This window comes from Ceratotherium simum, chromosome 33, assembly GCF_057802395.1.
Source record: "Ceratotherium simum simum isolate JZ-2026a chromosome 33, ASM5780239v1, whole genome shotgun sequence".
NCBI classification, from domain to species: domain Eukaryota; kingdom Metazoa; phylum Chordata; class Mammalia; order Perissodactyla; family Rhinocerotidae; genus Ceratotherium; species Ceratotherium simum.
Window position 1 is genome coordinate 24,404,080 of NC_141932.1, and position 288,358 is coordinate 24,692,437.

Consider the following 288,358-nt stretch of genomic DNA (forward strand, 5'->3'; position numbering starts at 1 on the left):
AGCCCAGGACCAGATGGCTTCACTGGTGAATTCTATCAAACATTTAAAGAAGAATTAACACCAATATTCCTCAAACTCTTCCCAAAAATTGAATTTGAGGGAACACTTCCAAACTCATTCTATAAAGTCAACATTACCCTGATACCAAAGCCAAAAAAAGACACTACAAGAAAAAGAAAACAAAACTATAAGCCACTATCCCTTATGAATATAGATGTATATAGATTCAAATATCCTCAACACAATACTAGCAATGATAATATACTAATGAATTCAGCAGCCTATTAAAAGGATTATACACAATGACCAAGTGGAATTTACCCCAGTCCTGTGAGGGTGGTTAAACATATGAACACCAATATAATGTGCTACATTAATAGAATGATCATATCAATTGATGCAGAAATGTCAGACCAAAAACTATAAATCTCTTAGAACAAAATATAGGTGTAAATCTTTGTGACCTCGGATTAATGGTTTCTTAGATATGATACCAAAAGCCTTACAAGCAACAAAAGAAACAAACAGATAAATTGGAATTCCTTTTTTTTTTTTTTTTTGGTGAGGAAGATTGGCCCTGAGCTAACATCTGTTGCCAATCCTCCTCTTTCTGCTTGAGGAAGATTGTCGCTGAGCTAATACCTGTGCCAATCTTCCTCTATTTTTGTATGTAGGATGTTGCCACAGCATGGCTTGATGAGCGGTGTGTAGGTCCATGCCTGGGATCCAAACCCGTGAACCCCAGGCTGCCAAAGCAGAGTGTGAAAACTTAACCACTATGCCACTGGGCTGGCCCCTGGAATTCTTCAAAATTAAAAACATTTTGCTTCAAAGGACACCATCAAGAAAGTGAAAAGACAACCTACAAAATGGGAGAAAATGTTTGCAAATAACATATCTGATAAGGGATTTGTCTTAGTCCTTTCCAGCTGCTGTAAGTAATACCATAGCTGGGTGGCTTATAAACAACAGAAATTTAATTCTCACAGTTCCAGAGGCTAGGAAGCCCAAGATCAAGGTGCCAGCAGATTCTGCATCTAGTGAGGGCCTGCTTTTTGGTCCACAGACGGACGTCTTTTCACTGTGTCCTCACATGGCAGAGGGGGCAAGGGAGCTCTCTGTGGCCTCTTTTATAAGGGCACTTATCCTATCATCTCCCAAAGGCCCACCTCCAAATATCAACACATTGGGCATTAGGATTTGACATATGAATTTGGGGGGGGGATACAAACATTTAGACCATAGCAGAACTTGTATTCAGAATATATGAACAAATCTTATAGCTCAACAATAAAGAGAACCCAATCATTATGGATTATGGACTGAATGTTTGTGCACCCCACAAATTCATATGTTGAAATCCTAACCCCCAATGTGATGGTGTTGGGAGGTGCAGCCTTTGGGAGATAATTAGGTCATTGAGAGTGAAGCCTTCATAAATGGGATTAATGCACATATAAGGAGAATATAGAGATAATTTCTCTCTTGGCCATGTAAGGATACAAGAAGGTAGCCATCTGCAAACCAGGAAGAGTGCCCTTACTAGATACCGGATCTGCCAGTGACCTTGGACTTCTAGCCTCCAGAACTGTGAAGAGTGTTTGTTAAGTCACCCAATCTATGGTATTCTGTTATAGCAGCCTGAACTAAGACACCAATTTAAAAATTGGAAAAGGATTTGAATAGACATTTCTCCAAAGAAATACAAATGGCCAATAAACACATGAAATGATGCTCAACATAATTAGTCATTAAGAAAATGCAAATCAAAACCATAAGTAGTACCACTTCACACCCACAGGGATGGTTATAATCTAAATGATGTACACCAAAAAGTATGGGTGAAGATGTGGGGAAATTGCAACCCCCATACATTGGTGTTGAGAATGATGTAGTCACTTTGAAAAACAGTTTGACAGTTCCTCAAAAAGTTAGACATAGAATTACCAAGTGACCTAGCAATTTCATTCCTATTTACGTATCCAAAAGAAATGGAAACATATGTCCAAGAAAAACTTGTATACACATGTTCATAGCAGCAATATTCATAATAGTCAAAATGTGGAAACAATCCAAATGTCTATCCATTGATGAGTGGATAAATAAAATGTGGCAGAGCCATACAATGAAATATTTTTTGGCAATAAAAGGGAATGACGCTCTTACCATATGATCCAGCAATCATGCTCCTTGGTCTTTACCCAAAGGAGCTGAAAACTTATGTATACACAAAAGCCTGCACACAGCTGTTTATGGCAGTTTTATTCATAATTGCCAAAACTTGGAAGCAACCAAGATGTCCTCCAGCAGGTGAATGAATAAACTGTCGCACATCCAGACAATGAAATATTACTCAATGCTAAAAAGAAATGAGCTATAGAGCCATGAAAAGACATGGAGGAAACTCAAATGCATATTACTAAGTGAAAGAAGTCAGTCTAAAAAGGCTACATACTGTATGATTCCAACTATATAACATTCTGGAAAAGGCAAAACTATGGAGACGGTAAAAAGATCTGTGGTTACCAATGGTAAGTGGGCAGGGAGGGATACATAAATGGAATACAAGGAATTTTTAGGGCAGTGAAACTACTCTGTGTGATATTATAATGGTGGATATGTGTTATCATAAATTTATCCAAACCTATAAGATAAACAATACCAAGAGTGAACCTAACATAAACTATGGACTCTGGGTGATAATGATGTGTTAATGTAGATTCATCAACTGTAACAAATGTACCACTCTAGTGGGGGATGTTGATGAGGGAGGCCATGTATGTGTGGGGGCAGGGGAAATATGGGAAATCTCTGTATATTTCACTCAATTTTGCTGTGAACCTAAAACTCCTCTAAAAAATAAAGTCTATTTTTTCTAAAAAAAGGAGAATGAAGTACTACTACATGCTACAACATGGATTGATTTTGAAAACACCATGCTAATAGAAAGGAGTCAGTCATAAAATGCAACATATTGTATGATTCCATTTATATCCAAAAATAGGCAAATTCATAGAGGCAGAAAGCAGATTAGTGGTTTCAAAGGCCTGGAGTGGTTGGGGGAAATAGGGAGTGATTGTTAATCATACGGGATGATAAAATGTTCTGGAATTAGATGGAGTAATGGTTGCAGAACTTTGTGAATATATTAAAAATGCTGAACTGGACACTTTAAAAGGGTGAATTTTATTGTATGTAAATTAGATCTCAATAAAAATAGATTTGAAGAAAAGAATGTGCCACATTAAAAAGTCTTACAGCAGTTTTACTAATTATCTATCTAAAAAATGTAGCTCAAAGAATTGTATAATCCTTCCCCCTTATTATAAATATCATCTGGTGTCCTTGAAATGATCCCATAACATGCACAAAAAATAATGGTAGCAGTAAAATAATTTTGTTTTTTTATTTTCCATCAGACCTCTGGTATTTCACTTTGAAGACCGGCCTTAGATTTGTATGAATATCTTTGAGCCTCAGATTTTTATCTGTATATTAGGAATGTTAATCCCTTTCTCACAGCATTATTGTAAGCACCAGATGAGAAACTGCATTAGCTCATCTCTTCTCCACAGCAAGAAAGTCTTGAAAATCAGGAAACAGACTGGTGACGGCACATCACTTCCCTGCTGTACAGGCTTATCACACTAGCAATAATACCCCATATATAATTAATGGTCTATGTCTTCGAGTATGGGTAATTTTGAGTGTTTGGGCTCTTCATGAGATCCACTCAGATTAGGAAACAGATATTGATAGTCAGTTTTTTTGGAGTTTTTTACACGTGGTTAACCCTTATTCAATATAAAAAAAATTACCTTGGAGTGAGACATCTATGGGCTATGCAAAGGCATTTTCCTGAATGAGAGAAAGAAAGAGAGAGAGGGGGAGGGAGAAAGTCAACTTCAATTTCAGACCAGCTTCCTCATAAATAAATAATTTTTAAAGTACAACTTTTGAAGTGCTGGGAGGGAAACAAATATGATATGATACAAAGTAAATAAGGGAATAACAACTAGTTAGGAAAATAATGGGAATAATAAGTGGTCAGAAAAAAAAAAAAAACTAGTATGCTTGAGAAAGACCAGTATGTTGGAAATACTGTCATGCTCATAAACAAGAAGACAGAAATATCACCAATCACAAAACTGAGGAATCCTTGAGAGACTGAATAAACACAAAATTAGATTAAAGAGGTAAACGGCAGCTTAGACTATCTGCCACCACAGCATAGTACCACAACAAAAGGCAGGACTTCCAGAGTATTCCATAAGCACATGGAGTGGAAACTGAAGTAGGAGGAGGCTGAGTCCAAAACCAGGGAAGGATTAGTTTGGAGAGCAGGACAGCAGGGCCCCGCTGCTGACCTCCGTGTATGTGGCTGTGCACAAACACTACTCAAAACAGAAGAAAGGAAATAAAAGTAAGTGTAGAAATTAACGAACTAGAAAGCATAGCTACAAAAATGGACTAATACAGACAAAAGCTGGTTCATTAAAAGACATGAAACAAAAGATCTGCTGACAAGATTGATTTTTAAAAGGAGAATAAAAGTACAAATATTATTAGAAATAAAAATAGGGACACAACAAAAGACACAGTAGAGATATACAAAATAAGAGACTATTATGGAAAACTCCATGCTAATAAGTTGGAAAATGTTGTTATGAAAAATGTTTTAGAAAAATAATTTACCAAAGCTCCAGAAAAATAGAAAATTTAAATAAACAATAAAGGATCTGAATAACTACTTTAAAACTTAATTCCAAAAAAAAAATCAGGCCAGACAGTTTTACCAGCAAGGTTCCCCAAACTTTAAAAAAAACAAATAATTCCATTTGTGAACCACTTATTCCAGAGAATAGGAGAAAATGCCCATAAACTCATTATACAATGCCAATAATACAATAGAGGCAACAATAGATAAAAATAGATGAGGAAAGAAAAACTAGATATCAATCTTATATATGATTATAAATTTAAATATAATAATCAAATATTAGAAAATAAATACAGCCTTTATACACGAATACATACACATCAAGACCAAGTTGGTTTATCCCAGGAATGCAAGGCTAAGCTTAACATTAGAAAATCTATTAACACAATTTACCACAATAATTGCTTAAAGAATAAAAATCATAGTATCATCTCAAAAGTCTCAGAAAAAATATTTGTCAAAATTCAAAACTTGTTTTTTTTAACTAAGAAAACCAGAAAAAGAGGGTAAATTCCTTAATCTGATAAAGGGTATCTACCTTAAAAACCCACAATATGGGGCCAGCCCAGTTGTGTAGCAGTTAAGATTGTGCATTCCACTTTGGCAGCCTGGGGTTCGCAATTTCAGATCCCGGGACCTAGGCACCGCTTATCAAGCCATGCTGTGGCAGCGTCCCATATAAAGTAGAGGAAGATGGGCACGGATGTTAGCCCAGGGCCAGTCTTCCTCAGCAAAAAAGAGGAGGATTGGCAACAGATGTTAGCTCACGGCTAATCTTCCTCAAAAACAAACAAACAAAAAAAAACCTACAGTAAACATCGTACTTAAAGATAACCTATTAGAATTATCTTTCCTTAAAAATTAAAAACAAGACAAGGATATTTATAATACTACTTCAATTCACCACTATACTGAGGTTCTAGCAAGGCAAATAAAATGGATGTATAGAAGGAAGAAGGGAAGGAAGGGAGGGGGGAGGGAGAAGGGGAGAGAGGAGGGAAGGGAAGGCCAGAAGATGCAATAAAAAGATTACTAAGAAAGAACTTGTCTTTATTCAGAGAGGATATAGGAAACCCAAGAGAATCTAAATCTATAGAAAACTATTAGAAGTAAGAAGAGAGGTATGGGATACAATACTAAACAAAAATCCATTGTATTTTTATGTATCAGCAAGAAAGAATAGGAAAATGTACTTTTAAAAATATAATTTACAAAAGAAACAACAAAGTAAGAAATAAGGTGCCTAGGAATAAATTCAGCAAAAATGTGCTTGTGAAGAACATTAACTTGATCAAAACCTTCAAATAATAACTAAAGTAATGGAAAATAATATACCCACATAGTATTATTCACATAAAGTTCCACAATAAATTTTCAAAAGGATACTATAGATGAGAGTCTAGAGAACATTCGAAATTTTAGTTTTAAGTTTGATTGAGTTGGAGGGAAACTGTGGCATTTACATATAATGGGAAATCAGAAGAGGTGGGCTTGATTAAAAAAAATATATATATATATGATGCAATTGGCTTGGGACATTTAAGGTTTGAGACTTAGGTGAAAAATCCAAGAAGATAAGTGAGACTGAATATCAGAAGATCCTCAGGACAACAGTTACAATTGTGGCATCAATGACTTAGAAGTGGTGGCTGATGTCTTGGGAGGCAATGAGATCAGTTATGAAGAGAGAACACTGCAAGAGAGGATTTAAGGGTGTCTAAGGAAATATAAGAACTAAGACAATATGGTTTAGTTGTTAAGGAGAAAGAAGATAGGGCCCAGCCATGGTATAGTGGTTAAGTTCGCGTGCTCTGCTTTGGTGGCTCGAGGTTCGCGGGTTTGGATCCTGGGCGCAGACCTACACACCACTTGTCAAGCCATGCTGTGGCAGCGTCCCACATATAAAATAGAGGAAGATTGGCACAGATGTTAGCTCAGCAACAATCTTCCTCACCAAAAAAAGAAAAAGAAGATAATGTCACATGCAAGAGACTTGCAAGAGTACCAGACTTAGAAAGGGAAAGCCTAGACCTCTGGAATTACAAAATAAATGGTCCTGGGTGACAAATATTTCCATAGAATGACAAAAACAGAAGTAAGAGTGCAAGCAGGAATGATTGGAGGTTTCCTCTTTAAAAAATGAAGGATTATGAAGAAACTTTATTTTTAAAAAATACTATTTACATCATCTTGTTCTTGATTTTCTATCCAGTTTTCTTTCTTCTTGTGCCTTTTATATCAATTTGTTTCATTTTCACTGGTAAGGGTGAATTTTCTCCTTATGTTTATTTATAACATACAAGATAGATACACACGTGGACATGGATTGGGGTATTTGCATTTTATATTTTTTAAGACTGCCCAATACTCTTCAAAGAAGTTTTATTTACACTCTCACCTTTGAGAGACAACCTCTTTTACCTGTTCCTCGTTTTAGTTCTTTCAGTGGTTTCCCACACGACAGCAAGGCATCCAGAGAAATGAAACACAGTGAGAGAGAGACACACACACACAAGGATCCTGCACTGTTATTGGTGAGGTTGAGCCCCCTTCCCTTCCTGATGGTATCTGACAGTTTACTTCTTCAAATGAGGTTATTGGTACTCCTGCCATTTGATTTTTAACTTTTCAGATGGATATTCAAAATGTCTCCAATATCCATTCTTTTTTTTTAAAGCTCTACCATGTAATAGTCTTTTTTTTTCCTTTTTTTGAGGAAAATTGGCCCTGTGCTAACACCTATTGCCAATCTTCCTCTTTCTTTTTTCTCCCCAAAGCCCCAGTACACAGTTGTGTATCATAGCTGTAGAGCTGTAGCTCTTCTATGTGGGACACCACCTCAGTATGGCTTGATGAGAGGTGAGTAGGTCCATGCCAAGGATCGGAACCAGTGAACCCCGGGCCACCAAAGCGGAACACGCATTCTTAACCACTATGCCAGCAGGCCGGCCCTGCAATATACATTCTGCTCACCGGTTTCTTTCTTTCTTTCCTTCTTTGAGTCATATCTTTGATTTTTTTTTTTTTAATTTCCAGAACTCTCCCTTGTTACTGCACTGAGAATACAATTAGAGCTCTAGAAAAGTTCTCCCCTTTTTTCTCTGAATTCTGTTTCATTAAGTGTCATTTGTTCTAATTGGTCTCCAACTCACACTCCTAGAGTGTTTTCATAAATTTAGCAATTTTCCTCCATCATCTTGTTCCTTTTGATAAAAGTCTAGTTCCACCTGTCCAATATGGTAACTACTGGCCATGTGTGGTTACTGAGCCCTTGAAAGGTAGTTAGTCTGAATTAAAGAAATGTGAATTGTCTCAGTATTTCTTATGTTGATTACACGTTGAAATATTTTAGATATAGTTTGTTAGATAAAATGTTTTAAAATTAGGTTTACCTATTTCTTTTTACATTTTTAATGTGGCAACTAGAAAATTTGAAATTACATATGTGGCTCATATTATATTTCTGTTGGGCAGTGCTGATGTAGTTAGTTCAGTAAACCGAGAAGGAAGCCCTCAGAGATTGGAAAGACCCCAGACAAAAGAAGAGCTTAGAGTTATTTTAACTCTTTTCTGACAATTAGTGATCCAATATATTTTTTTATTCAGTAGAGAGAGAAGCAGATGAAGAGAGAAATTGCCTTAGGAACTGGGAAGTCTAAATTTGTATCCACTTGTCAGTCTAAAATCTGTGGAGCATATTCTTGTTCAATACCTGGCTGCCTGGTGAGCACAGCCCACCTCAGAGCTGTTTATGAGCATTGGATTTAAGCAGCACAGTGATATTCCAGATCCTAGGCACTTATAACCAAAGTATTTAAATTCAGTATTTATTTCCTTAACTACTGTACATCTATGAATCTCAAGCTAAGGGATGTTAGTGAGGTAATAAGGAAGGAGAGGACAATAAATTTTATTCACTGCTTTTACTAACTTTCACTCCACTGTGTTGGAGTGTGGTAGACAAGTGCTCCCCTTCATTCTGCCCTGCTATTTCCTGTTGATACTCTCAATCACGCAGGTATGTAGGTCTGGGGCCTCTCGTAAGTTGACAGTGGCAAACGATTTCTTTGATATTTTTAATTGCTTATGTTTTTCCATTTGACTTGTAAATAAGATACATATAATAAAAAATATTTAAACCAACATAATAAAAATTCTGCTGGATATTGATTATAACCGTAGCAACTAAATTAATTTAGGCATACATCTTTTAATCCAGAGTTACTGTGTATCTTTGTTCCTGAATGCCACATAGCTATCTGAAGTAAATTTCAGTCTGCACCACGTTTCTACTGTAATAACCTCACACCATTTCCCTTCTCCAGTTTCCTTTCTCCTTCCCTCTGTACATTTTATAAAATAATAATAGCCACCATTAAGTACCGCTAGGCATTTAATGTGTTATCATAAATTCATATAACAGTTTTATGACAAAGGTAAAATTCTCTCTCTTTAACATCTGACAAAACTGAATTCTGAAAGGATAGTAATTGGCCCATGAAAATTCTAGACATTTAGATTGGAAACAACAGGGAATTAATAAATCATGGTGCATACAGAATAGTGCTCTGTAAACATTAAGAATGATGATGGATTTATTTCTGCATGTATGATCAACTAATTTTTGACAAAGGCACCCAAAATACACAATGGGGAAAGGATAGTCTCTTCAATAAATGGTGTGGGAAAACTGGATATCCACATGCAAAAGAATAAAACTGGACCCTTACCTTACACCACACATACAAATCAATACAAAATGCATTAAAAACTTAAACGTTAGACCTGAAACCATAAAACTCCCTATAAGAAAATAGAGGGAAAATCTCGAGACTGATTTTGGCAATGATTTTTTGGATTTGACACCAAAAACACAAGCAACAAAAGCAAAAATAAACAAGTGGGACTACAGCAAACTAAAACGCTTTTGCACAGCAAAGAAATCAATTAACAAAACGAAAAGGCAAATTATGGAATGGGAGAAAATATTATTAACCCCTTATCAGATATGAAAAATATGATTTATATATCTGATAAAGGGTTAACAGCCAAAATATATAAGGAACTAATACAACTCAATAGAAAAAAAATACAATTTAAAAATGGGCAAAAGACCTGAATAGACTTTTCTCAAAACAAGACATACAAATGGCCAGCAGGTACGTGAAAAGATGCTCAACATCACTAATTATAATGGAAATGCAAATCAAAACCACAAAAAGGTCAAAGAGGTATCACCTCACACCTGTTAGGATGACTATTATCAAAAAGTCAAAAGATAACAAGTGTTGGCATGGACATGGAGAAAAGGAAACGCTTGTACACTGTTGGTGGGAATAAGTAAGTTGGTATATCCATTACGGAAAACAGTATGGAGGTTCCTCAAAAAATTAAAAATAGAACTGCCATACAACCCAGCAATACCACTTCTGGGTATATAGCCAAAGGAAATAAAATCAGAATCTCGAAGAAATATTTGTACTCCCATGGTCATTGCAGCATTATTCACAGTAGCCAAGATATGGAAACAACCTTAGTGTCTGCAGAAAGAAGAATAAAGAAAATATGGGTATATATACAATGGAATATTATTCACCATTAAACAAGAAGGAAATCATGCCATTACAAAACCTTGGATGAACCTGGAGGACATTAGGCTAACTGAAATAAGCCAGACACAGAAAGACAAATATCATATGATTTCACTTACATGTGGACTCTTAAAAAAAAGGTTGAACTCATAGTAACAGAGAGAATGGTGGTTACCAGAGGCTGGAGGTGGGGGAAAGGGGAGATATTGACCAAAGGGTATAAATTTCACATATAAGATGAATAAGTTATGAAGACATAATGTACAGCATGGTAACTGTAGTTAATAATAATGTATTGTATACTTGAAATTTGCAGAACAGAGTAGATCTCAAGTGTTCTCACCACACATGCAAAAAATTGGTTACTATGTGAGATGATGGATCTAACTCGCTTGATTGTGGTCATCATTTCACAATGTATAAATATATCAAAACATCATGTTGTACACCTGTTATGAGAGGTTCGAGGATTCGATCGGAGATGTAAAAGACACTTTCCACTCCAAACAGACTGAAGGTATATTTTATTATATAGAGGATAGTAAAGGCGATAGTCTGCAAACAGATCCGAATAGGTCAAGTATTAAGAGGGAAAAAACATCAGCCCGACTGGAAAGGGAAAACATCCACATCAGCTGAAGAGAAATGACACAAATCAACCAGAAAGAGAAACACCAGGTTGACCGAAAAGAGAACACATCAAATCAATTACTTCATATCAAATCAATTACTTCACATCAAATCAATTACTCACAACATTCACACCCCAGTGCCGGGAGAGCCCTGTCAATCGACGCGGCTGGGCAAGGATCACACGTCCTGGGCAAGGTGTCCCTTCCACAGGTGGAACTCTCCCCGGGTCTCAGTTTCCAGCAGTTTTTATACCATCAGTAATTTTCAGAGTAAGCAATTACAGAGTTTGCAGAGCAAGCATTTAGTGTTTCCATGCACAAATGGTTATCAGTGGCGTACGTGCACTGAGGCCCCTGGCTAACGTCCCAGCCCAGTAGTTGTGTACGTGCATTGTTCTCTTTGGTTATCGTCTCAGCCCGGCACAGATGGCCAGTCCATTCTGGGCTATGCGCTCCAAGAGCCTTGAAATGTTACAACTTGCAACTCTCTCCGTGGGGGAAAGGCCAGTTCCCGGGAAAAGGCCAGTTCCCACCACACAGAAAGCAGCTTTGTATTTCTTTTTGTGCTGGTGGCTGTAGGTCAATGGAGCGGCCAAACACGGCTGTACTCATGTAAAGACAACACCTTAAATATATGGAATTTTGTCAATCATACCTCAATAAAGCTGGGTGGAGAAAAGAACAATGGTTAAAAAACTTGTAATAAGTAGGTTATAAAACCCTCAATGTAAAAATACAGTCATTTTCAAAACACTGACACGTGAAAGGATAATCACCAAATTGTTAACAATGATTACATCTGGAAGTCAATTATTTGTGAGCTTCTTTCTGAAGAGAATGGTGAATATGGATGGGAACATCAGTGGCACACCTGAGGTACAATAAGTTAATAACTGACAAAAGCAAACATTGTCTTTTATTTTTTTATTATGAAATAGTTTAAATATACAGAAAGATACAGAGAATAAGAACCTACCTATAAACCCACAACCAGCTTTATCAATCTATAAGAATTGGCCATATCTGCTTAATTTTTAAAGAAATAAATGATTAAAAGATATCTCCCTTTGCATCTTTTCCTTAATCTCATTTTTCTCCCTCCCCAGAGGCCACCACTGTTCTGCATTTGATGATTATTTCCATGAATGTTATTACACTATTTCTATATGGTATTTAGCCATGGAAAATGTACATAGCAGTGATTTGCATGTCTTCAAACTTTATATAAATAAGTGGTACCATATCATACAAAATAGTCTCTAGTTCAATTTCATTAGTATTGTTTTTAAGATTTATGCATGTTGATAGAATTATCTCTAGTTCATTCATTTTAACTTGGGTTTTAACTTACATTCACCCTAATGGTTATTTTGATTGCTTTAAACTTCCTTCTCACCAACAATTCTAAAGAGGACTTTCATGCACATCTCTCTGAACACATGAGGAGAGACTCCGTAGAGGTTTAAGTGTAGAACTGCTGGGTCAAAGAGTATCCACATCTTCAATGTTACTAGATATTGCCAAATTATCCTAAACACAACCACTTCCAACAGTACTGTACGAATACCCCCAAACACATCCTTTCTCTAATAGTATGATCCATCTTTATCATATGCAAAATCTCTACAGACAGATCAGATTCAATAATTTTCTTGCTGTTCTTGATTTCATACTTCATAGATAAATTTTAGAACAAAGTTGTGAGGTTAAAGGGCAAAAAGGCCCATTGAGGAATTTTGGTTGGAAATGCAGTGAATTTGTTAATTAGGAATAACTGATAACTTTATTATCTTGAGGCTCTTCAACCTAGATTTATATACTCCTCAACTTTTTTATTCTTCTTCAGTTTTCTGGGTTTAGAAAATTTGTTGTTTTATATTTAAGTACAGGCATACCTCAGAGATATCGTGGGTTTGGTTCCAGACCACCACAATAAGGCAAAGATTGCAATAAAGCAAGTCACATGAACTTTTTGTTTTCCCAGAGTATATAAAATTATGTTTACACTACACTGTAGTCTATTAAGTGTGCAATAACACTACGTCCAAAAAAACAAGGTACGTACCTTAATTTAAAAATACTTTATTGCTAAAAAATGCTAACCGTCATCTGAGCCTTCAGTAAGTTGTAATCTTTTTGTTGATGGAGGGTCTTGTATAAGATGCAATATCTGCAAAGCACAATAAAGCAAAGCACAGTAAAACAAGGTATGCCTGTATTAACTATCTCAGCCTCTGGAATTTAACTCCATGAGGCCATGGTCTTTGTATTGATCATTGTTGTCTCTTCATGCCTAAAACAGTGTCTGGCAAAGAGTAGCTACTCAATATTCACTGAATGAATGCAGGCCTATATGTATATATTTGTCTGCAGTTTTCTTCCCTCAATCCCCTTTTGCTTTCAATTTTACAACCAGTGAATAAAAAAATTATAAACTTTATATTTTTCCTATGGTATGGAACAGTTTAAATCCTTTTGAAATTTCCTAAGATTTACCCATACAATTACCTACGCCTGGTGCCTTTTTATGGGACAGTATGAATTTCTATGTTTATTGGTTTTTTGGACTTAATTGCAATACTCTCTATTCATTTCTTTATCTAAATGTAAGTCCTGTATTCTTCTCAGTGAATCCTCATTTTCTTTATTTTAATTGGTTTATCCAATTCATTCTCTTTAGAAACTTGCTAAAACTGGTTCTAAGTGTTATTAATTCTACTACTTGTGTCTATACTGATTACTCACCTAGAGTACAAAGGCTCCCACTTATGTTCCAAAATTTTTAGGTTTTCCCAATTTTGACCTGCTGCTTGCCAGGGATGTTCTACTTTGTCCACTATGGAATCTTGTTTTAGTGTGAGGAATAGATGAGTTACTAAATGCTGAGTATGCAGAACAGTGCCTGGTGCATAGTAGGCACTCAACACACATTAGCTATTATTATTTACTCAATATCTGCTATATTTGATGCATTATGTGAAATACCTTACATGCAAATTTCTTACTTAATATGCGTCAGTCTACAACAGACACTATTTCATTTAATACTCACATTTCTACAATACAGTATCCTTTACCCCTATTTTAAAAATTTAAAAAACCCTGAGGTTTAGATAAGACAAGCAAATTACTCAAAGTCACACAATGCCACAGCAGTGGTGGGGCTATGATTGTCCAAATCTAAGCTCTTAGTCCGGGGAAGTGCCTAGTGCCCAGAGAGGGAGACTGGAATAAAAAAATAAGGCTGAAAGGTATATAAGACCAGATAATGAAGCGCCTCACAGATAATTTTAAAGACTGTGAACGTTAGCTTAAGAACAATAGCAAGCCAAAAAAAGTTTTAACTGGAGGCAGTGATGTGTGTATTCTCATACTTCAAAATGATCAGTTTCGTTGCATGATGGGAAATGAATTTAATGGGACCAAAAGTTGATACAGGAAGACCTATTAGAAAGTTACAGCAATGATCCAGGTGAGATGAATTTTAGACCAGGGTGACAACATTAGAGATAGAGAAAAGAGTATAAATTCTGGAAATATTGATGAGATAGGGTCTATAGGACTTGGTGATTGACTGGATTGGGTGGTGACAGTGACTCCCCAAGATGGATTCGCTGATGATGAGCAAGGTGTGCATGCTGCCTGAAGGTTTTCTTGCATTCCTTACATTCATAGGGCCTCTCTCCAGTATGAATTCTCTGATGTTGGGCAAGGGATCCACAGTAACTAAAAGCCTTCCCACAAACATTACATTCATAAGGTTTCTCTCCAGTATGAACTCTCTGATGTTGAGTAAGGGATGAGTCATTGCTAAAAGCCTTCCCACATTTAATACATTCATAGGGTTTCTCTCCAGTATGAACTCTTTGATGTTGAGCAAGATAGGCAATCTGGCTGAATGCTTTCCTACATTCCTGACATTTATAAGGTTTTTCTCCAGTATGAATTCTTTGATGTTGAGCAAGGTGTGAATTCTGGCTGAAGGCCTTCCCACATTCCTTACACTCATATGGTCTCTCTCCAGTATGTATTCTCTGATGTACAGTAAGGTATGCACGAAGGCTAAATGCTTTCCCACAGACATTACATTCATAAGGTTTCTCACCAGTATGAACTCTCTGGTGTTGAGCAATGGATGATCTATTGCTAAATGCTTTCCCGCATTCAATACATTCGTAGGGTTTCTCTCCAGTATGAACTCTCTGATGTTGAGCAAGGTAGGCAAACTGGCTGAAGGCTTTCCTACATACCTTGCATTCATAAGGTTTTTCTCCAGTATGAACTCTCAGATGCTGAACTAGGTGTGCGTTCTGACTGAAGGCTTTCCTACATTCCTTACATTCATACGGTTTCTCTCCAGTATGAATCCTCTGATGCTGAACAAGATTTGATCTCTGGCTGAAAGCTTTCCCACATTCTACACATTTATAGGGTTTCTCCCCAGTATGAATTCTTTGATGAAGAGTAAGGGATGAGCTCTGGCTGAAGACTTTTTCACAGTCATTACATTTCAAAAGTTTCTTCTCTGTATACATACTCTTGGGCTTAACGGCCATTAAATTTTTTTTAAAGCTTTTCTTATGTGTGTCATATTTATGTACTTTCTCCTCTTTGGGAATTATCTCTTGTGTATGAAGTAGTGTGTTCGGATGAAAACTTCCCCAAGATTTGTTATATTCTTGTCCTCTTTCATCAACAAGGGCTTCTTCATGAGTGATTGTCTCTTCCTTGAAACATGCTTTCTGATTCAACAGTTGCCTCTCAAAATGGCCCTCGCATTTCCATTCTTCTCTCAAACTGGAGTACTCAAGGCCACAGCTTGTAAGTTTTTCTATTATCTTCTGAGATGATTGTGCTTCATAAATGTCCTGCTTTGGGGTTAATTCTTCAGTTTCACACATAGATTCCCAGCCTGAAAAATAATAAGAAAAAAATGTTTCCTCTCTTATGTACCTGAAGGTACATTTATGAAAGTACATTTATAAAGTGAAGTATATGAATTTAATACCAAATAAAACCCACAAGAACATTGGCTTTTGTAGTTCTGAAGTGTGCAAGAACAGAAATTTAAAATAGGTCAGACAGAAACTTGAGAAGGAATGATTAGAATTATAAGAAAACCAGTAAGGTAAATCTCAGGTCAAGAAGAAATTATGGAGGTGGTTGGACTTGGTTATAATTTTATGCATGTATGAATAATACAGGCACTAAAATAACCTCCATTCTTATAGTTGCTTATTTCAAGAACAGTCATTGAACCTTGTGCTGTTCTAGACGCTTTCCATATCATAGTAAACAAAACAAACATCCTTACCTTCATGGACTTTATATTCTTGGGGAAGACAGGAAATAAATGCTTAATAAGTAAATTTTATTGTATGTTAGAAGGTACTAAGTGCTACAGAAAAAGAAAAGCAGCATAAGAGAGATCAGGAATGCAGGTGAAGTCAAAGGAAGGAATCATTAATAAGTTAATATTTAAGCAAAGATTTGAAGGAGATAAAGTTAGTCATTTAGATATTTGGAGAAAGAGCATTCTAGGCAGAATAAACAGCCTAAACGTAGAAGCATGTTTGATATGTTTGAGAAATAGCAAGAAGGCCAGTGCAGCTGGAGAGGAGTAAGTAGTAGTAGATGAAGTCAGGAGGCAAGGCTAACTAGATTATTTAAGCTTTATAGGCCTCCTAAGGAATTTGGCTTTTACTCTGAGTGGGATGGAGAGCTACTGAAGTGTTTTGAGGAGAGGAGTGATATCTAGTTACGGTTTAATGAAAATACTGGAAGGCAGGGGTAAGGGGAGAAGTATGGGGACCTATGATTGTAGTAATCCAGGTGAGAGATGATGATTCAAACCAGAAAGATATCAGTGGAGGTATAGCAAGGTAGTCAGATTCTAGGTGAATTTGTAGGAAAAACCAAGAGGATACCCTGAAAGACTGGAAGACTGGAGATGAAATGTAATAGAAAGAGATAAGACAAGCATGCCTTCAAAGTTTAGGGTCTGAGCAATGGACGGATGGAACAGGCATCAACAGTGATGGGAAAGGCCATGCATACAGCAGGTTTAGGTGGTGAGGTAGGGAAGACCTGGAGCTCAGTTTTGAACATAATAAACTTAAGGCGTCTTTTAGACTTTGAGATGGAAATGCTGAGAAAGCAGATGGACACATGAGACTGGGTTGAAGATAGAGGTCTGGAATAGAGATTTTAAATTAGGAGTTGCCAGCATATAGATGGTATTTAAAGAGACTATATTATCAAGAGAATGAGTGTAGATAAAGAGAAGAGAAAGGAGTCAGGAATGAATCCTAGAGAACTACAACATTAAGATATTTGGGAAAAGAGAAGAAAGCAAAAGAGATTAAGAAGGAGCAAATGTAAGCAAAAAAAAAATATCAGGGCTGAGAACATTACTGGCACATGATATTAAATTAAAAGTTATAATAAAAATCAACTTGTTTAATGATTTATACTGAAAAGAATAAAATACACTACCAAAATAACATAAATAGTATTGGAATATATTAGTCAAGAAACGTCACAAAAATAATTAATAACAACAATGGCTAATAATAGTAACCATTAAAAAGAATCATGTATATGTTGTGACTTGCAAAACACCACAAATGAATCATTAGATAAATAAAAGGCACACAATAGAATGTAGATGCTATGGGGGAGATTATTGTACTATTTATATTATTTTTTTCAAATAAGAATGTATTATTTTGCAATTTTAGAAAGCAATAGAAGAAAGCATAAAGAAAATAACCTCAGAAGATACCTTTAACATTGAAGACAATAATGAAGAGGGAAAATACCCTAGAAATAAACCTTACAAGAAATGAGCAAAAGCTTTACAATTCTAATGAAATTTTCTAATTTCAAATTAGAAACCCCCCAAATTTTTGAATAAAGGGAGAAAATGCACACTTTGCTTTCATATATGAAGAATGTAAAACCATTAACTCTCACTAAATTTATCTATTACATCCATTCAATTACAATCAGAGCCTCATGATTTTTTAAAAGAATTGTGTAATAAAGAATTTGGAGGCCTTTGTCCCTTGTTCCCAGGAGGTATCCTCTAAACTCCTGGAAGGAGTGTCTTTGTTATTCATGGTGAGCCCCTTGGACCACACCTAATAGTTTATACTAATAAGGTGACTCATGATGTGGCCCTAGATATTTTCTGCTAATCGGATGACTCAGGATGGAGGCTAGCCATGCCAGAAAGACCAACCATATGATTAGAGAGTTGGAGCTTTGAGCCATCATGATATCAGTCTGACTTTGAGCAAGGGCAGGAGTGCTGGAGATGGAGTCACATTGGGCAATGATTCACTCAATCATGCCTACATAATGAAACAAACAAAAACACTCTGGACACTGAAGCTTGAGAGAGCTTCCCTGGTTGACAATGTTCTTTTGAATACTGAGATGTCTGGAGATCCCCTGAGAACAACAGGAACTTCACGTTTGCAACCCGCCCAGACCTCACCCTTGGTGTCTCTCCTTCTGGCTGGGTCTGATTCGTATCCTTTGTTACAATAAAACTGTAATCATAATATAGCTCTTTCCTGAGTTCTGTGAGTCATTCTAGTGAACTATCAAACCTGAGGCACCCCCAAATTTGTAGCCAGCTTCTTAGAATTGAGAGCGGCCCTGAGAATCCTCAAACTTGTGGCTGGTGTACGAAATGAGCACAGTCTTGTCGAGCAGTGTTCTCTAGAGTTTGCAGTTTGGCAAACTTAATGCAAGAATTTTTTTTTAATTCCTTAAGTTCATCAAAAAAATAAACATGATCCAGGACAGACTATAGTTAGCCTATAAAACAAGCCTTAATGAATTTTAAAAGACTGAAATCATACAAAGGATCTTTTCCAATCATAATGGAATGAAACTAGAAATCAATAGCAAAATAAAAACTGAAAAATCCACAAATGTGTGGAAATTAAACAAGACATACTTTAAAAACCAATGGGTCAAAAAAGAAATCACAAGCGGAGTTAAAAAACATCTTGAGACAAATGAAAATAAAAACACAACATACCAAAATTTATGGAATGCATCAAAAGCTATGCTAAGAGGGAAATCTACAGCTGTAAATGTTTACATTAAAAAAGAAGACAGACCTCAAATCAACAACCTAACTTTACATCTTAGCAAACTAGAAAAAGAGCAAACTAAACCCAAAGCTACAAGAAGGAAATAATAAAGATTCAAGCAGAGAGAAACAAAATAGAGAATAGAAAAACAATAGACAGAATCAACAAAACCAACAGTTGGTTCTTCAAGAAGATCAACAAAACTGATGATAGTTGATGGACTAAGAAAAAAAGAGAAAAGACTCAAATAAAATCAGAAATGAAAGAGGGAACATTACACCAATTTTACAGAAATAAAAAGGATTGTAAGAGAGTACTATGAACAACTGTATGCCAACAAATTGGATAAACTAGATAAAATGGACAAATTCTAAGAATTTGCCCTACCAAGACTGAATCATAAAGAAATAGAAAATCTGAACAGACCATAACTAGCAAAGCAATTAAATCAATAATCAAAAACCTCCCAACGAAGAAAAGGCTAGGACCAGATAATGTCAGTGGTGAATTCTATCACACATTTAACACCAATCCTTCTCAAACTCTTCCAAAAAATTGAAGAGGAGGAAATGTTAAGACCTAAAACTAAAATACTCCAGAAGCAAACATCTTCATGACAAAATAGACAAAAGCTTTAGACAAAATCTTCATGACACTGGATTTGGCAATGATTTCTTCTTATGATACCAAAAGCACAGACAACAAAAGAAAAAGCAGACAAATCGGACTTCACGAAAATTAAAAACTTTTGTGCATTAAAGGACACAATCAACAGAGTGAAAAGGCAACCCACAGAACAGGAGAAATTATTTGTAAATCACTTATCTGAAAAGGGGTTAATATCTGGAATATGTAAAGAACTCCTACAACTCAACAAAAACACAATTAAAAGTAGGCAAAGGACTTGAATAGACATTTCTCCCAAGAAGATATACAAATCGACAACAATCACATGAAAAGATACTCAACATCACTAATCACTAGGGAAATGCAAATCAAAACCATGAGATACTACTTCATAGCCATTAGGATGGCCACTATTTAAAAAAAGGAAAATAAGTGTTGGTGAAAATTTGAAGAAATTGCAACACTTGTGCACTATTGGTGGGAATATAAAATGGTAGAGCTGCTGTGGAAAACAATATGGTAGTTCCTCAAAAAATTAAAAATAGAACTAACATAAGATCCAGTAATTCTAGTTCTGAGTATATACCCAAAAGAACTGACAACAAAGTCTCAAAAAGATATACGTACACCCATGTTCATAGCAGCATTATTCACAATAGCCAAAAGATGGAAGGAACCCAAGTGTCGATCAACTGATGAATGCATAAAGAAGATGTGCTATATATATATATATATATATATATATATATATATATACACACACACACACACACAAAATGGAATATTATTCAGCTTTAAAAAAGGAGGAGATTCTGACATATGCTACAACATGAATGAACCTTGAGGTCATTATACTAAGCAAAATAAGCCAGTCACAAAAAGGCAAACTGTATGAGTCCACTTACATGAGGTACCTAAAGTAATGAAATTCATAGAGAAAAAGTGGAATGGTGGTTGCCAGGGGCTGGGGAAAGGGAGAATGGGGAATTATTTCATGGGTATAGAGTTTCAATTTCACAAGATGAAAAGAGTTCTGTGGAAGGATGCTGGTGATGGCAGCACAACAATATCAATGTACTTAATGCTACTGAACTATATACACTTAAAAATGGTTAGGAGAGTAAATTTTGTTACATGTATTTCACCAAAATTAAAAAAAATGTTTTAATCTGTTTTTAATATAAGCAAAATAATAAAATCCTTAATAAGGAAGAAACTTTACAAATATTCATACATTTAATATATTCATATATTCAACTTTATAAATATATATTCAAAGCAATGTAAATTGGGAAAACACATTGTGGAATTATATTTAATCTATCATGTTATCAAAAGGTGTCGATGCACTCTTTCTCATCAGAGGGAGTGTATATGGGTATACAGTTAGAGGGAGCAACATGGCAGTGAGTAGCCAGATGCTTTCAGTACTGCATAGGATCCCTGTCCAGCAATATAGCAGACTAGGTATAACGACAAACCTGCCCGGTTAAAAAAAAACTTAAAATGTTGTATAAAATGTAGAAAATATCTTTTTAGATGTGTTGCAAAGCCGGAAGAAATTAAGATAAACTCTCAGAGGTCAAAAAGACTCCAGAAGGCACTCTCAAGTAAGTAAGGGAGAACTGAAGCTAGGAGCATCAATTTATCCCTGGAGAGTTTTAGGAAAAGAAAATACAGAGACTAGGGGAGTGGCACTATGTGAAGAAATAACCACAGATAACTTCCCAGAAGCCATTAAAGACTAGAATGGTCAGATACAAGAATCATAATAAATCCCAAGTAGAGCAACTAAAATGAAATTTACATTTAGATACATCATAGTGAAAATATAGAATAACAAGGGCAAGGAGAAGGAATTTTTAAAAGTAGCAAGGAAGAAAATATTAGTGAGAACTGACTTCTCAATAGCAACAACAGAAGCCAGAAAAGTATGGAATGTGGGTCTGGCCTGGTGGCATAGTGGTTAAGTTTGCATGCTCTGCTTTGGGGGTTCACAGGTTCCGATCCCAGGCGCGGACCTACACACCACTCATTGTGCCATGCTGTGGCAGCATCCCACATGCAAAATGGAGGAAGACTGGCACAGATGTTGTTAGCTCAGGGACAGTCTTCCTCAAGGAAAAAGAGGACGATTGGCAACAGATGTTAGCTCAGGGCCAATCTTCCTCACCAAAAAAAAAAAAAAAAAAAGTATGGAATGGTATCTTTTAAGGTGCTGATAAAAATAGTAACTGTCAATTTATGATTGTATATATATATTGTATGTATTGTATATACATGATGCACATATGCATCATAGCAAAATAAATTATAAAACAAATGAGCAAAGTAATAACAATAACAAAACAGCTTATGTAAATAGTATATTTATGGATAAAGGATTTGATTTAGGAAAAAGTTTTGGGATATATGAAAGAATTGTGAAAAAAGAAAAGAAAATGAAACATGGGTAAATCTAAACAGCACTTACTAAACAAAATAATAGTCTAATTTTATAACCTCATGAAACAAAATAGTAGTTTATGGGATTAAAAGAAATAAGAACCTTGGGGCCGGCCCGGTGGCTTAGCGGTTAAGTGCGTGCGCTCCACTGTTGGCAGCCCGGGTTCGGATCCCGGGCGTGCACCGACGCACCGCTTCTCCGGCCATGCTGAGGCCACGTGCCACATACAGCAACGAGAAGGATGTGCAGCTATGACATACAACTATCTACAGGGGCTTTGGGGGAAAACAAATAAAATCTTTAAAAAAAAAAAAAAAGAAAAAAGAAATAAGAACCGAAATGAGGGTAAGTGAAGTTAAAATATTCTAAGGTTCTCATATTTTTAAGAGAGGAAAATAAACATAAGGATTAACTTTATTTTTTTTTATTTTATTTTTTTTTAAAGATTTTATTTATTTATTTTTTCCCCCCAAAGCCCCAGTAGATAGTTGTATGTCATAGCTGCACATCCTTCCAGTTGCTGTATGTGGGACGCGGCCCCAGCATGGCCGGAGAAGCGGTGCGCGCCCGGGATCCGAACCCGGGCTGCCAGCAGCGGAGCGCGTGCAGTTAACCGCAAAGCCACGGGGCCGGCCCAGGATTAACTTTAGATTTTGTTAAGGTGATTATAAATGTTAAATTTTCTAAGGTAACCAATTCAAGCACAGAAATAGACTATATAACTTTCAAATTAGCAGATGGAGAAAAAGTCAAGAAATAAGACAAAATGGAAAAAGCAGAACTTATAAAAGAAAATAAGATGGTGGAAATAAATCCAATTCTATTAGTAATACCAAAAAACGTGTTAACTACCATCATTTAGTTAAAAGATAAAGATTATCAGACTAGACTAAAAAAAAGTTTAGCTATATACTGTTTACAAGAGAAACACACAGAAAGTAAGAGAGTAAAGGAGTGGAAAAAACTATACCAAGTAAATATTAACCAAAAAAGGCTAATATAGGTATATTAATATCAAGCAAAATAGTTAAGCCAGCCCCGTGGCTTAGCGGTTAAGTGCGCACGCTCCACTACTGGCAGCCTGGGTTCGGATCCCGGGCGCGCACCAAAGCACCACTTGTCCGGACATGCTGAGGCGGCATCCCACAAATAGCAACTAGAAAGGATGTGCAACTATAACATACAACTATCTACTGGGGCTTTGGGGAAAAAAAGGAGGAGGATTGGCAATAGATGTTAGCTCAGGGCCAGTCTTCCTGAGCAAAAAGAGGAGGATTGGCATGGATGTTAGCTCAGTGCTGATCTTCCTCACAAAAAAAAAGAATAGTTAAGGGAAGAATCATCACCAGATTTAAAGAGGGTAACAATAATATATGGAAGGATTCACCAGAAAGATAAGACAATTCCAAAAACATATGTCTAATAAAACATCGTCAGAATATAAAGAACCAGTTGTCAGAATTACAAAAAAATTTATGTATTAACCATCAAAGTAGAAGTTTTTAACATGTCTCCCTGTAATTGACTGCTCAAAGAGATTTTTTTTTAAATCAATAAAGACACAGATTTGACCACTAAAACTAATGAGCTCAGCCCAATGAACATATACCAAATGCTGTACTCCACAAGCAGAAAACAGACATTATTTTCCAGGACACACAGCATACTTACCAAAATTAACCCCTAAGATATAAAACAAGTTTCAAAGAATTTCAAAGAATGCATATTAAACAGACCACATCCTCTAACCACAATGTAGTTAAACCAAAGAAAAAACTTAAATTTGGAACTTAAAACTTCCAAATAATTCATAGGTCAAGAAGAAATCAATGGAAATTAGAAAATGCTTAGATATACATGATAACAAAAATACTACATACCAAAACATGCAGAATATGCTCCTAATATAGTCTTAAATGCTTACAATAGAAAAGAGAAAGCCTCAAAAACAATGAATACTCTAATTTTAAAAGTAAAAAAAAGAGAGAATAGCATAAATAAATGTAGGAAGAATGAAATAATAAAGAGGAGAAATACATGAAATTTTCAAAAAGGTAAATTAGAGAGGATCAGTGAAGTGAAAAATGTCTGCAAACAACCAAAAACTGATAAACCCCTGGAAAGATTCGTTTCTCCCTTTTTGGAAGGAAATAGAGGTCAAAATTACATATACTAGCAACATTAGAGAAGAGAAAATAATGGACAGCTTTATCTAATAAATCTGAAAACTTATACGAGAAGTATTAACTTGTAGAAAAAATACCATAACTCCATCAGTACAGGAGAAATAGAAAACATACAATCTTATAACAACAGTAATTGAATTATTAAAGTCTTTTCTCAAGAAAACTCCTAGGCCAAGACAAACAAAAGTTCTACCAAACATTCAAAAAACAAATAATTTTAATTTTACACAAATTCTTCTAAGGAAGAAAAAGAGGAATACTTACCAACAGATTTTATGAGACTAGGACAACCTTGATGTCAAAATCTGACAAGATAAGTACATGAAGGGAAAATTGAAGGCTAATCTCACTGATAAACACAGATGCAAAAAACCTAAGAAAATACTGGCAAATAGCAACCAGCTATGAATGAAAAAGATATATAAAGAGGGGTTTGTCTCAGGAATACAAGGTTGGTTCAACATTAAAAATGTAATATACAATTCACCACATTAATAGATGAAAAAACTAAAAAGCGTCTAATCATCTACAGATATAGAAAACCATTTGTTAAAACTCTAGCAAACAGGAATGAAAGGGTATCTACCAAAACACCTTTAACTGTCAGAGCTATTAACAACAAGATACTAAAGCACTCTCATTGAGACCAGAAGTGGACACGAATGCCCTTATCAGTACTTCCACTCATATTATACTGGAGATCTCAGACAGGGCAAGAGGAAAAAGAAACTCAGAGCACAAAAATTTTAAATGAAAGAACTCCCATTATTCACAGATATGCCTGCCCACAGAAAAAAATCCAAAGAAATCTAAAAATTATTAGCATTAATGAGAGAGCTTGGCAATATTGCTAGATATAAGGTCAATGTATAAAAGTTAACTTCATCTCTATATATGAGCAACAAATAGAACATATAGACAACATTTAACACAGCAACAAAACTAAGATGCCTAGGAATTAATCTAACAGAAGATGTGCATGGCCTTTATGGAGAAAATTATAAAACATACTGAAGGGAATTTTAAAACCTAAATAAATGGAGAGATAAATGAAGTTTACAAAGAGAAAAGTTTCCAAAATTGATATATAGAATAAATAAAATTTGAATCAAAAGCCAATAGCTTTTTTTTGTTCTCTGGTGGAAACTGGCAAGCTGACCCTAAACTTTATTTAGATGGTCAAAGGGCAAACAAGAAATTCTAAAGAACATAAACAAGGTGTAGGGCCTTGCTCTAACAGATACTGTTTTATAATAAAGTATTTTAATTAAGACAGTGTGGTACTGACATAAGGAAATAGAGATCAATGGAATGGGATAGAACTCAAAATCAGACCCATAAATTTACTATAACCTGAGGTAACATGCAGAACAACAAGCAAAGAGAGCTCATTTCTTCAATAAATGTCTGGGACATTTGGTTTTTCATAAAGCAGAGAAACTAAATTCTTATTTCAATCTCAAAAATCAATTTCAACCGGATTGTGGACCTAAATATAAAAGGAAAATCTTTAGAAGACAATTTGAGAATATCTATAGGACTTCAGAATACAGAAAGGTTTCTTAAAACAAAATATCCAAGTCAAAAATATAAACTACAAATGTATATATAAAAGACAACCTTCCCAAAAATGGGCTAAAGACTTGAGCAGGCACTTTACAGAAGAGGAAATCCAAACGGCCATTATAAATAGGAAAAGATGCCCAATTTCTCTAGTTCTCAAGGAAATTCAGATGGCAAGGATAAGGAGATAATATTTTACACCCAACAAGTTGGCAAAAATTTTTTCAATTTGTCAACTCTGAGTGTGGAGCAATGAATACTCTCACACACAGCTTTTAGAAATGTAAATTAGTACAAGCACTTTGTAAAGTAAAATAGCATTATCTAGTAAATTCCTGGCTATATCCTCTACATGAACTCCAGCATATGCGCACCAGCAGCCACATATAATAAGGTTCCTAGCAGTAACATGTTTAATAGCATAAAACTGAAACAACTCAAATGACCTTCAATGGATCAATTGTGGTTTACACAGTGGAATACATTATATTTCAGAAGGAAAAAAAAATTCAATGAACCATAGCTACTAAAATCAATATGGATGAATCTCAGGAATATAATTTTGAGTTAAAAAAAAAGTCAGAATAACATGTATAATATGATTCCATGCATAAAACAGTTGAAAATATGCAAATATAAATATTTTGTTTAAGGATATATGGCACAAATATGAGGAAAAGCCAAGAAATGATACGCAGAAGTGTAGGACAATGGTGACCCAGTGAGGGGTCGGGATGGGCCGTGGGCAGGGAATGATACATTATTAGGCAGGGCCCCTCAAGGGCCTAAAATGACATTGACAATTTTCTATTTAAGCTAAGAAGAAGGTACATGGGTTTTTGTTCTATTATTATTTAAACTACATATATATCGTAATATATATTTATGTGTGTATTATTTATTTAATAACAACAATTAACAAATAAAATTTAACCATATATTCTTTGACACTACAGTACCACACAGAAATTTTTTTTTAGAAAACTGAACAAGGACATAAAAGACTGGGGAAAGGGAAGGGGGGGTGAGTTGGGGAGTGGTGTTGACAGAGGTGTTTACAATAACCCTAATTTTCTTCTGACCTTTAGTCCTCCATTTTACCTTAATGGTTTCTATGCCTATCTGAAAATCCTTCCTACACCACAAACTAAACTCTTCATCTCTTCTCCTTCCAATGTTTTCTAGCTTCTGACCTGTGTTTTTGTTAAAGACCATCATCTTCCCAGTTACCCAGACTCCTCTGCTTCTCACCTCTTTCTCTGAGCTCCCTTTATGTCAGCTTTCTTTTCATGTATGCCATTTACAGCTGTATTGTATCTATACCTCTAGCCTATCAATTGTTCGATTATTTACATAGATGTATGATACCCAGCATCTTGCAAGTACCCTGTTTAAAGTACAAATTCAATAAATGTGGATTACAGGAATGAAAGAATGAATGAACGGACCATTAAAAGAAAAATGAGGCATTTGGAGATACTACTGCCACGTGTCACTTAATGATGGGGATACATCCTGAGAAATGCGTCATTAGGTGATTTCATCATTGTGTGAACATCACAGAGTGTACTTACACAAACCTAGATGGGATAGCCTACTGCACACCTAGGCTACATGGTACTAATCTTATGGGACCATCGTCATATATGTGGTCCGTCATTGACTGAAACATCATTATGCAGCACATGACTATATAATAGCAGCTAACAGCTACTGAGTTCATAACATGAGACAGAAACTAATCAAAGCACTTTAAAAGTATTATCCCATTTTACAGATGACAAAACAAAAGCACAGAGAGCTTAAGTAACTTGCCCAAAATTTTATTGCTCCTAAGTGTCAGGATTTGAACCTGGTACTCCAGTTACGGCTGCCTGTACAGCTCAGAAGTTTATCAGATTAGGAAAAGATTTTTTTAAAGACTGGAAGAGGATTATGAAACTGGGAAGGAAGGGGACTCAGAGAACACATAAATGAGTTATTAGAAAGGGGGGGCAAAGTGTGAAAGGAGAGAGAGTTAAGAATAACAAATTTGGGAGAACATTCTAAAAGGCCCAAAGTTTCTACTAAGACCTAAAACATTTAAGAAGAACATGCCAACAAAGAAGAGTGAAGAGGTGATACCTTTGAGTCAAGCTGAGCTGTCACCTGCAAAGCTTTCTCCTGTCTATTTCCTCTTCACTCACCTGAGCACAAGCCTTTTGCCAGCTCTCTCTTCACCATCCAGGGCTCTTTCCCTTGTTCCAACAATAATATCACACTTGGCTTAGAAAAGCAAAGTCCTGCATAGATGAAAAGAAACAGAATTGGGTCATGTCTTGGATATCCCAGAACTCACATCCAACCCTTTGATCATAAGGGAAGAGGAAGCTCACAGTAAGCCAGAGAAAAATGTGTAAAGGACAGGTATTCAAAGGATAGGGAAGCTTAAGCTTCAGACATAGATTAATAACAGACCTGTCCACGGCTAACTCCACAAATATTAAACCATCACTTTGGCACAGGCAGCAGACTCAGCCTCAGATTCAGCCAAGAACTGCAGATGCTATCCAAAAATTACAATGGTGGTAGCCAAGGGCCCCTTATGTGTAGAAGCTCAATGCTACAAGGAGAAGATATTCTCACCCAGTGACACCAAGATCCTGTAGTTCTCCAACATCACATTACTGTACAGACATCTTTGAGAAGAATTTAGACAATCCCACTCCTCTTGGGAGAAGTCTACAGCCACATCTCTGAAGGTCACCAACTCCTGAAATGAAATAAACAAAGTGAAATAACCTCCTCTCTTACCATACTCACCTAATTTGTCCTGCCCCAGGCACACTGGCCTCCCTCTGATATTACATCCTTATGTATGTCAAGAATGTTCCCCCTCAGGGCTTTGTACTTCTCAGATCATTCTCTGTAAAAATAGCAATGCCCCTCCCCTAATTCCCTATTCTCCTAACCCTGCTTTATTTTTCTCCACAGCACATAATTATTTTGTTATTTATTGTCTGCCCCTCACCTCCACTGAGATGTAAGCTCCATGAGGGCAGACTGTTTTTGTTTTGGTCACTGCCATACTCCCAGTTTCTGGACAGTTTTGGGCACACATGAGGCATTCAAATATTCACAGAATAAACTTAATTAATAAATGAGGGGCTTGAAAAGTTCACGAAGCTATAAGAGGATTAAAAATGAGACCAGAAAGTGCTTGCTATATCTCTGAAAATTGTGCTAGACCAAGCAGAGCAAATCAGTTCCATTAAAACTCAAATACTTTAATCCAGAGTACTTAAATTTTGCGTAAAGAAATGGGTGTTCCACTCGTAATACTGCTTCTGACTACAGGGGCTAGGGAAAGTTCTTAAAAACTTGGATCCAGGTTTCTATAACGTGACCAGTTGCTGATGAAACTAACATCCGTTATGTGTGTGTGTGTGTGTGTGTGTGTGTGTGTGTGTGTGTGTGTGTGTGTGGGTATGTGTGTGGGTATATGTGTATATGTAATTTTTTTAAATAAAATTAAAAGTGGTGAATCTGTCAAGGCAAAAAAAGACTTTTATTGGGCATTTGATACAATTTTGTCATAGTTAAAGAAGCTGTCTCTACAGAATAAAAATTCTTAAAGTGTTTTTCAACACTCGGTAACCTTTTTTCTTATTTAATTATATGAAGTAGTTTGTGAATTTCTCCCTCTCTATGCTAGCAATAATACCCCTCATATGCTTTAAAAATGCTCCTGTTAAGAGTTGGTTCATCTGGTATATATGCTTCCAAAACGTTTTCCTTAGCTTATATAAATATATATAATAAAATGTATAAATATTTTTATATATAATTAATTAATTTATACAGTCAATGAAAATAATTACAATGTTAATATAAGAAGCTTAAATGCTAACCTTAAAATATTTGACCTCTAATAAATGACAAAAATACTTAGTGGGAATCCACTGGAAAGTTTTAAGAAGTAACATGATTGGTTGCCCTGAAAAGTTTCAGCAGAATGAAAGTTCAAGTCTGCTTGTTTGGAAAAGCAGGAAAATATTTCAGAAAAGAGAAAACACCAGCTCACCTGATACATGGCTTTCAGAAGTCCAACAGCCATTCTTTCCTCCTCTTGGCTCTTCTCTTGGGAAATGGCAGTGTCCTTAGATGACTGAGATGGAGAAGAGAACATGAGAAACCAGGCTTTCCTTGCAGCATCCAGAATCACCAGCCTAGAATTTTTCAGCTTTGCTTTCGTCCTGTTAAGAGACGAGCATTTTTTCCATTAGAGAGAAAGCATAATGGAGACCTAAGAATTTGTATACAATTTAACCCGTGCCTAAATCACTTCCTAATTTATTATTACAACCAGAGATTTTCTAGATTTTACAAATAAAAACTCCCAGGAATGTAATTATTTACATAAAGAGACACAATAAGTAACAGCACCAGGATCAAATAAAGGTCTTTCTGACTCCACACTCCTCCTCTCCAATAGATCAGTGGTTCTCGAACTTGGTGGCACATTGTCATCACTCGGCTAGCTTTAAGATACACACAGTTTCACTGGCACACGGTTTCACTCAGTAACCCCCCCTCCCGGCCCCCAATACTCAATAATTCTTAAAAACCACAGCGCCAACCACTGTCTTACACACATCACAGTCAGTGGCCATGGGTATAGGCACAGGCTCACACGGTCACCCTCTCCCATACTCCCAAGCCTCAAATACTAGAGTATCACAACCGACGGTCTCACTCACACACGCCAGTCACAAAGAGGCCTAGGGCTCGGGAACACCCCCACCCACAGCCTCAAACTCTATGGCACCAACCATTGACTCACTCGCACCCATAGTCACACAGACACGTGTACACGCACATCGTGTGACAGTCTCACACTGCACGGCATCAACCACGGCGTCACACGCAGAGTCACACAGAGGGCCCAGGGGCTCTCGCGTTCGGGTGACCCACAGGCCACTCGTCAGCCCACTCCCTACCTGCAGAACTGAACTGCGGGCAGATCCCGTCCCCGCCGCGAAGGCTCCGGCAATCTCCACTCCGGCCCACCTCCCGCCCCAGAGTCGGATGGAGCCCAGCCCCTGCGGGCCCAGAAAGAAGCGACTCGGCCTCCGGAGACACAAAGGGGCCGCCGGCCCAGCGCTCGCGGAGGCCACTGGGAAATGTAGTCCAGATCAGAAAACGCCGCGGCGCGGCAGAGTCCAACGAGCCAGGCGCAGCTCGCTGGGGGCTCGCAACGCCGGCCTGTCGCTTGCCTTGCAGAAGGAGCCCAGAAGCCCGGAATCCTCTCAGCTCCGAGCCTAGGTCCGCACACGAGCCGGTTGGGATTGAAGTGCTCAGGCACAAGCGCTGAGCCCTCCTACCTTAGCAACCCGGGCGGGGAACTTCGAGCCGCGGGGCAGCCGCAGGGGGGTGGGGTCTGTGTGCGGGCGCTAGTGCGCGCGCGTCTGCGCAAAGTGGGTGAGGGGCGAGCTCCTAATTGAGCGAGGGTACCCGAAAAAGTCGAGGGGGGGCAGGGAGTAGAGTGCGCAGGTGCGCGTTGTAGTTTCTCCCAGTCCCGCCTCCCCCCCGGGCGTTCTAGCTCCGGGACTGGTTTACCTTGAAGACAGGGGCAGGGGCGGGGTCTAGGTGTCGCGATTTGCATATGGCTCTTGGATTTGTGATTTGGTGATGGTGGGTGTGAATGTGTCCCCTCTTCCTAAAATGGCTCTTCTGCAGGTATCTTCAAAGTTCCCTTACACCTTACATTCAGATACAGATGTCACATCTCCAAAGAGGCCGTCCCCATCACACCTCTCCGCTGGCGCTCCATGGCTCCTTACTCTGACTCTATGTCCCCTTAGAACAATAGTGTTTATATTTGAAGTTTTTATTGTCTCCTCACAACAAGTTTCTGTCACCTGACTGTGATTTTGTGAGTTGGTGCATGACCCTTTGATTCTGTCATTGTGTGTGTTTCTGTGAGAGTAACTATGTAAAATTCTTTTGTGTGTTGGGGTGGGCATGCTGCGATTCTGTGACTGTGTGTGCTTGTGTTATTATTGTGTGTGTGACATTTGTGATGTCGCCTATGAGAATGTGCTATGATAGAAAGGGAATGACTGGTGGAGAGTGGAGTAGGAGTGTGACATGATAGTGTCTGTGACAGACTCTGAGGATTAGACTAATGGATGCGGGTTTCTATGGGGAATTCTCCCCTGTGGTATCTGATTAGAAAGCACCTAACTGTGTGCCAGATGCTGAGGTGCTGGGATAGACACAGAGAAAGTCAACTTAAACATAGTGAGTGGAATATTAGTGAGTTGAAGGGTGACTTTAAGAGGCCTAATATATGTGTAATTGGATAACAAATAGAAACCTGGATCTACACAAAAGAATGAAGAGCCCTGGAGATGGTAACTACAGCGTAAACATGTAAGACTATTTTCTTATTATTTAAATCTCAACGGAAGATAAAGTACTATTTAAACAAAAATAAAAACAATGTAGTTAAGGTTTTATATCTATCCATCTACCTGTATACATACATAGAAGCTAATCGTATGACAACAATAGCACAAAGGCCAGGAAAAGGGAAGGAAATGGAAATAGACTATTGTAAGGTTCCTATATTCTATGTGATATCACTTGAACGAACACTGTGATAAGTAAAAGAGGTATATTCTAAGCCTTAAAGCAACCACTAAACTAAAAAAACAAAGAGTTATAGCTAATAATCCAACAAGGGAGAGAAAATGGAATCATAAAAAATATTCAGTCCAAAAGAAGTCAGAAAGAAGAAAAGGGAACAAATAACAGACAGGAAACAAATCGCCAAATGGAAGGTTTATATCAATAATCAGATTAAATATAAATGATCTGAACATCCCAATTAAGAGGCAGTGAGTGGCAGATCCGGATAAAAAAGCAGGACTCGACCAAATGCTGCCTATGAGAAATTCACTTTAAATATAACTATACCAATAGGTTAAAAGCACAAGGATGGAAAAAGACACACTGTGCTAACGCTGTGTAAAGAAAGCTGGAATGTCCTTGGCTTTGGCAATGGATTCTTATTTTTTAATTTATTTTGTGTGTGTGTGTGAGGAAGATCAGCCCTGAGCTAACATCCATGCCAATCCTCCTCTTTTTGCTGAGGAATACCGGCTCTAAGCTAACATCTATTGCCAATCCTCCTCCTTTTTTTTTTTCCCCAAAGCCCCAGTAGATAGTTGTATGTCATAGTTGCACATCCTTCTAGTTGCTGTATGTGGGATGCGGCCTCAGCATGGCCAGACAAGCGGTGCGTCGGTGCGCGCCTGGGATCTGAACCCAGGCCGCCACTAGCGTGTCCGGGATCCGAACCCGGGCCGCCAGTAGTGGAGCGCACGCACTAAACCACTAAGCCACGAGGCCAGCCCCGAGGATTCTTAGATGTGACACCAAAAGCATAAGCAACCAAAGAAAAAATAGATAAATTGGACTTCATCAAAATTAAAAACTTTTGTACTTCGAAGGACATTATCAAGAAAGTAAAAAGACAACCTACAGAATGGGTGAAAATATTTGTAAATAATATATCTGATAAGGGTTTAATATCCAGAGTATATAAAGAACTCCTAAAACTCAAGAACAAAAAGACAATCCAATTCAAAAATGAGCAAAGACTTGAATATATGTTTCTCCAAAGATATACAAATGGCCGATAAACACATAAAAAAATGCTCAACATCATGAGTAATTAGGGAAATGCAAATAAAACTATGAGATACCACTTTACACCTACTAGGATGGGTATTATCAAAATAACTGAAAATAACAAATGTTGGTGAGGATGTGTAGAACTTGGAACCCTTGTACAATGATGGTGAGAATATAACATGGTGCAGCTGCTATGGAAAACTGACTGGCAGTTCCTCAAAAAGCATAGCATAGAATTCCTGTATGACCCAGCAATTCTACTCTTAGGTATACACTCAAAGGAATTGAAAGCAGGGACTTGAACAAATACTTGTATTCCAATGTTCATTGCAGCATTATTCAAAATAGCCAAAAAGTGGAAACAACCCAAGTGTCCATTGACAGGTGAATGGATAAGCAAAATATGGTATATATACATAAAATGGAATATTATTCAGCCATAAAAAAGAATAAAGTTCTCTGGGGCCGGCCTGGTGGCGTAGCCTTGAAGTTGCTTGCTCTGCTTCAGCGGCCCAGGGTTTGCAGGTTTGGATCCTGGGTGCGGACTTACCCACCGCTTATCAAGCCATGCTGTGGCGGCATCCTATATAAAGTAGAGGAAGATGGGCGCGGATGTTAGCCCAGGGCCAATCTTCCTCAGCAAAAAAGAGGAGGATTAGCAACAGATGTTAGCTCAGGGCTAATCTTCCAAAAAAAAAAAAAAGAAGAAGAAGAAAGTTCTAATACCCGCTACATCGTAGATGAACCTTGAAAAAATTACGCAAAGTGAAATAAGCCATACATAAAAGGACAAACATTGTATTATTCTGCTTAAATGAAATATCTGGATTAGGCAAATTCATAGAGAAAGAAAATAGATTGGAGGTTACCAGGGGCTGGGGAGATGGAGGAATTGGGAGTTATTGCTTAGTGGTTACAAAGTTTCCATTTGGGGTGATGAAGATTTGGAAATAGATAATGATGGTGATTGCACAACATTGTGAATGTACTTAATGCCACTGAATTGTACACTTAAAAATTGTGGGGCCAGCCTGGTGGCATAGCAGTTACGTGCGCGGACTCCGCTTCAGCGGCCCAGGGTTCATATGTTTGGATCCCAGGCACGGAGTGACGTACCACTTGTCAAGCCGTGCTGTGGTGGTGTCCCATATAAAGGTAGAGGAAGATGGGCAGAGATGTTAGCCCAGGGCCAGTCTTCCTCAGCAAAAAGAGGAGGATTGGTATCGGATGTTAGCTCGGGGCTAACCTTCCTCACACACACACAAAAAAATTAAAATGGCAAATTTTATGTTATATATGTTTTACAATAATATAAAAATTTAATAATGTAATATACCAAAAATAATTGAATTGTACTGTAAATGGGTAAATTGGTGGTGAATTTAATCTCAATAAAGCTGTTAAAAAAAAGAAAGCTGGAGTGGCTGTATTAATATCTACAAAGTAGATTTCCGAGCAAAAAATATTACTGGGATAATGAAGATTATTTCATAATAATAAAGTGGTCAGTTATTCAAGAGGCAATAATTGTAAATGTTTATGTACCTAATAATTGCACCAAAATACAAGAAACAAAAACTGATAAAACTGGAAGCATAAAGAGACAAATCCACAATCATGTCAGAGATTCTAGTACTGCTCTCAGTAATTACTAGAATAAGTAGACAGAAAATCAGTTAAAATATAGAAGATTTAAAAAACACCATCATTTGACCTAATAATTGATATTTATGGAGCATTGCAACCAACAACAGCAAAAAATACTCACTTTTTTCAATTGCACATGGAACATTTACAAAGATAGAATATATTCTGGGCTGCAAAACAAGCATCTTTCCACAATGAAATTAAATTAGAAATCAATAACTGAAAGATATCTGGATAATTCCCTAATATTTAGACACACACACATTTCTAAATAACCCATGGACTAAAGAAGAAATCAAAAAGGAAATTAGAAAGTATTTTTAACTGAAAGAAAATCACAACACATTATATAGAAATTATAGGATGCTACTGAAGCAGTATTCGGGGAAATTTATAGAACTAAATACCTGTATTAGTAAAGAAGAAAGGTCTCAAATCGATGACTTCATCTTCCACTTTAAGAAACCAGAAAAAGAAGAGCAAATTAAACACAGAGTAAGCAAACAAAGAAAATCATAAAGATCAGAGCAGAAACCAATGAAATAGAAAACAGAAAAATAAAGAAAAATCAATGGAACCAAAAGCTAGTTCTTTGAGATTGATAAAGATGATAAAACTCTAGCCAGACTGATCAGGAAAGAAAGGGAGATAACATAAAATACCCACATCAGGAATGAGAGAGGTGACATCACTACCAATTCTACAAATGTTAAAAGGATAACGAAGTATATCATAGCAACTTTAATCTAATACATTAAACAATTTAGGTGAAATAGAAAGATTTCTTGACAGACACAAACTATCAAGCCTAACTAAAGAAGAAGGAGTCAACTTGAATAGCCCTATATCTATAAAATAAATTGAATTTGTAATTAAAAACCTTCCTACAAAAAACCACCAGGCCCAGATGACTTCATTGGTAAATTCTATTAGATATTTCTAGTTAATTTTAATTTCTATTAAACATTTAAAATTCTATTAAGCATTTAAGGGAGAAATTATAACAATTCTATATAGTCTTCCAGAATAGGGAAAAGAGGGAAATTCTTCCCAACTCATTTTATGAGTTATAGAGACAGAAACATTACTCCCCAAAAAACTGCAGACCAATATCCCTCATGATCCTATTTGCAAAAAATTCTTTTAATAAAATTTTAGCAAATTGAACCCAACAATTTATAAAAATGATAATGCACAATGGCCAAGTGGTGTTTATCCCAGGAATATAAGATTGGTTTAAGATTTGAAGCCCAGTGTAATTCAACATATTAACAAACTAAAAGAGAAAAACAATATTACCATCTCAACAGATGCAGAAAAAGCATTTGACAAAATTCAGCATCCATTCCTGATATATACACTAGTGAACCAGAAAAAGAAAAAATTCTTCCTCAATCCAATGAAGGCCATCTACCAAAACCCTTCAGCTACCATGTCACTTAATAATACAAAACTGAATACCTTCCCTCTAAGATCAGGTACACGACAAAGATATCCACTGTCCCCACTTCTAGTCAATTTTGTATTGAAGGTTTTAGCCAGTGAGATCAGGAAAGATAAATAAATAGCATACAGATTTGATAGTGTAATGAAGAGTCTGATTCCATTTTTTGATGTTTTGCTACTCAAAGGTGCTTTTTTTTAAGAAAGAAGTTTATTTAAACAACAAGATGTTTGACTTGAAGGGAAAACTATCTAGGATTCATTTCTTTTAATTTACCCCTACTTAGATACGGATTGCCCTACATATGACAGCTACATACAAAAAACAAGTTATACTATCAGGGAAATGCAAATCAAAACTACGAGGCGATTTCACCTCACGCCCGTCACAATGGCTATAATTAACAAGACAGGAAACAACATGTGTTGGAGAGGATGTGGAGAGAAGGGAACTCTCATACACTGCTGGTCGGAGTGCAAACTGGTGCAGCCACTACGGAAAACAGTATGGAGAGTCCTCAAAAAATCAAGGATAGAACTACCATATGATCCAGCTATTCCACTGCTGGATATTTATCCAAAGAACTTGAAAACACCAATGCGGAAAGATTGCAGCGTTATTCACAATAGCCAAGACTTGGAAGCAACCTAAGTGCCCATCAAGGGACTAATGGATAAAGAAGCTGTGGTATATATACACAATGGAATACTACTCAGCCATAAGAAACGATGAAATCCAGTCATTTGTGACAACATGGATGGACATTGAGGGTATTATGCAAAGCGAAATAAGTCAGAGGGAGAAGGTCAAATACCGTATGATTTCCTTCCTTAAGTAGTAGATAATAACAACAATAAACAAACACATAGAGACAGAGATTGGATTGGTGGTTACCAGAGGGGATGGGGGGAGGAAGGAGGGCGAAAGGGATAATTCGGCACATGTGTGTGGTGATGGGTTGTAATTGGTATTTGGGTGGTGAACATGATGTAATCTACGCAGAAATAGAAGTATAATGATGTACACCTGAAATTTATACAATGTTATAAACCAATGTTACTGCAATCAACAAAACAAAACAAAAAAAACAAAAGAAAAAAACAAGTTATAAAATCGTCCTTGGTTTTACAATGATAAGTGAAAAACATGAAAACTCTCCAGTCGAACAAGGTACGCAAGTATTTTTATGTTCTTTTTTGTTAAACAGTGAGAGTATAATAACTTACTAGAATATAAAGAGAAGAGCCGAAGGAGCAGCTCCCAGCCGCAAACGGAAAGGGAGTATTTTCACAGAACCAGTATTTTTCCCCATCCCATCTCCATCTGATGTCGATCAAAACATACCATTGGCTATTTAGTTTAAAAAAAATATGCTTGTGCACATACACCAGTTACTTCATGTACGATAAAGGAATGGGGAAAGGCAAAATGAAAGACTAGAGAAAACTATACTGTAGTAGTCAGGATGTGGTGGAACCAAACAGCATTTTTCTAATTGAGAATGTCCTCTTGGTCCGGAGGAGCAGTTCTGGAGTAGAGTAGCAGGTTCCTTTTTTTTCTTTTTTTATAGCTTTATTTATTTATTTTCCCCCCAAAGCCCCAATAGATAGTTGTATGTCATAGCTGCACATCCTTCTAGTTGCTGTATGTGGAACACGGCCTCAGCATGGCTGGAGAGGTGGTGCATCGGTGCGCGCCGGGGATCCGAACCCCGGCTGCCAGCAGCAGAGCGCGCGCACTTACCCGCTAAGCCACAGCAGGTTCCTTTTTTAGTAGACACCTCTTGTCTGCTGCTGGAACACATCAATTGTATCTTCAGCCTCCATTTCCAACTGAGCAGGTGTGCTTGTTTCATTGATTGGCTCCCCATCAAATTGGAATCTGATCTGCCTCGTTGACAAACCCTGCCATTCACAACAGGCTTTCATTAGTTTATGAAGTGGTGTATGCCTCTTAATCTTAAACTGCCTCACAGGACCACCCTGCTCCGCCACCTTCAAATTAATAGGATCATTGTTCTCAGTCTTGACTCCTTCCTCAGGCTCTTCCTCAGCCGTGGAGAGCTCCTGCGTCTCCTCAGCTGCTGCTTCACCAGGTCCGCACACAAACAGCACTAGGAGCAGCAGACGAAGCTGCACACGGCTTTTAAGCCTCACTCCTCCTTCTTTCTCTTGTGCCCCATATCTGGGCAAGCTCAGGTGCTCCCTCCTTTGGCACTAGCAGGAGATTTAAACCAAGTAAGCCTCTGCCATAAAAACTCCATGCCAATTTCCTTTCCCTGCTCTTGCAAACTATTTGCAGACTTTCTTGGGAAGCCAGCTCTGCTTTCCCTAGAAAGCTTCATTGCGTGAATAAGAAAACGTTTCATACCCTCTTGGTGTGTGTGGGGGGCGTCATCAGTCTCAACATCCCAACCAAATTTTGGGTGGGGGTCCATCCTGTACCTGCAGATTGGAATAGAAATAGGTACACTATTCACAATAGATAGGAATAGGTACCACCGTCTTTTTTCACAGATGACATGATCACCTATGTAGAAAATCCAATGGAACCTCCAGAACTCTAGTAGAAATACTAAGTGAGTTTAGCAAGGTAACAGACTACAAGATACAAAAATCAATTGTAATTCTATATACTGGCAATGAACAATTGGAAAATGAAATTTAAAAAAGTACCATTTACAATAGCATCAAAACTCTGAAATACTTAGGAGTAAATCTGACAAAAGATTCATTACTTCTACATTAAAAACTACAAAATATTACTGAGAGAAATTAAAGATCTAGGTAAATGGAGATATATACTGTGTTCATGGGTCATAAGATTCACCATTTGAAAGAGATCAATTCTCCCCAAATTGACCTATATACTCAACACAATCTCAATCAAAATCCTAGATAGGTACACTTCTTTTCGGCATAAATTGACAAATTCCTTCTAAAACTCTTCTAGGTGTTTACCCAAAAGAAATGAAAATTTATGTTCACACAAAAAACTGTACATGAATGTAAGCAGCTTTAGTTATATCAGCCAAAAGCTGGAAACAACCCATATGTCCTCCAATGAGTGAATGGCTAAACGAACTGTGGTATTGCCACATGGAATACCACTCAGCCATAAAAGGAATGAATTACTTACACGTGTAACAACATGTATGACTATCCAGGGAATTATGCTGAGTGAAAAAGCCAATACCCAAATGACATACTTTATGATTCCATTTATGTAATATTCTTGAAACATGAAAATATAGAGATGGAGAACAGATTAGGGGTGCCAGGCCTTAAGGAGGGCGTTGGGGGCAGGAGGGAAGTGGGTGTGGCTATAAAAGGACAACAAGAAGGATCCCTGTGATGATGGGAATATTCTAAATTTTGACTGTATCAATGTCAATACCCAGGTTGCGATACTGTATATAGTTTTGCAAGATGTTACTGTCGCGGTCTAGGTGCCTGGAGAAACTCAAAGGTGGATTTGGAAGCAATTAACTTTTTCCGAGTTGTTTCTTTTCCTTTTGTATGTTAAGGAGATGTAACCACCAGCCATCCTGAAACTGACCAAGCCTCACCACAGGAGCTATGCCCATGACCTTTGCCTTATTTTTAATGCAAAGATCTCTCCAGGAGGAGCTAGGGCCTCATTATGTGGAAGCATGTTTTCCAGCTGAGCCTGTGCAAGCGAATACCCGCCTCTCTCTTTTGAATATTCATTCCCCAACTGAAATAGAAGTTCCTGCTTCCTTTTGTTCCAGGACATCATGACTTTGGAAATGATTCCTCATGGCCTCCTATTTGCTGCAAATACACTTTACTTTGTGAGACAACTTCCACTGGTATAGAACTTATTTAAGTCACCAGGTGAGTCCACTTGGTTGGGTAACATTCCCACTGGGGGAAACTGGATACAGTGTACATGGATGTCTCTGAATTATTTCATACAACTGCATGAGAATCTAGAATGACCTCAAAATAAAAAGTTCAAATTTTTAAAAAGCTAGGCCAAAAAGAAAACAAATTCTAAGGTGGTAGACCAAAACCCAGCTACACTAAATGTAAATTCACTAAATCTGTCAAATTAAAGAGTAAGATTGTCATATTTATTTAAAATAATGCAGTTTAATGAGACACACTTGAAAAATAAGACAGAAAGGTTAAAATTAAAAGAGTAGAAAAAGATAAACCATGCACTAGCTAAAAGGATGGTGAAGCTATAGTAATATCAAAATAGAATAAGACAAAAAGCAATGTTATAAATAAAGGGTAAATTCCTTAATTTCCTGTTGGATCAATCCAACAAGAAGCTATCACAACTCTAAATATGTATCACGCAATAAGAGAGCTTCAAAATATATAAAGCAAAGTTTAACAGAAATAAAAGGAGAAACAGACAAATCTACAAGTATAAAAAATGAAATCAGGAAGCTGGACGGACATAGAATGACCAACTCTGTTCTTTTCTCACCTGTGAATAAAATGATTAGCAAAAATAATTCTTACAATAGACAGAAAAAAATTCACTGTTGGTAAAGACACATGAGACAAATAAGCAAAACTTATTTGGAAGACACGTTCTATGTGGTGTTTGACGGGGAGTTTCTTGTCCCTTCCCAGACATGGACTCACACTACTCTGAAACAGTGCCCATTATCATCTAGTGAAAGGAAGGCTATGAAAGGAAGATTACCTTCTACTGCATCCTAGGGATAATTTAGTCCTTGGGGCTTCATAGAAGCTTATGAGCCAGAAGCCTCTCTGATACCTTCAACGACTACAAGTTCCTGATATTTCGCATGCTGTGGTCTGAAGCTTTTTGTTCTCTTTGCCAACATACCACAGCACAAAAGCGTAGGCTAGTGTTTTCATAGATATTTTCTCCTTTTTAGTCACTATTGCAAAATTATTGCAATGAGTCTTCAACTTTCAATGCCAATTGCTTTTTAATTCTTCTGAAGTCAGAGCAGAACCCCTATGAAATGCTGAAAAAAGAATCAGGTCTTTAGGGCAGGAGGGACACATAGTCTGGTTCGCTAGATTCTTAGGGTTTTGCTCCTGGTTACTTCTCTACTTTCCCACTTAACACTTTTCACTCCTGATGTTGAGGCTACTTTGAATTCTTGACATGAACTTTCATTCGATGGCTCAATGTCTTTGCCTTCTTCAACAATGTCTTTCTAAATTCCCTGTATCACCTTTGTCTATATAACACACATCGGATGTGGGGTAACAGAGTCAAAAAGCATGGGTGTGGGTGTTTCAGTAAAACAGACTCACAAATCTCTATAATTTCTCCCATTTAATATTTTAGTGACTGGCTTATTGACTTAACTTTGTAAGTTTCAGTACTGTAACAAGGGGACAGTCAGAAAAGCAGAAACACACACAAAGAATTCACACAAGCACACTGTCTCTGACAAAACTGCAGGGTCAGAATCAAACGGGCAGAAAAACATACGACGCGACAATGGTCACACAAATAGCTGCGATTTCGCACGATCCCAAAAGTCACTGGACCGCAGAATCTCTCGACCCCATAGAACTCCCCACCCCAAATTCCAGAGCCGAAATCTCCCACATGGTCACACAATGCTACTCCTCCCTTTTCGGACTGCCGCCAGGAGCTTGAGGCTCCGGCTGGCCGGCTCGTCCGGCCACAGGCCCCTGATTTTTCCCCATCTTCACCCGGCTGAAGTCCAGTCCCGGCTGCAGCACGGGCCAGACAGAACTAAACCGACTCAGCGGTGCTTCCTTCACGGATCAGGCATCATAACCCAGGGAACCCGAAGATTCCAGTCAACTGTAGGGAGGAAGCGACTTTTTGCAGAAAAATAGACGTCGGCCGCGAAGGCCTCTGGGAAATGTAGTCCAGGGCAGGCAAGGTGCGGACCTTTTCAGAGTCTTCTCAGCACCAACTTGCACTCCCAGACTCCGAGTGCCGGGCTCAAGGGAGGCCGCTCCCAAAGAATGCTAGCTGAGCCTCCTGGGCAGATCTGGGCGCCCCTAAATGCCGCCGTTGGTTATTCCCACTACTCGCAAACAGGAAGGCCAGTCCCGCCCCGGGGAGCCGCGGGGGCCTCTGGGAAGTGTTGTCTTGCGCCTAACGGACCGAGGCTTGTGCTGCCTTCGGCCACAGCCGGCGCCGACCCTGGCGGCTCCTACCTCAGCGGGCACCGCTGTGCCCCTTGGGCGACGTTGAGGTCTGGACTGGGGCCTGTGTCCGCGGGCTCGGTGGTGAGTCCTCGGGAAGCCGCGAGCTCCGAGGCCGCGCCTTTTTGTGCGGCGTGGGAGCGGGGCCTGCGGACCCGGTGCCTGTGTTGTTGGAGGATGCCGGGCGGGCTGTGCCCCTCGGGTGCTTCCCGAGGCGGGGGGAGAGGCGTGTGGACGATGTGAGCGTGTGGCACGAGGTGACTGTATTTGCCAGACATTTGTCTGTGACTTAGTGTGGCCGTGAGATCGTGTGTGTAAGCGGATTCTGTGGATGTGCTTTTCCTTTATGTTTCAGTAAGAACGTGGGTGCGAGCTTGCATGACGGTGGGATCGTGAGTGAATGAGAAACCCCGTGGATAGAGGGTCGAGTACGCTGCTGTGTGTAGATTTGTGAGAATGTACCAGTGCTTCATTTCTTCGGTTATGGTAATTGGAAATATATTTTTATACGAGACATCAATAGCCCCAATATTTTATTTTAATATTTATTTATTTTACATTTTATTTTCGTGTATTAGCCACGTTGTTTTGTGTGCATACTAACTTCGTGCTCCTTGCCCCTCACTCCATGCTCCAAATCGCAAAATGCAGAAAAGTTCAAAGAAAACAAAAATCATTCATAGTTCTACCAGCCACTGTTAAAATTTACTTCCCTTTTTTCACCCCTCTTTCTGTAAATACATACATATGCATTCACGTATTATTATATACGTGCATAATAGCTTAAAAATTGAAGTCACCTTATACATACAGTTCTGTAACCTACCTTTGTCACTTAACAATACACAATTAATATCTTTCCATTTAAACAATTTCAAATCTATGTTATCATTTTAAAGGTTTTCATGGTATACATTTTAATGCATTTACCCCTGTTGATGGGTAATTTGGTTCTTTCCAACTTCTTGCCACTGTAAAAGATGTGTTTATCAGCAACTATTTGGTACATGTTATAGTGCAATTTCCTAATTTTTTTTGGCAGGGGGCAGATTCCTAGAAATGGAACTGATAGGTCAATGTATGCTCTTATTAAAGGCTCCCTAAATCTATCCAATTACTCTCCTGTAAGGTTCTAATAACCTGCAGTATTATTGGCATAGTATAAGATTGCCTATATTCAGACACCCTTGATAACAATGGATATCAATAGTACTAGTAATCTTTGTTAACCTCATAGATGTAAAATAATTTAATTTGCAGTTGCTTGATTACTACTGAAGTCAACCATTTTAAAAATCTTTTTTGTGAATTTTGTTTTCTAAAGTATTTTTCTAAAGCAGTGTTCTATTTTCACATTTCTTTTCCAGAATTATTCCTGTATTAAGGATTCATTCATTCATCCACTTACCATTTATTGAATGCTGTCTGTGTGACAGGAACGATTCTAGATGCTTGGGATATAGCATTGAACGAAAGAGACGAACTCCCTGCTATCATGGTACTTTGTTGTGGGCCAGATAATAAGTGAGGTAAGTTAAATATAATATATATTAAATAGTGAAAAATTCTAAGAGAAAAAGTAAACTAGGAGGATATATAGCGTTAGGGATGGGAGTTGGAGTCTTAGATGGGGTAGCCAGGAAGGCATCCTGAAAATGTAATAATAAAGATATGAAGGAAGTAAAGGAGCTATTTATGCATATAATTGAGAGAAAGTTATTCCAAGCAGAGGGAACAATGTTGTAAAGGCCCTGAGGTGGGAACCTCCGTGTAACAATGAAGAGGCTGGTGGCTGAAATAGCGTAAATGAGAGGGAGAGAGATAAGAGATGAGAGAAGAATGGTAAGTAGAGGGAAGGAGGGCAGATCAGGTTGGGCCTTGTGGGCCTTACTGATGGTCTTAGCTTTTACTCTGAGTGAGATGGGAAGCTGTTGGAGAGTTCTGAGCATGGGAGTGATATTATCTGCTTACAATTTAGAAGGATTGCTTTGGCTGCTCTGATGAGAGGACTATGGGAAGAAGAATGGGGGAAGGGAGTGGGGACAAAGGCAGAAGCAGAGAGACCAATTAGGAGACTACTGTAGTAATCTAGGGAAAAGATGTTGGTGACGTGGACCAGAGCAGTAAAAATGGTGAGTAGTAGTCATTGTACTGGATATAATTTAAAGGTAGCGCTGACATAATTTGCTGACAGAACGGATGTGGAGTGTGTGACAAGATGACACAATATTTTTTATCTGAGCAACTTGAAGAATGGAGTTATCATTAACTGAGAAGGGAAAGAAAGTAGAAAAAACTGACTTGGGGCATAGGGAGATAGTGAGATTTCAGTTTGGAATATATTATGTGAAGTGTGAGATGCTCATTAGATATTCAGGTGGAGATAGTAAGTTGGCAGTGGGATATACAAGTCTGAAGTTTAAAAGAAAGGCCTAAGATCTAGGCTGGAGACATACATTTGGGAATTATCAGCATATAGATGATATTTAAAGCCAGTAGACTGGATGAGATCACTTAGAGAGTAGTGTAGACAGAAACATGTAGAGGTAAAGGACTTATCTCTGGGTCATTCCAACAGAGTCTGGGAAATGAGGAGGAACCAGCAAAAGAAATCGAAAGGCACTAGCTAGAGTAGTTGGAAGAAAATTAGGTGAGTATGACATCCTAGAAACCAAGGGGAGAATGTGTTTTAACAAGAACTGTGTCAGATGCTGCTGATAGGCCAAGTAAAATGAGGACTGAAGAAGGAACATTGAATTTAGCAACATGAAAATCATTGGTGACCCTGAAGAGTTGAATATGGGGCCAGAGAGAGAACTGGAGAAGAAAAATTGGAGATACCAAGTGTGGACAATTCTCTAAGTTTTTCTTGAAATGGGAGGACTCAAATGAAATGGTAGATGGAATTAGGAGGTATATAGTAACTCTGTATATACTGATTGAAATGATTCAATAGAGAGAGACACTTGATGATGCAGGAGACAAAGGGAGAAATACTATAGACATGTCCTTAAGTAGCAAGAACAAATGTTAGGGGTTTGAGGAGAGAGGAAAAGAATAAGATAATCACTTAGGAAAGTGGGGCAGAGACTAGAGTAGAGAAATATAGTATGATTTCCAGGCAGCATCAAAGACCCACTTGATGTTAGTTTTCATGATTAAAGTGAACCTGTTCCATGTGATTGTTTGATTTTTCTCCTGCAATGTTCGTCTGCACAGTTGTAGCCACAGACAGGGTAGGGGGAGAGTTGGATTTAACCAGGGTGTTAATTTCAAGAAGTAAGTAGGAATAGTGTGAGAGAGAGGCAAGGGAGTCTAAGTTGACAGGAATTAATTATATTGAGTGATTGTGGATTTTAGGCCAGGTAAGTAGAAAAGTGAGGATAGGAAGGGGGTGTGGGACAGTAAAAAATTGGTAGAATGAAGGAATGGAAGTTCCTGATGGGGTTGTAAGACTGTTGGGTTGAAACACTAGAGGAAGTAAGGTGGAGACATAGAAGGATATTTTTCCCGTTAGTTGTCAAATGTTTTCAGAATAGAAGAATCCCTCTTTTTATCACCATACTTGTTTTAGAAAACATAGATGATTATTAGCTTTATTTCAGCAGGGGTTACAAAATGCTGATGTTCGAATTTTATCATTCCTTCTTCAGTTACTAGCTGGAATATTTTCCTAAAGAAAAAATTTTCCTCATCAACTTTTTGGTTATTTATTTTTTTATCTTTTTTGTTGAGGAAGATCAGCCCTGAGCTAACATCCATGCCAGTCCTCCTTTTTTTTCTTCTTTTTTTGCTGAGGAAGACTGGCCCTGAGCTAACATCCGTGCCCATCTTCCTCCACCTTATGTGAGATGCCGCCACAGCATGGCCTGACAAGTGGCACATTGGTGCGCGCCCGGGATCCAAACCTGGGCCACCAGCAGCAGAGCGCATGCACTTAACTGCTATGCCAACGGGCCGGCCCCAGCTCTGGTTATTTTGAGGTACGGTTTGTACAGGAAGGGCAGAATAAATTGAATCTTTCCCTTTATAGGTTTTCAGGCTGTTGAATTCGTTCCCTAGCACCTCCCAGTGAGTTGTTGTTATTATTACTATTACATGCTCATAGATTTTAACATTTGATATGTTTCAAACCATTGCAGTTATTTTCTTTTTGAAGCTCAAATATTCCCATTTTTGGCTATCTCTTCAAGATGGCTTATGAGTCTTTTTAACACATCCCCAGAAGTCTTTGATAGTGTATGACAGGTTATTTCAGGATCATTTTGAACATTTCTGGCCCTAGGCATGAAATCAGGCATTGCTCTATGGTGGCCTGATTCTTTTTATTGGGAAATGGTATTTTGAGACCACAATTACAGTGCTTATTGCTGCTGGCATGGTCATTGTTTCTAGGCTTTTGTGTGTGTGTGTGTGGAGAGAGCTAGAAAATATATTGAAAAAAATTTTTAATAGCTTGATTAAGACATAATTCACATACCGTATATTTTACCCATTTAAAGTGTACAATTCAATGTTTTTTAAAAAAACGTATTCACAGGGTTGTGTACCCATCACCATAATGCAATTTTAGAGCCTTTTTGTCCCCCCTAAAAGAAATATCATACCCATTAGCAGTCGATCTCGTATTCTCCTTCTTCCTCCCAGTTTAATCAATCACTATTCTGCTGTCTTTCTAAATTTGTCTATTTCAGACATTTTATTTAAATGAAATCATACAATATGTGGTCTTTTGTGATTGACTTCTTTCACTTGTCATGTTTTCAAGGTTCATTAATATTATAGCAGGAAATATATTTTTAACAGAATAGGCTTCATCAGTTCAAATTGCTATTTCCAATTTTAAAAATTTAGAATTACAGGGCTTTTACTTTGGTTTTATTTTTGCATCTTTTATTGCTCATCTATCCATTCATCTATGGATCTATATATGTATATATAAATAAGATAGTGTCAGAGCAATACTATCAATACTTATAATATTCCTACTGTAAGTAATTTAACATTTCTTTATAGATCTATTTGTCCTTAGCATATAGCCCTCTAGGGAAGTACAGTCCAATTATTGTGCTTTAAAGTAACTAGAACAAATTTCTTTTTTTTTTTTATAATTTTATTTATTTATTTCTTTTTACCCAAAGCCCCAGTAGATAGTTGTATGTCGTAGTTGCACATCCTTCTAGTTGCTGTATGTGGGACGCGGCCTCAGCATGGCCAGAGAAGCAGTGTGTTGGTGCGTGCCCAGGATCTGAACCCGGGCCGCCAGCAGCGGAGTGCGTGCACTTAACCGCTAAGCCACGGGGCTGGCCCTAGAACAAATTTCTCTGTGTGGTTAAGCCACAAACGTGATATATGATTAGGTTCATTTGTTTTATTTTGCTTTTGATTTTTAGATATAGCTTTTGTTTTAACATTTGTTTTATAATTATGTAAAACATTTAGATGGTTGGAAAGTCAAATATACAAAATGAAGTCAAGTATATACAAAACAAAGAGGAGTCTTATTTTTTATTCTATTTGTAACTTTACCACCTTGTTCCTTCTCTACTCCTGTTAGTAACTGTTTTTAAAATTTTTTAGTTTTGGGGGGGTTATATTCCATTTTTTGATATAAGCAAATATGTTTTTTGTGTGTAAATTCATACCACCTTTCTTAGATAAATTGTAGCTTACTATCCATGTTTTTTCTCATCTCACTTTTTTCATCTTATATAAATTAGAAGATTGGCTTGACAAGTTGAATGAAAAAAACTTCTTGGGAATTGTGACTGGAGTTATATTAATTTTATAGATACTATTGGGAAAACCGACATCTTTACCATGCTGACTTTTCCTGTTTTTAAGCATGGTATTTATTTAGGAGAACTTTTATGAACTTTAATAAACTGAATACATTTTCTTGATTAGGCTCTCACACAGCTTTTGTTTGAATTATTCCTAGTACATTAGAGTTTTTGTTTCTTTTGTGATTTGTGAATAGGTTAGTTAAAATGCCACATAGGTCTCCTACTGTGTTCAAGTCGCCTCTCTCCTGGTTAAGTGTTCACTTGGTTATTGTAACATTTGACTATCTCCCAGGGTTCCTGTAAGGTTGATTCTGACAAGTTTTGCCAGATTTTTCCGTTTTTGGAGGGAGATGGACTCCTAGAGTTCCCTACTCTTCCATTTTCGTGAATGTCACTCCCATCTCTTTACTTTTTTTTTTTTTTTTTATTTTTTTTAAAGATTTTATTTATTTTATTTTTTCCCCCCAAAGCCCCAGTGGATAGTTGTGTGTCGTAGCTGCACATCCTTCTAGTTGCTGTATGTGGGACTCGGCCTCAGGATGAACGGAGAAGTGGTGCCTCGATGCGCACCCGGGATCCGAACCCGGGCCGCCAGCATCGCAGCGCGCGCACTTAACCACCAAGCCACAGGGCCGGCCCCCATCTCTTTACTTTTAACCTATCTGAATGCTTATGTTTGAAGTGGGTTTCTTGTAGACACATATAGTTGGATCTTCGTGTTTTTATCCAATCTGTATTTCAACTGGTCTGTTTAGACCATTTACACTTAATGTGATATTTATATAATTGGATTAATATCAACCATCTTCATAACTGTTTTCTATTTGTTCCATTTGCTCTGTTTCTTTTTTCCAATTTCTCTGGTTTTTATTGAGTATTTTATATGATTTCATTTTGTCTCCTGTTTTACTATGTCATTTATACTTTAAAAAAATTTTAGTGTTGCTTTAGAGTTTACAATACTTATTTTTAACTAATTTGAGTTCACTTTCAAAAAATGCTATGCTGCTTCGCTATAGTGCAGGGACTTTATAACAGAGTATTCCCAATTCCTCCCTCCTGTCCCTTGTGACATTGCTGTCATTCATTTCACTTATCCATGTGCTATAATCACCCAATACATTGTTGTAATTATTGCTTTAAATAAACATTTACCATTTAGATCAATTAAGAATAAAAGAACCAGAAGACTTTATTTTACCTTTATTATTCCTTCTCTGATGGTCTTCCTTTCTTTATGTAGATCCAAGTTTCCGACCTATATCATTTTTCTTCACTTTTAACATTTCTTGCAAGGTAGGTCTCTTGGTGATGAATTCTTCAGTTTTTGCTTATTTGAGAAAGTCTTTATTTCTCTTTCAGTTTTGAAGCTTAATTTCCTAGGCTAGAGAATTCTAGGTTGGCGGGTTTTTCTTTTAACACTTTAAATATTTCACTCCACTCTCTTCTTGTTTATGTGGTTTCTGACAAGAATTCTGCTATAATTATTATCCTTGTTGCTTTAGAGGTAAGGTGTTGTTTTTCTCTGATTTCTTTGAAGATTTTTCTCATTTTTTGGTTTTCTTCAGTTTGAGTATGATATGCCTACGTGTGGTTTTTTGGTATTTATCCTGCTGGTGTTCTCTGAGCATCCTAGATCTGTGATCTGATATCTGTCATTAATTTGGAAGATTCATGGCCATTATTACTTAAAATATTTCTTCTATTTCACTTTGTTCTTCTTTTGGTATTCCAATTGTGGGTATGTTGTACCTTTTGATATTGTCCCATAGTTTGGATCCTCTCTTCTATTTTGTTTTTTATTCTTTTTTCTTTTTGCATTTCAGTTTGGGAAGTTTCCGTTGACCTGTCTTCAAGTTTACTGATTTTTTTCCTCAACCGTGTTGAGTCTGCTGATGAGCCCATTGAAGGCATTCTTCATTTCTGTTAATGTAGTTTTGATTGTTAGCAGTCCTTTTGATTCTTTCTTATAGTTTCTGTTTCTCTGCTTATCTTACCCGTCTGTTCTCCTAATTTTTCCATTCGAGCCCTCAATATATGAATCATAGTAATTTTAAATTCACTGTACAAACCTTTACTGCACCCTTTCATATGTAAGTGACTATGCTGGGCCATGAAGAAGCCATATAAGTGGTCCCTGCCATAAGTGGTTCACAGTCCTAGGGAGACAGACAAATGAACAGATACTATTGCAGAGTGATAAATGCTGCAAGTTGCGTAAGCTCATAGGATATAGGAGTAAGATAGACCAGATTGCAGGATATCCCGATCAAGGGATAAAGTAGTTCTTAATTAGACTTCTTTAAGGACAAGAAGGCATTGGTCAAGTGAAAGATGGAGCTGATCAGCAATCAGATGGTTTCAGGTAGGGGAAAATGATATTCAGTGGCTTTTAACGGAGCAAGTGCTCTGAGTTTTTTAAGAAAGGGATGTAGTTATAAATGCCACCCCCCCAAACCCTGGAATTTAAACATGTATTGCCAGATGGGGTGGTAGGACCTGGAATCTGGGGACACATGGGAGTAGTGGAGAGAAGACGAGGGAAGAGTTGGCGTGGTGGTAAAAAGAAAATATTCAGTTATCCACCATGGAGCCATGTTCCCAAGTGTTCAATTTAGCTCAGGCTATCTAGAGAATTTCTTTGGGAAGTGCAGCCAGGGGTAGGGCTCTCAATGATTTTTGGTTTTTTGGCAAAATTTGGATTCAATCAGGCATAGATGATTGATGATGATGATGATGATGATAATGATGATGGTGGTGATAGTGGTGTAGATACCCAAGTTGTTATGTGTATTTTAGCTGTATCAGAGCTCATTTCAGGGGAGAATTATGCATAGTAGTTCAGACACTGAGCAAATTGATATACCTCACAGTAAGTTCTTTGCAAAGGGGAAAGAAAAATAACATTTGTTATGAATAGAACATTTAGTCTGAGAATTTGTTTCTAAAGTATTTCCCCAATTAGTCTGTGTAACTTTAAATTCCTGCAATACACTATATTCTCTTTTCCCTGAGGCCTTGCCAATTGCTACTGCTTTTCCTATAACACTTCTCCACCCACCACTCCAGCATAATTAATTTACTTAAATTTAAGATACTATCTTAATCCTAACTTCATGTGGGAGGTGTTTTTGAGCCCCATGCCAAAATAAGCTGGGGGGCTTTTGCTCTGTGCCTTTCAAACATAGCACTTCTCAAAAGTTTATTGTAATTGAAGGGCTTTGGGTTTCTGCTCAGGGACATAGAGTGCTGGAAAGAGGTTTGCGTTCACCCTTACAAGGAAAAAACTGGATAAATTGCAAATTAAGAACGTTTTTTGACCCCATCAGAGAAGGTTACCCTGAGGTCACAGGGTAACCAAGTAACCTGAAATCTGAGGAAAAACAGATGCCTTCTGGGAGAAACAGGACTTGAGCCTTCACTCACCTGGGGTAGACGCTGCCAGACACCATATAAGCCAGTAAGAAGATACAACCAGCAAGAGTGTAAAACCACTGAGGGAGTTGCAAATATAAGGAGTTTTCAAACTCTTCTGGGCTTTGTTTCCAGGAATCCCATAGGATGCTCATAGGGAAGATGGGGGAGAATCCTGTGAAATCTTTCCTTGTGGTGCTGGCTTGGGGAGGGGGACAGCAGCCTAGACCCATCTTCCCTCTTTTCCCTACAGTACAAAAACTTTAATCTGCATAATGAAGAGCAACAAAAACTGTCACCATAGGACATGGGTTGAAACCTACTGCAGTTTAGGAAAGGGAATTGAAAAAAAGCACTACCTTTGGGAATGGGAAAGGAATATGTGCTAGACGTAGCAGCTGGAGGAGAAGCAAAAGCAATTATGAAGGCCACATCCCCATGACCCATGGACATAGTACCTGCCTAAGACTAAGGCTTAGTGAGAACATAAGAGACTTCTTTTCTCCACTGCTCACTTACCTCCCAACTGGGATAACAAGCATCAAATAAAAATAATAATGGAATACACCTGGGAGACCTGCAAGAGAGATTCTCTCTGGGGAGCAGCACAAACGGAATACCCAAAGCCAAGGGAGAAACATACACTGAGAAAACAAGCTTGGCAAACCAACTGAAACCTTAAACACAGGTATCATTAGACGAATTTGAAGGCTGTGGTGTACCAATGGAACTATAGCAATGACAAACCTCAAACCCCACGCAGCTGCTGACTAGATTAGCACAAACTGCACATTAAAAACCTAGCAAAAAGAAAGGCATGCTCATCTCTAAGCATAAGAAATACTTAATTTTATGTCTGCTCTATTACCCAAGATGTCCAGCTTTCAACAAAAATTACGAGATATGTGAAAAGGCAAGAAAAAAAACAAAGAGACAAAGCAATCGTCAGAACCAGACTTAGATATGATATATATGTTGGGACAACCCAGCAGGAATTTAAAATAACTATGCCTAATATGTAATGGATCAAATGGGTAATTTCAGCAGAGAGATGGAAACTATAGGAAAGAATCAAATGGAAATGCTAGAAATCAAAATTATGCATATATATAGTCTCATCTATGCATAATTGGAATCCCAGAGAAGAGAGAAAATAAGGAAGAAAAAATATTTGAAGACATAATGACTGAGACTTTTCCAAAATTAATGACACCAAACCATAGATCCTGCAAACTCAGAGACCACTAAGCAGGATAAATACAAACAAAAAAAAATACGTTTAGGCATATCATATTTAAACTGCTGAAAAACAGATGAAGAAAATCTTGAAGGCAACAAGAGAAAAAGAAACATTACCTACTGAGGAACAATGATAAGATTCACATGCAGCAGACATCTCATCAGATACCAGGCAAGCAAGAAGACAGTGGAGACACGTTTAAAGTGGTAAAAGTAAAAAAAGCTGTCAATCCAGGACTCCATACCAAGCAAAAATATCCTTCAAAAATGAAGAATAGGGGCCAGCCCGGTGGCGTAGCTGTTAAGTTCACGCACTCTGCTTTGGTGGCCCAGGGTTCATAGGTTTGGATCCCAGGTGCGGACTGATGCACCACTTGCCAAGCTGTGCTGTGGCAGGCATCCCACAAATAAAGTAGAGGAAGATGGGCATGGATGTTAACCCAGGGCCAGTCCTCCTCAGCAAAAAGGAGGATTGGCAACAGATGTTAGGTCAGAGCTAATCTTCCTCACAAAAAAAATGAACAATCAAGGCTTTCTCAGACAAAAAAAAAAAAAACTAAGAGAATTCATCACCAACAGACCTTCTCTATAGAAAATGCTTAAAGGAAGTTCTTTAGGTAGAAGGAATATGATGTTAGTCAAACTTGGATCTGCACAAAGAAATGAAGAGCATTGGAATTGGAATCAATGAAGGTAAAATAAAATTCATTTTTTATTTTTAATTGCTCTAAAAGATAAATGATTATCTAAAGTAAATATTGTAACTACCTATTGTGTGTTTATGGCATAGATAAAAGTAAAATATATGACAGCTGTATAGAATGGGAGGGAGGAATCTGGAATGTATTGTTGTAAGATCTTTATACCATAAGTGAAGCCACGTAGTACTATTTGGAGGTAGACTCAGATTAATAAGAAATGTATACTGTAAAACCTAGAGAAACCACTAAATTATTTTTCAAAAGAGGTATAAATAATTCAATAGAGGAGATGAAATAGAATAATAAAATAATAAAAGTGCTCAATTAAACCAAGCCAAGGCAGGAAACAGAGCAAGACAGAATGAATGGAGCAAATAGAAAACAGCTAAGGAGATGGTAGCTATTAATCCAAATATATCAATAATTTTAAATGTCATTGATCTAAACATACTAGTGAAAAGATAAAGATAGAGTTTATCACATTGGATAAAAGATCCTCTAAATACTATTTACAAGAAACCCATTTTAAATATAAAGATAGATATATTAAACATAAACGAGAGAGGAAAATATACCACAGAAATAGTAACCAAAAGAAAGATGGAGTAGCAGTTTTAATGTTAGACAAAGTAGACTTGAGAATAAGGAATATTATCAGGGATTAAGAGAGACATCACATAAGGATAAATGATAAAAAGGTCAGTTCTCTAAGAAGACATAATTGCTAAATGTATATGCAGTTAACAACAGAGCTTCAAAATATATGAGGCAAAAACTGATAGAACTAAAAGAAATAGACAAGTGCACAATTGTAGTTGGGGATTTCAAAGCTCCCCTCTCAATAATTGATGAAACATGGAAGTAGAAAATCAGTAAGCTTATAGAAGACCCAGAAAATATTTATCAGCTAACATTCAGGTATTCAGTGTCAGTTTTTCAGTGTTTAAATGTTAATGACATTTATAGAACACTCTACCCAACAACAGCAGAACACATGTCTTCCTCAGGTGCCCGTGGACATTCACCAAGATAGATCATATTCTGGGCCATAAAAAAACTTCAACAATTTCAAAGCAATAGAAGTCATTCAAAGTATGTTCTCAGACCATAGCAGAATAAAACAAGAAATCAAGAACAGAAAGATATGTGGAAAAATCTTCAAATACTTGAAATTAACACATTTCTTAATAACCCATGGTTCAAAGAGGAACCCTCAAAAGAAGTTAAAAAACACTTTGAGTGAAAATACAACATATTGCAATGTGTGGTATGCAGCTAAGTCAGTACTTAGAGGGAAATTCATAGCACTAAATGCTATAAATAATTAGAAAAGAAAGAGCTCAAATCAGTACTACACTTCTACCTTAAGAAACGAGAGAAAAAAAGAACATATTAAACCCAAAGCAAATAAAAAGAAGGGGAATGAATGGACAGATTTTTTTGAAAAAGACAAACTACCAAAATTCACTCAATAATAAATAACCTGAAAAGTTATATATTTATTAATGAATTTGAATTTGCGATTAAAAACCTTCTAAAAAGTAAACTCCACAGCCAGATAACTTCACAGGTTTTGAAATAGCAAACGTCTAAGGAAGAAATTGTAACAGTTCTGTACAAACTCTTCCAGAACATAGAAGAGAAAGAACACTTGCCTACTCACTTTATGAGGCCAGCGTTACACTGATACCAAAACCAGACAAAGACATATCAAGAAAACTACAGACCATTATTTCTCACGGACTTAGAAACAAAAATCCTCAATATTGAATTGAAAAATTGAATCTAGCAATATATAAAAAGGATATATCATGACCAAATGGGGTTCATCTTTGGGAATGCACTGTGGATTTCAATTTCATTATTTGAAAATGTTACTGTAATTCACCATAATAAAAGACTGAAGAAGAATCATATGATCATTATCTCACTAGATGTAGAAAAAGCACTTGACAAAATTCAACATTTATTCATGAAAAAAAAAAAATCCTCTCAGCAAACTAGGAATAGACAAGGAATATCCTTTACTAAAGCTTATCTGGAAAAAAAAAAAAAAAAAAAACCCTAAAGCTAACATTGTGGTTAATGGTGAGAAACTGAATGTTTTACCCCTAAGATTGGGAACAAGGCAAGGATGTCCTCTCTGACCACCATTATTCACCATTTTGCTAAGTCCTAGCCAGTGCAGTAAAACAAGAAAGAAAAAGACATAAAAGACATGCAAACTGGAAAAGAAGAAATACAACTGTTTCTATTTGAAGACAACATGATTATCTAAGTAGAAAACCCCAAGGAATCTACAAAAAAGCTCCTAAAATTATTGAGTGATCTTAGCATGCTTGCAGGATACATAATCAGTATACAAAGTCATTCATTTTTATGTTCCAGTAATGAATAATTGGAATTTGAAATAAAATTTTAAAATACCATTTTATTACCCTTCCCAATAATAAAATATTTAGAATTAAATTTCACAAAATACATACACTGTATGCTGAAAATGAAAAAAAGCCATGATGAAAGAAATGAATAAATGGAGAAATACACTATGTTCATGGATTGGAAAACTCATGTTTTCATTTTCCCTCAATTTGATCTACAAATTAAACACAATCCCAGTCAAATTCCTAGCAATCTTTTTTGTAGATATCAAAAAACTGATTCTAAAATTTATAGGGAAAGGCAAATAAATAGAATAGCCAAAACAGTTCTGAAATAGAACAGAGTTAGAAGATTCATACTACCAACTTCAATATTTACTTTAAAGCTGTAGTAATAAAGACAATATGATACTTATTGTTGAAAAGATAGACACAAAGATCAGTGAAATAAAACAGAGAGCCCAGAAATAGATCCACACAAATATAGTCAGCTTCATTTTTATAAAAATGAAAAGCAATTCAATGGAAAAAGAGTGGTCTTTTCCACAAATGGTGCTGGACAATTTGATGTCCATGTGCCAAGAATATGAACCTTGACACACACATCACACCTTTACAAAAATTAACTCAAAATGGAGCATAGACGTAAATATCAAACCTAAAACTTATAAAACTTCTAGGACAAAACATAGAAGAAAATATGCATGGCCTTTGTAAGACAAAGAACATGACGTTGTATGACAAAGAGCATGATCTGTTCCATTTTAGGTTCCACCTCCATCCTCATTGAATTTATAAAAATTTATGTAGGGTAAAATTCACCCTTTGTTCTGTATAGTTTTATGGATTTTGACTGTTTCGTGTATCTATCAGCAAAGTACCATACATAACAGTTCGATCACCCCAAATTTTCCAGGGTGAGTCTCCTTTGTAGTCAGTGCCTCCCCCACACCAAATCCCTGACACCCACTGATCTGTATTCTGTCCCTACAGTTTTTTCTTTTCCAGGATGTCATTTAAATGGAATTGTGCAATATGTAGGCTTTGGGTTGTTCACTTAGCAAAATGTATTTAAGATTTATCCATGTTGTTGTGTGAATCAGTAATTCACACCTTTTTACCACTGATTAGTATTCACTATAGTAATCACTAGATGGATATACCACAGTTTGTTTATATATTGCTTGCTCAGAGATGAGGTGAGGTTGAGGAAAGGAAATGGATGAGGGGAGGGAGATGGACATCACAGTAAAGGTTTGTAAGGGATCAGCGACCACACTTGAGAAAATTCGGTTATTTCCCCTTAAACATGCAAACATGTCACTCTACTTTATTACCTCTCCTCATTGGATCAATTCTGATTTGAGTCCTATACCATTTTACCACCAAACTTGATGTTTTTATTTAGAATTATTATTTTTAATCTAATAGTGGCTTTAACAATAAAGGCGTTTATTATCTCCCTTAACAAGAGAACTGGAGGTTGATTCCAAACTGTTTCCGTGGCTACCTTATGTCATCAAACCTAGGCTCTTTCTGTCTTTTGTTCCATCATCTTTAACGGATCATTTTGTTCTCATGCTTTTCATGTTGGGGTATAAAGTTGATTGCCAGATATCCAGGCATCATATCCATGTTGAAGTCAAGAAGAAGGGTTGAGCTTTATTCTAATGCCTATCCTCTTTTTAAAAAAAACGGAAAATTTTCCATAACCTTTCCCCCCAGTAGACATCTTCTTAACTCCTCTTGGCCAATACTGTGTCACGTGGTAACTCTTAGCTGCAAGGGGTGCTGGGAAAGTGAGTAACTGGCAAAGGGGAATGGGATTATCCTCATTGACCTAGATCAATCATGATTCATTCTTTGGAGAAGGTACATTGCCACTGTGATAAAATTGGGGTTCAGTTTTCAAGGAATAACGTGGAGGCAATGGCTGTTTTTAGGCAGTGACCTTATCTGCCACATTTGGCCTCTAGGACTATGCTGGATCTCCATCCTTAGCAAGGTATCCAATTTCCTTTACAGAATTTCACAGTGCTAGTGCTGAGGAGCAGAATTCTTAGAGACCATCTTATTCTGCTGTCCTCTTAGAGGTTGATTATAATGGTTCTGAGAAACTGGGGTTCCCAGGGTCATAGTACTTATTAGGCAGAGAGAGGACTAGAAAGCAAATCTCTTTGCTCCCAGGTGACTGTTGTTTCCCACTGTAATTCATCTGGCCTAAAGTTTCTTTTAAAAGATCCTTAGCTTCAACAAAATTTTGGCAAACCGAATACAGCAATACATTAAAAAGATCATACACCATGATCAAGTGGGATTTATACCAGGGATGCAGGGATGATTCAACATCCGCAAATCAATCAACGTGATACACCACATCAACAAAACAAAGAATAAAAACCACATGGTCATCTCAATAGACGCAGAGAAGGCATTTGACAAGATACAACATCCATTTATGATAAAAACCCTCAACAAAATGGGAATAGAAGGAAAGTACCTCAACATAATAAAGGCTATTTATGACAAACCCACAGCCAACATCATACTCAACGGGGAAAGACTGAAAGCCATTCCTCTGAGAACAGGAATGAGGCAGGGCTGCCCACTCTCACCACTCCTGTTCAGCATAGTACTGGAGGTTTTGGCCAGAGCAATTAGGCAAGAAAAAGGGATAAAAGGAATTCAAATAGGTAACGAAGAAGTGAAACTCTCACTATTTGCTGATGACATGATTTTATATATAAAAGATCCTTAGGAAAACACTTCAAATGAGTGACAGCTACCAGAAGCCAACAACAACAACAACAAAAAAGCAGGACAGTAAAGTAACAGATAAATTTTTCTCTATCAAATTAAAACTGGGAAATGGACTGTTCATGGGATGGGGAGAGATCTGTGTTGCTGCTTATGTGCTATAGTATTGCTTGAATCTGTTCCAATGGTATGTGTTTTCTTGTTAAATTTGTATTTTGGCAAAAATAATACGTGAATTTTGTTTTAAAAAATCAAATATTGCTACTAGACTTGTCATAATAATGAGAAGAAAAACTATACCCTGTTTCTTTTTTACCCATCACTAATTCCTGTTCCCGGAAAGAACCATTTAAAACAACTCTTAAGTGTGACTTCATTTATTTACTCAATTTTCTAAGTCACGTGTTTATCCTGCCATTATTTGGCACTTTTCAGATTTAGATTTTTTTTCTTTACTATGGGAAATAATTTAACTCTCTTACCACCACCAATATCTCTGACACACGTCACTCACACACAAACTTCTCCTTACTCCTTCCTGGAAATATAATTATGTCACCATTTTGGATAAATTTCCATTTAATTGGTACTTAAATATTTCTCTTTATTTTATTTATTTTATTTTATTTTTTTTAAAGATTTTATTTATTTATTTTTTCCCCCCAAAGCCCCAGTAGATAGTTCTATGTCATAGCTGCACATCCTTCTAGTTGCTGTATGTGGGATTCGGCCCCAGGATGGACGGAGAAGTGGTGCCTCGGTGCGCGCCCGGGATCCGAACCCGGGCCACCAGCATCGGAGCGCGTGCACTTAACCACCAAGCCACGGGGCCGGCCCTAAATATTTCTCTTTAAATGTCTCAATACAGAAGGTACTTTAAGTGTTTTGCAGTGTCATAATTTTCTTAGTTATATGCTGTCATGAAGCTATATATCTTCCTGCTCCACATGAACTGTTTATTCTCTGATACAGAGCTATTGATAAATTCATGGGACATTTACCACATATGCACTCCTATTTCTACCCACCTTATGCCTGAGCTCCACGTGAGCATACCAGTCATCTTATACCTATTATTAACTCTGTGGTATGAATTTCTTGGCCTTCCTGATGGATCCAAGTATCATTTTGCTACAGGGTGACCTTTAATCTACCTTGTAGGTACAGGTTTCTGAAACCATAAAGCACCCTGGTCTAATGGCTTTTATTCTCTTCTCCAGCTCTGCCTTCTGAGCCCTGTCCATTCCCAGAAAGAAGAGGCAATGACTGAGTCCCAGGTAAATTTTAAATAGTATATTTGTTCCCTGCCTTGTTTGACAGTACAGTTTAAGGGGATTGCAGTAATCCATACAGTAAATTGGAAAATCCTATATAGATAAAGCATATTTTCAAAGGAAATAGAGTTGGAAGATTAAGACCAAGAAAGAGTTAAAATGTAGTTATGCAGAAATGCATTCATTCAGAGAGATTAAAGTCGGGCTTCAAATTTGAATTTCATTTCATTATTGTCGGTAAAGCAAACCAGAGCAGAAATTCATTACATAATTGGCATTGTACATAAGGATAAATATGAACATTTCTTAGCAGAAGTAAGCTTTTCATTGGCACCTAGGTCAATGAATACATTATAGCGTGACTTCTTGTAGTTAATAAACCCAGCATTTTGATGGTCTGTTTTGATCAAGGATAAAATGGAGAATATATGTCAAAACAACCCAGCATTGGAAAGAATACAAATGAACATCAACAGAAAAAGGGATAAATTATAGTATTTCATGCAATGGAATACTACACAACAATTAAAAAAAAGCATCCATGTTGCTACTTACAGCAATATGGATAATCCCATAAACATATGGAGTGAGAGAAGCCAGAAACAAAAGAGCTCATTTTGTATGGTTCCATTTATATGAAATTTGAAAATTAGGAAGACTAATCTCTTGTGTTAAAAGTCAGAATAGTGGTTACCCCTGAGGGGTTATTTACTGGGAAAGGACGTGAGGGAATCTTCTGGAGTGCCAAAAAGTTCTGTATTTTGACCTGGGTGGTAGGTACACAAATATATAAATGTATAAAAGTGTGTCAGTTTGTTCTTAAGATTAGTACATTTTACCATATTTTTTACCTGTGGTACCTTTAGATGTCATACCTCGTTTTTTAGAAAAAATAAAACTAGAATATCTGAAGAAATAAATATCTGTCTTTCAAATGACACTATGTTTAATTATCTTTTTCAATGGGCATTTGCTATAGATTGGGTTACAATCTAAAGTAATAATTTCTGGGGCTGGCCCCGTGGCGTAGTGGTTAAGTGTGTGCACTCTGCTGCTGGCAGCCCCAGTTTGGATCCCAGGCGTGCACCAACGCACTGCTTGTCAGGCCATGCTGTGGCGGTGTCCCACATAAAGTGGAAGAAGATCGGCACCAATGTTAGCTCGGGGCCAGTCTTCCTCAGCAAAAAGAGGAGGATTGGCATGGATGTTATCTCAGGGCTGATCTTCCTCACAAAAAACGAAATAAATGGTGCTGGGAAAACTGGACAGCCACGTGCAAAAAAGAATGAAAGTAGACCATTTGAAAAAAAAAATAAAGTAATAATTTCTGGTAAATTCTTATAATTTTACTCCACTAGAATGTGAACGAAGAGTATGTTTTATTTGGTTTACTGCTGTATCTCCAGCCCCTAGAACAATGCCAGGTATACATGGTTTTTGTGAATATTTGTGGTTTTAATGAATTGAATCCAGGGTTCCTTATTTCTTCTTTATTTTACTCTTAGAATAAAGGATATTTCCTTTCAAGGATATTTCCTTTTCCTCAGAACTTCATCCTTTTTCTTCATACTTTCTTTGGAATCTTTCTCTTTCAGATTCATCCTGCGCTCTTAGCTATTGAACATAGCTCACTTTACCGCCTTTCTACCCTCAGCTCAAAGCTTTGCTCTACTGAGATACACCTTTTTTTGACCACGTGCCCCTATCTGGCAGCTTCTCTGTGTCTCTAGTTTTTTCCTCAAACTCAGTTAATTTTCAAAGTGAACACGCCTGTGTAAGCAGCACAAACAATTGATCAAGAAATTGAACATTACCCTAACACCTATTCGACTCCTGCACCTTTCCAAGTCATAACCTCCACCCCAAGGTAACCACTGTTCAACTTCTATCACCATAGATGATTTCTGCCTATCTTTTTTGTGTGTGTGTGTGAGGAGGATCAGCCCTGAGCTAACATCCATGCCAATCTTTTTGCTGAGGAAGACTGGCCCTGAGCTAACATGTATTGCCAATCCTCCTCCTTTTTTTTTTTCCCCCTTTTTCTCCTCAAAGCCCCAGCAGATAGTTGTATGTCATAGTTGCACATCCTTCTAGTTGCTGTATGTGGGACGCCGACGCAGCATGGCCGGACAAGCGGTGCGTCGGTGTGTGCCCGGGATCCGAACCCGGGCCGCCAGTAGTGGAGGGGGCGCACTTAACTGCCAAGCCACGGGGCCGGCCCCCCTGCCTTTTTACTTTATATAATCTGTGTACTCCGTGTCTGGCTTCTTTTGCTTAATATTTTGTTTGTCAGATTCATGTTGAATTGTTGCAGGTAGTTGTGATTCATTTAATATCATTGCTATGTATTATTCAATTATGTGAATAAAGCACAACTTTATTTATCTGTTCTATTATTGATTGGCATTTAGGTAGTTTTTATTTTGGGACAATTACAAATATTGTTGCTATGAACTTTCTTGTAGATGTCTTTTGTTGCACATATGTACACAGTTCTTTGTATATATACCAGAGTAGAACTGCTGAGTCATAGGTTATTCATAAGAGTACCTTTTATTGATGCTACCAAACAGTTTTCCAAAGTAGTTGTCCAAAATTACACTCTTAACAGTGTACGAAAGTCCCAGTTACTCCAAGGTAACCATCTTGAGTGTATTTTCTATACTCACTAGCTTGCCTTTTTTGCATAATGTCAAATTCACAAGCAATAAAAGAGAAACTTAACTAAATTTGCATTCATAAAAATTATATTCTCTTTTTTGATACGATTACCATAAATAAAGTAAATTGGCAAAGCTTGGTGACAATTTTAGTGATACATGTGGCAGACCCAATCTGGTATTTAAATACACATTTATAAACCAAATTAAAATCCAGGAGAAAACTGCGTACAGGACATGAAAAAGAAATTCACAATTAAAAAAATAAAAAAGAACAAATGCCCAGTAAGATTGTAAATAATAATAAAACTAATATCTATTACTAATCAAAGTTTTACATGTATTACCTTATATAATCTTCATAAGGAGTCTGTTTTCCTCTGTTTTTTCCATGAGTGAGGAAACAGGCACAGAAAGGTTAAGAAACTTGCCCAAGGTCAGAGGTAAAGGATGTAGTAGAATCAGCATTCAGTCCCAGGCAGTAGGACTGTGAAGCCTGTAATCTTAACCACTGTCCTCTATGGCCTCAGCCTCACCTGTGATTAATAAAATGATTTTTTTTTAAAAAATCAGCAAATTAGTCCACTTTAAAAAATGCATATCTCGAATCTGATCACTTGTCAACATTTTCATGGATCTTGTTGTAGCCCAGGCCATGTCATCTCTTACCTGGAAGTACTTCAGGAACTGCCTACCAGTCTCCCTGCATCCGTTCTTGTCCATTCTCTGTAGAACTACCAAAGCGATAGTTTAAAACCTGAGGCATTAACTTCTCTGCCTAAAACCATCTAATGGCTTCCCATTACACTTGGAATAAAATTCAGATTCCTTACTGTCCTTTACAAAACCCTTCATGATATGCCTTTTGCCTATGTCTTTACCATTATCTCATGCTACACCCTCCCTCATTTTTCTCCAGTTGGAACAGACCAAGTTTATCCCTGTCTCAGGAACTTTGAACATGCTATTAAAGCTACTAGAAAAGACTAATATCTCAAACGGCCAGGCAGGAGTTCCTTGTTAGTCTGCCTTTTTGTTCTTTTCAGGTCTTCAATTGATTGGATGAGGCCCATTCACATTAGAGAGGACAATTGCTTTACTCAGTCTACTGAATAAGATGTTAATCTCATGTAGAAATACCCTCACAGACACACCCAGAATAATGTTTAGCCAAAGGTCTGGGGTCCCTGTGGCCCAGTCAAGTTAACACATAAAATTAACCATAACACTATTTTATTTTATCTCATGTATTCACTTATTTATATTTTCATTTGTTTCCCCCAAGTAGAATATAAGTTCCAAGAGGACCAGAACTTATGTCTTTCTTACTGCTGTATTCTTAGGATCTAAAGGAGTGCTGGGCACTCTAGTAACTCAGTAACTTATTGAATAAAAACCCATAACTCCAGGGCTCAAATAAGAATTGCAATTTTCTCATGCTCTTCAGTAACCATATTCATAATGAAAACCTCAAGTCCCATAAGACCCTCAAAAAGCCTCTGAGCTATCAGAAAAGGGTTTAATCATTTAATCCTTTTGTTCCACTATTTTAGCATATAGTGAAAATAGAATAGTTGAGATTTGGGAGGTGTTGCTGGACTGAATTAAAAGAACTTGACACACTGTACCTAGGTCTTGAAGAAGAGGGAGGAGTCAAAACTTAGTGCCACAGTTCCATTTTTGGAGAAAGGTGGTTAATGTTGCTGTTAACCAAAATAAGAAAGTTAATAGCAGAAATTGCCAAATATTATATTATTCCTCACAAACCTGCTATGGAATAGGAAATATTAAAATACCAGAGGCAAACTACCAACTGGATTCTAGGTGGTAAATAAACGTATGATAATTAGAAAAGCACAATTTTCTGTTAGAGAGGACTATAATTTTTCAGTCTATCAAAAAATCCAGGATTCTCTAAAGAATCTCATTATTTTCCTAGCTGTTCCCTTTTCTTTTGAAAATGATTAAATATTAAAAGAGAACTTAAGATAATATCTATTCCAACATTTTCATTTAATAGATGGGAAGCTCTTGACCCAGAGAAATTGTAAACATTTTTTAACTAAAGCCATATCATGGAGTTTAAAAAAAAGGAAAAGTCTATATACGTTACTATCAGGTAAGATAAAATTCAAGACAGTAAGCTTTAAACAAACAAAAAACACAGTGCTTTAAAAATGATGATGAGTGCTATAGAGAAGAAAGGTAAATGGTTAGGACTACTTCTGTACCAAATAAACTGCAGCAAATTTACTATAAAGAACACTGTGAAAAATAAGAAACATGTCAATAGAGACCTTTCATTGATCTGTCTTAGCGCATGATAGACAGATCATGTAGACAACAAAATGAATGTAACTACCAATAATAATTTGATACAGCTAATTAATTAATATAGCTTATAGCCTGGAAATAGTTAATATCTCTTATTTAGAAATGGAATCAACTCATAAACTGACCATATATTAGGCCTGAATAAAATTCAGTAAATTTCAAAACTACAAACTATACATGTTCCACAATGCAATTAAATAGGAAGTTAATGGCAAAAGATTCAAAAAGAAAAACTTCCAGAAAATTTTTAAACTAGCATAAGCAAGTCAGGTCAAGAAGGACATAAAAATTTATGTTACAAAACATCTAAAAAATAAAGCAATGCACAGAAGAAAACCTGCAGGCTGAATAATAATGTTAATAAACATAAACAAAATGAACAAAATATACAGCTCTAGAAATTAGAAGCAAAATTAGAAAATAAGAGATTAACAATAAAATTTGAGTTTTGAACACAAAATAATAGAGCTAATAGAAAGCTGCTTTTTCATCTTTCTCTCTGCCTTCTCTTTTTCTTCCTTTCATTCTTTATTGTTTTAAAATCTAGGAAGAGAGAGGGAGAAGTAAAATAAATAGCCATAATCCCCATACCCAGAATTAGCATATTTTAATATTTTGTCATTTTTGCTTCAATTTTTTTCAATAAAATAATTAGAATAGTACAGATACTCTCTCCCCAGAGGCAGTCACTCTCATGAATGTTATGTACCTCCATGGAGTCCATGGTTTTATATTTTGACTACACACATTTGTATATATAAACATTACATAATGTTGCTCTGTGTTTTAGGTTTTTAAATAACTGGAAACATAATGGACTTACAGTTTTGCAACTCACTTTTTTTTTTCACTCCACTGTGTTTTCAAGACATATTCATGTTAATATATGTATTTCTGACTTTATGTCCTTTTCCATTGTTTTATTTGTTTTTCCTTGTGTTAATACCACTCTATCTTAATTATCATATCTTTTTTTTTTTTTTGAGAGGAAGATCGGCCCTGAGCTAACATCTGCCAATCCTCCTCTTTTTGCTGAGGAAGACTGACCGTGGGCTAACATCTTCCTCCACTTTATATGGGACACCACCACAGCATGGCTTAACAAGTGGTGCGTCGGTGTGCGCCCGGGATCCGAACTGGTGAACCCTGGGCTACCGCAGCGGAACGCATGCACTTAACCACTTGCGCCACCGGGCTGGCCCCTATCGTATCTTTATTATAATAAATCTTGATATCTGCTAATGCAAATGAATCCTCCGTCTTTGTTCTTCAACATTGCCTTAGCTATTTTTGGCTATTGTATACATTTCCTTGTAAAATTTAGAATTAGTCCATTTCCACAATTGAAACGGCTATTTATTTTGAGTTGAATTATGTTTACAAATATGTCATCTGCAAGTAGACAGTTTTCTTCATTTTGAATCTTCATGCCCCCTTTTTTTGTTGTCTTATTTCAATTGCTACACATTCCTTATACTGTTGAATAGTTGTGCTGGTGGCAGTCATCTTTGTCTCGTTCTCTGTCTTGGGGGTATGCTTTCAATGATTCACGAGTAAGCATGTATGATATTTGATGTAGGTTTTTTTGTTAATAATCTTCCAGATGAAGGAAATTTCCTTTTATTCCTAGCCTGTTAAGAGTGTTTATCATGAATTGGTATTAAATTTTGTCAAATACTTTTCTTGCATATATGATCTTGATCAAATAATTTTCTTCTTTTTTCTATTAATTTGGTGAATTACAGTGATCAATTTTTGAATGTTAAACTAACCCTGAACCCTGGTAGGGGGAGGGGGTCACCTGGGTACTTTTTTTCCTGGAGAGTTAATACATTAATTTATAATAAAGTATACATGACACCAGAACTTTCTTGAAAGCAGATTTTTGTAGGTTGACTTCTAGCATTAGAAGGTAAGGAGGAGCCAAGATATAAGTGCCTTGCAAGCCTGTTTTATTTAGCAGAGTTCCTACAGTGCCTAGCACAAGTGCTCAGTGAATGCTGTGAAGATGAATTTTGTCCAAGGCAGTGCTGTTCTATTAAAGTAAATTTTGTGATTATAAATTCTTTAGAGAATTTGAACATTGTCTGAAAGTCATTTACCTCCTCATATCATACACACTTCATAATTTTTTGTCAGTCAACTTTATCTTTTTAATGATTTTATATGTATAAGGGTCACAATTACTCATACTACACTGAGATGTGCATTGAAAATATAGTTTTTTTTTTTAAATTTGTTCTGATATCCCTTATGAGTTCTGATTAATAGAATGAAAAAAAAAAGCTAGTTTTATTGCAATCTGTTTCAAAACTTAGTCCAATCAGTAAATTGTTTCTTTGAATAATTATTCAAAGGATAATTAAGAGAAGACTGGGATATAGAGGGGATCTGAATGTGGTGTCTGAGGTATGTAAGAAGATCTTCATAGCGTTGGGAGGAGGGGGGTTCCCTGTGATTCTCCATGGATGTGTGCTGGCTGGTATCCACTGAATCTGATTTAGCTCGCTCCTTTTTCTGGGCAGTAGCTGGTGAATTTGTGGTATGTTTCTCAGCTTAGTCATAGTCCAAGGACCTCTCCCTTTCAACTGGCTTCCTTTTGATCTTGCTGCCTCCAAATTGTTCTCTGAGTCTGTCATATCCTCCAAAGAGTTCTAAGGTTCCATATACCCCACAGCCTGTGGGGTCACCTTGCCTTCTGCAAGGGCCCTGTTACTCTCTACTCAGGATGTATGCCACGTGGGACTCAAAGGCTACTTAAAGTCCTTCTCCCAACTTGACCGTGACACTTTGCCCTCTTTTTCTTTGTTTTTGGTGAGGAAGATTTGCCCTGAGCTAACATCTGTTGGCAGTCTTCCTCTTGTTTTTGCTTGAGGAAGATTAGCCCTGAGCTAACATCCATGCCAATCTTCCTCCATTTTGTATGTGGGATGCCTCCACAGCATGGCTAATGAGTGGAGTAGGTCCGTGCCCGGGATCTGAACCTGCAAACCTGGGCCACTGAAGCAGAGCATGCAGAACTTGAACCACTCAGCCACAGGGCTGGTCCCCAACACTTTGCCCTCTTAACTCACTGCCTCTCTCTCACTCCACTTTAGTGTCCAGGAGTGAGGAGTTCTGAGCAAACATTTAACTGCCTACCTCCCTATTTCTATGGCCTTTCTTCTCTATGCTCTAGGGGGAAGGAGAGGGTTTTCTCCTCCCATCTTACCCTTCTTTCTTTTTTCAATAAAGCTAAAATGGAGAAAGGGTATGAGGAATAAGGAAACCTAATAAGGAAACATACATTAAAAAGCATTTCATAACTAATATACTGGGTTCATGTTTGCAGTCTTATGGGTGCTGATGTGAGGCCCGAGGCTATGGAAAGTCTCCAGATAGTCTTGATTACAAAGTACATCCATCCAGAAGTAAGAAATTTAGCCCCTAGAGGAAGAATATCACATCATTTTGTTCTTTTGTTGCCATATTAAGTTTTCACCTGCAAATAAAAAGTTCACTTCTTTAGAAACATAGAACAGAGTGCCTAGGAAAATAAAACTAAATTGACAAGCCTGCTGTGTGCTCTGCATTCTGCTTAGTGTTTTACTTGAGCTCGTCATTTTTTCATGAGGATTTGAATTCATGTTCGGTGTCACCTCCTTTCAGCCTGAGGAACTTCCTTTATTATTTCTTGTGAGGCCAGTCTGCTAGCAATGAATTCTCTGTTTTTGTTTATCTGGGAACATATTTCACTCATTTTTTTTTTTTGAGGTGAAATTCACAGAACATAAAATTAATCATTTTAAAGTGAATATTTCAGTGGTATTCACAATGCCATTCACAATGTTGTGCAGCCACCATCTCTATCTAGTTCCAAAACATTTTCATCACCCCAAAATAAAACCCCATACCCATTAAGCACTTATTCCCCCATTCCCCTCTCCTCCCAGCCCCTGGCAACCACCAATCTGCATTCTGTCTCTATAGATTTACCTATTGCATATATTTCATATAAATAGAAGCATAAAATATGACACCTTTTGTGTCTGGCTTCTTTCACTTATTCTTTCACTTAGTATAATCATCTTTGTTTTTGAAAGATAAGTTTGCTAGATATTGGATTATTAGTGTTTTTTCTTTCAGCACTTTGAATATGTTGTCTCGTTGCCATTAGGCCTCCATTGTTTCTAATGAGAAGTCAGCTGTTAATTTTGTTATGGCTGCCTTATAGATAATGGATTGTTTTTTCTCTTGCTGCTTTTAAGATTTTCTCTTTATCTTTACTTGCAGCATTTTGATTATGATGTGTTTAGGTGTGTATCTCTGTGTTTATCCTGCTTAGGGTTCATTGAATGTCTTAAATATGTATATTAGTGTTTTTTATCAAATTTAGGAAGTTTTCAGCCATTATTTCTTTGAATATTTTTCTGTCCTTTCTCTCCTTCTGGCTCACATTATGCATATGTTAATACACTTATTGCCGTCTCACATTTCTCTGCATCTGTTTTCATTTTTCTTCATTCTTTTTTCTTTCTTTTCTTCACATTGCATAGTTGCTATTGATCTGTTGATCTTTAAGCTTACTGATTCTTCTGCCAATTCAGACTATGGTGCAGCTGTGAGAAAGTCTCAGGCAGGCTAATGGAGAGTTGCTGACCAAAATTTTCCCATTAGAGGAGTCCCACATCAGGTAGAAATGGGCCAGGCTCTAATAGTCTCACTGTGCTTAGTCTTTGTCTGGGAGTAGCTTGGGAATAGCATGGTCTCATCATAAACTCAGTAGTAGAACCAAAGATGGAGCAGCTGGAGGATGTTCACCAACTATGCTTTTCACAGCTGGTTCTCTTGAAGAGGATCTAAGAGCACACCTCCACGGCTGCCACAAAGGTAGTACTTTGAAATGTTCTCTTTCTGGTGTGAACATTTTTATACGTCTCTGGATTTACCTAGTATTATTGACTGCCTGTGACAGAAATCTCAGATAACAGTTGCTTAAACAGGACAGAATTTTATTTGTCTCTCACGTAGAAGTTCAGGTACCAACAAACAGTGTTAGTCCTGAATCTACAAGGCATAGGGAACCAGGATCCTTCTATTTCATTGCTCTACCTCATTATCCTCTAATAGTTGGCTTCTACCTCATTATCCCAAATGACTATATTTTCCCTAGCCATTTTCTTAGCAGTCCATAAGAAGGAGGAAGCTGGGAAAAAAAGGTATACTTCATCCCTTTAAGCTCACTTACTAGTAGTTGTACATGAATTCCTACTTTCATCTCATTGTCCAGAACCTTATCATATAAAAATCCCTAGCTTCCAAGGAGTTAAAGAATGGTAATTTATTCCAGGAGACCATATGCCTAGCCAAAAATTTGGAAAGGGGGGAGAATAAATACTGGGGTAGAACAGTAATAGATAGTGTGTGTAGTTTGTGCTCCCTTGTCAAATATTAGTTGACCATATATGTGTGGGTTTATTTCTGGGCTCTCTATTCTGTTCCATTGATCTATGTGTCTGTTTTTATGCTAGTACCATACTGTTTTGATAACGGTAGCTTTGTATTATAGTTTGAAATAGGAAAGGTGATGCCTCCAGCTTTGTTCTTCTTTCTCAGGATTGCTTTGGGTATTTAGGGTCTTTTGTGGTTTCATGTAAATTTAAGGATTTTTTTTCTATTGCTGTGGAAAAAATCCATTGGAATTTTGATAGGGCTTGCATTGAATCTGTAGATGGCTTTGGGAAGTATGGACATTTTAACAATATTCTTCCAATCCGTAAACACAGGATATCTTTACATTTGTTTGTGTAGTCTTCCATTTCTCTCATCAATGTCTTATAGTTTTCATTGTACAAATCTTTAACTTCCTTGGTTAAATTTATTCTTAAGTATTTTATTGTTTTTGATGCTATTATGAATGGGATTGTTTTCTTTATTTCTTTTACAGATATTTCATTGTTAGTATATGGATGCAACTGATTTCTGTGTGTTGATTTTGTATCCTGCAGCTTTACTGAATTTGTTGATTGGTTCTAACAGTTTTTTGACGGAGTCTTTAGGGTTTTCTGTATATAAGATCATATCATCTGCAAACAAAAACAATTTTACTTCTTTTCTGATATGGATGCCTTTTATTTTTTTTTTCTTGCCTTATTGCTCTGGCTGGGACTTCCAGTACTATGTTGAATAGGAGTGATGAGAGTGGGCATCCTTGTCTTGTTCCTGATCTTAGAGGAAAAGCTTTCAGTCTTTCACCATGAGTATGATGTTTAGCTGTGGGCTTGTCATAGATGTCATTTATTATGTTGAGGTATGTTACTTCTATATTCAATTTGTTGAGAGTTTTTATCATGAAACGATGTTGGTTTTTTTTCCACATACCTTTTCTGTATCTCTTGAGATGATCATGTGATTTTTATCCTTCATCCTGATAATGTGGTATATCACGTTTATTGATTTGCATATGTTGAAACATCCTTGCATCCCAGGAATAAATCCCAGTTGGTCATGGTGTATGATCCTTATAACGTGCTGTTGAATTTGGTTCACTAATATTTTGCTGAGAATTTGCATCTATATTCATTAGGGATATTGGCCTGTAGTTTTCTTGTAGTGTCCTTATCTGGTTTTGATTTCAGGGTAATGCTGGCCTCATAAAATGAGCTTGGGAGTGTTCCCTCCACTTCAGTTTTTTGGAAGAGTTTCAGAAAGATTGGTGTTCATTCTTCAAACGTTTGGTGGAATTCACCAGGGAAACCATCTGGTCCTGGGCTTTTCTTTGGTGGGACATTTTTGATTACTGATTCAATCTTCTTACTTATTATTGGTCCAGATTTCTATTACTTTATGATTCAGTCTTGGTGGGTCGTATTTTTCTAGGAATTTATCCATTTTTTTCTAGGTTATCCAATATGTTGGCATAAGGTTGTTCATAGTAGTACCTTATGATCCTTTGTATTTCTGAGGTATCAATTGTAACATCTCCTCTTTCATTTCTCACTTTATTTGACTCTTCTCTCTTTTTTTAGTTAGTCTAGCTAAAAGTTTGTCAATACTGTTTATCTTTCAGAAAACCAGTCGTTAGTTTCGTGGATCTTTTCTGTTGTTTTTCTGGTCTGTATTTCATTTATTTCTGCTTGGGTCTTCGTTATTTCCTTCCTTTTGCTAACTTTGGACTTAGTTGTTCTTCTTTTCCTGGTTTCTTAGAGTATAAAGTTATATCGTTTATTTAAGATCTTTTTTCTTAATGTAGGCATTTATTGCTATTAACTTTCCTCTTAGTACTACTTTTGCTACATTCCATAAGTTTTGGTATGTTGTGGTTCCATTTTCACTTGTTTCAAGATATATTTTAATTTCCCTTTTGCTGTCTTCTTTGACCCATTGGTTATTGGAGTGTGTTGTTTAATTTCCACGTATTTGTGAATTTTCTAGCTTTCCTCTTGTTACTGGTTTCTAGTTTCATTCCATTGTGGTCAGAAAAGATACTTGGTATGATTTCAGTCTTCTTCGATTTGCTAAGACTTGTTCTGCAACCTATCAAATGATCTATCCTGGAGAATGTTCTGTGTACACTTGGAAAGAATATGTATTCCGGTGCTGTGGGATGGAATATTCTGTATATGTCTTTTAGGTCCATTTGGTCTAAAGTATAGCTCAAATCCAGTGTTTCCTTATTTGATTTTCTGTCTGGATGATCTATCCATGGTTAAAAGTGGAGTTGAAGTCCCCTACTATTATTGTATTGTCTGTTTCTCCCTTCAGATCTGTTAGGATTTGTTAGGTCCTGCAGTGTTGGTGCATATATATTTATGATTGTTACATCTTCTTGATGAGTTGACCCCTTTATCATTTTATAATGACCTTGTCTCTTGTTACAATTTTTGGCTTAAAATCTATTTTTTGGCTTAAAATCTATTTTTCTGTAGCTAGCCCTGCTCTCTTTTAGTTTCCAATTGCATGGAGTATCTTTTTTTAAAAAATTGTTTTATTGAGGTCATATTGATTTATAACATTGTTTAATTTCAGGTGTACATTATTATATATCAGTTTCTGTATAGACTGCATCATGTTCACCACCAGTAGACTAGTTTTTATCTGTCACCATACATATGTGCCCCAACCCTTTTGCCCACTCCCCACCCCCTTCCCTTCTGGTAACCACTAATTTGTTCTCCTTATCCATGTGTTTATCTTCCACATATGAGTGAAATCATATGGTGTTTGTTTTTGTCTGTGTTATTTTGCTTAACGTAATATCCTCAAGGTCCATCCATGTTGTTGCAGATGGGACAATTTTGTCTTTTTTTTATGGCTGGGTAGTATTCCGTTGGGTATATATACCACATCTTCTTTATCCATTCATCAGTTTATGGGCACTTGGATTGCTTCCACATCTTGGCTATTGTGAATAATGCTGCAGCAAACATAGGGGTGCACAAATCTCTTTATATTGTTGATTTTACATTCTTTGGATAAATACCCAGTAGTGGGATACCTGGATCATATGGTATTTCTATTTTTAACTTTTTGAGAAATCTCCATACTGTTTTCCTGGTGGCTGCACCAGTTTGCATTCCCACCAGCAGTGTATGAGGGTTCTCTTTTCTCCACATCCTCTCCAACATTTATTATTATTTCTTTTGTTAATTATAGCCATTCTGATGGATGTAAGGTGATATCTCATTGTAGTTTTGACTTGCATTTCCCTAATGATTAGTGATGTTGAACATCTTTTCATGTATCTGTTGGCCATCTGTATATCTTCTTTGGAATAATGTCTGCTCATATCCTCTGCCCGGTTTTTTTTTTTTTTTTTTTTGCGACGAAGATTAGCCCTGAGCTAACATCCATGCCAGTCTTCACCTTTTTGCTGAGGAAGACTGGCCCTGAGCTAACATCTATTGCCAATCCTCCCCTTTTTTTCCCTTTTTCTCCCCAAGTCCCCAGTAGATAATTGTATGTCATAGTTGCATACCCTTTTAGTTGCTGTATGTGGGACGCCGCCTCAGCGTGGCCTGACAAGTGGTGCGTCAGTGCGCGCCCAGGATCCGAACCCGGGCCGCCAGCAGCGGAGCGCGTGCACATAACTGCTAAGCCACGGGGCCGGCCCCCGTAGTATATTTTAAAGTCAGGGATTGTGATGCCTCTAGCTTTGTTCTTTTTTCTTAGGATTGCTTTGGCTATTTGGGGTCTTTTGTTGTTCTTTATAAATTTTAGTATTCCTGTTCTATTTCCGTGAAGAATGTCATTGGGTTTTTGATTGGGATTGCATTGAATCTGTAGATTGCTTTGGGTAATATGGACATTTTAACTTCGTTTATTCTTCCAATCTGTGAGCACAGAATGTCTTTCCATTTATTTTTGTCGTCTTCCATTTCTTTCAATAATGTCTTATAGTTTTCAGTGTATAGATCTTTCACCTCCTTGGTTAAATATATTCCTAGATACTTTATTCTTTTTGTCGTGATTGTAAATGAGATTGTATTCTTTTTTTTTTTTTTTAAAGATTTTATTTATTTTATATTTTCCCCCCAAAGCCCCAGTAGATAGTTGTATGACATAGCTGCACATCCTTCTAGTTGCTGTATGTGGGACTCGGCCTCAGGATGGAGGGAGAAGTGGTGCCTCGATGCGCACCCAGGATCCGAACCCGGGCCACCAGCATTGCAGCGCGCGCACTTAACCACCAAGCCACAGGGCCGGCCCTGGGATTGTATTCTTAACTTCTCTTTCTGCTAGTTGCATGGAGTATCTTTTACCATCCCTTTGCTTTGAGCCTATATATATGTCCTTAAAGCTGAAGTGAGTGTCTGGTATACAGCATATTGTTTGGTTTTGTTTAATCCATCCAGCTACTCTATGACTTTTGATTGGAGAATTCAATCTATTTGCATTTGGAGTAATTATTACTAGGTAAAGACTTACTTATCTTATTCATTGTTTTCTGGCTATTTTTTAGTTCCCTTGTTCCTTTCTTCCTCTCTTGCTGCCTTCTTTTGCAAATTGATTCTTTATGTGGTGGTACGCTCTGATTCCCTTCTCTTTTTCTTTTGTGTATCTACTGTAGGTTTTGCTTTGTGGTTACCATGAGGCTTACATAAAGTATTTCATAGGTAGAACATTCTACTTTATGCTGGTACCTTAACAACTTTGATCACATACAAAAACTCTACCATTTTACTCCCTTCTTTTATGTTTTTGATGTCACAGTTTACCTTTTTTAAAATTATATATTTGTTAACAAATTATTGTAACTATAGTTATTTTTAATACTCCTGTCCTTTAACTTTTATACTAGAATTAAGTGGTTAACACAGCACCATATTACATTTTAGAGTTTTCTGAATTTTACTATACACTTTCCTTTACCTGTGTGTTGTATATTTTTATGTTTTCATGTTACTAATTAGTGTCCTTTCATTTCAGCTTCAAGAATTCCTTTCAGCATTTCTTGTAAAGTAGGTCTAATGTGATGAACTCCCTCAGCTTTCATTTGTTGGGAAAGTCTTCTCTCTCCTTCCTTTCTGAGGGACAACTTTGGTGGATAGTATATTCTTAATTTGCAGGGTTTTTTTTCTTTCAGTGCTTTGAATATATCATCCCACTCTCTCGTGGCCTATAAAGTTTCTGCTAAAAAATCTGTTAGCCTAATGGGGATTCTCTGTAAGTTACAAGCTTCTTTTCTCTTGTTGCTTTAAAGATTCTCTCTTTGTCTTTGGTTTTTGACTGTTTTATTTTAATGTGTCTTGGAGAGGATTTCTTTAAATTGAGTTTTTTTGGTGACTTATGAGCTTGATGAACGTGTATATCAAAATCTCTCCCCATATTTGGGAAGTTCTCAGGCATTATTTCTTTAAATAAGCTTTTTGCCCCTTTTCTCTCTCTTCTCATTCTGAGATTCCTATAAGGTGAATATATTTTGTTTGGTGGTGTCCTGTAATTCACATAGGCGTTCTTCACTCTTTTAATTATTTTTTCTCCTCTGACTGGATAATTCACAGTTCCTGTCTTCTAACTCACAGATTCCTGCTTCTATTTGATCCATTCTGATGTTGATGCTCTCTATTGCATTTTTCATTTCATTCATTGTATTTGTCAGCTCCAGAATTTCTGTTTGGTTCTTTGTTTAATTTCTCTTTGTTAAGCTTCTTGTTTGGTACGTGTAGTGTGTTTCTGATATTATTGAATTTTGTTTCTGTTTTTTTCTTATAGCTCTTTGAGTTTCCTTAAAACAGCTATTTTGAATTCTTTACTGGGTAAATCACAGATCTCCATGTCTTTGGGATCAGTTACTGGAAGATTATTGTCATCCTTTTGTAGTATCATGTTTCCTTGATTTTTCATGTTTCTTGAAGTTTTGCATTGCTGTCTTTGCATTTGAAATGGCAGTCACTTCCTCCAGTCTTTATTAGCAACTTTCAGGAGAGAAATAACTTCTATCAGCCCTGCTAGGGATTCTGAGGCCTTCTCAGAGCTTCAATGGATACACCCACTACACTCTTCTTGCTCCCTCTTATAGCAGAATTTTTAAGCTTTTATGCCTTCCCTTTTTCAAGGCAGGGTGCTTGCTGACAGCCTCCCTTTTGTTTCCCCAAAGGTGGTGCTAGAGCTCACGTTTGTGGTCTTTACTTGGCCTGCAAATTCAGGCTGGCACTCTGAGCATGTTCATTAGTCATCTGCCAAAGCTTTCTCTCACCACCACCATCAGGAGTGCTCACAGGGAGCCAGCTATGGGGTAGGCATGTGTGTGTGTGAAGCCTGCAGAGCTCTGGGGGTGCCTGTAGGACAGTTGAGGGGCATCTACAGGCAAAGCATACCCAGCAGCTCATGGGCAGGTTTCTTGATGGAGTCCACAATGCAATTAGTAGGATCTGCATCCCTTTAATGCTCTATGCAAGTCCTATCTGCCACTCTCTCAGAGTCTTCCCGCCCCCCGGTCATGCAGCTCAGAATTCTGTACTCTGGATGGAGTGAGAGAGAAATGAGCCTCTCTGGCACCAGCTAGGAAGCCAGGTGCTCACTCATAGACTGTCATTTTTCTCTGTGGATGAGATCACGAGCCAAGAAGATCTCTAATGGCCCTAAGCTGTGCTGCCTTGGGGGAGAGGTGATGTGAGTAAAGTCAAACTGTTCCTCTTACCCTCTCTGATGAGTCCAAGCTCGTATTTTTAGTTTGAACAGTGTGCTGGAACTTCTCTGCTGGAGACGTGGACTTCCACAAAGGCTGTCATCCATGGGTGGTTGTCTAAGATAGTTTTTTCCAGGGGCTCCTGGACCATGGCCAGGAGGGGTAGAGTCAGTTCATGGGCTGCTGCAGGGTCCACAGCCAGGACTGAGGTCTGTATGCCTATTACCCAATGCCTGGGTGGGTGAGACTCCTCCTGAGTCCCTTGGCGTATGCTGCTGGATCCCACAGCTCCTACGAATGCACTTTTGTCCATGGATGGATGCCAAATTGTGGTTGACAGGGGGACACAAATGAGGGATGTCTTATTCAGCCATAATCACCTTTGTTTTCTTAAACCTGTTTATTTCAAAGACCTTGATCTTCAGCAGAAAAGGATTCCAAAACAGTATTTCCCATCAGTCTCACAGCCTACTCTGAACCCTTAGTGTTAGTGAATGTTAATGTTGATAGGGTCCTTTTAGGACCTGGAAATAAATTCTTAGAAACATTGATTGTGAATTAACTCCTGGTGATTTCTTTTTATCTCACTCCATCTCTTGTAGAAATTCCTCAAAGGCTAGGAAATATAGACAGCTCCCTTTGTTCTAGTATTGTTGATTTTTTTTTCTTATGTTTCTATTCTTTTGGGCATTTCAGTTTTTAACTAGGAAAAGTGCATTATATTTCACTATTCAAATCACATTGCTTTCAAGAAATTTGTCACCAGCATCTCATTTCTGAAACTTATTCTAAAGCTTTGTTGATACTGTTTTCTCATGGCTCTGGTTATAATTCTAGTTCAGACCGTTAGAAAAACTTTAATGAATCTTTTTTCTTTGTCTGTTGGTATTTCTATGATTCTGTGTGTAACCCTTTTCTTTCAAGATATGTGAACTCTGAGCATTTTCGCATTTTCATATCTGCAGACACCTGTTATATAGGCTTATGAACAATAAATCCTCATTTCATTCCAGATTTCTCCTAATCTAATGAACAGTATGTCCAGAACAGCTAAATCAATGTATATCTCCAGTTGGATATCCTGCTATACTTCAAATTTTGCATATCATTTTCTCCCTGCTTCCATCCAAATCCTGTTTTCATTTTTTCCTGCATCAGTGAATCACAGGCATCTAGCGAGTTCTCAAACCAGTTAACTTGAGTAAAGTTTTATATTCGCCCATTTCCACACTCGGTATAAATTGGTGCCCAAGATCTCTTTAACCTATGGTCGTTATTAAAGATATGTGCTTGCTAGTTTAATGAATGAACATAAACTGACAGGATGTTGCTAATATGATGTTTTTTCTTTTAGAAAATAACAAAACCAGGTAAATTTTTTTATAATCTCTTACCTTTGTGTACCATAAGAATACAGTTCAATATGCTTTGTCCATATCATCTAACATGGATGACTTCAGATTGAGTAGGAGTATGTTGTTACAGGAAACAGTGACATTCAAAGATGTGGCTATTGACTTCACCCAGGAAGAATGGCAGCAGTTGGATCCTGCTCAGAGGAACCTGTACCGGAATGTGATGCTAGAAAACTATAACAACTTAATCACAGTGGGTAAGGGTAGTTTCCTGTGTAACTCAAACTTTGGGACGAAAGTACCTTTTTTTCCCCAGTTTTATGAAGCGTGTGGAACCTTTAAGTGTAGAGTGAATTTGGCCTTTAGATGCCTTTGCTCAAATTAATGTGCAAGCTGCAGCTTTCAAAACAAAAGGTCCTCTCTTATGTTTCAGAGGGCAGCATCCCCCAAAACCACACTTTTCTTATCCTTCAGAAAGTGTGGTTTCCCTGGGCCAGCCTCAATCCTTGAATGATTCTTTGTTCTAGTATTTATGCCCAAATCTTATGTCACTTCTCTTTGACAGGCTGTCCATTCACCAAACCTGATGTGATTTTCAAGTTGGAGCAAGAAGAAGAACCATGGGTGGAGGAAGACGTGTTAAGGAGACACTGTCCAGGTTAGTGGGAGGGAACCAGACAGGTGAGGAGGGGCCAGGACCCTTTAATGGTTAATCCATGAGTAATTGATCCCTTTGAAATGTCCTTCAAAGATATTTTCCTAAAGACTGTAGACTTTTGTAGTGACAATTGGTGTGATATTTTTATAAACCTACAATGTGATTTGTAGGTGACATTCTTAACTTCTTTTCTCAGAACTTGTTTCTGCAGAACTTAAATGGCCAGTGGGACTTTTTAGCGATGTGCTAGATATCAACATTTCCTAATTCATTTGCAGCTTTACTTTGATAATCATTCTGTTTTTAGCATCTTCAGTGTCTCTGCCCACCTTTTTACATAGGATTCTTTTTTTTTTGCATTCAGATATTCACGGAATTGTAGTTGTTCAAGTAAACCTGTTGACATTTATAGTCTTTTATTTTATAGTTTCTTTTCTTCCTTCCATTGTAGATGCCTTAGCATCATATTTTGTACCCATAGTCAAACTTCCCACTGTATTTTTAGATTCTGCTCTGATACTTCAGTAATGGCCAAAACCTTTTTACTTCAATAAAAGTTTTAAACGCAGTGCTACTTTTCTCTTAGCTCCCATTTTGTGCTACATTTGTCATGTATATATGCACGCATTTTTGTGTATATGTGTGATGTATGTGTGTATATACACACACACATATACATACATACACACATATACAGTATATATGCATACATATACATACATGTATTTCTGATTTGATAGATATTGCCAAGTCTTTTTTTGCCTTCCAAGGAATTTTTAAGAATTTATATTTGTACCAACAATTTCTGCCAACATAGTCTATTAGCATTTTTTAAATCTTTACCAATTTGATAGGTGAAAAATAACTTCTTGTAGTTTGAATTTGCACTTCCTTTATTGAGTGAAGGCAAGCATCTTTTCATGTTTAAAATCTATATTTCTTTCTTTATAAACAGTTTGTGTCTTTTCCCCTTTTTTTCTGAGTTCTTAATTTGTATGAACTCTTAACATATTCATGTGATTAGCCCTTTATTTGTCATATGCTTTTCCAATATTTTTTCACAATTGGTCATTCCTCTTTGAAGTACTTTTACCCACCTTAAGTTTTTTTTAATATTCATGTAGTTAAAATAATAATCTTTTCTTACAGGAGATTATCATATGATTTTTTTTCCTCTTATGTATATGCATGAATTATGTTTACATATTTCTTAATAATGACTCATCTTCCCATTTTTGCTATGAATTTAAATAATTTTTCCAACTTTTTCAGGCTTTGAAGTCAACATTATGCTGGTTTCACAAATAGAATTTGGAAGCTTTCTTTCATGTTCTGGAACACTTGGAATAGCATTGATGTATAACTCCCTTAAAATTTTGGTTTATCTTCCCTGTTTCACTATTTGAACCTTGTGGATTATTGAGGGAAGATTCTTTGACAGCTTTTCTCCAGTATTCCTTTTATAACTGTTCTATATAGATGTTTTTATCTCTTTTGGCATTAGTTTTTTTTTTTTGAGGAAGATCAGCCCTGAGCTAACATCTGCCAATCCTCCTCTTTTTGCTGGGGAAGACTGGCCCTGGGCTAATATCCATGCCCATCTTCCTCCACTTTATATGGGACGCCACCACAACATGGCCTGACAAGCAGTGCGTCAGTGTGTGCTGGGGATCCAAACCGGCGAACCCAGGCCGCCGCAGCGGAGCACACACACTTAACCGCTTGCACCACCGGGCCGACCCTGGCATTAGTTTTTGATAATAGGTTGTGTTTTTCCAGAAAATTATCCGTTTTAATCCTGGTTTTCAAATTAATTTTCACAGAGTTGAACAATGTAATTTCTACAAATATTTAAATTTCCTCCATATTGTAAAAGTTTACCATATATTGATGTTCCAGGGTCATCTGTTATATTTAACAATTTGTTTCATCTGTATTTTCATATCTGTTGTTATAAAATTATGTATTTACGTCTTTCATTAATTCTGCAGATTTCTCAGCCAGCATTATCACATACTGGCTCTGCTTCATTCTCTCTACCCTCCACTTCTGGGACTCCTATTACATAGATACTAGACCCTCTTATTTTTTCTTCCATATTTTTTTTCATTTCCTTTGCTATTTTCTACTTCCCTATCTCTCTGTGTTGCCTTCTCAGTAATTATTTCAGATATATCTTCCAGTTTACTAACTCTCAACTGTATTTATTCATCTTTTTAACTCATCCACTTTTTTTTTTTTTTTTTTTTTTTTTTTTTTTTTTTTTTTAAAGATTTTATTTATTCAGTTTTTCCCCCCAAAGCCCCAGTAGATAGTTGTATGTCATAGGTTCACATCCTTCTAGTTGCTGTACGTGGGACTCGGCCTCGCGTTGGACGGAGAAGTGGTGCCTCGGGGCGCTCCCGGGATCCGAACCTGGGCCGCCAGCATCAGAGCGCGCGCACTTAACCGCTAAGCCACGGAGCCGGCCCTAACTCATCCACTTTTAAAAAAATTTTCAGTAGTAGTATTTTTAGAAATTTCTCTCTCTTTTTTTTTTTTTTTTTTCCATGTCTTTTTTGTCCTTCATAATAATTTCTGTGGCTTGTTGAGCTTTGTGTTTTTATCCTTTGCTTCTTTAAAAATACTCTACATAGCTCTTTTGTATTTTGTACCTGACAATTACAGTATTTTAAGCCCTCAGGTTTAAATATCTTGTTTCTGTTGACTCACTTATTGTACTTGCTTCTTCACAGGCTTGATGATTGCTGATTGTGAATTCAAATTTTTAAAATCATAATTTGTGATAATTTTATTATCCTAAATTGGAGTTCCTGTCTTCCAAAGATGATCTGCATGTGCTTCTGGTGGGTGCCACAGGCATGACCAAGTGAGGACCAGTTGAACATTTTTTGAAGGTCCTGGCTTTTTGTAGGAACTTCAGTTGAGCTTCTCTTCCTAATTGCTGGCCTGTGGCTTATACTTCAGTTAATAGGGCTTTTGTTTGCATAGGTACCTGGGTCAGACCCATCCTCCAGCTTGCTTTCTAATTCCCTCTCTCAGACCTGGTTTTGTCTAACAGTTGTTTATTTTTGTTTTGTTCATTTTTTTGTGTATGGTGCTCAGGTGTGGTTGGTGTAGAGTACTGAAGTGTTCTTGAAGATTTATGCTACTTCTTATAAGCCCAGTGATGCATCATAATTTCTGTTTTATGCATTATCTTATTGTTTGGCAATGTGAGGTTACCCTGCCATAATCTCAGTAGTAATAGTCCTATCTAGTCTCTCTCTTTCCTTTTCCCCACTTGCATGGTCTCTTGCATTTCAGTTGGTTTTATTTTTCTCTTCCATTTCTTTCCTTGGTTCTGCCAGTTTATTTTTTTATCCTTTTTTGTTTTCTCATTGTTTCTTCCTCATGTATTTTTACTTATATTTTGAGCCCTTTATAGATGCTATTTTCATTAAGTTTTTATTCATGTCAATACATCTAGTCAAGATTTTTATTTACTATGTGCCATAATTGTTTTAGCTTGTATATTTTGCCTGCTTTTTTAATGTCATGTTTCTTTTCTTTTTTTCTTATAAGACTTTTTATAGATCTGATTCCAGAACCTTTCCATTTTTGAGTGAGTATAGTTCTTCCTTGACCTGCTTTAAAGAAGGATAATGTTGGGGAAGGAAAATGAGTGCTCTGATGTAGAGCAGGGATCGGCGAACTGTGGCCTGTAGGCCAGCCACTTGTTTGTAAATAAAGTTTTATTGGAACACAGCCACACCCAATCATTTACATCTTGTCTATGACTGTTTTCACATTACAACGGCAAAGTTGAATAGTTATGTCAAAGACTATATGACCTACAAGGCCTAAAATATTTACTGTGTGACCCTTTAAGAAAAAATTTGCCAACCCTTGATTTATATGAATGCATCTGTGCTTCACATTGAAGCCCTTTATTCTACATGTTTGTGTGTGTATAAGTATGTTTAGGCTTTATTTCTTTTCATCCAAAAAGGAACTGCAGCTGCAAGTCTTCTCATAACGAGATCTTACACTCTCACCCCAACAGACTTCTTCTCGGAAAAATAGTATGTCAGAATGGTTCCTTGTTTAGTCCTAGCTTCCCTGACATACCTTGTGATATCGAGTTTCCTATACCCAGTCTACACTCCCAAATTTCAATGTTGTAATCATGGGGTAATTAATTCTGCCCTTCAAGGTGTGACATCCCTTTTGACACTGTCAGCTGCTTGCTCTGCCCAAGATCAGCATGAACAGCTGTCTTTTAGAATCCTTCTCCCCTTGTTCCAGCCTTCACTGTGTCAACACTAACTCATGTATTACAATTGGGGTTACAGCCACTCCCCAGGATCATTGAAGAATCAATGACTTTTCATTCTCCTTGTTTGTAGAAAAGAAGAGAGATCAGTACTTTTTCATTCCACCATCTTAAAACATGGGGTCCTTTCTGTCACATTTGATATTTTCATCTTCTGCTTGGAATTCTTTTTCACTTTTGCTTGAATAGTGCCTTGACGACCTAATCTTACCTTCTCCCGCAACATCTTTTGCTTTTCCCTGAGTTGAGGTGACCCAAAAGCTTAGTATTCTGCCTTCTTTGCTATATTTATAATCTGCAACCATGTCTCTAACTTTACCTGCTTTACAGCTTCACAGGACTTTTTCTCTTACTTTATTCTCAGTCTGGCAGAGAGGGAGAAAAATCTCCATTTTCCCATTTTGGATCTAAGCAGCAGCAGGGGACTGACTGTCTCACCTTTCAGCATGTAGACTTTTGCTTCCTTTCTCTGTGCTTGAGCCAGTTCCTTTCTCTTTATTCTTCTGCCTGGTGTCTCTGGTTCTAGAGCCTTTCCACTTCCATTTCTTAAGAGAGTAACCTCCCATCTTCTTTAGGGTAGAGGCGTGGTCTTTTTTTTTTTTTTTTTTTTTCCCTCCAAAGCCCCAGCGGATAGTTGTATGTCATAGCTGCACATCCTTCTAGTTGCTGTATGTGGGACGCGGCCTCAGCATGGCTGGAGAAGCGGTGCATCAGTGCGCGCCCGGGATCTGAATCCCCGGCCGCCAGCAGCGGAGCGCGCGCACTTAACCGCTAAGCCACGGGGCCGGCCCTAGAGGCGTGGTCTTTGTCTTCGTTAGTTTATACCTTTTTATTTCTTTATCTCATATTAGTGTGGTTTGGGTAGGATCAGAGATAAATTCCTGTATTTATTATACCATATTTGAGCTCAGTTTCTCACTCTGTGTTTTCCCCTCTGCTCACTATACTTACTCCCTCTCCAGTCATGCTATGTAGGCTCTTCCAGTTTTATGTTCCAACTGTTTCATGCAATTTTTCCTTCCCATTGTTTGTTCTCATTTTATTAATTACTTCAGTTTCAGAAAAATTTTATTTATTTACTTTTTAAAATACTTAATACATGCTTGTAGTACAAATTGTTTTTTTTTTTTGCTGAGGAATATTCACCCTGAGCTAACATCTGTTGCCAATCATCGTCTTTTTGCTTGAGGAAGATTGTCGCTGAACTAACATCTGTGCCAATCTTCTTCTTTTTTGTATGTGGGTCGCTACCACAGCATGGTTGCCAGTGAGTGGTGTAGGTCCATGCCTGGGAACCGAACCGGGGCTGCCAAAGCAGAGCGTGCCAAACTTAACCACTAGGCCCTGGGGCCAGCCCAACATGCTTGTAGTACGAATTTTTTAAGGTACAAAAGGATATGTATGGAAAAGTAATTCTTCTTCTCTTACCCATTTCCTTTTTATGGTGGCAACCCGTAGCATCATTTTCCATTGAGTTATTACTACTCGTATTTTCAGACATTTGTATTGAAACCACTTGAAGTTGATAGGTTTAGTTGTGAATAATTGTCATCTTTGCTGTTGAATGTTCTTTTCCAAGAACGTGATATGCCTTTTGTCTTAATTTCCTAGGGCTGCCGTAACAAAGTACCACAAACTGGGTGGCTTAGAATAACAGAAATTTATTCTCACAGTTCTGGAGGCTAGAAATACTAAATCAAGGTGTTGACAGGCCATGCTCCCTCTGAAACCCGTAGGAGAATGACCCTTCCTTGCCTCTTTCAGCCTCTGGTAGCCCCAGACATTCCTTGGCTTGTGGCAGCATAACTCCAGTGGAATGCCTCCATGTCACATTCTTTTTATGAGAGCACCAGTCATATTAGATTAGAGGCTTACCCTACTCCAATATTACCTCATCTTAACTAATTACATCTTCAATGACCCTATTTCCAAATAACTTCACATTTTCAGGTACTTGGGGTTAGGACTTCAACATATCTTTTTGAGAGGGCACACAATTCAACCCATAACACCTTTCCCTTTGTTCATATCTGTATGTGCATTTTAAAGTTTTCTTATAATTTTTGAGCATTTCTTATTAAATTTATTCCCAGATTTTTCATGTTTTTTGTTGCCATTTTAAGTGTAGTCTTCTGTTATATTTTCTAAATAGTTGTTTGTATATATGAAGGTTTTTAAAACTGAATATTAATTTACTATATATAGTGAATTTAATGAATTTCTTTTTATAATAATTTTTCAGGTGACTTGATTTAAATAGTTTTATTGCTGAGAAATAATGTTAATTTTACCTTTCCTTTCCAAGATCTTATACCTCTGATTTCTTTCTCTTACTTAATGCACTATCCAATACTGTAATAATAGTGGTGATAGTACTCATCTTCTTTTTATTCCTGACTTTAATGTGAGTGCTTTGGGATTTTTCCCATTAAGTATGGTGCTGGTGTTTAAGTTGTACTGTACTTTTCTCAAGTTAAATAAGTGTCTGTCTATTCTCATTTTATAAAGGGTTTTTAATGGAAAATAGATGTTGAGTTTTATCATCTTTTTAATATCTTTGGAAATGATTACTTGAGTTTTCACTTTTGACCTATTATATTAAAGTAATAGGTTTTTCTAATATTGAAACATACTTACATTCCCAGAAAAAAACCTACTTAGATTCCTGGAAAAAAAATACCTACATTCCTGGGTCATTTTGATATTTTATGTGGAATTTTTATATTGATATTCATAAGTAAATTTGGTGTATAGTTTGCTTTTTTAGTTGTCATCTTTGTCAGGTTTTGATAGTAATGTTATGTTTGTTTCACCCCCAAAAATAGGGAATTCTCCTCTTTTTTTCCTTGGTACCATTTTATATAGCATGAGAGCTGTCCCTTATATATTTGTTAAAATTCCCCTGTGAATCTCTCTGGGCCTTTTCTATTTGTTTTGTTTTCAGGGGATTGCTTTTCATATTTTTCTGTTTATTTTGTGGAAATTGGTCTCTATAGGTTTTCTACATCTTATAATCAGTTTTGGTAATTTACATTTTCCAGAAAATTATTTGTGTCAAATAGTTTATAAAGTGTGTTTCAATAGAGTCTTACAAAATAGTTTTATAATGTTTTTAACTTCCTGTTTGTGTTTTTTCTTTTTTCTTACTTTATTTGTACATTCTGCATTCTCCCTTTTACCCAGAAATTTATTTGTTTTCTTTCAGATCCCATTTAAAAGCAATCAAAGCTATTTGTATTCATAAATATCTGCCTCTCTTCGTAGTTACTTTCCTGGAATTTCCTAAAGCTTAGGAAATAGGAGATATGTGCAGCTGGAATTTGCTTACTAATGGGAAGCTAGGCATTAAGCCAAGAATCAATCCCGTGATAGCACATTTTTTGAAATTTTCTTCGTATTTTAATATTGGAAAAATTTACAAGTGATATTTATTTGTAATCTGTTTTAGGAGAAATATGGGGAATTGATGAGCATCAGAAAGTCCAGGACAGACTTGTCACACAACTTGAAGATAAATTCACAAAAACACTGACTGAAGAAAAAGTCAATGAATATCATAAGAAATTTGCAACTGCTTTTCCTCCAAACTCAGACTTTTTTCCTTCCAGTCACAATCTCTATGGCTATGACTTATTTGGAAAGTGTTTAGAAGATAATTTTGACTGTCATAATAATGAGAGAATCCTTATAAGAAAGGAAGATTGTGAATATAATGAATCTATGAAATCATTTGGCAATAGCTCATCCCATCTTGTAGGAACCCCCTTTAAGTGTAATCATTGTGGAAAAGGATTCAGTCAAACCTTGGATCTCATCAGACACCTGAGAATTCATACTGGAGAGAAACCCTATGAATGTAAAAAATGTAGAAAAGCCTTCAGCCACAAGGAAAAACTTGTTAAACATCATAAAATTCACAGTAGGGAGCAGTCTTATGAATGTAATGAATGTGGGAAAGCTTTCATTAAAATGTCGAATCTCATTAGACATCAAAGAATTCATACTGGAGAGAAACCCTATGCATGTAAGGAATGTGGGAAATCCTTCAGCCAGAAATCAAATCTCATTGATCATGAAAAAATTCATACTGGTGAGAAACCTTATGAATGTAATGAGTGTGGAAAAGCATTCAGCCAGAAGCAAAGCCTCATTGCCCATCAGAAAGTTCATACTGGGGAAAAACCTTATGCATGTAATGAATGTGGTAAAGCCTTCCCTCGAATTGCATCCCTTGCTCTTCATATGAGAAGTCATACAGGAGAAAAACCTTATAAATGTGATAAATGTGGAAAAGCCTTCTCTCAGTTTTCCATGCTTATTATACATGTGAGAATTCATACAGGTGAGAAACCCTATGAATGTAATGAATGTGGAAAATCCTTTTCTCAAAGCTCAGCCCTTACTGTACATATGAGAAGTCATACTGGTGAGAAACCCTATGAATGTAAGGAATGTAGAAAAGCCTTCAGCCACAAAAAAAACTTCATCACGCACCAGAAGATTCATACTAGAGAGAAACCTTATGAATGTAATGAATGTGGGAAAGCATTCATTCAGATGTCAAATCTCGTTAGACACCAGAGAATTCACACTGGAGAAAAACCCTATATATGTAAGGAATGTGGCAAAGCCTTTAGCCAGAAGTCAAATCTCATTGCTCATGAAAAAATTCATTCTGGAGAGAAACCCTATGAATGTAATGAATGTGGTAAAGCCTTCAGCCAAAAGCAAAACTTTATTACACATCAGAAAGTTCACACTGGAGAGAAACCTTATGATTGTAATGAATGTGGTAAAGCTTTTTCTCAGATTGCATCCCTTACTCTTCATCTGAGAAGTCACACAGGGGAAAAGCCTTATGAATGTGATAAATGTGGGAAAGCTTTCTCTCAGTGCTCATTGCTTAATTTACATATGCGAAGTCATACAGGTGAGAAGCCCTATGTATGTAATGAATGTGGAAAAGCTTTCTCTCAAAGAACTTCCCTTATTGTGCACATGAGAGGTCATACAGGTGAGAAACCCTATGAATGTAATAAATGTGGAAAAGCCTTCTCCCAAAGTTCCTCCCTTACTATACATATACGAGGTCATACAGGTGAGAAACCGTTTGACTGTAGTAAATGTGGAAAAGCCTTCTCTCAAATCTCATCTCTTACACTTCATATGAGAAAACATACAGGTGAGAAGCCTTATCATTGTAATGAGTGTGGTAAGGCTTTCAGCCAAAAGTCACACCTTGTTAGACACCAGAGAATTCATACTCATTAGAAACAGAAACCTAATGAATATTGTGATATGGAAAAGCCTTCAGAAGGAATTACCTCCTCCTTGCACATTACGTAACCAGTTCTAGAGCAGAAAACTGTGAATGTGGGAAAGCCTTTTAAAGAAGTCACACAATTGTGAAACAGAATTCTTATCAGGGTGACAAATTGTATAATGAAAAAGCTGATCATCAAAAACCTTCAGCAGACATCTTATCTATTGATGATATTTATTCAGCTTTCTCATTAAAATCTGAAATAAGATATCTGCTATTAGCATATCAACATGATACTTGAGCTTCTAGCCAATGTATAAGGAAGAATAAGGAGATTGTGAAAAAATAGAAACTGTAAAAATAACCTTTTATATGAGAAATAATAAGAAAATGTGTTGATATAAAATATCCAAGAATAAACACAACAATGAATTATGAGACATATATAAAATTATAAAACATTTTGAAGGGCACAAAAGAACACCTGAAACATTGAGAAAAATTACATTGTCTGAAAAGACTTGACATGGTAAAAAACAAATTCTCTCACAAATCTTTAAAGTACTTCCACTCAGAGTTTTCACCAGTTATATTTTAAGAATTTCACAAACTGATTCAAAATTTTATATAGGAATGTAAAGAGCCACAAATAGCTGAAACAAATGTGAAAAAAGAGAAGACAGTCTGCTAGATATCATCACATACTTTATTTAAAGCTGGTGTGATTTAAACAGTGTGTTCTTGATGAGTAACTAAATCAAAACAGTGGAAGCAAATTGAGGATTGGAGGAAGGAGATATGGGAATTTTGTGTATGGTAGTTCTATTGAGATCATTGGAGAAAGGATGGCCTATTCAATAAATGGAAGATTCATCTGAACAAAAATGTTAGTGTTCTACTTTACACCATATACAAAAATAAAATCCAAATAGATTGAAGACCAGAATATAAAAAGCAAAATTCAAAAACTGATGAAAATAAAATAGAATATATTTATTACTTTAGAGTAACAAGATACCTTTAAAAACACATAAATGTATGGGGCCAGCCCTGGTGGTGTAGTGGCTAAGTTTGGTGTGCTCCACTTCGGTGGCCCAGGTTCGGTTCCTGGGCACGGACCTACATCACTCATGGCCATGCAGGGGCGGCGACCCACATACAAAATAGAGGAAGATTGGCAACAGATGTGAGCTCAGGACGACTCTTCCTCAGCAAAAAAAAGAAAACAAAATGTAAATATGGAACAATCAATTCTATTTTGGTATATTGGCTTCATAGCCACCCACATATGTGCACAGAGATATATATCTCTCACTATGTTCATTGCATCATGGTTTGTATTACTTTAAATTGGATATAACAAATTTCCATTAGTAGAGAAATAGATCAATATGATGTGATTATTTCTATGATAGGATACAGTATTTAGAGAGAAGATACAAATTTGACATACAGTTACATGGATAGATCACAATATAGAGAGAGAAAAAAGCAAAATGTACAATGAAACATGATATAACATTTCTATAAATTTAATAATGCAAAGAATTATTAATGCAAAGAATTACTGGGTGTTGATCATGGATCCATATATGACATTGGTTGCCTTTTAGGAAGTGGGAAAGGTTTGGAGGGACTTGTTACATTTATCTGTAATATTTCTTTAATAAAAGAAAAAGCAAATATGACAGTGGTAACAAATCTTGTCAAAATTATGTTGATTTTTTTATATTCTTTCTTGCCTTTCTTTATTTTCCTATTTCTCTAAATTAAGAATCAAATGGGTGGAAGAAATCTGGACCTATAGAAACAATCTTAAAATGTATTCTTTTTAATCAGATACTAATACTTGTAGAAAATTCTCTTTGCTAATACACAAACCAAACCTGAATTAAGATAATATTTTACTTACCCTCTTATAATGTTAGGATAATAAAAATCAGCAGTATATATAGCATTTGTTTGAGGCCAATTTTTTAAAATTTAATTTTTATTTCAAACACAAGTTCTCCCCTAGTTGAAAGCAGTGAAGAAACAAAATAAATTCTCAGTTATTGGGATAATTGATTCTCCATTTGGCGGGAAAAAAATCACCTGCATTTGGGTTGGTTTCAAATTGAGGGGTAGGAGATCATTCATGCATACTGTAAAGTGTGATTAATGCTTTAACATGTCAAGCCAAGGATAGTTACCTGCTTCGGAGCAGAAGCAGTTTCGATGTATCTCAACGAAACTTTCTGTGGTTTCTGGATCCTTAAATGGGGATGCAGATGTGGGTGATTTTATATGTGTCAGGTAAGGGCCCAGCGGATGTGAAAGCTCACTTCTTCCTGTACCACAGCTGTTTTATATTCAAGCATTTCAAATATTTGTGGTACTCAAATTTCATTTTCTGTAAATAGCCCATTCGTGTATTTTGTCTATTTTTTTCTACTGGGACTTCCAAAAATGTTTTTATTTAGAAAAAATTATAGATTTATAGGAAGTTGCAGAAATAATGCTCTCTAGTACTATTTAGTTCATGTACCCTACATCCAGTTTCCCCTGATGGTACATCTTACATAACTATAGTACAATGTCAAATTTGACACTGGTACAATCAACAGACCTTATCAGTGATCAGATTTCACTGGTTGTATGTGCACTTGTGTATTTATGTCTGTGTGGTTTTATACAATTTTATATGTAAATTAGTGTAACTACCACCATAATCAAGATATAAAACTTCCAACACCACAAAGATCCTTGGTTCTAACCCTTTGTAGTCACACCCATCCTCCTTTCCTCCCCCTGCTCTGCACTCGTAACCCCTGGCAACCACTAATCTATTCTCTATAATTTTGTCATATCAGGAGTGTTCTATAAATGGAATCATACTCTATATAACCTTTTGAGATTGACTTTTTTCATTCAACATAATTCCCTTGAGATCAATGTGAGTTGTTGCAGGTACAATAATTTGTTTTCTTTTTTTGCAAGTTCTGAGCAGTTTCCCGTGGTACGGCTATAACATGGCTTCTTTAACCATTCAGCCACTGAAAGACATTTGGGTTGTTTCCAATTTTTAGTTATTACAAATAAAACTGCTATGAACATTTGTCTGCCATTTTATTGGTTGTTTTGTTTGTTCCTTCTGGGGTTTTTTCCCTCTGTTTCACTTTTCATGTCTTATTGTGGGTTACTTGAGCATTTTTTAGAATTCTGCTTTGATTTATCTATGGAGTTCTTGAGTATATCTCTTTGTATAGACTTTTAGTTGTTGCATGGCATTACACATACATAACTTATCACAGTCTACTTGTGTCAACATTTAACCAGTTCAAAACCTTATCTCAACTGAGGTCCGTTAATTTCCCAACTTTATTGTATAATTATCTTAAATATTTCCTCCATATACCTTAAGAACTACATGAGACAACGTTGTCATTTTTGCCTCAACCATCTAGCATAATTTAGGAAACTCAACAGGAGAAAGTAAGTCCATTAAATGTACCCATATTTTCACTCTTTCTGTTGTTTTCCCCTCATTCCTGATGCTCCATGTTTCCTTCCTTTATCATTTCTCTTCTGTTTAAAGAACTTCCATTAGCCATTCTTTTAGAGTAGATCTGACAACAAATTGTCTTCGTTTTCCTTCATCTGAGTGTGTCCTCATTTCACCTTCATTCCTAAAGGATATTTTTTGCTGGTACAGAATTCTGGTTGACAGTTCTTTCAGCACTGGAAAAATGTGCCACTTCCTCTCGCCTTCATGTTTTCTGATAAGAAATCTCTGTCATTTGAATCATTGCCCTCTGTAGGTAATGTATTATTTCTCTCTAGCTGCTTTCAAGAATTTTTTCTTGTCTTTAGTTTTCTGAAGTCTGATTATGATATGTCTTGGCATGAATTCTCTGGGTTTATCTGTTTGAAGTTTGCTCAGCTTCCTGAATCTGTGGGCTTATGTTTATTGTCAAAGTTGGGGAATTTTCCACCATTATTTATGTAAATGCTTTTCAGTCTCACACTCTTTCTCCTTTCCTTCTAGAACTCAGATATTTTTCCTCTCTGTTGTTCATATTGGTTAATTTCTCTTGTTCTATCTTCAAGTTCACTGATACTTTCCTCTGTCTTCTCTATTCTGCTCTTGAGCACATCCTTTGAATCTTTTATTTTGGTTAATGTATTTTTCAGTTCAAAATATTCATTTTGTTCTTTATACTCTGCCTTTGCTAAGATTTTCTGTTTTTTCCATTTGTCTCAAGCATGTACATGATTTGTTCATTGAAGCATTTTTATGATTGGTGTTTTAAATTCCTTGTCAGATAATTCCAATTATCTTGTTGTTGATGTCTCGACTCTCTTTTCTTATTCACTTTGAGATTTTCCTATTGATTTGATGAATGATTTTCGTTCTATCCTGGACGTTTTGGATGTTGTGTTGTGAGACTCTAGATCCTATTTAACCTTTCTTTTTGCAGGCAGTCACCCTGTTTCGGTGTTGCTTGAAGGTCCAGGTGGGGGTGGATGTTCAGCTCCCTGCTGGGCCCTACTGACTCCACCCAAGCAAAAGTGAGGCACTGACACCCACCTCATTTTCTATGGGTAGGGGTGGAAGTTCAGCTCCCCCTGGGGCCCTGATAACATGGAGGTGGGTGAGAAGCTGATTGCTGAGAAGCACTGCCAGGAACCACCTAGTTCTACCTTATTGCTTCTGGGCAGGCATGGAAGTTCATTCTGGCTGACACTACCCTGTTGGTGAAGCAGAGGGCCAACCCACCTCACCGCCACTGGGTGTGGCCCTAATGGGTCCTTACCTTTTTTTCTTATTTTTAGTGTTGTAATATATTCTGGACATAAATCTTTTGTCATTTATCTGCATCCTAAAAATACTGTTTTTGTTTTGTTTTCGTTTTTTTCGGATGCACAAACATAAAGTCTACTGTGAAAATTACCTAGTCTATGATACATTTTGAGTTGATTTTTTTATACAGTATAAGATTTAGGTTGAGGTTTTTTTTTTTTTTTTCCTCCCTATAATGTCTAATTGTTTCAACACTATTTGTTGAGAAAATTTTCCTTTCTTTATTGGGTTGCTTTGTACTTTTGTAAAAAATCTAGTGGCCTACTTGTGTGAGCCTATTTCTGAACTCTATTCTGTTCCATTGACTTATGTGTCTCTCCCTCTACCAATACCACACTGTCTTGATGACTGTAGCTAGATAGTGATTCCTCTCACTTTATTCTTCTTCAAAATTGCTTTATCCTAATTCCTTTGCTTTTCCATATAAACTTTGGCTCACCCTGTATATTTTTTTAAAAATCCTGCTTAGATTTTGATAGGAATTGCGTTAAGCATTTATATCATTTGGGAGAAAATTAAAATCTTTACTATTGAGCCTTCTAATCTGAAAACAATTATGTCTCTTCATTTATTTAGATCTTCTTTGATTTCTTTCATCAGTGCTTTCTAGCTTTCAGCTCCTGTACGTGTACTGTTAGATTTAAAGCTAAGTTTCTCATTGGTGGGGTACAGATATTTGTAGATTCCTTTTGATTGTCTATGTAGAAAATAATGTCAGCTGCAAATAGGGATAGTTTTATTTTTGTTCTTTTCTATCTATATGCCTTCTGTTTACTTTTTGGGGCTTATTTCACTGGCTGAGTCTTCCAATGTGTTGTACTGGTGAGAAAAGACATCCTTGCCGTCTTCCTAATCTTAAGAGGTTTTCCTTTTTCCTCTGGGATAATTGGGCAGTTAGCTTCTGGAATGAGATTTTAAAGCTGAATACTGGAAGAAAGTTAAGGGATCATCAAAGGCCAAAATGTAAGAGAAGAAACAACAAAAACAAATGGAGAGATAATACTAAAGAGAGAAATTAGATTGGCCTATTATGAGAGTATTTGTCATCTTTACAGAGAAAATTCCATTGTTCTTTTCCTTTAAGTGGCCTGAGTTACAAAGAATCTAATTGAGATAGGTACTTTAGAAGAAGCTTTGCTCCCCTCAGCTACCAGCAGGAAGGATCAGTGATAAATACTGTGAGATCAAACTAGCGGTTCCTTCCTGGAACCACAGTTGGAAAAATACTGAGCAAGATGAGGCCAACTGAGCAAGATGAGGCCAAGTAATGAACTCCCTATCAGTTCTATTTTCTCATGAGCCATGCTTACCATCCAAGGAGGTCTCTTTCTCATGTGTAAGTTCCACAGCATTATTAGGGATACTAAGGCACACATCCAAACTGACCACTGATGTCAGCCTTGTGATTGCTGGTCTAGCCCATTGCATATGCAGGGAAACAGGAACTGAAGCAGTCAGGGGTGAAGTAGGAGTCAGTTTTAGGTCTACTCTATAGTATGAAAAGAACATAGAGAATTCCAAGGAAATTCTGACAGTATAAGAGTGGTAGAATATATATATATATATATATATATATATATATATATATATATATATATATATATATATATATATATATTTTATTATTTTTTTTAATTAAAATGACCAGAGACACAACCAAGCTGAGTTGTATTAGGATTTGAATATCTTCAACAAAAGACATACAAATGGCCAACAGGTACAAGAAAAGGTGCCCAACATCACTAATCATTAGGAAAATGCAAATTAAAATCAAAATATCACCTCGCACCTGTTAGAATGGCTATATCAAAAAGACAAGAGATAACAAATGCTAGCAAGAATGTGGAGAAAAGGGAATCCTTGTGCACTGTTTTGTGTTTGTAAATTGGTTTGTAAATTGGTACAGTCACTATGGAAAACAGTATGGAAGTTCCTCAAAAAATTAAAAACAGTACTGTATGATCCAGCAATTCCACTTCTGGGAATATATTCAAAGGAAACAAAAACATTATGTCAAAGAGATATCTGCACCCTATGTTCATAGCAGCAGCACTTACAACAGCCAAGAGATGGAAGCAACCTAAATGTCCATCAACAGATGAATGGATAAAGAAGTTGAGGTATATATATACAATGGAATATTATTAAGTCATAAAAAAGAAGGAAATCCTGACATTTGCAACAACATGGATGGACCTTGAGGGCATTATGCTAAGTGAAATAAGACAGAGAAAGACAAATACTGTATGATATCACTTATATGTGGAATTTAAAAAACAAACAGGCAAAAAAACCCAAACCCATAGAAAAAGAGATCAGATTTGTGGTTATCAGAGGCAAGGGGTGGAGAGAGAGGCAATTGGATAAAGATGGTCAAAAGGTACAAACTTCCAGTTAAGACAGTAGATCCTAAGAGTTCTCATCACAAGGAAAAAAACATTTTTTTCTATTTTCTTTTTTTTTATACCTATATGAGATGATGAATGTTAACAAAACTTGTGGTAATCATTTCACAATATATGTAAGGCAAATCATTATGCTGTACACCTTAAACTTATACAGTATAGCATGTTAATTATATCTCAATAAAACATGGGGGAAAAAAAAAGAATTCCAGTTAATAATCCAGGTAAGTCTAGAACTTTTCAGGAGATACTTTTAAGCTTTATTTTAATTGAGCATGATTTCCCTGTTTTTTCTTTACCAAAATCAAACAAAAATCCAACCAGAAGACAAAAAGCAAAAACAAATATATGATTTTCAAATATTTTCTCCCATTCTGTATGTTGTCTTTTCGCTTTCTCGACAAAGTCCTTTCATAGTCAAAAGTTTATAAATTTTATGAACTCTTTATCTTTTCTTTTGTTTCTTGTCCTTTTGGTGTCAAATCTAAAAATTCATTGACAAATCCAAGGTCAGGAAGATTTACCCTATGTTTTCTTCTAAGACTTTTATACTTTTAGCTCTTAAATTTAGGTCATTGCTGAATTTCAAGTTAATTTTTGTATATGGAATGAGTTAGGGGTCCACCTTTATTCTTGTGCATGTAGTTAGCCAGTGGTCCCAGCACCATTTCTTGAAAAGACTGTTTGTTCCCTATTGAATGGTCTTGGCACCCTTGTCAAAAATCAATTGGCTATAGATGTTTGGGTTTATTTCTGGACTCTGAATTCTATCCCATTGGTCCATATGTCTACCCTTATGTTAGTACCACACTGTTTTGATTACTGTAGCTTTGAAGTAAGTTTTGAAATTGGGAAGTGAGAGAGTCTTCTTACTCTGTTTTTCTTTTTCAATGTTCCATTTTTGGAGGTCTTGAACTACTAATTCAATCTCTTGTTATAAGTCTATTAAGATTTTCTATTTCTTCTTGAATCAATTTTGGTAATTTGTGTGTGTCTAGAGATTTGTACATTTAATCTAGATTAATTTGTTGGTGTAGAATTATTTGTAGTATTCTCTTATAATCCTTTTAATTTCTGTAAAGTTGGTAATGTCCCCACTTTCATTTTAGTTATTTACATCTCTTTTTTCCTTAAACATCTATCTAAAGTTTCTCAGTCTTTGCAAAGAACTAACTTCTGGTTTCATTGATTCTCTATTTTTTCCTATATATTGTTTATCTCTACTTCCATTTGTATTTTCTTCTTTATGCTGGTTTTGGGTTTAGTTTGCACCTCTTTTTCTAGTTCCCTAAGATGTAAAGTTAGGTCGAGATTTTCTTTTTTTTTTTTAAGATTTTTATTTATTTATTTGTGCCCCCACCCAAAGCCCCAGTAGATAGTTGTATGTCATAGCTGCACATCCTTCTAGTTGCTGTATGTGGGACGCAGCCTCAGCATGGCCGGAGAAGCGGTGCGTCGGTGCGCGCCCGGGATCCGAACCCGGGCCGCCAGCAGCGGAGCGCGCACACTTAACCGCTAAGCCACGGGGCCGGCCCAAGATTTTCTTCTTTAATGTAGGCATTTACAGCTATAAATTTCCCTCTGAGCACTGCTTTTATCGCCTCTCATAAGTTTTGGTATGTTGTGTTTTCATTTTACTTCATCTCAAATTATTTTCTAATTTCCTTAGTAATTTCTTCTTTGACTATTTGGTTATAATTTTATTTATTTATTTATTTTCCCCCAAAGCCCCAGTAAATAGTTGCATGTCATAGCTGCCCATCCCTCCAGTTGCTGCATGTGGGATGCGGCCCCAGCATGGCCGGAGAAGTGGTGTGTCGGTGCGTGCCCGGGATCCGAACCCGGGCCGCCAGCAGCGGAGCAAGCGCACTTAACCGCCAAGCCACGGGACCGGCCCTGACTATTTGGTTAACTCCCACATATTTGTGAATTTTTCAGTTTTCCTTCTATTATTGATTTATAGCCTCATTCCATTTTGGTCAGAGAAGATACTTTGTATGCTTTCAATTGTTTTAAATGAGAATTGCTTTATGGCCTAACATATGGTCTATCCTGAAGAATGTTCCATGTACACTTGAGAAGAATGTGTATCTGCTGTTGTTGGGTGAAGTGTTCCAAATATGTTTTTTTAGGGCTAGTTGGTTTTTAGTGTTGTTCAAGTCCTCGAATTATTTACTGATCTTCTGTCTATATATTCTATCCCTTATTGAAAGTGAGGTATTCAAGTCTCCAACTATTATTGTAGAACTATTTCTCCCTTCAAGTCTGTCTATGTTTACTTTATATATTTTGAAGCTCTCCTGTTGGGTATATATGTTTATCTTCTTGATGAATTGATGCTTTTATAAATATATAATTTCCTTTTTGTCTCTTGTAACAATTTAGACCTAAAACCCATTTTGTATATTAATATAGCTACTCCAGATTTCTTTTGGTTGCTATTTGCATGGAATATCCTTTCCCATCGTTTAACAACTTTGAACCTATTTCTGTTTCTAGGTATAAAATGACTCTCTTGTGAGTAGCATATAGTTGCATCAAGTTTTTTATTAATTCATTCTGTTTCCTCTGCCTTTTCATTTGTAAGTTTAATTCATTTATATTTAAAGTGATTACCGATAATGCAAGACTTACTTCTGCTGTTTTACTACTTATTTGTTTTCTATGTCTTAAATGATTTTTGTTCCTCAGTTCTTCTAATAATGCCCTTTTCTAGTGTACCATTTTTATTCCATCTTTATTTCTTTTTTAGTATATTTTTTAGTTATTTTCTTGATAGTTATTATGGAGATTACAGTTAACACCCTAATTTTATACCAATATAGTTTGAATTGATACCACATTAGTTCAAGAACACATTAACTCTACTCCTATCCAGCTCTATCCCAAACTTTCATGTTGTAATTTCACAAATTACATCTTTATATCTCATATGCCCATTGATGTATAATTATTGTTTCATGCATTTGTCTTTTTAATCATATAGAAAGCAAAAAGAGAGTTACAAACCAGAAATACAATAATACTAGCTTTTAATACCTATGTAGTTACCTTTATCAGTGATCTTTATTTCTTTGTATGGCTTTGAGTTACTGTCTCATGTCTTTTTATTTCAGCCTTGAGAATTCCCCTTAGCATTTCTTGCAGGGCAGGTCTAGTAGAGAGGAACTCTCTTAGCTTTTGTTTATCTGGAAATATATTAATTTTTCTTTCATTTTTGAAGGATTGTTTTGCCAATTTTGAATTCAAGTTGGTTGTCAGGTTGTTTTTTTCAACACTTTAAATATTTCATCCCACAGCCTTCTGGCCTCCATGGTTTCTGATGAGAAATAAACTCTTAATCTTACTGAGCATCCCTTGTCTGTGACAAGTCTCTGCTCTCTTGCTGCTTTCAAGATTTTCTCTTTGTCTTTTGACAATTTTATTATACAATCATACCTCAGAGATATTGGGGGTTTGGTTCCAGACCACCATAATAAAGTGAATATCACAATAAAGCGAGTCACATGAATTTTTTGGTTTCCCAGTACATATAAAAGTTATGTTTACACTATAGTATAGTTTACTAAGTGTGCAACAGCATTATGTCTAAAAAAAACAATGTGAATACCTTAATAAAAAATACTCTATTGCTAAAAAGGCCCATCTGAACCTTCAGCGAGTTATAATCTTTTTGCTGGTGGAAGGTCTTGTAAAAATCACAATATCTGTGAAGTGCAGTAAAGCAAAGTGCAATATAACAAGGTATGCCTGTACTGTGCCTCAGTTTGGATCTCTGAGTTTATCTTGCATGGAGTTCATTGAGCTTCTTAGATGTGTAGTTTCACGTATTTCATCAAATTTGGGACATCCACTATAGCTCATTCATATGGCTGGCAGTTGATGCTGGCTGTTGACTAGGAACTCAGTGGAGGCAGTTGACAGGAACACCTATAGATGGCCTCATTGTGACTTTAGCTCCTCGTAGTATGATGGTTGGGTTCCAAAATGGATCATCCCAAGAGTGAGTGTTCTAAGACAAATAGGAGAAGCTCCAGGCTTCTTATGACCTAGCCTCAGAAGTTCGAGAAAATTACTTCTGCCATATTCTGTTAGTCAAGAAAACCACTAAGAGCATCCCAAATTCAAGAGGCAAGGAATTAGATATCTCTTCACAATGGGAAAAATGTCAAATGATCTGTGGCCCATTTTTAATCCACCATTAATATCCTGTTGATTACAAGAGAGTCAAGTTTCAAGAGCAAACAAGTGACAGCAAAGAGCTGTCAAGGATAGGTCACTCATCTCTTGCATGGGAAGGGCAGGATTTGAGAGTACAAGTTGGAAGAAAGGCCCTGCATTAAAGGCAGAGATACAGATAACTCAGAGGTGAAAAGGAATAAAGACCCTGCCTCCTCAGGATAAGAGAAAAAAGTGATGCTCCTTGGGATGTGAAAGAGGAAGAATACAATTATCTCAATAGGTGCAGAAAAGTAACTTGATTAAATTCAAGGACTAGTCACTCAAAAAAAAAAACCCTCTAACAAATTAGGACTAAAAGGGATCTTTCTTAATTATATGTAACTTATACACCAAAATCCCGTGGCAAAATGTAGTTCATAATGAAGAAACTTTTGAGTCAGTCCTTTTAAACACAGACACAGGAAAAGAATGACCACCACTACTGCTACTGTTTAACATGTTACTAGAATTCCTGAACAATGCTCTAGGACAAGAAAAATAAGATGTGTGAGAACTGGAAAGTAAGGAATAAAACTGTCAACATTTGAAGAAATTAAGATCATCTACTTAGAAAATCTAACCAAATCAACATGTAAACTATTATTCAATTATGAGAGTTTGACTAGTTTGCTAGATTCAAGATCATTTTATTAGAAACAATAGCATTTCTCTACACTAGCAATGAGTATCTAGGAATTAACACAGAACACACAAGACCTATATGGAAAAACTTAAACTCTTAATGGAGAAGTTTTGAATAAATGTAAAGATATTCTATGTTCTTGGATCAGGTGACTTAACAAAATAAAGATATCAGTTTTCTCCAAATTGATATATAAATTCACTGAGATTCCAAATAAAATTCCAGTGGGATTTTTTGAGCCATTGTATAACTTTATTCTAAAATTTATTTAGAGGAATGAAATCCATGAATAGCTAAGTCAACTTTGAAAAAGAATATCAAGTGACTTGCCTTACCAGATTACAACACACTACAAAGCTAAAGTACTAAAAATAACATTGCGCTGGCATAAGATCAAACAAATAGACTGTCGTAAAGAACTTAACCTTGCTGGGCCGGCCCCGTGGCTTAGCGGTTAAGTGCACGCGCTCTGTTGCTGGCGGGCCAGGTTCGGATCCCCGGCGTGCACCGGCGCACCGCTTCTCCGGCCGTGCTGAGGCCGCGTCCCACATACAGCAACTAGAAGGATGTGCACCTATGACATACAACTATCTACTGGGGCTTTGGGGGGAAAATAAATAAATAAAATCTTTAAAAAAAAAAAAAAAAAAAAGAACTTAACCTTGCTGAAAAAGAGGTCTGGCCTTTTCCCTTGGCTTTTGGGAGGTAATATCTAAGCCCTTGAAATGTCATACCTGATAGGAATGTCTTTTTTTACTTGGGGGCCTTGGATCACACTGGATAGTCTAACAATGTAATTTAGAGTAGGGGCTGGCCAGCCCAGATAGTAACAATGTAATTTAGGGTGGGAGTTTTGGGCATGTGGTATCAAACTCTGGAAGGGCTGGAGACAGGAGACTGAGATCAGCCACATGGACAACCAATCATGCCCACATGCTGTAGCCTCAAACAAACGCCGAACACCAAGGCTCAGGTGGGCTTCCCTGGTTGGCAACACTCTGTGTGTATTGTTACTGTGTGTCAATACCGTCCTAACTCCATAGGGACAACAGAAGTTTCACATTTGGTACTTTTCCTGGACTCTTCCCTATGCACTTATTCCCTTGACTGATTTTAATCCTTCCTTTCCCAGTAATAAACCATAACCATGTAGCTTTCAGTGAGTTCTGGGAGTCCTTCTAGCAAATTACCAAAACTGAAGGTAGTTTTGGGAACCTCTCAAACTTGCAATTGGTGTTAGAAGTGAGGGTGATTTTATGTGGACTCTTCCCTCTCAACAGTTGCTAACTTTTGCATAAACCAATGGAACAGAATAGAGAAATACACATACACTCTTTAGCAGTGAGGAAATGATAAATTATTAGAAAATTAGCTCATTACATAAGAAAAATAAAAGTGAGTTACTACCTCGTGCCATATACAAATAAGGATTCCAGGTGGAATAAAAACCTAATTGTGAAAGATAATACTAATGGGAGAAAATCTTGTATTTTTGTGACCTGAGTTGGGGAGACTTCATAACAAGATCCAGGAAAGCATAAAGTAAAAAAGAATTTTAAAGATGGCTTTTACTACACCAAAATTAATGTTTATTAAGGATCCCAAAGTTACCAGAAAAAAATGATAGGCTGAGAGGAGCTATTGCAACATCCAATACTAACACATAACTATCAAATAGACTATCAACTAGAATATACGACTAAACCACACAAATCAAAAAGAAAAAAGTATATGCCCCCAATAAAAAAAATGAGACAAGGATATGACATGTCATTTTACAGAATGGGAAAACCAAACAGTTAACAAGTCGAAGAAATGATGTTCAAACTTTTTAATAGATAAAATTTAAACAGGATACCAATTTATACATACCTGATTGAGAACAGTTAGACAGCTGGATAAGCCAAGTGTTGGTAGTGGTGTGGAGGAGGAGGAACTCTTACACACTACAGGCAGGAATATACAGCCATTCTGGAGAGTGGCCTGGCAGGTCTTAGTCAAATTAAGTATAAGGGAACCCTAAGATAGAGTAATCCCATTCCTGGGTATATATCCCAGAGAAAATTTCACATTTCCATAGGAGATATGTACAAGAATTTTAATCAAGTCTTGTTTGCTGTGCTGTTGGAGGGGTGGTGTTTGATGGTGGCATTAGAGGCAATCTAATATCCACCACTGAGGGAATGGGCAAATAAAATCAGGTGGAATATTATGGAGCAGTTCGAATGAAAGAACTACACATGGTTTTTGCTCAGTGAAAGTTGTTAAAAAAAGTCTATTGTGCAATATTGTTTATGTAAATTAAAAACAGAAGCAACAAAAAACAAGAACATTTGTGTTTTATTTTTTACAAGGAGACAAACTTAAGGACACAGTGGTTTGAAGGGATTAGAGATGGAGATTAAAAGGAATTGTGAGCACCTGAGTTCTAATAAAAATTACATCTGTGCATTTTTAAATATGTTACAAACAGTATGTATAATCTCAAAGAAATTATTTTAAATGGAAAAAGTCACTCTGATAAATGCTGTTAATACAACAGAAGGCTTTGGGAGAGCAGAAGAAAGTGCCTGACCTAGCCCTGGGGAGGGCATGAAGCCTTCCCTGAATAAATACAGACATTAAATAAACCCCATGTGAACTGAGAATAGAGTAACAGGTATTTTAATTTTAGGTAAAGTGAACCTCATGTGCAGTATCACAGAAGTGGCAGAATGAATGGGGATCATGCAGACTGTAAGAAAATCATGGAGTCCAGAGAGAGAAGCTTACGTAATCAGAGGCCATTTGGCATGTGCGGGGGCAGAGGGCAAATGGGAAATTCCTGTACCTTCCTCTTAATTTGCTGTGAACGTAAAACTACTCTAAAAACATAAAGTCTTTTTTTAAAAATCTACCTATGCTTTTTAAAAACATTTTTATTGTGAAAGTTTTCAAATATACAAAGGAGAGAAATGAATAAGCACATAATTATCACCTATGTTTAATGACTGTTCACACAGTGCCATATTTCATTTATGTATATTTTGATGAACTACTTTAAATTAGATATGACATTTCAGCTCGAAATATTTTAGGTTGCCTCTCTAAAAAAATGGCACCTAACAAAATGGCACTACACCTAACAAAATTAACAATAAGTCCTTTACATCATCTAATATCCTGTCCATATACAATTGTAACTAATTGTTGAACAATTAAATATAATTTATGGCCCCACAAAGTTCTGTGATATGCACAAACCATAAATTACTTAGCTATGCATTCATTGTAGGGCACTGATTTAGGTCAAGATTATTGTAAACACTCTTGCCAGTTCTTATAGTCTTGGGATTCTAGTCCAGGGGTTCCTAACACTTTGGGGGGTTGTACGGACTGAATGTTTGTCTTCCCAAAATTCCTGTGTTGAAATCTAATCCCCAACAGGATGGTATTTAGAGATGGAGTCTTTGGGAGGTACTTAGGTCATGAGGATAGAGCCCTCATGAATGGGATTGGTGCCCTTGTAAGGCAAAGAAGGGACCAGAGCACTCTCTTTGGTCCACGTGAGGATACAAGGAGAAGTTGCCAGTCTGCAACTCAGAAGAGGGTCCTCACCAGAACCCAACCATGCTAGCACCCTGATCTGACTTCCAGCCTCAAGAACTGTGAGAAATAAATGTTTGTTGTTATGGTATTTTGTTATAGCAGCCCGAGCTAAGACAGGGGTTATATATCTCTTTGGGAATCTAAGCCAAATTTTGGACCTGATCCCTAGAAAAATACACCCAGGCCCCAATATGCAACACCATACATACAACTGCTGAGAGTTCAAGGCCCTCTGGAAACCTGTGCAGGGAGACCCCTGCCACACCACACCCTGATGAACAGAGAGCTGGTAAGGTTGACCCAGGGTTGCACATACATGGTCATTACTCAAACTGCTTCAACTTTAACCTGGACCCTTCAGGAACAACAGCAAACCCTGTGCTTCATCTTCCATCAATTTCCTGCCCTAATCCCTACCTGTTAACTCTCATCTCTGTGCCAAAGGCCCCAATCACAAACCTTCTTCTAAATTCCTTCTAAAGCAGGTGGCCCCTGTCAGATCTCTCAGGACTATCTCCGTTCTGGTCTTAAAAACTACTATTTATGATGTAATGTTACTGTATTTCATCAAATTGAAGATACCACTGGTTCAAAAGAAGGCATCTCAATTTCAGAAATATTAAATGCAAACAGAATGTGTCCATCTTGCAGCCTTACAGACTGTTGGTAAACAGCTGCTCCACCAACCACTCTCCAAACTGACCAATTCAAATCCTGGGACCCCCTGCCCCAATCTCCCCCAATCTTGAAACTAAAGGGTTTATATCAGATCTAGCAGGGGTCTTCCAAGGCCTTGCTCCAGCCCTGGCCTATGTCTTGCTGGCTGGCCAGTGCCTGTGCCTCATGGGCTGGTAAATATTGCACATGATACCACAGGCTGCAAAGCTTTCCAATTTTCAGGGCATGTTATTGCTGCACCATCAGGGCTGTGCAGAGCACTGAGTTCCCTGGATGTGTGGAATAATTTCCTGAATAAATAAGTGAAGAGAGGGTGGGGAGGGCAGGGATAGTAAGAGTGGGGACCCGGCAATTTGAGATCATATCTTCAGCCCTCTCACCCCCTGGAATAGCAGGAACTGAGGACCAACTGCCCAGCGAAGCCTGTTAGGATAGCAAACGTTAGACAAAATGTTGAGCATAAGTCATAAAAACAAGATGGCATTTGAAGAAAGAGGTAAGATAGCAACTCATCTGGGCCAAGGCTTTAGGGCTTAAGTGGTGCAAACTTCTTCCTTCAGACTCCTCCTGTAAGAAGCAGAGTCCTGCAGGTCTGGAGGAGGAAAAAGGAGACAGAAGGCTCCAGGCCTGTCGTGCAGCTTCCAAACACACATGATTAGAAACTCATTCTTGCTTCTTTCTCTGACTCCTGATACACATGAAGATTCTTCAGCCCCCAAAACCCCCATAACACTGGGGTGAGCCTCTCAGACAGCAAGGAGCATCTTGCATCTTGGCCACAGCGCTTGCCTTGGGCTCTAGGGGGTGGAGTTCACCACTCTCTCTCCTGAACAGGGAGTGTACACAGCAGAGATGCTCAAGGATTCTATGTTTAAATCACCTTAATAATTCTAACAGCAATAATGACATTAACAATACTAACAACTAGGTAAGAACTTTGTATATCTTATCTCATTTGAGTCTCCAAAAAAAAATAATAAACACATAAAATGAAAGTGCAGCATTAAGTATTCTCCCCCGTTTTGCATACAATGGAAACAAAGAGGTTAAGATAACATCCAAAGTCACACCCTTTGCAGGTGAAGGAACCAAGCGTAGAATTCGGGTTTCTCCGACTCCAAAACTAGCCCTCTTTATGTAAGACAGTGTGGCCTCCAGGAGAATATGCCGTCTTCTCTGTAGGTGATATGGAGAGACATCTGTGAATTCTCATTACAAGACCAAGTATGCAACTCAGGAGGATCTCTTTGTGCTTGGAACCTTCAAACAGAGACTCAAATTCCTGTCTTCTCTCCTAGAGATCATTTTCTCAGCGACTCTCTAAGGCTATTTGGGAAAAGGAGGGATTCACAGCTGTAGACATCAGAGACCGTAGAAAATGACGGCCCTGAAGGGCCAGTATCATATTCCGCAAATAGGCACTGATAACTCTGCTTGAGCCCACCTTTAGGCGAGGCACTGCGGGAAGATGAATGCCGAGATGAAGGTTCAGGCCTCCCCTCCACGGAAGCCAGATTATCAGACACTCACCCTACCCTATTTTGGCAAAGTCAACCACTAACTGAGGCAGAGAAAGAAAATGCTCCTACTCACAAACACCGTGGAATCCTTAGGTCACTAAGGGTTACCCAGCGGTAGCCACACAAAAGCTGTCACACACTCACAACGGCACAGCCACAAAACGTCACACCATCTCACCAACCTGGTGACAGCGTCACAGTCACAAGGCCCCAACAATCTCCCCTTAGTTACACACACACACACACAGTAACGCACTACACTCGGTCATGCGTAGGCCCCACAAACAAGCTATCACGGCCTCACACATTCAACGCTCGAAGCAACACAAGACAAAAAAGACAGACACACGCTCTAAGGAGTAGCCTAGAAGACACACCGAAGGACGGACGCACAACCTGACAAACCGGACACACGGCGGCACTCGCCGGCGCCCGAACACTCATACGCAGCCCCGGACACTGACGGACAGGCAGCCGCTCGTTGGCCCGCACATGCTGGCCCCTCTGGAGCCCTGTGCCGGACCACCTAGCACCCCGAATCGGACACAAGCACACTCCGTCCCTCACCCGAAGAAAAGCTGGCTACCAACGCTACTACGCCACAGACCGAATCGGGCCGCAGTGGCCCCTGGGAAATGTAGTTCGGGGAAGGCGGCTCGGCTGGAAACGCTCTGGCGCGAAGGACTCTGGGGCTCGTAGTTCAGGAGAGGAAGCCTGTGCTTCGAGCGCTTGACCCGCGCAAGGGGCGGGGCCCGATACATCCCACAGCCAAAGCCCCGCCCCGTCCCGGGGTCCACCGGGGCGAACTAGGACTGCCAAACGGTGTTCTTACACAGAGAAGGGGCATTGGGAGGAGGGGAGGGGCAAGGGCACCGAAGTCAGAGGTGGGAAAAAGTAAGCTCCGTAGGGCGGGAGAGGGAGGGTTCTACAGACCTCCTGCCCACCAGCACAGCACGAAGGTGCTGTCGTCAGGAAGCCCCGAGCGGGGAGGATCGTCCTGGGGGAGGAACGCTCTGGTGATGCTCGTCCAAGAGGACCAGCAAGCTAAGGAACCCGCTGTTGACGTTAATTTTGGCAGGTCATTGCGTTATAACCGGGCTCAGAGGCTGGAAGATAAACTTTGGGAGGCTGGGTTTTCCTAGTATCACTGTCTCAGAGGAGGCAGAGCAGGATAAAAGACTTGTGAGGACTTCGGAAACAATGAAAATGTCTTCCTGGAGGAGGCAGAACTCCTGTCTCCCTGCAGGTACAGTCTTTCATGGGTGCTGGGCTCCTGGGGGGATTGGTGGAGGGGGGCATCTTGGAGGCACCAGGGCCCACCAACCTTTACCCCAGGTGCTGGCCAAGGCAAGGCAATGGCTTCCTACCGCCAATGCCCACACTATATGCCTAACTTTTCTGTAAGAATTAGGGGTATTCAGTCTATACGTTGGGACCCAGAATAAGCTAAATACCTGAATGGGTGAGGGAAAGGATTTTCCCCTGGACGACACTGGGGAGGAGGGGCTGGCAAAAGGGACCAAGAAGAAAAGGTCCAAATCATGGTGCTTCCCAACCTTCATCATGGCACAAACAGAAAATGGTAATATTTGTGTGGTACACTGGAGTTGTATAAGTTAGGGTGTAGATTAAGCTGATATAATAAAGACTCCAAAATACAGTGACCTAAGTATCATATATTTATTTCTCCCTCACGTAAGAGTCTAGGGGTGAGCAGTCTAGGACGTGGTATAGCTCTGCCTTCCTGAACAAGTAGTTTCAATCTTTGGGGCAAAGGACGATGTTAAAATTCTATCTCCCAGCCAGCAGGGTAGAGAAAGGGAAGACAAAGCAGGCACAGAAATGATAATCATCCTTTTTGTTCACGTCATTGGTTAAGTAAATTGGACTTAATAAAAATTTAAAACTTTTGTGCATCAAAGGACATTTATCAAGAAAATGAAAAGATAACCTACAGGATGGGAGGAAATATTTGCCAATTATGTATAAGATAAGGGTCTAGAATCCAAAATATATAAAGAATTCTTTATGACTCAACAACAAAAGATAAAAAACCCAATTAAAATTTGGGCAAAGGACTTGAATAGACATTTCTCCAAAGAAGATATACAAATGGCCAACAAGCATAGGAAAAGATGCTTAACATCATTAGTCATTAGGGAAATGCAAATCAAAACCACATGAGTTACCACTTCACATCCACTAGGATGGCTATGATTAAAAAAGGAAAGTAGGAGCCGGCCCGTGGCTCAGCAGTTAAGTGCTCGCGCTCCGCTACTGACAGCCCGGGGTTCGGGTCCCAGGCGCGCACCGATGCACCGCTTCTCCGGCCATGCTGAGGCGGCGTTCCACATACAGCAACTAGAAGGATGTGCAACTATGACATACAACTATCTGCTGGGGTTTTGGGGAAAAAAGGAGGAAGATTGGCAATAGATGTTAGCTCAGAGCCCGTCTTCCTCAGCAAAAAGAGGAAGACTGGCATGGATGTTAGCTCAGGGCTGATCTTCCTCAGAAAGAAAAAAAAAAAAAAAGGAAAGTAAGTGTTAGTGAGGATGTGGAGAAACTGGCAACCTTGTATACTGCTGGTGGGAATGTAAAATGCTTCAGCCACTGTAGAAAACAGTTTGGCAGTTCCTCAAAAAGTTAAGCATAGAATTACCATATGATCGGGCCGGCTCCGTGGCTTAGCGGTTAAGTGCGCGCGCTCTGATGCTGGCGGCCCGGGTTCGGATCCCGGGAGCGCCCCGAGGCACCACTTCTCCGTCCAACGTGAGGCCGAGTCCCACGTACAGCAACTAGAAGGATGTGAACCTATGACATACAACTATCTACTGGGGCTTTGGGGGGAAAAAACTGAATAAATAAAATCTTTAAAAAAAAAAAAAAAGAATTACCATATGACTCAACAATTCCACTCCTAGTCTATACCCCAAAGGACTGAAAATAGTACATGCACATGCTTGTTCATGACAGCACTATTCACAATAGCCAAAAAGTGTAAATATCCTAAATGTCCATCAACAGATAAACAAATTGTGGTATATATCTACAGTGGAATATTATTCAATCATAGAAAGCAATGAAGTATGGATAATGCTTACATGGATGAACCTGCAAAAGATTATGCTAAAGAAGCCAGATACAAAAGGTCACATATTGTATGATTTCATTTATATGAAATATCTAAAATAGATAAATCCATAGAGATAGAATGCAGATTAGTGGTTGCCCAGGGCTGAGGGGAGGGGAGAATGAGAAGAGACTGCTTAGTGGGTACAGGGTTTTACTCCGGAGTGATGGAAACATTTTAGAACTAGACAGGGGTAGTGGTGGCGCAACACTGTGAATGTACTAAATTGTTCACTTAAAAATGGCTAATTTCATATTATGTTAATTTTACCTCTGAATTATTTTAAAAAGGGGAATAATCTAAATATCCCAATTAAATAGCAGTGATTTTCAGACTGAAATTAAAAACAACACCCAATTGTATGCTGCCTATGAGAAACCCATTTTAAATAGACACAAATCGGTTAAAAGTAAAAGGATGGAAAAGATATGCTATGCTAACACTAATTAAAAGAAAGCTAGAGTGGGTATAGTAATATCAGATGAAGTAGATTTGGGAGCAGAGAATATTACCAGGGACAAAGAAGGTAGTTTTGTAATGATAACAGGATTAATTAAGAGTACATAACAATCTCAAATGTTTATGCATTTAATACCAGAGCTTCAAAACACATTAAGCAAAAACTGACAGAACCAAAAAAAGAAACAGACAAATTCACAAATATAGCTAGAGCTGTCAAACTCTTCTCTCAAAACAATTAAACAGAGATAGTAGACTTGAACAAAGAAATTAATGCAACAGAATAGGAAATACAGGAATGTACCCAAAATACATCTGGTAATTTGGTATATGCTAAAGGTGACATTTCAAATTATTTATTTATTTATTTTCCCCCCAAAGCCCCAGAAGATAGTTGTGTGTCATAGCTGCACATCCTTCTAGTTGCTGTATGTGGGACACGGCCTCAGCATGGCCGGAGAAGCAGTGCGTCGGTGCGCGCCTGGGATCCGAACCCAGGCCGCCAGTAGCGGAGCACGCGCACTTAACCGCTAAGCCGCGGGGCCGGCCCTGACATTTCAAATAAGTGGGAAAAGATGGATTATTTGTAAATGGTGCTGAGAAATGGGGTGGCCATAGAGGGGTAACATTAGATTCTTGCACAAAAAAATTTAAATGTAAAAAAATGAAACACAAAATTAACAGGAGAAATCATGGGAAAAACTTTAAATTATCTCAAGGTGCAGAAGGCCTTTTAAACATGCGTCAAAACTCAGAAGCCTTAAAATACTCGTAAATTAGATAACATAAAAATCAATTTTGCATGGCAAAAGAGGACTGTAAGCAAATTCAAAAAACAAATAGTAAACTGGAAAAAGTATTTGCCAATCATATCATAAGGTGCTAATTTCCCTACTATATAAGTAAAAGGTCACTTTCCAACTGAATATTGAGCAAGAGATATAGACAGTTCACAGAAAAGTAGCCCAAACTCATTCATAGTAAGAAAAAGGCAAATTAAAACTACACTGGGGGCTGGCCCCGCGGCTTAGCAGTTAAGTGCGCGCGCTCCGCTGCTGGCGGCCCGGGTTCCGATCCCGGGTGCACACCGATGCACCGCTTCTCCAGCCATGCTGAGGCCGCGTCCCACATACAGCAACTAGAAGGATGTGCAGCTGTGACATACAACTATCTACTGGGGCTTTGGGGGAAAATAAATAAATAAATAAAAGCTTTAAAAAAAAAAAAAGAAAGAACTTTAAAAAACAAAACAAAACAAAACTACACTGGGATCTCATTTTCTACCTGTCAGATTGATAAAGATCTAATAGTTTGATGGCTTGACCTAATAGATCAGAAAGTTACACGCCAAAAGCTCAGAAAACACATACTTTTTTAATATACCTGTAACAGTTATGAAAATTGATCACATATGAGGCTATAAAGGAAGCCTCATTCAATTCCAAAGAATCAATATAAACATCTGACTATAGTGCAATAGCATTAGAAACAAATAACAAAAAGATAGCCGAGACTTTTGAGTTAAAGAAGAACACCTAAACTAAATTACAAAACATGTGGAAATGAATAATAATGAAAACACTAAATGCCAAAATTGTAGGACACAACTTATGTAGTAGAGGGAAACGTACAACTTTAAGTACATTTATCAGGAACAACAAAAACTAAATTCTCAATTCAAAAATGTAGATTAAGAGGGATAGAGTACACTCGAATTAATTTATAAACATAAGGGACAAAAATCTATAGAGAATTAGGAGAAATAAGAGAAAAGGATAACAAAACCAAGACACAGGTTTTTTAAAAGATCAATGATCAATAAGTTATATGGACCTCTGTCAAGGCTGATAACAAGAGCAAAGATGTAATTAAGAAAATGACTAAGAAACCAAAAGAAGTTAGAAGAATAATAAAAGAATCTTACGAATGACTATTTGCAAAAAAATTTGACAATCTAGACAAAATGAATACATTTAAAAAACATAAAATACCAAAATTGGCAAAGGAAACAAAAAAATTTGAATAAAACTGATAAATTGAAATTGTATAGAAACATCCCCTCAAAAGAAGAAAAAGTGTAAAGCACAGATAGATTTACAAGTAAATTTTAAGCAAACTTTGATGAATGGATTTGATGACCTATTTGATCAGAGATAAAGGTAAGAAAAAACACTGATAGAGTCCAGATGCCTGAGAAGTATATGGAGATAGGCTCCAATTTACCAGTAGTCAATAATAATAATGCAAACTAAAACATCCAAGGAAGATACTATCAAGTGTTTACAAGGACATAGAAAGAGGTACTACTGGTGAGAATGGAAACAGTTGCAGCTATTCTAGAAAATAATCTGGTTGTACCTAGTAAAACCATGCAAAAAACCCTTTGCCCGATATTCCAGGGTAAATATCATAACTTAGTTCAGGTCCACAAGGGGTCACATACTAGGATGTTCTTTGTGGCAGCGAGGAGCATACCCAACACTACAGGAATAAATAAGTAAAAAGTAACAAATATATAATATGAATTACTATGCAAATGTTAGAAGCAATGAATAGCATTAAGGCAGTGTGCACAGAGGAACATGATAGATCTAAAAAACGGTGCTGAGTAGAAAAAAATGACACTTTTATAGCATAATAGCATTAATGTAAATTTCAAACACACAACACTGACTTATTTGATAAAGGATATATATATACTTAAGGATACATACCACACATACCTGTGTGCATGGCTTTGGGGGAAAATAGGAATTGGGAATGATGGGGGAGAGAACAAACCAAGAAATGAGTGTCGGACTAAACAATTTTGATAATGTACAATGAGTTGAGGTCCAAAAATATAAACACAAATTTTAAAAACCAAGAGCTATACCCTTCCTGGCCTCTATCTTAATAGAAGGCAGAGTCCTAACAGCTGCAAATATCCAGTCTGAGAGACTCTGGAGCTGCAGTTCCCAGTCCAGGATCAGAGAGGAGGGCTGGGAGCACTGCTGTTGGGGACTCTGTCCACATACTGGGAGGCAGGACATAGGGGTTGAAGTGACAGTTCTGTCTCACATGAGCAGCTGGCTCTCAGGCAGGCAATTCAACTTCCTGATTGATTTAATCACTAATAACTGCCATGTTGACTGTTTACATACATTAGATTCTTTCAAGTGATCCTCACAAAAACTTGAAAGGCTGGAATGATTTCAGTTTTACAGATAACTGAACTGAGCCTGAGGGAAGTATAATCACCTTTTCAGGTTTTCCTAACTAAAAGAGCTGACATCCATACGAAGGTCTAATTCCAACACCTACACTTGTCCCAATAATCAAAAGAGCGGATGCTTCCACTATTCTTTCTAGAAGAATATGTGAGGAATTACCGTGCAAACGCCTTTAAGAAAGCTGACCAGGAGAGGGACTCATTCCCCTGTCACTAAAGTACCCTCTCCTCATGGCTTCAAGGAATCTGGTTTTCTCCACCATACAATCTAGTGTCTCTCTGTCTTGAGCTTTGTGAATAAAGTAGAAAATCTTAGTAGGGTACAGCAAATTAAAATGCTAAGTAGGAACTAGAAACCAATGCAAAATCATGTTCTAGAAAGGAAACATTTTTCCAGCTGTCTCTAAAACGGGTGCAATCATAATGGCAGCAATTTTGCCCACAATTCATGTGCAGTACTAGCATCCAAATACAGTAACTACTAAAAGGGTACAGGACTCTGGAAGATTTACTTATATATCACACAAAGCTTTGCATTGTGTTTGCTCAGGGAGAGATGTCTGAAATACATTTAAAAAAGAAAGCAAGCCTTCTGTAGGAGGAAGAGAACAAGTGGAATTATAATGCATCTGAAGATGTTTAGCCACACTTCCTTGTGACTTATTTACATGAAGTGAGGCAATTTTAAATTATCATTGATTTTCAAATGGTCACTTTTTAAACTTAAGTTATTGAAACAATGTTTTACAAATCCTGGTACAACTTCAAGTTTTATAAAGGGTGACTAATGTATACTTATTAAAGTGAGCTCTAAAGTGAGCCATCTTTTTCTTCTTGAGCAACAAGAATGATAGAAAACAGAAAACAGAGTATATAAGGAAAACGCTATCTCACTTCAGACTCTTTCTTAGGCTCCCAAGACTAGCTAGCAAGACCTTTTAACGAGAAAAATTATTTCCTTTCTTAAAAGGGAAACTTCTATTTCTGATTTCATATCCTCTTTGGAATATATATGCTTGTTTTCTCCCTCCCTAAATTCCTTGGAAGGTAGCTAACTTCATGACTTTGGGCAGGAAACATTGAGGATGCATCTGGAACATTCTATTATTGCCAGAACATAAGGATGCTTGCAAAGATGTCACAGCAGTGCTGAAGGGAGCAAGGAGCTAGCTTAAAGTGGCCCCAGTGGCTAAGTTCTGACAATTGGAGCATCAAAAATATATACACTATAGTTAATTAAAATGTGTTAAAATTGTAAAAGGTCATGAATTTATGAGACTAAAAATAAAAATGTTAAAATGCAATACACAAATACGTAAGAATAATAAAATATGAGAATGAATTTAGTAAGTACAAAGTGTAAATATATGTATTTACATATATGGACTACGTATACACACACATATATGGATTTCCTTCTCACAGGGTATGTAAGGCACATATGTGTGTATATATGTGTGTCAGTATATGCAGTGTGGATAGATAGGTCTCTTATCTCTCCCAGGTCCTTAATCAAAAGTCAACTTCCAAAGAGGCCTTCCCTGGCCATACAATCTAAAATATCAAACTGGTCCCCTATGTCTTCCTTCATCTTTTTCTCCTTAGAATTTACTCTCTCACATTTAAATATTTTACTGATATATACATTTTTATTTTCTGTCTTCCTCATTAGAAATTAGCTCCACGAAGGCAGGGATTTTGTCTGCTTAGTTCACTACTGTATCTCCAATGCCTGGATTAGAACAAAGCCTGGCAGCCAGTAGGTACTCTATACACAATTTTTAAAAATACACACACAAATACAAACCTCCTGCTTAATCAAGAGTAAATAAAAGAAACTTTAAATATGATAAGCAAAAACTGCATAAACTGTAACAAGGCAGACATTCAGCATAATACCAGGTTAAAATGGAATCCAACAGTTCATCACCATTGATCAGATCCAATAACGAAGTGGAAAAGGTTTCACCAGTGTGTTCTAAATAAATTAGTCCGTGTCCTAAAAGGAATTAACTGAACAGACTCAAACTCTCATCTCTTTGGACAGGAAATCTCTAGATAGTCCTAGTAACTAAAAGATACTAATAAGGCATGTTTTTAATAATGCTAAAATATCAAGTCAATATATCACAATAAGCCAATGGGTTGTATAGTTGCAGGTAAACAAAATTTAGTACCTCATTGTGAGGAGAAACACCAGACTGTAAAGTACAAACACACATGCTAAAGGCATGAATGTAAAAGATTTTATCAACATTACAAGCGAAGTTTAACTGTAAAAACAGACAATCAATCAGTGGCTTGGGTTTATGTCACCTTGGAAGAAGAAATCAGGTGTCATACTTAGATCGAGAATCAGTTAGTGAATAACTCAGACTCTTCACTGGTCTGAGTTATTATTCTTTTTCCTTTAGGCCTGGTGAGTTTCCAGTAACCTTGGGGAGGTTTCCAAAATAAGTTATTACTCAACCCTTAGAAAGTATAAAATAAGTATCCCTATACAGCCAGGAGATAGAAGAAAGAATAAAGAAATGATGATATGAATTTAGCTTATGATAATAATATACTGTAGATTAGATATGTTTGGCAGTGTCTTATAATTGTTATATTTGCTTCTGTTCAAGGTTTGAAGTATTCAATCACACTAAATCTGTAGTTTAAGTTGTGTAAAGGGAATTTGTCTTAATATTTAAGAAAATTAATTTTCAGGTTTTCATTAGCTCTAAGTATAAATTGACTATTAAAGAAATTATGAAAGTAGTAGTCATTGTTTTGTTCTATGCACATATATAAATCCTATACCCTTTCCTAATTCGTTTGTTCTCTTTTTATAGATGCTCTCCAGACAATGCCCAAGATTCTAACTGGTTCTAGATGTTCAAGGTGTCTACATTTCCATATCACCAAAGTTTACCTCCCTACATCCACTCAGATAAAATAGGAAAATACTGCCCCATATCCTCATGTTCCTCATTACTCTGAAGAATGGTAATGATTTATTCCCTAAAAATGTTAGGCTCCAACTGCTTTACTTTTACTACTAGTTGAAAATGGCTAGGGGCCGGCCCGGTGGCATAGTGGTTAAATTCTCATGCTCCACTTCAGCGGCCCAGGGTTCACAGGTTCGGATCCCGGGCATTGACCTACGCACTGCTTATCAAGCTATGCTGTGGCAGGCGTCCCACATGTTAAAAAAAGATAGAGGAAGATGGGCACAGATGTTGGCTCAGGGCCAATCTTCCTTACCCCCCAGAAAAAAGAAAATGGCTCATCCTTTCTGTCTGCCAGCCATGTCTTTGTCTGATATATTTAATTCTAAAGAAGTTATCAGTAAACTTCTTAAACCAAGTTTACAATCTACTCCCAAAAGAAGACCTCATTTACAATTCTTGTTATATTCTATTGTACAATATGTTTAAACCCATACTGAAAGCAGAAAATCAAATAATTCCTTTAAGATGAAGAGCCATTCATTAAACCGAGGGATCCATTATTCTCAGCTTGGCATTCTTTCTTTAAAGACCTGTGGTGAGTCACTGCCACAAATGATTTTAACTCCTAACAGGAAAGCATGCTAAGGAGTTTTACTAGGTGAATTTTTAAAAATTCATCCTTATTGTGAAAGACTAATAAATACTAAATTAATTTTTATCAACAAATAAAATAACAATTCTCTCAGCTTTACCAGGGCTGTGTATTCAACTTTCATATACTTGTTATATCATAAGCTTTCTCCTCAGGATAAATAATTATGCCATACAAAAGATTAAGGCTTTCTCACAAGTATAGCAAACATAGGGTGAATGAGTCAGGACTCTAATTCCAAGAGACAAAAATCCAGTTCAATTAACTTAAGCAAAAAAAGGAAATTTATTGGATCATGAAAATGAAAAAGTAAAGGATGGTGTAGACTTCAAGCATGACTGGATATGGGAGATAAAACAATGTCAGCAGATTTCTGTCTCTCATCTCCATTCTCCTCTGTGTTGGATTGATCTTGGGAAGGCTTTCCTCATGTGGTAGCAAAAACGCTACTGGTGAGTTTTTAACCTTACTAAATCCTCGAAACCTGCAATTCCGAAAAAAAAAGATCTTCTCTTACGACCCATAACAATACCTTCATAGGGCTCTACTGGTCCAGATAGAGCCATTTGCCAATCTCTTATTAATCATTAGGAGGAAAATAATTGGCCAGCTTATGACCAATCCACTGCTCTCCCTGATTAATAGTTTCATTAGCAACATATTCATTGAGGGTGGGGTAAGTCTCAAATGGGGTATAGAACAGATCAAAAAGAACAGAGGTCTACTACCCAGGCTATTTCAAATAAGGGATGATCATGAACTGAAGGCTTTTCCGTATGTACTACATTCACAGAATTACTACCAAAGAATTCGCTGATATTTATTTAATAAGGACTGAGTGGTGACTGAATGTTTTCTTTTTTATACTTGTTATAATCAGAGAGTTTCTCTATTATGAATTTTCTGATGTCGTCTAAGGGCTGAGGCACAGCTAAAATTATTCCCACATTCATTACAGTTATAGGGTTTTTCTCCAGCATGAATTCTCTGGTGTAGCCTAAGGGACAAAATCTGATGGAAAGCCTTCCCACATTCATTACATTCATAGGGTTTCTCTCCAGTATGAACTCTCTGATGTTGATTAAGGTATGAGCCACAACTGAAGGCCTTCCCACATTTACTGCATTCATACGGTTTCTCTCCTGCATGACTTCTCTTATGATGAATTAGAACAAGCGCATCACTGAAGGCTTTCCCACATTTACTGCATTCAAAAGGTCTTTCTCCAGTATGAATTCTATGATGTCGATTAAGTTGTGAGTCAGTCCTAAAAAACTTCCCACATTTGATGCACTCATAGGGCTTTTCTCCGGTATGAATTCTCTGATGTTGATTAAGGTGTGAGCGATAACCAAAGGTCTTCCCACATTCATTACATTTAAAGGGTTTCTCTCCTGTATGAATTCTTTGATGCAGAGTAAGGGCTATGCGTCTGCTGAAGGCTTTTCCACACTGATTACATTCGTAGGGTTTCTCTCCAGTGTGGATTCTCTGATGTTGATTAAGGTGTGCACTCTGTCTGAAGGCTTTATTACATTCTTTACATTCATACGGTTTCTCCCCTGTGTGGATTCTCTGATGTTCAACAAGGAAGGCATAACGGCTAAAGGCCTTCCCACATTCATTGCATGCAAAGGGTTTTTCTCCAGTGTGGATTCTCTGATGTTGAGCCAGGTGTGCACTCTGTCTGAAGGCTTTGTTACATTCCTTACATTCATACGGCTTCTCTCCAATATGAGATCTCTGATGTTCACTGAGAAAGAAGTCATGGCTAAAGGCTTTTCCACAGTCGTTGCATGCATATGGTTTCTCTCTCCTGTTAATTCTCTGAGGTTGAGTAAAGAATGAGTAACAGCTAAAGGCATCACCACATTCATTGTATCCATGGGGTAATTTTCCAAAATGAGTTGTTTGATGTTGAGTAAGTAATGAGTGGAAACTTAAGAGATTTGAATAATCATTACTTTCAAAAGATTTCTCCCCAGGAGGAATTCCTATATCTTTAGTAAGGTATGTATTCTGGTTAAATTCCTCACATTTGTTACCTATCAAAGATTCCTTCTCAGCATGTAGTCTTTTCGGTTCAATTAGGACTGAATTTGGGGGGAAAATTTTATCATAAATATCAAATTTATGTACTTGCTCTACTGTGGGAACTCTTTGTTGTGTTAGAAGTACTGACTTCAAGAGAATGCTTCTCTCAGAATTATTATATTCCTTGTCTCTTTTCACAGCAGAGATTTCCTGAAGAGTTGTCACTTGCCTGAAATGCCTCTCCTGATTTCCCTGATGTCGCTCAAATTCACCCTCATATTTCCAAGCTTCCCTGACATTGGAGCATTTGAGGTCATGACTTGTCAGTCTTTCCATTGCCATCTGCTTGGATATTTCCTCTTCATCAATGTACCATTTTGGAGATAATTCCTTGATTTCATACCAAGACTCCCAGTCTGAAAAATACCAAGAAAGCAATGTCTCCTTTTTGCCTTTGCAAGGAGAAAGAAAAAGGTTATAGAAGAAACTGAAAAATTTAGTTGGGGGAAGGAGGGAAAAAAGCACATGGTATGATATCTCTCAAATTGCAATATGAACAAAATACAAAGAAAGCACAAAGAATGAAGAGAGCTGATACAGGAAGGTACATGTGTTGGTGACGGGGAGGTGGTGATGGGGAAACAGGTAAAATGTAGGGCATCAAGATGCAGATAAAGCTAAATGCCAAGAAGATAAGGAATTGAGAACAACCGATTAGATCATGATCACAGTTTCCCTGCCTCTAGTCTTTAAGGTTTCCAGCCCATCCTGCACTGGCATTCATAAGACGAAAAGCTGCATGAGGGCAGGGATTACTGTTTACTTCTTATTCTTTTTACTGCTGCATCCAGTGCCTAGGACAATGGCAGCATTTTACTGAGTGAATGAATGTTGAGAGAATCCTCAACAACTTCTAAGATTTTGTCAGGGACCAGAGAAAAATTATTGGATTTTTTTCTCAGTCTCTAGAAGAAATCTGGAGGTCAGCTTTAGTCATCATTGAGAGAAAAATACTGCTTATAGAATAGATACCTGATCTTTTTAGGAGAGGCTATTGGTTGAGGTAAGGTGGAAAGGAAAATATTTTTTAAAAGATGATCTAAAAAAAAGGAAAATGAAAACATCCTTTTCATGTCACACCACAATAGTCAGCCAGTAGAGTCACTATACAGAACCTACTGCCCAGCACCCTGTGGTAGAGGGAAAAACCATCTGAGATACAGGTCCATCTCACTTTTTTAAACTCTAAGGAGAGAGACAAAACGTGTGCACACAAAAATTCAATATGGCAGATAATGAAGGACTAGTTAATAAAACACAGATTATTAGTAGTATAAGTGGCAGAAAAACAGAAATCAAAACTCACTAGCTTAGTTGAGGAATAATTCCTGGAGAATATGAGCTTGATGTTCAAGACTACGATCAGGCTTCCAAAATACAGTGATTATTTCAGTAACAGAGTCATTTTGATGTTTTTATGTGCTTAGGGATTATTTTAGAACTGCACGTGTTAGCATTTTTCAGTTAATTAGAAACAGTTTTTTCCATAACATTTTCCCATCTGTTGAAAGAAAAGCTGCCCCCAGGGTAGGTGAGCACAAAATTGAAAAGCAAAAAGTATATTGTGCATCTTTCTTCTTTCCAATACACCCTCCACTTGAGGAAAGCCCCTATCCTACCAGTCCCTCCTATGCACCGCCATGGATTTTTTCTTACTTGGGCCCCTATCTCAACCCAGGCCTGAGAGGGCTTTGTTCACTTATCCTGTTAGATCCACACTGTTGTCCATTCTTTCCACAGAAGTACAACTGCTTCACTTCCCTCACCCACTCTTCTAGAAATCTCCTTTCCTGTATCCATCACTCAGGGCCACTATATTCCCTCTTACCAAGAATAAATGTTTTCTCTATACCAGGCAGATGGCAGCTTTATACAATACCTAATGTAATGCTGAGTAAAAGAAGAATGATGGGAGAAGACCATGGACATTTTCCAACATGAGAGATTCTGAGGAGCCTGGAGATCCAAACACTCTCTTTAAAACAAAACAAAAGGATATTCTGGACTTAGGCAGATGAATACTATAGGGGAAGGAACTTTACATGGGGTACTCCAGGGGAAAGTGTAGAGCAGGAAATAAGTATTGTATGTGTGGAAGACATATTCACTATGATTGGAGTAGAGAAATACTCAGAAGTCAATGGTATTATGATGGCATTCAGCAAGAGAGAAGACAATTCACCCATAGTAGTAACTGAATGAGGGGAAAAATAAAGTTATGCATTCAGGCAAAGTGGAAGAGAGCCAATGGGCATCCATGGGGCACAACATCCATGCGAAACAACACAGCGTTTGGAGTCAACAGTGAGTTTGAATCCTACCTCTGTACACAGCTACCCAGTTATGCTACCTTTAACAAACTGATTATGCTACCTCTTGAGCCTCAGTTTCTTAGTAGGCAAAATGAGGTGACCTCACAAGTATGGTATAAGAATAAGGGATAATATAATTATAACATACCTAGTAGTGTCTGGCCCATTATAGATATTCAGTGATACTTATCATAAAATGAAACAAGTTATTCTTTTTTGTGTGTGTGAGGAGATCAGCCCTGTGCTAACATCTGCCAATCCTCCTCTTTTTTTGCTGAGGAAGACTGGCCCTGGGCTAACATCCACGCCCATCTTCCTCCACTTTATATGGGACGCCGCTACAGCATGGCTTGCCAAGCAGTGCATCGGTGCGCACCTGGGATCCGAACTGGCGAAAACCCCAGGCCGCCACAGCGGAGCGCGCGCACTTAACCGCTGGCGCCACTGGGCAAGCCCCGAAACAAGTTATTCTTACACTAAGTTATTCTTACACCTATACCACTAGTAGGCTCAGATATTATTACATTTATGTCCAAACAGGGATTACGAAATAGGCTGATGGTCAAGTGGCAAGACAAAGAATGGCATTTCCAATTGATTATAATATGTTGTAACTTGTAATATGTAATTTATGTAATTTCCAACTGATTATAATCTATAAATGGATGGAACTTAGAAGTCAAAGTATGATCAACTGTGGAATCCGATCAGAATTACATAGTAAGTAGGCTGATGTATAATGTTGGAAGAAGAAAAGACCTAGTCTTCCACATGCTGAACTGGTGAGCAATAGACAAACTTGATATACTGATGAAGTAAATCGTCTCCTGGCATGAAACCCAGGAGATTCTAGCAGGAAATCTGGAAAAAAAGACAGGACCTATGGGTAAATCTTAATCAGAAGGAGGGAGTTTACTGTTAATGCCCAGAATTCATGTTCCAATGAATAACCTGACCAATGACCCACAGACTTACAGATTGGATCTCCTTCTTTAAAAGACTATATAGAGCCATGCTGTTCAATATGGCAGCCATTAACCACATATGGCAATTTAAACTAATTAAAATACGAAATCTTTAAATTCAGTTTCTCAATCACACCTAGCCATATTTCAAGTGCTCAACAGCCAAATGTGGCTAGTGGCTACTGTATTGGAAAACACAAATACACATCATTTCCATCCTCACAGAATGTTCTATTAGACAGCACTGAATAGAGCTCTAAATATGACAAAGATCTTATGGTTGAATGAGGAAAAGACAGAAAAATAGGGAAAGGAGCCAGTTAAAGAAGAGAGAAACAGAACAGAGCTTTAGACAGAGAAAAAAAATAGGGGTCAGAACTATCTTATACATCTCAGTAAGCTGAGGAATATGAAAACGAAGAAAGATATCTGGATTTAGTCAAACTAGAGGGGCAGAAGGCAGACTGCAAGTAGTAAGATAATGGAAGAGAATTTGAAGTAAAGGCAATAAATGGAGATTGCAATTGGCATATAAGTAACTGGAAGAGAGAAGGGAGTATGGTGTACAGGAAGACAAAAAAGGTCCTATATAATGTTATGAAATTATTTTAAAGAAGATTTAAATAAACAAAAATATAATCTATAACTGCACCAAATTAAAAAAATATATGCATTCTTGTTTACCCCAAGTTAATTTATATCACGTCAATTTCAATCAGAATTCCATGAGGATTTTATTTCTGAACTTATAAAATTATTTTAAAGGATACAAGAAAGAAAATGATCAATAATATAAAAGAAAATTCTGAAGAAAAAAAGAAGTTTCTAGGATCAATCATATGACCTAAGCCTTGCATTTTATACCTTCCTTCCATTAAAATCCCTATGAAAGGACTCCACCAGGGTGATTTGTAAAATTCTCTATCATTATGGGGAAATGTCAAGAGAAGCACACTTGAAACATAAAAAACCTATGGGAGGCAGAAGAGAACACAGCAAAGAGAGGCATGAACCTCTCTATCCTAACCATACCCGGCTGAAGGGAATCTCACAGTAAAAACACATGGAAGGATTTCCATATCGATTGGATCTCTGTGGGGGCTACAGCTGAGGACCAGCATTAGGGGTGCTCTGTAACATTTTTCCTTTTTTCTTTTAAATAGAAATAATATTTATTAGAAAATACTCAAGTAATTAAAAAATGTATAAAGTATACTCTCTCAAGATATCATCCCAAAGACCACTACTGTTTGTGGTTGGGTCTATATCCTTTTAGAATTTTTCCTGTACAGATAAACGCAAATAACTTTTATATACATACTATTTACAATTTGCTTAAAAAAATTTTTTTAACTTAACTTTTTCCATGTCAGTACAAATAAAGCTACCTCATTCACAGAATGGAGGAACCATAATTTAGGTAATCAAGCATCTTAATAGATTTTTGCACTCATATCCCAAGAGCTGAATCACTTGCTTGCCAAAATTCAGTTTTGTTCTCAATCTATTTAGTTCAGTTGTACTAGGTATTTATAATTACATCCTTTAATTTAGCATTTAATTAATTAAATGAGTGCTAAAAGGGAGTTGTTGTTTTAATGAAAACTAAGTTTTAGAAAAACAGGCTAAAAGTGAGTTACTTAAAAGCCTGTTTTTGAAGTAAGTGTGGAAGAGAATTGTAAAAGCCTGTTGAAAACTTAAAACTTGACAAGGATTCCATACTCACATGGTTTGCAAATGTTTTGCTTCACTTTAACAGACATCAACAATGGAAACTGTGGATAGTGCATTATGAGTGTGGTTGATGTAAGAAAGACAATGCTTAACTCCAATCTACAGATCATATTCAAATAAAAGGCATTGGTGCAATATCAAAAAAAACTAATGAATGTTCACTTTTATGTTATAAAGTTAAAATAAAATGTCTCACATGTGTGTGTATACAGTAGTCCCTCCTTACCCGAGATTTCACTTTCCAAAATATTAAATGGAAAATTCCAGAAATAAAAAATTCCTGAGATTTAAATTAGACGTCATTCTGAGTAGTGTAATGAAATCTTGCGCTGTCCTGCTCTGTCCCATCAGGGACGTGAATCATCCCTTTGTCCAGCATGTCCAAGCTGTATACGCTACCCACCTGTTAGTCACTTAGTAGCCTTCTCAGTTAGCAGATCAACTGTGACGGTACCACAGTGCTTGTGCTCAAGTCACCCTTATTGTACTTACTAATGGCCCCAAAGCACAAGAGTAGTGATGTTGGCAATTCGGATCCGCCAAAGAGAAGCCGTAAAATGCTCCTTTTAAGTGAAAAGGTTAAAGTTCTCAACTTAATAAGGAAAGAAAAAAATCATATGCTGAGGTTGCTAAGATCTACGGTAACTTTTATTACAGTATATTGTTATAATTGTTCTATTTTATTATTAGTTATTGTTAATCTCTTACTGTGCCTAATTTATAAATTACACTTTATCATAGGTATGTATGTTTAGGAAAAAACATAGCATACATAGGGTTTGGTACTATCCACAGTTTCAGGCATCCACTGGGGGTCCTAGAATGCATCCCCTGCAGATAAGGGGGAATACTGTATTTTTAATGATTCCTCATAACCAGCTTTTAAAAAAATTAATCACAAATCAAATAAGCAGCTTTTACATTGTGTGTTTTTGCATAATTTTATATTTCTATAGGATATATTTCTAAAAGAAGTGTTAAATAAAACTATATACATATTTTAAATATTAATATCCATTGTCAAACTGCCCTCCAAAATAATTTTTATCAATTTACATTCCTATCAGCAACATAAAGTGCATGTCTTCAAACTCACCCACACTGGCTAATGTTCGCAAATCTTTGCCCCTACAAGTAAAGAGTATCTCACTATTATTCTAGTTTGCAATTCTCTGAATATAAAATGGAGCATTTTTATATATTTTGTGATTTCTTCTTTGGTGAATTCTTTATTTACATCTTTTGCACATATTTTAATTGTACTGTGGATCTTCTAAGTGATTCATAGAAGTCATTTAAAACTTAGGGCATTAAGGCTTTATAAGTTTTTTTCCCCCTCAAATTGTCACTTTTTATTGTCATATCATCTTCATTTATAGCATTTTTGGTAAAACTTTAAAAAATTATGAAGTCAAATCTCTCAATTTTTCCATAATAGAGTCTGGCCTTATGTTATTTTAAGAAAGACTTTCCAAAAGCCAAAATTATACAAATATTATCCATAACTTTTAAGAAAATCTCTTTGCACACTGATTTGAAAAGCTACCTTTATCTAACACTAAATTCTCACATATACATGGTTGCACTTCTGTACTTTCTCTATTGTTCCACTGATCTATTTCACTGTTATTATATCAGACCAATCTCCCTTACGGATAATAGGCAAAATTCTTAAATATTAAAAACTAAACCAAGCAGTATATTAAATGAATAATATAGATGAGCAAGTATGCAATCCAGAAATACAAAAACAGTTCAGCAGTAGGAAATCCTTTATTATAAATTGTTATAGAATTTTTTCTATAAGTTGTTATAGAGGAAAAAAAGATAAAAGAGAAAAAAAATTGCCTTGAAAGATGCCAAAAATATATAAAATCCAAAAGCCTTTCCTGATTAACATATTCACACACAGATACATATATAAAGCTAGGAATGGAAGAAAACAGGCACATTCAGTGTGAAACACCTGAAACAGTCCCATGATGTCACAAAGAAAAAAAACTGATAGCAATTGTTCAACAAAGATACGGAAACTGTGGCTGATAAAGTAAAACTGAAAATGAGACAAGGTAAAAGGAGATGTAAATACTAGAAAGGACACTACATCTAGCAAATAGTTCGCCTTTTCCTCCTAGGTACACAGGCAACTGCATCTCCCAGCCTCCCTTGTAGCCATGTGACTGAATTCTGGCCAATCAGAAGTGATAGATCCACAAATGCTACTTCTAGGCTGGTCCATTAAAAATGTCCTGAGAGATCTTCCATCCATCTTTACCTCTCTGTGTTTGTGTGTGTGTGTGTGTGTGTGTGTGTGTGTGAGTGTGTGTCTGTCTGTCTGCCTGTCTCAATCTCCTTTCTCTCTGTCACTGGCTGGCTTCAGAGGATCAAGCAGAGGACTCCAAGGCCCTAAGAGATGATGAAGCCAGTGGATGAAAAGATGCTGTCTACCTGAATGACAGCACGCAGCAGAGGCCCCAGGTAACCTCACACTGGACTGTGACATGTACAAGATATAATCTTTACTGCTTTTATTCACTGTGATTTTGTTAAAGCAATTAGCTTTACCCTGACTAATAAACTCAGAGAATTGTTGAAAAACTACTAGAATAAGAGAGTACATTAAATGGCTAGATAGATGATAAATATATGCAAATTAATATCTTTTCTGTATACCAACAATAACCAAACATCTAAAGGGAAATAAAGCTATACAGTAAGGAGAATAGTGTAGCATTGGTTTATGAATGAATAAATAGATCAATGCAACAAAAAACAGAGGACAGAAACAAGATCATGCAAATAGAAGAACTTGGCATATTATGGAGGTGGCATTATAACCAACAGGGAAGAAATGGATTAATCAATAAATGGTATTGGGAAAACTCCATGTGAAAAAAAACCCTCACACATCATATGTTAAAATTAAAGTCCCCATGGATTACAGGAGTAAGAGTGAAAAACAGAACCTTAAAACTATTAAAAAATAATACAGGAGAATATTTTTATGTCCCCAGTTAGGGGAAGATCTAGTAAACATGACTACAATTTTTTTTTATCATTACAAACTTCTGGGAGAGAAGACACCGCAAAGTTACAAGGCAAGGCACAGTCTGGGAAAAGACAACACAAACACATACTATATAAAAATGATTAATGTCCAGAATATATAGAGATGTTCTCGAAATGAATAAGAAAATCATTTTCCCAAAGAATGAGTTAAAAATATGAGCAGATAATTCACAGAAGAGAAAAACTGAATGGACAATGACTTTCTGGAAAAATGTTCAATCCTACTAAGCAAATTAAAACAACTTTGAGAGCATTTCTCTTCCACCATACTGGCAAAAATTTAAGTTTGACAATATCAAGAACTTAAGTTGGAGAACATCAAGAGAATAAGGAAACAGGAACTTTCAGACATTGTTAGTATGAATATGAAATAATACAATCACTTTCAAGAACAATTTGAATATCTAGTAAAATGTCCCTTCCCATGCCCCGGCAATTTTACTTCTAGGTGCAAATCCCTGACAAAGTCTTATGTGCATGTCCACGGAAACACAGCCTGCTTCTATGTGAGACACCAAAAAACAGAAAGAATCTAAATGGCCATCAGTAGGAAAACTGTTAAACAAAATGTGATAAGTTCAAAACACAGAAAACTATACAGCAGTTAAAAAAGAATGGAACTATATTATAGATTTACCAAGGATAAAGATCAAAAGCAATGGTAACAAAAGCAAGCTGCAGACAAAATGTAAAGAATACTATCTATGAAAATAAAAACATTTTTTTTCTACAGATGCATAAATGTTTACAAAAAATGTTTTAAAAATGGACTGGAAGGACATACACAGAATTCATGACTGTCGTTGGTCTGAGAGCAAGAGATGGAGGAGGAAAGTGAACTGAGAATGGGGAATGAAGAGAACTTGCACTTAAAATAGTGTCTCTCTTTTATCAAAAGTAAAACTATACAAAAATATTAATAATGATCAATTCTGGGTAGTATGCATTTGTTATATTATTGTCTATACTTTTCTGTATTTTTAACTTTATCAATAGAAAGGAAAAAAACATTTCCTGAAATAATAACTTGACTCTCCATCCTGAAAAGAACAAATGTACCAGGAAAAGTAACCCAAAACGGTTAAGACTGAGACATGCCCTAATAAAATGACTTTAAAATTAAAGAACCATTTGGGAGATCAGAACAAAATACAAAGTTACTTAACACATAAAGGAAAAACATCAGCTGGCATCAGACTTCTTCATAACAACATTCAACACCAATTCTATACTAGACATTTAAGGAAAGAATGGCCAATTATGAACAAGGTAGAACTTGGGGGGACATTGTTTCCATGAATCCTTTTTGAGGAAACTGCCAGATGACAAATTTCAGACAATCAAGAGAGGACTAGAGAAATTTCACCAAAAGAACTATGGAAAACACTGAATACATTTAACTACAGAACTAAGACTAAATGGAAGGTTGGGATAAATGTGACAGAACGGCACGTAAATATAATATGCCTTGAAAATGCAAAAAGCTCACAACTAACAAAATTTGGGAAGAAAAGGTGGGGAGTAAAATAAGCCTACATACTGACTTAACTGTAACAAGTAAAAATCAAAGGCTAGTTTTTTTTGTTTTATTTATTTATTTCTTTTTGTGAGGAAGATCAGCCCTGAGCTGACATCTATTGCCTATCCTCCTCTTTCTGCTGAGGAAGGCTGGCCCTGGGCTAACATCCATGCCCATCTTCCTCTACTTTATATGGGACACCTCCACAGCATGGCTTGCCAAGTGGTGCGTTGGTGCACGCCCCGGATCCGAACCGGCGAACCCCGGTCAGCCGCAGCAGAGCGTGCACACTTAACCCCTTGCGCCACTAGGCCGGCCCCAAAGGCTAGTTTTTAAAGCTGACCAATCAAGAAACAGAAGGAATAAATACTGTCTAAATAAACAGAGCACTAAAACAGATAAGTGAAAGTTTTTTCTAAAAACTGTAAAAACTAGAAAATATAACATAAAACAATATACAGAATTAAGCCCAAACATTTCAAAAATATATATTTTTTTTGAGGAAGATTGGTCCTGCACTAACATCTGTTGCCAATCTTCCTCTTTTTTCTCCCCACAGCCCCAGTACATAGTTGTGTATCATAGCTGTAGAGCTGTAGCTCTTCTATATGGGACGCCACCTCAGCATGGCTTGACCAGTGGTGAGTAGGTCTGCGTCCAGGATCTGAGCCGGTGAATCCCAGGCCTCCAAAGCGGAATGCGCGAACTTAACCGCTATGCCACGGGGCCAGCCCCTAATCTGAACTTTCACTTATTAAATTGAAATGATATTCAGATCAGTTCACAAAGCAAAACTCAATTCTATACTGCATATAAACCCCACATTTAAAATAAAGGGATTCTAAAAGTTGAAAATAAAAGGATGGGTAAAGGCCCTAAAGAAAGTACAAAAAGGCAAGAAACAGATTCTCCCCAGGGCCTGTGGAAGGCAGGGAGGCTGCTGACATCTTGATTTTAGCCCTGAAAGACCCATTTTCAACTTCTGACCTCCAGAGCTATAAGATAATAAATTTGTGTTGTTTTAAGCCACTATGTTTGTGGTAATTTGTTACAGCAGTAATAAGAAACTACTACAGAAAGCAGACCGGTACAACCTTTCTGGAGGGGAATTTGGCAATTCCTAACAAAACTACACATGCACTTACTCAGCAATCCCACATCTAGGAATCTACCCTGAAAATACAGGCTCAACAATATGAAAATACATATGTACTAGGTTATTTATTGCAGCATTGTTTGTAATTGTAAAATACTGCAAACATCCTATATGTCCACATATTAGAGAGTAGTTGAATAAATTACCGTAACATCCACATAATGAAGTATTTTACAGCTGTTAAAAAAATGAGGAAGATCTCCATGAACTAATATTTCCTGTATACATAGTTAAGTGAAAAAAAGCAAAATGCAAAGAGTATCTATGGTATGCTACTCTTCATGTAGCATACAATGAGATATAAGAAACTATATATGTATCTGTTCATTTGTGCAAAAGAAAGGTAAAAAGGACAAACTTGGAAAAAAAGAGACTGGTAATCTACAAGGGGTGGGTAAGGAAGGGGTAGGAAGATGCAGGAAATAGAAACAGGATAGTAGGGATGAGGAGGGAGCAAGTATAGCTCTGCTTCTTAGGAGCAAAGTAATGTTTCAGATACCAAAAAAATAAACAATAAAAACCAACCAGGATGTGGCAGGAACCCACAATAAAATACAAACAGTAGCAAATGAACCTAAAAGAACTAACCTAACTTTGGAAAACAGTATTTTGACTGAATATGGTAAGACTAAAGACAAAAAAAAAGAACCATATATAAATAATGTAATCTAGTTAGTAAATTTTTTTCTCACAGAGGAATAGGTGGGAAATTCTGAAGCTACTGTATGGGTAAAAAATACTAAAATTGAGCAAATAAGTAAATACATTATTCCTCATTGTCAGAAAAAGAAATTAAAAACAAGTAAAGGAGGAAGGCTACAATAAACCCTGTGGAACAGGACTAGAATCAAGGCATCAATATAAACTGATGATTTTAATATATAAAAAGATAGAAGCAGAAATACAGAAGTGTGTGTGTGTGTTAGTATACATTCATATATTTTCCAGCTCAATCTGCTGTGAGGGCCTAGAAGAAATGACATCCCAGCAGCAATGAGCACACCTGGCACCTAGACGTTGGTTTCTTTCTTTTTTTTTTTCAAATTTAATATTTATTTATTTAGTGTGTGTGTATGAGGAAGATCAGCCCTGAGCTAACATCCGTGCCCATCTTCCTCCACTTTACGTGGGATGCCACCACAGCATGGCCTGACAAGCGATACGTCGGTGCATGCCCAGGATCTGAACCTAGGCCGCCAGCAGCGGAACGCGCTCACTTAACCACTATGCCACAGGGCAGGCCCCTAGATCTTGGTTTCTAAACATCATTTCCCAATAAAAGGAACCAGGGCTCCTTGGAGAAGTGGTTGATTCAAGTCTGGGGCAAGGAAAACAAGATAAACCTAAAACACCAGAACCGGGAAGGAAGTGCTCAAAAATTGTATGGGGTCACGTTAAAAGGTCAAAGGAACCAACTTGAAGGAGATCTCAGTGGTCAAAGCTGGAACACTTTGAGCGACAAAATAATGATTCATTGGATTTACCTCACAGAAAAAATAAAAATCCATGATTCCATAAATATAAAGAAATAATTGAACATATAAATAAATGGGAGAGAAGGAACAGCTCCTCCCTACAGAACAATCCTAATTAATATAGTAAAGAGAGAAATGGAAAAACCAACATTAGGTCAACACCACAGTAATTGTTGCAGACAAGATCCAATGGGCCAATGGATGCTAAAATTAGCGGGCAAAAGTTTCAGAAGAAACTAAATAGTCTCAAAGCATCTCCCCCAAGATATTTATTAATTACAAATAGAAAAATAGTAACTTTACAATGGAGAAACCCGGCAGACACCACCTTCACCAAGTGACCAAAGTTAACATCATCAATAATAAGACATATCGATATTATCAACCCTTTGTATGATGCAATGAGAGGGACACAACATTATTTCTGTGGCACTCTTCAAAAATGCATTACCTCAATTTAGTCATGAGAAAACATCAGATAAACCCAAATTGAGTACAAGCAGATGTAACGAGCCATTTATCCAGAGTGAAGCATATCAGAAGACTCTGGGAGAGATTTCTCCAAGAAGATAAAATCAACAGATTACCTAATGTGTCTGAGTGTCTTAAGAGATTTACACAATTGATGAGGAGTTGGGAATTGAGTTAGGAATACATACATAGAAAACTAAGGAAAAAAACAAATAAATAAAACCTCCAGATAATTATTAACTCCAAGAAAAATAAAAAGTTGTATAGAAAAAGTAATCTTGGCATATGAACAGCACAGCTATGACCAGCATTTAATAGCCATAATAATGTAAACACTGATCAGTGAGTCAATCAAAATTATGATATTGGTGAGACAGGAGGATGGGAAGTGTGTGTGTGTGTGTGTGTGTGCGTGCATGTGTGCGCGCGCGCGTGCATGGGTGCACATGTGTTGGATTCAGCATAAGAAAGTACTAAATTCTTATTTTCTTAGTGAGAAGGTATTGGATGAGGACTAAACCTGAAAAAAAAATCAAGAAATAGCAACATAAACACATTTGTTAGAGACATGAAGGAAACACCAAAAGAAGCTGTAAAAGTAAAGAAAGCGGATCCCTCTAGGGAGAGGGAAACTGGGGCGCAGGGCAAGAAACTGCCTTTTTTAAGGGAATAAGCCTTGTAAAACTACTTGACTCTTTAAACAATGTGCATGCATAATTTTGATAAAACTAAAAGCTCTAAAAAAATCTAGGAATGTATACAATTTTGACCATAAAGGGAGAAGGACTGAGATTCAGGGTATAGGTAGAAGTATTATAGAGAGTACAGTGTGATAGAAGCAGGGAGGAAAAATGCCCCCTTAAGCCCAGGGCAGCCTCCTCACATGCAGCCCTTCTCATGACCACTTGGGCTGGCACCTTACAACAGCCCTCCCTGCCAAGCTCCCCATCACTCACCTGCATATTGACCATCTGACATCTCTCTCTCCACCATCCAAGGTTCCTTCCCCTGCTCCAATAAGGAGATCATGTTGGGCTTAGAGATGGAGAGTCCTGTTCACAGGAGAAGAAAAATGAGAGGGAGAAGGAGACAGATAGATAAATAGACAACTCAACTTGCTATAGCTGTTCCAGGACTCAGACTCAATCTCTGGGTCATTAGACAAGAAAGGACATCAGAGGAAGGGCCACAGAATGGAATGATGCTTGTATGGAGGATGAGGGAGTTGAAGCTTCTTCCATAGCAGCAGTTCTCAAAGTGCTAGAGCAGAAGCACTATCACCCAGAACTTATTAGAAATGAAAATTCTCAGGCCCCAACCTAGACCTATTGAGTCAGAAACCACAGTGGTTCTCACGCTTTAATGGGCATCAGAATCATTGGAGGGCTCATCAAAACCCACACTACTGGGCCTATTCCCAGAGTTCCTGATTCTGTAGGTCTAGAGTGGGACCCCATAATTTGCAATTTAACAAATCCTCACACCATACTGATACTGCTGTTCCAAACCATCATTCTACAGCAAAGGGAACTATTCATTTCTAACTCTATAAAACTACTTCAAATTATTTCCTGGGAACAGGAAGTAGAAACTCCCTGAGCACTTAAGATGCCCTAGATATTCCCAATGGAGGAAGCAAAAATACCCAGAGGGAAGATTTTGAATTATGGGGGAGAGATATCCTTACCAAGCCATACCAAGTTCCTGTAGTTCTCCAACATGACATCTCTGTATAAATCTTTCTGAGATGAGTCCAGCCATTCCCATTCCTCTTGGGAAAAATCTAGAGCCACATCCCTGAAGGTCACCAAACCCTGAAATAAAAAATTGTTTGCCAAGTGTTCCCACATGGTCATAGCAGAAAAGACGAATTCTGCCCGAGTTCAAAGCTCTAAGTGGTCCAGGGAAAATAATTATTGGGGAACAAGTACGTGCCCAGGTTTGTCAAATATTTTGAGAGAAAGAGAAATGTTAGAAACAGACTCACCCCTGGAAGTTTTCACATTTTTGTGAAAGAGAAAAGATATATACATAAGAAAAAAATTAGCTTATAGCATGAAATATGAGTTTATAAGATGAAAGTATATGAGCTAAGGCTAAGTTTTATGTTACATATGCTAAGTATCAAGACATTCTTATAGGGAGAATTCCTTTACGTTCCCCAAACTAGGATGTCAGATGCGTCAGAGTAGTGAAGGAGGGCCTTGAATGGGACTTTAACAACAGTATGGTCTGAAATCTAGACTCTATATGTAAGGAGAAACTTGCAGGAATGTATCTTGAAGAAATAATGAAGCATATATGAAGAAGTTTAGATAGAATTTTCATTGGAACCTTATACGAAAAAATCTGGAAAAAACTTACATGCCCAAAAAGTAAGAGTTTAGGCTATACCACTGAACTATAAGCTGTATGAGGGGAAAGATATCTGTTTTATAAGCTGATATATATCCAGTGTCTATTACAAAATCTGTTACACTGTAAACACTCAGTAAATATTTGCCACTCAGTGAATAAATGGTGAAATTTCCTATAATACATCCATATGAAGGAAGAGTACTCAATGCTTAAAAATGACAGTTCCATGTTGCAGAGAATGGTCTCATTTTTTATTAAAAATAATGAAATATCAAATACGGTTATTCTACATAGTAAAAATAAGGATGAATGCACCTAGAGAAAAAAAAAATCACACAACTACATAGTGTTGTATAACTTCCGTGTGCCCCTCTACACTTCCCTGTGTCCTGGGAGGCTGACCTGTATTGACTACATCCATAGACTCCCTTTCCCCACTCCATTTTCAGCTGGGTTAAGTCACATGCAAGAGACGGGAGGGAGGCAAGCGAAGCACAGCATTTATTCCCCTGGCTCCCTCCTTACAGCATCACCCTGTGTGGTCTCTGTCCTTCAGGTGAAGGTCACAATGCCTGTGAGAGGCCTCTCCACTCAGATCCTCTGTCTCTGGGTTCAGTCCTGAAGTTAGTCAGGGAGCTCTGCCGTTATGAGCCCCAGGGGATAGCACTATCCTTTGTAGTTTCTCTATTTACTTGTAAATAGTCCTCTTTTGAGTTTCTTGCCAGAACCCTGACTGATAAATGCGTTGACTCAATGTACTTCTAGGGTATGACCAGAGATCCCACAAAACAACCCTACTGCATTTTCCGAATAAATTCACTCTCTCACTCCCCCATGACTGTTTCATACCTTCTCTCTCTCAAACCACCACCAATTCCTCCCCTGTTCTCACTTTGAACTTCCTCCTCCTCTAGCCCACCACATGTACTTACTGACCTGTATCTGAACTCACATATTCTGCCTTCCCTCTGTTACTACAAAGAAAACTCGAGGCTCCTATCTAAGACCAATCCCTTTACTTGTCCACACAAGGACATTGTTACCTCTCTCCCTGGTAATTATCAGGGAGATATCAGGTTATCTCTCTCGTATTACCAGTATTTTCTCACTTTACTGGATTATTCCTATCAGTATACAAACTGATGCAATATCTTCCATCTTATAAATAGATAGATAGATAAATTCCCCTCCATGATCTCACTCTAGCTATTGTCTCGTTTCTCTACTCTTAATAACAAAACTCTTCCCAAGAGTTGTTTGGATCGGTGATGTCCAATAGAAACACAACACAAACCATATATGTAGTTTAAAATTTTTCAGTAGCTACATTAAAAAAGTAAATAAAAATAAGTAAAATTAATTTAATAATATATTTTATTTAACCCAATATATCTAAAATGTTATTTCAACCTCTAATCAATATAAAATTAATGAGATGCTTTACATTCTTTTTTGTACTGAATCTTCAAAATTTGGTAAGTATTTTATGCTTACAGCACATTTCAATTCGGAGTAGTCATATGTGGCTACTGGATACATTACTGGACAGCACAGGTCTAGACTCACTGTCTCTAGTCTCACATTTTCGCCTTCTATTTTCTCTTGAACACAATGTATTGATGCTCTCACCCCAATCACTCTATAAAGTAGCTCTCATCAAGGGTGTCAGTAGCTTCCACGTTACCAAATCCAGTGGTCAGTTCTCAGTCTTCAACTTCTTCAATCTCTCTCGGAAGAATTTCAATCAGTTGACCATTCCCTCCTTGAAACACATTCTACTCTTCACTTCCAGGACCGACCCTCTTCTGGTTTTCCTTCTACACCAGTCCTTCTCAGTCTTTTTTACTGGTTCCTCCTCTTCTTGTCAGCATCCAAATGCTGAATGCCCTAAACTTAGTCCTCAGACCTCTTTTCTATCTACATTCACCACAATCCTATCCTCAAGATAATCTCATCCTGTCCCATGGCTTTAAATACACTAATGACTCTCAAATTCACATCTCCAGTCCTGAACTCGAGACACATAATCAATATGCCACTCGGATATGCAACAGGTCTTTCAAACAATATAACTAGGACTCAATTCTTGATTCCCATCTCACCCTAGCCTGTCTTTTCATATCAGTAAATAGCATGACCATTTATACAGTTGCCCAGGTCAAAAATCTTTGTAGTCATCCATGACTTCTTTCTTCCTCTCACACTCCAAAACCAATCCCTGACCAAAGCCCGTATTTTCCATCTCCAATATGTACTCAGAATCTCACCACCTCCTATGCTGCCACCATGGGCCAGGCAGCTATGACCTCCCACCTGGATTACGGCAGTAGTCTCCTGACTACCTGCTCCCACCCTTACTTCTCTGCTATCTATTTTCCTTTTAAAACATAGATCAAATCACATCACAAACACTCCAATGGCTCTCCTTCACCCTTAGAACAAAACTTGAAGTTCTGGTCATGACTTTCAGGGGCCTACATAATTTGGTGCCCACCTACTCCTTTGACCTCACAGTGCTCATTTCCCTCAAAGATACTGGCTCATTGCTATTCCTGGAACACATCAAACATGCTCCTACTATAGTAACTTCGTACTTGTTATTCTTTCTACTTTTAAAGCTCTTCCCCAAATCTCCACAAATCTTACTCCCTACTTTCAGAGGTTTTTTTTTGCTTAAACGTCACTTCCTCAGAGAGGTCATTCTCAACCTATTTATTAGGGCACTTGATAATCACACTCTATCCTCCACCTCACTTGCACTCATCTCCAACACACTAAATCATGATCCATCTAAAGAGGACAGTTCTGTTCCATCACACATTAGAGCACAACACTGAGTAAAAAAGATACTAAATGTTTTGTAGAAGGATTATATGAACAAATAGTGGAGAAAGTGCTCATCAGGCTATTTGTGACTCTCTCTGAAGTCCCAAAGTCCTGAAAAATGAGGTGGAATTTCTGGAAACAAAATGAAAACATCAACTTACCTGGGACATGGCTTTACAAAGTCCAACAGCCATTGCTCCTTCCTTCTTCAATTTTCTCTTTTGGAGAACAAAGTCCTGAGAAGGGAGAGTTAAGGAAGAAAAAATGGCAGACCAGCCCTGTGTGGCTGATCTGAGACTCACAAAGATAGAATTATTGCTCCTTTATGGTCCCCACAGCCTCCTTACAGGGGCCAGCCCTACCCCGTTCTAAGACCTGAGAAAAAGGCCAAAGCTGAACTTAAACTCTGAAGTCTTGACTGATATTAAGGACACATAGCCTGAACTCACCAAAATCTCAAGTCCATCCTATGGCCGACAAGGTGGTTTATGATCTGGCCCCTAGCTGTCCCTTAGACCTCATTTCCTACCCTTCTCCCCCTCACTCACCCCACTTCAGGCACACAGGTTTCCTTACAATTCCTCAAACACTGTGCACACTCCTTCTTCAAGGCTGTTGCCTTTGCTTTTCCTTCTGCCTGGACATGGCTCACTCCTTCTCTTCACTGCTACCTGTTCTCAGTTGTCACCACATCAGAGGGACTTTCCTGAAACTTCTATCTAAAGAGAATCTCCCGTCCAGTCTCTTTTTCCTTATCCTAATTTTTCTTCTTCTTAGCATTTAACACAATTGGACATGTTACTTTTGTTTGTTTGTTGTTGCCTTCCCAAACAATACCGTAAGATCTAATAGACCTAGGATTTGTGTGGTTCACTGGTGCTAGAATAATGCCAGAACAATTGTATGTGCTCAAAAAATATATGATAAATGAATAAATCAATCTTACTGTGCTCCTGTAATATAAATAGTGATGTTACACATGTTGTATAAGTCATTATCTTATTTAATCTTCACAAAAATGCAAAGGTAGGTATTATTATCCCCACTTCACTGACGAGTGATATTGAGGTTCAAAAAGCTAAAACAACTAACCTAAGTCCTAAGAGTCAAACTGCAGTGTGACCTCAAAACTGGTCCTTTTTCAAGAGACCACAATATCTGAATGGGAAATATTCAACATAATCTGAGGAATCAACGCCACATAATTCTTAGAGAAGCATCTTCAGAGATGGTAGATGTTACCTTTATTACTCCACAGAAATGCAGCCTGAGGCAAACACTGCCAAATTTTAACCATACCAATAACAAACCACACAGCCTGAAACATGTTTCTTGTCCTCTCAGAGCCAACATTTCTTCCTTCTGAAAATGAAGCTAGTTGCGTTTGACCTAGAATTTAGAATACCAGACCCCTAATTCTAGGCTACTCTGCACTAGTCAATTCAAAAGTTATTTCCTTAGTGCAATGCAGCTTTAAAAGCCTTTGCAACCTGAGAGGAGAATCAGTGAAGTATTCTTAGCATCTGGGAACCCTAAATAGCATTTTCATAAAAGAAATGTCTTTTAAGTTTCTGCCTGCAAATAGCTGTGTATCTCTTGGGTAATATTTTCCAAGTTTGAGATGAGCCATCAGTCTGCAAGAAGGTGATGTTAATGACTTAGACCTTATACAGCCCCCAGGCACAGGCTGACTCTGCTCCTTCACTCATTGGCTACATAACCTTGGACAAGCTAATCCGTCTCTCAGAACCTTTCTTTCCTCACTGTCAAGACTGCATGAGCCAATTCCTGACATAGAGAAGTGCCACCCTTGTTCCAGCTTAGATTCTACACACACATTCAGAGAGGAAATGAGAACAGTTTTCTTTATTGACTGAGAAAGCACCAAAAATTTAGCTCTCTTGGTACATCAGAAAAAGAGCCATGGATCACCCTCTCTCAGCACCAAACGTGGTAGAGTTTTGACAAGGACAAAGCTAAAATCTCAAACTCCACGGCCTAAGGAGAGGAAGATGGGCTTTCAGGTTGGGCTTTCCTCCCCGAGAGGCAGCCAATTTGAGGATGGTCTCACTGCAGTGTCTTTAGACTGGGTCCTGTGACTCACAAGCGGATTGAAGAGAGACCCAGATTAAGTTCCCAAGTCTCGAAGGTTCCTAGTCCGAGGCCAGGGACAATCCTCTCCAACACCCTTAGCACCCAGAGCCCTGATTTTTCATTCTCACAATGTGGGAAAGATCAAGAGAGTTTAGTAATTAAAAGCAAGGACTCTGGAGCCAAACTACCTAGGTTCAAGTCCCCGTTCTGTCACTTATTAACTGTGTGAACTTGGGCAAGTAATTTTAATCTTTCTGTGCCTCATGATCACACATTAGGTTTCACATACACATACAAATTTTCACCCAATCCCACTCATATAGAGGGTCACACAATCACACTCATAATGTCTCACACACATATACAGTCACATTAACATAAAGATATTGGTGATGATACATAATTACTCCAACAGACAGTCAGACACAATCTCATATACAGTGACATACCACACAAGGTCACACATCCTGCCATAATTACTCATACAAAATTATACCTGCAAAGACAGATGGTCATGGGCACCCAATCACACCTGCTGTCACATACATTCAAACAGTTATATCCACAGAGACAAGTGGTCAAACATAATCACACACATTCACACAGCGACACACACACAATGCCACACCCGCAGTCTCTCACCAACACAATAACACATAGTTATAGCTGCAGAGAGAGTCACACAAACACACACACACTCACAGTTTTATACCGGAGACAGATGATCACAGTCGCACACAATCACACACACAGTGACAGACAAGATCACATGCTGTCACACCCGCAGTCTCTCACACGGTTACACATGGTGACACAGTCTCCCCAAGAGCGCCCGCCTGGTCCCCATCCTCGTCCACGCCGGTCCACGCCCGGCCCTGACCTCCGGCTCTCGCGCGCAGCCAGGCCCAACTCACCTCCCCGCGCCGCGGACTCTGGAAACCCGCCCAGCGACCCGAGACCCGCGACGTCGCCTCCCAGAATCCCCCACGGGACGGAGCGGGGCGGGGACTGAGGCGCGCGAGACCCCGAGCTCGGCTGGGGAAACATCCAGCTGCAGACCTGGACCAGCGACTCAGCTTTTCCTTCCGACTCTGCGAACTACTAGCCCCAGAACGCTTTGCGCCGGGGGCCTTCTGTGCTGAACTACATTTCCCAGAGGGCGCCAAGGCCCGCCTCTGCTTCGCGCCTGCGCCACAGGGGCCGCGGCCGTAGATGCGCGTACCCGGAGGGCTGTGTGAGACCCTGCGCGATCCCGGGCGCTCAAGTGATCTTGAGCGACTGCGTGTGAGGAAAGGGTGAAGCCGCGCGCATCCGTGACTGTGATTGAATGCTCAGGTGTGGCGGTTTGTGTGTGACTGTCGCTGCACACTTTTGTGCTTGCGCACCACGGAGCGACGGGTTCTGTCAGTGCAGGAGTTTCTGTATTTTAAATCACGTCCCCTGATTGTGGGTCGTTGTGTGACATTGTGGGTCTGTAACGCCGAGAGTGTGAGAGTGATTGTGGGTGTGTGAGAGAGACTATGGCTGACTCTGGGTGTGATCGTTTCTGTAACTGTTCTTGTCCCAGACGCAGGAGTTTACCTGTGACAGGCGGTGGAGCTTTGTTTCTGGGCTCGCCTTGAGGGTTAGTCCGTGGGAGAAGGGTCTTTGTCTCTCTGTGTGTGTGACTGTCTTCAGATCTAACTGTTCTCCCACCCCCACCTCACCCCTCACCCCCGGCCGTGGGCGGGGTGGGCGTTATCCTCGTTTATATATCCCTTCTCTAACTGCGCCTGATGTGATGCTGGGCACAGAAGGGTAATTATAGATTCCATTTGTAGGAAGATGCTCATTTGCACCAAAGCCGTTTTATAATTTTGTAGCCAGTAGCTCTGGGGTTTCTCTTGATGCTGTTGCCACCTTTTCACTTTACAACTTTAATTAGGGCCCAGCTTTAGGAAAACTGCCCACAGTCAGGAGGACAAGAATGTGAGCCTCTGAGTGATGCTAAAGAAAGCTAAAGCTGGAGAGTAGTTGAAGCAGTAAAAAAATATTTTATTCAGGAACTATTGCAATAGAGGAAAAGAGACTTCCGTATAGAACTGGGCTCAATTCAAAACACAGCAAGAATAAGTGGGGATTTATAGGCAAGGAGCAAGTTGGGGCGTGGGGACGGTAGATGGAAAATTACTAAGAAGAGACATCAAGCGTGGGAGGGAATTTTTGCTAGACTGACCAACAGGATTCTTGCTGAGGGCAGGCCAGGGAGATCAGACATCACCTGGGTGGATGAGGAATTTAATTAGATATTGAGAGTGATCAAATATCAAGAATTCTGTCTAAACCAACTTGACAGAATTCTTGCTAAAACTGGATGATGCAGAGACAAACACTGAAGCCCAAATGTTGAGGCCTAGTTGAGAAGAGGGTTCAGAGGAGCCTGAAGAAAGTTTGATTAGGGAGAGAGGCTTTGTCAGTGAAAGTTCCAAACAAAGCAGCATTTTTCCCAATCCCCAGATCCTGGAAGATCTGGAAGGTGTACTCAAGTCAAGAGCTCAGTAAGCAGAGGGGAAGTTCTTGAAATGAGAACTCATCCTTGGAGAATAATTCATCCAATCTCCTCCCCACTAAGAGCTCTCTAATAGCTAAAGTCAGCAAGTTTTGGACAAACGAGTCTGGCTACTAGGGCTGAAGTGATTTGCTGTTTACTCTGTGAAATTGGGCTTTGTTGCTTTCAGAAGAAAGCAAGCAATTTTTTTTTTAAGACTCTACAAACATTTAGTAGTTGGGTGCTTTAATGGGGAAATTTAAGTTAATTCTTTGAGTGATAATTGTGGTTTGGTACTTGACAAATAATCAAACAGCTCTTCCCTGGACTTGATTATCATGTGGGTTAGAGATCATCTTGGACATTTCCTACTAAGGTGCTTGAAATTAAGATTCTCCATTCTTGACAGGCAAGGTAGACCTTCAGAGCAACTTTGTATGTGTTTGACTGTCTGTCTCTTCATATGTCAGTAATTGATCATAGGAATACTTTTTGTCCTTTATTTTTCTTATCTTATACCACCAAGTCCAACACTGGTTTGACCCAGTCAACTCCAGTTGAGTAAGGCACTGGTCCTCGAAGTATGCCAACCAAGTAAGTGGTTGCACTGCTAAAACAAACTGTGGTAGGACTCTGTCCATCAGGGTCTCGTCAAGAAAGCCGAACTACACTGGAAATTTCAAACAGAGATTTCATTTTAGGAAATTGATTACTCAATGTTGAAGGACTGAAAGAGCAAAAAGGGGAGAGATTTGTAACTTCAGGAAGCAGCTAACATCCCAGAGCTTGGAGAACAAAGGGGAAGAGATGGATTTACCAGAACCTGAGAGCTCTCAAGAGGGGTCTCAGCCTGGCTGTTAACTGGGTTTGGTAGTCTGGTGCTGGGAAAGCAGAAGGAATCTGCAGCCCAGCTATAGCCCTCCTCAGCTGCTAGAGATACTGAAAGAACTGGAAAATAGCTAGTGAGTTCCTTCTCCCTTTCTGCCTTCCAATCTCCCTTTAATGCCTCCACTGACAAACTATAACAGGAAGCCAGCCAGCAAGGGAGACTGGGAAATGTCCTTGTCAGAGTCCCAGCCCCAACATCACAGAGTAGAGAAAGGCATTCTGGGAACTGAAACAATGACAGGAAAATAATCAGTACATACTCCTTTTTAAATTTGCTGGAAAATAAATTAATTCAGATAATTTTCCAAGTTTATTTTTCCTCCCAGAAACTTCTCTTAACAAGGTTACTAATTCCTTATAAAGGAATCCTATTAGATGACAAAAAATGGTGTGTATTTAGTAACAGTATCTTAACAAACCAATACAAATTCTGAAATAGCTTATGTCTAGTTTAATATGTAGTTATTTGGATGAACTCATGTTTTTACTTATTTTGTTGTAATTTTTATAATAAATATACATTTCCCAACTTTGTTATTAGGTAATATAAATGTTTCATGGTGAACCACTAATTGCCCCCGTGACTTCACAGTTCTCAATATCCTATAAGTGTGAGAATGTATGTGAAAGTGTGTGATTTTTTTTGTAAACTATTATGTACATTAGTTATTTCTTTTTTAATTGAAGTATGATTGACATATTATATTAATTTCAGGTGTACAACATAATAATTCCATATTTGCATATATTGCAAAATGATTGCCACAATAAGTCTAGTTAATGTCCATCACCATACATGGTTACAAAAATTTTTTTTCTTGTGATGAGAACTTTTAAGATCTACTATTTAGCAACTTTTAAATATGCAATACAGTATTATTAACTATAGTCACCATGCTGTACATTACATCCCTATGACTTATTTATTTTATAACTGGAAGTTTGTACCTTTTGACCCCCTTCATCCATTTCACCCACCCCCAACACCCAGCCTCTGGCAACCACCAATCTGTTCTCTGTATCTATGAGCTCAGTTTTTTAAGTTCTTATTTGAAGGCAGTAGTTTTTGTCTGAATTGAGAATGAAGTAAACCTGAGAATGAAGAAACCAAGAATGATTTCTTATCTTAGTTATTTTAATCGACCACCCATATTCTTTGCACTAGAAAGTTTTTCTGTAACCCTGCCTAATGAAGGATAAAGCACAATTTTACTAGAGGTTACTTGGCATGCTTATTGAGGCATTTGGAAAGAATCTATACTCTAGGTAATCTATACCTTTATTAATGTTAGTGAAGAACCTCCCCACACCACGGTTTGTGAATTTCAAATCCAGATAAATAAAAAACCCACAGCTAATTTCTGGGGAAAAGAATTTACATTTAATGGATAACTTCTAAGATCCAAGAACTGTATAATTTCCTTTGTAAATGTTCATTTGTTCCTCACAATACTACAAATGAGTATTCTTATCCATTTTTATAGTTGGGGGCATTGGGACTTAGAGGTGTGACAACTTGTAAAAGTTCGCATAGTTGGTATGCGACAGGAGTCAACCTTATTTATTTCTCTTCAGCATACATGTCTGTGAGGGTACACCCTGATACATCGTTTAATAAGCTTGATCTTCCTTTATCAGAACAGTAGTCTTTCCAATGTTTTGCTACATTCCCTTGAAACAATTTTGAAAAATAATGTACCCCTTTTTACATTTTTAAGTTGACATCTACAATATTTTCTTCATAAGTTTAAGTAATGCAAAGATATCATTTCTAGCATGCTTTCAATACCATCATTCATTAAACATACACCAGCAAGCTCTTCTTTAACTTTTAGAAATTTTACACTACCTTTTTCTTGAAATCATTTCCATTCCACTTTAATCACCGAATTTTATCTTAATGTAACAATTGCTTATCCTTAAAAATCTTTTATTACCTTGTTTTATTTCTCTGCAACAAAAATGAAATTTTAATTTTTTCCTTGTGACCAAAAGGCTCTAAGTGTCAAAAGTTTTCTTAAAGATTCAGTTATTATTATAATTATTAGTACCCAGTTGCTCAAAATAGCAAATATATTTAACATTTTAATAACTGTGAAACGTGCAAAGGGCCATGACTTCGCCCTCCTTGGGCCAAGACCTTTCCTTCCGGTGAGAAGTCCATATGCAAAGAGACATGCCTGTCTAGAGCTCACAACCCCCTTTAGACCATGCTCTGGGTATCTGAGTCCCTAGAATTCCCCACTCAAATGGCTTCAAGCCTACTTCCAGAGCCTGTATCACTTCTGTGTCCAAAGCTCCTTCCCTTGATCTGTCCTCCAAAAGGTAAATGTGCTGCCTATGTGCACAAGGTGCCCAAGTGGAAGCTATTTGGCGAGACTGGACAGAGCTTAGACATGCAAGCTGGAGTGTCCCAATGTGTAAACATGAGGCCCCTTAAGGTGTGGGACAAGGATGGGAGTGGGAACAGAAGGGCCTGGCTGGGGACCTCCACTTGTAAACCCAAGTCTCTAAATGTCAGTGGCAGGTGTGTTTGTGTATGATCTATTTTGGAGACCGCTGGTCTTAAGATATGATGGTGGTTTGAATTAGGTTAGTAAATGGTAGAGGCAAGGAGAAATGTCAAACTGGGATACAATTTGAGTGCAGAACTAGCAGGAGTGGCCGATGCTTGGATGTGAATATGAAGGAAAGAGAGATGTTAAATATAATGCCTAAATTTTTGTCTTGAACATCTGGATGAATGGTGGTGTCATTTACCAAGATAAAAAATAGTGAGTATGTGGCAGGTATATAGGATGGAGGTGGGGAGAGTCATGTTAAGTCTGAGATGCTTGTTGGATATCAAAGAGGTGATATCAAGTAGGCATTTGGATATATGTATGTGGAGCTCAGTGGAAAGGTTGGTACCAGAGTAAGAATTTGGGAATTTCAGTTAAGATGCTTTTAGCTAGAAGTTATATAATGCCCAACTGGAAGTAGCTTTTACAATAAAGGTATTTATTTGTCCACTTCGTAAGAAGTTCAGTTGGCTTAGCAGCTGAACAGTTATATCAAATGCATTTTATATCATTTATTTTCATAGTGGATACCTTTTATCAAATACAATTGGTCGATTAATTGCAAAAGTTTGGTTTTAGTGGGAAATCATGAAAACTGATACATACTGAAAACATTTAAATGTTATCCTAAAATATTTAAATACATATTCATTTACCTATATTTTGATGTATTACAAGGAATTTATATGAGTTTCTTCTTTCAAGAGCCATCCAGCTTTTGTTTGTTCTAATTTTCATTGCTGCTTCTGCACATGAGCTGAGAGAACCTAATTCTTGCAGTATCTATCTACTGCTGGCTTTGGCACATCAGCCCACAGCTAGACATCATTCTGATGCCTTGAGTTCAAATCCAGAAGAGGAAGGGGTTTGAGAAGGGAAGGGAATAGAAGTGATGGAAGGAGTTATACTTCTCTGAATGTACTATTTTGTGTAGTTTTTACTTTTAGAAGTATGTTAGTGTTTCACATACTAAAAAAATAGATAAAATTAACAAGTGTATCACTTTTCTTTTGCTATGTAGCAAATTACCACAAACCCATTTATTATCTCACTATTACTGTGGGTCAGGAATCTGGGCATGGCTTAGCTGGGTCCTCTGCTCAGGGTCTTACAAGGCTGAAATCAAGGTGTCAGCTGGGCTGCATTCTCATCTGGAGGCTTGACTAGGAAAGGATTAGCTCCCAAGCTACTTCAGGTAGATGGCAGAAATCATTTCTTTGTGGCTATAGAATTCATGGCAGTTTGTTTCTTCAAAGCCAGCAATGAAGAGAGAAAATCTTTGCTGCTCAAAGTCGCTGACTTTAGGGAAGGTCTAGGCCCTCTTTTAAAGGGCTCACCTGATTAGTTCAGACCCACATGGCTAATTTCCCTTTCCATTAACTCAAAGTCAACTGATTAGAAACCTTAATTACATTTGCAAAATCCCTTCACCTTTGCCATACAATTTAACGTAAAAACAAGAGTGATATCCCATAACCTTTGCCATATTCTGTTGGTTAAAAGCAGCTCACAGGTCCCAGCCACAATCAAGGGGAGGGGATTACCCAATAGTGTGGTTACTAGGAGTGAGATTCATGGGAGACACCTTAAGAAGTGTTCGCCACAGCAAGGATGGAGGGGAACCCCAAAATTAAATACACACAGAAAGAAATCTAATTCTATTTCAAATGAATAACATAACCACACTGAAGGGGGGAAAAGGAACTAATCCAGGTAACTCTTGAATACAGTAATTTGTCTGTCTTCAGGCCAGAGACAAAAAGATCTACAAAAGTAATGATCTCTAGTGAGTAGGTTTGCTTATCACAATGGTATGCATTAGCAATTTTGAAACTACTTTTTATGTATTCTAAGAACAAGCAAATAAGTAAATATACTATGGATAATGGGACCAGGTTTCTCATTGTCAGAAAAGGGAGTTACAGATGTAGAAAGAAGGAAGTTTAGAATGAAGCCTGTGATGTTGGATTGGAACTGGAGGTATCCATATGAACTGATATTCTTTTCAGAAAGACAGATAAAACAGACAGACAGATAAGTGTGTGTATACACACACATGTAAATTTTCTAGCTCTGTCAGCAGAGATAGCCCAAGAGCAATGAGTACACCTGTCACCTAGGTCTTGGTTTCTAAATACCATTCTCCACTAAAAGCAACCATGGTTTTATGGAGAAATGGCTAATTCCAAGACTGGTGTTAGGAAAATACAAGATGAGCCTTTAATATCTTGCTTTGTCAGACATTAAGGTGATGCTCAAAGAATGATGGGGACATGTCAAAAAGACACAGGGGCCAACTTGAAGGGGTTCCTACTGGGCAAATCTAGGAAATGTTCAGTTAAAAGTTATAGAAAGGATATATAGTACTCATATCCTAGTCACTCAATTCACCACTCAGAGGCAACCTATCAGCCGGGGTTCCATCAACAAACCAAAATTCTCAATTTCTCCTTCTCTTCCACCTTCCAAATCTTGTGCAAGTGTCTCTGAGGATTCTGAGAAATGCAGTTCACATACTGTGCTCTGGAAAGCACAGTATGGGGTAGAAGTGATGTCAAATTGTCAACAGACAATCCAGCTCACCAAAAATGTCACCTGTTTCTTGAGCTTCCTTCCAAAGGCATATATATATAAACACTTACATATTCATTCAAATGTATACCTATATTCTTTTTTTCTTAGTGGCAGCCTAAATACACTGTTCTACCTTGATTTCTTCACTTACTAATATGTTAATAAATGTTTCATTTCTATAAATAGAGTTGACATCATTCTTTTTACTGGCTGAATATTACACCATTGAATGGTTGTACCATAATTTACCTTACTAATTCCCTATTAATGGAAATTTAAGTTGTTCCCAACTTTTTGCTATTACAAACAATGATGCAGTGAAGACCCTTGTTCATACATCAATTCAACTTGTGCAAATACATCTTTAGGATAAATTTCCAAAAGGGAAATTGCTGGGCTAAATGTAATGTTCATTTGAAATGTTTACAGATATTATTGAATTGATTCCTTTAAGGTTGTAACAGTTATACTCTCACTGGCAAAGTATAAGAGTGTTTGTATACTCATACCTTTACAGAGTGTTTTGAACATGATATACCTTTGCATTTGTTCAAGTCTTCTTTTCTGTCTCTCAGTATCTTTCAAATATTTTTTTCATATGAATCTTGGACATTTCTTATGAGTTTATTCCTGAGGTTTGTTTTTTGTTTTTATTTTTGTCTTTTGCTTTTATTCTAAGTAGCAACAAAAAGAGGAGAGAGTAATAAAAGTGAGTTAAGAAAGATAATGGGCAGGCCAGACCATGTAAGACTTTGCAGGTCATAATAAGGAATTTGGCTTTTACTCTAAATGAGATGAGAAGTCATTGGAGGATTTTGGACAAAGGAATTAGATGATATGACTTATGTTTTAGTAGGATCACTCTGGCTACTGTGCTAAGAATATGCTGACATGGGGCAAAGGAAGAAGCATGGACACCAGTTAGAAGGCTATTGTAATAATCCAAGCAAGAGTTAATGGTATTCTAAACTAGGGTGATCGTAGTTGGTACGGTGAAATGTGGTCAAATTCTGGATATATTTTAATTAGAGGGTAGAGCTGTTAGGATTTTCTGATGAACCAGATATGGGGTGAGAGAGAAAAGGAGGAGTCAAGATTTTGGCCTGAGCAACTGGAAAAAATGAAGTTGTCATTTATTGACTGTTGGAGAAGCTTTGGATCATGTGAGAGGTCTCAACTGGGGTTTTAAATATGGGAGTTTTCAGCATATAGATATTATTTAACATTGGCCGAATGAACCAACAATTGAGTGAGTTTAAAAAGAAAAAAAGAAGATGCCCCTGGATAGTATGCTGACATTTAAAATTCACAGAGATGAGGGAGACTAGCAAATGGGGCTGAGGAAGAGTAACCAGAGATGTAGGAAGAAGACCAGTGAGTACACTGTCCTAAAACCCAAGTGGCAAAAGCAATCCAAGGAGGAGAATGATCAGCTACATCAAATGACGTCGATAGATCAAGTAAGATGAGGACTGAGAATAGTCTGTTGGATTTAGAAACATGGAGGTCATTTGTGACCTTTAGAAGCTTGATGAGGGCAAAGCCTGATTAGAGTGGGTTCAAGACATAAGAGGAAGAGATTGGAGGCAAGTGAATATAGACAATTTTTTCAAGAAATTTTGTTGGAAAGAGCCATAAAGAAATAGAGCAGTGGTTGAAATGAGAAGCAGAGTAAAAAGAGGCTTAAGAAAAACAGGAGAGAATTAGTACCATCCTTGTATTCTAATCCAGTTGAGCAGAAATTTAATGATCAGTATTATTCACTGTGTCCATTTTTTCTAGGTAGTGTGTGCCACTTTAATTCATATAGACAAGTCTACTTTTATACCTAGAATGTTTCCGTGGTTTGCATCTTGAAATACATTTTTTTCATTTCCATTATTTGCTCTCTCTCCTTTGGGACTTCAGTTATGCCTATGTTGGATCTCCTTTGTATAATTTTTATAGCTATAATTTTCTGTCTAATCCATTAAATATTTCCTTATTTCTATTTCATTTTGCTTAATTTTGTTGGACACAACTTCCATGCCCCTTACTGGGCTTCTGGTGTTATGAAGTCTCTTTTTCTCTGTTTCCAGAATGGTCCTCATTTCTATTTTTTTCCCTTCGACTTTGACCCTGAGCTCTGTCCATTGACCTTTCCTGTTTTACTGCTGTCCTGTCATATTACCTAGGAGATCTTGTGGGTATGCTTTTAACTCTTGTTTTGTAGGGAAAATTGCTTTGTTTATTTTTTAAATTCATGGAGATATGTTTAGTCATGATTTTCATCTTCTGAGTGTCAAAATTGTTCTAGTTCATATGATTTCTTTCTAGCCATTTGTTCTTCCTGTTCCTTTCTCCTCTCTTTTCTTATAATATCTTAGTAGCGATACTATATTGTTTCCTTTGTGTGATTACTCATCTTTGAATGAAGTGAGTTTTTCCTAGATCAGCTCTTTAAAGACCTTAAGTGAGACTTTAAAGACACTTAAGTGAGGTCTGTGTGGCATAAGTCCAGGTCTGTGTTTCAGATGAGCAGGAATTCTTACAAGGGTATGTGTGGGAGAGAAGAGGGAGAGGGGAAAGAGACTAGGAGAAAGGGAGGACTATTTTAGCCTTTACTTCTTCCCAGCTAAAGAGAAGTGGATGTCACAGGGCTGTTAACACTACAGACTCCTTCACACTCCTGCCTCACCAGCAGATGATTACCTTCACTTCTTACTTACATTTATGAGTGCTTATTCAGCTCTGCTTATCCTGTTTCTTCTTAATGCCAAATAGATCCAGAAAAGCTCATATTTCCATTCTGTGCACTGTCCATATTGTTTCAAACAGGGATTGCTGATTTTTGCCCTTTAATATATACTACTTATTTTGAGAACTGTACTCCACCGTCTTTTTCTGAGATCTGTAGTGATGAATATTTTCTCTCAGGATTTTTTTTTTAACCCCTATTTGCCCTTTACAGAATTTGGTAGTCCTCTATGTTATTGTATTAAAGATGTGACCAAGTTACTTCAAAGAGGGAGGCTATGTTCCTGTATCTTGTTCTCCTAATTGACTCTGGGTGATTTCTGAGAAGAATAAATATCTTTGGGGAAAATTCTTTGAGGCTATAGAAATGCCCTGTGTCGTATCATAGTTTTGCCCCCTAATTTAATTATCCATTGTTTATTATTGCCTGAAACAATTATTATTGTGGAGTTTGCCATATAGTAATTTTCTGTTTCCATCATTCCTCCCACGTTTTTTAGTTCAAATTTTTCCATAAGGAAGAGCTTTCCCATTTTATCCATTTATTTGCTTATTCAATTATTTATTTATATCAGTATGGACTTTTGTTTTTTTTTTTTAAAGATTTTATTTATTTTATTTTTTCCCCCCAAAGCCCCAGTGGATAGTTGTGTGTCATAGCTGCACATCCTTCTAGTTGCTGTATGTGGGACTCGGCCTCAGGATGAACGGAGAAGTGGTGCCTCGATGTGCACCCGGGATCCGAACCCGGGCCGCCAGCATCGCAGCGCGCGCACTTAACCACCAAGCCACAGGGCCGGCCTGGACTTTTGGATTCTTATTTTATTCAATGGGTTTTAATCCATGACTATCACTGTTTACTTTAATGCTCAAATTGTCCCAATTTTGGCCCATCGGAGCCCCTTCAACTTGGCTACTGTGACCCTTTTGACAAGCCTCCAATATAATTTACTTATCATACAATTCATTCATTTAAAGTGTACAATTCAGTTGTTTTTAGCATATTCACAAATTTGTTTAGCCATTACCACTATCTAATTCCAGAACATTTTCATCACCCTGAAAAGAAACCCCATACACATTAGCGGTCACTGCCCAATCCTGCTTCCCTTCAGCCCCTGGCATCCATTAATCTACTTTCTGCCTCTATGGACTTGCCTGTTCTGGATATTTCACATAAATGGCATCATGTAATATGTGGCCTTTTGTGTCTGGCTTCTCTCACTCAGCTTAGTGTCTTCAAGGTTTATTCATGTTGTATCAGTACTTTATTCCTTTTTATGGGTGAATAATATTCCATTGTATGGATATACCACATTTTATTTATCCATTCATCAGTGGATAAACATTGAATTGTTGATCCCAAGGGACTCCCCAGATAGCTAAGAGATCTTGGAGAGGGTGACCTCCCCCACCTTTGTGGCATCTGGCAAAGGACTGAGCACAGAGGAGGTCACTGCGTCCTGCAGGTGGGATATGCCTGAGAGCCCAGGTTTGTGTCCAAGCTGTAGCAAGGAGGTCTGTTGGGTGTGTCAAACTTCTGGGATTCTGCTTCCATGACCCAGGGCACAATGGGCGCCTGGGTGTGGAGGGTCACAGGCTGAGGGCCTGTGGGAGTCTCCATATCCAGGAGTGCCCAGTTTGTGACCAGCAGTTGTCACTCTATTGGTATATAGCATGAGGCCAAGAGGGCAGTTTCTTGCATGAGGAGGCCTAGGGCAACTTATGGCCTTCATGGGTGGTCCAGAGACTTTAGAAGGCATGAGAAGAGGCTGCTAAAGCTTCTACAGTGAAGGAGTCTCGGGGGGGCACTAACGAAGTGTCTGCTGTATTGCCATTTGGATAGATTTTAGACCCTGTTGGAGGGAGCCACATTCAAGTTAGGATGATTTGCAAGTAACAGCATAAATTGGCTTAAGTAAAATTTGTAAATGAGGAATATGTTGCCTCCAGAACTCAAAAGATCCTCAAAGAGACTATTATTTTAATGTTGTGGTTGCTGAGGGGGTAAACAGCTGTTTCTTAATAGTCAGAGATGGAGTGACCCTCAGTTTACTCAGTAATTTTCAGGAATTGCACTACGTGTGGGGCAATGCCCATCCCTTTTTGTGAGCTCCTTTCTGAGTATTTCTGTGTCTTCAATGAGTGTGTCAAATGAATGTCCTCAGAAGGGGATATAATCAGTATGTCATACTTATACTCCTGGAGAAGGTTGGATACAGTTAGGATCTTGCCTGCAAAGACTGTGTGAGATGACAAGGCTGTTTAGATTCCTCAAGGGTAGCTGGGAAAATGCATCCCTTTGGAGGTGAAAGTAAACTCAGCTGAGAGGCTGTTGAAATAAACACAGAACAAATCATATCAGCCAAATTTATAAAAACAAAATATTTACCAGAAGCATGATTGAATGGAGTCAGTGACTTCATAATATTGAGTTTAAGGGCCTTAATGAGTGGGACCAGAGCCATTTTAAGTTTTAAACCATAGTAAGTTTTTTAAATTTACTTTGTAATCCACTGTGAGGTACCATTTATTCTTTGTAAGCTTAAGAACGGCCGAATTGGGCTCTTAAATGGAGGAAGCATTTAATTGTTAACTGGAGAAACAATGGGGATAATCACCCCTTCTCTAAATAGGTTTTGTATAACATGTTTCAATCGTTGAAGGCCCTATTTTTATTTGCATTGGGCCATATTAACTAGTTTAACTGGAGGGTAATGGCCATTGGATCCCATTCTTTCAAGCCAATTTGTAAGGGCCAAAGACTTTAATTTACTGCTTATTGGGTCACAGCATCCACGCCCACTGTCATATATTTTAACACAATGGGTGCTATGACCATGGGAATTTAGGCAAGGCAATTGTTCCAGTGGTTAAGGTAAGGCATAAGTGTTTGTCCTCTTACGTTCAGTAACTCCCCTAAGTTTATAGGAGAAACTTGGTTTAAATTTAGTGTGGTCCCCAGGTATAACTCTACGTTGAGCCTCAGTATTGAGTAACTCTATGAAGACTGGCCAACTGGTTCATTTCAGCAGATGTTAAAGTCAGTTCAGCACCTATGATGTAGAGGTACAAAAGCCAATTATCACCCTTTGTCTTTTTGAGGTATAAATTCTTTTAGTAAAGCTTGGATTTCCAATTGGTTCAAATTCTAAACTTCTGTTTCAGTTTTTGTTTTCTCTCCTGTATCCAGATTTCTTCCTTCCTTCCTTCCCTTCCCTCCTTCCTTGCTTCTTTATTATTTTTTCTTTTTTTTTTTTTGGTGAATACTGGATATACTTCAGGGAGGTCCTCTCTAGCCTGCTCATATTTATAAGCTTCTTCCTCCAGAGGGTCTCAAATCAGTATCATCAGGGTTAGGAGCCTCCCCCAGGGTAATTGTTGAATTAACCCCTTGACTGTGCCATAGGAATGAGGAGGGTGTTTTTCACTATAACCCTGAAGATAGAAATCTTTTTGGCAACAGAGGCATAGGCAGCACCAAAGATATTTTGTAGAGTCCTTGTGGGCCATCTTCTTTTATGAGCTTGATCTCAGCGTTCCACGTAATAATTGCTCTTTTCCATGAGTGACCATGAAGGGCCCATATAGTGTATGTATAGGGTATCAGTCTTTCCCCTGAGCACTCTATAGAATGGGAACCAATGTCTCGTTGAGACACACAAACAACAATCACAGGGTAAGAATCATTCCCCTGAGCCTAATATCAGTCTCAGCTTATGCCTGAATGCAGACCTATGACTTACAGAGACACAGATAGGTCTGTGCTGAGACATACTACCCAGGGCCACTTTAAAGACGACTTCAATCTCATACTCTTGTTCCTAAATGCCAATGAGCCAAACTTCAAACTTGGGTCAGTTAAGTCTATAGCAGAGGCTCAGTATAACTCAGCAAATGCAGGACAGAGCAGCACAGAGCAAGCAGCATACTAGCCAGCAGGCAGCAGTTCAAAGTCTGTGCTCACCAGCCGGCAGCAGTGACAAGTAGCAAGGCAAAGGGAGAGAAGAAAGACCCTTGGTGATGGTGGTCATTATCTACACATTTTGGTCATCATGAAGAGGTGAGATGGACACCCACCCAATATTTATTTTGATATTGAGGTTGATGGCAATACGCACACACCAAGAGGGTGTAAAAAGGCTTATTATTCACATAATGAGGCTTACTGTGGAGAGCAGCATGGATCACAAGCAGATCCTAAAATGCCTGCAGAGAGCAAGGAAAGGAGACTGGCTTGGGGTTTTTATGGTAGGCAGTGAGGTTGAGCGAGGGTTCCTGCACATGGTTTGTACTTCTCACTGGTGTCAAAGGAGAGAGCATCCAGGCTTTCTTATCAGCATGCCTCAATGATGGCTTGAAGGGGAAGAGGGACTAGTGAAGCTTAAAAGCTGTCAGCAGTTAAACATCAAAAATGGAGCCAGACTCTTTATTACAGATAAACATATACATCAATGAAACAGAACTTAAGCGTCCAGAAATAAATCTTTATATTTATAGTTAATTTATTTTCAACAAAGGTGCCAAGGCAATTATTTGGGGGATAGGGTAGTCTCTTCAACAAATGGTGCTGGGACAACTGGACAGCCATATGCAAAAGGATGGATTGAGACCCTTATCTCACACATACACAAAACTAAACATACATTAAAAATGGATCATAAACTGAAATGAAAGAGTGAAAATAATAAAACCTTTAGAAGAAAATATAGGACAATATCATCGAGATCTTGAGTTAGGCAAATATTTCTTAGATGCTACACCAAGAGCACAGTCCACAAATGAAAAATCAAGCCTTACAAAATTAGAAACTTTTATGTGTCCCAAGACTAGACTAAAAAATGAAAAGACAATCAACTGACAGAAAATATCTGCAAAACATATATCTGATAAAGGTCTTATTTCCAGAATTTATAAAGAAGTCTTTCAACTCAATAAGAACAACATCACAATTTTAAAAATGGGCAATGGATATGAACAGACATTTTCCCAAAGAATATATACCAATAGTTCTTAAATACATGAAAAGATGATGTCATTAGTCATTAGTCATTAGAGAAATCAAATTAAAACCACAGCAAGGTACCATTTCATACCAAAATGGTGGGTAAGAAATGAGACAGAATAATAAATGAGACAGAAAATACCAAATGTTGGCAAGGATGTGGATAAATGAGAACCCTCATACATGGGAATGTAAAATCATGAAGCCATGATTTTGGAAAACAGTTAAACATAAACAGTTAAACATAAAATTATCATATAACTCATCAATTCCACTCCCAAGAAAATGAAAACATGTCCACACAAAGACTTGTACACGAATATTGCCTGGGGCTAGAGGTGGGAATGGGGATTAACTGTAAATGGACATGAAGGATTTTACTGGAGTGATCAAAATGTTCTCAAATTGATTTACAGTGATGGTTGCATCTTGTAAATTTAGTAAAAAATCACTGAATTGTACACTTGAAATGGAAGATTTTTATGCTAGGTAAAAATATACAATAAAATCTCTTGATCTCTACATCCCCATGATTTACAGTGATGGTTGCATCTTGTAAATTTAGTAAAAATCACTGACTTATACACTTGCAATGGATGATTTTTATGCTATGTAAGAATATACAATAAAATCTCTTTGTCTCTACATCCCCACATGTGTGCCTCTCTCTCTTGGCTCCATTGTTCTTCTCTGTCCCCTCGCTGCTCTCGCCTCTTTCCTCTGTTCACTCTGTTCCTCTCTCAGCGTGTCCCTATAACTGTCCTTTTATCTCTCTCTCTATATATTTCTGTCTTTATCTCTGTCTCCGTCCCTCTCTGTCCCACTCTCCCTGTGTCACCTTCTGTGTCTCTCTGTCTTCCTCCTTCTATGTTTCCCCTATTTACACCTCTCTCTGTCCCCTTCTCCCTCTCACTAGATCTCTGTTTCTCTCTTTGTCCCTCTGTGAATCCCTTGGTCGTTCTCTTGCTCACTCTCTAGCCCTGTCTCTGGGTGTTTACTTTTATTTCTTTCATGATGTATGAGTCACTCATATGGTCTCTTTTCTTGCCCTTTTTGTATCTTTTTTTTTTCCTCCATGCTTCTCTGCCTCACTTCCCTGTATTGACTGAGGCCTGTTAAGTCCTCTATGATGTCAACTAAAACTTGTTTCAACAAAATGTCTTCAATTCTGCCTTTAACAAGTTTCAGTCCTAATTTATATTAATGAAGAATTTGATTGGGAGGAGCTATTGTCCCTCAAAAAAATATATATGTAACATTGTCTTAATTATTGAATTCCAAGCCCTATGATGCATAAAGTTGCATTATTTAACAAATATCCAAAGCACTCTACAAACCTGACTTTCTGATACTTACTTATATTGTAAATTTCACCTCATCTAAATCAAGGAAAATAAAATCCTATGCAATAACTCAACGTTACGAGTGATGAGTGAAGTCTATGGTAAAATCAAGACACACAAAATATCAGAGAGCTCACTTGGGATGCTATACAATTTTGTCTGTTCAGCTACCTATCCCAATAAGGTGGGGAGGGCAAGGGGAACTGGGTAGGAAAAATTCACCCATTAATTGCAAAAGGGCGGTATAAAGGATAATATTTTAAACAGTATGCAAAAACAACTGGATAGTCAAATGAGAGGAAAATACTCAACCCCTACATCATACCACTCACAAAAATTAATTTGAGATGCCTAACAATCCAGAAGACAATATAGGAGAATATATTTATGACCTGGGGTTAGGCAAGGACAGGGAAAGCCATAACTATAAAAGAAAAATGTGATAATTAGACTCCATTAGATCAAAAACTTCTGCTCATCCAATGATACCATTAAGGAAATGATTAGGGAAGCTACAGAATGTGAGAAAGTATTCACAATACACATTTATTACAAAGGACTTGTAACCAGAATATATAATACACTCCTATAAATAGCCCTAATAAAAATGTGCAAAAGATTTGAACAGACACTTCACAAAGGAAGATGTATGAATGGTTAATAAGCACTTGAAAAAGTACTCAACATTATTAATAATCAGAGAAAGACAAATTAAAACCATTCCACCAGAATGGGTAAAATTTAAAAGATCAGCAATATCAAAGGTGGAGCAACTGTTAACTTTTATACGTTGTTTATGGTTAATGTAAAATGGTACAATAATTTTGGAAAAAAGCCTGGCTTTTCATTCTTATAAAACTAAACATATTTCCACCCTACCACCCAACAGTTCCACCCATGCGTTATTTACTCAAGAGAAAGACAACTTGCACACTAACATTTCAAGCAGCTTTATTCCTAACAAGCACAAAACAACCAAATGTTCTTCTATGTGTGAATGGCTAAACAAATTGTGGCTTATTAATAGAAACAGAATATCACTCAGCAATAAAAGCAGTAAACTGCAGATATTTGCAAAAACATGGATTACAAAAGCATTATCCTGAGTGAACAAAGCATTACACAAAAAGTATATACTTATCTTTCCAATTCTATTAAATTCTAGAACAGAAAACTAATGTATGATAGCAAAAAACAGGACAATTTTTGTCTCTGGGAGGGAGAAGTCACATGACTGGAGTCACCTGACAGAACTTTCTAGGCAAATGAAAATGTACAGTTTTCATGTATATGTGTATACATTCTAGATAGAACATTATAAGAGTTTTTAGGGTCTCTGGTTTAAATTAAATTTGACAATTTTGCCTTTTAGTTTGCCCCTTCGGATCCAGATAGTTTAAGACTTGTTTTCTCTAAATGTTCTAAGACTGAGTGTAAATATTCAATATTATTGGATCACAAAATACCATATCTATCCAGAGAGAAAAGTGATCATGTTATTTACCTATGCCATCTCTACTTTTATTTCTTCTACACATTTGCTTATATTCCTAACCATTTTCTACTCCAGAATCAACAAGCTCTCAAGGCCTGGCATGTTTTTTCAATCATCCTTTTGGTTTGTAATATTTAGTCTCAAAGTTCTAGAGTCTTTCTTGTTTTGACAATTTCATTTAAGAAGATTGATGCAGTAAACTCATTCACGTTAACTTTGTTCAAGTTTAGAGGTCCACTCTTGAAATAACTGATTTACATTTATACCATGTTTTATGTTTAAATATCCAGTGCACTTAAACTTCCAAAGAGGTGGGTGAAGATGAATTTCATGAGGATGGGTAGAGGGAATAGAATGAAAGAAATGTAGCGTGTACATTGATGACTGGATGTAGGGTGTGAAGGGAGGACATGAGTCAGTGAGATTTCCTGTGTATCTTCCCACACAATCAGATGGATAATGATGGTAGTTACTGAGATAAAGAACCCTGGAGAATGATTAGATCAAGGAGAGAAGATTTGTGCTGTCTTGGATGTGTTGAGTTTGAGATCTGAAGTATGCAATGAGAGATACAGATCTTAAAGTAAGGAGAGAGGCCTGAATTGGAGATATGGGTTATATTAGCAATTTTACTTCTTATTGATAATAGCATATGTGGAGGGATTATATTTTGCTATATGAACACATACTTTTTTTCTCCATATTCCCTTTTACCCTATAACCCGCCCCCATTTAGGCAACACGACTTGATCATAAGACATTCATTGCATCAAGAGGGTTGTTATCACTTAACTAAAGAATTGAGTTTTGAATAATTCCCCACTTAATCAACAAGGTCTTTTTATCACTGACCCAGCATCTGATGGGCTTTATCAATAAATCTATTTTTGTGTGTGTATCTCCCTTGCTTTGTTAAATGTGTTCTTAAATTTTACCAATTTGTTTCTGAATTTAATTTTCTCTAAAGTACAAATTCTCTACTGCTTTGTTAATATTAAAGGCTTAAAACATCCTCTAATATGCAATAAGATTTGACAATTGATTAAAAGACCTGTTGCAGTTGATACACTGTAAGTTTTCCTTGCCATGTGAGTTATCTGTTGTTCAGTGAACTTCTGATATTTTCAGAATGCTATTGCATACTTACTAGGTTTGAAAGTTTTCTTCCAAAAATCCAAGAACCCTTCGTTTATTTATTTGGTTTAACTTTTATTTAACAGCTATTCCACAATCATTGTGTTAGTAAAGTTTCTCTCTAGTACGATTTTCTTTAATTACAATTAGGAATTAAGTACTTGCTAAAGAACCTCCCACATTTATTCCGTTTTAAAATTTCCTCTTCAGTATGAATTCTAGGATATTGAGTAAGGCTTGAACTATCTGAAATAGCTAGTCCACTTACAATATATTTGTAAGCTTTACATCTGGTATAATTTGCTGATGTTTGTTATATCATGAGTATTGCTGAAAGGCCATGACAATTTCATCACGTTTCATGTTTTCTATAGTACAAATGCTTCATTTTAAATCAGGCTTAATGATTGGCTAAAGGCTTTCTTAAATTCATTACATTTGTAAAAGCATTTGTTTTAATATAAATTCTCTTATGTTTATAAAGTATATGTTAGACAATTTTTTAATATTCTTTATATACGACAAGTTTATCTCTAGAATGAATTCTATGATAAGCATTATGATTAGTGTTTGCTAAAGGCTTTCCCGCATTTCTTATACTTGTAGGAGTTTTCTCCAGGGTGAATTCTGTGATCTTCTTTTAGACTTAAGAATTGAATAAAAGCAATTGTTACATTTGAGAGATTTTCCTACAATATGAACTCTTATAGATGAATAAAGTTTTAATGATGACAGTAAATTTTGTCCTATTCATCACATTTTAAAGATTTTTCTCCAAGGTGAATTGTTTTTCAAAGACTGATTACTCATTATCTTTTTAATTTTATTTATTTATTTTTTTTCCCCAAAGCCCCAGTAGATAGTTGTATGTCATAGATGCACATCCTTCTAGTTGCTGTACGTGGGACGCTGCCTCAGCATGGCCGGAGAAGCGGTGCCTCGGTGCGCGCCCGGATCCAGCCCAGGTCGCCAGCAGCGGAGCGCTCGCACTTAACCGCTAAGCCACGGGGCCAGCCCACTCATTATCTTTTTAAAAGATTTATTACTCACTAAAGGATTTTTCACATTCATTACATGTGTAATATTTTACTCCAATATGAAGTTTATAATTTTTCATTAGGCTATGAGAATATATCAAAGTTCTTCCCTCACTCTACATTTTTATTGTTTATTTGTGGTAAGATGTGAGTATTTGTTAAAGAGTTTCCCACGATCATTACTTTTGTTAGGTTTCTTCCTGGTATAATTCTCTGATGTTCTTCACAAGGTGAGAATTGGCTAAAGGACTTCCTACAGTAAATACATTTATAAGGTTTCTTTCCAGTATGAATTCTCTAGTATTGAATATGAGCTGAGCACTGGTTAAAAGACTTTTCACGGTAAGTACATTTGTATGTTTTCTCCCCAGTATGAATTCTCTAGTGTTTACTATAAGTTGAGCATTGTCTAAAGGACTTTTCACAGTAAACACATTTATAAGGTTTCTCTCCATTATGAATTTTCTGGTGTTGAATACACATTGAACAGTGGTTAAAGCCTCCCCATAATTGTTACATTTGTAAGGTTTATCTTCAGTATGAATTTTCTGATTTTTCATAAGACCTGAACACTGGACAAAGGTCCTTCCACAAATGTTAGATATGCAATGTTTCTCTCTGGTAAATATTATCTGATGATATTTTAAGTTTGAGTTTTTTCTAAAGGGCTTTCTAAGTATAAAACATTGATAAAGTTTCTCTTCAATACAAATTCTTTGATGTCTGTTGAGTGTTAAGCATTGACTAAAAGTCATCCCACAATCATCTGGGTTTTCTTTAGTAAGAATGAATTGCTTTGCTAAAAAAAATATTACATGAGGGGCCGGCCCCGTGGCTTAGCGGTTAAGTGCCTGCGCTCTGCTGCTGGCAGCCGGGTTCGGATCCTGGGCACACACGGACGCACTGCTTGTCTGGCCGTGCTGAGGCGGCGTCCCACATACAGCAACTAGAAGGATGTGCAACTATGACATACAACTATCTACCAGGGCTTTGGGGAGAAAAAGGGAAAAAAAGGAGGAGGATTGGCAATAGATGTTAGCTCAGGGCTGGTCTTCCGCAGCAAAGAGGAGGATTGGTATGGATGTTAGCTCAGGGCTGATCTTCCTCACACACACAAAAATATATATTACATGAATAGGGAGTTATAAATAAAGCAATGAGACAATTATATATGTAAAAATAGAAAAAGAAACAAGAAAGAAAAAAATTAAGCTTTACCAGAAAGGCCCTAGAAGCCCAATACCTTACTGAACTACATGAACATTTTCGCATTAAAGGAAATTAAGGCTATGTTCTTGGGATGGGATACAAACTACATAAACATAACAATCTTCCCCCAAATGAATCACTGTCCCCTATTCTTGTTCCTTTTCAAGTTATTGTAATTATAATAAATACCACCTGAAAGAATATATATAAATGAAACACAAAGCAAATTTTGAGAATGAGTAATAGTGGGAACTTGCCTTATTGAATATTAAGTGGTTTTTTAAAAAATACAGTAATTCTTTTCAAATGACAATCATGTAAGAAATTTCTAAAAAGCATTATTAAATAGGAATATAGAGAAATCTCAAAATCTATTCCAGGTATATAGGAAATGGAATATATCATAAACATGGCACTTACAACAGTTAGAATGACTCACTATTTTTTGAGAAATATTTTTCTATCCCAATTGTTACTTTAAAGGTCAGTTCAAAATATATATTGAATATTTGATGTTAAAAAGAATTCTTCGGTAACATCAGAAAAAATGGCAATGTAGGTGTGCGAGATCAAGATTTGGCCACCCTGAAATATATCTCTTTACCTTGATTGTTTTCTCTGAGGGACATTTGACCTCCCCCACTAACTGCCTAAAGAATTTGACATGGTGGCTCCTTCCTGGAACAGATCTTCTATCATGATGGCTGTAATGATAATGTAAAATAGATGTTACAATGAGAGGGGCACCAAGCCCCTTTTATCAAAAAAACTCTATCTCTCCCTGACCACATTATCTATAGATGACCCTGAAAAAAATTGTCTTCTTGCCTTCTGAAGTCCCAGACCACTACCCGCCCCCAACACCTTCCTCGCCTTTAGCTACAATACTTAAGCAAGCAGCTTAGACAGAGGGACGAGTTGCTCATTTATGAGTTTCTCCCATGTAAACATGTTATTAAACTTGGTATTATTTTCTCCTGCTAACCTGTCTTGTTGATTATTTGGCCAGCCATAAGAACCTTAAGGGAAAGGGCAGAGGGGGATTCTCCCTCTCTCCCCACATAGGGAACTCCCATGGCCTGGCCCTCTCCCCAAATACTGAAAAACTTGGCAAAAACAGTCAGAATCAACTTTATGGGAAATGTGGAAGATAGTCAAAGGTTTATAGCAACAATATGAATGCTTGACCAGGAAGAGGGCTACTGAAACATAGTAGAAGAGCTTTGTGGTGCTATAAATTACCCTTGTCCCGGAGACCTGGGAGGAGCTACACTCATCAGTGCCACCAGTAACAGCCACTCCATTGGGACCTGATTGCAAAATAGGCAGCAGGCACATAATGCAGCTCCAACCCGACTCTGCAGCTGTCCAGAGGTAGTCTTGCCCATCCAGGGACATGATGGGAGCCGTGCCCATCCATGCTCCTGGTAAGGGGCCTGCCGACCTCAGACCCAACTGTGCACTTGGAAGCAACTCTGTGACGTGGCTTAACCCCATCTGATTGTTGTCCTGGAGGCAGACTTGTCCATGGGGGATCCAGCAGGAACCATGCTTGTCTGTGCCCCCAGTGACAGCTCCACCAACAGGACCTGACTTTGGACCCAGCAGCAGCCAAATGACCCAGCTCCACCTGCTCAGTCATGACCACACAGGCAGTCCCATCAGTCCAGGGACACAGCAGAAGGTCTTTATGTGCAGAAATGAGTCTTTAAAGACTGGAAGTGTCTGCTCCTTAAAATGCACAGACACAAATGCAAGGCTACATGGATCATGAAGAATCAAGGGGGGCCGGCCCCGTGGCTTAGCGGTTAAGTGCACGTGCTCCGCTACTGGCAGCCCGGGTTCGGATCCCGGGTGCGCACCGACGCACCACTTCTCTGGCCATGCTGAGGCCACGTCCCACATACAGCAACTAGAAGGATGTGCAACTATGACATACAACTATCTACTGGGGCTTTGGGGAAAAAAAAGAAAGGAGGATTGGCAATAGATGTTAGCTCAGAGCCGGCCTTCCTCAGCAGAAAAAAAAAAAAAAAAGAGGAGGATTAGCATGGATGTTAGCTCAGGGCTGATCTTCCTCACACACACACACAAAAAGAAACTTCTTTGGGCCGGCCCCATGGCTTAGCGGTTAAGTGCACGCGCTCCACTGCTGGCGGCCTGGGTTCGGATCCCAGGCGCACACAGATGCACTGCTTCTCCGGCCATGCTGAGGCCGCGTCCCACATACAGCAACTGGAAGGATGTGCAGCTATGACATACAACTATCTACTGGGGCTTTGGGGGAAAAATAAATAAATAAATAAAATTAAAAAAAAGAATCAGGGAAATATGACACCACTAAAAGATAGTCGTAAAGCACCAGTAACTGGCTGTAAAGAAATGGAGATCCATGAACTGTGTGACTAAGAATTTAAAATAACTGTCTTAAAGAATCTCAGTGAACTACAAGAGAACACAGATAGCCAACTATATGAAATCAGGAACATAATACCCAAGCAAAATGGGAGCATCAACAAAGAGAAATCATAAAAAAGAACCAAACAGAAATTCTGGAGCTGGCAATTACAATAAATGAAATGAAATATGCAGTGGAGGGCATCAACAACAGACTTGATCAAGCAGAAGAAATGATTTGCAAATGTGAAGACAGGTCATTTGGAATAACCCAGTTAGAAGACCAAAAAGAATGAAAAAGAATGAATAAGGTCTATGGGATTTATGGGACACTATCAAGCAGACCAATATATGAATTATAGGAATACCAGAAGTAGAAGAGAGAGAGAACGGAGAAAGCTTATTTAAAGAACCAATGGCTGAAAACTTCCCAAATCTGGGGAGAGACATGGACATCCAGGTACATGAAGTTCAAAAGTCCCCAAACAGTTTCAACCCAAAGAGGACTTCACTAAGACGCATTATAATCAAACTGCCAAAAACAAAGAGAAAATTTTGAAAGCAGCTAAAGAGTCATCACATACAAGGGAACCCCCATAAGGCTATCATTGGATTTCTCAGCAAGAGTGTTGCAAACCAGGAGATCATATATTAATATTAGTCACAAAACAAGTCTTAAATTTAAGAAGATTGAAAATATATCGTGTCTTTTCTGACCACAATAGAATGAAAGTAGAAAGCAATAACATGAAGAAAATTGGAAAATTCACAAATTTGTAGAAATTAAACAACATATACCTGAACAACCAATGGGTCAAAGAAGAAATCAAGAGGGAAATAAAAAAATATCTTGAGGGGCCGGCCCGGTGGCGCAAGTGGTTAAGTGCACACCAAAAAAGAAGAGGATTGGCAGATGTTAGCTCAGGGCTGATCTCCTCACACACACACAAAAATATCTTGAGACAAACAAAAATGGAAACATAACATACCAAACTTATAGGATGCATCAAAAGCACTTCTAAGAGGGAAGTTTACACAATAAAAGCCTACATTAAGAAAAAAGAGGGGCTGGCCCGGTGGTGCAAGTGGTTAAGTGCATGTGCTCCGCTCCAGCGGCCCGGGGTTCACCAGTTCAGATCCCGGGCGCGCACTGACGCACCGCATGTCAAGCAGTGCCATGCTGTGGCAGTGTCCCATATAAAGTAGAGGAAGATGGGCATGGATGTTAGCCCAGGGCCAGTCTTCTTCAGCAAAAAAAAAAAAAAAAGAGGAGGATTGGCAGATGTTAGTTCAGGGCTGATGTTCCTCACAAAAAGAAAAAAAAGAAAGAAAGATCTCAAACAAACAACGTAACTCAAGATGTTTCTTGTTAGAAAAAGAGAAGAACAAATTAAGCCTCAAGTTAGCAGAAGAAAGGAACTAGTAAAGATCAGAGCACAAATAGATGAAATAGAGACGAGAAAAACAATAGAAAAGACCAACGAAACTAAAAGTTGTTTTTTTTTTTTTAATTGATGTTTTAATGGTTTCTAACATTGTGAAATTTTGGGTTGTACATTTTTGTTTGTCCATCACCACATATATGACTCCCTTCACCCCTTGTGCCCACCCCCCACCCCCACTGCCCTGGTAACCACAGTCCAGTTTTCTCTGTCCATGTGTTGGTTTATATTCCACATATGAGTGAGATCATACAGTGTTTGTCTTTCTCTTTCTGGCTTATTTCACTTAACATAATACGCTCCAGGCCCATCCATGTTGTTGCAAATGGGACGATTTTGTCTTTTTTTTATGGCTGAGTAGTATTCCATTGTATATATATACCACATTTTCTTAATCCAATCGTCAGTCGAGGGACACTTAGGTTGCTTCCACTTCTTGGCTATGGTGAATAATGCTGCAATGAACATAGGGGTGCATAAGCCTCTTTGGATTGTTGATTTCAGGTGCGTTGGATAGATTCCCAGTAGTGGGATGGCTGGATCATAGGGCATCTCTATTTTTAATTCTTTGAGGAATCTCCATACCGTTTTCCATAGAGGCTGCACCAATTTGCATTCCCACCAGCTGTGTATGAGGGTTCCTGTTTCTCCACATCCTCTCCAACATTTGTTGTTTTTTGTCTTGGTGATTATAGCCATTCTAACGGGCGTGAGGTGGTATCTTAGTGTTGTTTTGATTTGCATTTCCTCGATGATTAGTGATGTTGAGCATCTTTTCATGTGCCTATTGGCCATCTGTATATCTTCCTTGGAGAAGTGTCTGTTCATTTCCTCTGCCCATTTTTTGATCGGGTTGTTTGTTTTTTTGTTGTTCAATTGTGTGAGTTCTTTATATATTATGGAGATCAACCCCTTGTCAGATGTATGTTTTGCAAATATTCTCTCCCAGCTGGTTGGTTGTTTGTTCATCTTGATTCTGGTTTCATTTGTCTTATAAAAGCTCTTTAATCTGATAAAGTCCCACTTGTTTATTTTTCTTTAGTTTCCCTAGTCTGGGTAGGCATGTCATCCGAAAAGATTCCTTTAAAACCAATGTCAAATAGTGTGTTGCCTATATTTTCTTCTATGAGTTTTATAGTTTCAGGTCTCACCTTCAGGTCTTTGATCCATTTTGAGTTAATTTTTGTGAATGGCGATAGCACATGGTCCACTTTCATTCTTTTGCATGTGGCTGTCCAGTTTTCCCAACACCATTTATTGAAGAGACTTTCCTTTCTCCATTGCATGTTCTTAGCAGCTTTGTCGAAAATTAGCTGTCCGTATATGTGTGGTTTTATTTCTGGGCTTTCAATTCTGTTCCATTGATCTGTGTGTCTGTTTTTGTACCAGTACCATGCTGTTTTGATTACTATTGCTTTGTAGTATGTTTTGAAGTCAGGACTTGTGATGCCTCCTGCTTTGTTCTTTTTCTTTAGGATTTCTTTAGCTATTCGGGGTCTTTTGTTGCCCCATATAAATTTTAGTATTCTTTTTTCTATTTCTGTGAAGAATGTCATTGGGATTCTGATTGGGATTGCATTGAATCTGTAGATTGCTTTAGGTAATATAGCATTTTAACTATGTTTATTCTTCCAATCCACGTGCATAGGATATCTTTCCATTTCTTTATGTCATCGTGGATTTCCCTCAATAATGTCTTGTAGTTCTCATTGTATAGGTCCTTCACCTCCTTGGTAAGATTTATTCCTAGGTATTTTATTCTTTTTGATGCAATTGTAAATGGTATTATCTTTTTGAGCTCTCTTTCTGTTAGTTCATTATTAGCATATAGAAATGCAACTGATTTTTGTAGATTGATTTTGTACCCTGCAACTTTGCTGTAGTTGTTGATTGTTTCTAACAGTTTTCCAACAGATTCTTTAGGGTTTTCTATATATACAATCATGTCATCTGCAAATAGTGAGAGTTTCACTTCTTCGTTACCTATTTGGATTCCTTTTATTCCTTTTTCTTGCCTAATTGCTCTGGCCAAAACCTCCAGTACTATGTTGAACAGGAGTGGTGAGAGTGGGCAGCCCTGCCTTGTTCCTGTTCTCAGAGGAATGGCTTCCAGTCTTTCCCCATTGAGTATGATGTTAGCTGTGGGTTTGTCATATATGGCCTTTATTATGTTGAGGTACTTTCCTTCTATTCCCATTTTATTGAGAGTTTTTATCATAAATGGATGTTGTATCTTGTCAAATGCCTTCTCTGCATCTATTGAGACGATCATGTGGTTTTTATTCTTTGTTTTGTTGATGTGATGTATCAGGTTGATTGATTTGCGGATGTTGAACCATCCCTGCGTCTCTCGTATAAATCCCACTTGACCATGGTGTATGATCTTTTTACTATATTGTTGTATTCGGTTTGCCAATATTTTGTTGAGGATTTTTGCATCAATGTTCATCAGCGATATTGGCCTGTAATTTTCTTTCTTTGTATTGTCTTTGTCTGGTTTTGGTATCAGGGTGATGTTGGCCTCATAGAATGATTCAGGAAGTGTTCCATCTTCCTCTATTTTTTGGAATAGTTTGAGGAGGATGGGTATTAAATCTTCTTTGAATGTTTGGTAAAATTCACTGGAGAAGCCATCTAGTCCTGGACTTTTATTTTTTGGGAGGTTTTTGATTATTATTTCAATCTCTTTACTTGTTATTGGTCTATTCAGATTCTCCATTTCTTCTTGGTTCAATTTTGGGAGGTTGTATAAGTCTAAGAATTTATCCATTTCTTCTAGATTGTCCAATTTGTTGGCATATAATTTCTCATAGTATTCTCTTATAATCCTCTGTATTTCCATGGTATCCGTTGTAATTTCTCCTCTTTCATTTCTAATTTTATTTACTTGAGCCTTCTCTCTTTTTTTCTTAGTAAGCCTGGCTAAGGGTTTGTCTATTTTGTTTATCTTCTCGAAGAACCAACTCTTTGTTTCATTAATCCTTTCTACTGTTTTTTTGGTCTCAATATCATTTATTTCTGCTCTGATTTTTATTATTTCTCTCCTTCTGCTGGCTTTGGGCTTTGTTTGTTCTTCTTTTTCTAGTTCTGTTAGGTGTAATTTAAGGTTGCCTATTAGGGCTTTTTCTTGTTTGTTAAGGTGGGCTTGTATCGCTATGAGTTTCCCTCTCAGGACCGCTTTTGCTGCATCCCATATGGTTTGATATGGCATGTTATCATTTTCGTTTGTTTCCAGATAGTTTTTGATTTCTCCTTTAATTTCATCAATGATCCATTGGTTGTTCAGTAGCATGTTGTTAAATCTCCACATTTTTGTCACTTTCCCAGTTTTTTTCCTGGTTCATTTCCAGTTTCATAGCCTTATGGTCTGAAAAGATGCTTGTTATGATTTCAATCTTCTTAAATTTATTGAGGCTTGCTTTGTTTCCCAACATATGGTCTATCCTAGAGAATGTTCCATGCGCTTGAGAAGAATGTGTAGTCAGCTGTTTTTGGGTGGAGTGCTCTGTATATGTCTACTAGGTCCATCTCGTCCAGTTTTTCATTTAAGTCTAATATTTCTTTATTAACTTTTTGTCTGGATGATCTATCCATTGCTGTAAGTGGGGTGTTAAGATCCCCTACTATTATTGTGTTGTTGTTGATTTCTCCTTTTAGGTTTGTTAATAGTTGTTTTATGTACATTGGTGCTCCTATGTTGGGTGCATATATATTTATAAGTGATATGTCTTCTTGATGGAGTGTCCCTTTTATCATTATATATTTCCCTTCTTTGTCTTTCTTAACCTGTTTTATCTTGAAGTCTACTTTGTCTGATATGAGTATGGCAACACCTGCTTTCTTTTGTTTGCCATTAGCTTGGAGTGTTGTCTTCCATCCTTTCACTCTGAGCCTGTGCTTGTCTTTAGTGCTAAGATGTGTTTCCTGAAGGCACCATATTGTTGGGTCTTGCTTTTTAATCCATCCTGCCACTCTGTATCTTTTGATTGGAGAGTTCAATCCATTTACATTTAGGGTAATTATTGAAATATGAGGGCTGAATGTTGCTGTTTTGTCACTTATTTTCTGGTTCTTTTGCATTTCCTTTGTTTCTTGTCCCATTTGTTTTGGACTGCCAATTCAGTTTGGTTGTTCTGTCTTATGATTCTTCTAGTTTTCTCTTTGTTTATCATATGTGGTTTTGCCTTGATTATTTGTTTAGTGGTTACCTTGAGGTTTGGGCAAAAAATCTTGTGTATGAGATAGTCCATTATCTGATAGCCTCCTATTTCCTTATACTAAGTCAATTCAGTCACTTTCCTCTTCCCCTTCTAAGTTGCTCTTGTTATACCTTATTCTATCTTGTGTTGTGGCTGTGTGTTTACAGTGATGAGGTTAAATTTATTTTTGGTGAATTTCTTCCTTTGATCTTTGAGTTTAGTATTTAAGTGGTTGCTAACCTAGTCCGGTAAAGATCTACTATTTCTCTGATTTTGTCTACCTACTTTTCTCCTTACTCCAAGCTTTGTGTTCCCTTTCTCTTCGTTTTTTCAGGCCTGAGGGCCTTCTTGAGTATTTCTTGTAGTGGGGGTCTCGTGGCCATGAACTCCCTTAGCTTTTGTTTATCTGGGAGAGTTACTATTTCTCCATCATATTTGAAGGATATTTTTGCTGGATAGAGTATTCTTGGCTGAAAGTTTTTGTCTTTTAGTATTTTGAATATATCATTCCAGTCTCTTCTAGCCTGAAAAGTTTCTGTTGAGAAATCCGCTGAGAGCCTGATGGGAGTTCCTTTGTACATTATTTTTTGTTTTTGTCTAGCTGCCCTTAATATTGTTTCTTTGTCGTTGACCCTGGCTAGCCTTACCACTAGGTGTCGTGGTGAAGGCCTTTGTCTGTTAATATATATAGGTGTCCTGTTGGCTTCGCTTACTGGTATTTCCTGCTCCTTCCCCAGATTTGGGAAATTTTCAGCTATTATTTCCTTGAATAGGCTCTCTGTTCCTCTTTCCCTCTCCTCTCCCTCAGAAATACCTATAATTCTTATGTTACATTTTCTAATAGAGTCAGATATTTCTCAGAGTCTTTCTTCATTTCTTTTTAGTCTTAGTTCTCTCTCTTCTTCCATCTGGAGTATATCTGTATTCCTACCCTCTAAAGTACTAATTCTTTCCTCCATATTGTCAGCTCTGTTCTTTAAAGATTCCAGATTCTCCTTTATCTCCTCCATTGTGTTCTTCATCTCCATCAGCACTGATTGGTTTTTCTTTATGATTTCAATTTCTTTTGTGAAGAAACTCCTAATCTCATTGAATTGTTTGTCTGTGTTGTCTCGTATTTCGTTGAGTGTTTTTATGATAGCTATTTTGAAATCTCTGTCATTTAGTTTATGGATTTCTGTGTCTTCGGGGTTGATTTCTGGGTGCTTGTCATTTTGTTTCTGGTCTGGTGATTTCATATATTTTTGCATTGTGGTTCCTGTGTTGGTTTTGATTTTCCTCATCCTGGAAGTCTCTGGTTGCAATTTCCACCTGCCGCCACTGTCTGGTGGTAAAGGGCTGTGTAGTCTAAGCCCCCTGCGCTCTGCCCCAGTTTTTCTGCTGCGATCCGCAGTTTTTTTTTTGTTTTTTTTCCCTCTGTGATCCACGGGTCCAGTCCAGTTTGTTCAGGTCTGCCTCAGATCGCTAGGTCTGGTCGAGCTGCAGACTCCGGGTTGTGGGGAGGGGGGAGCTCTCTCTTTTGCCCTCTGGGTCCCTGACATGGGGGGCTTCTTGTTTGCCCCTCTTTATCCGCTCTCTGGGGTGCTCAGATGTTGATGGTAGCCCTGTGGCTCCTCTGAGTCCTCTGTGCGGGAGTTTCCCACTGGCTGAGAGAGCCCGAAGAGCTACAGTTTTCCCGCAGAGGGCCGCCCCTCCCCCCTCTCTGGGAGCCGCGCGGACCAGGATCGCTGATCTGATGGGGAGGGAGCGGAGTTCTCCTTACCTCTCCCCACTTCCTCCGGGGGCCCGGCACGTTCCGCTCTCAGATGTGCGGCAGTGTGGATCCCTCCGCTCTAGGTTTTCACTGTCTGGGATTCCGTTGTTGGTCTGTGGCTGTTGCTTTTGTTGTATCTTGTGGGGGAAGAATTCACGGGAAAGCTCACTCCGCCATGATGCTGACGTCACTCTCCTCTCTCTTACTTTTAATCAGTGAAATTGACCTTTCCCTCAGCGCTGCCTCCTGCCCAGCGCTCCTCCACCTAAAAGTTGTTTTTTTTGAGAAGAAAACAAAATTGATAAACCTTTAGCTAGACTAAGAAAAAAAGAGAGAAGAGGGCCTGCCCGGTGGCGCAAGCGGTTAAGAGCGCACCCTCCGCTGCGGCGGCCCGGGATACGCAGGTTCAGATCCTGGGCGCGCACCGACGCACTGCTTGTCAAGCCATGCTGTGGCGGTGTCCCATATAGAGTGGAGGAAGATGGGCATGAATGTTAGCCCAGGGCCAGCCTTCCTCAGCAAAAAAAAAGAGGAGGATTGGCAGATAGCACAGGGCTGATCTCCTCAAAAAATAAAAACAAAAAGAGAGAAGAGTCAAATAAATAAAATAAGAAATGAAAAAGGAGATGTTACAACTGATACCATAGAAATACAAAAGATCATAAGAGACTACTGTCAACAATCATATGCCAACAAATTGGATAACCTATAAGAAATGAATAAATTCTTAGAAACATACAACCTACCAAAACTGAATCATGAAGAAATAGAAAATCTGAACAGACAAATAATGACTAAGGAGATTGAGGCAGTAACCAAAAACCTCCCATCACAGAAAAGCCCAGGACCAGATGGTTTTAGTGGTGAATTCTACCAAATATTTAAAGAATTAACACCAATCCCTCTCAAACTATTCCAAAACACTGAAGAGGGAGGGAACACTTCCAAACTTATTTTACAAGGCCAGGATTACCCTGATACCAAAGCCAGATAAGGACACTACAAGAAAAGAAAACTATAGACCAATATCCCTGATGAATATAGATGCAAAAATTCTTAGCAAAATATTAGCAAAGCAAATTTAACAACACATTAAAAGATTATACACCATAAGCAAGTGGGATTTATCTCTGGGATGCAAGGATGGTTCAACATATGCAAATCAGTACATGTGATACACCACATTAATAGAATGAAAGATAAAAATCATATCATCATCTCAATAGATGCAGAAAAAGCATTTGGCAAAATACAACAACATCCTTTCATGATAAAAACCCTCAACAGATTGGGTATAGGAAGAATATGCCTCAACATAATAAAGGCCATATATGACAAACTCTCACCTAACATTATACTCAATGGTGAAAGAATGAAAGCTTTTCCTCTAAAATCAGGAACAAGACAAGGGTGCCCACTCTCACCACTCTTATTCAACATAGAACTGGAAGTCCTAGCTAGAGCAATTACGCAAGACAAAGAAATAAAACAGATATAGATCAGAAAGGAAGAAGTAAAATTGTCATTATTTACAGATGATATGATTTTATATATAGAAAATCCTAAAGATTCAACCAAAAATTGTTGGAACTAATCAATGAATTCAATAAAGTTGCAGGATATAAAATCAACATACAGAAATTCATGGCATTTCTATACACTAACAAAGAAACATCTGAAAAAGAAATTAACAAATCTATCCCATTCACAATAGCATCAAGAACAATTAAAATACTTAGCAATAAATTTAACCAAGGAAGTGAAAGATCTGAAAACTATGAGACTTTGATGAAAAAAACTAAAGACACAAACTAAAGGAAAGATATCCCGTGTTCATGGATCAGAAGATTAATATTATTAAAATGTCCATACTACCCAAAGCCATCTGTAGATTCAGTGCAATCCCTATCAAAATTCCAATAGCATTTTTCAGAGAAATATAAAAAACAATCCTAAAATGTGTATGGAACCACAAACCTCTGATTGGCCAAAGCAATCCTGAGAAAAGAATAAAACCAAAAGCACCACACTTCCTGATTTCAAACTATACTACAAAGCTATAGTAATTAAAACAGTATGGTACTGGCATAAAAATAGACACATAGACCAATAGAACAGAATCAAGAGCCCAGAAATAAACCCTGCATATATGGTCAACTAATATTTGACAAGGAAGTCAAGAACACTCAATGGGAAAAGGATAGTCTCTTCAACAAATGGTTGTTAGGAAAATTGGATAAACACATGCAGAAAAATGAAATTGGACCCCTATCTTACACCACTCACAAAAATTAATTCAAAATGGATTAAAGACTTAAACATAAGACCTGAAGCCATAAAACTCCTAGAAGAAAACACAGGGAAGAAGCTCCTTGACATTGCTCTTGGCAAAGAATTTTTGGATATAACACCAAAAGCACAAGCAACAAAAGGAAAAATCAACAAGTGGGACTACATCTAACTAAACAGCTTCTGCACAGAAAAAAAAAAGCAATCAACAAAATGAAAAGGCAACCTATGGAATGGGAGAATATATTTGCAAACCATATATTGGATAAGGGATTAGTATCCAAAATATATAAAGAACTCATACAACTCAATAACAAAAAAACCCCAAACAATCTGATTTTAAAAGGGGCAGAGGAACTAAACAGATATTTTTCCCAAGAAGGTATACAAAGGACCAACAGGTACATGAAAAGAAGCTCAACATCACTAATCCTCAGGGAAATGCAAATCAAAACCACAATGAGATATCACCTCACACCTGTTAGAATAGATATCAACAAGAAGACAAGAGATAACAAGTGTTGGCAAGGATGAGGAGAAAAGGGAACTCTTGTACCCTGTTAAAGGGAATGTAATTTGGTTCAGCCACTATGGAAAATAGAATGGAGGTTCCTAGAAATTAAAAAATAAAACTACCATATGGTCCAGCAATCCCACTTCTGGGTATATAGCCAAAGGAAATTAAAGCAGGAGTTCGAAGAGATATATGCACTCCCATGTTTATTGCAGCATTATTCACAATAGCCAAAATATAGAAACAAAGTGTCCATCAATGAATGAATGGATAAAGAAGATGATATATAAATATATATATATATATACTTATATATGAAAGCATCCATTTGAAACAAGATGGATGAGTCTTGAAGGCATCATTCTAAGTAAAAGTCAGACAAAGACAATTACAGGCATACCTCACTTTATGGTGCTTCATTTTATTGTGCTTTGTTGACATTGCATTTTTCACAAGACCCCCCACAAGCAAAAAGATTACGAGTCACTGAAGGCTCAGGTGATGTTTAGCATTTTTTAGCCATAAAACATTTTTTAATTAAGGTATATACATTATTTTTTTAAAGACATAATGCTATTGCACACTTAACAGAATACAGTATAGTGTAAACACAGCTTTTATATGCAGTGGGAAACCAAAAAATTCACGTGACTCGCTTTATTGTGATATTTGCTTTATTGCAGTGGTCTGGAATCAAACCTTCAATATCTCCGAGGTATGCCTGTACTGTATGATATCACTTACATGTGGAATTTTAAAAAGCTGAACTCATAGAAACAGAGACTAGAATAGTGGTTACCAGGGACTGGGGGGTGGGAGAACTGGGGAGATGTTGCTTAAGGGTACAAACTTGCAACTAGTAGATAAGTAAGTCCTGGAGATCTAATGTACAGCATTAGATTAGATAGAGATTATAGTCAAAAATACTGTATCATATACATGAAAGCTGCTAATAGACTAGATCTTAACTGTTCTCAGCACAAAAAAGAAATGATAATTATGTGATATATTACAGGTATTAACACTATTGTAGTAATCATATTGCAATAAATAAATGTATCAACACATTGTACACCTTAAACTTACAGTGCTATATGTCAATTATATCTCAATAAAAAAACAGAAAATCATGATTACTTTGCACATCTCTATGCAAATAAATGTGAAAATAGGCTAAAATGGATAACTTTTAAAGGAAATTACAGTATATCAAATTGACCCCAGTTAAGTTAAAAAGTTTAAGAAAATCAATTTCTACAGATGAAACAGAGGAAATTATCACAGAACTTTCCCCCCAAAATAAATGAGACCCAGACGTTTTCACAGGAGGATTATGCCAAGCATTTAGAGAACAGATAGTCTCAACGCTACATAAATTCTTTCAAAAAAATTAAAGATAATCTTCCAAATTCTTTTTATGAAGCCTATATAATATTGATACCTAAACTGACAATGATGGCACACACAAAAACAAAATTACTTACAAATAAAAACCTAAATAAAATACTAGCAGACATATATCAACACCACATTAAGAAAATAACGCGGGGGCCGGCCCTGTGGCTTGGCGGTTAAGTGCGTGCGCTCCGCTATTGCCGGCCCGGGTTCGGATCCCAGGCGTGCACTGACGCACTGCTTCTCCGGCCATGCTGAGGCCCTGTCCCACATACAGCAACTAGAAGGATGTGCAACTATGACATACAACTATCTACTGGGGGGCTTTGGGGGAAAAAAAGGAGGAGGATTAGGCAATGGATGTTAGATCAGAGCCGGTTTTCCTCAGCAAAAAGAGGAGGATTAGCACGGATGTTAGCTCAGGGCTGATCTTCCTCACAGAAAAAAAAGGAAAAAAGAAAATAATGCACTATGACCGATTAAGGTTTATACATGAAATGCTAGGATGGCTAAACAATTTTAAATCTATTAATATAATTCACAATAAGTTAAAGGAGAAAAATCAAATCATTATCTCCACAGATGTTGAAAAATCCATCAACACAATTCAGCACCTATCTATAATAAAAACTCTTGAGAAAGCAGAAATAGATAGCTACTTCATTAACATGGTAGAATATATACATGTCAGTTTGTAAGCCACCATCATAGTAATAGCACAACACAAGAGGCAATCCCATTAAGGTTAGGAACAAGGCAAAGACACTACTACCTGCATTACTACTGAGCATTGTTCTGGAGGTCCTAGCCAATGAGACAAGAGGAAAACAATCAGTGGCATAATAATTGGAAATAAAATGATTTCTATTTGTAGATGTACATGTAGATGGCATGGTAATTTTATAGTTTCCTATTGCTGCTATAACAAATACCATAAACTTAATGGTTTAAAACAACACAAATTTATTCTCTTACAATTCTGGAGATCAGAAGTTTGAAATCAGTTTCACTGGGATAAAGTCAAAGTGTTGGCAGAGCTGATTCCTTTTGGAGGCTCTAGAAGAGAATGCATTTCCTTGCCTTTTCTAGCTTCTGGAGGCTGCTTACATTCCTTGGCTCATGATCCCTTCCACACATTACTCCAACCTCCTGCTTCATTCATCACATCTGTTTCTGTAGCCAAATATACCTCTGCTTCCCTCTCATAAATATAAACTTGTGATTTCATTTAGGACCATTCTGGATAATCCAGGATAATCTCCCCATTTCAGGATCCTTAACCTAATACCATCTGCAAAGTCCCTTTTGCCACATAAGGTAGCATTCATAGTTTCCAGAAATTAGGATGTGAATAACTTTGGGGCCCATTATCCAGCGCACTACAGTAATATACTTTAAAAACCCAAGAGATTCAATGATAAAACTAATGCAAACAGTAAAAGAAGTTAGCAAGGTAGCAGGATATATAAGTAATATGCAAAAACCGATAGCATTCATATACACAAACAATAACCATTTAGAAGATATAATGGAAAATAATATGCCCTTATTATTACAATAAAAAAGATAAAATACTTCAGAATAAACCTAAGAAACGTTCCAAATGTACATGTAGAAAACCATGACACATTCCCTATGAAAACAAAAGTAGAATTGAACAAATGGAAAGACAGTCCTTTCTTTTTGATTAAGACATCTCAACACCACAAGATATCAATTTTCCCTAAACTGATAAATTTAATGCGATCCCAATAAAAGTACTGAACTTTATTATGAAGCTAGAAAATTTGATAGTAAACTTCATATGGAAAAACAAACATGTAAGAATAGCCAAGAAAACACTAAAAAAGAATATGATGAGAAAATAGCCCTCCTAGACATAAAAACATCTGTCAAAGCCTGTATAATTAAAACAGTGTGGTAGTGGTGCATGAAGAGACAGATGGACCATTAGAATAGAAAAGAAAGCCCCAAAATAGACACAGCACATGTAGATAAAGGTGAAATCTGAAGTCACTGAGGCAAAGACAGTGTTTTAAAGGAACAGTGTTGGAACAAATGGACAGCTATTTGGGAAAAAAAGATAAAATCAGATTCATTACACCACACATAAAAATAAACTCCAAGTAGATTTAAGGTAAAAAATGAAATTGTCCAAGTACTGGAAGCAAGTAAGAGTGAACTCCTCAATAATCTGGGTGTGGCAAAAGGCTTTTTAACTATGATTTAAAATCCATATGCATGTCATGAGAACATCCAAGCCTGCTTGAAAAGGCTCCCACTGGCCAAATTTGAGAGAATTTCAGCATCAAAATAATTAGAGAAGTTATTTATATACCACTGAAAACATAGGAACAAATAAGTCCATACTGAAAATGAAAGAATTAATGAATGAGAAAAGAAGACTCCTGCTTACGGTAGAATCTCTAGCGCTGACGGCAAATGTGGAAGGATTCCGTGGAGTTGGAAAATCAGCTTTTTGAAACCATCAGAGTAAAGACTGAGTCAGGAAACAACAACCAGTGGATGCTAAACGTAGGGGGAAAATTTACAAGAACCAGAATATTTGCATGGCCTTGAAGTGTCTTCCCATAGATTGTGTGTTAATTGTAAGAGGGGAAAAAAAGTAACTATACTGTAGAGAAGTCAGACAACACTTTGGGTGATCAAAATTAATGTCACCAAGAAGGGGCAGGTGGACATCTTGGGCCTCTGGAAGTGATGCCTAAAATACCCAGTATTACTCATGTAGTATTTCCAACTGGGAATGCAGAACTTGAATCTAATCATAGACAAATCCAAAATAGGAATATTCTTGAAAAGGAGAATAAATTCTTCAAAAATGTTAATTTCCTAAAAGGCCAGGAAAGAGTGACAAAATGTTCCAAATTAAAAGAGACTAAAGAGCCATAATTAAATGCAATACCTGCTCCTACAGTTGACACTGTACTGAAGGAGAAAAAGCTAAATAAAGAACATTTTGGATCAATTGATGAAATGGGATTACAGACAACAGAGTAGAAAAACACTATTATTTAAATTAATTAAATTGGGGGAGGGAGTCAAGATGGCGGTGTAGGCAGACTCTGAACTCACCTCCTCCTGCAGACACAGCCAATTTATAACTACTCGTGGAAAAATTACCCCTGAGACAGAACTGAAAACTGGAAAAGAGGAACTCCTGCAACAACGGACAATCCTAACTGAGGTGGAAGAGGCAGAGACTCCCTTCCGGAGAGGAAAAACGCCGCCTTCACAAGCCGCCAGCTTCACGGCCGCCGGGAGCAGCTCACAGGTACGCACCCTCCCTGGAGGAGCGGGGCCCTGAGCCGGGGAGCGCCCTTGCTGTGGGCATTTTGTGGACCCAGCACAATTGACACCAGCGGCATAATATCTGACTTTGCCTGCTACTAAAACATTGGGGAGCACCCCCAGAAAACCCGGTTCACAAAGAAACTAAAACTGGCTCTTAAAGGGCCCGTGCACAAACTCATCCGTTCCAGAAAGCATCCTAAAATCACTAGAAAGAAAGGTTCACAGTGCTTTGGTGACAAGAGACTCACCTAATAGGCCCTGAGTGCATCTCAGTGAGGGGTGAGACCTCTCCAGGGACTGGGACATTGGCGGCAGCCATTGTTGTGGCCCGGTGTGGGCGTGCTGACACAGACGCCATTGGAGTTCTCCCTGAGGCCTGCTAGCCCAGGGTCTGCTCCACCCGCTAGAGCACCGATTTAATCTAGCTCAGCCAGGGCAGGCAGCCCACCCTAGAGACTGGCCCCACCCAACAACAAGCCCTCAGGCAACGTGTGGGCCTGCATAGATTGGTGACTGGATTCTCTGCAGCCTGGCAACTGAGCCGACTTGAGTGGGGCAGGGTGTGCACAAGGAGCAGGTGGAGAGTGTGGGGCGGTGGCGGAGTGTGTGGGGCTCCCGCCGTGGAGAGACTGGGTCCGCTTCGGGAGGTCGGGGCGCTCACACGGGGCAGGACTGTGTTGACTGTGTGTGTGGACCTGTGGGCGGCAGGGCTTGTCAGCTGCAGGGCTTGTCAGCTGCAGAAGACTTGTGTTTCTCAAAGACCCACATAGGGGGTTTGCCCCAGCTTCCAAAGCCTGAAACAATTGGGTGCTCCTGTGCCTGAGGCCAGCCCCACCCAGCTGCAATCCTCAGAGAGCTGACAAGAGACATAATAGGCTAGAGGCTTACTGCAATTGTAAGGCCCTGAGCCTAACAACCTGCCACACTGGGGGCCTACTCAGTTAAAAGAAATACTACAACACAAATGTGGTATTAGAACTTACAGCCAACTGTGCTGGGGTGCCCCACACCTGATAAAGAGACTGAAGGGCCCACAACAACTACAAGCAGCTGAGCATTACAACAGCTGGCCAGGAGCATAACTCAGCCTCCCTGGGCGCCTATAGGGAGAGCTAACAGGCCACAATAGAAGGACACACGTAGCCCACATAGGGGCCACCCCTGGAACATTGAGAACTGAGGGAAGCACACTGGAAGCCTCCCAAGGCATCACTAACATAAGGTCACCTATCCAAGAGCAGGAGACGTAGCTGACCTACCTAATACGTAGACACAAGCACAGGGAAAGAGGCAAAATGAGGAGGCAAAAGAATACATTCCAAGTAAGGGAACAGGACAAAACCCCAGAAAAGGAACTAAGTGAAACAGAAATGAGCAACCTACCCAACAGAGAGTTCAAACTAAGAGTGTTAAGGATGCTCACTGATCTGGGGAGAAGAATAGATGAACTCAGTGAGAATGTCAACAAAGAAATGGAAGATATAAAAAAGAACCAATCAGAAATGAAGAATACAATACTGGAAATGAAAAATTCATTAGAGGGACTCAAAAGCAGAGTAGAGGATACAGAAGAACGGATCTGTGAGCTGGAAGAAAGACTAGAAGAAATTACCCAAGGTGAACAGGTAAAAGAGAAAAGAATTAAAAAGAGTGAGGACAGTCTAAGGGACCTCTGGGACAACATCAAGCGCACTAACATCTGTGTTATAGGTGTCCCGGAAGGAGAAGAGCGAGACAAGGGGGCAGAGAATCTATTTCAAGAAATAATAGATGAAAACTTCCCTAACCTAAGGAAGGAAATAGACATCCAGGTACAGGAAGCACAGAGAGCCCCAAACAAGATAAACCCAAAGAGGCCCACACCAAGACACATCATAATCAAAATGTCCAGAATTAAAGATAAAGAGAGAATCCTAAAAGCCGCAAGAGAATGTCAAGTTACATACAAAGGAAACCCCATAAGGTGATCAGCTGACTTCTCAGCAGAAACCTCACAGGCTAGAAGAGAATGGCACGATATATTTAAAGTGCTAAAAGGAAAAAACTTACAGCCAAGAATACTCTACCCAGCAAGGTTATCATTCAAAATAGAAGGAGAGATCAAAATTTTCCCAGATAAGCAAAAATTAAAGGAGTTTGTCACCAAGAAACCAGTGCTACAAGAAATGTTAAAGGGACTGATTTAAGGGGAAAAGAGAAGACCACAAATAGGAAAAATTATCTATTTCCATGATTAGAACGTAATGGATACAAATGCACAAAAAGAGGTTAGATATGATATTAAAAACATAAAAGGAGGGAGGAGGGGAGTTAAAGAGTACAGCTTTCAGACAGAGGTCAAAACTAAAGTGACCATCAATTCTGTATAGAAGAAGTAAGGAACAGAGAAGGAATACTAAAACACTGAGAAAAAAAAGTTAAAAATGGCAGTAAGTACATACTTATCAATAGCTACTTTAAACGTCAATGGACTAAATGCTCCCATTAAAAGGCATAGGGTGGCTGACTGGATAAAAAAACAAGATCCATATATATGCTGCATACAAGAGACACACTTCAGACCTAAGGACACTCACAAACTGAAAGTGAAGGGATGGAAAAAGATATTCCATGCAAATGGCAATGAAAAGAAAGCTGGGGTAGCAGTACTCATATCAGACAAAATAGACTTTAAAACAAAAACTGTAAAAAGAGACAAAGAAGGGCATTACATAATGATCAAGGGAACAATCCAACAAGAGGATGTAACACTTGTAAATATCTACGCACCCAATGTAGGCGCACCTAAATATATAAAGCAATTATTAACAGACATAAAAACGGAAATAGACAGTAACACGATAATAGTAGGGGACTTTAACACTCCACTTACACCAACGGATAGATCATCCAAACAGAAGATCAATAAGGAAACATTGGCCTTAAACAACACACTAGAACAGATGGACCTAGTAGATATATACAGAGCATTCCATCCAAAAACTGAAGAATACACGTTCTTTTCAAATGCACATGGAACATTCTCCAGGATTGATCACATATTAGGCCACAAAACAAGTCTTCATAAATTTAAGAAGATTGAAATAATACCAAGCATCTTTTCTGACCACAACGGTATGAAACTAGAAATCAACTATAGGAAGAAAATCAGAAAGGCCACGAATACGTGGAGATTAAACAAAATGCTACTGAACAACAACTGGGTTAACGAAGAAATCAAAGAAGAAATCAAAAAATACCTGGAGACAAATGAAAATGAAAATACGACATGCCAGAATTTATGGGATACAGCAAAAGCAGTTCTAAGAGGGAAGATTATAGCGATACAGGCCTATCTCAACAAACAAGAAAAATCTCAAATAAACAATCTAACAATGCACCTAAAGGAACTGGAAAAAGAAGAACAAACAAAGCCCAAAATCAGTAGAAGAAGGGAAATCATAAAAATCAGAGCAGAAATAAATGAAATACAGACTAAAAAAACAATAGAAAAAATTAATAAAACCAAGAGCTGGTTCTTTGAAAAGATAAACAAAATTGACAAACCTTTAGCTAGACTCACCAAGAAAAAAAGAGAGAAGGCACAAATAAGTAAAATCAGAAATGAAAGAGGAGAGGTTACAACAGACACCTCAGAAATACAAAAGATTATAAGAGAATACTATGAAAAGCTATATGCCAACCAATTTGACAATCTGGAAGAAATGGATAAATTCTTAGAATCATACAACCTTCCAAAACTGGATCAAGAAGAAGTAGAGAATTTGAATAGACCAATCACCAGTGAGGAGATCGAAACAGTAATCAAAAACCTCCCCAAAAATAAAAGTCCAGGACCAGACGGCTTCCCTGGTGAATTCTACCAAACATTCAAAGAAGACTTAATACCTATCCTTCTCAAACTCTTCCAAAAAATTGAGGAGGGGGGGAAGCTCCCTAACTCATTCTACGAAGCCAACATTACCCTGATACCAAAACCAGACAAGGACAACACAAAAAAAGAAAATTACAGGCCAATATCACTGATGAACATCGATGCGAAAATCCTCAACAAAATACTAGCAAATCGCATACAACAATACGTTAAAAAGATTATACACCATGATCAAGTGGGATTTATTCCAGGTATGCAGGGATGGTTTAACATTCGCAAATCAATCAACGTGATACACCACATTAATAAAATGAAGAACAAAAATCACATGATCATCTCAATAGATGCAAAGAAAGCATTTGACAAGATACAGCATCCATTTATGATAAAAACTCTGAATAAAATGGGTATAGAAGGAAAGTACCTCAACATAATAAAGACCATATATGAGAAACCAACAGCTAATATCATCCTCAATGGTGAAAAACTGAAAGCTATCCCTCTAAGAACAGGAACCAGACAAGGATGCCCACTGTCACCACTCCTATTTAACATAGTATTGGAAGTCCTAGCCAGAGCAATCAGGCAAGAGAAAGAAATAAAAGGGATCCAAATTGGAAAGGAAGAAGTGAAACTGTCACTATTTGCAGATGACATGATTTTATATATAGAAAACCCTAAAGAATCCACCAGAAAACTTTTAGAAGTAATAAACGAATATGGTAAAGTTGCAGGATACAAAATCAACATACAAAAATCAGTTGCATTTCTGTACACTAACAACGAAGTAGCAGAAAGAGAAATTAAGAATACCATCCCATTTACAATTGCAACAAAAAGAATAAAATACCTAGGAATAAACTTAACCAAAGAGGTGAAAGATCTGTACACCTAAAACTATAAAACATTTCTGAAAGAAATTGAAGAAGACACAAAGAAATGGAAAGATATTCTGTGCTCTTGGATTGGAAGAATTAACATAGTTAAGATGTCCATACTTCCTAAAGCCATCTATAGATTCAATGCAATCCCTATCAAAGTTCCAACAACATTTTTCACAGAAATAGAACAAAGAATCCTAAAATTTATATGGAACAACAAAAGAGCCTGAATAGCTAAAGGAATCCTGAGAAAAAAGAACAAAGCTGGAGGTATCACACTCCCTGATTTCAAAATATACTACAAAGCTATAGTAACCAAAACAGCATGGTACTGGCACAAAAACAGACACACAGATCAATGGAATAGAATCGAAAGCCCAGAAATAAACCCACACGTCTATGGACAGCTAATCTTTGACAAAAGAGCCAAGAACATACAATGGGGAAAAGAAAGTCTCTTCAACAAATGGTGTTGGGAAAACTGGATAGCCACATGCAAAAAAATGAAAGTAGACCCTTACCTTACACCATACACAAAAATTAACTCCAAATGGATTAAAGACTTGAATGTAAGACCTGAAACTATGAAACTTCTAGAAGAAAACATAGGCAGTACGCTCTTCGACATCGGTCTTAGCAACATCTTTTCAAACACCACATCTGACCGGGCAAGAGAAACAATAGAAAAAATAAACAAATGGGACTACATCAAACTAAAAAGCTTCTGCACAGCAAAGGAAACCATCAACAAAACGAAAAGACAACCTAACAATTGGGAGAAGATATTTGCAAACCAAAATCTGATAAGGGCTTAATCTCCAAAATATATAAAGAACTCATGCATCTCAACAACAAAAAAACTACCAACCCAATTAAAAAATGGGCAAAAGACCTGAACAGACATTTCTTCAAAGAAGATATACAGATGGCCAACAGACACATGAAAAGATGTTCAAAATCACTAACTATCAGGGAAATGCAAATCAAAACTACAATGAGATATCACCTCACGCCCGTCAGAATGGCTATAATTAACAGGACAGGAAACAACATGTGTTGGAGAGGATGTGGAGAGAAGGGAACTCTCATACACTGCTGGTGGGAGTGCAAACTGGTCCGGCCACTATGGAAAACAGTATGGAGATTCCTCAAAAAATCAAGGATAGAACTACCATATGATCCAGCTATTCCACTGCTGGGTATTTATCCAAAGAACTTGAAAACACCAATTTGCAAAGGTACATGCACCCCTGTGTTCATTGCAGCATTATTCACAATAGCCAAGACTTGGAAGCAACCTAAGTGCCCATCAAGGGACGAATGGATAAGAAAGCTGTGGTATATATACACAATGGAATACTACTCAGCCATAAGAAACGATGAAATCCAGCCATTCGTGACAACATGGATGGACATTGAGGGTATAATGCAAAGTGAAATAAGTCAGAGGGAGAAGGTCAAATACCATATGATTTCCTTCATTAAGTAGTAGATAATAACAACAATAAACAAACACATAGGGACAGAGATTGGATTGGTGGTTAGCAGAGGGGAAGGGGGGAGGGAAGAGGGTGAAAGGGATAATTCGGTACGTGTGTGTGGTGATGGGTTGTAATTAGTATTTTGGTGGTGAACATGATGTAATCTGTGCAGAAATAGAAGTACAATGATGTACACCTGAAATTTTTACAATGTTATAAACCAGTGTTACTGCAATAAACAAAAAATTAAAAAAAAATAAAATAAAAATAAAAAAAATAAAAAAAATAAATAAAAAAAAATAAATTAATTAAATTGATAACTGTACTATGGTTATATAAGAGAAAAATCCTTATAATAAATACACATACACACTAAATTATTTAGGGGTAAAGGGCCACGATGTATGCAACTTTTTCTTAACTGGTTCAGAAAATATATGCACATATTTACATAGAAAGAGAAAATTAAAATAAAACAAAAGGGGGAAAAATATTAACAATAGGTATACCTGGATAAAGGATATATTGTTGGCATTTGTGCTATTCTTATTCTGGTAATTTTTTTGAAGTTTTGACATTATTTCCAAATAAAATGTTAAAAAAAATGAAATATTTAGAAAACAAAAAAGGGAAAGGATAATTAAAATATATATTGACACGTTATCAAAAACAAGAATTAAATCATCTTCACTGTACAATAAAAAAATAGGGACTTTTTAACATTATCTATACAGTTACATTTATATTTAAGAAACATGTACTTATTATTATAAACATAAAAGATATAAAACATGACAGAATCTGCTATGTCATGAGAGAAATTAAAATAAGGCAAAATTATATTTAGACCCTCACTTCACTTCTTTAAAAAATGACTCCATATAAGGCAATATTTCAATAAATGTGAACAAATGGACACATATGTATATTTAAGACCTTGGGTAAAGGGGCTATTCAAAATTTTATATATTTATATATACATAATATAAAATTTATTTGCTAAAAATAAATTTGCTAAAAATTTGCTAAAAATTTTAAAATATGAACTGTATAGTGATTTCAATTTAAAAAATCACATAAAACTCCAACAAAGCAATAATGTTGTTGAGCAAAGGTGAAATGAATTTAAGTCATATAGGTATGAAATGGACATAATGTAACTGGTTTATTTTCAACAATACATTAAGATGCATTCCAATGGAATCAATTACAGATCAGTATCATCTTATTTAATCGATACAGCATTGTGTTATAGAAATTTAATTTATTGATTTTATAAAAATACTTTTGACAAAAACACTGTGCATTTATCCTTCTCATACATTTAATTATGATGATGATTTGCCTAAGAGAACTTTGTAGAAATGAGATTGCCAGCTCAGAAGGAATGCCCATTAAAATTAATTGTGTGCGTGTGTGTATAAAAGTCACACATATATGCATTTTCCCCAAAACAATGAAAATTTTAAATTCACCAACAGCCACTAGTTTTCATCACAGTCATATAAAACTGTTTTCATCCTATTCCCTATGTCAGCAACCAGTGACATTGCTGATCACTCCCTTATTCCAGAGAGCAGAAATCTGACTTCATGAACCTAAATATCATGTTCTTTCTCCTATTTTCTTGCTCCATCTCCTAAAGTGAGACAGTCATATCACCTTCACCATTTTTCTTTTGTGATCCCATGCACTCTGTCAACTCTATGGATCACATCTATGTGTATCAGGGTAATACCACAACACATTAACCAGTATGCTTTTATCTTCACCATTTTCTCCTAATGAGCCTTTGCCTTTTGGGCAAAATGCAAGGAGTCTCACAGCACATCAAGCGAGTATTCTTTTTTTTTTTTCCTGAGGAAGATTAGCCCTGAGCTAACATCTGTGCCCATCTTCCTCTACTTTATATATGGGTTGCCATCGCCACGTGGCTGATGAGTGGTGTAGGTCCACCCCTGGGATCCCAACCCACAAACTTGGGCCACCTAAGTGGAATGTGCCAAACTTAACCACTATGCCACAGGGCCAGCCCCAAGGGAGTATTATTACAGAAGGGCCAGTGGAACAAAATGCAAAAAGCTCAACTTTAGACTTACAAATGTAATTTCTAGCTGCTGCATCCCGAGGGATTGAGAGAACTGGCCATCTGGCAGGGCCAGTTGTTCCTCCTCACACTTCGCTGCACGAAGCTGCGCACTTGACGAGTGAACAGAAACCTGAGGGTGAAGCATGTGGGTTAAACCCACACACCTGTAACCATCAAGTTGTGCACTGTAAGTCAATAATAAAACACCCGCATAGTGTTTGGAGTTTAAATAAGAGAGGTTTTATTTTTCCAGTTACGGATCATGAAGTTCCTAGAATCTCCCCAAATCATAAAGTGAACAAATCAGTAGAGAAGACATGGCTGTGGGCACATCTAGACAGGGAAGGCCTGAAATTATAGGTCTGCAGAGATGCTTTAGGCCAGAAGCCAGTCTTTCTCCTGCTCCTGATGATGTCTGAGAAGAGCAGTGGAGATGGGACTGAGAGAAACCCTAGGTCTAGAACAAGGGACGCAGCCGTGATTTTTGAAGATGGATGAGTGAGGATCAGACGGATCCTGTGTAACTCATCAGAGGGCAATGCGAATGGATTATATTAAAGTAAGAGACCACTAAAATCAACCACGTGGCATTATATTTTATGAGCTCAATCTAGGTAAATTCAGACCCTAACTGTGTGGGGAAGGGAGTGGTGAGGAGACTCTGAATTGACTGAAGAAACACTGGTTTCTTAGGTTTATCCAGATGTGAAGGAGATTCAGTTTCTGTCACCTGACAGACTGAGGACTCAAAAAGTGAACGCGTTATTTAAGCAAATTCTCATTTTCTGAAACTGTGACGCTGAGATTCCTAATTGCAACATATGAGTGAAATAGGTAAAGTAAATAATACTGAAGTATAAAAATTCATCTCTTCCACTACATATCTTTCTATGGAGCATTCATTGCTTCTTTAATTTAGCTACTGGAATAGTGGACAATAACGTCTTTATGAGACAACAAAAATAGAGATATTGCTTTACATAACAAAGAAGTTACCTGAAAAGGAACATGAAGACTGTAATTTGGAGATAAGAACAACCTAGAAGAATTACTCCAAAGATGTTAACAGCAAGATTCCTTTAGATGGTCATAAAATATAAGCTGACATTTCATTTCATGTCTATCACATTTGAGGACATGTTAATAGACAAAGGTCAGGTCTCCTCTCTGGTTGGCTGATGTGTTACTCCTGGTTTTCACCTGCCTCACTCCTTTTCACTTACCTGAGCTTGTGGCTTGTGTCACCATTCTCTTTCCATCTATGGCTCTTTCCCATTCTCAAGTAGAGATTATAGATGGCTTAGGCCTTCTGATTCCCACTTGTGAGAAGAAAAAGAACATGTCAGTGCTTTGAACTTCCCAGAATTGGGAAGCGATGCTTTGGTAATCCAGGAGGAGGAGAATTACAGCTGCTCTAGAACTAATTCTATCAGAGTGCAAATTCCAGGGACCCATGTCCAAGGTTCTCAGAGTCAATCACCACGGGACACATCTTCAAAATCAGAATTTGTATCGCTCTTAAGGAGATTTAATATAAATAGAAATTTTAAAACCAATAGCCACAGAAAGATATGCAGATCATCTGAAGAATGGATAAGATCAATGTCCCAGAATTCTGAACATTATGAAACAGGCTACATGAATCTTCCCATTTCTAATTCCACAAAGCACCTAAAAAGCTTCAGAGACTAGGTAACAGACGCACTGGCAAGCCTGTCATCTTTCTCCCAGAGCCATATGTAGCAAACAAAGGAATATGGAAATCTCATTTTGAGTTTGGGAAGAATGATATCCTTACCCAGTGAAACCACGTCATTGTAGTTCTCCAACGTCACATCCTTTGTACAAGGCCCTCCGAGCTGGATCCAGACATTCCCACTCCTCCCTAGAGAAGTCAATGAAAACATCCCCGAAATTCACCAACCTCTGAAATGAGAAACCTTTTATGCGTATGATTGTGCATGCCACTAATATTACAGAGAAAAATTTATTAAGGGAATTAATAAAAAGTCTTAATTTAAGGATTGTCTAGGGGCCGGCCCTGTGGCTTAGCAGTTAAGTGCTCCACTACTGGCGGCCTGGGTTTGGATCCCGGGCGCGCACTGACGCACCGCTTCTCCGGCCATGCTGAGGCCGCGTCCCACATACAGCAACCAGAAGGATGTGCAACTATGACATACAACTATCTACTGGGGCTTTGGGGAGAAAAAGGGAAAAAAAGGAGGAGGATTGGCAATAGATGTTAGCTCAGGGCCAGTCTTCCTCAGCAAAAAGAGGAGGATTGGCATGGATGTTAGCTCAGGGCTGATCTTCCTCACAAAAAAAAAAAAAAAGGATTGTCTATGGTAATGTTTATGGTTTTAACTACTCCAAGAAAGGTAATTTTGAGCATCTACAATAATCCTGGTTTTTTAAACTCTACCTTAACTACTTTGGATTTTACAATATTTTAAAGAATAAACAGTTTTTACACATAAAAATAGTAAATAAACAAAACTAAACATTTAATAAAAATCAACATCTATATTACATACACTGAATGCTTTAAAATCTTTACACATAAGAAATTAAGGTGGGGCCGGCCCGGTGGCGCAAGCGGTTGGGTGCGCGTGCTCCGCTGCGGCGGCCCGGGGTTCGCTGGTTCGGATCCCGGGCGCGCACCGATGCACCGCTTGGCAAGCCATGCTGTGGCGGCGTCCCATATAAAGTGGAGGAAGATGGGCACAGACGTTAGCCCAGGGCCGTCTTCCTCAGCAAAAAAAGAGGAGGATTGGCGGATGTTAGCACAGGGCTGATCTCCTCACAAAAAAAAAAAAAAAAAAAAAAGAAATTAAGGTGGTTCACTATCATTCACTCTAACACAGCTTTGGTCTCAATTCATGAGGATCCCAAGATCCAGGTAGATATATATTTTATTAACTTGGTCTTTCAATTCCTTAACCTCTTGTCCTCCTATATTCTCACCGTGTTAACTACCTCAGCCACTCATTCCACGTCATATGTTGTAATTTGTTATTATTAACAATTTTCCATAATCTCAATTTTAACTATCCAATACTGATATTTTTCTTTCTCAGTCCCTAACCTTAACTGAAACAATTTCTACCATCCCACCGGGTTTTTCAGTTCACTGTTCCAACCACATTTTCACTGCCTAAAACACCCCTAATTTTCACCTCCCTCCTTACTTATCTCAATTTCCATGTTCCATCATTTCAGTTATCTACTCACATCCTCAATTCACTTATTACACTGGCTCCATCAGTGTGGAGATATCAATATGCAAAATATCAATCTTGGTGTAATCTAACTCTCTGAGGACTCATCCTTGCATCTGCTAAACTGCATATGGCTGCATAAAAACATACAAGCAGGCTTTTTTCGTTTGAAAGTGATGGCTCCTAGTTCTTCCCCCAAAGCATACTCCACTTTCGAGTCCACTAAGTTGCCTACTCCATTGACAAATATTTAACATATTCTTATCTTGCCTTAAACCTCCAACTACTCTTGCTGTGGTAGATTAAATATGGCCACAAAAACTTGAACACTCCTTCCATAGATGGAGTCTGTCTCCTCCTGTTCAATCTTGGCTGTGTTGGGAGAGACACTATGTCAGTTCCAGCACTAAACTATATGATTCTCTTCTCAGGTAACAGGCGTGTGAAAATCAACTGAACTAAAACTAAATTCTTGCTCTTATCCTTCCCAAAATGTATACTCCCAAATGTCCCTTCCCTAAGTAAATGACAACTCCACCTCCCATTTGCTCAGGCTGCAATCTTTGGATTCCATCCTAGATTTGCCCTTTTCTCAGATTTCACATTTAATTTTTCAGGAAAATTTTGGCTCTATCTTAAAAATATATCCAGAGTCCTGACACTTCTCCCACTTTTACTAACAATAATCATTCTCTTGATTATTGCAATAACCTAATTTTATACTTATAACTTTGCCTACAGATTTTAATAGACAAACCAAAGTGATACTTTTTCAATATAAATCAGTCATGTCACTCCTCTGTTTCAAAGTGGCTAATGGCTTCCCATATGTCTTGACATGAGTACAGCCATGTTTGGCTGTTCCATTAGCCTACAGCCACCAGCACACAAAGAACTATAAAGCTGCTTTCTGTGTGGTGGGAACTGGCCTTTTCCCCGGGGAACTGGCCTTTCTCCCACGGAGATAGTTGCAATTTGTAACATTTCAAGGTCCTTTGGGTGTCGCAGCCCAGGGCAGACTGGCCATCTGTGCCAGGCTGGGAGGATAACCAGAGAAAACAATGCACGTACACAACTGCTGGGCTGGGACGATAGCCAGGAGGCTCAGTGCACGTATGCCACCGATAACCACTTGTGCATGGGAACATTGAATGCTTGCTCTGTAAACTCTGTAAATGTTTACTCTGGAAACTGCGGATGCTATGTAAACTGCTGGAGATTGAGGCCTGGTGAGAGTCTCACCTGTGGAGGGGATGCCCTGCCCAGGAACTCTGATGATTGGATTCCTGCCCAGCTCTGTCAAGTGAAGGGACTCTCCCCTGCAGTGGAGTGTGGATGTTGTGAGTAACCGATCTGATGTATTCTCTTTTCGGTCAACCTGGTGTTTCTCTTTCCAGTTGATTTGTGTCATTTCCCTTCCATCGATCTGGTATTTCCCTTTCCGATCGATCTGATGTTTTCCCCTCTTATTATATGACCTATTCAAATCTGCCGCTATCTCAGTTGATCTGGTGTTTCCCTTTCTGATCGAGCTGGTGTTTTTCCCTCTTATTATTTGACCTATTTGGATCTGTTTGCAGACTATCGCCTTTACTCTCCTCTATATAATAAAATATACCTTCAGTCCATTTGTCTGGAGTGGAAAGTTTCTTTTACGTCTCCGATCAAATCCCCAAACCTCTCAAAACACCATATCACTCAGAGAAGAAAAATAACCACCATTAGAGTTGCCTACCAGTTTCTACAAAACCTGGCCTGATGTTAGCTCTAGGAGCTCAGCTCCTACTCTCTTCTTTGCACTTTCAACTTGAGCCACAGTAGCCTTCTCCCTCTGAGAGTCCTGTCCCAGTCAGACAGAAGTTCCTTTCAGAGCACTTGAAGTCACTCTTTTCTCTACCTAGAATCCTTCCCTGTGCCTACAACACTTTCTTTCTCCCTCTCCTTCATGTCTTTCACAAAGGTCATATTTACCGACACTCCTATTGAAACTGCATTCCTCCATCACATTTTAGGTCCCTCCCTTGCTTGAATTTTTCTCCATAGATTGTATCAGCATGTGACGTATATATTTTATTTCTCTCTGTGTTACCTGTATTTTCTATTAAAATACAGACTACAATGAATGCAGGCATTTTTTTGTGCCCCATCCTGAAACTTAGACAAGTATCTGGCCCCAGTGATGACCAGTGTTGTCAGTAGAAAAAAATAAATGGATAAACGGGTGACAACGATTTCTCACTCAAATACTTACATTCATTAAGAGCTTACTATGTACAAGTTTCCATTTTAAGGTCTTTGCTTGTACTGGAATTTAGAAGTTAAGAAAACATTAGAGGTAGATAACAGTTTGCCATTTTATAGATGAGAAAATAGAAGCACTGGGAGGGTAGTAATGTGAAATAGTCACACAGCTAGGAAAGGTCAGAATGAGACAGGGACACCAATGTTTATCATGAAGAAAATTTGGGTACCATTAAAAAGATGTTCGGAGCCATGATTCCAATCACAAAATACAGAAAATAATTTCAGTGTCTACTGCAGCTGACAAGTGAAACCAGTGGCTGGACAGGCAGGGTGGCAGTGCTGTCCCATTGGAGGTGAGGCAGCAGAGTGCACGCTCCCTGACGGCAGAGACCTCTAGCAGCGGTTTCACTGCTGTGTATCTACAGCCTCTAAATACTGCTTGCCATAAAACTATAGTTTAAGGAATAAGTGTTTAATTTATAAGTATGATGATTCTAACAAATTCTTGAGTACAAAAATGTGTTACACTATATTTGAGCAGGATTTTTCCATGTTGGAAAAGACACAAACACAAATATATAGTGAAAATATTAATAGCTGCATCTGAAAGCTGGGCACATAGATGATTTTTCTCTTTTTTTAAATATTTGCATATTCAAATTTCTTAAAGAACTTGAATTAATTGTTTGGATATTAGTATGTTTTCTAGAATTAAAAAGAACAAAGGAAATGATCATTTCTCTAACACTAAATGTACACGAATAATCATTCTTATTGAAACCTACATGCACCCATCTTTTGTTCCAGACAAAACCTCCCACACACAAAGGAGTTTGCTCCCATATTCCAGAGCAAAATAAATTAACAAATATCTGGTAAGAAATGATTTCATATTAATTAAAATAGATTAAGCACCTTAATTAGCCTGTTGTCTAATATAAAAGAAGGCTCAAAACGATTTCCTGCCTAAAATAAGTACACATTTAAGTAATTATATTAATAAATAATATTTTAAATAATTTAACAAAATGTCTATAACTATTGTTCATTCTAATCAGCATCTAGTATCTTTTTTGGTCATTGGACACATTATAGCTCAGACAAGAAGCTAAGCGCTTTTAGACATCTCAGAAAAATCTGTCTAAGATAAATATAATTACATATCCTTAGTTTACACATATGGCAACATGCTCAGAACCTTTTAAATACCATGCCATGTGGCAAAGAATTTACTATTTGTTCCAGCCAACGCCTGATGATAGCATCCCTATCTCCCAGTCTCTGTGGGAGAGTAGGAGCCTAACTTTGATAAGATCCAGTTAGCAAACCCAGATGAGTTTCACATGGACCAACCCCCGTCCCATTTTTTGTAAATTTTCACTTCCCTGATTCTACTGAGCCCCGCTCACACCCCCTCCTTCCCTCATTCTCCCTTTAAAACACCCCTCATGGCTGTACAAACTGAAGTTGAGTTCAGCTCACCCTGGACTCTTTTCTCTATCGCAATAGTATACTACTGATTAAAATCTGTTCTCATCACTTTAACTATTGGGATTTGTTTATCTTTGATATCTCGTAATAGTTGGCCTGACATCTAAACTGATTCTTTTTAATCTATCCAGAAAGACATAAATCTCCACAACATCAAGCAGGTTAGTATCAAATGAAGAGCTCTTTCTCATCAAAACATCTGAATATAGTATAATCAAGAGAGATCTGAATTAGTAAACCACTCCACATCAAAATAACAGTGTATCTTTCTAGGATATAATCAACAAAAAAGTGCCTAGTGTGTTATCTACGCAGTTGCTCAATATATTCTAAATGCATTCAGATAAGTTAATTTCACAAAACTAACCAAATCCAGGGGTGAGAAAGTTTGTCCTTTAGCCGTTATTAAATTGATCACTATCTTCTCCCAAATCACTGATTTAAGCATATCAAACCCTTTCTCCAACACCTTCAAAGCACAGCTTGCCCACAAAGTCAAGCCCACACTCCTCAGCTGGCGTTCAGACTCTGGCTGACCTGCACCCCCCGCCGCCCCGCCCCCAGCTTTCAGATGCAGCTATTAATATTTTCACTATATATTTGTGTTTATGTGTCTTCTCTAAGAGGTGGTGAATCCAAAAGAAAACTTCCCAGGGCAGGCAGAGAAGGTGAGGGAGTGAGGCAGGCAGAGTGTGATCCGGTCAGTGGTTTCGGCCTCCGTGTCCAGGGCAGCGAAGTGGAAAGGCAGGAAGTGGGACACGTGGACCTCGCAGGCCACATCTAAACGGAAATTCTGCCGACCAAGAATGTGGGCCAAGCACAGGGAGAATGACTTGTTGACAGAAAACAAGCACAGGGAGAATGACTTGTTGACAGCGAAGCAGATTATCCAGATTTTTGGGTGAAAATTTCCTATTATTAACACCGAAAACTCACTCAAACAAAAACTGTTCTGACCAAGCCAAGCCCCTCCTTGTTGCGCATGTGCACAGCTACTGTATCTTCAGCGGATATGTAAAAAAATCAACCTTAACGAAGCCCATTGGCCATGACACTCTCCCACACTGTGGCAAGGGCGCTGCGCCAGCATCTGAGAATAACCACATTTCCTGCCCTCCTCCCACTGGCATGTCTTCTCCAACCTACCAAATCCTCCGGGGCAGTCGGCCCGCTCCCCTAGAAGCCCTCCCCACCTCTCCAGCCGGCAGGATCTCTGATATCCCCGCCCTCCTCCTCCATCCGCCATCACTGGGCATTCAAGCACTGACCCTCCTGTATTTTTCTTTAAATGCTCAATCTGTGGTGTTCAAAGGAAACCACTTGGTGAGAATCCACATGGATGGAGCAGAGAGCGCTGCCCAGAGCGGCTCCACGGCCAGTGCAGCCAGGACCAGACTGACCACAGGCAGTCTCCAGGGCTGGGAAGGAACTGGACGCACCAAGAGATGGTGAGGACGGAATTTCAGTTAATATGTTACCAATTTCACCTCACTCTGGTGGGACTTCAAGCCACACTCGGAGAAGCTCTGAGGAGGGGCCCACCGGTGGGCCTCGTACCCACAATCCATCCCTTCCTCGGAGGGTCCTTTTCTCTCCAGTGTGACTGATTTGAAATAAAACTGAAGCTGAGCGTTCAACAGCACAAGCTTTTATTCAATGGCCAAAGAATGGAGAAGTGGGACCTATGTTAAATCAATTTCTCCGCTCTTGGGGCGATTAAGCAGCTGTTACAAGAGGTCTAGGTAAGGAATGGGAGGAATATTCTTCGTTATTTGAGGAAATGGGCAGGCTTGTCTTGGGCAGCAAGGGTGCCACCTCTTTTCTTTCCTTATTTGGTTATATCCTGCCGTTGCCATGGCAGCGGTAAACAGTCATGGCGTGGGTGGGTGTGTTCTGTAATAGGGTGACGTATTACAATGAGCGCGTAATAAGCTGGGGGGCCTGTGTCAGGTCAAGTCAGGCAGCCAGGTTGCCTTCAACTGGTTTCGACTCTATGTCTCAGCCGTCTCCTCTTTCCTCTTTGTGGTTTCCTGTAAGCTAAAGAGAACGTGTCAGGCTTGTGCTGAGCAGGGTTGTGGTTAATATGTTGTGGGGCCAGGGACCGGGGTAATAAATACTCACCTTTCCTCTGCTTCTCCTGGGCTCACAGCCGTGTTCACGTTTTCCTGAGCGCCTTCCCTGGAGATGGGCACAGCCTGCAAAATGCAGATCTGAACTTGAGAGAAAGGAGAGGGGCTGGGAGAAAGGCCCTCTGCCCGAGCTGAAGAGGGGCCTGTCCGCAGCCCAGGATGGAGGCGAGGATCGCAGGCGGCGCCGGCGCTGCCCCGCCCGCTGCTCTCGGGACCAGGCGCAGAGACAGGCCGCGAGCAGCTGCACTAACTTCTGGACTCCAGTAAAAAGAGCCCCTGGTGCCACAGGAGTTGAAAACGTGGCTGAGAATCCTTGCTGCGGAAAAGGCCCGGGCGGAAACCCTTCCCAGCCGCTAGCTCCGCGTGGTCGAGTCCCGTGGGCGGCAGTGCCTCAGGCTGGTTGGCCCACCGGTGGAGGGCGGGCCGGCTGCAGCCTCCGGAACCGAAAGTGGCTCCAGAGGCCACGTGGGGAGAGAGGACTTTGAGGCAGACAGGTGTGAATACGTTTTTCGTTCATATGCCCCAGCTTAGGGGCCCTATGTGTAGGGCCCACTTGGAATTGAGGATTGAGTCACAAAGCAACTGTCCTAGTTTGCATCAAGTCCATTTCAAGAAGAAATTTTTTAAATGGAGGAGGAACTGTGCTAAATCAAAAAGATTTGAGATAATTCATGTCCGAAACACCATGTGTGGGCTTCAACTGGGTTCTAGTTTGCACAAATCAGCTGTGAAAGACATTTTGAGAAACATTAGGGATAATTTAATATAAACTGAGAATTAGGTTTTGTTGGGGAATTATTGTTAGTTAGGTAACAGGGAAGGGGCCAAGGAGGAAAAGAATTCTCCCTAATTTTCAGAGACACATGCTGAAGTATTTAGCCATCTAATGATGTTTGGAATTTGTTTTAAAATATTTAAGCTTTTCATAAATCGATGGCATGGGGTAAAATGGAAGGAGAGGTACTGTTATGGAATAAACAAAAAAGACCTAACACCATGTGAACCAAATGCAATAGATGGACCCTGCTTGGATCGGGATTTCTCTCCGGGAGAAAACATCCCAATCAGGGAAATTGAACACTGACTTTTTATTATATAACATTTAAAAAATCATTTTATGTGTAATAAGGTTTCTTAGTTATTTTTTTTAAGTCTTTATATATTAGATAGATATATGGAAGAATTTATTATTAAAAATGTTATCTGGCATTTATTCTACTAGTCTCAAACATTTGTATATGTTTGAAATTTTCATAATAAAAGTTTAAAATGTACAATTTTCTTTTTTAAATCTTTTTTATTGCAGTAACATTGTTATAGAACATTATATAAATTTGGGGTGTACATCATTATATTTCAATTTCTGTGTAGATTACATCATGTTCACCACCCAAAAACGAATTACCATCCATCTCCACACACATGTGCCTAATCACCCCTTTCACCCTCCTCCCTCCCCCCTTCCCCTCTGGTAACCACCAATCCAATCTCTGTCTCTTATGTATTTGTTTGTTGTTGTATAATGTACAATTTTCAATAGTGTAGTTTAGATAAAAAAACAAAAAACACTGTCGAGAGAGCATTGTTTTAATATCTGAAGGAATAAATGTGCAAATTATTACTGTAGCTATCGTGGAAATTGGAGGACAAAAATTAGCCTGGAATATAAATTATTAATTTTGAAAGATTAAAGTACACTATTTCGAGTTACACCAGGGTGCAACAACTGACAACCTGTGGGCCACATCCAGTCCGCTGCTTGATGTGATAAACACGTAAAGTGGTCCTGGAACCGAGCCGTGGCTATTTGTTATGTATTGTCTGTGGTTGTTTTCCTGCAACAACAACAGAGTTGTCCAGTAGAGACTGTATGGCCAACAAAGCCTAAACATGTATAAAATGGCCCTTTACAAAAGAAAATGTCCAACCCAGGATTAAATGAAAGATTTTAGTTAGTAAGGGAAGATATTGTGGAAGAAAGAGAATGAAATTGAAACTGTATATCAGTTATCCTTCGCTGTACAACAAACCCCAGAATTTAGGGGCTTGAAACAGCAGTGAGTGATTAAGCTATAACTGAATGGTTTTTCTGCTGGACTTGCTCTTAAGATTCAGCTGGATGGTCTGGGATGGCCTAGGAATGCATCGCTTAGATGCATTTGGCAGGCTGCGTGGTGAAGGGAGCCTCAGCTGGGAAGGCTCATCTCTACTCCAGGTCCTAATGGAAGGAGCTGCAAAGAATGTGTGCCCATTTCAGTCTACTACAAACATCTTCTATGACAGCAAAAGGCATTTTTGTTTTTAACAGGTGTTTTACTAACATAATTGGCATAAATAACCTGCACATATTTAAAGTGTACAATTTTGATATTACTACCTGGCTTGTAGTGATTATACATATCATATAATATATATAAATAGAAATATATGTTATATATAATATATGTAACCACATTAGCAAGGTGGTGAATATATTTCTGTCACTATAGATTAGTTTTCACTTTCTAGAGCTTTCTAAAAATGGAACCGTACAGCATGTACTCTTTTTTTATCTGGGTTCTTACACTCTGAATAATTATTTTGAGACAAATCTGTTGGTGGATATTCGGGCTGTTTCCAATTTGGGGAATATTACAAATAAAGCTCCTATAAACATTCCTGTAAAAATTTTTATGGATATGTGTTTTAATGTCTGTTAGGTAAACATCTATGAGTGGAATGGCTGGATCATTTGGTAGGTGTATGTTTAACTTTTTAAGAAACTGCCAAACTGTTTCCCAAAGTAGTTTTACCATTTTACCTTCCCATCAGCAGTGTGAGAGTTCCAGTTCCTCCAAATCCTTGCTAATGCTTGGTATGGGCAGGCTGTTTAATTTTAGCTACTCTAATTAATTAGTTAATATTTTATGGCTGGGAAGAATTGAGAGGATGCAAAAGAGTATAAAGTACAAAAATCAGATCCCAGTCAGTAGTCTGTACCAAGTCAACCTCTTTCCCAAAGGTCATCTCTGTTAACTATTTAGTGAGCATCCTTCAATTCTATGCATACACATAGACACAACACACACACATACACACACACACACACACACACACTCGCATAGAGAGTTTATTTCCGTAAGTGGGAAACATGCAATGCTCTAAGATTCACTTGCTTAATTTACTGTCTTGGCAGTATCCCACACACAGAGATCTGAGCTCATTCTTTTAAATAAGTATAGAAATACTTATTTGGGAGTACTGTATCTTTTAAAACAACTCCCTGCTAATTGACTTTGAGGATGTTTCAAGGAATTCTCTATTATAGACAACGCTCAATCAACATTGTCATAGGTATTATACTTGTACACATGAGCAAGAGTTTCCTTTTGAGAGATAAGGAACAAGATTTTCTGAGAACATTTAAAATACTTTTAGATTTTGCCAAATTGCCCTTCAAAAAGACTATACTAACTTAATTGCACCTATAAGGTTTGACAGTGTCCCTTTCCTAGGATTGCTATATAATTTGAATTTCAATATTTGGAATATACTTATACTAACAAATTTTACACTGTTTATCATAAATTCAAATTGAACTGAGCATCTTGTACTTTTATTTGCTAAATCTGGCAACCCTTCTTTTTCCTGACATCGTACTAATACTAGATATATTACATTTGAAAAAATCTGAAGGGAAAAATATTGTTACTATTTTGATTTGCATTCACAACAAACAAGTAGAACACCATAATGAAACTAATGAAAAAATGTATAAAAGAACAGAAATTAACAAAATGTAAAACTGTAGCATTAACAAATCAATCTAAAAGCTGACTTTAGGAAATAAAGTAAAACAGATAAACCACCTACTGATATTATCAAAAAGAATAGAAGCACAAATACAAAAATATAAAAATATAAAAGGGAAATAATCAGAAATATAAAAGGTGTTACCAAGTATTTTATTACTCACATAAAAAATCTGTATAAGTGTATAAAAATAAATATGAAAATCTGTTAGAAATAGATGATATGCTTGGATTATAAAAGTTGACCTTGAAGATATAAACAACCTAAAACACCAATAACCATGGAAGAAATCAAGGAAGTTATCAAAGTGCTGACCTCCCAGAAACTACCAGGTTCAGAGAGTTTCACAGGTGAACTTGATTTCAAAATTTTCAAGGAAAACAATTATTCCAGTATAATTTAAAATTTGTAAAGCTTAAAGAGAATTTTTCATGATTTTTTAAAAGAATAGACTATTTTTAAGAATAGTTTTAGGTTCACAGCAAAATTGGGCGGAGAGTACAAGAGAGTTCCCATATACTCCCTGCCCCCATGCACTCACAACCTCTCCCACCATCACGTTCCACACCCCAGTGGTTTGTTACAATTGGTGAACCTACACTGATACATCATTATCACCCAAAGTCCAGAGTTTACATCAGGGTTCACTCTTAGTTCTGTACATTTTATGGGTTTTGACACATGTATAATGACATGTATCCACCACTGTAGTATCATACAGAATAGTTTCACTGCCCTAAAAATCCTCTGTGCTCTGCCTATTCATCCCTGTCTCCTCCCTAACCCCTGGCAACCACTGATCTTTTTGCTGTCTCCATAGTTTTGCCTTTTCCAGAATGTCATGTGGTTGGAATCACACAGGATACAGCCTTTTCAGATTGGCTTCCTTCACTTAGTAACATTCATTTACGTTTCCTCCATGTATTTTTGTGACTTGATAGCTCATTTTTCTTTAGTACTGAATAATACTCCATTGTCTGGATGTACCAGAGTTTATCTATCCATTCACCTACTGAAGAATATCTTGGTTGCTTCTAAGTTTTGGCAGTTATAAGTAAAGCTGCTATAAACATCCTGGTGCAGGTTTTTGTGTGGACATGTTTTCATTTCATTTGGGTAAATACCAAGGAGCACAATTGGATCATATGGTAAGAGTATTAGTTTTATAAGAAACTGCCAAACTGTCTCCCAAAGTGGCTTATCATTTGGCATATCCCACCAGCAATGAATGAGAGTTTCTGTTGCTCTAATCCTCACCACCATTTGGTCTGTCACTGTTCTGAATTTTAGCCATTCTAATAGGTGTGTAGTGGTATCTGACAGCAGCGTGGGATAGGTTGTGGAGAGGCTGAAGAAAAGACCTGGAGACGACATATGAGATGTAAGAATTTATTGGGAACTTAACGTACAGAGAGTCCAGGAGTGGCCAGCTGGACCAAGTTGTGCACCCGCTACTGCAAATAGAGAAGAGGGTTGCTTAAGTAGGCGTGGAAACAAAGGCTCTGTGCTTGCCAGGAGGGACTGTCCTTGCATGACCAGCATTCCAAGGACCAGGACCAGTAGCTCACCTGGAAGGGCTCTGTGTTCCTTCAAGACGTGCTGTTCTTTGAGATAAACAGATCCAGGCTGGCCAGGCCCTGGAGCGTTACAAATACCAGATGGTCGGCGTCCTGCCCAGAAGGGGGCCTGAAGGACACATGGTTGCCATAGGCTAGTGCCTCTGCAAGTGATATCTCATTATTTTAATTTGCAATTCCCTAATGACACATGATGTGGAACATCTTTTCATGTGCTTATTTGCCATGATATGTTCACTGGGGAGATGTCTGTTCAGGTCTTTTGCCCATTTTTTAATCAGCTTGTTTGTTTTCTTATTGTTGAGTTTGACGTGTTATTTGCATATTGAATGACTGTCCTTTATCAGATGTCTTTTGCAAATATTTTCTCCCAGTCTGTGGTTTGTCTTCTCGTTATCTTAACATTATCTTTCTAAAAGCAGAAGTTTTTAGTTTTAGTAAAGTCCAGCTTATCAATTATTTCTTTCATGGATTGTGCCTTTGGTGTTGTAAGGTTATTTTTATGAAGCCAGCATCTCACTGATTATAAAACTTGACAAACATGATACAGAATTGCCTTGAATGCGACCTTGGCCTTAAGATGGACCTCCACCTGGCCTCTAAGTGATTTAGAACTTGAGGGTAAATTAAATGCTTTTAAACAAATATTTTTGTTTAGAAGGAGAGGGGCTAAGGGGAATTTCTCTAAATCAAAACGGAATTAGGAGAAAAATCACCCCTCAAATGTCACGTGTGGGCCTTAGCTGGGCCATAATTTCCCCAAACCAGCTACAAAAGACGTTTGGAGACTACTGGGGTTTTCAGAAATATAAATAGAGAATTAGATGATGTAATTAATAACTTAAAGTCTAGAAGAATCCAAAAAATACAGAAAAGTATAATTTAAAAGTCATTTGTCCTTCAAGACCCTTCCCATAGTCACTGTGGCAGAAGTAACCTCTACTTACTATTTAGTGAGCATCGGTCAGTTTGTTTGTTTATGCATTTAAATGCACAAAAAAATACATACACATTTGGGAACAGTGTTCATTCTCATAAATAGGACACTTGTATTGATTTAAGATTTGCTATTTCAATTAATGACTTGGAGCTATTTTCATGTCACCACACAGAGATCTGAACTCATTGTTTACAATAATTGTAAAACCATTTAATGGGTGTACCATATTTTTTAAAACTATATGTATAGTAATTGGCATTGAGATTATTTCCAGTGTTTCTTTTATACAAACAATACTCCAATCAGCATTCTTGTACAAATAAGTTTATGCACATGTGAAAATGTTTTCTGAGAGATAAGTTAGTGGAATTGCAGGGCTCAACATCTAAACCATTTTTAGATACCACAAAATGGCACTTTAAAAACCAATGCCATCTAATTGCAACAATAATTGTCTGACAGTGCCCTTTTGCTCTCCATCTCGGCCAATACTAGGTACTTTCGATTCTTAAATTTACCAACCTAAAGGCTAAAAGATATTAATTTACTCTTTTTTTGTGTGTGTGAGGAAGATCAGCCCTGAGCTAACATCTGTGCTAATCCTCCTCTTTTTTTGCTGAGGAAGACCGGCTCTGAGCTAACATCTATTGCCAATCCTCCACCTTTTTTTTCCCCAAAGCCCCAGTAGATAGTTGTATGTCATAGCTGCACATCCTTCTAGTTGCTGTATGTGGGACGCCTCCTCAGCATGGCCGGAGAAGCAGTGTGTCGGTGCACGCCCGGGATCTGAACCCGGGCTGCCAGTAGCAGAGCGTGTGCACTTAACCACTAAGCCACAGGGCCGGCCCCCTAATTTACTCTTTTAATTTGCATCTAAGTTAAGTAGAAGGAGAACCACAAAATGAAACTAGAGAAAACAGAAAATGATTCAAAAAAGAACAAAAATTAATGAATTAGAAAATGTAGCATTACTAACTAAATTCAAATGGTGGTTTCAGTACATAAAATAAAACAGATAATGTTATTGTGAATGAGATTGTTTTCTTTCTTTTTCGTTCAGATATTTCATTGTTAGTTTATAGAAATGCAAGTGATTTTGTATGTTGATTTTGTATCCTGCAACTCTACTGAATTCATTTATTAGTTCTAACAGTTTTTTGGTGGAGTCTTTGGGGTTTTCTATATATGAGATCATGTCATCTACAAACAGACAAATTTACTTCTTACTTTCCTATTTGGATGCCTTTTATTTCTTTTTCTTGCCTAATTGCTCTGGTTAGGACATCCAGTACTATGTTGAACAGAACTGGTGAGAATTGGCAACTTTATCTTATGCCTGATTTTAGAGGAAAAGCTCTCAACTTTTCATGGTTGAATATGATGTTAGCTGTGAGGCTTGTCATATATGACCCGTATTATGTTGAGATATGTTTCTTCGATACTCAATTTGTTGAGTACTTTTATCATGAAGGGGTGTTGAGTTTTGTCAAATGCTTTTTCTGCATTTATTGAAATGATCGTATGGTTATCCTTCATTCTATTAATGTGGTATATCACATTTTTTGATTTGCATATGTTGAACCATCCTTGCATCCCAGAGATGAATCCCATTGAATCATGGGTAATGTGCTGTTGAATTCAGTTAGCTAATATTTTGTTAACAATTTTTGCATCTATATTCATTAAGGATATCAGCCTGTAGTTTTCTTTTCTTGTAGTGTCCTTATCTGGCTTCAGTATCAGGATAATGCTAGTTTCATAAAATAAGTTTGGGAGTGTTCATTTCTCTTCAATTTTTTTGGAAGAGTTTCAAAAGGATTAGCATTAATTCTTCTTTAAATGTTTGGTAGAACTTACCAATGAGGCCCTTAGGTCCTGGGCTTTTATTTGTTTGGAGGTTTTTGATTACTTATTCAGTCTCCTTTGTTGTTATTTGTCTGTTCAGATTTTCTATTTCTTCATGATTCATTCTTGGTAGGTTGTATGTTTCTTGGAATTTATCCATTTCTTCTAAGTTATCCAATTTGTTGGCATTTAATTGTCCATAGTAGCTTCTTATGATCTTTTGTGTTTCTGTGGTGTCGGTTGTAATGGCTCCTTTTTCAATTGTAATTTTGTACATTTGAGACCTCTCTTTTTTTCCTGGTTAGTCTAGCTAAAGATTTGCCAAATTTGTTTATCTTTTCAAAAAACCAACTCTTAGTTTCATCAATTTTTTTTCCTATTTTCTTTCTAGTCTCTATTTCATTTATTTCTGCTCTGATTTTATTATTTCCTTCCTTCTGCTAACTTTGGCCTTAGTTTCTTCTTCTTTTTCTAATTCCTTGAAGTGTAAATTTAGGTCCTTTATTTGAGATCTTTCTTTTTTCTTAATGTAGGCATTTATCACTATACAATTCCCTCTTAGAACTGCTTTTGCTGAATCCTTTAAGTTTTGGTATGTTGTGTTTTCATTTTCATTTGTCTGAAGATACTTCTTATTTCTCTCTGACCCACTGTTTGTCAGGAGTGTGTTGTTCAATTTCCATGTATTTGTAAATTTTTCAGTTTTCCTTCTGTATTGATTTCTAAGTTCATACCATCATGGTCAGAAAAAATACTAGATATGATTTTGATCTTCTTAAATTTGTAAAGGCTTGCTTTGTGGCCCTACATATGTCTATCCTGGAGAATATGTGCTTGAGAAGAATGTGTCTTCTGCTGCTGTTGAATGAAATGTTTGGTATAAGTCTGTTAAGTCCATTTGGTCTATAATGTTATTCAGGTCCACTATTTCCTTATTAATTTTCTGTATGGATAATCTATCCAATGTTGAAAGTGGAGTATTGAAGTACTCTACTGTTATTACAAAATTATTGTAATATTGTTACAATTATTGTAACTGTAATAGTACTGCTCTCTATTTCTCCCTTCAATTCTGTTAATATTTGCTTTCAATATTTAGGTGCTCCAATGTTGGGTGCATATATAATTGTTATATCCTTTTGATTAACTGACCCCATTATCACTATGTACTAACCTTCTTTGTCCTCTGTGACCAATTTTGATTGAAAGTCTGTTTTATTAAAGTATAGCCTCTTTAGGTTACCATTTGTATGGAATAGCTTTCCTCCATCCCTTCACTTTCAACTTATGTGTGTCGTTAAAGCTAAAACGAGTCTCTTGTAAGCAGCATATCATTGGATCTTGTGGGTTTTTTTTTTTTTTAATACATTCAGCTACTTTGTGTCTCCTTTTTTTTTCTGGGGAAGATTGGCCCTAAGCTGACATCTGTTGCCAATCTTCCTCCTTTCCCCTACCAAAGCCCCAGTACATAGTTGTGTATAGTTGTAAATTCCTTTAGTTCTTCTATGTGAGCAGCTGCCACAGCATGGCTACTGACAGATGACTGGTGTGGTTCCACGCCCGGGAACTGAACCTGGACTGCCAAAGCAGAGAGCACTGAACTTTAACTGCTAGGCCGTTGGGGCTGGCTCTATTTTGTGTCTTTTGATTGGAGAATTTAGTCCATTTACATTTAAAGTAATTATTGATAGGTAAGGACTTACTATTGCCATTTTGTTCATAGTTTTCTGACTGTTTTTTTAGTTTCTTTGTTCCTCTCTTACTGTCTTCCTTTATGATTTATTTTTGTAGTAGTATGCTTTAATTCCTTTTTCTTTATCTTTTGTGTATCTACTATAGGTTTTTTCTTTGTGGTTATCATGAGGCTTACATTAAACATCTTATAGATATAGCAGTCTACTTTAAGCTGACAAAGTTTACCTTCAATTGCATACAAAAACTCTACACTTTCACTCTCTCCCCACATTTTATGCTATTGATGTTGCATTTTACATCTTTTTATATTGTGCATCCATTAACAAATTATTGTAGCTATAGTTTTTTTGTGTGTGTGTGAGGAAGATCAGCCCTGAGCTAACATTCATGCTAATCCTCCTCTTTTTGCTGAGGAAGACTGGCTCTGAGCTAACATCTGTTTCCAATCCGCCTCCTTTCCCCCCCCCCAAAGCCCCAGTAGATAGTTGTATGTCATAGTTGCACATCCTTCTAGTTGCTGTATGAGGGACGCGGCCTCAGCATGGCCAGACAAGCAGTGCGTCGGTGCGTGCCCGGGATCCGAACCCAAGCCGCCAGTAGCGGAGTGCACGCACTTAACCGCTATGCCATGGGGCCGGCCCTATAGTTATTTTTAATATATATTTTTTTTTTTTTTTTTTTTTTTTTGGTGAGATCAGCCCTGTGCTAACATCTGCCAATCCTCCTCTTTTTTCACTGAGGAAGACTGGCCCTGGGCTAACATCCATGCCCATCTTCCTCCACTTTTATGGGACGCCGCCACAGCATGGCCCGCCAAGCAGTGCGTCGGTGCACGCCCAAGATCCGAACCAGTGAACCCCGGGCTGCTGCAGCGGAGTGCGCATACTTAACCGCATGCGCCACCAGGCCGGCCCCAATATATTTGTTTTTTAACTTTTATTCTACAGATAAAAGTGATTTACACACCACCATTACAGTATTAGGGTATTCTCAATTTGTCTATATAACGTTTTATAGGTTTTCATGTTGTTACTTAGCATGCTTTCATTTCAACTTGAAGAAGTCGCTTTAACATTTTTTGTAAGGCAGGTCTATTAGTGATGAACTTCCTTAGCTTTTGTTTGTCTGGCAATGTCTTTATCTCTCCTTCATTTCTGAAAGACAGTTTTGCTGGGTATAGTATTCTTGGTTGGCAGGTTTTTTTTCTTTTAGCACTTTGAATACATCATCCCACTCCCTCCTGGCCTGCAAGGTTTCTGCAGAGCAATCTGATGATAGCCTTATGGGGGTTCCCTAACATGTGAAGAGTCATTTTTCTTTTGCTGCTTTCAAAATTCTCTTTATCTTTGACTTTAACATTTTGATTATAATGTGTCTTGGAGTAATCTTCTTTGAGTTGATCTTGCTTGTGGTCCTTTGAGCTTCCTGTAACTGGATGTCCATATCTCTCCCAAGATTTCAGAAGTTTTAAGGTATTAAATAATACCCCATTCTCTCTCTCTTCTCCTTCTGGGACTCCCATGATACAAATGTTTGTTTGCTTGATGGCATTCCATAATTCATGTAGACTTTCTTCACTGTTTTTCATTCTTTTTTTCTTTTTGTTCCTCTAACTGGTTAATTTCAAATGATGTGTGCTCGAGTTCACTTACTCTTTCTTCTGCATGATAAAATCTGTTTATGAAGCTGTCTATTGAATTTTTCAGTTCTGTCAGTGTTTTCTTTAGCTCCAGGATTTCTGTTTGGTTCTTTTTTATCATTACTATTTCTTTATTAAACTTCTCATTTTTCTTCAGTTTTTATAATTTCTTTAAGTTGCCTATCATGTTCTCTTGCATTTCATTGAGGTTCTTGATGATGATGATGATGATGATGATGACGATTTTTGGTGAGGAAGAGTGTCCCTGAGCTAACATTTGTGCCAATCTTCCTCTACTTTGCATGTGGGTTGCCACCACAGCATGGCTTGATGGATGGTGTAGGTCCGTGCCCGGGATCTCAACCCACAAACCCCAGGCCGCTGAAGCTGAGCAAGTGAACTTAACCACTATGCCACTGGGCTGGCCCCTTAAGATGATTATTTTGATTTCTTTGTCAGGCAGATCATAGATCTCCATTTCTTTGGAGTTGGTTACTGGACCTTTATTAGTTTCCTTTAGTAGTGTCCTATTTGCCTGATTCTTCCTGATCCATGTAGCCTTGTGATAGTGTCTGTGCATTTGAAGGAGCAAACACCTCTTCCAGTCTTCCACCTCTTCCAGTCTTTACAGACTGGTTTCAACAGATAAAGACCCTCTCCTGTCTGTTCCCTGGACTAATGAAATTACCTCTGGAATTGTAGTCATGCTAGGTTGGAACTGGTTACAAGGCTGTTGCTAGGTCTGCAGTGGGACCCACAGTTGGCAGGTTTGTTTTCAGGGGCTTGGGCAGGTGTGGATCCTGTCTGGATGGGACTGGCTCTCACATCTAGATCAGTAGGCTGGTGCTGAGACAAGGATCTGCTTCAGGGTCTGCAGTTGGATCCTTAGATATGGGACTATTACCAGGTACATAGATGGGTGTGGCTTCCACCAGATCCCAGGGAGGGCTGCTACCTAGTCACTGGATGGGCCCCTGAATGAACAGGACTGGCCCTGGACCAAGGCTGAGAGGGGCTGGAACCAAGCCCCAGGACTGTTTCAGATTCCATAGCCAAAATTGAGGTCTGCAGGCCTGGCTGTGAAAGCAGATGGGTTTATCTCCTGCCAAGTCCCTGGGTGGGCTGGACTGCTCCCTGACTGTGGCTGGTGGGGCTGGAGCCCAGTTATAGGGCCCTTTCAGAATCTACAGTCTGACCTAGTTGGGTGGGCTTATATCCAGGGATTCTCAAACTGGGGCTGAGAGGGGCTAGAACTCATTCACAGGCCACTTCAGGGTCCACAGCTGGGATTGAGGTCTGTACGCCTATTACCTGTTGCACAGGTGGATGTGAATCCTCCCCAGGTCCCTTGGTATATATGGTGCTGGTGACAGAACCAAAGTCAAATGGGGCTGTAGCTGAGTTCCCAGGGTCCAGAACTGTTTCTGGGTCTGTAGCCAGGATCATGGTTGGTGAGTCAGCTGCCTGTGTGTGAAAACCTACCTTCTCAAAATGGCTCTCCTCAGTCTTGGACTGCACCAGGGTTTCACTATCCCCTACCTGGATCACCAAGAACCCACAAAGTCACTTTTGTCCATGGGTGGATGCCAAATTATTGTTGTTGAGGAGATACAAGTAAGGGACATCTTATTCAGACATCTTGCTGATGTTACTCCCTAGATTCAATTTTTTTTTTAACACTTATAGGACTATTCATATTATATGTGTCATCTTGTGTGAATTTTGGGTTTTTTTTTTTTTTTTAAGAATTGGTCTATTTTGTGTAAGTTGTTGAATTTATGAGAGTTATTCATAGTATCTACTTATTATCCTTTTAATGTCTGCACGGTCCCCTTTTTCACTCTTGATATTGGCAATTTCCGTATTCTTTTTTTCTTAGTCTGTCTAGAGATTTATCATTTTTATGGATCTTTTCAGAGAACCAACTTTTGGTTTCATTTGTTTTCCTCATTGTGTTTCTTTTCAATTTCATTGATTTCTCCTCTTTATTGTTTCCTTCGTTCTCCTTGCTTTGGATTTATTTTGTTCTTCTTTTTCAAATGTCTTTAGTTTGAAGCTTAGATTATTGACCTGAGAACTTTAGAGCATCTAATGCTATAAATATCCTTTTAATCATGGTTTTAGCTGCATCCCACAAGTTCTGATGTGTATTATTTTCATTCAGTTTAGTAGCCTTTTAAATTTTTCTTTGAGACTTCCTCTTTGTCCCATGGATTGTTTAGGAGTGTATTGTTTAATTTCCAGGTGTTTGGAGATTTTTCTGTCATATTTGTTATTAGTTTCTAGTTTGATTCCATTGTGGCTGGAGAATAAACTCTGATTTCATGTATTTTAAAATTCTTGAGGTGTATTATATAGCCAAGGATATGGTTGATTTTGTTGTATATTCTGCGGGCACTTGAAAAGAGTGTGTATTCTGCTGTTGTTGGGTGGAGTGTTCTATAAATGTCAGTTGGATCCTAATTGCTAAGTTCAATTATTCTAAATCTTTGAAAATTTTCTGTCTAGTCATTCTTCCTATTACTCAAAGAGAAGTATTGAAGTCCCCAAGTATAATTTTGGATTTGTCTCCTCATTTCAGTTGGTGGTTTTTGCTTCACATATTTTGAAGCTCTTTATTTGGTGCATACATATTCAGGTTTAGTATTGTCTTCCTGGTAGATGGACTCATCATTTTGTAGCGTACCTCTCTGTCTCTCACAATTTTTTTTTGCTCTGAAGTCTACTTTATTCTGTACATCTTTTTCCATTCATTTACATTTTTTATTGAGGTGAAACATAATTAACATACAGTTAGCCATTTTAGAATGTACAATTGATTGCATTCACAATGTTATGCAACCACCACCTCTCTAGTTTCAAAATTTTTCATCACCCCAGAATACCCCATACCCATTGAGTAATTACTACCCATCCCTCCTCCCCCATACCCCTGCTTTCTGTCTAGGGATTTGCATATTCGGGATATTTCATAGAATAGGAATCATACAATATGTGACTTTTTGTGATCGGCTTCTTTCACTTAGCACAATGTTTTTGAGATTCATTTAAGTTGTAACATGTATCAGGACAGTACTTCATTCTGTTTTATGGCTGAATAATATTCCATTGTATGTACTACAACTTGTTTATCCATTCATGTGTTGATGGACATTTGGGTTTTTCCACCTTTTGGCTGTTGTGTATAGTGCTCCTATAAATATTCATGAACAAGTATTTGTTTTGAGTACCTGTTTCAATTCTTTTGGGTATATACCTCAGAGTGGATTTGCTGGGTAATACGGGAATTATATTTCATGTTTGAGGAGCTGCCAAACTTTTTTCCATAGTACTGCACCATTTTACGTTGCTACCAGCAATGTATGAAGGTTCCTAATTTTCCACATCCTTGCCAACATTTTGCTTTTTTATTTTTTATTACAGCCATCCAAATGGATGTGAAGTTGTATCTTATTGTGGTTTTGATTTGCATTTCCTTAATGACCAATGATGTTGAACATCTTTTTATGTGTTTCTCTGCCATTTGTATATATTCTTTGGAGAAATGTCTACTCAGGACGTTTGCCCATTTTAAAATTGTGTTGTCTTTTTGTTTTGAATTGTAAGAATTCTTCAGATATTCTGGATACTAAACCCTTATCAGATATATGATTTGCCAATATTTTCTGCCATTCTGTAGGTTGTTTTTTCACTCTCTTGGTAATATCCTTTGTTATGCAAAGTTTTTATTTATATATCTACTTCAGTTTTTTTTTTTTTTGAGGAAGATTGGCCCTGAGCTAACATCTGTCACCAACCTTCCTCCTTTTTTCCTTTTTTCTCCCCAAAGCCCCAGAAGATAGCTGTGTGTCATAGTTGTACATCCTTCTAGTTGCTCTATGTGGGACACTGTCTCAGCATGACTGGATGAGTGGTGAGTAGGTCTGCACCCAGGATCCGAATCAGCAAACCCTGGGCCACCAAAATGGAGTGCACGAACTTAACTGCTGCACCACGGGACCGGCCCCAAATTTTTATTTTTTATGAAGTCCAATACATCTATTTTTTTCTTTTAATTGCTCATACTTCTGGTGTCAAATCTAAGAATCCATTGCCAAACAGGTCATGAAGATTTATTCCTATGCTTTCTTCTAATAATTTTATAATTTTAGCTCTTATATTTAGGTCATTGATCCATTTTTAGTTAATTTTCGTATGTTGACTGAGGTACGGGTCCAACTTCATTCTTTTGCATGTGGTTATCCATTTGTACCTAGCATCATTTGCGGAGCAAACTGGTCTTTCCCCATGAAATGGTCTTGGCACATTTGTCAAAACTCAATTGGCCCTGGAAGTTTGGATTTATTACTGGACTCTCAGCTCTATTCTATTGGCCTATATATTTATGCTTATTCCAGTACCACACTCCCGATTATTGTACCTTTGTAGTTAGTTCTGACATTGAGAAGTATGAGCCCTCCAACTTTGTTTTTCTTTTTCAATATTGTTTTGGCCTACTAAAGGCCCTTTGCAATTCCATAATTATGGGGACCAGCTTTTCCATTTCAGCCTAAAAGGCCATTAGAATTTTGATAGGGATTGAAGTGAATCTGTAGATCTCTTTGAGTAGTATTGACATCTTTACAATATTAAGTCTTCCAATCTATGAATGTGGGATGTCTTTACATTTAAGATCTTCTTAAATTTTGTAGTTTTAAGTTTTATAGGTTTATTTTTTTAGTTTTGTAGTTTTCAGCGTAGGAGTCTTTCACCTCCTTGGTTAAATTTATTCTTAGGCATTTTATTGTTTCTGATGCTATTGTAAATGGAATGGTTTTCTTAATTTTCTTCTCAGATGGTTCATTGATGTTGTGTTGATTTTTGTATGTGGATCTTGTACACTGTAACTTTGCTGAATTTGTTTACTAGGTCTAGTAGCGTCTTTGTGGATGCAATTGGATTTTCTATATAAAGAATGATGTTGTGTGCAAATAGAGTCTTACTTCTTCCTTTCCAATTTAGATGCCTTTTATTTCTCTTTCTTACTTAATTGTTCTGACTATGGCTTCCAGTACTATGTTACGTAGTACACTCTATTCACAAAACAAGAATATCAAAATGAAAATGAAGAAGCAAAAAAAGCAAATACTACCAAAAAAGGCAAGTGCAACAATACTGAGAGCAGACTAATTAGAAACACTGAATGTGACCTGAGGTTGCTCCATGGTTTTAAAAGGGAAAATTCATCAAGAAGAAATATTAATTTCTATTGATGTAAATAAAATAGCTTTGAAATGTATTAAGCAAAATTTGATGGAAATATATGGAGAAATGTTTTCTAACATGATCATAAGTTTATTTACTTCATCACTTACAGAAATGGAAGCACTAAATTTTTAAAAATAATTAAGGCTTATTTCTTCCACTGGGGTGAATACAATGGTGTTTGTTCTATTAAATATTATTTATATCTACATTTACATCATAGATCTAATTTTACATGTGTTAAACATATAAATTAATAAAGAGGTCATTAACGCAAAATAACAGGAGAATGATGAGATAACTATATAGAAAAATATCAAAATGTGCCACCTTTTGTGTTAATTTTGGTATAATATGTTAAAATAGATATATACACATTCACACATTAAACACTTGCTTTAAGATACACATAAAAATTCACAGAGCTTGATCAGATTCAAAACTAAACTTTGTGAATTAAAATAGAAGAAATCACAAAATACATTGACTACAATGCTAAAAAATTAAATACTAGGAGATTGAATATATCCATCAAGCCATTTATAAGCACTCTTTGAAATAGCAATTCTTGTCTAAAAGAGAAAATAAAAATGAAAATTATAAGCCACTTGAAATGAACTGACTTTCAGAAGATCAGTAGAAAGGAAGATAAATGAGCTGAATTATGATTAAATAAGCTTGACATAGCAATACAACAAAAAAGAAATTAACAAGGAAATTGGTAAATATTAACATAAATTAACAAAATACATTAAAAAAGACACACTAAAGAGATGACTAAAACCATAAAGCTGCTTGTTAGATAAAAAAATAGAAAAAATATTTGGCAAGAATATTCAGAAAGAGACATAGCCACAAGCAGGGAGGAGATCAAGCAATTATGTAATTTAGCTCTAGAACTGAATATGCTCCGAGATTTGTTTTGTCTAGATAGAGCAGCATACTTCAGATCGAAGGTTTACACCTGTCAGTGGGTGTTAAGAAGCATTTTCTTTGTATTTGTTTTATTTGGTAATTTTCTTCTATGCCTAGTTTAAATTATATAAAGCATAGCTGTTATATGTATGTTAGGTATTACGACATGTAACATTTTTTTCTGGTGTGTGTGTGTGAAGCATTTTTCACTGTGGAATACAGACCATCAACATCTAGAAACAAGACACTTAAAGGTGAAAAGTAAGATGTTTCACTTTCACTTGGGTTTGAATATCTTCCACCAAAAAAATAAATCAGTGAGCATAGTGGCATTATTTTATATTTTTCCAAATGTCTTCAATGTCTAGTTTAATAGAAGATAGCTGGTATTTCATATGTGCTCCCCCATTTAATCTGTTGAGATCAAGAAAATGTGGCCTCACAAGATACAGAGTTAGAAAACGGAGGAGTATTCTAATGGCCTTTTCAGATACTTGTCATATTATTCTTTGATATTACACCAAAAATCAACAAGTGGTAATTTTTTAAAGGTTACTTATAATGTAGAATCTGGCCTTTCTCTCTTTAAATTAAAATCCATTTGTCTATCTTATACTTTAATATACTCATGAATGATTTTGCAGCATCATGCACTAATCATTTGGAAAAGATTAGTTCAATGAATTAGGCAGATCTTCCAAATATTGACATATTTCATTATATGGATTATAAAATCACATTCATTAATCTCATTGCAAAAGACTAAGTATTGGGAAGCTGTCAAGTTCATGGTGGCAGATATTTGTTTTTCAATATTCTAATTTTTTCCTTGAAAGTCAAATTAACAAAAATTACTGCCAGTTTTCAAAAATCACTTCATTTTTGACAAAAATATCCACCAAATAGCCAAGTCTGAATCATCTTATTCAAAATTTGTCAGTTATTCTTTCAAATAAAATTGGTGTCCATAAAAAAAAGTCTAGCTCCGCTCACAACTCAAACAAGCAGAGAAGTGCATTTCCTTGAAACAACCTCACACTTCAGCATGAAGAAGGGCTCTATGTGTATCTCTCTTTTCATTACATAAAATATTTAAAAGGTGTGTACACATCAATTTTAGTATCCTGGTTATGATATCGTACTATAGTTTTGCAAGATATTACCATTGGGGTAAACTGAGCAAAGAGCACATGGGATCTCTCTATATAATTTCTTACAACTGCATATGAATCTACAATTATCTCAAAATTAAAAGCATATGGGCCGGCCCCTTGGCTTAGCGGTTAAGTGCGCGCGCTCCGCCACTGGCAGCCCAAGTTCGGATCCTGGGTGCACACCGACACACCACCTCTCCGGCCATGTTGAGGCTGCGTCCCACATACAGCAACTAGAAAGATGTGCAGCTATGACATACAACTATCTACTGGGGCTTTCGGGGGGCGGGGGAAGGAGGAGGATTGGCAATAGATGTTAGCTCAGAGCTGGTCTTCCTCAGCAAAAAGAGGAAGATTAGCACGGATGTTAGCTCAGGGCTGATCTTGCCACTCATTTTAAAATGGAACATTTCAATGGTGACCATAACAGGTTTATGGATTTGAAGGAATATTCATTGTTTCATACCGTTTATCATCTTTTCTTCAAAATTTTCTCCATGCAGCATAGTCTACTATTTACCGTGGGAGTGGTAGGACAGGCAGTAGTTGCTCTGGGGCACTTTTTCTGTTTGTTTTAAACATCTAGAGCTGTCACCTCAGGCTATGAAATATATGCACTAGTGGATGGCTAGTCCAGACTGAGACTGGAACAAAGTAAAAACAAAAGACTGAGAAGATTCACATATCTGAATACTATGTGGTACTTGCCTCCTAATCAGCTTCCAAATTGGCACACTAAATTTTAATGTGAGGCCCAGGTGGACAACTCAGGTTAGCTGTCCCAATTCTGTCTCTTCTGGGAGGTTCTAAGCAGAGGGATTGACGTGGGTTTAAGAATCAGCAGAGGTGGGGCCCGGGCAGGGCCAAAGGATAGGGCTTCTTTCTGTCCCTTCCTCAGAACATTTCCAGCCTTCTCTGTTTGGTTGCTTCTCCAAAGAAACTGTCTCCCAGGGTTTTATCTCTTTGAATTTATCTGAGTCTTCATATACCAGCAGTGTTCTATTTTTTCTTGTTGAGAATCTCAAACAATTAAAGCCAAAATCTTTTAGTTTTATGGACCAATTACCTTGAAAACTGTAATATTCCTTCTGAAAGTTAAAAAACAGTATAAGATACATGTTTAATTTTGGAATCTTTGTGATATGAGTTTATGGAAAAGAATAATTAAATTCTAAGACTCAAAGGGTATTTTTCTATTGAGGAGTAAGAACATGAGGTCAGGAACTACCATGGGGAGGGATGAGAAGCACAGGCCATGCCCACTGCTCCATCTAGGATAATGTTTCATAATTTTGCACCAAGTTCTGCTCGCTCCACTCAAACTTAGATGTTGAACAAATATTAAGACTCCTACACCTCATATTATTTGAGACAGTGCTTCCCTAACTCGAACTCCTTTGGATATTGAGACTTTGAGAGCTATGTTTATTTTCTCCTTACACTGAGAGCCAATGAGTCAAACACTGAAACTTGTACTTGCCATTTTCACACTAGGTTGAAATCCTGCTCCAGCATTTTCTAAATACTCATATATAAGTGAGTTTGTTTTTCTATTTTTTATCTGGTTCTAAAGATCTATTCTAAATACCTGTACACAGGTAAAAAGACATGTTATTATACAGTTCATATATTTTCCTGCCCATTCTTGGAAATTTCACTTTCCAAATAAAATTAAGAATCATTAGTCAAGCTCCACGAAAAAGCATGGGACTTGGCCCAGGATTATAAGTTAATTTGTGGGACACTGCCATTTTCAAAAAGAGCGTATTCCCAACCAGAAAAATAGCATAGTTTACAATGGTTAGAAAGATTTAAACTGAAGAATTACCTGTGGGATATTGTATGGTAATTCAAAGAAAAATAGAAAGGAATTTCATTTTCTATTTTTATATTTAAGTGTGTGTTTTCTTCATAAAAGCACATAATACAGTTCTAGTCTAAATACACCAGTCAATAAAATTATCTTCATTATGGATTCAATCTGGAAACCAGAGAAAGCCCCGGGAAGCAAGCACAGGGACAGTATTTCCAAAAACAGATACTCCTTCCCAAAACCTAGAGCTATGACAGTTACAATCTTTCTTACCTGTCAGCCCTTTGCATAATAAAACCTTCCTCTACCCATGTGCTCTGTCCCCATGAATTCACCATTTCCCAAACTCTCCCTGAAGCTGACTCTGCTGGGGCATGCTCTGGGGAAGCAAGATTAAATCAGCCATGGTTTCTGTTAAGCCTCTTGTTCTCAGAAGGTCAGACAGACACTAGAGACAAGCTGTAGTATTGTTGTTTCTGTAACATCCAGGTTACTGCGGAAGGAGTATGCAGGTGTACTTGGGAAATGACATTGGAATAGTCTCTCTTCCCTAACCTCAACCTGTTTAGAAGTACTCCCTTCATCAAGTTACCTGAGAGACCTTCCACAACCACCAGCCCCACTAGGGAAAGCCAGAGCTCCAGAAAACAGGCCAGCAACTCTCCTTCAGGTGGATTGGAGATGTTGAATCTTACCATTAACAGCCTCGTGAATACTCCCATCGCACATAAGATGTCTCCACTTCGGCGTCTGGCAATGGTTGACTTACTACTAAAGCCACAGCCCTGAGTGTGACCTCTGGTGTCTCATGAAGTGTGACTCTTGGCTAAAGGTTTCACTACACTCCTTGTACACACAAGGTTTCTATCCTGAGTGTGTCCTCTGATGTCTGATGAGGTTTGATTTCCGACTAAAGCCTCGCCCACACTTCCTACAAATATAAGGCTTCTCTCCTGAATGTATCCTCTGGTGTCTAATAAGGTGTGACTGCCGGCTAAAGCCTTGCCCACACTCCCTGCACACATGAGGCTTCCCCCCCGAGTGTGCCTTCTGGTGTGTAATGAGAGTTAACTTATCACAAAAGCCTTGCCCACACTCTCTGCACACAAAGGGGATACCACCTGAGTGTGCCCTCTTGTGCCTAAATAGGTTTGGCTTTTGGCTAAACCTTCTACCACACTCCCTGCATATGAAAGGCTTTTCCCCTGAATGTGTCCTCCGGTGTGAGATGAGGGTTGACTTATCATTAAAACCTCGCCCACATTCCACACATACAAATGGCTTCTCCCCTGAGTGAGTCCTCTGGTGTGTGATGAGGGTTGATTTACGGGTAAAGCCTCGCCCACATTCTCTGCACACAAACGGCTTCTCTCCTGTGTGTGACCTCTGGTGTTTGTTAAGGTTTGACTTCAGGCTAAAGCACTGCCCACACTCCAGGCACACATAAGGTTTAAGCCCTGAGTGTGTCCTCTGGTGTGTCTTGAGGTTTGACTTCCAGCTAAAGTGACGCCCACATTCTGTGCATACATAAGGCTTCTCTCCTGTGTGTGTCCTTAAGTGTCTAATGAGGTGTGACTTCTGGCTAAAGCCTTGCTCACACTCCCTGCACACATATGGCTTCTCTCCTGAATGTGTCCTCTTATGTCTGATGAGGTGTGAATGCTGGCAAAAGCCTCGCCCACATTCCCTGCACACAAAAGGCTTCTCCCCCGAGTGTGCCCTCTGGTGTGTGATGAGGTTTGACTTCAGGCTAAAGCTCTGCCCACATTCCTTGCACACATAAGGCTTGACCCCTGAGTGTGTCCTCTGATGTGTGAAGAGGTTTGATTTCCAAGTAAAGCCTCGTCCACACTCCTTGCACACATAAGGTTTCTCTCCTGAGTGTGTCCTCTGGTGTGTGACAAGGTTTGACTTCCAGGTAAAGCCTCGTCCGCATTCCCTGCACACATAAGGCTTTTCTCCAGAGTGTGTCCTCTGGTTTTTGATGAGGACTGATATACTGCTAAAGCTCTGTCCCCACTCACTGTACGTATAAGGTGTCTCCCCCAGGAGTGTCTTCGGGAGGCTGAGCAGGTTTGACCCCTTGCTAAAGCCTAGCCCCAAGTCTCTATATTTGATTGCTCCAAATCCTGAGACTTCTAAACCATGCAATACTTTGTCTGTTTCCTCAAAGTGTGTCCTCTGGTCTGGGCTGGGCCCTATATCCACCACTGTTCTGTCTTCCTTGGACCTTACTGGCTGCTCTTCTGGTGGGCTGGAGAATGCCTTTGAAATGTTGCTTTTGCTTACTCTCCCAAAAAAGGCTTTGGAGCCCTCTTCTTTCTCTTGAATTTCTGCTTCGTCGCTGGAGCAGGTTTGATCAAAGAGCTGCTCCTGCTGCTGTTTCTGATCTTCTGGATAGTGTTTCCCTGGATAGAGATGATTTCCTGCACATAAACTTGAGAATAGCTGAGGGAGATGACTGAGCCACACATGCTGGCTGAGGGCTTGCTGACTAGAGAATGCCAGAGGGCAGGAGGGACAAGGTTGAATTTCTAGCTTTGATCCTGCTGAAGAAAGAATGTTTTTAGTCAGAGTAGTCATAGGTAGGGCTTCCTAGGCCATTCTGCTTTGCCCACAGTTCATTCATAATATGTTTACATCACAAGCTATCTCCCATCTAACATCCTTCCCAAGATCTATTTTTCATTTCACTTTATGCATTACATTTTTTACTGCAGGAGTTGGCAAACTTGCTCAGTGGGCCGAATCCAGCCTGCAACCTGTTTTTCTAAGGCCTACCAGCTAAAAATGGTTTTCACCTTTTTAAAGGGTTGAAATAAAAATAAAGAAAAGAAAGGAGACAATGCAACAGACTGCATGTGGCCTGGAAAGCTTAAAATATTTACTGTGTGGCCCTTTACAGAAAAAGTTTGTTGACTCTTGTCCTACTGCAATGTATGAAACTCATACCAAGGACTTGTTTTCACATTACCCAACAGACTAAAAAGTTTCAGGGGTTCTAGAAATCAACCAAAAACATACAATCAATTGAGAAGTGTTTATTCATAAAAAACACTGAACTTCACATAAGAAGAGTAGGAGTCTGTGGCATTATTGCCTGGAGCTGCTCTCACCCTTCCAATCCCCTAGCTTGGGTGGTATGGTAGTTATACCAGGGCAGGCCAGAAAGGATCAGTTTTGCTGCTGCTGGAGGGGGCTCACTTGATTTGGAGTGGAAGGTGAGAAACCAACGCCCAGTGGAACTGTCAATAAAAGCAGTGATCTAGGTGTAAATGAACACAGAAGGCCAGTGACTGCTGAGGTTGAAGTCTTGGTTGTGACAACAAAAAAGACTGGCAGACTATCCAGCAATGTAGCAGGAAGAGCCTGAAAGTGAGAGAGCCGGAGAGGGGCTTGATAAGCTCTCCACACAATCCTGGCTGACTAGAAGGCTGTTGGCAAAAGCAAGAAAGACTGTTGGGGGCCCAAGCTCTGCACATATTCCTGCCTGACATGGAGGCTACAACCAGGTGCACAGGAAAAATGAGAGGGATCAGTGGAAAGTAAAAAGCTGGAAAGACCTGAAAACTACAGAAACTTCAATGCACTCCCCAGCTCACACACTTATCCACTGGCAGAAGCAGGAAGCCTTATTGGCTCAAAGTGTTTGAATACAACTCACAGCCAATTTTTGCAGACCACTAAGCTTTGAAGATACAAGGTTGAAATCTAGGAAGCCAGGATTAAAAATAAACAGAAGAATACAATAAAAAATCAAGTAGAAACATCTTCTTCACAGAGGAAACATATTCCACATATTTAGCCTAGAAAAGTTACTAAACAAAGAGCAGTAACAACAACAATATTCAGGCAGGAAATATAATAAGATACTACAAGCGCTACAATATAATACCTAAAATACCTAGTTTTCAAAGAAACAGGAAAGAGTGACCCATACTCAGGAAAAAAATGCAGCCAATAGAAACTGTTGCTGAGTGAACCCTAATGTTGATTTAGGGGGAAAAAAAAAGACTTCAAAGCTGATACTATGAATATATTAAAAAAACTAAAAGAAATAATGTGTAAAACACTAAAGGAGTATGATAATTTACAAAATAGAGAATTTCGGGCCAGCCCAGTGGTGTAGTGGTTAAGTTCATGCGCTCTGCTTCGAGTGCCCAGGGTTCGCAGGTTTGGGTCCTGGGCATGGACCTATGCACCACTTATCAAGCCATGCTGTGGCAGGCGTCCCACATATAAAGTAGAGGAAGATGGGCAGAGATGTTAGCCCAGGGCCAATTATCCTCAGCAAAAAGAGGAGGACTGGCAGCAGATGTTAGCTCAGGGCTAATCTTCCTCACCAAAAAACAAAATATATATATAGAATTCCATTAAAAAAATAGAAACTCTTAAAAGGAAACAAGGAAATTCTGAAATTAAAAAGTAAAATAACTGAAATTACGAAGTTACTAGAGACATACAACAGCATATTTGAGTTTGTAACAGAACCAATGAAGTTGAAGATACATCAATAGAAATTACCTCAACTGAAGAATGGAGTGAGAGAAAGATTGAAGAAAAACAAAGAGCCCCAGAAACCTGTAGGACATCATCAGGCAAACCAACCAATGTATAATGGGAACTCAGGAAGGAGAAGACAGAGAGAAAAGAGCAGAAAAAATATCTGAAGAAATAATGGCTAACAAGTCCCAAATCTGATGAAAAACATTAATCTACAGATCCAAGAAGCTCAACAAATCCCAAGACATTAATCTACAGATCCAAGAAGCTCAACAAATCCCAAGACAAACATAAAGAGATCCCTAGCTAGACACATCAAACTGTTGACTATCAGAAAAAAAGACAAAGAGAAAATCTTGAAAGCAGCAAAGGAAAAATGACTCAACATGTGTAGGGGGAGAAACAATATGATCAGTGCTAACTTCTCATCAGAGACCATGGAGACCAGAAGGCAGTGGAATGATATATTCAAAGTGCTGAAATAAAGCAAAAAATTATCAATGAAGAATTCTATCCTCACAAAACTATCTTTCAAAAATGAAGTTGACATAAAGATATTCATAGATTAACAAGTACTCAGAGTATCTGTTGCTAGCAAATGTGCCTTACAAGAAATACTAAATAAGTCTTTCAGGCTGAAAAGAAATGACACCAGGCACTAACTCAAATCCACAGGAAGCAATGAGGACCACCAAAACTGGTAAACACATGGGTAAATACAGAAGACAACATACACATATTTTTCTCTTTTCTTCTTAATTTCTCTAAATTGTATAAGATTATTATAATATTGTGGGCTTTATAATATATATATATAAATATTTTACTGGAACTAATTTAGTATTAATTAGAAGTAGATTGTGATAAATTAAGATACATATTTTAATTTCTAGAGCAGCATTAAGAAAATAACTCCAAAAAAAAGAACTAAAAAATCAAGAGAGGAATTAAAATAGCACACTTAAAATTTTTTTAATTGATTTTCAACAAATGTGCCATGACAATTCAATGGGGGAAAGCATACCCTTTTTAACAAATACTGCCAGGACAATTGAATATTTGTATGCAAGAAGATGAATTTAGACTTTCACCTCACACAATAAACAAAAATAACTCAAAATGGATCACAGCCCTAACCGTAAAAGCTAAAAATATAAAACTTCTAGAAGAAAAATCTTCATAACCCTGGGTTAAGCAAAAAGTTCTTAGTTACACTACCAAAAGCACAATCCATTAAAAAAATGATTAAATTGGACAAAAAATTAAATTTAAAATTTTTATGTTTTGAAAAGACACCATTAAGAGAACGAAAAGACAAGCCACAGACTTGTCTTTTTTTCTGAAACTTCATTTCATAGACTTAAAAATGTTTTAAAATCCTATGTCTGATATAGGACTTGTGTCTCGAATATATGAAAAACTCTTACAACTCAATAAGAAGACAAACAATCCAATGAAAAATGGGCAAAAGAATTGAATAGCTATTTCACCAAAGAAGAGATGCAAATGGTTAACAAGCACATGAAAACATCAAATCATTAGTCATTAGGGAAACGTAAATTAAAACCACAATGAGATACCACTACAGAGCCACTAGAATGTCTATTATCAAAACTAGAGACAATTCCAAGTGCTGTCAAGGATGCAGAGAAACTGAAACCCTAATACATTGCTAGTAGAAATTGTAAAAATAGAAAATAGAAACGTAAAATAGAAACATACAGCCACTTCGGAAAACAATTTTGCAGTTTCTTAAAAGGTTAAACATAAACATACCATACAATCCAGAAATTCTGCTCCTAGTTATCTACCCAAGAGAAATGAAAACACATGTCCGCATCAAGACTGGTACGCTATTAACAATAGCCAAAAAGTGGATACAATCCAAAAGTCTATCAACCTGTGAAAGGGCAAACAAAATGTGGTATATCCATACATAAAATATTATATGGCAATAAAAAGGAATGAATTATTGATACATGTGGCAACATGGATGAACCTCAAAAACATTATCCTAAATGAAAGAAGTCAGATACAAAAGACTATATATTTTATGATACCATTTATGTAAACTGTCCAGCAAATCTATAGAGCCAGCATATCAATGGTTTCCTGGAGCTTAGATGAGAGGAAGGATAGATGCAAATGGGCACAAGAGTGATGGAATGTTCTAAAGTTGGATAGAAGTGATGATCATACAACTGTAAAAGTTTACTAAAAATAATTGAACTGTACACTTAAAATAAGTAGATTTTATGGTATATAAATTATACCTCGACGAAGTTGTTAAAAAAGCAGAAGCTGTGGAACTCTATACTCCTAAAACGTTAATGTCATAAAAGACAAAGAAAGGTTATTGAATGGTCTATATTAAGGGAGACTAAATAGAAACGACATGTAAATGTGGGACCTAAACCTGGACTAGATCACATTTTAGAGAGGAAAAAAAGATATTGTGTCTACTGATAAAATTATGACAGGTAGGTATTAGATAAAATTACTGCATCAAAGTTAAATTTACTGAGGTTGATAACTGCACTGTGATAATATCAGAGAATATTGCCATTCTTAGAAAATCTTTTAACAAACATCCATATATGAACCTACACACACACACACACACACACACACACACACATATATAAATATATACACATGCATTTCAAGGGAGGGAAGGAGAAGGGAGAGCATGCACACAAGAGAGCACACAAACAAATGATAAAGCAAATTAGGTAAAACATTAATAGGTGATTTTATGATGCCATTTTATAATAACATATGCCATATATATATTTACACATAGATATGTGTGTGTGTAGAGGATACAAAGATGTTCTTTATACTATTTTTATTTATGAAAGTTTTCTGTAATTTTCAACTAATTTCGAAATATCAAGTCAAAAATAAATAGGATGAAGCCTACTTCTGAAAATGGCAGCAGACTGAATTGGTCACAAGAATCCACTGCAGAAAACAACGATAAAACTTGTCTCACCCCTCTAAGTTACAACCAGTTGGATATCCACTGACCAACAAAGGACTCCATACACAGCACACTACAACATCTGAGAGATCCATGCATCTACGCATCCGAAAGTGGGTGGACTGGACCTCTGGGAGGCAGTGGAACCAGGGGAGCAGCCTCCTCCCCTAGAAACCAGGAGCAGCCTCCCCAGCAGTGGCAATCCAAAACACGGATCCTCACACTGGTGTGCATGTTGGCGAACAGAAGCTGCAGGGGCCGCCATGGCACTCGTGGCTTAGCCCCTGCTCCCCCAAGCAGTGGCGTAGGGCACACGTCCTAAGGCTTCAGGACACAGAGCAGTGCCAGCGACCCAGCTCCCCCTGCCTCCCCTGGCAGTGGTGCCAGTCTTTCCAGCGAGGGGACAGCATCCAAAATGTGGATTTCCCTGGCAAGGGTAGGTGCCCCAACCTGAGGTTTCAAACAGCACAATGGTGCCCGCCAGCAACCAGAGGCTGCAGGACCAGCAACAACACTCATGGCTTAGCCTGTGCTCCTCCCCCAGCAGTGGCAGGTGGCACCTGTGATCTGAGGCTTCAGGAACCACAGCAGAACCTGTGATCCAGCCCCTAATGGCAGCACCCCTGACATCGGATCTACCAGCAGCAGGGGCTGCATACAAGCCCCAGGCGTCCAGTAGCAACAGTGACACCCATGAACCCAGTGCCCCTGGCAGCAGTGCTGCCAGCACCCTCAGATAACCCAGGAGCAGCACTGCAGGTGGTACACGTGGCAGCAGCACCCAAGCCCATGGAGAGCCCAAAAAGAGCCAGTGAGGGAATACAAGACCCAAGCAACCCCAGAAGCATCAGAAGTGCTCACAGCCTGGTGACCCCACCAGCAACACTTGAAACTGCAGTGACATTGTAAGCAGCAAGGCACCAGCAACCTCAGAGGTACAAGCAGCACAAGGAGGGCACTGACAATGCCTCTAGCAGAGGCAGTGGAGGGTGGAAAGTGCAGGCTCTCAAATTCAACCAGAGGCAGCTCAGAACCAAAGTAACCAAAGCCTTACCCAAATAAAAAAGGTGTTTGCTACCACAAATGCTCCAGCAGATGATCAACTCATCAAGTACCATGAAAACTACAGCAACACAGCAGAACAGAAATAACATGACAACTCTCCAGAAACCAAACCTGAAGTCACAGAAGATTACCATCTAACTGACAGAGAATACAAAATAGCTGTCTGCAAGAAACTCAATAAGTTATAAGAAAACTCAGAAACACAGTTCAATGAGCTCAGGAATAAAATTAATGAACAGAAAGAGTAATTCATCAAAGAGATTAAAACTCTAAAAATAAACCAAACAGAAATTCTGGAGACAAAGAACACAATGAGATGAAAAATAAAGTAGAAAGCATTGAAAATAGAGCAGACCACATGGAAGAGAGAATTAGTGAGCTTGAAAATAGAAATCTAGAAATGATTCACGTGGAAGAGGAGAGAGAACTAATTTGAAAATAAATGAAAAAATTCTACAAAAAATATCTGACTCGATTAGGAAAAGCAACATAAAGATAATAGGTATCCTAGAAGGAGAAGAGAGGGAGAAAGGAGCAAAGAGCTTATTCAAAGAAATAATACCTGAGAATTTCCCAAACCTGGGGAAGGAACTAAATATACAAGCACATGAAGCTAATAGAACTCCTAATTATCTCAGTGCAAAAAGACCTTCTCCAGGCATATTATATCAAAACTGTCAAAAGTCAATGACAAAGAAGAATATTAAAGGTGGCCAGAGAGAGGAAAATAACTTACAAAGGAACCTCCATCAGGCTATCAGTGGATTTGTCAGCAGAAACTCTACAGGCTAGGAGAGTGTGGAATGATATATTCAAACTATTTAAAGATAAAAACTGCAGCCAAGAAGACTCATCCAGCAAAGTTATCCTTCAGATATGAAGGAGAAATAAAAGCTTTCCAAGACAAACGAAAGCTGAGAGACTTCATCGCCACTAGACCTGCCTTACAAGAAATGTTGAAAGGAGCTCTCCTACCAAAAACGAAAAGGCAAAGGTATACAAAGCTTTGAGCAAGGTGATAAACAGGCAGACAGAATCAGAAAATTGCAACCCTATAACAGAATAGGTTAGTAAACACTTATAACATAAAGGCTAAAGGGAAAGAAAGCATCAAAAATAACTATAACCACTTCAATTTGGTCACAAACTCAAAACACAAAAAAGGATAATTTGTGACAACAAAAACATAGAAGGGGAAGAGGAAAAGGATGGAACCTCCATAGGCAAATAGAGATAAGATGCTATCAGCAGAAAAAGGACTATCTCATCTATGAGATCTTTTATATAAACCTCATGGTAACCACAAAACAAAAAATCAGAGCAGAGTCACAAATCATAAATAAAGAGAAAACTGAGAAAAACTTCAAGAAAACCACCAAATGGAAATGGCAGACACAAATACAAGGAAAAAGAATGGAAATATAGAACAATCAGAAAACAAAAGATAAAATGGCAGTATTAAGCCCTCATATATCAATAACCACTGTAAATGCAAATGGATTGAACTCACCAATCTAAAAACAAAGAACGCCTGGATGATTAAAAAACAAGACCCAACAATATGCTGCCTCCAGGTGACCCATCTCAGCTCTAAAGACAAACACAGGCTGAGAGTGAAGGGATGCAAGATGATACTCCAAGCAAATGACAAGCAAAAGAAAGTGGATGTAGCCATATTTATATCAGACAAAATAGACTTCAAGCCTAAAAAGATAACAAGAAACAAAGATGGATATCATATAATGATAACATTCCATAAAGTAGACATAACACTTATTAATAAAGATGCACCTAACATAGGAGCACTAAAGTTTATAAAGCAAACTATTAACAGACCTGAAGGGAGAAATTGACAGCAACACAATAATAGTAGGGGATTTTAACACCCCACTGACATCAATGGATAGGTCATCCAGACAGAAAGTCAGCGAGCAAACAGTGGCCTTAAATGAAAGACTAGACCAGATGCATTTAATAGATATACATAGAACATTCCATCCAAACGCAGCAGAATACACATTCTTCTCAAGTGCACATGGAACATTCTCAAAGATAGACCATATGTCAGGAAACAAAACAAGCCTCAATAAATTTAAGAAGACTGAAATCATATCAAGCATCTTTTCCAACCACAATGATATGAAATTAGGAATCAACTACAAGAAGAAAGCTGGTAAAGTCACAAATATGTGGAGACTAAACAACATGCTACCAAAAAACCATTGGATCAATGAAAAAATCAAAGGAGAAATAAAAAAATACCTGGAGACAAATGAAAACAAAAACACAACATACCAAAACTCATGGGATGCAGCAAAAGTGGTACTAAGAGAGAAGATTATAGCAATACAGTCCTATCTCAAGAAAAAGAAAAATCCCAAATAAACGATCTAACACTATACCTAAAAAACTAGAAAAAAGAAGAAACAAAGCCGAAAGTCAGAAGAAGGAAGAAAATAAAAAATCAGAGTGGAAATAAATGAAATAGAAACGAAAAAAACAACATAAAGGATCAATGAAACTAAAAGCTGTTTCTTTGAGAAGATAAACAAAATTGACAAACCCTTAGTCAAACTCACTAAGAAGAAAAGAGAGAAGTCTCAAATAAATAAAATTAGAAATGAAAGACGAGAAATTACAACGGCTACCACAGAAAAACTATGAAAAGCTATACACCAACAAATTGGATAACCTAGAAGAAATGGATAAAGTCTTAGAATCATAACTTCCCAAAACTTAATCAAGAAGAAATAGAAAATCTGAATACCAATCACAAGTAAAGAGATTAAAACAGTAATCAAAAAACAAAAGTCCAGGAGCAGATGACTTCTCCAGTGAATTCTACCAAACATTCAAAGAAGATTTAATACCTATCCTTCTCAAACTCTTCCAAAAAACTGAAGAGAACAGGACACTTTCTAACTCATTTTACGAGGCCAACATTACCCTGATACCAAAACCAGAGAGGACTACATAAAAAAGGAAAATTACAGGCCAATATCGTTGATGAACATAGATGCAAAATCCTCAACAAAATATTAGCAAATCGAATGCAAAACAATAAAAGGATCACACACCACAATCAAGTGGGATTTACTGCAGGGATGCAGGGATGGTTCAACATCCACAAATCAATGTGACACACTACATGAACAAAATGAATAAAAATCACATGAATATCTCAATAGATGCAGAGAAAGCATTTGACAAGATTCAACATCCATTTATGATAAAAACTCTCAATAAAATGGGTAGAGAAGGAAAGTAGCTCAACATAATAAAGGCCATATATGACAAACCCACAGCCAACATCATAGTCAATGGGGAAAAACTGGAAGCTATTCCTCTAAGAATAGGAACAAGACAAGGATGCCCACTCTCACCACTCTTATTTAACATATTGGAAGTCCTAGCCAGAGCAATTAGGCAAGAAAAAGAAATAAAAGGGATCCAAACTGGAAGGGATGAAGTAAAATTGTCACTATTTGCAGATGACATGATTCTATATACAGAAAACCCTAAAGAATCCACCAAAAAACTATTAGAAATAATTAACGAATACAGTAAAGTTGCAGGGTACAAAATCAACATACAAAAATCAGTTGCCTTTCTATACACTAACAACGAACCAGCAGAAAGAGAAATCAAGAATACAATCCCATTTACAATCACAACAAAAAGAATAAAATACCTTGGAATAAATTTAACCAGAGAGATGAAAGACCTATGCACTGAAAACTATAAGAAATTACTGAAAGAAACTGAACACGACGTAAAGAAATGGAAAGATATTCCAAGCTCATGGACTGGAGCAATAAACATAGTTAAAATGTCCAAATTACCTAAAGTAATCTACAGATTCAATACAATCCCAATCAGAATCTCAATGACATTTTTCACAGAAATAGAACAAAGAATCCTAAAATTTGTACAGAACAAGAAAAGACCCCAAATAGCCAAAGCAATTCTGAGAAAAAAGAACAAAGCTGGAGGTATCACACTCCCTGACTTCAAAATATACTCAAAGTTATAGTATCAAAACAGCATGGTATGGCAGAAAAACAGACACACAGATCAGTGGAACAGAATTGAGAGCCTAGAAATAAAACCACACATCTGTGGACAGCTAATCTTTGACAAAAGAGCCAAGAACGTACAATGGAGAAAGGAAAGTCTCTTCAATAAATGGGGTTGGGAAAACTGGACAGCCATATGCAAAAGAACGAAAGTAGACCATTACCTTTCACCATATACAAAAATTAAGTCAAAATGGATTAAAGACTTGAATGTAAGACCTGAAACCATAAAACTCCTAGAAGAAAGCACAGACAGTACGGTCTTTGACATCAGTCTCAGCAGCATCTTTTTGAATACCATGTCTACTTAGACATGGGAAACAAAGGAAAAAAATAAACCAATGGGACTACATTGGAATAAAAAGCTCCTGCATGGCAAAGGAAACCATCAAAAAAATGAAAAGACAACCCACCAACTGAGAAAATATTTGCAAATCATATATCTGACAGGGAGTTAATTTCCAAAATATATAAAGAACTGATACAGGGCAGGCCCCGTGGCTTAGTGGTTAAGTGCGCGCGCTCCGCTGCTGGCGGCCTGGGTTCAGATCCCGGGAGCGCACTGACGCACCGCTTCTCCGGCCATGCTGAGGCCACGTCCCACATACAGCAACTAGAAGGATGTGCAGCTATGACATACAACTATCTACTGGGGCTTTGGGGGGAAAATAAGTAAATAAATAAAATCTTAAAAAAAAAAAAAAAAAAGAACTGATACAACGCAACAACAAAAAGACAAACAACCCGATCAAAAAATGGGCAGAGAATATGAACAGACATTTTTCCAAAGAAGATATACACGTGGCCAGCAGGCACATGAAAGGATGTTCAACATCACTAATTATTAGGGAAATGCAAATCAAAACTACAATGAGATATCACCTCATGCCCATCAGAATGGCTATAATTAAAAAGACAAGAAATAATAAGTGTTGGAGAGGATGTGGAGAAAAGGGAACCCTCATACACTGCTGGTGGGAATGCAAACTGGTGCAGCCACTATGGAAAAGAGTATGGAGATTTCTCAAAAAATTAAAAATAGAACTACCATATGATCCAGCTATTCCACTTCTGGGTACTTACCCAGAGAACATGAAAACACTAATTTGAAAAGATATATGCACCCCTATGTTCACTGCAGCATTATTCACAATAGCCAAGACTTGGAAGCAACCCAACTGCCCATCAACGGATGAATGGATAAAGATGATGTGTAAGATACAATCTGGGAAGGGGAAATGGGGGCTTCAACTGTTTAAGTAATGTTTTATTTCTTAAGCTGGGATGTTGGCACATGAGTACATGTTTTATTATTATTCATAGCTTTCTGTAACAGTAATTATTGAGTAATAATTTTTTTAAATTATAGGAACTAGAAAGGTGGAGATAATCAATTATGCTTAGCCTAAGAGAAACTGGAAAGTATCTAAAAGGGTAGCTGACAACGCTCATGTGGTAGGTGCAGTTTTTAAGATCAAGAGGAGAGACAGAGCCCATGAATGAGAAAAGACTGAGCATGATGGAGAAGGCAAGCCAAGTGAGAGGAAGGGAGGCTTCCTAGTGGAGGAAAGAGACAAGGAAACCAGGAAAGTCCCTCTCTCAACTAAAGATGATATTCTGGAAGGGAGGTCACGCCAGGCAGCCCTACCAGGGACCTGAGAGGCCTGGAGAAGAGCTTCCTCCCAGTACCTGAGAGATGCCTCCTCCTTCCCTATCTGCCCAGCTGCAGAGTGTCCTGTCTACCCTCCGTCACACTCACCTGGACGGAGGCCCAGCGGATGTTGTCTCTCCTCTACCCAGGGCTCTTCCCCTTGCTCCAGCTGAGAAATGAGTTTTGGTTTGGAAAGCGGAATTTCTGCTCATAGAAAAAGAAAACAAGAGACCCTTGGTTATGGCTCAAGGGGCATTCCAGAACTCAGAGCCAACATGGGGAGGGAAACCCGGAGGGTGGTACAAAGGACCTATGAATAGTGAACTCTGCAGTAGAAGGGTTGAGTAAGAAAAGGTGACTCCAATCAGAAAAACAGCATATTAACACTTGGTGAATGAAAATCTCCTGGGTTTGGAGCAAGATAAAGTAAAAAGAGAGCCCCAGCCTTGGGAAAGAGGCCTGGAAATGCAGTGTCATACACAACATGAATAAATCTATCTGCTTTACACAACACCAAATCCGGATTTGCCCTGAGGAAAAAGGTAAATTATTGTTTTTAAGCCCAACACTAGGACAAAGCTGCTTCATGGGTGGCCTTTCCTAGCAACGTGTAGAAAACACTCTGCGGAGCTGACTTTAAGCGCTAACGAAGCCATCCTTACCCAGCGAGACCAGGTGGTTGTAGGTCTCCAGCATCACTTCCCTGTGCAGGGTCCTCTGGGCAGGGCTCAGCAACCTCCACTCCTCCTGGGTGAAGTCCACAGCCACGTCCCTGAACGCCACGAACGCCTTCAACACAAAACATACCCCTGCTCATCCAGGAGTCCGCCTTGCTCACAGATCGGGATAGGGATCAAAAGGCTTCTTTGAGGGAGGTAGAGAAGATTTCTAGACCCTACTTTGGATTGCAAATGAAGGGCAGCAGAACATGACACTCCAAAATAGGCCATTTTGGCATCAGGATTATTTTGAGCTGAAGGAAATTAAGCAGCAGACAAGAAACGCTCTCTGCTCTCCTCCACTTTCCTAAAAGCAGATCATAAATTTGTAAAGGTGTCCCCCCTTCCCTCTCTACCAGGAGGAATAGAAGTTAATCACCAGACAACTCTAGACCCTTACCAGCCTAGAGATGGGCCCCAGAGGAATCTTTACCAACTAGCCCTCATTGTCCATTAGTTCCCCCATAGATTTACCTTCCCACCATTTGCTGTCCTAGACACTGAAAGTCCTTTTCCTTTGTCTTGTCACTTCTCTAAAAGGTTATTGTTCTTTCATTAAGATGCTATGTGAGCCCAAGTTCTAATCACCCCTTTGAGTTACTCATCACTGAGTGCTCCCATGTGTATGCAGGATGCACATGTTAATAAACTTCTTTGTTTTTCTCGTGAATCTGTCTTTTGTCCATCTAATTTACAGGGCCCCAGCCAATGAACCCAAGCTAGGTAGAGGAAAAAATATTTTTTTCCTCCTCTACATGACCTTCGTGCCAAGGGTTCAAAGACCATTGTTCTCCTCACTCTATCCAGCCAGCATCATTTGTGCACCTATTGCTATCAACATCCTAGACTGGCTACTATGGGAGATAAAAGCAAAACAAAACAGAAATCCCTTCACATTGGGAGGTTTAAATTTAGGCAGGGAGAAGAGGAAGACCTCACACACACACACACACACACACAAAACCAAACAGTAAAAAATAATCATCTTGGGGCCAGCCTGGTGGCATAGTGGTCAAGTTCACGTGCTCCAATTCGGTGGCCCGGAGTTCACAAGTTCAGATCCTGGGCGCAGACCTACACACCACTTATCAACCCATGCTGTGGTGGTGTCCCACATATAAAGTAGAGGAAGATGGGCATGGATGTTAGCCCAGGGCTAACCTCCTAATATTCCTCAGCAAAAAGAGGATTGGCAACAGATGTTAGCTCAGGGCTAATCTTCTTCACCAAATAAAAAAAAAAATCACCTTGCTGAGTTTGAAGAGTTTCAGCGACTACTTGGTCTAAGCATTTATGTTCTACTTGAAGCAGCTGAGCCTCTAGGGTGGTAAATAACTCACCAATAGGTATACTTCATAGCAAGACTCCCTCACTCCCCTCCCTCACATTGCCACTGCCCTGCTCAGGCCTGAGGAATGGAAGTGGATGGGTAAAGAGCATGGACTCCAACCACACTGCCTGGATTTGGAACTCACCTGTCCCCAACTACTGTACCCTTAGGCAAATCAGTTAACCTCTTGGCCTGACCTGAGAATAACAGTCCTCGTTTCGGGCCGGCCCTGTGGCTTAGCGGTTAAGCGCGTGCGCTCTGCTGCTGGCGGCCCGGGTTCAGATCCCGGGCACGCATCAACGCACCACTTCTCCGGCCATGCTGGGGCCACGTCCCACATGCAGCAACTAGAAGGATGTGCAACTATGACATATGACTATCTACTGGGGCTTTGGGGAAATAAATAAATAAAATTATAAAAAACAAAACACAGTGCTCATCTCACAGGGCAGTGGAGGATCTGATGAGTGGATCAATGACTCAGATGACTGACTGCTGCACACAGTGAGGACTTTCCTGGCCATTCTATGTAAAATTCCAACTTCTTACTCAGGTTCTTATTCCCCCTCCTGCTTTACTGTATCCCTTTAACTCTAGATAATGCATGCGTTATTCATTTTTATTTTCTGACTCCCCACTAGACTGTACGTTCCACCTGCATTTTTTACTGCTGTTGCCCCAGTGCCTAGAACAGAGCCTGCAAACACTAAGCAGCAAATACTTCGAGATGACTGAATATGCAATTATTGTTATCTCACTAACAAAGTTTCAAATGACCCTCTGCTACCTAGAAAGCTGTACTTTGGAGGGTGGGAATACACAATGGTCCGTGGCATGGAAGTGTGGGAAGTGTGCAGAAACTAAGCCCAAATGAGCCTAGGGATCCAGGTCTGGGATACTTCCTAGCCCATCAGTTATTCTGTCTTTTAAAATGGGGTACAATCTGCAGTCCACAGATAGGTTTAGTTTGACCCACACACTGCTTTAAAACTTTTTTTATATCAATTATGTATTGGGAGATGTCATATGAAAATATCATCTTATGGATCCTGTTAAGAAATCCATAAATCTGACCACTCTGGGCCTTGCACTGCTGTAGGGCCACAGTTGGCTGAAGGTGACTTATGCTTGGGGGCCGTTAGCTTAGGCATGCTATAGGCAGATTGCTGCAACTCCTACCTTATCTGTTTCAGTCATTTAGGTACACGCCTGCTCTCTCTGGTGATTTGATTTTGCATCCCCTTCTCAGAACACCATCACTCCTTGAGGGATGACACTGTGTCTCTCAAACTAATTCCATGCTGTGCCCTCCCCAGGGCTCTTACCCTCTCAGCAGACCCTCCCTTAAATTTCCTGTCCACTACCAGCTCAACTTTTCTACATTGGCTGGGCTGTGGAATGACCTTAAGATGCTACCCCACCTTAGGCCCCCCTTCCACCTACAGTAATAGCAATCCTAGAACCTGGCCTGCCCCAGTGTAATTAATCACAAAGAGCACAGACAGGACGAGTAAGAGCTGTGGTTCTTACCCCTCATCCCTGGCTGTACTTTAGAGCCAACTGTGTGGTGTTTTACATTATGGATTCCTGGGTCCCACCACAAATCAATCAAATCAGACTCTGGGGATAGGGCTTTCATACTTTTAAAGGCTCCTAAGTATAGTCATGGCTGTGACTCACTGGGTCAGGAGGATCTCAAGAAGGAGAGGTTATGGTAGGATAGAGAGATCAGGGCAGGTTTCATGAGAGGGAGGTATGATCTTAGTCTTAAAGGGCAGGCAGGACTTAGAAGGATCGAGGAGAGAGAAGAGGGCTAGGCAATCCAGACAAGGCACGTGGGATGGGAAGGAATAAGGAATGAAAAATGGCTAGTTGGAAAAGACAGCAGGCAGGTTGCGCAGCCCACAAAGGGTTTGAAAGGCCAAAGGAACATAAAACTCTACGCTCTACTGTGCATTTAAGGCAATATCTGAGTACTGCCCTTAAACTAATGGTAGAGGAGTAGACATGCGGATAGACAGGTCGTAAAGCACATGTAGCAAAATATCCATTGTTGAATCTAGGTGGAGAGTATGAGTGTCAATGTACAAGTCTTTGTATTTTTTCTGTATGTCTGAAACTGTTCATAATTAAGTGTTGAAGAGAAAAAGACTATTCACTCATTCAGGTATCTGCCTAGTCCATGTGGTGATTTGATTTTACAACCCTTCTCAGAATGAACCCACACGCACACGCACACATGCGCGCACACACACACCCCTTAAAATCCCTGATAAAGGAGCTACATTAGAGACCAACCTATGTTATTTCAACAAGTTTGACACAATTGGTATTCCCGCAGCCCTGGAAAAATGCACGTCTGAGAACCATGCATGTAGGGGGTATGGTAAACACTAAATGGATAACTCCCCATGATCCATTCCAAACCTCTCCCACCAGATAGCAACACAGCGTGGGGAATTAAAGTCAAGTCAAGGGGAGGCCTGACAGGTGTAAAAGTAATCCATCCCCTTGCCAGCTGAAGAATGGATCTATGGCCAATGTTAACTAACAAGCCACAAGAAGCCTGCTGTAGGATTCTAGCAGAAGACAACTTCATTTTTAAGATGGGAGTAATAGGAAGCCAATGCTTTTCCTGATGCTCATAAATATAGGCACAGATGACCCAACAGAGGCAGCACAGCTTAGTGCACTGGCTTTAAGTGTGGTCCCTGAACCCACAACACCAGAATCCCTCGGGAACTTGTTAAAAATACAAATTCTCAGGCCTCATCCCAGGGCCAATGAATCAGAAATTGTGGGGGTTAGGCCCAGCAATCTGGTTTAACAAGCCTTCCAGTTGATTCTGATTCACAGTCAAGTTTGAGAACTACTCAGTGGCTAAAAGCACACTCTGGAGACAAACTGTGTTCAAAAACAGCCCTCCTTCTCTTGTGACTTTGCATCAGTAACTTAAGATCTCTGTGTCTCAATTTTCCATAAAATGGATATTATTATAATAGACCTTACCTTTTAGGGTTGTTGTGAGAATTAAACAAAATTGCTCTTAGTAAACATCCTATGACTCTGAGAGGAACCAGCCTGGATGAGGCTGACTGTAGAGAGCAGAGTATAGCGGAGGAATGAAAGAACCCCAGTCCTAGACAAGCTTATCATGGCAGAGGACCAACCCCGAAGTGTGTCCTGGCTCTGGACTTCCTTTTATGTGAGCTAAGTTACTTACTGTTTAGAAGAGTCTAAGTGGCATTTCCTGTTGCTTGCAGCCCAGAGCATCCTATCTGACTGGTAGATTGTTAAATTGATGGCCCCCAGTGAATCCTGCCTCCCTGTTTCTACCCTTTATGCATTCTCCTCCTAAACTAACTCTAGGCTTGGCCGTATGACATGCTTTATTTAATGGGACATCAGCAAACATGTTGCAGAAGTTTAAAAGGCATTTGGGTTTGGGGGCTGGCTTTCTTTCTTTCTGTGCAGGAAACCTTGAGGCCACCATGTAAATAAAGTGAGCTTGCCTGCTAAAGACGCCACATAGAGAACCAAGAACCACGGTATCTCAGCCCACCAGCCTGTCAACCGCCAGACATATGAGATTATCCAACTCCTGCTGAGCAGCCAGCTGACTACAGCCACATGAGTAAGCCCGGGTAAATCAATAGAAGAACCATTCAGCTGTGCCAAGTTTAACTGCTGACCCACATGACTGTGAACTAATAAATGATTTTGTTTTATGGCATTAAATTGGTACATAGAAGTAAAGTGCTGCCATAACAAATACCTATAATGTGGCATTAGCTTTGGGAACAAGACATGGGCAAAGGCTGGGAAAGCATCCAGGAAACTGTTAGCAAAGGTGGGAAAAGTAGTAAACAAACCGTTAGCAGAAGCTAGGAGAGTGGTGAGGAAATCACTCTGACAGCTTGAAAAAGACAAGGCATGTTATGTATTAGCAAAACTATCACCTGCACTAATTTGGAAAATAGAAAAATACCTGAAAAAGAAAAAATACCTAATGAATTTTCAGATCTGGCTAAAGAGATCTCTGGAAATCCTGTTAAAAGCTTCAGATGGATGCTTCCAGCTATCTACGATAACGTATAGAAAAAGAAGAGCTAAAGCAGCGACTCAGCAGTTTGCAAGCCTAATTTAGAGGAAATGTAGACAAGCCAGGACTTGCTGGGTTAGAAAATAAAAACTGTTTTAGATCTCCAGTCTCTCCAGCCAGCAGAAGTCTCAAAATAAGAAATGGCCTCAGGGTAAAGATCAAGAGTTTGGCTGAAAGACCCAAACTTTACGACCCCTGAAAGTGTTAAGCTGATGTCTAGCAAACTCTAAACTAGACAAAAGGGCTTCTGAGATTTTTACAGGTATTATCCCACAGCACCAACACCCTGCCCAAAGATGAGATGCCTATCTGAAAAAGAATTGTGATTGTAACTTTTGTTTAATAGAATGGTCTTATAATAGGATAAACGGAAAACCCATAGAGTTTTTAAAGAAATTGTATCAACTTGACTAAAAGGGCTACAGACAGTTCAAACTGAAGAGGCCTCCCATGTGTCTCCAATTCCTCCCCTTTTTTTTTTTTAATTTTTTTTTTTTTTTTAATTTTCCCCCCAAAGCCCCAGTAGATAGTTGCATATCACAGCTGCACATCCTTCCAGCCGCTGTACATGGGACACGGCCCCAGCGTGGCCGGAGAAGCAGCGCGTCAGTGCGCACCCGGGATCCGAACCCGGGCCGCCAGCAGCGGAGCGCGCGCACCCAACCGCTAAGCCACGGGGCCGGCCCCCTCCCCTTTTTGAATGGGAATGTCGATTGCAGTTTTCCTATCCCTGTCTCACTACTGCATACTAGGTAGGTGGTTGGGGGTAGAGGGAAACAAATGACTTGTCTTTTTAGTACACAGGTTTCTGACTTAAAAGAAGTTTCACTGAAGAAGCCTATCCAGACTGATATACATAAGATACTGGACTTTGAGTCTGTGATGAAACTTTTGGGGATCCTGGGAGAGAGGTGAGTTTACCTTGCACATGGGAAGGATATGAATCATTGGGATCAGAGGGTAGTTACAGTAATGAACCCCAATGAATCATATCTCCCTGTATCTATACCCTTGTGTTATCCCCTTCCACAACAACTCTGGACTTGGTCATGTGACTTGCTTTGGTCAAAGGGACATTAACAAACATGACATAAGCCATGGCTTAAAAAGTGCTTGTTCGATGGGGTTGTCCTCTCTCTTGCTGTATAGAGAAACCCAAGACCATCATTTGATGAAGCCCAAGCAGAGTCTCTGGAATAAGCCTAAGACCACATGGAAAAGAACCAAGAACTAAAGCACCCTAGTCAACCAGCTTGGTAACCGTCGTGGACAGATGGTCCATCCAGCTCCAGTCACAACTGTCAGCTGACTGCAGCAACAGGAGCAAGCCCAGGGGAAAGCTGCAAAACACCCACCTGTGCTCAACTCAAAATGCTGACCTACCAAATTGTGTGCTAATAAGTGATTTTGTTCTAAGTCAGTAAGTTTTGGGGTGGTTTACTATGCAGTAAAGGCTAACTGATACACTGATACAGGAGTCATGTTATATGAAAAATACTTTGCAACTAATATCACTCTTGACTTGCTAAGATGTTCACGTAGCCAGAAACTCCTAAGATAGATTTAGAGAGCAACAGATTCAGTCCTCCCATTTCTCACTTCAGGGCATGAAGTCATTACATGGAAAAGAGGATAGATTCATGTGAACAACTAGAATAGTTATTTTTCTCCCTCTTTCCAGCCAAGTGCCTAAAAAGTGAATTTATCTAAGTTAAAGGTGTATATGAGATGACTCTGCTGTGGCGGCAATAAACACACTTTCTGAATGAATAAGCAGAACATGATGTCAGACAAGAGGACAATACATTTGAAACGGGGACTGTCCTAAATATCTAAAACACTGTCATGAGCCACTGAAAGCTTCTGAACAGAAAAGTGATGTTACTGTAATGTTGGGGAAAATGAGGATTACAGAAACATGCAGTGGGTAGCAAAGGACTGTATCAGCACATGGAAACAAATCAGGACACTACTGTGAACATTCACATGAGAGAAGAAAAAGATCTGCACTGGCAGGTCTACCTGGGGAATGTAAAACTGCACAGTGTAACAACAAAAACTTTAACCCGCACAGTGTAAAGCAAAGACATGGTGATGGAAAAAGGGAGTCTCAAAAAAGAAATAATTGATAGGATCAAATGTTTGAGAACAGGCAGGGTTCAAAGCTCCAACAGGTATGAGTGCCCACTACTTCAAAACAGTCATTTCTACTTACTTTGTCATATTTTTGTTTAGAGAATAAATACAAATCTATAAAACAATTTCTTGCACAAAGTTGATCATAGAAGCATTATTTTACAACAATTAAATATTGGGAACAAGTTTGGGCTGGCCCCGTGGCTTAGCGGTTAAGTGCGCGCGCTCCGCTGCTAGCCGCCCGGGTTCGGATCCCGGGTGCGCACTTACGCACCGCTTCTCCGGCCACGCTGAGGCCGCGTCCCACATACAGTAACTAGAAGGATGTGCAGCTATGACATACAACTATCTACTGGGGCTTTGGGGGAAAAAATAAATAAATAAATAAATTATAAAAAAAAAATATTGGGAACAAGTTAAATGCTTGGGAAATATTTAATTCATTCAATGGCCTATTATAGAAGTTACTTTCAGTGGGATAAATGTTGGCTGTTCCTCCATCTATAAAAAAGAGGTCTGAGAAGATACACTGCCACTAGCTTTAATACACTACGATTTTATCACTAAGGTTTGTCAAAATGTATGTAAGTAGGGGTGTGTGTATGTGTATAAATTAAATCAAATCCCAAGGATAAAGAAATCCCAAAATAAAACGGAAGACATAAGTGTGCAGGCCATGCTTTACACATCACTGAATGCAGTCTACCGTGTTCTGCACACAGCAGACATTCAGCAAGTTTATTCAACGGAATCAATGAAAAAATGCTAAGAGTTAGTAACATCATGTGCTAACCCAGCTCATTTGTTACGAATTCTAATTTATCCTCTCAGGCAAAGGTCCTTGCCAGTGATACCTAATGTCCTATTGTATATTTGCCTAGATTGTTGTGTATAATGCAGCTGTCACGCATATTAAGAGTACCTGGAAATTCTACGCAAACCCGCTGAAATATGTGGTTAATTTTATGCCCCAAATAACATACCAAAACAAACAAAACAAACTCCTTTGTTACTTAGTTCCTTCACATTAATTTATTTAAGGTTGTGGTTCCTTCAAGCACCAAACATTTCACGTGTGCCAGGTACTCCTGGAGGCGAAGAGCTTTCATCTTAAACAACTTATCCATTCAAATGCTTGTGCCCTTTGATCAATTCTTCCAAAGAGTATTAGGGGCAGGAAAAGTCAGCTGACACGAATTTCTAGCTTTTCTAAGAAAATCTGAATGCTTCCCTACTAACATTATGACTGGTGAAGAAAGTACACACAAAAGGTTCAATGTTACCTTGGGAAATGTCCTGAACTGGATTTCTTATGCATTCTTGGTACTTTCAAATGAATGAACTATTTTACAAATGAGAAACACAGAACTCTCAAAGTTGTTCTGATAACATCCAGGAAATTATAAATCTACACCACAGGAGACCAGGATTAAGAATAAATCGAGATCTCTTCTTCTGTCTAAATTCTACCCTGATTTGTTGATAAGGACAATCAAGGCAGATCTGAAATAACCAAGTTAACCCATATCAAAAGAGATAGTGAACTGATCTAGCAACTGTGTGTTGGTGCTCAATAATAAATGTTAACTACATTCAATTAAGTCAAGGTCAACATAATCACCATTTTCAGGGATTAGAAAGTTTCCCCCTAAGTCCCTTATGCCCATATCATTGATTTCCTTATGTCAAATCCCTTCTCAACATCTTTTACTCAAAGACAAAGCCTACACAGTCTGGCCACCTAGACTCAGAGGTGGGAAATGAAAATCCTTCAGGGGCCAGGTAGGTAATAAAAATGAAAGAGCCAGGCAAAATGTTAGCTGGTCAGTGGTTTCAATTTCAGTATGGAGGATATTGTAGAAAGTGCAGCAAATAGACTCTGCCAAGACTTGTTCAAATGATGAAGACACTTTCAGCTCAAATTCGTTGACACCAGAGTACAATGCAGACTTATTTTCAGAGAAGCAGGAAATTTGGAATTTCTGGTGAAATCTCCCCATTGTTAAATGCTGAAAATGAGCTCAAGTGTAAAATTCAGGTCAGACCTCTCTGTTCCACATGTGGACAGCTAGTCTGTATCTTCACCTGCACATATTTAAAAATCAACCTTATATAAGTCCATGGGCCCCTACAATCCTCCCACACTGTGGCAAGGGCAGTGTGCCCAGCGGCCCAGCCTCTGAGACTAACCACACTTCCTGCCCTCTTCTCACTGGTATGTCTTCTGCCAGCTCTCCAACTTACCAAACCCTTAGGGGCAGCTCACACAGCCCTACTTCTCCTGGAAGCTCTTCCCAACAACTTTAGGCATCTCTGCTATTCCTGCCCTTCATCCTTATCACTGGACAATTAAGCATGGATGTCCCTGTATTTTTATTTAAACTGCTCTATGTGTGTTGTTCACAATTTACTTCGTGGATAACCGTGGCATGGATGGAGCAGAAAGAAATGCTGAGGCAGGACTCTATGCAAGATGAGGACCCTCCAGGACCAGGCGCGAACTTTGCCCAGTACCAACAAGGCAGCCTCCAGAGCAAGAAAAGGGAACAGATCCATCCTGTTGACAGCCAAGACGGAATTTACAGGAAACTCTCACCTCTTTCAGGAGCCCCGTGGCCATTTTCCTGGTCTCCTGAGTGTTCTCCCTGGAGAAGGGCAAAGTCTCAGAAGACAGATCTGGGGATGTAAAGAGAAACGAGAAAGTGCCTATTTGGAAACTCTCTCCCCACGAGTTAAAGCGGGGTCTGCTCCAGAGCTCCATAATTGGGAGTCGGGAACGTCACAGAAACCACCGGCACAACCCAATTCCCACCCAGGCCCTGATAAAAAGATCCAGCTTGACCGAGCACCCTCAAGTCAGCCCCAAGCTCCGGCCAGGGAGTGAAGCCCATGTCCCCCAGCAGCGGAGTGAGGGTCTGTCTCTAACTGTGGGCTGCAACGAAAGGAAAATGGCCTGGGGGTGCTTACAGGAGAGCGCCCGCGAGTTCAGAGGCTGCTCTGCCTCTCCCAGCCTGTGCACCCTTCAGTAACACGCGGACGAGCAGAAGGATGTGCTAACTGGACGAGGCTATGACTACAGGGCACTCACGGAACGCGGGGTGCACGTTGCCAATCCTGAGGCTGAAGCCCGGGGAACCAAGTGCAGAACCGTGGGAGACACCAGCCTAGGCAGGCCCAACCAGGCTAACGCGCTGGACCCGCCAACCGGAAGTGTCCCTGCTACGTCAACGCTGCACGCTCAGCGGCGAGCGTGACGGAGGACGGAAGTGGCCGCAGAGGCCTCTGGAGAGTGTAGTCTTGGAGACAGAGAGGCGGAGAGTGAGTTGCGGCGCCTGTCATACAACCAAGTTTAGGAGCCGGTTGTTAGGATGCCCAGACCGCGAGGTTCACAGGTTTCTCCTCCGAAGGCCAGTGAGATCTGTGGACACCGAGAGCATCGCAGAAACGTGCGAAGATTCTAGGGAATGTGGTCCTGGCGCCCGGCCGGCGTTGCGGCGGCGGGAGGCCACACCGTACACACAGACCTTCAGCGGCGCTATGGGCTGGGCTTGTCCTCGCCAAGTCTCTGCCCCGTGCGCCTTTCGTGGAGCAGAAACCAGCGTCGGGACGGGCGGGGCCTGAGCCCAGCGGGTGGGGCTTGGCTCAGGGCAAAGCACTTGGCGGATGGGGCAGCGGGGTGATGCTATGCTGGGACTCCCGGATAGGGGCGACACCAGCCTTGCATCCCCGAGGGTAGGAGGGTGCGCCAGTATAGACAGGGAACTCCAAGGCTATTTTCGGGAAGAGCGGATTGGCTTTGGTCAAACTCCCAGAATGGCGGTGGGGGTGGCTCTGGTCATGTGTCCCGGGATTTTGGGGGTGGAAAGGTTGGATTTGGTGCAAAGAGCAAAAGGTCTCCTGGTGGTACGAGTAGTGTGGTGAGGACCCGCAGCTTGATCCAGAAATCCCTGGGATTTTTACTGGAGGCTGGGGGACAGTTATTGCTTGGAGGAAACTTCTAGCGGGGCGGGGGGCGGGGAGGAAGCATAATTCTGACAGTTTTGTTCATCATGGGTTTTTTTTGCATTAATTTAGATTTTTTGAAGATATTACATTAAAATATTTATCTTGTACCAGGTTTTTTTTTTTGGTGCCCCCTTATATTTTGCACCCAAAGTCGCCGCCCCAAGGAAAGGCATGAATAGATCCAACATTATATGAACCTCATGGCACCTACTGGCCTGTAGCCTTGATAGGAGGTGAGGGTCTGCCTTCTTTTCTTTCCTGAATTCCTTAATATCCACAATTTCCTGGTAACCATCCCTCCCAAATCCCCACCCCCAAGGCACCTCCAAGACCTATCATAGTGCAAATATTCAAAGATTATTCTTAAATCTTCACACCCCTCCTCCAGAATCTCTTCCAACATCCCTTTGCCTGGAGAAGTAAAAAACAAAGTTTGCATGTTAGCATCAGCCTCCCCCATTGGATGGCTGTTCAGGAAGGAGGATCAGCCCACCTCCTATTCCAGACCTGGTGGTACCACTCGCCAAGGATTTCATATCCGTGAATGTGGAATGCTTAGAACAGAACTAAGTGGGAACCAAAGTTAGGCATGGGGTTGTGAGGAGCAGAAATGAAATGGAGGGACTGAAAATCTTCAAAAAAGGGATTGAGTGTAGGGAGCGAGGAGATAGGATCCTGAGATAATCCAGATCCCTATGTGTAGACATGTATATACACAGGCAGTGAAGACAGACCAGGCTGACAGGGTATCTGTAATAAAGCAAACATAACAGCAGGTCAAGGGATGATGGGACTCAAACAAGCAGGGGATGGGGCAGTATCTCTTCAACTCCACAGACATTAACAAGCATCATCAAGACGCCTAAGAAGGCACGTACAGCTGCATTCATTGAATTCAAAGGTGTCATCCTGAGTGCTATGTGCTAGGTACAATGATATACCCTCGACATGAGTTTGCTCCATAAATCTCAGAGCTTTGAGATTTAATCTCTGTGTTTGGAGGAGTCCTATTTCCCACACTCCTATCTGGGCTGAGGCTTAGAGATGTGAAAATCCATCTAAATTATAAACTCAGTGGAAAAGCAAATCTAGTCACGCCCATCTAGGGAAGATGTTGGGTTAAAATTAACTCAGCATCAGATAAAAATCAGTTAAAAGGAAAAAAATTGAAAAAATATTCATTGAAATTAAAAGCCATACAAACTACCGTGTCACTGATGAGCCAAAGAAGAAACTGACCTGCAATCTATAAATTCATTGGAAGAAACAATAGTGAAAATACTTCAGATCTAAACCTGTGGAATGAGGCTCCCTCGGTGCCCAGAGATACCATCTTAAAAACAGTGCCAAAAAAAGTGCAAAAAGTTAAGCTCTATATACATCTATAGAAGGAATTTCTAGTTTGAATAAACTCAAAAGTTTAAATTAAAATGATCACATAAAGGGAAGAACAAAACTCCACAATTGGGGGGGGGTCACTCTAAATCACAGATGAGTCAAATCATTAAAAATTAATTTTCATTGAACGTTGATGACTAAAACTACAAACTAAGACTTACATACAGAATGAGGTCAAAACAGTGGTTAGAGGGAAATGTTTAGCTTGAAAGTAATCTATGACTTAGAAATTAAGGCAGAAAACTAAGGAGCTAGCAGGCACCTTTCAGATTAGAAAACCAAGAGAACAACAGGAAATGAGAGAAGGAAGAAATAATCAGATGAGCGAGGTGGTGGTGGGGCTTATGGGGATGCAGGAGGCAGGAAGAACGTAGAGTTTGTGTGTAAAGTCACTATAGAGACAGTCCTTAAGGAAGGGGGTGCACAAGCATCATGCTAGGTGCAGAAGGAAGAAGGTGACAGGTACCCCTGGAGGGTATATTCAGGGATTGGCATTGGATAAAAACACAAGAGAGTCAAGGGTGGAGCCTTTCCCATCCTGTGCACAGATGGAGGGCAGCATGGATGGTATCAGCAGGTGATGGGCACAAGAGGACAAATGGAGAGTCAAAAAAAAACAGGGAACAGCTCCTCAGGAAAGAGATGAGGAAAATGAGTGCAATCCTGCCCTCAGAAAGACACAGCGCTTAAATCCATGCATGTGGGAACTCCGGGGTTCAGGGTCTAGACTAGGAATCAGTCAAGAGACCACACCTCTGCTGTGTCACCTGCAGCCACAGGGTGGCGGGCAACACCTGCTGTAGCAGAGCTGGCCAGCAAGAGCAGCTAGAGCAGGAGAGGTGAGGGAGGATTCAGGAGAAGCCACCGCCTCCCAAAGGGCCCTGAGACCTGCTGGTCCCACACTGAGGACCCAGGGGGGAGGAGGCTCCACAGTGAAAGAAAAAACACAAAGGAAACATAATATTTCTTTATTTCCAAAGTAAAATATTTAATATATGTTCAGGTAGAGATGGGTACAGTGACAGAAAATAAGGTAGAGGAATCAGGTAGACACCACAGATATATAATGATGGATAAATAAATGATAAGTATGGGGAGTTTATCTACATACGCAGACTTTATATGTTCATAGAAATACTTATATTTATGCATTGCCCAGTAGAGATGTTTACACAAACTGCATTTACACTGTGAAGTCGACAAGAAGAAAGAGCAAAAATAAAACAGTTATAGACAGTGTCAGGCTCTCTGTTTTGTGGGAAGCTGTTATGAGAGGTTTGGGGATTCGATCGGAGACGTAAAAGACACTTTCCACTCCAAACAAATGGACCGAAGGTATATTTTATTACATAGAGGATAGTAAAGGCGATAGTCTGCAAACAGATCCAAATAGGTCAAATATTAAGAGGGAAAAAACATCAGCCCGACTGGAAAGGGAAAACACCCACATCGGCTGAAGAGAAATGACACAAATCAACCAGAAAGAGAAACACCAGGTTGACCGAAAAGAGAACACATCAAATCAATTACTTCATATCAAATCAATTACTTCACATCAAATCAGTTACTCACAACATCCACGCCCCAGTGCCGGGAGAGCCCTGTCAATCGACTGGCTGGGCAAGGATCACACGTCCTGGGCAAGGTGTCCCTTCCACAGGTGGAACTCTCCCCGGGTCTCAGTTTCCAGCAGTTTTTATACCATCAGTAATTTTCAGAGTAAGCAATTACAGAGTTTGCAGAGCAAGCATTTAGTGTTTCCATGCACAAAATGGTTATCAGTGGCATATGTGCACTGAGCCCCCTGGCTAACGACCCAGCCCAGTAGTTGCGCACGTGCATTGTTCTCTTTGGTTATCGTCTTAGCCCGGCACAGATGGCCAGTCCATTCTGGGCCAGGACGCTCCAAGAGCCTTGAAATGTTACAACTTGCAACTCTCTCCGTGGGAGAAAGGCCAGTTCCCGGGAAAAGGCCAGTTCCCACCACACAGAAAGCAGCTTTGTATTTCTTTTTTGTGCTGGTGGCTGTAGGTCAATGGAGCGGCCAAACATGGCTGTACTCATGTCAAGACATATTTGGCCGTGGCCGTCTCCATTAACCATAAGACACCATATGCACAGACAATGAACTTTGTACGCAAGTACATAAGGCACATCCAAGAATCTAAAATCCAATGACTACAATAATTATAAAACTATCTCGCAATAAAGGACCCAAACCCCAAGGTAACCAATCAAACAACCCCTTAGAATATGAAATGTTATTAACTTGATCTTGCAAATCATGTACAGCATCAAAGATAACATTAGATAAGATAACATTTAGGCCTAACAAATTAGCTTGCAGAAGTTCAGACCAGCCCCCATCACGGAGGGTAGCAGAAGGCAGGGTAATAGAGAAATTATAATTAGTTTTCCGTGACTGGTCAGATATAGGCTTATACTGAGAGATTGCTTGATGTTTTTGAGACCAAATTTTTTGGCCATTTATAGTCTAGGTTATAGGTCCCACTGGTGTAGAGCAGTTGGTCCAGCAGTGCAGGGTCAAAGGTTGTCCTATGGAGACATTAGTTGGCATGTAGGTCTGCAGCAGACATGGAAGTGCAGCACAGCATAGCAAACACAGCAGGAATATCTATTCATGCAAAGAAACAGAATTTTTAGGAACATGATATAATTGTTTATTTCCTGGATACATTATTATGAGCGTTGCAGTGGGCCCTTGGGCCATTACTTCTGTGGCATGTGGAGCCGCATTGGGTGGATGTGTCACCCACATCTTTGCTCCAGGTTTTTATCCATCTGTAGACCCAAATCTTTGCATTTCTCTTTTAGTTAATTCATTTGGAGGTTGTCTTTGTGACACATTTGGAGTCAGGAGGGGAAGCACCAATAATTGTTTTATTTGTTCCCCAGACTCTACAGTTAGTATTGTGTCACTATCATTATATAATATAAATTTTATTTTTCTTTGGTAATCTGGATCAATAACTCCTCCTAGTACATCAATATCTTTTGCTGTCAGTCCAGAGCGTCCTTTTAACAAACCAAAGGTATTTTTGGGAAATTGTACCCCTATCCCAGTAGGGACTATAGACTGCTTCTTAGGGGGCAATTGAATAGAATGAACAGTAGATAAATCTAATCCAGTCGCTTCGGCCGTGGCACGAAAAGGCGGTTTAGTAGACTGAGTCAGGAGCCAATAGGTTAAGGTCATAAACTCATGGGTGGCGGCTGCCACTTTTGTAATCTTTGCTGGTAACAACCTTGACAGAGGAGTCTCATTAGGGCCTAGTGGCCTGTTATTTAACATATTTAGAGCAGTACTTAGATGGTTGTGTCACCCCTTTAATGAGCCATGACTGAGTTTCCTCAATTGTTGTTTAAGCAATCTATTTATTCGTTCTATGAGGCCTGCAGCTTGGGGGTAATAAGGTATATGATAAATCTATTTTATATAATTTTTTTTGGTATAGGTTTGAATCAACTTACCTGTAGAGTGGGAACCGTTGTCACTCTGAATTTGCCTTGGTGTTCTATAATATAACTTGATTATATCTAATAATTTTATGGCACTCTGTTGGGTGGCCACTTTAGCTGGTATAGCCAATAAATAACCAGAATATGTATCAACAGCAGTGCAGGCATAAGTATAGCCACAAGAATTTGGCAATGGTCCAATAAAATCTATTTGCCAGGTATGGGCGGGAAATAATCCCTTTTGGATATGACCTTGGTAGGGGTGTGGAACTCCCCGTTTATTTAATTGTTGGCATAATTGACACTGTTGTACTGCAGTGGCAATATCATCGTGAGTGACAAGGATTTTCCTTTGTTGTGCCCACCTGTATGACGCTTGTTCTCCCAAGTGTCCACTCTTTTCGTGGACCCATTGTGCTAAGCCTGGGTTGTGCGTTGCATGAATCTGCACCAGCTGATTAGCATGAGAATTATGCTTTCGTTCTGCAGAAATTAAAGAACTGTGAGCATCAACATGAAATACAGTGACAATAGTGTTTTGACATCATAATCATATGTCTTCCCATAATTTTTTTCCCCATATTTCTTTATCATTAATTTTCTAATCATGTTTTTTCTATTGTGGCATCTACGTTGCTAAACCTTGTGCCACTGCCCACGAATCAGTATATATATGACATTGTTGCCCCTGTTCTTATTGAAGTGCCTGATACATCGCATAGAGTTCAGCATATTGGTTATTCATATTATCTCCGGTGGTGACAATTGTTTGTTGGGTGGATGGGTTATAGGCAATCGCTTTCTATTTTCGTGAGCTTGATATCATTTTGGCAGAACCATCTGTAAACCACGTATGGTTTTGTTGTTTTTTAGTCAATTGATCATATGAGACACCCCATTTAACAGGAGATTTTGTTATATCAGTCTTAGGTGACACAGTTGGCTTACTGCTATATTGAGACACTTGTTCATGCAATAGAGACAACCCCTTTGGGCCAGGTTTGGCCCGGTCTTGAATATACTATTTCCATTTGATAATATTAAATTTTTGTGCTTGTCCAATTTTATGAGTAACAGGCATGCTATGAATCCATTGCATGATGGGTATTTGAGGTCGTATAATTACCTCATGTCCCAGGGTAAGGCTTTTTGAGTCTATTAGAGCCCAGTAGCAGGCTAACAACTGTTTTTCAAAAGGATTATATCTTTCACTGGAACAGGGAAGTTTGTGACTCCAAAATCCCAGAGGATAACGTTGGGCACCTTGTTTTTGCCATAGACTCTAGCTGGCATACTGATCAATGACATCTACCTGTAACTCAATGGGTCCCGGTTTAATTGGCCATAGATCTAAAGCAGTCTGAATAGCATGTTTGGCTGCTTCAAAAGCTTCTTTTTGTTTCATTTCCCATTTAAATTTATATTTTTTCTTGGTAACTTTATATAAAGGTGCAAGGAGCCGACTTAAATGTGGAATATGTGCCCTCCAAAATCCAAATAATCCAATAAATTTTTGTGCTTCCTTTTTGTTATGAGGTGCTGCAAAATTTAATATCTTTTGTCTAGCTTTAGGTAAAATTTTTTGTTTTTCATTATTCTAAAGTACTCCCAAAAATTTAACATTTGAACTTGGGCCCTGAATTTTAGCTGGATTAGTTTTCTATCTATCCTCCTCAAGTGTGTCCATTATTTTTTCTAACTGTTGTTGTACCTTTTCTTCTTCATTTCCTTGGATCATAATATCATCTATATAATGTACTATTTGGACATCATCAGAAGCAGGTACCTTTGCCAAGGTCTCAGCAACCTGTCGATGGCAGATAGTGGGGTTATGCACATATCCCTGAGGAAGTCTAGTAAAGGTATATTGTTGTCCCAGCCAAGTGAAAGCAAACTGTTTTTGGACACTTTTAGGTATAGGTATGGTGAAAAAGGCATTAGCCAAGTCTATGACTGCATACCAAGTGCCTGGATAACATTGCACTTTTTCTATGAGAGTAATCAAATCAGGGACGGCCGCTTGAATAGCCGGAGTCACTTTGTTTAGCTCTCTGTAATCTACAGTCATTCTTCATGTCCCATCACCTTTTTTAACAGGCCAGATAGGATTATTCCAGGCTGTAGTTACTCTGCGAAGGACTTTTACAGCCAAATAATCTTTTATGGTCTCAGATATTTCTTGTTGTCCTCCAGGGATGTGATACTGTCTTTGATTGATCACTTGCGTGGCAGGTGGAATTTCTACTTTATGATGCAAACATCTCACAATTACAGCATTAATATGAAAAGACAAAGCTCTAATAGCAAATTGGTATTGTCCATCAGCCAAATTTAATGTCAATCTTTTTAGAATATCAATCCCAATTATATATTTTGGTATTGGTACAATCATAATTAGATATGTGCGCCGGGGTAGTTGCCCAATTTGCATAGAAAGATTAGTGGTAACTGCCTGGATTTCTTTTCCTCCCAATCCAGTTATCAGAATTGATGTACCTTGAAACTTAGTTGGATTTCCATAGATAAGGGTGGCCTCTGCCCCTGTATCTATAAGTGCCTTCACACTAGTTGTAGATCTATTTTTCTAAAATATTTTAATTGGTACATGTGGTCTAATATCTTTTCTTATAGTGGCACTAATCGATACAGAGGTTTGGCCTTCCCCTCAATCACATAAGTCAGCAAGAAGAGGATCCAAGGGAGGAGGTGGTGCACTAGGTGCAGTAGGCACTGGGTTGGAAGCATTCTTTATATTGTCCCTTCTGTTCACTTGTTTTACATTCAGCCCTTTTTCTTTATATAGTTTCCATAATTTTCTAGTGTCAACTCCATCAATCTGGTCTTTAGGTACTCCTGCCTGGAGTAGGGCCAAAAACATATCACCTCGAGTTATTTTATCTTTTTTAAAGAATGTTTCTCTTTTTTCTCTTCTTGGAGAGTTTTCAGTTGTCTGTCAGTCTCCCAAGTCTGCTAGCTGCATAATCTTATCTGTAAGTGTTGATATAGGGCTTTCAGTTTCATTCATGAGAAGGGTTGTAATTATTTGTTTGTATGCCGGAGGTGCAGTTTTTATCAACTTGTTTCGCACCTGGACACTTAAAGTCATTTCATTTAAAGCTTCATCACACCCCAGAAACACAGCCTGTTTCATGGTTTCTTCTCTCATCTTTTGGACATAATCTTTTAAAGTATATCAGGGTCTATTAGTGTCTGGCCACATATCATCCGTGGGGTATTTATCTTGAGCTCCTTTTATTGCAAGAGCCAATAAAGTTGTATCATCAGTGTCTTGTCCACGATCATTTGGGGGGTGAGCATTCATGCTCCAGTCTCTGAAAGCTCCCCGTATTACTGGATCATTGGACAAAATTATAAATTTAAAAGCATCTCCTGCATCCAGATTAATTCCTGTAGCGCCCATATCATATAGGCGAACAAGCCAGGTTATGATGGCTTCTCTAGGCTTTTGTGTAGCCCGGGCTAAAATATCAGAAATTTTTTGTTGGTTAAAATCCTCAATCATATCTTTCCTTACAGGATGATTACCATCCATTTCCATCCGCCGCCGGCGAAGAGGACGTGCCTCTGTGCGTTTGGGTGGTTTTTCCTCTTCCTCATAATCAGTTTTAGAATCATCATCTCAGATATCATCATCCCATGTGTCCGGGTCCCACTTAGGACCGGCCGATGCTATGGCCATATGAACTTTTCGTTCATTTATCTTTCCTCTCCTCTTTCTATATTTATATTTGGCAACTCTTACAGCAGTCTTTTCTGCTATAGCTTGGTAGTTATGAGCCTGATCTCCCAGTGCAAGATATTGACATTGAATCATAGCCAAACGAGACTGCAAATCTAAATTTTCTTTTTCCGAGAGTGCCTTCTCTTTTTGTATCTTATCCCTATCTTCTATAGCCCGGCGATAAGCAGTCAATAAACACCAACCCCGCCGTGCCAAAAAGGAAACATCATCTTTTGCTTTCCTCTCCACTGTCTGCAAAGCTTTGGTCACATCCAAAGGTTCAAATCGTCGCAGACGAGCATCCCAAGCTTTATATAGCCCTGACTTATGAGCCCACTCCCCAGCCAGAGTGCAAAAGGGAGGGTCCTCCCATCCTGGAATTTCTTCCACCTTGACTTCAGGCAACTGTAAATCTGAATATTCTTTTTCCAAGAGTGCCTTCTCTATCTGTATCTTATCCCTATCTTCTATAGCCCGGCGACATTCCGTTTTCAAGAGTGCCTTCTCTATTTGTATCTTATCCCTATCTTCTATAGCCCGGCGATATTCCGTTTCCAAGAGTGCCTTCTCTGTCTGTATCTTATCTCTATCTTCTACAGCCCGGCGACATTTCGTTTCCAAGAGTGCCTTCTCTGTTTGTATCTTATCCCTATCTTCTATAGCCCGGCGATAAGCAGTCAACAAACATCAACCTCGCCGTGCCAAAAAAGAAACATCATCTTTCTCTTTCCTTTTCATCGTCTGCAAAGCTTTGGTCACATCCAACGGTTCAAATCGTCGCAGACGAGCATCCCAAGCTTCATATAACCCTGACCTATGAGCCCACTCCCCAGCCAGAGTGTAAAAGGGAGGGTCCTCCCATCTTGGAATCCCTTCCACCTTGGCTTCAGTTACCTTTCGTTTGAATAGGAAAGGCATCTCCTTAATTGAATCCTGCTCACAGCGCCAATTATGTTATGAGAGGTTCGGGGATTCGATCGGAGACGTAAAAGACACTTTCCACTCCAAACAAATGGACCGAAGGTATATTTTATTACATAGAGGATAGTAAAGGCGATAGTCTGCAAACAGATCCAAATAGGTCAAATATTAAGAGGGAAAAAACATCAGCCCGACTGGAAAGGGAAAACACCCACATCGGCTGAAGAGAAATGACACAAATCAACCAGAAAGAGAAACACCAGGTTGACCGAAAAGAGAACACATCAAATCAATTACTTCATATCAAATCAATTACTTCACATCAAATCAGTTACTCACAACATCCACGCCCCAGTGCCGGGAGAGCCCTGTCAATCGACGCGGCTGGGCAAGGATCACACGTCCTGGGCAAGGTGTCCCTTCCACAGGTGGAACTCTCCCCGGGTCTCAGTTTCCAGCAGTTTTTATACCATCAGTAATTTTCAGAGTAAGGAATTACAGAGTTTGCAGAGCAAGCATTTAGTGTTTCCATGCACAAAATGGTTATCAGTGGCATATGTGCACTGAGCCCCCTGGCTAACGACCCAGCCCAGTAGTTGCGCACGTGCATTGTTCTCTTTGGTTATCGTCTTAGCCCGGCACAGATGGCCAGTCCATTCTGGGCCAGGACGCTCCAAGAGCCTTGAAATGTTACAACTTGCAACTCTCTCCGTGGGAGAAAGGCCAGTTCCCGGGAAAAGGCCAGTTCCCACCACACAGAAAGCAGCTTTGTATTTCTTTTTTGTGCTGGTGGCTGTAGGTCAATGGAGCGGCCAAACATGGCTGTACTCATGTCAAGACAGAAGCACATGAGCACAGCTTCTCCCCTCCCTTCTGAACGCCACTACTGCCTGCAGCAGGAGGTGGCAAATCACAGCCTGGGCCATCCCTCCCAGAATGTCACAAACGTAGACATACATACCACAGAACTCACTAGAAACCAAAGCCAGGAAGAGCAGGGGCTGTAGAAGACGGATTCAAGTAGGAGGGACCAGAAAACTCCAGGAGAGGGCACTGGGGGGTGGGGATCCCAAGAGGATCCAGATGCCTGTGGAAGGGCCAGGCGGTGAGCAGACACCTGTGTCAGTTACTAGGTTAGCGTGAACTCAAACATCATCTAATACAATGCTTCTCAAATTTGGGTGCAACAGACCCACCTGGAAGGCTTATTAAACAGATTGCTGGGCCCCACCCCAGAGTTTCTGATTCAGTGGTCTGGGTGGGGCCTGAGAATCTGCATTTCTAACACATTTCCAGGTGACACTGTGCTGCTGGTCCCAGGAGCACACTATGATCTAAGCTAACACCAGGTCAGGGGGAGGTGCTGACGAGCAAAGCAGCAGCAGAAGGGACTTGAAGTTTGTAAGGGCTTCTCTGTAAACTCCTCAAACATAAAATCCTTCAAGACACAGAAAGAGCATTTACAGCATCATGTCTACAAATACAAGGAACCACTCAGGGAGTGTTCTGTCAGCTAGAGTGATGGGCCCGACCAGTGTCCCCATGTTAACCTTCCAGAAAAACCTGTGACCCTGGTGCTCTGAAAACTCCTACTTTCACCCTCCCTCATTGGAGTCTGACACCCTGTTTCCTGATAACACTCCATTACCCCACAGGAAAGAACATTATCGATATACCCATTTTTATGGACTTTCCTAGGTAAAAATAACTATCATGCAAGTAGAAATGTTTAAAAATAAATTTTTATTTTTGATATAAAAGAACACAAAATTCTACATCAGTTTAATGGAAACCCTAAAATACACAGAGGAGATATAAAAATAATTATCAAAAATATTCGATGAGGCAAAGCAATACTCAGAGTGAGATCTTATATCCTAAAATATATATATATCTATATATGCTATTTTAAAAATCAAGGCAGAAACATAAGGGGCGCTATACTCACCTCTAAATTTATGCTTTCTAGTTTAACTAACTCTGAAGTTAATTTGGAGATCCATCAAGAAAGATACATGAAAAAAATGGGAAAAGCGTCTAAGTCAACTAATAGGTCAAAGAAAATAATCATTAGGAGGTGACCACAAATAAATGCCCAACCAAGACAAAAAGAATTGTCACCTCTTATGGGAAAAGGCTGAAATGGGGGTTAGAGGAAAACCGGGCCCTTAAAGGAATGTAAGACAGAAGAAATCAGGTAAGAATGTTAAGAAATTGGAAATGATTTTCCGTGTTAGAAAAAGAACATGACAAATAGAGAGAGGAGAGAGGGAGAGAGGGAGGCAGTAGTCACAGACTCTAAGGGTGTGGGGGTCGATGAGAATAACGGGGGCAGGAAGAGAGATGGAGTCTGTACAAAAAATCATTCTCTAGAGCTGTGCTGTCCAAGAAGGCAGCCACTCACCACATGTGGCTATGAGCACTTGAAATACGGTGAGTGCCAATGGAGAAATGCTGTAAGTGGAAAATACACTCTAGATTTTGAAGACACGCTATAAAAAAAAGAATGCCAATTAACTCACTAATGAGTTTTATATTGATTAAATGTTGAAATCATAATATTTTTGATATATTGGGTTAATTAAATATATTAAAATTAATTTCATCTGTTTCTTTTTAATTTCTCTAAAGTGGCTACTAGAAAACTTGCGATTTCATATGTGGCTCACATTATATTTCCATTGAAAAGTGCTGCTCTGGAGAGAAATAGTCTCTAGGGAGGTAGGAACTTGGGGACCACAATAAAGGTGGACGGAGGGAAGTGCCAGACACCCCTGGTGAGTACCATCAGTTGCTCACAGTGGGGGACACAGGAGAGATTCAGGTGTGGAAACGTCCCCATCTATGCAGAGCAGGCGGGTCAAATGGGTGTCACTAGTGGGTGCTGGGCTGACATGCAAAACTACTTAGTTTTACAAAGATTTTTAAGAGATACTGTTAAAATACTGACAGCTCACAGAACAAATCATAATAAAAACAAGAAAATACAAAGGAACAAGTGATATATAAATACCCAACATTAAAACTGGCGGCTAAGAGGGTCCCACCTCTCTGCCCGCTCCCACCCCCATAAAAGTACCAACTGTAAGAGAACTGAAGCTCCCCATCAATAAGCTGAGATTGTGAGAATGTTTCTTTTTGGAGCAGGAACCTCATTTCCCCAACTGAATTGAAGGTGCCCTCTACTGTCATCTCTCTGTTATGCCCTTTCTGATTAAAAGTTACCTCTAATGTTAAGTTAGCAATCAGTAACAGAGGGAAAACTAAGGGAAAACCTAATTTGGAGGTTTAAGAAAACAAAATTCAAAATTCACTGCTAAGGAGAATGAATCTTCATGGGAAATATAAAATACTTTTTCATGAACATTAAAGAAAATTCTAACAACAAAAACTTTCGGAATTGGGGTAATCCAAATGAGACTTTAATCCCCCTAAAGGAATTTTAATTTCCCATCGAGAGTACTTTACAGCTAGGGGTGGAAAATTATCTTTACAGCTTTTCACAAAGGATCGAAACTAAATATCCAAGATCAGGTCTTCCCACTCCGACAGGAACTGGTCCTGAGAATAGAAGAGGCATCCAGGATCTCGACCTAGAAACTACCAGGGATCTGGAATATTCCCTCAGGGGATATCCATGATGGAAACCTGGCAGCAATCATAAAACAAACATACAAACAAAACCAGACAGCTCTTGTGATACGGTTGGAGCCTGAGGTCTTCAGCTGGGTCATTTTCTATCCTGGGGTCTGAATAAGCCAATTATAACCCCTTAAAATGATGTGAACAACATGAAAGAGAAGAAACTGGGAGAGAAAGACAGAGGAGAAGTTGAAAGGGAGTACTTGCTTTTCCACTCCAGCCTTCAGGGCTCCTCGCTGCTGGGAGGTCCAGTCCCATCTCTAGACCAAGAAACAGGAGGATTTTAGAGTGATTAGTGGTTTCTCTATTATCTATAGTTATTAAAACATTCTGAATTGTTCATGTAAAAAAATAACAAAACCATCACAGGTGACTAAGACTAACAGGTAGACTATAACACATATACTATCTCCCAATTACCTACCCACAAGCTGAAGGATTTTAAACAGTTAGGGTCATTGTCTCTATTATCACCATGATATCAGGTCACAACCAAACCGCAGGTGCCACATAGACTGGAGGTCTCAACTGAAATCAATACGCTGTGCACGGACAAGCACTGAGCTTACCCAGTGGGTGGCACACCAGGAGGCGACACGCGTATCTGAGCACAATAACCCAAGAGAATTTACTATCACACAGTCAGGAAGGGATGCCCACTATGAAATGTTTATGCAATAAAGTTGTAGTTGGGAGGGAGGTAGGAGACTCTAGGGATGGGCTGGGAAGTGGGTCCTGAGAAACTCCACATCCTGGTAGAGGTAGGGGGTAGGCAATCAGGCTTTGAGGAGACACACAAGTCAAAATTACATCTATGCAAACTCACACAATTAAGATCACACCAGGTCGAGTGAAGTGGGTTAGGAATGACACAAAGCAGAGGAAGAAATTGAAAATGTGAAGGGGCTTCTCTGTAAACTGTTAGGGGAGTAAATACCAGCCACAGCTCCAGGAAGTGTTTATAGCAGCATTTCTTCAATTAACAGGGCAAAGGTGGGAGCAGCAAGGACCAGATGAAGGCCAGGCACTGCTCCTAGGTCATCAATGTGAACAGGCAGCCAGCCACTCTGGATGCCATCATTTTCCCCATGATGAATCAAAGGCATAGAGAGGTTCATTGGTGGGTTCAAGGTCAGACAGCTAGTAAATAAGGTGGGACCTGGGATTTGAATGAGGCTGTTGGCCTCCCAGGCCTGTGCCTCATGCTCAATGACAAAAAATCAACCTCACTTAGTAATAAGTGCAAAGAAAGTATCTCTCCACATCCCTCAAGTTATTCTTTTTGGTTGGCATTTGTTCTGTGAGCTAGACGTGAGAGAAGAAAATGAAAACTCAGGAAAGTAAACACACTTCTAAACTGATGGATGGTCTCTTTGACCATCCAAATGCAACGTACACAATGACGAAAATGCCACTTGGCAAAACCAGTAAAATGAGTTTTGCTCATTATGCTGAAAGTCTGGCTTACAAAGAAACTTGCCTTCAAATGCACCCAAGACAGAAGAACAAGGCTGGGAAAGAAGCTCCTAACCTCTATGAAGGTGAGAGTAAGACAAGTACAAACAGAAGGAAATCAGACCAAAAAAAGGTCACAGATCAATCTCTAAAACACTGCTGAGTACAAAACAAATTAGAAAGTCCCTCCTTGACCAAAAAACCAGGGCAGAAACTGGGCACCTCAAATCGCAGGAGGCCTGAGCCCATTCTATGTTCGAGACCCTTCTGACATCTGGGAGTCCTTGAACCCTTCTCAGAATAATGCTATAAAATACATGAAATAAAGTGATAGCATTTCAAACCACAGAGAAATGCAGCCATCACAATATTAAAAAAATTTTTTTTGATATATTAATAGACCTGTCACCGTAGAAGTTGAAAAAAAATGGCTGCACATTGCTTGACACTCCTCCCATGGAGAGGTGGGGTCTATGTCCTGTCCCCTTGATCCTGAGTGGATTTGTTGTTTTTAACCAACAGAGTACAGTACAGTTGAAGTGACTCTAGGTAACTTACAAGGCTGAATCACCACAGACCATGCAGCTTCCACCTTAATCGCTGCAACACTCACCTTTGGAACCCTGTGCCATGTAGGTCTGACTACCCTGAGACTTCCTCTGAGGAAGCCAAGGCCATATGGAGAAGGCATGTGTAGGCACTCCTATGGACAGTCCCAGCTGAGCCCAGGCTTCCAAACATCCCAGCCCAGGCACCAGACATGAGGGAATGAGCCTTCAGATGGTTCCAGCTTCTAGCTGTTGAGTCTTCCCCGTTGAGGCCACAGACGTTGTGGAACAGAGACAAGCTTGCCACGTCTGTGCCCTGTCTGAATTTCTGATCCCTACAGAATCCGTGAGCATATAATAAAATGGTTGCTTGAGCCACGAAATTTCGGTGTAATTTCTTATGCAGTAATAGTTCCTGGAACAGCCACTTTAAGACATTAGTAACAATATTCAGTGGCAGGTCATCATTAAGAACCGTCATTGGGAAGCAGTGACCACCATACAGGCTATTTGGAGATGCTGTAATATGACATAAAAACTGCTCTGGACTCCACTGCTAACAAAGCCCCATACTTGAGGGGCCTACATTCAGGATGGAAGGAAACACTCCATTTCAGTTAGAGGAGAATGAAAATTTAGATGGGAATTTCTCATGGACCCCTAAAATGTGGCTCATGGAACTGGGGGTAAAAGAACTCATAGTTAGCCCATGGAACTGGGAGTAAGAACCTACGAGTTAGAGGGAGCCAACGGCATCAAGGCTGGTCATGAAGGAGCTGAGGGTCTCTAACTCAAGTTTGGACAAGAAAAGAGGGAGGAAAGAAAAGAATGATAGCTCAGCAGGGAGGTCAGAGAGATATCCAGTCATGGTTTCCAGACACCCAGAAAAGGGGACACCAACCTGAGTAAAGGATTCAGTATGAAGATGTGGAGAAACAGCAGTGGGAAACTTTAGTGGCCAATGCTGGATATTTCCACAGCTCTCACATAACAAAAACTTAGTTTAATTTTAGGTAAATGTCAGGAGCAGAAGGATGCTGAGAATTAAGGACAAGACCATGAAGAGTGTGGGGGCTGCTTTATAAAGCCCCAGATCTCCACACCTCATGAAGATAGGGACCTGAAGCCCACATGAGGTCTCTCATCCAAACCTATGAACTAAATCCTGTGAAAATAGAGATCCACCAAGTAGCATTTTAAAGGAGTTGGGAAGGTAGTGTTATTACCATTAAAAGAGTCAAAACAATGATTATATTTTTCAAACAAAATCCCCAAACCTCTTTAACTGACTGTTCTTTTCACAAAAAACACTCTCTATCTGCCAGAAAAATAAGATTTTAAAGGAATTGGGGAATTATTACCAATAGTAAGACATCAAAATCAGGAACTTACTTTCCTTCAAAAAAAAAAAGTTCAAAGTGACTTGCTGTGCCTTTCACAGCAATTTCTCATGAGAAGTTGTTAAAACAACCAAGACTATAAATTGGTTTTATTAACAACGACGAAAAAATCCCAAGCCACTGTAACTGGCTGTCCTTATCACAGACAGTCCACTGAATAACACAGCTGGCGCGGATGGAATTTTTAAAAGATTGGGGCTCTACACTATTATTAACATAGTCTAAACCAGTAATTTATTTTATTTAATAAACTTGAACCCGTAGCCCCCCCCCCCCCGCAGAGCATTCTGCAAAACACACCTGCAGAAAAATAAGAGAGCGTTTTGTCCCGGTAGGCTGAAAAATCCCCGTTTTGACCTTTAATCCCGAGGCCCTGCGTGGCGGAGCCGGGAACCCGTGTGGCTCAGCCCGAGCGCGGGCGTCCACCAAGTCGGGTGGAAGGGGGAGGGCCGGCGGCTTTCCGGTTATACCACTCGGCTTCCGAGACCGAGTCCCGCTTCCCGCCGCCACGAGAGCCGATTCCCCAGTCGCGCACGACGAAGCCGGAGGACTTCACTGCCGCGCAGCCCCCAAGCGTCCCACGTCCGGTGGCTTCTCGCCAAGACAACCCAACGCTGCAGAACCAAGTGCACCGTACTCTGCTAAGACTGCATCCGCCGGCCCGCGGCTCCGTGTTGGGGGGGCTTCCGGAAAAGGTGGCCAAGCGGAAATACAGTCAGCTGTTACTAGGCAGGATTCCGTTTCCAGGCAACGCCGAGGCGAAAGTGAAGAATGAAGAGATCTTCAAATATAGACAGAGCTCTTAGCCAATAGATGCGTAAGGGTGGGGAGGGTTCGTCCCACGTTGGCCAATGATAAGCGTTTGCGGCCGACCCGCCTACAGACAATAACAAAAGGTTTTCTTGGGGGTTGCCGCGCCAGAACGCCTGCTCTTGGCGCCCACCCCGGACTTGGCAGTTGCCCTTTGCGAGCCTGGCTGCACCTTCTTCTCGGAGATTTGCACCGGGCGGTGGAGACCCTCCGGACTTGTCCATGTTCCACGACCCCGTCAACACTGAGACTCGACTTGCATACAGCCGTTCTCATTATCCATGGGCTAATAAATCATAAATAATAAAATAAAGGAATGGACAAGGGAGATATTAATGCAGGAAATCAAACAGACGCTTTCAGTGGAGGGCCCCTTCTTTGCAAAACCGCATTTAGGGGCAAGTTGCACGTTTCTAACCAGCAATCAGAGGACAGAGCGGGCAGGCAGCAGGGCTTTGCGTTTAATTCAATTTACTTGTCAGTCAAGTCGCAGGGTTTGCAGGCATTTCAGCCTTCTACAGTCTATCTCAGGAGCGCAGCGCTGCGCTACAGGCAACCGCAACCGACTGGTTTAATTTCAGCAAACTCTTTGTGTGGGGATCTGGAATTCTCTTTGGAGGGAAATTTCAAAGGGGTCCATGGCCCTCCTGCATTTTTTTTCTTGGGTTCCTCAGGGTCTCACGGCTCCTCGACTTCAATGAGTCCACGGAGTCCAGAGCCCCATCCTTCCACTCCGAGACTGTTCCCCAAATACAAGGAACAGTATTATGCAGAAAATATGCATAAAAATCTTGCCATTGTTCCCTACAGAACCCCACATTACAAACTGATGAAAACTGAGAATTTTAACTCGAATATGTTTTTCCTCTATTTGAATCCAAACATATCTGTCTTCTTTACAATTATTAGGCGGAGTTTCAAAATCAATCAAAAAAACCCCTTAGATTTATTCTTATGTACAGTACCCCCCCTGCATATGTAAGATCAAGTGCAGGCCACATCCCTACCAGCACCAAGGATTGGGAGACCCACGTCCCAGTTCATCCACCTCAGTGCCTTCCAAGGCGCCAAAATCAAAATGCTCACCCCAGAAAATGGATGCCTCAAGAAATAAGTGACCCAGCAATTCCACTCTTAGGTATATACTCAAGAGAAATGAAACCATATGTTCACACAAAAGCTTGTACATGAATATTCTTTACATACATAATAGCTCCAAAGCGGAAACGGCCCAATATCCATCAACTGATGATAGATAAATAAAACGTAGTTTATCTATACAATTGGATATTACTCAGCAATAAAAGGGAATGAAGTATTGATACATGCTATAACATGAATAAACCTTGAAAACATTATGCTAAGAGAAAGAAGCCAGAAACAAAATGCCACATGTGATTTCATTTATATGAAATGTCCAGAACAGACCAATAGATAGAGACAGAAAGATTAGTGGCTGCCCAGGGGTAAGTGAGTTGGGGGGAAATAGAAGGGTGACTGCTAAAGGATATGGGATTTCTCTAAAGGTAATGAAAATGTTCTACAATTGATTGTGGTGATGTTTGCACAACTCTGTGAATATATTAAAAACCATTTAATTTTACACTTTCAATGGGTGAATTGTATGGCATGTGAATTACATCTCAATAAAACTGTTAAACAAAAGAAATAACAGTGTCTGTGTGTCTTTTTATATAGTATTTCTTCAAAAGTCCACATTTTTTGCAATTGACCAAGAAATCAAGATTTAGTTCCTGTCATTTCAGATGCTCTGGGCCCATTTTATTCTACCATAATTTCTGAGACATCTCAGTGGAGTTTTGCCATTAGTTCCCAAAGCATTTTACTCTTTTTAAGATTTTCATCAGAATGTTTTTAGGAAACAAAATATATATTTAGTGACCTGATACAAATAAAAGACCTTTATGATTTGCAGAGGCCAAAAACATAAAAATCCACAGTCATTCTTATGAGTCTTTAATGCCCCTGAATTACAAGAATTGTGGCTTCTATGATTAAAAATAAATGTGTATGACAAGGATTCAGTAAGGGATAGTCATTAATACACTATAATCCACATTTACTGGGAGGAGGTCTTTAAAGAGGCTACCACAGTAAGAAAAAAGAAAAAGGCAGAGAAATTGCATTGGCTATCAAGATGCTAAAATCTACCTAAGCCAGTTATTCAGTATTAAATGAATATATAGGGCCGGCCCCGTGGCTTAGTGGTTAAGTGCGTGCGCTCTGCTGCCGGCGGCCCGGGTTCGGATCCCGGGTGCGCACCGAGGCACCACTCCTCCAGCCATGCTGAGGCCGCGTCCCACATACAGCAACTAGAAGGATGTGCAGCTATGACAGACAACTATGTACTGGGGCTTTGGGGAAAAATAAATAAATAAAATCTTTAAAATAAATAAATAAATAAATAAATGAATATATAAAATGGTCCACACAGTCTCCCATGAATGTATCCCCTTATTAATAGGTCAGTGGAGTGAGAGATGGGGGTCTATGGAGTCAGGGATGGGGGAATCCACAGCTTCAGCGACGGGATGTCTGTGGAATCAATGAGAGGGCTGTCTGTGAAGGTTGGACCTGTGAGGTCATCAATCAGGATGTGTCAGTGGTGGAGATTCTGTGGGGTCAATAAGTGTGTGATGTCAGGCACTTGCCACTTTGTATTTGGAGTCCTGCCAAGTGCACAGATTCCCTCAGTGGGTCTGGGCTGGAGGGGCGCCCCTTCTCAAGGACATGAAGGGTGGGGTTGGCGACGGTTTTTTCAACTCTTAGAGACGTCAGACACATGCAGCCTTTAGGAAGTTTTGGTTTGGGCCGAGCCGCCTGGCGGGAGCTATGCAGACTATGGCTCTCGGCGCGGTTCTGATCTGGACAGTTGCGTTGATTTGTACGTGCGATGGCATGCATGTAGGCAGTGGCTTTGAGCGACAAGAGGACAAGAAAAAGACTGTGATTGACAGACAAGCGCTCCTAAGGCTGGATCGACAAGCGCCGGAAGAAAGGCCTCCCTAACCGCATCAGGGGCCAATGGGATGCCTGGTGGGAGGTGCCGCTGGGCTGTAAGTGACTGACAAGAGCTGGCCCTCCCAACAACAAAGGAGCTAATCGGAGGCCGGGGAGGCTGGGCCTGGGAAAGACCGGCAGGGGCCGACCCTCCCAACAACAAAAGGCCCTGAGAAGGAAGCCTCCGTACTTCAGGACACTGAGACGTTGCCACGGGAACCAAGGGCCGATCAGATCCTTTCTTCGACAATTTCTTTCTGTAACTGTGAGATGTGTAAATGTAAGGGGGTATCGTTATTCCTGGCACCAAACCTTTGCCCGCTCAGGTTTCCCAATCTCAGGCGCACCCTCTCCCCTGCAGGGGTCTGAGGGGATGTTGGTCCCCAGTCTCTACTCCCCTGGACTGGATTGGAATTGGTCCTAGAGGCTTCTATCTCAACGTACACATCCTGGGCGGAGGGGATGGTGTCTTCGGACTTTTAAAATATTCAGTTTTTGCAGTTACATTTATCAGTCTCTTCCTTTATGGATTCTGGATTTTGTTTCTTATATGGAAAGGTATTCTTATACTTCCATTGAAAAAAAAATTCTCTATTTTCTTCTAATAAGTTTTGATTTGTTTTTGTTTTTGGTAAGGAGGACTAGCCCTGAGCTAACATCCGATGCCAATCCTCCCCTTTTTTCTTGAGGAAGCTTGGCCCTGGGCTAACATTTGTGCCCATCTCCCTCTACTTTATACGGGACGCCACCACAGCATGACTTAACAAGCGGTGTGTAGTTGCACGCCCAGGATCCAAACCTGCAGACCCCACAGCAGAGTGCACGCACTTAACCACTGGGCCACCAGGCCTGCCCCAAGTTTTGATTTTTAAATTTCCCTTGGAATTTATTTTGGGCTACGGTGTGAAGTAGAGATGTAACTTTTTTCCCCAGATAGATAAACAATTGTCCTAACACCATTTACTGACGAGTCATTATTTCTTTCAATCTTCTATGCTTGTCTCTTACTCTCCCAATACCACACCGAAGTTTTGTGGAATATGTGACTTCCAGTAGGGAAAGTCCTTCTTTTTTTCGTTTTGTGAGGAAGATCAGCCCTGAGCTAACATCCATGCCAATCTTCCTCTTTTTGCCGAGGAAGAGCGGCTCTGAGCTAACATCTATTGCCAATCCTCCTCCTTTTTTTTTTCCCCAAAGCCCCAGTAGATAGTTGTATGTCATAGTTGCACATCCGTCTAGTTGCTGTATGTGGGACGCGGCCTCCTCCGGTGCGTCGGTGCGCGCTGGGGATCCAAACCCGGGCCACCAGTAGCAGAGTGCGCGCACTAAACCGCCAAGCCATGGGGCCGGCCTGGCAAGTCCTTCTAATATGTAATAATTTTCCAAAACTTTTCTGGCTCTTCTGGCCCATTTTTTCTTCCAAATGAGTATAAGAATGAGTTAGTCAAATTCTATTAAAGAAATGATGCTGGGATTTTGAGATGGCCTAGAATTTATAGATTATTTTAGAAAGAATTGACATCTTAACATTAAATCTACCCATCCAGAGTTATGGTATCTGTTTCCCTTTATTCAGTCTTTTATGTCCTTCAGTAAAATTTTATACTTTTATTTATATAGATCTTCCACAATTCTTTTTAGACCTATTCTGAGGCTTTATTCTAAGACCTGTTCTTAGACCTATTCTAAGGTTTTATTTATTTTTATAATGGAATTATTTATTACATTACATTTTCTAAGTGATTGTTACTGTTGTACATTTTTTTAATGTTGATCTGATTTGCTTTAAGAGTATAAAACATACATAGAAATAGGTAGTTTGGTTTTGCTTAAATTACACATATTGTTTTGTACTTGGTTTGATTAGTTAACAGTATCTCTTGGGAATTTTTCCATCTTGGTACATAGAGATATTTCTGTTCTTCTTTTAAACTGCATATTGTTTCATAGTAAAGATAAACCATGGTTATTTACCCATTCTCATACTGGTGGATACTGAAATTATTTTCAATGTTTCATTTGCATTGCCACACTATAATGAGCATTTAAAAAAAATGTTTACCTTTGTTCATTTATGTGATGTGTGACTACTGCTCCAGGTTGGAACTGTTCACCAAAGAGTGTGATTTTCAACTTTTCATGGGCACTGTGAGGCTGTCTGGACAAATGTTCTTCCCCAGAAGCCACCTGTGAGGGTGTCTGTTTCTACCCCAGCTGCCAACACATGACCACTCAGGACCATTTGTGGTCCCTTGGACCAGTAGACTCCAGCTGTCTATAGCTGCAGGGAATAGGCTTCTATGTTTTCCTCCACTTCTTGTTGGCTGCTCTTTCCTTCTAGAATTTCTGTGAGATGAAAACACAATAGATCTTCAGAACCTTCTGTGACCCATTAATAATCTGTTATTTCATACTTGCCATTTGTACCTCATCCTGGCAAATTCGTCGGATCTATCTTCCTGTTCAACATGTCCACCTTAAACTGTATTCATTCTTCCACCTAGCCCATTTATTACAGTTTTTATTTCAATGATTTCATTTTTATTTTCCAAGTTATTTTGCTGATTATTTTTAAAGAAGTAATAACTTCTTACATCTCTCTGAGCAGAGTAATTAGAGTCATTCTAACACTCTGGCCTGTTTGCTTTATTAGTCCCATTACTTGGTTCTGTAAGTGCTTAACTTTTTAAGTACAACCTACCCCGGATGTTGCAAAAATAGTAGAGAGTTTCTGCTTGTTAACATATTCCCCCAAATGTTAACATCTTACATAATCATAGTACAATTACCAAAACCAAAAAATTAACATGATACAGTACTAAGTGGTTTTCTCCTACTAGGATATTTATGCTGAACATATTCGTGTACTTATGATTTAAACTGCTCCCTTCACATTCAAGGATCCTATTTATTTTGCTTTCTTGTTCTTCTCTTTCTGGCCTTCAGTTCCACTCATTTGTTTAGTTTTTTCTCATCTAGTGGTATAGAATTTTAATCCCTTTTTGTACTATTTAATATTATTCCCTGACTTCTATTTGTCTGGTATTAATATTGCCATACCTGAATCTTTTTTGTTAACATTTTCCTGTGATACCTTTTAAAAAAATTCCTGTATTTTCAACCTGTATGAATCTGTTTTAGTTGTCTCTTGTAAACAGCATGTAGCTGAAAATTTCTTTTCCCGTCTTACAGTCTTTGTCTTTCCACGCAATAACTCAACACATTCTTCTACTGAATCAGTAATAATAGTAACAGTAAAATCAATTTGAACAATTATTATGTGCCAGGCCTATGTGCAGTATTTTACATAGATTATAACAAGGGATTATATACCATTTCATCCTAAAAAAAGATATAGGTACAATTATTCACATTTTTCAAGAGTAGAAAATAAGACCAGAAAAGGCACTAGAAGGATTTGCCCAACGTAACATAGCATGTGGAAAGCAAGGATTTGTACACATAAAGACTGGCTTCCAAGTCCACAAGCTTAGTCACTATAATATATTGCTACTTTGGGACTCTTTTTTTTTCTTAAATTGTGCTTTCTTTCTCCCTATCCTTTCAAGCATTTTAAATCCATTTTCTTTCTCCATCTATTTAATTACATATTGAAAAGTCAGTATTCCCCCTCCAGTTCCACCCTCTGACCCAGTTGAGTGTTAACAAGAAACGAACATCTTTTGACGGGGTTCTCCAGGATTCAAATAAGTATTTGCAAATAAATAAAAGTATATATAAGGTTTCTTGTTTTCATTATTTTAAACCATTTTACTTTTTTCATATAACAATTTACCATGAATATCACTTCAGACAGTAGATAAAGAGCAAACTCATTCCTTGTAAGAGTTAAAGTATCTTCCATTATATGATAGGATAATATGATATGAGATTATATATATATATAACCATATATATATTATTTAAGATGTTGAAGTACTTTTGTTACCAAAACTAATGCTTCAATAGATATCTTTTTATTTATACCTTTATAAGTTTTTACTCAATAAGGTCCTAAACTCTCAACTCTGACTGACCTTCAGGCTCTGTACAAGCAGGAAGTGAAGGCTAAGGCATAACTGCAAAATGCCTAAGTGTTGAAGGTGTGCCACAACACACACACACACACACACACACACACACACACACACACACACACAGTACATCTGCAAAAACTAGGGGATTATTTTTGGTTCCAGGCAAAAGAAATCTTGGTCAAATCCCCTAGCTCACTACAAGCCAATGGAACAGAGACTGCTATGACCACACATGACAAAGAATATAGACTTTACAAAATTAGTTCAGAAAAGTCACTAAACAAACTATATCAACAACTATAACAAGCAGCAAAAACAAACCCCGGGGAAGGGAGAAATATGATTTCCAGAGTTGCCACACTGTAATATTCAAGATGTCTGTTTTCAACAAAAAATTACAAGGCATGTGAAGAAACAAGAAAATATGGTTAATACACAGGGGAAAAAAAATTAATTAATAGAAACTATCCCTGAGGAAGCTCAGACATTGGACTTAATAAACAACTTTAAATTAATTATTTTATATATGCTCAAAGAACTAAAGGAAACCATGAGAGCAATCTCACCAAATAGAAAATATCAATAAAAAAAGGAATTTATAAAAAGGAACCAAATAGAAATTTTGGATCAGAAAAGTACAATAATCGAAATGAAAAATTCACTAGAGGATTCAATAGCAGATTTGAACAGGCAGAAAAACTAACTGGCAAAATTGAACATAAGTAAAATGAAATTATCCAGTCTAAGGAGCAGAAAGAAAAACAAATGAGGGCCGGCCCTGTGGCTTGGTGGTTAAGTGTGCGCGCTGCGATGCTGGTGGCCCGGGTTCGGATCCCGGGTGCGCATCGAGGCACCACTTCTCTGTTCATCCTGAGGCCGAGTCCCACATACAGCAACTAGAAGGATGTGCAGCTACGACACACAACTATCCACTGGGGCTTTGGGGGGAAAAATAAAATAAATAAAATCTTTAAAAAAAAAACAAACAAAAAAACAAATGAAAAATGAACAGAGCCTAAGAGACCTGTGGGGCACTCTCAAGCATACAAACATACTACAAAATGTTAGTCCCAAATTGGGTAGGGAAAGGGAAGAAGGAATATTTTTAAATGATGGCCAAAAACTTTCCAAATTTGATTAAAAACATGGATCTACACATCTAAGAAGCTCAAGAAACTCCAAGTAGGATAATCTGAAAGAGACTGACACCAACACACATTATAATCAAATTGCTGAAAGCCAAAGATAGAGAACATTTAAAGCAGCGAGAGAGAAGCCACTCATCATGTACAACAAATCATTAACAAGATTAACAGCTGATTTCTCATTAGAAACCAAGAAGGCCAGAGGCAGTGGGATGACATATTGAAAGTGCTGAAAAAGAAAACCCAAAACTGTTAACCAAGAATTCTATATCCAGTAAAACTATTCATCAGAAAATAAGGAGGGGGCCGGCCCTGTGGCTTAGCGGTTAAGTGTGCACGCTCCGCTGCTGGCAGCCTGGGTTCGGATCCCAAGCGCGCACTGCTTCTCCGGCCATGCTGAGGCTGCGTCCCACATACAGCAACTAGAAGGATGTGCAGCTATGACATACAACTATCTACTGGGGCTTTGGGGGGAAAAAAATAAATAAAATAAAATCTTTAAAAAAAGAAAAGAAAAGAAGGAGAAATTAAGACATTTCCAGATGAACAAAAACTGAGAAAGTTCATCACTACAGACCTGCTCTTCAGGAAATGCTAGAGAGAGTCCTTCAGGCAAAAATGAAATGATACTAGATGATAACTTGAACCCAAATGAAGAAATAAAGAACACCAGTAAAGGTAACCACATAGGTAAATATAAAAGCCAGTATAGTGTATTTTTGGTCTATAACTCATCTTCCTATATGAACTGAAACAATAATTATAAATCTATGTTGATGCGCACACATGTATAAAGATGTAATTTGTGACAGTAACAACAAAAAGAGGCAACAGAGCTATAAAGGAGCAGAGTTTTTGTATACTCTGGAGGCAAAGTTGGTAATAATTCAATTAAAAATAAAAGAAGGCAAAAAATGGAGGAATTTGAGGAACAAAACATGTATAATATAAAAACCAAATAGCAGAGGCTGGCCCGGTGGTGCAGCAGTTAAGTGCGCGCTTTCTGCTGTGGCGGCCCGGGGTTCGCAGCTTCGGATCCCAGGCATGCACTGATGCACCACTTGTCAAGCCATGCTGTGGTGGCGTCCCATATAGAGAAGAGGAAGATGGGCACAGATGTTAGCCCACGGCCAATCCTCCTCAGCAAATAGAGGACTGGCAACAGATGTCAGCTCAGGACTAATGTTCCTCACCAAAAACAAACAAACAAACAAACAAATAGCAAAATGGCAGAAGTCCTTTCTTATCACTAATTATTTAAATGTAAATAGATGAAACTCTCCAATTAAAAGGCAGAGATTAGCAGAATGGATTTTTTACATCATCTACCTATTTTCTGTTTACAAGAGACTCACTTTAGATCCAAAGACACAAACAGTTTCAAAGTGAAAGGATGGAAAAGATATTTTATGCAATTAATTAACTCAAAGAGACCTGGGATGGCTATAATATCAGACAAAATAGACTTTAAATCAGAAAAGATTACAAGAGACAAAAAGGGACATTATATATTAATTAAAGTGTTAATCTATCAGAAGATATAACAATTATAAACATATATGCAGCTAACAACCCCCAAAATACATGAAGCAAAAACTGACAGGATCAAAAGGAGAAACCGACAGTTCAATAGTAATAGCTGGAGATTTCAATACTCCACATTCATTAATGGATACACAACTAGATAGAAGATCAACAAGGAAACAGGAGACTTGAACAACACTATAAACAACTAGACCTAAGAGACATATATAAAACACTCCACCCAAGAGCACTAGAATAAACAATCTAGAATACATGGAATATTCTTCAAGATAGACCACATATTAGAGCACAAAACAAGTCTCAATAAATTTATAAAAACTGAAACCATACAAAGTATCTTCTCTGACCAAAATGCAATGAAATTAGAAATCAACAGCAGAAGGAAATCTGAATGTTCACAACTACATGGAAATTAAATTCACACCCTTAAACAACCAGTGTATCAAAGAAAAAAATCACAATAGAATTTAGAAAATACTTTGAGATGAATGAAAATAAAAACACAACATACTAAAACTTATGGACTGCAGCTAATGCAGTACTCAGAGGGAAATTCATAGCTGTAAACTGCTACATTGAAAAGAAGAAAGATCTCAAATTAATAACCTAAATTTCCATCTTAAGGAACTAGAAGAAGAAGAGCAAAGAAACACAAAGTAAGCAGAAGAAAGGCAATGATAAAGATTAGAAATGATATAAACAAAATAGAGATAGAAAAACAATAGACAATCAATGAAACCAAAAGTTGGTTCCTTGAAAAGGTCGACAAAATTGATAAACCTTTAAATAGACTAAGAAAAAGAGAGAGAAGACAAGTTACTAACATCATGAATGAAAGTGGGGCCATTACTATTGACCTTGCAGAAATAAAAAGAATTATAAGAGAATATTTTAAACAACTTTATGCCAACAAATTACATGACCTAGATGAAATGGACAAATTCCTAAAAACACAGAAACTATCAAAATCTATTCAAAAGGAGTATGTAACAGTCTTTCTATGTCAAACACGGAGAGGTTGAATCAGTAAGCAAATAACTAGTCCCATGACGGGACTAGTACCCTTACAAGAAGAAACTAGAGAGTGTGCTCTCTGGCTCTCTCTCTCTGCCATGTGAGGATACAGCAAGAATGGGCACCTTGACCTTGGATTTCTCAGCTTCCAAAACTGTGAGAAATAAATGTTTGTTGTCTAAGCCACCCAGTCTATTGTATTTTGTTATAGCATCCCAAACTGACTAAGACAACTTCTAATAAAGAAAGTTAAGAATCAGATGTCTTCACTGGTGAATTCTACCAAACATTTAAAGAAGAATTAACACCAATACTTCTCAAACTTTTCCCAAAAAATAGAAAATGAGGGAACACTTCCTAACTCATTCTATGAGGCCAGTATTACCCTAATATCAAAGCCAGATAAATACATCACAGAAAACTACAGAGTAATATTCCTTATGAATATAGATGCAAAAATCCTTAACAAAATACTAGCAAATTGAATCAAGCAGCATATAAAAAGAACTATGCACCATAACCAAGTGGGATGTATCCCAGGAATGCAAGGCTGGTTCAACATAGGAAAATCCATGAATGTAACATGTTATATTAATAAAATGAAGGAAAAGGGCAACTATTAAAAAACCTACAACTAACATCACACTTAATAGTGAAAGCTTTCCCCTCTAAGACAAGGAACAAGACAAGGGTGTCTGCTCTCAACATGTCTCTTAAACATTGTACCGGAAGTTCTAGCCAGGGCAATTAGGGAAGAAAAAAAATAAAAGCCAACCAAATTGGAAAGGAAAAAGTAAAACTTCTTGATTCACAGATAATATGATCTTGTATACAGAAAACTAAAGAATCCACTAAAAAACTATTAGGGCTAATAATGAGTTCAGCAAAATTGCAGGATACAAAATTTATGTACAAAAATCCGTTGTATTTCTGTACACTAGCAATGAACAACCCAAAAACAAAATTAAGAAAACAATTCCATTTACAATAGCATCAACAAAAATAAAATACTTAAGAACAAGTTTAACTAACGAGGTATAAGACTTATATACTGAAAACTACAAAACATTGTTGAAAGAAATTAAAGAAGATCTAAATAAATGGAAAGACATCCTGTGTTCATGAATTGGAAGACTTAATGTTGTTAAGATGGCAATATTCCTCCAAGTTACTGCAGATTCAATGCAATCCCAATGGCTTTTTTTTTGCAGTAATGGACAAGCTGATCCTAAAATTCACATGGTATTGCAAAGGACCCAGAATGGCCACAAGTATCTTGAAAAAGAAGAAAAAAATTGGAGGACTCACATGTCTTGTTTTCAAAACTTACTACAATGGTACAGTAATCAAACAACTATGGTACTGGCATAAGAACAGATATACAGATCAATGGACTTGACTTGAGAGTCCAGAAATAAACCCACACAGATGGTTAACTGATTTTCAACAAGGGTGCAAGAACATTCAATGGGGGAAAAAAATAGTCTTTTCAATGGTGCTGGGACAACTGGGTATCAATATGCAAAAGGATGAATTTGGACCCCTACCTCACACCATATACAAAAATTAACTCAAAATGGATCAAAGACTTACATGTAAGAGCTAAAACCATAAAACTGTCAAAAGGAAAAATAGGTATACATTTTTGTGACTTTGCATTAGATAACCATTTCTTGACAGCAAAAGCACAAGCATCAAGAAAAAAAATAAATAAACTGGACTTTGTTAAAATTAAAAACTTTTGTGCATCAAAGGACATCAAGAAAGTGAAAATATAACCCAAAGAATGGGAGGAAATATTTGCAATAATATATTCTGATAAGGGCCTTGTATTATATAAATAACTCTTACAACTCAACAACAAAAAGATAAACAATCTAATTTAAAAATGGGCAAAGGACTTGAATAGATATTTCTTTAAAGAAGATATACAAATGACCAATAAACACACGAAGAGAAGTTCAACATCATTAGTGATTAGGGAAATGTAAATCAAAACTGCAATAGGAGGGCCAGCTCAGTGGCATAGTGGTTAAGTTCAGCTGCTCTGCTTTGGTGGACTGGGGTTCGCCAGTTTGTATCTTGGGCGCAGACCTACACACCATTCATCAAGCCATGCTGTGGTAGTGTCCCATATACAAAAAAAATAGAGGAAGACTGGCACAGATGTTAGCTCAGGGTCAATCTTCCTCAAGTAAAAAGAGGAAGATTGGCAACAGACGTTAGCTCAGGGCCAATCTTCCTCACCAAAAAAAAAAAAAAAAACTGCAATAGGATACCACTTAGCCACTAGCATGGCTATGATTAAAAAAACAAAAACAAAAACAGGAAATAACAAGCATTGGTGAGGATGTGGAGAATCTGGAAGCCTCATACATTGCTGGTGGCAACCACTATGGAAAACAATTTGGCAATTCCTCAAAAAGTGAAACAGAATGACCATATGACTCACCAATTCCACTCCTCTATATATACGCAAGAGAATTAAAAGCGTATGCTCAACGAAAAACTTGTACATAAATGTTCATGGTAACATTACTCATACAAGTCAAAAAATGGTAACAACTCAAATGTCCATCCACTGAAGAATGGATTTAAAAATGTTGTATATCCATTTAATGGAATATTGTTCACCCATAAAAATGAATGAGGTTCTGATACATGCTAAAACATGGGTGAACTTTGAAAACATTATGCTAAGTGAAAGAAGCCAGACATAAAAGGTCACATATTGTATGATTCCATATATATGAAATGTCCAGAATAGGGAAATCTATAGAGACAGAAAGGAGATTTGTGGTTGCCAGAGGCTAGGGTAAGGGGAAAATGGGGAGTGACTATTTAACGGTAACAGGGTTTCTTTCTGGCCTGATGAAAGTGCTCTGGAATTAGACAGTGGTGATAGCTGCACAACATTGTGAATGTACTAAAAACTACTCAATTGTATTCCAGTACAATTCCAGTACAACCACTTCCAAGTGGTTAAAATGATGAATTTTATGTTAGCTGAATTTTACCTCAATAAAAAAAAATTTTTTTGAAGTAAACAGTGATTCTTTGAAAAAAAATTTTAAAATAAATCTTTATTCTTTGAAGATACATATACAAAACCAAAGTATTTAAAGACGATGGGGCCAGCCCCGTGGTCTAGTGGTTAAGTTCACCACACTCCGCTTTGGCGGCCTGGGTTCAGTTCCCAGGCGTGGACCTACACCACTAGTCGGCGGCCATGCTATGGCGGTGACCCACATACAAAATAGAGGACGATCGGCACAGATATTAGCTCAGGGCAAATCTTCCTCAAGCAAAAAGAGGAAGTTTGGCAACAGATGTTAGCTCAGAGTGAATCTTCCTCAGCAAAAAAAAAAAAGATAAAACAATATCCTAGTCTAGGATTTGCTTTAAACTACTTCAGCAGTGTGTGTGAGGAAGGAAGGTGGAACAGAAAGAACAAAATTCATCACGAATTGACTGTTGAAGCTAGATGATGGGGACATGAGAATTTGTTACAGTGTTCTATTTCTATATTTGTTTGAAATTTTCCATGTACATGTAAAAATCCAATGTACAAGATAATATTGTTAGATGGCATAATTATTTTCTGTATATTGACATGTAGTGAAAACCAATCATGTATTTTAGGACTTTAATAAACACAGTTTTTAAAAAAGTGACCAGTTTTTTAAAAAGTCTTAGAATACCCATCAGTTCTACTCCTAAGTATATACTCAAGAGAAATTAAAGTATATGTCCACCCAAAGACGTGTACCCAAATGTTCATAGCAGCTTTACTCATAACAACCAAAACCTGGAAATAACCCAAATGTAAATGTCCACCTACAGGTGAGTGGACAAACTCTGGTACATCCATACAATGGAATGCTACTCAGCAATAAAATGAATGAACTTCTGAATACACAACAACACAGATGATTCTTGCAGACGTTGAGTGAATGAAGTCCTACACAAAAGATTACACAGTGTGTAATTCCACTTATATGATATTCTAGAACTTGCAAAACTAACCTACGGTTTAGAAGTCAGGAGAGTGATTCCCTTTGTGGGGTACTGAGTGGAAGGGGGAATGCAGAGGTCTTTTGAGAGGGATGGAAATGTTTTGTTTCTCCATCCAAGAGCTGGACACAGGTATGTTCATTTTGTGAAAACTTATCAACCTGCACACTTATGATCTGTGCTCTTTTCTGTTTACACACTAACAAATGCCATATACCATTAAGCCTGATCCATGATATGCACCTCAGCACCCATGCCCTGGCATTCCCCTGGCTCTGGAAGCTACCTGCATGGGTGGAGCCCAATTTTGGAAGCCTCCTGCTATAGTGCACCTTCTGGTGTGTCTGCAAGTGGACTTGCTGACTGAACCCCTTCCCACACACGGCACAGGGATAGGGCTTCTCCCCTGTGTGCACCCTCTGGTGCCTCTTGAGGGCCGAGCGATGCCTGAAGTCCCTCCCACAAGCCCCACACCTGTAGGGCCGCTCTCCTGTGTGGACCCTCTGGTGGATGCCCAGGTCCTTGCTCCAGCTGAAGCACTTCCCACAGGCCTCACACCGGAATGGCCTGTCCCCAGTGTGGACACGCTGGTGCAGGTAAAGGTTGGCTCTCTGGCTGAAGCCCCAGCCACACGTGTCACACACATAGGCCTTGTCCCCTGCATGGTCCTGCTGGTGTCGTGCCAGCATGGAGCGTGAGGTGAAGCTGCGGTCACATACCTCACAGGCATGGGGCTTCCTTCCTGTGTGGACGCTCTGGTGGATCTGCAGGGCTGCCCTGCGGCTAAAGTCCTTGCCACAGTCACAGCACCGGAAGGGCTTCTCGCCCGTGTGGATGCGCTGGTGGATGGAGAGGTTGGAGCTGCGGCTGAAGTTCTTCTCACACACAGCACATCTGTAGGGCTTCTCGCCTGTGTGTACTCGCCGGTGGATGGACAGGTTGGAGCCGCGGCTGACGTCCTTCCCACATTCCTCATACGTGTGAAGCTTCTTTCCCCTGAGGTCCTTCTTGTGCCTTCTCAGAGCAGATTCTGAGGTGAAGACTCTGGAACACTCCGTACATTGGGAGGGCTTTTCTCCTGGGAGAAGCATGGGAAGGTTACAGTCTGTTGTCATTTCACTGAAGGCTTTTCCAGATCCATTATATGGAGAGGGCTTCTCTCCCATATGGGTTCACTGGTGAATTAGAAGGTTTCTGATCTGTTGGAAGTCTTGGTCACACTGGGGACAGCAATAGGGTTTTTCTCCTGGAGGTACTTGCCAAGGGAGAATCTCATCATTCTCATCCCTAACCCCTGGGACAAAGAAAACTAGATGATGAAAGTGAGCAGAGGTTTTGTCTGAGGCTGAAGGGGGCTCCTGGACACTCAGGCAGTACTGGTAAGGCAAAGAAACTTCACTGAGTGCAGAAGTGTTGGGCTGCTGGTCTCTGTCCTCCTGGCTTTAGGTTTTTCATTTTTGCTTCATGGGGAAGGGGAAGGTACTGGGGACCTTTTCCTTAATCAAGGAAACTAAAAGTTACTAGAACCACCAAGTCAAACTCTATGAGCTACAAATAGGTTAATGTTGTCAAAGCGTAATTACTAGAAGTTAAAAACATAACTTTCACACAAATGTGGAGTCAACATCTGTCAAAAATTTTAATGAGGAACTAATAAGATGGTAAGGCTGGTTCTAAGAGCATTTGAGGAACTCGGGCACTTAATGTTTTTATTTAAAAAGATATTTATCTCTAATCAAATAAACATTTAAATATTTTCAATTAAATTATCAGCATAAAAAGTCAAATAATATGTATTTTTAAAGTTGCTACCCATCCCCTCATGGATTCATAGGGTTACTGACAGCATTTACTCCTGGCTGACTGGTTCTCACCTGAATAGGAGCTTCTTGGTATTTCTTCCTCCATCCACACATCATCTTCTTGTTCAAAATGGAAAATCTCTTCTAGTTTGGGCAGCAGATGCCCTGCTTGAGGGGAAAGACCCAAGGATTATGGCACTGTGATGTGGACAAGGACCCTCCCACAAGTAAAATCTTAGCCCTTGGTATTCGTGAAGGTCCTCTCAAGACTGTGAAAGGTGAAAGAATCCATTACACATTAATACTGCCTTTTATATTTACTTATATATATACACACACATATATGTATATTTTCCAAAACAAAAAGGTTCCAGGGAACTTCAGTGAAGAGGCCCACTTGCAATGTAACACAGTAATAATTCTCAATGGACTGAACAGGCAGTAATGATTCTGTGCAAAGTGTGGTTTGAAGAGACTTGTCAAAAATGCAGACTCCATCCCAAATCCACTGAATCAGTAGCCCTGATGATAGAACCTAGGGACATAGGTTTTTGGATAACATTTTATTTTACAGAAAAGTGGCAAGAATAATACCAAGAACACCCTAGAACCCTAATCCATATTTACCAATTGTTAGTATTTGGCCCATTTACTTTATTATTCTCTCTCTACACACATGCATGATTTTTTTCTAAACCATTTGAGAGAAAGTTACAGGCCCCATGGCTCTCTATGACTAAATTCTTGAGTATATATTTCCTAAGAACAAGGACATCCTCCTTCATAACCACAGTACAGCCATCAAAATCAGGTAACTTCACATTGACACAGTATTATTATCCAAACTATAGTTAACTTGCAAATGATACCAATTGTCTCAATTATGTCCTGTTTAGCACTCTTTTCCTGGAGATTTTTTACCCAGGATAAAGTACTGCATTTACTTGTCATGTCTCTCTAGTCTCCTTTAATTTGGACAGGAACTGGCACTTTCTAACCATCCTCTCAGGTACTTTTATAAACTCTCAAGTCTGATACCCACTGCCATAAGAGATCTGGAATATGTGGACCCCCAAATGCAAACCCCCTCAGGATTTAATCCATAAAATTAACCACTCAGACGCTGTTCTCACCCAAGGAGATGAGATTCCCATAGTTCTCCAACGTCACTTCTAGGTACAGGTGCCTCTGTGAGGGGTCCAGATGCTCCCATTCCTCCTGGGTAAAGTCCACAGCCACATCCTTGAATGTCACCAGCTCCTAAAACAACAGAGTCACCCTCAGACATACGCATTCCCATAGAGGTCTGCAGCTGACAAGTACCCGTGAATTCTGACAACTGTAAGTGGTCCTGGCAGTTTCCAGGGTCCCGAGGTAGGCTAATTTAGGCATGCATCCATGCACCTGTTTGTGTTATATTATATAGAAGATCGCAAAGATACATGAGGCACATTTTTAAACTCTCCAGCCCTTAAGGGTTCTTTGGTGAGAAGGCTCAAACTTCAATGAGAGTATACCAAAAGCTACACGATTCCAGAGGTGCTGTCCACACCACACTCTAGGAATCAGGAGAATAAGCTTAAGATTCACTCAGGAAAGGGTCCAAAGAAGGAGGAGCCCACGGTGGGCTGGGGCCACCAACACAGGTGCCATGGAGAAAGCCAGGTATCAGCCTTGTGGGATGGTTAAAATGCGAATAGAGGAAAGGGAGGTGGGGCATTCCAGCTGCAAGAAAAGGGAGTGGACGTTGCGTTGGAAGGGGCAAGACATGTATCAACAGTAAGGAGAAATGCAATCTAGGAAACCTCTCTCTGATGATTATGTATTAACAACGTTTATTCTGAACCCAAAATCCCCACCCACACATCCACAGTAGAAAGGATATATGATCTGTGGTACAGTCACATAATGGATTAATATTCAGTAGCAGTTCTAAAGTGTGGTCCAGGGACCCCTGAGATTCCCTAAAACACTATCAGAGGGGTCTGTAAAGTCAATAATTATTTTCATAATAATTCTAAGATATTATTGGGCTTATTCACTATCATTCTTTCACAAGTATATGAGGAGTTTTCCAGAGGCTACATGACATGTGATCTTGGAACAGAGAAAATATGGAAGCAGATATGAGATTCCAGCTGTCTTCCATTAAGCCAAACATTAATACAAAAAATGTAAAACATTTCCATTCTTCTCTTTAAATGTTTTTTTTGTTTTGGAAAAGTAAGTATTTTTCATAAAATGTGGTATTAATGTGTAATGGATTTATTTTTGAATGGATTAATAAATATTTTAAAATTTTGTTAGTTTCAACTTCTAATACGGTAATATTGATAACCCATGTAACAAAAGCTGTTTTTAAAAGTGTAAAGGGGTCCTAAAAGTAAAAAGTTTTAGACTATTGCTATGCAAAAATGAAAATGAACAAACCACAACTACATGCAACAACATGGGTCAATCTCACAACGTGATATTGAAAAAAGCCAGACACAAAAGAGTACATACTATGTGATTCCATTAAATAAAGTTCAAAATCAGGCAAAACTAATCTACAGTACTAGAAGTCAGAATAGTGGCTACCACTGTGGGGAAGGTGGGGTTCCCTCCTGGGGAGGGGGTTGTTCAGAGCACGGAGAGGGGAAGACCTAGAACAGCTAGGAGGGGGAGTCAGGGATGGTGCAAAGATCAGACAACAGACAGGGGTCAGAGCCCAGCAGCCTGGCCTCTTGGAATAAATATTAAGCCTGTCAAATAGGGAATGTGGACAGAAGGTTTACAAAGAGCTGGTATCTCACAGGATGAGGATGATGGGAGCACATGGGGGCAAGCAGAATGTCAAGGCAGCCAAGACAGTGCGTTTGTGCAAAGTCGAAGAGGCCAAATAGATGATGCTGGGCAAAAAAAATTACCTTCTCTGATCTTCTTTCCTCTTCTCTAAAATAGGGATGTCCTCAACACCATACAGATTTTTTTTTTTTGAAAGAGAGAAGTTGTTTTTCATGGGTGTTTCTATGTACAGATTTTTTCTAAATTAGGTACAATTCACACATAGTGAATTACATGAATCTTAAGTATACCAGTTAATGAATTTTGACAAAAGGATACCCCTGTGTAACTCACACACCAATCATGATACAGATCATTTCCATCACCCCAGAAAGCTCCCTTATGCTGTTCCCAGTTGATCCCTGCCCCTGCTCCCAACAACCACTGATCTGCTGTCACTGTAGATTAATTGAACCTGTTCTAGAATTTCACATAAATGAAATCATATTGCACGTATTCTTTTGTGTGTGGCTTTTCTCAGCATAATGCTTTTGAAATTCATTCATGTTGTTATGTGTATCAGTACTTTGTTCCTTTTTTTTTTTTATTACTGAGTAGTTCTTAATTATATGGATTAACACATTTTGTTTATCCATTTACCAGCTGATAGACATTTGGGTTGTTTTCAGTTTGGGGCAATTATGAATAAAGCTGCTATGAATAATTACGTACAGATTTTTGTATGGACATATGTTTTCATTTCTTCTGGTAAATACGTACAGTGGGATTTCTGGGTCAATGGTAATTAGGTGTTTAATTTCATAAGAAACTCTGAAATTGTTTTCCAAAGTATATTATACCATTTTGCACTCCCACCAGCAATGCTCAGACAGCTATTTTGAGGATTAAATAGAGAAAATGGAATAACAGGACCAGCATGCTATGTGTGTTATATTGCTCTCTTTCCTCAGTCCTCAAAATGAAGTATGGAGGTGATATTTCCAGGAAGAGAAGGTAGACTCCAACTCACCTGTAATTTGGGCATTTTCTCCTCTTCCTGAGGAAGGGCAGAGCCCTCACAAGGCAGTGCTGGGAAAGAAGAAAGCAGCAGTGAGAACTGAACCTGGCTCACTGAAACAGACCAGCATCTTAGTCATCAAGAAGGTGGAAGGGGGCACATTGTATTCAGCGGTAAACCATTACCTGACATGCCCTCCCCTGGGATGTCTTTTCCTTTCTTTCTATTTTTACAGATGGCCCTCTAAGGCAGACTCTTTCTTCTTCCCTCCTTCCAAAAATTTACTGAACACCCACTATGTGCCTGGTGATGACTTAACTCTCACCTTTCTCCTTAGACTTTGAGGTCACGCCAGCTTCTACACGTTCCCACATCTTGCCCTTTGTGTTAGGAGGGGAATCCCCTCAGCCCCAGTGGCTCTGCTGGGGGATCTCTCTTCAGCCTCTCCAAACTCCACCTGGAACATCCGGAAGGAGTTTCCAGACGTGTCATCTCCGCCCAAGATGGAATTCCTGCGTGTCGGGGGGCCTCCTGCAGCCTTCATGCCGAGGCAGCTGCTTTGTTCCTGTAGCCAGGAGAGGAGATGTCCCAGTAGCCCAGACTTCAAGCTGGGTCCCAGATCTCTCTATCCAAGCGAGAGCGTAGTTAATTAAACTAAAGCACAGTTAAGGCAATAAAGATTTATTAAGCACCTACTGTGTACAAGGCATGGCCCCACTTCTTAGGGGTACCCAGCTCTGACCTCCCCTGGACTGTAGCTTTACAGGTTGATCAAGTCACAAGGCAGTAAATGCTGCCTCCTCTGTGAGGCTTTCCTTGAAAGTTCCCACTTTCGGAAATAAATTCACAATTCTCAAAAGGTGAACCTGTGAAATTCTTGAATTTCTCTTTCTTACTATTAGATCAGTAAATGTTTTAAAATCTGAAAATCTTATCACTAGTGAGACTGTGGGAAAACAATCATTCTCATGTGCTGTTAGAACATAAATAGGTATAGTCTTCCCGGAGGGAGCAATTTGATTGTATCCATTCCACTGAGGGGGCAGGGAGGGTCAGGAAGCAGGGATTACAAAGTGAACAAAGAAACCTATAGGGGTGACACATACATTCATTATCTTGATTGAGATGATGGTTTCATGTGTACACAAACGTCAAAATACACCAAATTGAACTTTAAATATGTGCAGTTTATCACGTGTCAATTAATCCTCAATACAGAAAATTCAGTTCACTAAAAAAATGTGTTTTAATGCACAGACACCTTTGGCCCCACAATTCCAATTCTACACGTAAAACTCGCACAAGCGCATGAAGATATGAGTGCAGAGATATTTATTGTAGCAGCATTTGTAACACTGACGAACTTTCAATTATCTGAAAGTACATCCACACCTGACCACACAATACCGAGTACCTGCTAAAGAATGAGGCAGCTCTGTACATACTGACAAACAAAGACAACTTTAATGTAACTTTACAAAGAAAGCAGCCAAACTCTGTTAAGATGTACTTTTGTAAGTTTTTAAAAAGTATGACAATTTTACATAGACGTAAACGATTGTCAATGCATTGGATGGGAAATTGGACACAGGGTAATTTCATGTTCAACTTTATACCCAATTGTATTCTATTTTTAACAAGCAGTGTGTTTAACAAGAAAAATGTGATGCTATTTTGTTTTTAAACAAATACAGACTATAGAATAAGAAATGAAATAACTAAACATTAAGATGATAGCTAGATGAATCTCACAGATATTATGCTCAGTGAAGGGAGTACAAACTGTATTTATACAAAGTTCTAGAATAGGCAAAACTAATCAGAAACACTGGTTGCCTATGGGGGAAACTGATTGGGAGAGGGCACAAAGGGAACTTTGTAGATGACAGAAATATTCTATATATTTATTTGGGTGGTGGTTTCATTGGTGTGTATATACATATGTAAAAATTCATCAAGCTGTACCTTAAGATTTGTGCAATTTATTGCATACGATTTACATCTCGCTTAAAAAATCTTTGCAAAAATTTAAGTTGTACTGATTCTAAGAAACTCTAGCTAGCAAAGTTATGCAATAATACACAGTTTCTAAAATTTCTTTAAAGAGAAGACAACATTATAGATTACCTTATAAAGAGGTTCATGTTACAATATTTGGAGAAAAGAATGCAAACTGCAGATTATTAATATTTTCATTTTAAAAACCATATGCACACCTACATGTGGGTTTAGTAGCAAATGCAAACAAATGTCTGGAAAGAGACATGAAGTTGTTTACAATGGTTACCTTTGGGGAAATGGGGGACCTTTCACTTTCTACTTTCTATTCTTTTGTTAAAAACTGGTGGAATTATGAGTTTCTTTTTTCTGTCTTTTCTAGATTTTCCAAAAGTTCTCTAATTACCTTGTTCATTAACATTTATAATAAAGGTTATAAAGCCTTTAAAAAGTAAATACTCTGAAGGATGCCAAAGGTCCCTGACAGTCTACTATTTCTTGATTTATAAACTAGACTGTATTACTCTTGCTACCTTAAAGGCTGTCATAACTTTTCTACTGTTCCTTTGCACTTCTAACTCAGTAGAAAAAGAAATTTAGATCTAAAATCCACAACACAGAGAGGGGTGAATGTAAGAGCTTACTAAATGTCCATGTATTTTACAGACGAGATACTGTGGACACTGATAACAGTTTGTGTGTGTGATATACAAGTATTTTCCAGCTAGTTCTGGAACATTTATTTTTCCATAATATCCTTAAAACCATTTCACATTGTTCCAAATACATCTGGAACTTTAAATCACCTCTTAAAATCTAAAAACGATGGGTAATGTTCTTGTCCCTCAGGGAATTTGTTGCAGTCTTCTTACCGGTCTTCCATGTTTTTTATTAGGTTCAAGGCAATGTGTTTGATATTTTTGTTGCTTTTGTGAATAGAACCTTTTCTCCTCCATTTAATTTCCTAATCAGTTATGGTTCCTATAAAAAGACTTTTCATCTTTGTAAATTTGCTGCCTAAACTATCCCTTTCCTGTGGAGGCAAGGATAGAGGCAGGGAGACCAAACAGAGGCTCCTGAAATAAAGTTAGCAAGGGCCCAAACCAAGGTGCTGGCAATGAAGATGGGAGAAGGGGAATAAATTTCTTGGGCATTACAGAGGCAGAATCAATAGGATTTAGATGTGGGGGTCAAAAAGAGGAATAAATGATAAATGCCCAAGTTTCTGGCTTGGGTGCCTCTGTACTGAGACGGTAAACAGAAAGGAGAGTGTGTTAATGGCGAAAAATAAGTGTTTCTATTTTGAATGTGTTGAATTTCAAAGACTTTAAGATACTCAAGTGAAGATATCCAGACAGAGGAAGGATATGCTGTCCAGCATGAATCCAGATACCCAAAAAAATGAATTCTGTTGATTGTAAAATTACTTTTAGTAACAGTCTTTTGAACCTGAAAACTATTTCTTTGCATTCCATCAGAGGGGTTGGCCCACTGTAAGGTTTCTTTCAAAATGAACAATACTACACACAATATAAATTACTTACATATTAAAGTAATACAGAATAAAATAAATAAATAACTAAACTATCACTTCCCTAAACTCCTTTGTCATATAGCTTTTCTTTTTCAAGAATTTTTACTTTTGAAAAGGTATTATGCATGCCTATATTTATTTGTGTAAAAGTACATATAACAACAAGTCTCCCTCTTCTCATCTCTCCTCCCTCTGTTCAAACTTCAAAAAAAAAAAAAAGACTATTTTTTAGAGCAGTTTTAGCTTCACAGTGAAATTGAGGGGAAGGTACAGAGATTTCCCATGTAGTCCCAGCCTCCACATACGCATAGCCTCCCCCATTGTCAACATCCCTCACCAGTGTGGTACATTTGGTACAAGTGATGAACCCACACTGACACATCATTATCACCCAAGATCCACAGTTTAAATTAGGGTTCACTCTTGGTCTTGTACAGTCTATGGATTCGTACAACTTTATGATGACATGTATCCACTATTATAGTATTATACAGAGTATTTTCACTGCTCTAAAAATCCCCTGCCCATCCACCCCTCCCTCCCCTGCCAACACCTGGCAACTACTGATCTTTTTACTGTCTCCATAGTTTTGCCATTTCCAGAATATCATATAGATGGAATTATACAGTATGTAACCTTTTTAAACTGGCTTCTTTCACTTAGTAATATGCATTTAAGTTCCTCTATTAAACATTTTTTATGTATCCTTCCTTATTATGTACCTTTACACATGTTCAAGCAGTCACATATTCTTTTTTCCCTCTTCTTCACACAAACAATAGCATACTATGCACATTTTCCTCTAACTATAATAGTTGTATTTTAGAATTAACTTTGAGGTATACTTTACATACAATAAAATGTTCTCATTTTAAGAGTACTGTTTGATGAGTTTTGACAAACATCTATACCTGTGTAACCACCACCACAGTCAAGATTTCCTAAATATATTCAGAAGGTCATTCCATATTAGTACTTAAAAGGCTTCCTCCTCTTTCATTATGGTTGCATAGTATTCCATCAACAAAATGCAACATTATTTTCAAACAGTTTTTTAAAAATCTTATTTGAAAGTAATTTCAATTTACAGAAAAGTCACAAGAATAGTATAAAGAACTCCCATGTACCTTTCACCCAGATTCACCCTTTTTTAAAACATTTTGCCACATTTGCTTTACCATTCTCACTCTCTCTCCACACAAATACACACACACAATTTTTTTCTGAACCATTTAAGAGTCAGATATACACCATGCCTTTTTCCCCATAATCCTTCGGTGTATATTTCCTAAGAACAAGGCTATTCTCTTATATAACCACAGTACAAATATCAAAACCAGGAAATGTCTCACAGATAACATAAAAAAGCACTGCATCGATCAATGATATTTCATTTCCAGTTGTCCTAATGATGTTCTTTATAAAATATTCTCCCCCAAGAGAAGACCCAGTTCAGGATCAAGTTCTGCAAATTATTGTCATGTATCTTTAGCGTCCTTTAATCCAGACAGTTCCTCTGCTTTTGGCTTTTACAACACCGACGTTTTTGAAGACTACAGGCCAGTTTTGTAGAATGTTCAAGGAGTTTTTCAATGGGTTATTTTTAAAGGAAAATATTTACTAGTGTATACACAATTTTTTATTATCAAAAATGTCATATAAATTCAAAACAACTCAGTTACTCTATAACCTTACCTCAGTGGTTTGTTCCAAGTTATTTAAGTAGAATATGTGTCTAGGTAGCATATCACTCATTAAAGGCCACTATTAAAGCAAATTATGATTATTTAAGGGTGGGGATAGTGGATTATTCCCACATGAGCTTTAGCCAAAGGAGTACAGATGACTCAGATGAGGATCAGGACCATCTTGTAGATGGTATTTAGAATCCAGGTGAAAACACCACTGATGCAAATGGACCTCACAACAAACTACATGACTAACTATAAAACCCACAAGAAACAAATACATAATAATGGGGCCAAACTAACATTACTTTATAATTAAAAAGGAAGATTTGTCCCAGTGGAAAAGTCCTACCAAGACAACAATGATGATCCCCTGATAACACAGTTTTCTTTCCCCAAAATCATGGGAATCTCAATTCTTTCAACAGAGTCAGCCTTGCAACAGAGTCAGCCAATTAGCTTTCTTAGTAGAATCTGGAATTTAAATTAAGGAATTAGAATTCTCAGCATGACGAATAATTTACCACAACTCCTAACACCTCATTCTGTAAGTTGTTAGAAAGTAGTTCTTGTTAAGAAACAAAATATTAAGTCTATAGCCTCGTAAGTCTATAGCCTATGTCTTTAGTCACTAAACAAATAAGCAAGCAAATAAAAAGCCCCGGTGGGGGGTGGGGGGTGGACACCACGGTCCAGAGTTGCCCTAATATATTATCTAAAATGTCCCGTTTCCAATAAAAATTACGAGGCATGCAAGTTAACAAGAAAATATGACCCATACCATGGAAAAGCAGGCAACAGAAACTGCCTGTGAGAATGACCAGTTGTCAGATTCATCAGAAAAAGACTTCAAAATAGCCATTACAGACACGCTCACAGCCCTAAAGGAAACCATGATTAAAGAAGGAAAGCGCTGAGCGGAGGCAGAAATAGGGAGCTGTTGTTCAGTCGGGACAGAGTTTCAGTTTTATAAAATAAAAAAGTTCTAGAGATTAGCTGCATAACAATGTATATATAGTTAACACTACTGTACTGTCCACTTAAAAATGGTTAAGATGGTAAATTTTATGTTATGTGTTTTGTTTTTAAGATTTTATTTTTTTTAGAGCAATTTAAGGTTCACAGCAAAACTGAGGGGAAGGTATAGAGATTTCCCAAATACCCTCTTCCCCCATACATGCATGGCCTCCCCCATTATCAATATCCCCACCAGCCACATTTGGCACAATTGGTGAACCTACATTGACACATCATAATCACCCAAAGTCCACAGTTTACATTAGAGTTCACTCTTGGTTTTGTACATTCTATGGATTTGGACAAATGTATAATGATATGTATCCATCATTATGGTATCATGCTGAGTATTTTCACTGCTCTAAAAATCCTCTATGCTCTACCTATTCATTGCTTCCCCATCACCCCTGGCAACCACTGATCTTCTTACTGTCTCCACAGTTTTGCCTTTTCCAGAACGTCATATAGTTGGAATCATACAGTATGTAGCCTTTTCAGATTGGCTGTCATTTAGTCATACGTATTTAAGGCTCCTTCATGTCTTTTCATGGCTCCATAGCTCATTTC

The 288,358-nt window shown here is 38.5% G+C and overlaps 5 protein-coding genes and 2 long non-coding RNA genes across 11 annotated transcripts in view; 2 read left to right on the top strand and 5 right to left on the bottom strand.

The window, feature by feature from the left end:
• Positions 1-10,818: 10,818 nt before the first annotated feature.
• ZNF570 (zinc finger protein 570) lies at positions 10,819-31,361 on the bottom strand. Of its 3 annotated transcripts, none has more exons than XM_087422117.1 (5): positions 31,237-31,361; positions 29,937-30,108; positions 28,499-28,625; positions 28,060-28,155; positions 10,819-15,855 (listed from the first exon to the last, which is right to left on the bottom strand). In XM_087422117.1, exons 2-5 carry the CDS (start codon positions 30,039-30,041, stop codon positions 14,498-14,500), a joined length of 1,686 nt encoding a protein of 561 aa, XP_087278243.1. In that variant the 5' UTR covers positions 30,042-30,108; positions 31,237-31,361; the 3' UTR covers positions 10,819-14,497. The 3 variants fall into 3 exon arrangements, with proteins under 3 accessions (XP_087278243.1, XP_087278242.1, XP_087278244.1); XM_087422116.1 differs by having other exon boundaries at positions 30,853-31,360; XM_087422118.1 differs by lacking the exons at positions 28,499-28,625; positions 29,937-30,108; positions 31,237-31,361 and having other exon boundaries at positions 27,998-28,120.
• An 11,248-nt stretch (positions 31,362-42,609) lies between these two features.
• On the top strand, positions 42,610-67,021 carry LOC147912896 (uncharacterized). The gene is made up of 4 exons (XR_015549579.1): positions 42,610-42,871; positions 44,155-44,316; positions 60,286-60,342; positions 66,320-67,021. It is a non-coding gene; the product is annotated as an uncharacterized LOC147912896 (long non-coding RNA).
• An 11,852-nt stretch (positions 67,022-78,873) lies between these two features.
• Positions 78,874-92,130, top strand: ZNF569 (zinc finger protein 569). Its single transcript, XM_014794750.2, has 3 exons — positions 78,874-79,054; positions 79,363-79,455; positions 87,219-92,130. Exons 1-3 carry the CDS (start codon positions 78,889-78,891, stop codon positions 89,039-89,041), a joined length of 2,082 nt encoding a protein of 693 aa, XP_014650236.1. The 5' UTR covers positions 78,874-78,888; the 3' UTR covers positions 89,042-92,130.
• Positions 92,131-117,585: 25,455 nt separating this feature from the next.
• ZNF527 (zinc finger protein 527) lies at positions 117,586-179,635 on the bottom strand. 2 transcript variants are annotated; one of them, XM_087422105.1, is made up of 5 exons: positions 179,454-179,635; positions 137,460-137,534; positions 133,802-133,928; positions 133,071-133,166; positions 117,586-119,769 (listed from the first exon to the last, which is right to left on the bottom strand). In XM_087422105.1, exons 2-5 carry the CDS (start codon positions 137,490-137,492, stop codon positions 118,196-118,198), a joined length of 1,830 nt encoding a protein of 609 aa, XP_087278231.1. In that variant the 5' UTR covers positions 137,493-137,534; positions 179,454-179,635; the 3' UTR covers positions 117,586-118,195. The 2 variants fall into 2 exon arrangements, with proteins under 2 accessions (XP_087278231.1, XP_004439752.1); XM_004439695.3 differs by lacking the exon at positions 179,454-179,635 and adding an exon at positions 140,307-140,475.
• A 37,649-nt stretch (positions 179,636-217,284) lies between these two features.
• ZNF875 (zinc finger protein 875) lies at positions 217,285-243,259 on the bottom strand. Of its 2 annotated transcripts, none has more exons than XM_014794762.2 (5): positions 242,880-243,259; positions 242,388-242,467; positions 232,167-232,293; positions 231,613-231,708; positions 217,285-219,772 (listed from the first exon to the last, which is right to left on the bottom strand). In XM_014794762.2, the coding sequence occupies exons 2-5, from the start codon at positions 242,409-242,411 to the stop codon at positions 218,091-218,093; spliced, it is 1,929 nt and encodes a 642-aa protein (XP_014650248.2). In that variant the 5' UTR covers positions 242,412-242,467; positions 242,880-243,259; the 3' UTR covers positions 217,285-218,090. The 2 variants fall into 2 exon arrangements, with proteins under 2 accessions (XP_014650248.2, XP_087277951.1); XM_087421825.1 differs by having other exon boundaries at positions 217,285-219,775.
• Positions 243,260-246,792: 3,533 nt separating this feature from the next.
• On the bottom strand, positions 246,793-261,111 carry LOC147912897 (uncharacterized). Its single transcript, XR_015549580.1, has 4 exons — positions 260,683-261,111; positions 257,187-257,239; positions 249,040-249,157; positions 246,793-247,829 (listed from the first exon to the last, which is right to left on the bottom strand). It is a non-coding gene; the product is annotated as an uncharacterized LOC147912897 (long non-coding RNA).
• Positions 261,112-276,051: 14,940 nt separating this feature from the next.
• The window catches only part of LOC106803429 (uncharacterized), a 17,935-nt gene continuing 5,628 nt past the window's right edge, over positions 276,052-288,358 (bottom strand). The window contains 6 exon segments of the mRNA XM_087422134.1: positions 276,052-276,240; positions 276,243-277,046; positions 277,843-277,938; positions 278,904-279,030; positions 281,567-281,625; positions 281,880-282,179. Of these exon segments, the coding sequence (XP_087278260.1) occupies positions 276,188-276,240; positions 276,243-277,046; positions 277,843-277,938; positions 278,904-279,030; positions 281,567-281,625; positions 281,880-281,928 (1,188 nt within the window). The 5' untranslated portion in view covers positions 281,929-282,179 and the 3' untranslated portion in view covers positions 276,052-276,187.

Coding starts and splice junctions, on each gene's coding strand:
- ZNF569 (XM_014794750.2), top strand. CDS start 78,889: ATGGATGACTTCAGATTGAGTAGGAGTATGTTGTTACAGGAAACAGTG. Junction 79,055..79,362: donor TAACAACTTAATCACAGTGG/GTAAGGGTAGTT, acceptor TCTCTTTGACAG/GCTGTCCATTCACCAAACCT. Junction 79,456..87,218: donor GTTAAGGAGACACTGTCCAG/GTTAGTGGGAGG, acceptor AATCTGTTTTAG/GAGAAATATGGGGAATTGAT.
- ZNF875 (XM_087421825.1), bottom strand. CDS start 242,411: ATGGCCACGGGGCTCCTGAAAGAG. Junction 232,294..242,387: donor CCACGGGGCTCCTGAAAGAG/GTGAGAGTTTCC, acceptor TTTGTGTTGAAG/GCGTTCGTGGCGTTCAGGGA. Junction 219,776..231,612: donor TCCGCTGGGCCTCCGTCCAG/GTGAGTGTGACG, acceptor TTCTTTCTTCAG/CAGGATCAAAGCTAGAAATT.
- ZNF527 (XM_087422105.1), bottom strand. CDS start 137,492: ATGGCTGTTGGACTTTGTAAAGCCATGTCCCAG. Junction 133,929..137,459: donor TTTGTAAAGCCATGTCCCAG/GTAAGTTGATGT, acceptor TTTTTATTTCAG/GGTTTGGTGACCTTCAGGGA. Junction 133,167..133,801: donor CAGGAACTTGGTATGGCTTG/GTAAGGATATCT, acceptor TCCTGTGAACAG/GACTCTCCATCTCTAAGCCC.
- ZNF570 (XM_087422117.1), bottom strand. CDS start 30,041: ATGTTCTCTTCTCCATCTCAGTCATCTAAGGACACTGCCATTTCCCAA. Junction 28,156..28,498: donor CAGGATCTTGGTGTCACTGG/GTGAGAATATCT, acceptor TCATCTATGCAG/GACTTTGCTTTTCTAAGCCA. Junction 15,856..28,059: donor GGCAAAAGGCTTGTGCTCAG/GTGAGTGAAGAG, acceptor ATTATTTTTCAG/GCTGGGAATCTATGTGTGAA.